The sequence below is a fragment of the Myiozetetes cayanensis genome, unplaced genomic scaffold, assembly GCF_022539395.1.
Source record: "Myiozetetes cayanensis isolate MyiCay16 unplaced genomic scaffold, myiCay2020 scf5-8, whole genome shotgun sequence".
In the NCBI taxonomy this organism is placed as follows: domain Eukaryota; kingdom Metazoa; phylum Chordata; class Aves; order Passeriformes; family Tyrannidae; genus Myiozetetes; species Myiozetetes cayanensis.
Window position 1 is genome coordinate 34,706,208 of NW_026087742.1, and position 223,147 is coordinate 34,929,354.

At 38.6% G+C, this 223,147-nt stretch overlaps 2 protein-coding genes across 2 annotated transcripts; one reads left to right on the forward strand and one right to left on the reverse strand.

The window, feature by feature from the left end:
• The first annotated feature begins 5,579 nt into the window (after positions 1-5,579).
• On the forward strand, positions 5,580-52,938 carry TYR (tyrosinase). The gene is made up of 5 exons (XM_050332322.1): positions 5,580-6,564; positions 16,422-16,638; positions 24,492-24,639; positions 43,619-43,800; positions 52,459-52,938. Exons 1-5 carry the CDS (start codon positions 5,722-5,724, stop codon positions 52,680-52,682), a joined length of 1,614 nt encoding a protein of 537 aa, XP_050188279.1. The 5' UTR covers positions 5,580-5,721; the 3' UTR covers positions 52,683-52,938.
• A 20,457-nt stretch (positions 52,939-73,395) lies between these two features.
• On the reverse strand, positions 73,396-173,456 carry NOX4 (NADPH oxidase 4). The gene is made up of 18 exons (XM_050332344.1): positions 173,344-173,456; positions 172,514-172,609; positions 161,371-161,481; positions 160,314-160,398; positions 159,577-159,674; positions 157,662-157,689; positions 154,419-154,491; positions 149,863-149,943; positions 145,044-145,272; positions 142,914-143,078; positions 142,722-142,784; positions 131,622-131,682; positions 109,103-109,184; positions 85,205-85,324; positions 81,660-81,768; positions 81,039-81,107; positions 78,864-78,964; positions 73,396-73,886 (listed from the first exon to the last, which is right to left on the reverse strand). The coding sequence occupies exons 1-18, from the start codon at positions 173,398-173,400 to the stop codon at positions 73,766-73,768; spliced, it is 1,749 nt and encodes a 582-aa protein (XP_050188301.1). The 5' UTR covers positions 173,401-173,456; the 3' UTR covers positions 73,396-73,765.
• Positions 173,457-223,147: the final 49,691 nt, after the last annotated feature.

Here is a 223,147-nt window from a genome sequence, read left to right on the forward strand (position 1 = left end):
TTTTTCGACCCTCAGCAGGGAAGTTCCCTCTGGAAGATAAGCAGAACATTAACTCAGAAAAAATGTATAGTTTTCTTGTAGGTTGCTGCAAAATTTTCTGTGCTTTCAACCACAGAGAGTTGTTAGATGAGACAGGGATTTCCCAAACCAGCACACTATTACCCGCCTAGTGAAACCTGGGCCCTGGTCTACTATCAAAGCCAAATTCATGTATCAGCCACACAGTACTAAGAAATTGTATGACACTTTTCCTCTGAAAGGTGATAGGAAAGCATTCAGAGCCACTTACCAAAATTTCCACTCTGCCCAGCATGCTCCCAAAAGCCAGAAGTCAGGCTGTCTTTCAGCAAGAGCTAAAAGCAGAGGTGAAGTGTAAGTGGAGTGTAACAAAACTGTAGAAAATACTACTTCAGCATCCCCCTTAGATGATGTCCTGTCATGACAGGTATCAGGTAAGTTTTGTGTCGTCTGCAGTGAAAACCCAAGCCATGCGGATTTTATATTAATAGATTGGTAACTCCTTTCATACTATCTTCAGTCCATAACGGAGGGGAAATTGCCTTTTGTGTTTTGCTGTTGTTTTTATACTTTCATTATTATGATTGCATCAGCACTGCTTCTTCCTTGCTTTGGATTGTAGATCAATGACTTTTTTTCTTGCTCCTAGAAGTCACCTGTAATATTTGTCCTATGTTTTCAGACCAGTTTGAATACCTATTCTCTGGTGTACTAAGTCTGTCTCTAGGTCTCCCAGTATCAGATCAAAAATAATGTGGCCACATAATAAAACCACCAATCCACTAAAATTCACTGATTTGATGTTGGTAAAATGGATAGTTCAACTTTGTGCCAGCAGTCTTTCTGAGTAATCAAATATAATCTGTTCACACCTTTATGTTTTCACTAGAACAAAAAATATAAACTATAATCTCCATAAAACAATAGCACTTGTGCCCCTCTGTTCTCTGAGTGGTTCAACAATGCTGAAAATGGGAATGTGAGCATGGACCAGGTCATATCAGGATCAGGAATTGGGTTAATTTGCTAATGCAAAGATTGCTCTTCACAACTGTGATAACACAACTTTAGCATGGGAAACCAACTACATCTGTGAATTTTTTCTGCACAAGTTCAGGTCTAAGGCTGAGTGAGGTGACAGGAGGGCTTTGAATTGCTGCACAACAGGGCCTTGCTTAATTTTAGAATAGAGATCCAACATTCCACTTATCACTGAATACGCCTATGGTTACATCTAGCAGACCATCAGCTGTGTGGACTGCACATTAGGTGTGCTAATAATAATAATAATAATAATAATGGCCAGTCTTCGCGAGCGAAGATCCGGGGAAGGTCTTTCCACCTTCCAGCCTGCGCATTGGATTTTTTAGGTGAGACACAGTGTGCGCAGAACTGAGCCCACCCTTTAATCCTAAGGTTCATCTGCCGGGGCCAAGCGAGCTTGGACGGTGGCAGCGAGGTCCTTAGGACGTAGGTGGGTTGCCTTTAAGGGCTAACGAGCCCCACCTGCCCGGGAGTGGCCCTGACCGGGAATCGAACCCGGGTCTCCGCGGTGATAGCACGGCGCCTTTACCACTAGACCACCAGGGGTGTGCTAGTCCTGAGTTAAAAGTGGTTACTTACACCATTCAGAATAATTTTTAAGCCTTGGATTTTCCTTCTTTCATACATCCAAAAGGGTCTTTAAGCCTTATGTTCAAATGTCATACCAAAAGATGTGGAGGTCTTTGCCTTGGGTCTAAAAAGCTCGTGGGACTTTCTAGTTTGCTTCTTAGTAAAGAGCTATGACTAGTAGATGTGAACTTCTCACTTTCTAATAAGAAACTTGATTTTTTTCTACCTAAGGATAAAAAGTTGATTATAAATATAAATTTAATATTTTTCTCTTCCTTGTGTAATGTTTAAATGTCTCTTGATGAAAAACAGGACTCTTCTTAATCTTATACTTCCCATTCATCAGTAACCAGAAGACACATTTTTTTATTCTGGTTTTGGCCACAATGTTGTATCTATGACATGTGTCCTTACCCCATATACACTACTGTTTTCTTTCTTCTGATGTCCAGGAGCCAGATTTGGTCCCCTGGAAAACCACTGAGAATTCTGATAGCTCCACCTGGAACATGGGGCAAAGGAAATAAACGATGTTTTGTTGTTCTGCTACATGAAAAGTGAGCTCAGCAGGAGCTCATAAAACATCTGAAGCCAGGTGTCTTACAAAGTGCATAATAACACTGATGCTGAACAGCAAGTTACAGGTAAGGATCAGAGAGCACAATCTGAGTCTACTGGTTTGTCAGACTGAATTTCCTGGTTGGTTATTAGATTACCTTTCCTTTCACTTGTCAGTGTTCTCTTATTGTCAATTTGTCCTTGTATTTATCCTTATCAATAACCATTTTTTTTCTCTTTTTCTCTTGACAGTTCTTATTTCCACTGGTAACTGAGAAGCACCAGCTTTTTCTATCCAGCCTTTGTTTCTTCAGAGTTTTATGCTTAACTTTTAAAATAATTATAATTAAAAATTATTCTCCATTTACCTATCCCAAATTTTCTTCCCCCCACACTACATAGACAACTAGACCTAAAATCCCCACAGAATTCCTAAAACATACCAAAAGGCAATATTAGGAGATACTTTCTTCATGGTGTCATTCAGCTATCAGAATTTTTTAAAACCCACTGATATTACTTGATTTGATTGCTTCAGTGTCAGCAGCCCCGAATGGAAATTCCCTGTGATATTTTACAAAACACATGATTTTTTGAATCTAAAGAGACCAAGAGCAAATTTTATGAACCCCCATTCAATACCATTATTTTTTACTTGGAATGTTCCTTCTCTTTGTCCATAACCACATCAGAAAGTCACGGACCATGTCTATGTGTAGTTTAATTTAGCATTGCAGTGTAGTGTTGAAGATCTGATCCTAATGCCACGAGCAGGCCACCAAGTCAGCTTTCAGAAGGCTTCTCATTACTCTGTCTGGGAGTTTTCCTTCTAATAACAATTGACATCTCCATAAAGCACTTATCAGCCTTTTAATGAAAACATAAGTTAGATTTTAAATACTGCCATTACTGTGCTAGTCTACTAGACTGAAACAGCTACCTTAACTGATCCAGTCACAATAAGACAGAGTTAAGATTTAGGGACATGAGACAGAACCTCATGTCAGTTTTTTGTTGAAAGTTACCTCTACAAGACCCTATGGTGAAGTGAGTCATGATCATTTATGTTTTGTAATCAAGTAAAGTTGTATATTGCACTAAACATCTGTATTTTATGTTCTTGAAAGCAGAAAGTGATGTGCCATGCTGATCTTACAGTCTACCTAGCATTTGTGTACCTGAAAGTAATAAGCCTTGGCCCACACCTAAATGAGGAGACCCAGGTATGAGAAATGGGTCTCTCAGAGCATATGAGAAGGTGGTGTCTACCCAATGGCAGAATATATGGGAAAGGTTTCTCAGCCAAAACCACTAAATTCAACTTAGGCACAAACTTTGTGCAGATCTGATGGCTGTGTTAAATGAACAGTGAAATAAAGGGTGCTGGGAAAAGAAAGATGTAAAGTCTCATGAGGCCTTTTTAATGAAGAGGATTTTGCCCAGGTGCAGCACGTGATTGTGATTGTCTTATGTTTCAGTGACTCTACAATCACACATGGGAATAAGACACATATTTTCTTACTTGTTTAACATTTATGGTTGTTCATATATGGAAAGCTTGGTTTCCCAACTACTATCTGAATCACTGACAATTACTCAAAACAGGACTCTGCTCAATAGTAGGCCAAGAGGGGCGTGTGCTGTTCCTCAGTCACATTCCTCATTCAGAGCTTCTCATTCATATAATTTCACAGGGGATTCCTCTGTTAACCAGATGCCTCAGAAATTCATCATATGACTATTCTCAAGGCTCGGATTCTTACTTTTTAACATTGAATATAAAATCTCATTTGAATATGAAAATAGGGTATTAAATGTATTTGTGTGTATGATTGTCTGCCTAAATATATATTCGAGGCCTTTTCTGGTTCACTCTGAGGCTCTGTCTCAAGCCTTTCCAATCTCTGTAGCTTTCTGGTGAAAATTAAAAAATATATATTCTTATTCTCAGAGATGGGTCTCTTCTCACAAGTGCATTTTTGCACTGGCATCCATGGAAGGAAATGAAATAGTGAGGTTTCCCAAACAGACAGGCACAAAGAAAATGAAATAAATCAAACAAGTAACATTTCTATGATAGAATCTGTTTTACAAGCCTGATATGAAAACCAGGGAAATCAGTCAAACAGTAGTAAACATCAGATTGTGGTTAGAAATATTTGTTGAAAAAGCAAATCCTTTCCCTTTGCCCCTTTTGCTCCAGGCTCCCCCATCACAGGCTCCCTGGCAGCAGGATTCAGAGATAATCCCCTGGAATACCTGAGGCATAGAAGCCAACAGGATTAAAGCACCTCGTGCTCCACACCATGGTCATGTGATGACCTGCTGATCCCAGCAAAAGGCATAGTTTCCCAGAAAAATTCTCACTTCATTTGCCTGTATGTTGTTCCTACCCTCCTGAGATTCTCCCTATGCACAAGGAAATAATTGACAAAGTTTTTAGGAAAAAATAAACCCAAGAAAACCACTTTTATCAATAACAGAAGTAGATGAAGAAAATAATGGATAATTCATATGTGATTTTCCAAGCAGTAAAATAACTGTTGTTCCCTCTCTTTAAGGAGCAACTTCAAAGAATGTCTAACTTCTAAATCCACCTATGTTGCTCTGTTAGCACTGCTCAGGCTAATGTACAGGAAGAAAGAGGTAGGTGATCTGGAGGCTGCCCAGCAACATATTGAGTAAAGAAGACAGGACGTTCACAAACTACTTGATGGGAGAAAATCAGGAGTCAAGGGTTTTTTCCCTGGTCTAGAGACAGCTGCTCAAAGTGCTTTCTGAAAAATTTATTGGCAGACTGTCTGTGTTCCCCACAAAACTGCAAAGACTTCTGCTATCAGTTCTAGAACAAAAATTAATTGTCTTATGAAAAGTTTATGATTTCCCTCACTTCCCTTTGCAATATGCACATGCTGGAAAGGCAGCTTACACTGAAATATAAAAATGCCAAGCCAGACTATATCTCTTGGTTTTGCTCTATGTTCACATTTAATCTGCCCACACTTTATGTTTTCTTCCTATTAAAAAAATAGTTTATTCCAAAATTCCTCAGTTTCTCATTTTTGAGTTCACTATTCTTCTCATATAGCTGATCAGAACTGATTGTATTCTTTTGGTTCTTTTTTTTTTAACTATCCATTTATTCTAAAGCATATAATCAAAGCAGGAATTTGAAGAACTTACAATTGCATCTGTGTCCAAACTTTAATTTTACTTCCTCTCCAGTAGCCCGAGGAAAGCAATCATGTGCTAGGCAGAAGATGAAGGTTTATAATAAATGTCTGTATTTTGAAACTTGTGGGGGGTGGGGAAAAAGTCACTTGGCTTTCACTTAGAACATGTGATAATCAGATTAACCCTGAAGTGTATTTTGTGTGTAAATGCATCTTGGGTAGGAATGGGGAAGGACATTGGAGGACTGTAGCAGAAGTCAGCAGTGAAGCATTCCTGGCAGAGGGAAAGGAATTTCTTTCACACCCAAGACTTTGGAGGGGTCAGAGAGAGCGTTCCATGCACTGAAGCATAACACTGATGCTCTCCTGCTGTTCTGCCACTATGCTGCTATTTGCCATGGGTTTTCTGCTAGTCATCCTTCAGCCGTCCATGGGGCAGTTCCCCAGAGTTTGTGCGAACACCCAGAGTTTGCTGAGCAAGGAGTGCTGTCCCCCCTGGGATGGAGATGGGTCCCCTTGTGGGGAGCTTTCCAGCAGAGGGTCCTGCCAGAACATCCTTCTCTCTCAGGCTCCACTAGGACCACAGTTCCCCTTTTCGGGTGTGGATGACAGAGAGGACTGGCCCTCTGTATTTTACAACCGGACATGTAGATGTGAAGGCAACTTCATGGGATTCAACTGTGGAGAGTGCAAGTTTGGTTTCTCAGGGATCAACTGCACGGAAAGGCAACTGAGAACAAGAAGAAACATCTTCCAGCTCACTACCAGCGAGAAGAACAAATTTCTTGCCTACCTTAACTTGGCAAAGAACATCCCTAGCCAGGACTACGTTATTGCTACTGGCACGTATACTCAGATGAACAATGGCTCCAACCCCATGTTCAGAGACATCAGTGTGTACGATCTCTTTGTGTGGATGCATTATTATGCCTCTCGAGACACACTCTTAGGTGGGTCCAATGTGTGGCGGGACATTGATTTTGCCCATGAAGCCCCTGGTTTTCTGCCTTGGCATCGGGCCTTTCTGCTGATGTGGGAACGTCAGATCCAGAAGATAACGGGTGATGAGAACTTCACCATCCCTTACTGGGACTGGCGAGATGCAGAGGACTGTGAGGTTTGCAATGATGAATACATGGGTGGCAGACATCCCACCAACCCTAATTTACTCAGCCTAGCATCAATTTTCTCCTCGTGGCAGGTAAGAACAGGCCAAGGGAAAGGGAAGAGAATTATCCCATCTGATGTTAGGCACTTAGGTGAGATGGGAGCTTAGCTACGCTGCGTTCTCTTAGATGCTCCTAGAGAGAAAGTAAGCAATACCAGAGGGTAAATCAGATTTTATGTGCACAAAATCTTCATTTAGAACTATTCATTTGTCTCTTTGTCTCTTTTGTTTCTGATTGTAGGATTTAGGTTGCTTAATTAAGAACCTCAAGGTAAAGTGGAAGGAGGAAAATTATGCTTTTGTGTCCAAACATGGCTTTTAGCAGGTTAAATAGGCTTGGGTCTGGTGCAGCAGTCAGGTCAGAAAAAGCAGGACTTATGTACATTAATTTCTAGCACAAACCATTGCAAAACAATGGAGGACAGAAATTGAAGTACAATTTTAAACAGACAAACAAACAAACGAATAAACTAAACTTTAGAGCACTGAAGAACCAGCTGTGTGATTCACATCAGTAGTTCAAAAAAATATAAGAATCTCTGCCGCTCAAAGGAACTAAGGGGTAAATACAATAGTGATTTCTGCAACTTAAAAGCACTGCAAATTAGCTGTATAACAAGGTGAAATAACATAAGTTATAAAGGTCTTATATAGCTGAACTATAGTGTGCTGTTCTAACACTGAGAGCTTCTAGATTTTTTTGTCTCTTGCTTATTACTGCTACATCCCCTAAAACACAGTGACAAAGGTCTATTAGCGTCGATAGACACACTCCATCATGACAATAGCAACAGTCGCTTCTGGCGCTGAAGTCTATGATTATGTTGTCTAAATCTATCCTTGTTCTATTTATTTCTGGAGCAACAGCCCAAATGAAGGTTGGGCAGTTTCAGTGATTTAACGGAAAGAGATACAAATTCAAGCAGCTCTGGGATATTCTGGCATTACAAAACAGCAACCAACTGGGCTAACTGGGCTGGTTGTGCTGTATTTAGCCTTGTTTTGTACCCACTGAAAAATACAGGCTGTGTATATATATCCCTCTAAATTCAAGCAGGACTATTCAACAGAGCTATTTTAGGCTATTGTGTGTCATGCCACTTTCTCCCCCAAACAGGTACTTTTCAGGATCCATTCCCAGGACAATGTTTACACACAGACACCATGTTTGGGAGACTAAAATGATTTTACCGACATAGACATGGATTATTTTATGTTGTTTGGCCTCAGTGCCTGGGAAATTTCCTGGGCAGATTTCATTTACCAGTGTAGGCATAGTCATAAAATACATACAGCTACAAACAGGTATTTTCACCCCATTTTCTAAGATTCTGCTCATTTCTAACAATTTGAATCTGGATGAACTCTACTAACTTAATTAGATTGCATTATCAGAAAGAAGTGGATCTGACGCTGTTCTGCACTGAGCTGAATAAATGGTTATATGGCAAAGGTACAAGTGTTAGAGTGAATTAAATGAAACCAGAATTGCATGGGTTACATGTGTCAAGTGAAGCTATAAATACAGTATATTGGATGAGACAACCAAGGTAGGAGGAGGCAGGTAGTACAAAGGAATCAGCAAGTTACTAGCACCTGGAGGTGTCAGATAGTTGTGTTCAGCTCGTTTCTTTTCAAAGGTTTTATTAATCCTATCCAAATTCTTAAGATTTTTCCATCCTAGCAATAAACACCCAGAAAATTTATGAGTAGCAATTAATAAATTTTTGAAACAGTCAGGTTTATAATTTCTCACTAATATATTCTGAGAATAAAGAATTTTTTATAAAATAAGTTGCTTTAAGAAGTATTTTCTATAACTTTAATAAGTGCAATAATTAAAAAATGTACTATGTTTAAAACACATTCAGTGTCAGTGTATGTATGTAAGAGCATCTAACCCCTTTGCTGAAGTTTTCCAAGTAATTTTTGAAAATGTTTACCACTTGGTTTTTTCAGCCACTTTTGGAAATGTTACGCTTTTATCAAAATTTCCAAAGTAAACCTATGATAACTTTACCTTCAAAAGCTATTAGCACACTTTAACATCTTCTATCTATGTATAGCTCTATTGTCTTATCTAGAGAAAGAATGAAAGAGATGGAACAGATCTGCATTTTCTGTCAGTGAATTTGGGGTAATGATAAAATAGAAACTGATATTTTTTATTAGCTTTGAATCTAAATTTAAACAATTGCTTAGTAGAGAACTGCAGTCGATACAGTTCCTTCAAGTAGCATAAAGTAAGAGATCAGAATATCACTGCAGAAAATCAAAAGGGAACAAAAATAGCGTTAGCTTGAACCGGAAAAGAGCCACAGATCTGCTGCAGAATACACTGATTATCCAAGCTCTGTGGTTAAACAGCATGAGTGGAAAAAAAGAAGAAAAAGAGGAGGATCCAGAAATGTGAAGGAATTTAGGCTTTAACAAGCATTCAAAATAAAAAGAGGGCAAGAGAAACCCTTGAATAACACATCAATAATACAGTGTCCTTTTTAGAATTTTAAGTGTCGTTCCAAAGCACAACAAAACAATGCCTGCTATGTTAGGAAATGTTTATAGATTTGTTTTAAAAAAAGGTAAAGTGTCTATTTGCAGAACAGCATCCCATTTCTTTTTTTTTAATCCCAAAGAAAGGAGAAAATACTTTATTCCACTGAGGAGTTGCCATGGCAACATGGATGCCCATGGATACATGCTGAAATTCTTGCTTTCACCTTAGTTTTATTTCAACATGCTGCTGTTACCATTTAGCTGCGTGAATTATCCATCCATATTTTTCTCATGTTTGTCATCTAAGTGACACTTCTGATTCCTGCGTCTTTTTTACGAGTAAGACTATCAGGAATCTTTCCTGGTTTTGTTTGGATGCCTCATGTGGTAGGATATGTGGGAAGGATTTTTTCATGTTTTCAGGTACTTGTTTGTGATGATTCAAGTGTTGCATTCAGCATTAGGACCGCATGAGACATACTAATGTTTTACCAATTTTTGCAATTCCATGTTGAATTAAGAGAAAACTATATGGGAATTGGAGATTTTGCATGACATTTTCAATTTTTTGTTTGTTTGTTTAGTGCCCTTTTCTACGATTATTCAAGATAATTGATTTGCTAAAAAAAAATCTATTTGCAAATGTGCCTGCCCATGACAGGGGCTTGGATTAGCTGACCTTTAAAGGTCCCTTCCAACCAAAACTGTTCTATGATTCTAAATAGTAGGAGGTGAAATTCTTCTCTCCTCTGCACCAGAACTAATTTCAAGAAATAACTGAAGTCACTGGAGTTGCAAATGTATAAAAATCCTTTGCAAATAAAAGCAGAATCTTTCTGCTGGTAGTTAACATTAGAGTTTGGGAATCCCCAGGGCGTGCTAGACCTAAGATGAATAAAACAAAGGTGGAGAATGTAAGTGCTGATTTAGTTTTCTACTGTGGTAAGGAAGAAACACCACCAACTTCAGGCCCTTGTATTTTGTCTCTTCTAAGACCTGAGAGAAGCAATTGCATAGTGTGGAGAGCTGGCTGCTCTTGGATGTGTTGGTGTAAGCCTTCAGCCAATTCTTTGTTTAAAGAAAGAACAGGAGAATTTACCTTAGCACTTCATTTTGCATCACCCTGCAGAACCACTTACACTAAAACAAAGCTACTACAAAAGAGAAACAAGTTACACAAATAGAAAATGGATATAATACTCCTGAACTAATAATGACAATACTTTAGATCCATTACCTGAAATTATGATTTCCTAAGACATATGAAATTCAGCTATTCAGACACAGTTATTTAATTCTAAGTACAATTTATCATGGAACTGTATTGCTGAATGCAATTGCTGTATTGAATAGTCGCACAGCAGCATTTGAAGTATTATTTTACATCCATCTTTAAAAACTGCAGGAATTTTTAAAAAATACTAACACCAGAAGCCAGCACTTCTTGATTCTTAAATTAACCAAAATCTTACATCCATCTGCTTGTGGACACTTGAGGATCACATGAAGTCAATGACTTTATTTTTTATTGCAACTTAATAGGTTTTGGTGCCAACTACAGGCTGGTACATTAAAAAGCAACAGCCCAAATGGAGCAAGTAACTATAAAGGAAGAGTTTATGAAGATTAGTCTCTCATGATATGCTTCCATGGATTATAAATTTGGAACATTTCCTGTTAGAAAGAGGTACATCTTCACATGCCACCTCAGTACCACAGTGCAGGCATCAGGATCTGTGCACAGCAGGAACAGCCACTCAGGTATCTTCTACCTCTCTATGTCCCTGTAATTCACTGTCCACAGGATCATGAGTGGGTGACAGTGGAGTTCTGTGGTTGCTTGGCCATTTGCTAGTGTACAGCCAGGCTTGCTCATGCAATGAGTCATGTAATATAAAAGATAAATAATATGCACTTTCAGAGCTGTATAAATCAGTAGCTAAGGAATTACATAAAAATTGAGTTTTGTTAATAATTTAGGGGAAAAAGAAGCCTACCATCTCTCTGTAGAGAGATGTGTCTGAGTGATTTCATGGTAGACATGGAGATATCAGCAGTTGGAGACAGCTGGAGAGCAGGGAATCACAGTCTGTCAAACCAGTAAGTGTTAATGAATACTTCAGCAGTAATTGTTTTCTACTCCAGCCCAGCACCATTCTGAGGTGCTGAATGGGGTATAGGTTACCCCCCAGTTCTGGGCTGCCTCCAAGTAAAAAGATGAAACTCAGCCAGTTTTTACTGAAGGCTGAGAAAAAACTTGAAGGGCACGGGTTTGTTTCAGTGCTGTCACTTCATGTTTGTCTCACCTCCTTTTAGATTGAGTTTCACAGCTCCTCCAGTTAATGCATGTACTGTAAGGGGAAGAAAGATAATTATCTTATCTCTGCACAAGATGTTACAATTTCTTCAAATCTTTGCTTTCCAGATTTTCTTCTTTTTGTTCAGTCCTCTGCCTGTTTTACGTTTCTATTCCTGCCAATATTCAGCCATACATGAAGAACCAGATATAAATATACAGATCTCTTAAAACATTTTTTGTTCTGCTATAGATCCAGCATCTTCAAAGCTCCACCTATAAAAGCAAGGTCCCAAAATACAGTTTCTTCTGCTGCAGGTTATCTGGGGATTTCCTTGTGTTTTCTCAGCTTGGTGTATAAAGTGTCATCCATGGCTTCTGGATGACACTTAATTAAGATTAAATTATGCTTGGCTTTAATGCAGCCAAAAAATGTAAAAATTAAACCTCTTTACAACTGCCAAATGTGTTAAATCCAGTGTGAGATCTGTGCTTTAATGTCATTCCCAAGGAACGATGTGAGAATAAATGGAGAAAGACGGGAGAAAGACAATGAATCAGTAGAAAATCTCTTTTGGCTGCTTAAGAGGACCCAAGGCTCCAGCTCAGGAGTCTAGACTTCATGTAGGACAAACAGAGACATAGGGATATGTCAAGGAAGGCCATGAAGTACTCTCATCACATCTCTGTGTCTGGCATACATCAGCAAATCAAGTGGTTGCTCTGGCTTTAGTCTGTATGGTTCTTTTCAGCTGTTTAATCTGAAACACAACACTATGAAAATATGCCAATATAGTTTCTGGAGGGGGGCAGACCTATGTGCAGTGGGCTCAGAAGAGAAGCAGATGAAAGGACCAGTTCTAAAGGAAGCAGATGTATGAATTAGCCCTTTAAGGAGCTGTGCTGCCCCAACAAACTAAGAAATTTCAGATCACTTTGTAATTTCAATAACATAGAAAACCCCCTTTTCCCAAGTATTCAGGCATATATTATTGAATTGTATAGTATTCAATAGTACTGAATGCCCCTGAGATCTAATAATCAAAAAATAACCCAAAGGAATTTGCCACAACCCCCTCCTCCCTTCCCCCCCAGTTTTGAATTTAAAAACAGCAGACAAAGGACTGAACATCACTGAAGACTTCTGTAATGCAGTTCACTTTATTTTACCACAGGGCCTGATCTGTGCAAGCAGTTGCAAAGTAAAAGACCAAAGGATTTGCCCTTTGCCAATGATGTGAGATAGTAGCCTTTACAGTCTGTTTTCTAAGAAACACTCCAAAGAGCTGTGCTCAAGATCTCCACTGCAATGCACAGAGGGATATTTTTTGCTGGGTGCTACAAGGTCCAGATGCAATACTGCATATTCTGGACTGCCATCTACTGGCATTTGGTCTGCTCACTACTTACATAAGCTTTTCCTCTGAATATCTTCCTAACAGCTTCCCTGGAGCTTGGTGCATTTATGAAGGCAGGTGCAGTTGGAATTTTAAGCTTTGTCCAAGGTGAACTGAGAAATTTGCTCAGCACGGTTCTGAAAGGGAACAGAAAATCATCTTTTAAACCAACATCTTTCTAGTAGAAAGTATTCCTGCTGAATAAAAAGAAGACAATGGTGTGACCCATTTTATGTATGCTTAATGCAGATTATATTCAGAAAGAACCATTTGACTGATCTATGTTCTCTTATCACTTACACTTATCATTTAAAAGAGCAAGCTACAGTTTCAGGATAGACCCATAATTAATATCACTTAAATTAAATCTTTCTGGAAAAGTATCCTTGTTAATTTTATGACCAGACCTTAATTTCTGGTTCAGAAAAAAAAATAGCAGAAGGTTACAGACAAGTGTTTTCATTCCTGCTGCTTATGTTGGCATTTCTCGACCATGACTTACCAACTGCCTTGTAGAACCTGGCTTCTGTTTAGGGTGAATTTGGTTAGTCAGACAGTTAAGGAGGGCTACACTGAGACATAAATGAAAAGAAAGTAGCACTCTAACAATTTATAAGCCGCATGACATTAACAGTTACATTAAATCCCACTGAATGGATAAATAGAACAAAAGGGGAAAGTTCCTTTGTTTAGAGATATATATAAGCTCATGCTTTAAGATTCCTTATCCGAATATCTGAGAACTCAGTCTTGAAGACAGCATGTGATTCCTTTTATAAGACACAATGGGGATATATCCCCAGGGCTGTGGGGAAAGGATGAAAGATAGGAGATGGCAGGGCCGACAACCCAGAAGATATGAACCTAGACAAAACCCATAGGAGAGAAAGCTAAATAGAAAATCCACATATCGGTAGTTTCTGAGCCAAGTGACAACTCGGAAACTGAGCTTTACTAGCCAAGACACATTTGCCTTCTTCACTAATGCACTTCTAGGGACACAGGATGGTGAATTTTTATAAACAAAGAAATTACTAGAGGATCTTCTGAATCATCCCCCTCTTTTCCTTCTCATGGGAATAAACTCTCTCAGTAATACAAATCAGCCATAAAACAACACTGTAGCTACCTTTTGTGTTTATAACTGTAGGTCTATTCCTGTCACTGTCCCTCACTTCTTGGTGGGGATTCTTGGAAGATACTCATTAGAAGCAGAGTTCTGACTTCAGTCCCTTTTAGATACAATCTTGACCCACTCAGCGAGCTTCTGAGGGGAGTGTGCACATGAAACTCTCTGTTGGACAACAACCTACAGCCCCCAAGGGAACCTCAGTAGCTTTAACAAACTAGGGCAGATTTCAGCTAATAGAGCAGTCTCTGGGGATAAATTTCTCTGATAAGCTTCCTTATCTACCGCAAAAAAAAGAGGAGAATAATTTTTTCATGATATTCATATTCATAGAAAATTTATCATTTAAGAACTCCAAATTCTTAAGAACACTATATTATATCACCAGCTTCATCAAACATTTTCTGTGAAATTTTTTGTCAAATAGCTTACAAAAGGATTCATTTCATCTCCTTCTACTCATTCAAAAGTTAGTTCAGCAGCAAAGCAACTTGCCTTTGTCTCTGTCTTTAGTTCTTTCAGAGGCACGTCCATGCCTCCAGGGTGCAATTCAGCCCATGCTAATGTAGAAGCAGAGCATCAAGTTGAACAACTTAATTTTGCTTCCCTTGCTAACTGCAGTCCAGAGACAGTTTCTGCATTGATTTTTTTTTTTTAATCCTTTTATTTCACTGACTAAGTCAATGGAGAGAGTCAGGCACCCCTAAAGGTAAGTACATCTCACCTACCAGACATCTGGTTTGGGAGGGCTAGATCACATTCAGGAGATGCCTCTCTCTGTCCTGACTGCAGAGGTCATCCTAAAATGTTACTTCAATCTGGCAATTTGTACATGGCTAGTACCAGTGAAATGAATCTCCCACTCTCTTCCTTCACTAACAGAGGATCTCATATTCTTCCATCTCATTCAAAGCAGAGATGGTTGTTTTCGCTCATCTTCTTATCCATTGTTCCAGTCCATGAAATAGAAATATACCCTTCTGGATAAAAGAAGTTGAGGTTTCAGTGTTAGGTGTTTTCTCCCCCATGATGTCTCACTCACTCATGAGACCTGTTCTTTCTCCACACAAACTTCTCATTAACCACATTGATTACTTTGCTAACAGCATAGTCCTGTGTTTTGAAGGGATCTCTGGTGGTTTGAAGTTTTACTTGTTTTGGTGGTTTTTTTTTCAGAAGAAAAGCAAAACAATAGACAGTGAGTTTGGTTTAGAGCCTTAGCCTCACCTGCTAGGGATACAGAAAAATTTCTTGCTGTTCTGTATTTTGAGCCACTGTTGCTCTGTCTCATTTATATATACCAAACAACTCTACCAATATACACACCCACTAAACCCTCTAGTCTCATCTTGTGTTTGTCATTGTGTTATTATATTTTTCACCATATTCCATCCTGACTCCATGTCAGGTAAGTTCTGAATATAAAGCAGAAATAGGAGTTAGTCCTTGTGACAATTCCCTGTAGGTTTATTGTACCAGAATATGGAAAAAAAAAAAATCCTCCCTCTCGTTTTGATCACTTCTCTGGCCAAGCAGGCGATGCTGTGAGAGCTACAAGAAAAAACTCACAGTGATTAGAAGACCCACATCATTAGGTTACAAATAAATTACTGTGCCTTAAAAAGATATTGAACACACCTTAGTGGTACTTACAGTCTCTGTGGGTACTTTTGACCTATGGCAAATGTGAAGGAGTTTGACTCAGACAAAATTAGTTGACTACCAGTTGAAGTTACGTTGAACTATCTTGCTCTACCAGGAGTCTAAAACCAGACTGGTAGTTTCTATAGATCATCTGGCAAATAATGATTTGTTATGCCATTGTAACTGGATTTTGCCTGTGAATTGAGAAAACTTATATAAATTATGCTGGATTCAGACAGCATTTTATATCTAGATCCATCTCTCTGTTTAAGATCCTTTCCCAATACCCATTACTATGGCATTTCCGTTGGTGATATATGTTCATCTCCAGGACATTCCTAGAAAATACAGCAGCAACCTTTTCCATTTTGTACATGTAGCATCATTGAGACATAGTGAAAGTAAGCTGACATTATACTGACAAAGCACAGACAGATATTTTCATAACTAAAGATTTTTTTTTTCGTATTTCAAGTCAACAATTCCCCCTCTTACTGTGTGGGGAGAAAAATCTGTGATCGTGGCTTTGTTCAGTAGCCTGATGAAGCCAAAAAGCCTCCATTTAGCAGCTGCAGCAGTGGATTTAATCCTGCATCCTGCTGCATTGGTGGGTAACATGGAATTTAGCCTCACTGAGTTTTCAAGAGCATAAATGAGGTTTAAGGACTTAGTCCACATGGGTAGTTTCAGATACAGACTAGTGTATTTCTTCAAAACATACACTGTAGTAAACGGGTATTTTCTAAGAAATAACCAGCTTATATTAAAATCACACAGAGAAAATGTAAAAAATAATATATATTCTTGAAAGAAATTTATTATACAGTATAGTTTTTTTGCTCTAAAAAAAATTAAAAATTAATCAAATATCTCATTTGTTTTTATTTTTCATAATTGCAACTCTTCTAATAGAAAGTGTTTTATACAGGTAATTTGTACTCGGTCTGAAGAGTACAACAGCCAACAGGCTTTATGCAATGCCACAAGCGAGGGGCCTATAAGGCGAAATCCTGGAAACAATGATAAATCAAGGACCCCAAGGCTCCCATCCTCAGCTGATGTTGAATTCTGCCTGTCACTGACTCAGTATGAATCTGGACCCATGGATAAAATGGCCAATTACAGTTTCCGAAACACTTTGGAAGGTAACATGTTTTATTCTATTACGCCATTTCCATCTGTAAATTGATTCTCTCTGGGGCTAGAGTCTTTAAACTCTGGGTAGTTTGAACTGACTCCATGAAGAACAACTCAAAAAGAATGAAAAAGTTATGCTTTCACCTGGAATAGCAACAGAAAGAACCACATTAAAGGCATTTGATGAAAACCTAGAAATTATAGAATAGATCAGACCCTAAATCCATCTGTTAGGAGATACTGTCTCCTGCTACAGTCATCATCAGGCATAGCAAAAAAATATACCACTGTAGAAAAGGAGGTCATTTAATAATCTGCTTGTGCATAACCATGCATAACCATGGCCATGTCAAAGATTTGCCCTGGAATTCACTGTCTTCCAGGGACCAGACTGGACAATAAGGGTGAAAGAGGATGCTGACAGTTGGTATGTTATATTCACATCCTTGCACTATGAACTCCATAGCAGAGCTCCCTAAACTCTAAGGAACAGGGATTGTTATAAGTTAGCCCTCAAAACTGACCCTTAGTATAATTTCCAAAAGAATTAATTATTTATCTTAATTGCATAACTATACCTTGGAACCAGTTTTGAATTTTCCCAATTTGCTAGTAAACAGTCCTTTACTGAAAGAAGCAGTCCTTTACTGAAAGAAATTCTCAATTATCTGTCTATTAAACTCTCTTGAATCCAGCAAAATTGCTAATAAGCAAGGAAAACACATTGTACATTTATAAATAAATATTTCTACAGTAATATGTATCAGCTGAATCAAACGTGATCTACTTTTAATGAGAGCTTTTGGCTTGCAAGAAACTCTGTAAGGGCATAACAATGCAATATAGGAGTAGGACTGAGGATAAAAAAAGTGCCATGAAGATGATCAGAGGGATGGAGCAACTATCCTAAGGAGACAGGTTGAGAGACTTGAAATTGTTCAGCCTGGACAAGAGAAGGCTTCAGGGTGATCTTACTGCAGCCTTCCAGTACCTTAATGGGGCTTATTAGGAGGGAGACGGATTTTTTATATAGACAAATAATGACAGGACAAGGGGCAATGGTTTTAAACTGGAAGACTGAAGGTTTAGATTGGATGTTAGGAAGAAATTCTTCACTCAGGATGATGAGGCACTGGAACAGATGCCCCATCCATGGAAGTGTTAAAGGTCAGGTTGGATGGGGCCTTGAGCAACTTGATCTAGTGGGTGGAATCCCTGCCTATGGCAGAGGGGTTGAAATAAGATGATCTTTAAGGTCCCTTCATATCCCAACCATTCTATGATTCTAAGAAAACAAAGCTTTTAATGTGTCCAGTCTTTGTCATAATGTTGTGTGGAATGCCATAAAGCTTTCATGAGGAAAGAAAAGTGAACCAATTTCTTTCTAAAAGGGTCAGAAATTCAGAACTTGTCTGCTTCAGTCAAGAAAGAATCCAGACAATATATGACTCCATCTCTGGACATAGCTATGCTTTTTGTCCTTGAAAACAGAAACAACATGACTTATGGGAAAGAAAAAGGTGACATAATTGAGTAGAGGTCAACCAACATTTTACTCCATAAAGTATGTGAACAAATGCAAAAGGTGGAGTAGAAGGAGTAGAGAAAAAGGAATTTCAGTAAAAAAGTCATAAAATTCTGAGAGTCTAGCATTACGTTACTGATATTGTAAGCAAAATTGGCACTGTTGGTGGGAGTTTTTTTATTTTATTTTTTAACCTGAATTATTTCAACACTCAGCTTTACACCACAGGAACACAAACATTTCTGTCAACTGAATTATTTAGCTGACAGGATACTGAACTGCAGTTTGAAGTTAAGAATTCATGGCTAATGTTGAAAAAGATGGTGAAAAGTTTTAAAACAAATTTTACTGACAAAAATACCTCATATTGTATTAGCTCCTTTCTTACAAATGATCTGCTTGATTTTTTGTTGTGTACAGATTCCAAGCTTAAATTGACTGCTTGCATTTATTGTGTCAGAGCCCACTTCTGCATGACAGCATTCTTACAAACCTGTTAACACTTTATAGTTCTTAACGCTTTGTTCCTTTTCTAAACAAAAAGCTTTTCAATCCTTCTTTATTTATTTGCACAGTTTTGTGCTGATACACCTAAGGCCAAATTTTAATCTCTTTTAGATCCAAAGAAAATCCAAAGTAAGTCCTCTGACTTTATTTGAATTATTCTAGGTTTGTGAAAGGTGATCAGAACTAAGCCAGTGGCTGTAATTTAACAGGTCCTGATTTACACCAAAGTGAGATTTACTCCTCAGTTTCAGTTCAGTAATGGAAAATACCTGTGATCACATAGGAGATCCCCTTCTGTGCAAAACTATGCTCTTCCACTCTTCAGTGCACTGGAACAAAGACTAAAACTTTTATCTTTCAAAGCAGCAAGCATCAGCATCATTTTGAGCAGATCACAACAATACAGGTTGAATCTCTGTTTGACTAACATAAAATGCTGCTGCAGAGACAGAAATTATGATACTGAAGAATTTATGTCACAACAGCCATAAACAGCAAAGGTCAATGTTGTTCAGTAAAACAACGCTCTCATTGAAGTTGAGCACATGAGCTACCCACACTCTGGGACAGGCCAGATTCTGCTTTGAATGAAAAACAGGTTAAAAGCAGTTTACACTTTGCCCCTGGAAGCAATTATTTAAATAGTATTTGTTGAATCATGGCCCTAACTGCTGAACAGTGTTGACTTCATTGGAATCGTCATGGATACAAGAGAACAGAAAATCAGCCTAGTTTAAAAGCATTAGGTAAGATCAGAAATGGAATAGCTAACTGCAAATTAAATAGTTTGGATTCTTTGTTCAGTTCAGTTTTGGTGTGACACCGTGAATGCTACTTCCTAAGACTAAAAGATGGCTGAAAACTTAGAATTTCTTTTTCTTTATGAACAGATTCTACAGTTGAAACTAGTTTATTCATGGCAACTTCAAATGAAAATCAGTGCCTTCTATGTTTTGCACAAAGTGACAAAAGAACATTACAAAATATTCTACAACTCTACATCACTTTCATTTTTCATGAATTAACTAATGACAAATGGTATCAAACCAAGCCATGTCATAGCATTCCTTTATCTGTCACAATTACGTATTGTTCCTGCTATTCTGTCATGAAATAATGGAATAAAACATCAAACATTTCAAAATGTAATTTCATTTTAATAGGACATTTTTCTTTTTTTTTTTTTTTTTTTTTTCTGAAATGAGAGATTTTCATCTGGAAATCTTTCCTCAGTATTTTCACAGTGATCCATACCGCTAATGTAGAAAGGTTTCTGAAAATGAAGTTTGCCAACAGAAAACTTCTAATTGAAAAAGTTTCAGCCTACAGTCAACATTCCTCACCCAGCTCGAACCTCAACCTCTAGGTAAATTTATGCAGCAAACTGAGAAAGTACTGTCAAGTTGCAAAGAGTCATTACTAGAGAACTAGAAAGACTATTCACCACAGACCATATTAAAACTCTAAAAAGTAATTTTAAGGAAAAAAAAGTAGATCGTGACATGGTCTAAATTAGATAATCACAAACTTTCATTTACTGTAATCCCCTAGGTCAAATTCCATGGATCTTGTAGCTACCTCACTCCAGAGGGATTACAGTAATAACAGTGCTTGAGAAAATATGTAAGACCTAACCTCGAAAAGTTTTCTGTGAATTTGCCAATGGTAGAAAAAAAGACATGAACATAAGCTAGAAGAAAATCACTAACTTTAAAGACCTGCAAGGATATGGCCTTAAAATTCTCATATTTTCCCTCATATTTTAAAGTAGGTGCATCTATCTGACCTGAACTTCTCTAAAATGTGAAAACCTTATTAAAGAATACAATCATACCCAGGGAAAATGAGATTAAGTATATCATTCAATTGGACTTAGATAGAGAAACATAGAATCATTTAGGTTGGAAGAGACCTTTAGGATCATTGAGTCCAAACATAAACCTAACTTTGCCAAGTCCATCACTAAACGAAAAAGTCATAGAATTGTTAAGACTGGAAAGGACTTCTAAAATCACCAATTATTAACCTGTCATTTTCACAATTAAACTATATTCCCAAGTGCCATATCCACATGTTTTTTAAACACTTCCAGGGATGGTGACCACTTCCCTGGACAGTCTGTTCCAATGCCAGACCACTCTTTTTGTGGAGAAATGTTTCCTAAAATCTCATCAAAACCTCCTCTGAGGCAACGTGAGATTGTTTCTTCTTATCCTATTGCTTGTAACCTGTGAGAAGAGATCCACTTTCACCTTGCTTTAGCCTTCTTTCAGATAGTTGTAGAGCGTGAGAAGGTCTCCCCTGAGCCTTCTTTTTTCCAGACAAACACCCCCAGATCCCTCAGCTTCTCCTCATCAGGCTTGTGCTCCAGACCCTTCCCAGCTCTGTTGCCCATCTCTAGACCTGCTCCAGCACCTCAATGTCTGTCTTGTAGTGAGGAGCAGGTGCAGGTTCACCAATGCTGAGTACAGGGGGACGATCACTGCCCTGGTTTTGCTGGCCACACTATTGCTGATACAGGTCAGGATGCCACTGGCCTTCTTGGCCACCTGGGCACACTGCTGCCTCATGTTCAGCTGCTGTTGACCAGCATCCCACATTCCTCTTTCACTGGGCAGCTTTCCAGCCACTCTTCCCTAAGCCTGTAGCACTCATGTTGTGAATCAGCACTTCACCTGGTTGCACCTCATACAATTGTCCTCAGTCCATCAATACAACCTGTCCAGATCTTTCCACTGAACCTTCCTTGAGTCCAGAGAAGGCCAGTGAAGCTGGTGAAGGTCTGGAGACAGGTGTTATGAAGAGCAGCTGAGAGAACTGGATGTGTTTAAAGGCTCAGGGGTGACCTTATCACTCTCTACATCTGAAAGAAGGTGGTAATTTGGTATGGGTCAGCCTCTTCTCCCAGAAAACTAGTGACAGGATGAGAAGACATAGTCTTAAGCTGCACCAGGGAGCGTTTAGGTTGGACATTAGGAGGAATTTCTTCACAGAAGGGTGATTAAACATTGGAATGGGCTGCCAAGGGAGGTGGTGGAGTCACCATCCCTGAAGGTGTTTAAGGAAAGACTGGACATGGCACTTAGTGCCATGGTCTAGTTGACATGGTGGTGTTAGGTCATAGGTTGGACTTGACAACCTCAGAGATATTTTCCAATCTAATTGAGATTCTATGTTTCTTTGATTTCTTCCCTCCAGCAGATCAACATTCCTGTCCAACTTGGTGTTTTCTGTAAACTGATTGAGGGTGCATCCAATTCCCTCAACATGCAACATACAAAGCAGAATTTGACCTTTAAAGTACCAGTTGTCCTTATCACTGGCCTAGAAATTCATACTAAACTAAATTTTATTATGTAAGAAAAGAGTTTTGCAGTTAAGAAAACCACCTGCAAAACTGTTATGAATATCTAATTGAAGTTAGGCATACCACAGACGTTAAGTAGTTCCCTAGGATAATCAAAGGAGATAGGATTTTTTGAATGGTTCCTCAATTTCTGTAGCACTAAATGGTGTCCATGCTCTCCAAGCTCTGTATACCTGCTGCTAAGCACAGTTACAGTGCTTCAGTCAGTGGCTAATGAGCAACTGAGGAAAACACTATCTGCTTTCAATACATAAAGCTCTGCACTTGACTGTACATGGAGTTCTGTGGTCCCTACTAGTAGATGGCAAAATCTACAGTTAATATAATTAAGTACTCTATTAAAAGACATACACTTGACCTAATTGCATGTTCTATGAGGACCGCCTATAAACCAACGTAAAAACTGTCAGGAGGCCTTAACTTTGAGTGGCATCATTAGCTTCTCCTATAGTAAAGTTTGGTCTAAATTCCCACTTAATTTAATTCAGTCTGACCCTGTGAAGCTGCTTCAAATCCACTGAATCACTGTTGCTGATTAACAGTGTTATGAACAGGAGCAGAATTAGGTTTATGAACCCCTAAAACTGATTTTTCTCTTGTTGAAATGACTGGGGAAACTTCATTTCAGTGATGTATGCCCTGATAGCTATTTCTAATGCACCATAATAAAACAAGGGTTTAGAGGATCTCTGAATGTTACAGCTTCCTATACTGGCCAGATGATTTAACAGCTCACTGCAGTGTCCTCCTTCCATTACTCAGTCACTCTCCTTCCTTTTTTTTTGATACTGTCACTGGCCCTCATCATATCCTTACATGAGATACTATATCTTAGTAGTCTGGAAAAAAAACCTGACATCTCACACTCCAGGGTAGTTGACTGCCAGAATAGTGAGTGAAATCAGTTCACAGAAGGACTGATAAGGTGCAGTTTATGCATGGTAGAGGAAGGCACAGCATGAGGCAAGACAGGTGGAGAAAGTAGAGTTCCTCTGTCTAGAGACAGGGAATTCTTGTTTCAGCTCACCTGCTTTTATATCTATAGTCTCACATCTGCTATAAAGGTGATTTTATTGCAGCTACCTCAGCAAAGTTTCCTATATTCTGAAAAAATTGTAAAGTTTTCACGTATGCATTTTAGATGACTCCACCCCTTTTCATAGTACGTCATCCTGCCTAGCTGACTGTACTGAAGTCTTTTAAAAAGTCAGAGAGCAAGGAATAAGACTCTAAGTTAATAAAATACAGTGACACCACACTGCAGCCTTATTTCTTCTATCTTTATAATTTATATAGAGTTTTTGTAACAAGAGATCAGATATTAGGACTTCTCATGTGCAGAGTTAAATGTGACATCACCATTGACATGACTGGATGCACTCAGCTATCTGGGAGCCATAGGGTGGGGTTGCTAAAGCTGTCCCAGTTACAGAGATTATGACTATTAAAATAAATGGCTTGTGTGCAGATGTTCCATGAAAAGCTATCCAGAGCCAAAATGAGTATTCTGTATTTTTTTATGAATGATTAGATCATTTGCAATGCATTAAGAAATTTAAGAAGAATCCCAAGTTTGATATCAAACATCTAGACTTCTGCCTAGACCCTGACTAAAGTTTACCTTCCCTTAAACATATTTCTAATGTATTGGAATATAAGTGGAAGAATTGTTTCAGAATGATACACAGAGATATCATATTCTGTTAATATTAACAGAAATTTCCTAGTATTGTTAAATTGACTGATCCCAATGACAATGTGCTACCAACATCAGAGCTGAGGTATGGACAGGCTACCAAGATAAAAACTAATGGAGAGACTCATCTTCTAGCATTTCTGTTCGGAAGTTTTGGTTTTCTCAAAAGCCATCTTTTAAGTTCCTCCAAAATAACAGTAATCCCAGACTTCTGTCCTGTAAGTCTGACTGTGAAAGATTATTGATTACTTACCAAATCCTCCTGTAAAGATTAGAGCTTGTAGTGTGTTGGATCCTATCAATAAAAGAACATAGTCATGGAGACAAACATTAATAAATGACTGAGTAAATGGTGGGATAAAATAGCCTGTTTTATCTTAGCAACCTGTAAGTATAGAGATCCAAAATTAAAATAAAGTGAATAAATTTTCTCAACATATGCACCTAAACATCTATACGGATTATGTTGCCTTTTAACATCCAGACAAAATGGACAAAGAAATTTAAAAATATAAAGCAATTTAGCACTACATTTGCTGACAAGCTGCATTAGCTACATGGCAGGAGTTATAATTTAGCTTATTCTAATTTCATCTTTGCTTATACCTTTGATATATATTAGCACTCCTTTACATGTTTTCCTAAGCTCTTGTCTAAAAAACTGAATGTAAATGAAGGGAAAGTATGTACTTTGATCTTCACTGTTACTGGAAAAAGAATTATACACATTGTCATATCAGCATATGATTTCCTCTTGAATCTACAGGCTTTGCTGATCCACAGACTGCGATATCAAACCCATCGCAAAGTGGTTTGCATAATGCACTTCACATCTACATGAATGGCTCCATGTCCCAAGTACAAGGCTCTGCAAACGATCCTATCTTTGTAATACACCACGCATTTGTTGACAGGTAGGTTTAATTCTTCTTAGTAAACTTAATTCATTTTGTGGGATTTTTTTACAGTGTGCTTTTCACCTGCATTTTAATACTGCAAACATGTTACATGCCTTTACATGCACAACGTTTTCAGAAATGTAGTATTGGACTCTACTATTGTTTGAAAGCACATGTCTTTTCTAACCTGACTGTATGTTCACTGGTTTAAATATAACTTGACAAGTTGACAAATGCATTCAGCTTTTATTAACAAGGTAAAAATAATTCTTCAATGATGTCATAACGATTAATATATATGGATGTGTGTGTCAGGAAGTTTGGATCAAAAGTTAGTGACTCATTTTAGCACAACTATAATCAGTTGGAGCAATTCCTTTACATTCTAAATGTCAGGGCTGTTTTAATTTCTATTCCATAAGGAAAATCCAAGCCTGCTGTTCATAAATAAAGAAGAAAAAATCTGTATTTCAGTGTGACAAACAAAATTGTAACTGTCTTTTGATGAAAGAGAAGAGTACAGCTGTGCAGAATGAAAGAAAGAAAACAGAATGATATCATGTTTATTAATAAGAAAGAGTAGGGGAGCACAGTTTTGCAAGAAAACAGTGAAATTGCTACATTAAGGGCAGCATTCCAAGATTTAATGGTGACCTTAAAAATTTCTGTGTCACTATAATACATGTAAATGGTTTCAAAAAATTTAATCTGGACTGCATTTAAACCAAAATCTGATGAATAAAGAGCAATTAAAAAAAAAAAAAAAAAAAAAAAGCTAAGCAAAGGACAGTAAAAGCCTCACAAACAACACTTGTTTCGGAGCAGTTTATATTTTCTTATCAATCTTCCACTTTCTCCCCCCTACACTGACTGTGATTTGACTACAGCAATGCTTACGACAGTAAAAACTATTCCCCATACAAACTACCTTTGGGAGTCTTCCACAAATCTTTATGGTCAGAAATCTACTGACTGAGACTCTGCCTGCATGCAGGTGCTTACTGAGATGAAAATCAAAATGATTTCTTCATTTGGGTCACTGAGGCATACAGCACAGAAGGGATGCAGATTACAACTTGCAGACATCATCTTGCAATGAAGTTCCTTAGTCAGATTTTTCTCTTATATATTTAATATATAAAATTGGGGGGCAAATAACATAATTTATATCTATATATAATAAAATATATAATATAATATATATTTATATAATAATACAAATGTATAACACATACATTAGATATTTAATGAGCTTAATGATTTCATTCTTCACACTTTAAACATCCAGAAATAGGGCATCAAGTCTTAGCAGGTCACCCAGGCATCAGTGGAATGGTCCCTTAAATGGGTGACCTACCTGTTCTCTGCTCCTAATACGGTAGGGCACAATTAGTCTTCTGAAGGTGTAAGTTTTGAAACTCTTTTAAGTGAAAAGCTTTTCCTCCAAACATTTTGAAAGTTTAACAACGTAGCTTAGCTGTGATTTAGCATATCCATGCACTGACTGCTCAGCAGGATGGATGCATGAGGGTTTCAAGGGTGGTTACAAATCTCACTTTGGTGATTGGAAATTAACTTTCCAACATCTAGGCTATTGAAAAGGGAATAAATTGAATATTTAATGAAAAGGTACACAGAAGAGAAAGAATTATGACATACTATATCAAAAGAATTGTTTTCCTTAGAAACTGACACTTGTATAAGACCTACACATCTCTTATCTCCCACTCTTTGCAGGGCTTAAGTTAATACCTTGGTCCTCATGTTGACCCTAAGCATGAAATTTGACAGAGGAATTTCAGTTGTAGTCATTATGAGTCCCTGGAAATATTTCTCAAATCTGTAGTTGTCACCAATTTTAAAAGGTAAAATTATTTGCAAATGACAACCTCATTAAATCATATTAGAGTTGAGGAAATAAATCACTGCAAAGTCACTGTGGGGGCAATACAGATATGCATGATGCAGCCTCATCCCATCTGTGGCAGAAAGAACATTACCAGTGCTATGCAGCTGCTGTCTATACAGGCTTTAGTACACACAGATGTAAAAACTGAGAATAATGTAGCCTTTTATGTAAGTGACAGAAATGCATTAGTATGATTCCGGTTACTTCAGTTACTTAGCAGACTTATCCATGACAGATTAATCATGCTTTTAGTTATAATTAATAAGTAGGTGACTGATAGGTACGTACAGTACATTTTAAAAAACACTGTTCCTCTCCTACATAGACTTTAAATCAGAAGTGCTGAAAAGAATCCAAAGAATAGTGGAAATGGGAGAAACAGTTTCCAGAGCAGCAGAATCACATTTTAACAACTTTTCTCATTTGGGCAGAATACTTTTGAGCTGATTTCTATCACTACATTGGGCCAATGGGCTTTTAACTGACTTTTAAATTATGTCTTCTGACAAGGACAGCATCTTTTTCCACGTTCCTTGGTGAGAACATGGAGAGTTGCAAGATGGGGTTTTACTGGCAAAGTGTGCAAAAAGACTGAACACCAACAACCACAGTTCTACTGGGTTTGCAAATGCAGGGAAGAACAGCTCTGTGTCAAAGAAGTAAAGAATGGTCTAGTGCTTTGAGCATCCATGTAGGATCCAAGAGAGAAATTTCCTCACTCCACTGCAAATTCTTTGGGTGAAAGTGAGCATACAACTTGCTGCCCCATACTTTCATCCCCTGGAGATGTGTTTCCTTCCCATTGATTTCAATGAGACTTTTGAGGAGCTGTGGATCTGAGCTTCAGTTAACTCATCTGTACAGTGGGTGATATTAGAAGCCTACGCAAAAGGGATGCTGTCAGTGTAAATGCATTAATGACTGTGAAATGCTCAGTTACAACCATAATAGGAGTGATAGAACTAAGGCAATAGATCATAGGAACTGATTTTGCATTGAAACATATGGTACAGAGGAGGATAAACAAGTGTATACGGAGTCTGCTGACAGGTGTGAGCCAAATGTTAGGAGCTGCTCTCTAAACTGAGCAACAGTCAGCCTACCATCTGCTGTCCTTCAGCCTTTCCTACCTGGGCCTGAGCACAAAAGGAGGGAATGATGGACAAAGCAGAGGTGAAATTGAGATCACTCAGGTGAAAAGAAAAGCATCAGCTTACAGATACTTCCTTTTTTTTTAGGTCATTCCCTCTCAGCAGTGCAGAAGTATGAAAGCACACAGACAACAGTTTTCTTAGCAATGATTAATCAGGTTCCTTGACTTATTATTTGATAGCTAGAAGACCTAGGGATCAAATTTCTGTGCTTGGTAAAAGTAGCTGACCACCCTGAAAATTATTAATTTTTAATTAAATGGCTTAAAAAAAAAAAAAAAAAAAAAAGAAAAAATTTACAACAAAACATACATTCAGCAAAAACAAGGGCTTTTTTAGCATTCTGAAGCATTTCTTTTAATTGCAAATCTCTTTACTATTCAGATATGCTTTACAGTCAGCACAAGGGAATAACAAGGGAGGAGTCAACCCACTCAAGCTGGAAGGAGCAGCTGCACAGGCAGTGAAAGCAAGGGCCCACAGTCCCACTTGAGCTCACTGGGTTGTTTTCTGTGCTCTGAAAAGGAACTCTTTCCTCTGTGCTGAACCTTTCAGACCCTCTGTCTCTACAGCCACATACAATCTCCATCTGTTCTCCCTGCACTTTTGTCCTCTGAAAGTTTCTTTCCTCTTTCTTCTCATTAGTTTCGTACTTCTACTCTTCTTGATTTCCACACACCATCCCAAAAATTCCCCTCAGAAAAGCTAAATAAACTTTATAGCTGTACGGTAGCTAATGCAATAGGACCTCAGTTCTCATCTCATTTCTAAGTTCTGCAGCATCAGGCAAGGTTTATTACAATAATGTGGACAACTTCCAAAGGCCCTGGTTTTAGAGCAAACCATTTAGTACTAATTTTCTGCAGAAACCCAATAGTGTGTAGGATTTCATTCTCTTTCTTCTCTAAAGTCTAGTATTTGTTAGACTATTTGTACTACAGCTAAACACAGATTGTCAGTACTAGTGACACCACCATTACAAGATCTGTTTTCTCCAGCTTTCATGAGTAATTGCACAGCTCAGAATACTGCTGCAACCATCATTGCTTTAACTCAATACTCTGCCTGGGTGTTCTTCTCTGTCCATACCCTTCTACTGCTTCTTTACTCTCTTCAGATCAGATCAACTGGTCTCTATTGTGAAGGTCCTTCACTGCTCATCCCCAAATAATTTCTTCTTCATTGTAAGGAACATTTTGGAGGAAACCCTCCAAAATGTTCATTATACCAATCTCTATTGTAAATCTGTTTGGTATTCAGACAAGTCACTCCATGCTCCTCCTGGCTGGGCATTGTTCACCCTGTGCATCCACAGATTCAGTCACTGTTCTTCCTTTCAACATGACACTTGAAAAAAATCTCAGACGCTAGTGAGCTGAAACATTCACTTTGTAGGTGGACTACTGCAGTCCCACTACATGGGTGCCTAGTCCTCCTCCTATCTGTTTGCATCTATCTCTTGTCCCTTGTCCTGTGTTTATGTCATATGCTCTGTCATTAAAGGACTGTCTCACTGTGCTGGTCTGTGTGGCACGTGGCATATTCTTTACCTCTGACTATGGCTCTTAGGCGTCAAAGCAACATGAGCAACAGGAGATGACAATTGCTTTATTCACAATTGTATGAAGTGGCAATGACAGGGTACAGCTGTACATCCGTACTCTGATCTTGTTGCTTCAGTTACTGGTTTGGTTGCTATCACACAGGACTGATTTATCGCATCAAAGAAACAAAACCTTCAGGGGTGGGAGGTGTGCATGTGTATTTGTGTGCATTTACATGCACTCTGCTAAAAGTAATCCAAACCAATGATAAGGTCACACAGGGAATAGAGACGCTCATTTACAGCTGCTGACATACATGCACACTTCCAAGTAGGTGCAGAAGAAACTCTCCTATGCAGCAGCTTCAGAGCCCAATGATGAAGATCAGAAATTCTGCCTAATCAAGCCAAATGTCTCTGTGCTGGGCAGTAACATCATCTGCCATAGACTCCTATGTAGAATGCTAAAATAACCCCTTCTGCTTCCCTGGCAGGCTGGAGCCGGGAGCTTAGGAGATGTCAGACTCTGGATTATCTGGGAATCTAACAATAAAATGCTCGCATTGCTTATAAGTAAACTCAGCTAAATTGAAAACCATGTATAGAGAAATCTGTTCAAAAATAAGGTAGAACCCAAAATCTACACATCCTGATTTGCATATCAGCAACACTCCATTCCCTAAGCCAACCTTATGGACACTTTTAGTCCCTGTGGACTCAATATACTCACCACTCAATATGCCCACCACTCAATATATTCAGGCCAGTCCCTTCTGCCACTATTTAAAAAAAAAAAAAAAAAAAAAAAGATTCTGGCAAAAATCACTTTAACAAGAGGAAATTTTATTTTTTCACATCCATGAAATGTCAAAATAAAAGCTCCTTATTTTTACTCTGTTTTTGAAACAGATCATTTTCATTTTCTCTTAAATGTCATCTCAGGGTTTTTAAACCAAAAAATGGCATGAGAAAAAAACAAGTTGTTCTATTGTTTTGAAATGTTGACAGGAAACAGGAATTTATTCTAGCAGTTAAAAACTATTTGCTTCAAGAATTTGGAACATTTGGAGATAAGGCATTCAAAAAGTATCATCAGAAATTCTTGTAAGAAAACACTATGTTTCCAGACTTGTTTAATATATAAAATAAGAATAATTTCTTATCCTGAACTGTCTCCTGTGGAAGACAACACTGATAAAGCACAAAGCCAAGGAAGGAATTCTTTTCGTCATTTGGTATACAGAAACGAGAGACACCAAAACACGTAACTGAGGTGCTGAGATGGAGATTGTAATATAATGATAGATCAGCAAATAATAAAGCAGTGTAAAAATGGGGAAATCACTGCATAAACACTTAGTGTATGATTAATTTTATTCCTTGATATGGACAAGGTTCACCATTTTTTGAGGTATGTTTGCAAAAAAAATGATGATATGGCCTAAAAGTCATCTTTTTTTCTGGACCTGAATGAACTATGACTTGGAGCCACTTGAAATCTGTTGGACAAAGGCAGGTCAAGAGGTTGCCATTAGCAATATACCTCCTCCCACAGTAACATTAAATCCACAGGGCTTCTGAATCGTGCCAGCTCAGGATCTTACAGACTATGCCCAGCCCTGTATGCTCCCAAGTGCCTGGGTAAAGGCGGTAGATAAGATGAAGTCACCTTCATAATTGACCCTGGTATAAAGGTGAAACTCAGTCAAAGTCATCCCAGTTGGTGAAACCATGAGCATTCACTGAGCTACTGCTATGCCAGGGGGTGAGAAAGTAGAGCTTTTAAGAGCAAAGCCCCTGGGATTTTCTCCTGAACTAGAGGTGGTTTTGCAACATTTTCAGGACAGATCTGAGATGGTGGTATGTAGCAGGACAGCCCCTAATGCTTCCAAATACTACTGTACCTCCTAAAAGCTTTTACACTTTTCTAATATATCATTTGATATTTTCCAGCTGAGTGAAATATTGTGGAGCTGGTGAGAGCTACAGTCATTTCTTACTCAGGATATATATCCATAAAATTTAGGTTGACTTTTGGAATTAAACATCTAGATTATAAAGTGCTACTGCACAGGAAAAAAAAAAAAGAGGCATATTCAAGGTATGACATGGCAGATATGGGAGCAGTTGGATGGTATCAGTCTCTACTGTATGCATATGTTAAATGCATGTAAGATGGATAAAGAGGGGAAAAAACCACTTCAGAAACAGGCAGGGAAGGCAGTAGGAAGTGAAGGACAGAAGTGCGATAATTATGGAGCAGTTGCAAAATACCCAAAGAAGTCCCCATAAACAATTTTGTCTGTAGGTCTATGAATAGGTGGGAACACTGTGTAGGAGTTTACCTAGGCCCTCCAGCCCCAGAGAGCTGCCTCGTCTTCTGGCACCTGCATGAAAGAGGGCAGCAGCATTGGAGCTGATGACCTGCTCACATCTTAAGTACCTGTTAACATGCAGGTCTGCATCAGAGTCACAGCTGGTGGAGCTGCTGATTTATCTCTCTAAAGAAACATTGTCTAAGCTATGCTCTTCTTGAGCTACAATGCAGACATCTCCTACTGAGCCTCACTTACAGTTAGTAAGACTACAGTTAAGTAGTTCAGAGAATCATAGAATCATAGAATGGTTTGAGTTGGAAGGGACCTTAAAGATCACCTTGTTCCAGCCCCTTCCAAGGGCAGGGATGCCTCCCACTGCTGACTAGCGGCCTGCTAAGATACAAACTTCTTGCTGAGGAACCTTTTGTCTTTTGATTCTATGGGTCCACTCAAAATACTTCTTTCTATCCCTGAACAATACCTAGCATAGAGGATTTGTTCTAAACTCAAGTTCAGAAATTGCTATAATACAAATGCCCATAACACATATAATGCTTAACCATATGGGGAGGGGGTTACCCATTACTTGTATATGCAATAAGACTGAGCCTGGGAAAGTTATCTGCCCACCTCCAAAGCTCTTGGGGGAATTAATGACATTTTTGCAATGTATCCTGGGTGGAAATTGCCTCTTCTCCCTGCCTCTTGCATATTACACGGGTCCTCCTGGGAAGAGAGGTCTGATCAGCATGCACATCTACATCCCACCAGCAGGATCTGTGGCACAGCAGCAAGGTAGCCCAGCTCTCACCCTTCCCTGATGATTAACAAAATCACCTCATTATAGCAGCTGCTGTGCTGGAAGCCACCAGGTCACAGAAAGCAGCTCTTCTATCAAGAGAAGCATCAGATGAATAAAACTGCTTTCCATCAGAGTGTTTCATACGAAGGTGGGCCAGGAATGACTTTGGTCACAAGCTTTATTGGCACACATAAACTCCTACAAGTATGAGATACAGAGCAGATAAGTACTGAAGGAGTGGGAAACTCGAGAATGTAAGTTTTTATAAAGGAAATTTCTATATTTTTACATTTTGTTTCCCCCTGGGGATATCTGCAAATGTGCAGGAGGATACAAGCTCCCTCTGTCACCCCAAGGTCTCTGTTGGCACTGAACTGGAGCTGCTAACCCTTCCCTCCTAATCTCTCAAGCTTTGCGGCATGTTAACCAGAGCTACTCAGCTTGTTTGATGGAGCTGACTCACTCAAAGTGGGCTCAGTATGTGGGCAGAGTGAGTTCACATCTACTGCAAAATACCACATAAATATATCCATGGAAAGCAGAGTGTAAGTGGGAAGGTTGGGGTGTTGCTGAGAAACACATCTCCTCAGTACCTCTCTCTCTCCTTTGATATCGCTGTGTCTGGGGCTGAAAGGAAGATCATACACCAAGATACTGAGCTGCACTCTAACATCTATTTCAGTAAGCCTGGACAGTTCCTGCTACTGCAGTTGCAAAGCACCAAAATGGATACAGGCCTTGAAGGGTCACAACAAGACCATCTAACTTATACCATGGCTAGAGTGGTGGCCAGAAACAAAAACAAAGGAGTATAGGTTTAGAGCATCTCTCCTCCAGTGAACAGAGAGGTGCTGAACCTATACAGTACATTTGAGGCTGTACTTGCATCTAAAGTAACCTAAATTCATTTAAATAAGTCCTCTGGATATTCATAGATAGACCATACAGGATCAGAGAGAGGGAGAAATAAGGACAAGGATCAGTCTCTGGAGATAAATATTCTTTTTATTGATTAAACATGCATATAGTGCTGCTGCTCCACCTTGCTTTAGGGGAAAGACCAGAGAAAAGTTAAACAGACATCTTCTTTATTGTATGTGAAATACAGCAGTTGGCAATCTCATCTCCCATGTCATTATTCAGGCTAGATGTTTGTAATGACCCATTCTGCTCTTAAAAATCAATAATATAGGAGGTTCAGTTCAAATAGTGCCATTTAAAGTGCAGGTTTCATCTCAGTCTTACTGCAAGATTTTAGTTCAGCTAACACAGTTACACAATGGATCACTTTGTACACTTCATATTTTGCAAGTGATTAGTGGTTTTTAAAAGGAAAGGCTACGCTGCCTTGAAACTTCACAAGAGCTGCATGGTTAGTCTTCACCTATTCTCTTAATGCTGGAGGAGGAGAAACCTCCCTGCGGCATAGCAATCAAGATGAGCTCTGATGTAGACAGCTAGCATTTCCTTCCTGCAACACTTCTGCAATAATAGCTGATGTAATTGTTCAAATTGTAAAAAATCACAAGAAAACGTGGTATTTTTCTCACCCACATGTAGCTACGTTCTGTTCATCAAAAGAAATTATCATTTCACTACCAGTGATGTGATTTGTATATTACATGCCCTTGTGAACCTCAATAATGACAATATTTAAGTCTCAAAAGAATTGAATTACAGAGCTCAGGAGTGGGCCCCATAGTGTCAGTTCAGCTACTTCAACAGCAGTCCATATTAATCTGCTCATTATCTTTCTCTTCAGGGGAAAATAGTTATTAAACTTGGGAACAGCTGGCATTTGTACTATCTCCTGCTCACTTGAGTGATGTTTTTCTGTTAGCTGCAAACCATGGCAAAACGAACCTCAGAAATTTGACACAGGATGTACATTCCAGCAAATGTTAATTTTTGCTTTTGATGCAGCACACAGTTGCATTTGTATTTCCTTATTTACAAAGCACACAGTACACACCATCATGTCTCATCTATAACTTGGGTCTTTCAGTGTTGGACAGTATTTGAGACCCACTTCTGAATGAGAAACAAATATTTCTAGCCAAATATTTCTCTGGTTTGATAGCAAGGGGTGAAAGAGCACATGTGATGTCAGTTATTTAAGGAACAAGAATTTCTCTCCTGAACCTCAGAAAAGTCATTGACAACTTTCATTGGTGTTAAACAAAGGCTGGCTTGATTAAGAAAAGGGGTAGAGTCTGGAGCAGATATCTGACAGAATCTCAGCACAGTTAATTCTCGTTTAAACTCATTTCTTTCCAGTAGAGGTGCAGAATAAGCTTCCACAGGAATTATCTTGCTTTGTAAATAACTGGGTTATACTAAGGTACTACCTAGTTCCAAGCTAGAGAATCCCTCTGCACAGATTCCTACATTTTTTCCAACAATCAGCTCTTGTCTTTAGTGTCATGCTTAACTTATCCATTTTCTCCTTCTCAGTAAAAATAAAGATCTTTACTTTGTAATCTAACAGCAACTGATCAAACTTAAGTTGGGCTCAATGCTTGTTGTTTCATCCTACACAGTTTTCTGAAAAGGCAAAACCCAATATTTCTGTAAGGCTCATTTACTGGGAAAGTAAGTTACAGGATTGCTGAGCTTATTAGGCTTTGTGGCATGGGAGCTGTGCCTCAGACTTATATGCAACAGAGTTGAAGCCCCAAGTAGCTATATGAGTTTCCTGAGAAAGGTTAAGCACTTTGCAGTGCTACTAAAGGAAATCAGGGCAACAAATAGGGAACAGAACTGCAGGACTTCAGCAACCCTCTCTAAGAGAGGAGCTGCCTTTGGTTCTACATCACCAGTAGTGGTCTCTGCTCAGGATTTTATCTGAATCCTTTACAGGACTCCATTGCTTGAACAGCTTCTTTTCTCAATAGAGGCTTGAGGAGCTGCTTTCTTCATTCTAGAAGAAAAACACTTGGATCAGTACATGATTATTGGAGCAATGACTGGAAGTTATATAGCCCTCTGCACTCAAATGAGCATGCAAAGCAGTAATCAGAGGTCCAACTGCATCTTCTCCAAATGGCTATGGATGCTCAAGCTGTTTAACATAAAAAGGAAAAGTTTCAGATGGAAAGCCTTAAGACCTTCTTTTCCCTTAATCCTATAGACATATTGAGAGTCTTTTATAGGTAAGAGGGAAAACTGCTCTAAATCCCTTTGGCAGTGGGAACATTAAAAATATCTCATAAACGGCGTGGAGCTATGTCAGGGGAAGTTTCAATTCCAAAGGATGTCCAAGGATGCTTGCTGCATGCTGCAGCTTGGAATTAATAATGGTAACCCCTGGATGTTCCACAGCATCTGGGACTAGACTAGACAGAGTAAGCACTGTAACCCAGGGCAGTCCTCATCAGTGATTCACCATCAGAGGACACAGCCTCTGAGGCCTTGGATGGGCTTCCACAATAATCGAGGGCAGCATCTTAATTTTTAATCAGACACTTGCATTATGACAGTGTAATTTGTTTACAACCTGCCTGAGAGTCCCTATAGTGTTTTTAGCCAACCTAAAACAAAAAGAAAAGAAAAGAATACTGCAATATAACTGCATACATTGGCAAACAGCACAGCATCTTGACTTTACAACCTCAGCATCAGCAGCTCTTCCAGCACTGAAGCGCTGATGTTTCTCTGAAATGCTTGGGATGGGAATTACCTGAGGTGACTTTGCAATACCAGCTGACTACTGCCAACTTTTTAAGTGATGACTACTGTGTAATCACAGTCCTTGGGCTGGCATTTCAGCTTTCCTCAATTTGTTTCCTTTTCCTTTTCTTTCCAAATGCAAATACATGTTGCTTGCCAGATTTCTACAGAATATCAGATCTCATAATACTGAAATAAATTTTATAAACGAGCTTTAAGCAACAATGTTCTGTCTTCCTTCTGCCATAGTCAGTCTGATCTAGCCTGTCTCACAGCTCTAGATGAGGAATGAAAGTTTTTTTGTCAAACCTGACACAACTAGTGACAGGGCTTCAGATTTGAATGAGATAAGTTATTAGCAGCTTACAAAGTGGCTGTCTAGCAGCTGAATGATTAGTCCTGAGTGCATGGGTTTATCAGGTAACTGAGAAGCAAAGAATACAGTTTCATTGTTGCTTTAAGTCAGCATCGCTTAAGCTTCCTACATAGTTTAGGAAGAAGAAAAAGTCCTGCTCAGCAATTAGTGCAACCCAGAGGTGTTCACCTCTGTTCCTCTCTTGTGTTGGTACTAGCCATCATGCAAAAGCATAATGAATCAGGTCCATGGCTTTATCTTACCTCAGATATAACAGAACAAATGAAAACAAATGAGATGTTTGGTTTGAAACCAAATTAGTTCCTTAATCCTGCTTATGGCACAGTTCTGCAAATGCTTACAAGGAAAGTCAGGACAAGTAAGCAGGAGGCAGGAGGAAAACTGTATTTTGTCCTCTCTGGTGCTGCGGCCCCAGTGATTATGAACCTTCACCTGAAGGGGACTGTAGTCCTCCCACTGGGCATATCTGCAGTGCGACACGTTCCTAGTTGTGCGGTACGGGAATTCTGAACCCTCATCTTCCCCCTTTCCCTCTGTCCAGCTGTCCTCAATTGTAAGGTAAAATACACTAGATTAAACTTCTCCTGTTAAATCTTAGTGAAGGGACAATTAGGTTTACTCTATGAGTCAGTGTCTCTGAGGTGGCTCAATACAAGGAAATCTTTAGTAACAGATATTTATGATAAGTTTTCTCCTCTTACACTCAATCAGACAAGTGTACCTCTGATCACAACTGTGGAAGCACACTGTTGGGAAAAGGCCCTTAGAAGGGACACTTTGTACATGATAAAGAAAATACCTACTCTTACTGTTTTACCCTACTTTTTCTAGATTTTAAGATTTCCTTCCTGAAGGCAGCACCTTTTTTCAGATCACACAACACTATCTGGAACAACATAAAGAAATCCAGCCTATATACAGCAGTGTTTTTATACTCTGCTTGATATTTCCCACAGGCAACATAAACCCATTTATTTCTTGACTCATCCTTTCATTAACTATAATCCCACTGCATATATTATTCATAAAATAATATGAATTCAGAAATATATATAGGAGGCTATTTTTTAATCATCCTCAATTCAATCCTATTTTCCCACCAGACCAAGGTGGGTTTGTTTGTTTGGGGTTTTTTAAATTAATTTTCTACTAAGGCTCATTTCATTTCATTTTGTATAACCTGGTATGCACAGAGCAGGACAAGGAAAATATTCAAGTCTATTTATAGGCAATTAAATGGAAGTGATATATCCATGTCTTTTATAGATGGCTTTAATTTTCTCTGTAAAAGCACTGTACCACACAAAAACTTTTTGCAAAAACAATGTATATTTCCCCTGAATGAAAATTCAAACTGCCAAAGCATCAACATACCTGGGGGGTATCTTTATAACTCTTTATCACATACCAGTTCTCTGGACCGATTAGAGCTGATACACATGAGTATTAAGTCATCAACAGTTACAATGACCTGTATACAGATGTATAGCAAAAAATTTTAAATAAAATTGAGACTCAGTGCTTTGTGATGGTGTAACCTACCTCCAACAGGTACCAGAGTTTGGTAGGCATAAACTGGCCCCATAGCTGAGGTCCCACTTCATTACAGTATGTATAGTATGAACTTAGGCAAGTCATTTGTTCTCTGTGCCTATTTTCTCTAGAGTAAAATAAGGCCTGTCAGACTCTCTAAAATTTCTCTGATATGCAGGAAGAATATTCTTTGCCTTTATGATTTGTTAGGAGTCCTTCTGACCAGGTGATCTCCCTTGGCTATTTCTGCATCAAGCATGTGGCTTTTGACTAAATCAGATGGTTTAAAGGATAGTGAATTTATCATGTCCCTGGATCAATTTTTCCCATGTTTAAATACAAACTCAAGCCATACTTTAGTCTAGATTTGCCTAAATCCAACCCATTCTACAATATTAAAATTCTACTTCTTACCACAAAAATAATCTTTGCATTGAATATTGATTATGGTAATCTAGTAATTACTTTAGTATTACACCTACTAGAAAATAATTTCTATTTTGGAAGTGCAGTTTAGAGAAACTGAGCTTCTTGGAGCACCAAATGTGAGACAGGGCATCCTTCAAAATTCAAATTAGTCTCCTATATCTTTCAGTTCCTTGGCCTCTTATTTAGGGACATTCCATTTGGGCACTTTGGTTTCTTCAGGAGAAGGAAGAAGTCTTCCAAATGAAAACAGTCTTTGCCCTAATGTAGACAGAATCGTTTTTTAATCTGCTCAAGGCCTTTAAATAAAAGCTACCTCTTCCAAGTCACTTTTGCTTGCTGCTGAAGAAATACAAAGGGTATTAGGGCCATCAGGAGACTAATCTCTACTTAATTTAGTTAATTTCCATTTCTTAAGCTTTGATTGCCTGTGACCCTTCTAGCTAGAGCTGTTACCCTGGAGGATTTATGGTTTATATATGGTTTATTTCTGCCAATCCCAGTTTGGGTTCTCTCCATTTCCACTGTCCAAATAAAATTCATGACAACTTTTGGTTAGCTCTTCTCTCCTTTATCTACCTCGTCTTCCCCACCATGCTCACATTCCATGTGCTCTCTTTAGCACTGCCAACATCTCCCAGATGATGCCAGTCTAGCTGGAATTGCAATGCTAAAAAAGTCTCAGTCTCTAGAAAATATCACTTCCACCTATACAAATTAGCTATACTTATCTGCTTGCTCTCCTTGTCTACATGCTGAGGAAGAAAGTAACCAGCCAGGCTTCTGTAGGAGCCAGACAGACTTATCTCTTTCTCACTGAACTTCTGTCCAGTATTTTTTTTGTGCAGAATTAGTATGGAGAATGGATATAGCAGAGCCCTGATCTAAGTCTTTGGATGTCTTATTTGTTATCCCTAGTGAAATTATGTCAAGACAGGGAGGCAACATGGAATAAAATGGTCCTTAAGATGTCCTTGTTAGTCTCTCTCAGGTCCTGGGAAGGAGGCAGAGGTTCATATGAAGAGAACATAAGAGCAATGGTTTGCCAAGATAACCAATAATTTTAGGGTATTCAAGTCTCCTGCTGTGCCACAGATCTGACCTTTTCTACCAGGAATTTTGTCGCTCCGTGAAGGGAACAACTAATTACATCAGCATTTTGTCTCTCTGCATGTGGCTTTAGTTCTGCATCCCTAAGCTCTTCCAAGGTTGTAGTTACTGAGAAAAGAATAGGAAACAAGTACACATTTTTCAAAATGCTAAAAGGAAATAACTTACATCATTGCTTTTAAGGAAGAAAAGAAAAAAATGTTGTCTACTGCAAGTGGATCAACATCTGATGATGGAAGCACTGATTTCTCTCTGTCATGGAAATGACATGCCTCTTATCGGATAAAACAACTGTCTCTGTAGACCAAGGCACATGAAAAAATTGCCAGTGATCCATCACAGCTGTTCAGATGTGTTCTCTTTACCTATAGGAAAGTATACCACTGCATAAAGGAGGAAATATTTAATGCTAACTGCCTTAAATGTAGACAGGCCTGGAGAAAACACCTTATTGAAAGAAAAAAGGTATCCTACAAGATGGATCCAGTGGTCAGAGTACTCAGAAACAAAAGAGAGAGTGATTATTTTCTCCAGATATACTTTTTTTTTGACCTGAATCGTTTCAGTTAAGACAAGTCCCCAAGGATAGGAGCATCGTGCCAATATCACTATCTGGCTGACAGCACAAGCCACAGGCCACTTCAGCATTTCAGTTTTTCTTTAAAAATGTCTGAAACAAGTTAACAGTCTTGGTTGGGGAGTCATAAAATGTAACTCTCTGATATGAAGTGGTTTATGGTGTGCAACAAGAAGTATTTGTACTTCACCAACAGAAATACAGCTTAAGTTGTTCCCTCTCCATGGGCTTTTCTCCCCAGCTGAATGCAATTGGGAGTTTTCTTTTTCCACTAACCCCAGAAACTGTTCTTGAAAAGCAAGAGCAAGGTTCCTCTTGCATAACTTTTCTTACAAAATACGAGTAAGGCAGGGAAATGGTAGTGCCCCCCTTAAAAGCAGATGAAGATGTAAAAAATACTACTGATGTACTAAATCTGTCAGTTTTCTCAAGCAAAATTAAAAAACCCATGAACATCCTCCTGAAAATACAGAGCATCGTGCATTATCTTGACAAGAAAAAAAATGTGTTTTGAGTCCATCTTACTTAACAAGCTGGGAACAAGCCTTTAAGTGGAAATAACAAATGTAACTTCACCCAATCACTTTATTATCAAGCAGAATAAGATCCTAATCTTTCAAAGTGTCAGAAAAAAAACCCAAGTACAATATAAATGCACAGGACAGAGTAATGGAAAATGTGACTCTTAAAGCCTTAAAGGATGTTTCTGAGATTTCTGTGGTGGCATACAGATATGTTTGATGAAACAGATTTCAGTCAAGATGATATGGTTTTATGCTGGCTAACAGAGAGAACTGCTCCCAAACCACTCAATGAATTGTGCAATGTATCTTGTGCATCAGCACAACTCATTATGTAAGTAATTAGAGGCATACTATCTCACCTAAATGTAAAGATCAGCTACCAGAGCAGACGATTCAACGCTCCTGTTACTGCTATAAAAGCTTGATACCTAATGTGGGAACCACACTGCAAATGAAGGAATCCAAAAGGAGGGATCCAAAAGTACATATGTTCATTTCCATGGAAATGCTTTGCATTTGCATTCTGCTTGAAAGATTACTGGCCTAAGGATTTTTATTGAAAGCGCTTATGCAACAGCAACACTTAACTCATCCAGAGATGATGCTGCATTTCAGGGCATGTCATGCAAAGCTATTTCAGGCAAATGACGACTTTTAGCTCTGAATCTTGTGCTCATCAGCCCTCCGGATTTTCAGAATGTGACTGCTCAGCATTTTCTAAAAATCAGGCCCCAAGAAGTACCTCAGATTGAGCATTCCAAAGTTAGGGTACGGATCATCACCAGACTTTAAAAACCTGATCCAACTCCTGTCTCTGCCGCCTTCTTGAATTATTACCGTGTTCCCACACCAAAAGTATCTCCATACCTCTAACAACCTTATGCTGCAGAGAAGAACTATCTCAGCTCCCATCTGCAACTGCTGGGAAATAATAAGGCACTAATAGTCAGAGTACCTTACCCAAGGCATGAGTAAAAGCCAGGCAGGGAAAAGATTGGAGTGCACTCCCCCACACACCACCCCTCCTCAAGCTAAATTACTCCTTTATAGTCTATGTGTTTATAATGATTAAATATTAATTTCTTCATTATGTTCTCCAAAGATTACAGAGTTTCTGTTCAAACCTTCTTGTGATAACTGCAGCTGAAGCCTTGATACTGTTTAAATTTATCCATCTGAAAGCTTCAGCTAAACATTACTCAGATGAGAGCTTTTCTATAAAGGGTTGATGAAATAACTGAAGAAGAGAGCCACAAATAAAGATTTTAATCAAAAGTAATTCCTGCATTGTTAAGAATTGACAAAGTGTATGATCATAGTGATGTTTTCCTAAACTTATTTTTTTTATTGTAAAAAAAGGACTAAGATTTTGGCCCTCTCTCTATTTTGATGAGTGTGAAAGGGCTTTAATGTGGTGGGGTTATCATAAAAACTTTTGGTTTTATGCCCCAAAACAAGAGTAAAATCTACTGGCAGAATCCCTGGATAACTTGCAGAGGTCCTGATATTCCTGAGCACTGTGCATTTAGAGTCTATGTTCTGAGATAACTTGATTCCCTGAACAGTCAGTTACTAATTAGAAGGGGAGGGAGGGAAGTCCATGTCCTCCAGTCAGTGTTGGGGCATAGCAACAGTTGAGCTAAGATCCCAATTAAAGTGCAATTTATTTATCTCTTTAGATCATTTCTATCCCTCATAACTGATGAATGAATCCAGTGACCCCTCCCTGAGCTTGACGTTTATACTCACCTCCTACCAGTATCTTCTGATTGAGTATTTGGTCCTCTTTCTTCATTTAAAAGACACCTGCATCTGCTTGCCCTGCACTATTTTTCCAACTCTCCTATTCCCACCTGGCACGTTCAGGTGAACAAACACAAAGGGATTAAGGAAAGGATCTGAGAATTGAAAGAAAGAGAAGAGTTGAGCAGAAAAAGCTCAGACACTGGGAGGAGACCTGAGAGTTTCTTGGAAGGTTCTTATTTTTGTTTTCCAAACACATCCAGTAGTTGACTTGAAAATGTCAACATGAACTCTTCCCATACTTCAGCCTTTAAACTTTCTGTCTCCAAGTTGAAGAGCAGACATACAGCCCTGCTCTGACACACAGATAACGGGAAAAACTGCAAGAGAAAATTGGAAAGGAGCAGCTGAGGATGGACAGGATGTCGGTAACAGCTTCTATTGGGTTTACATGGTGAGGTTTTGATAGCTAGGGGGCTATAGGCATGGCTTCTGTCAGAAGATGTCAGAAGCTGTCTTCATGTTGGACAGCACTTGTTCCAGCTGGCTGCAAGATAGACAGGCTGCTGGCCAAAGCTGAGCCCATCAGTGACCTCAGTAGACCTCTGGGATCATATATTTAAGAAGATGGCAAAAAAAAGCTGCCCAACGGTGCTGGGAGAGAGGAGTGAGAATATGCTAAACAAAAGTGCTAAGGTCAGTGAAGAAGCTAATTCTGGAGAAAGACACTTAACTGACAACTGACCTGTCAAGTTTTTGGACTCACATAACTTATACCTTCTACCTCAGTTGTTTCCACTCCCTAAGTGATGTCCAACCAGCCATGGTGTGACCACACTTAAAGGCAGGTCTGAAAATCCTTGGTAAGAAATTGAAGGAAGGGGAACAGGACAGAGCAGCTGAAAACAGGACCATTCACAATAAGCCACAAATGTTTCTAAGAGTGAGAAGGAATGACTGAGGTCTTTAATCAATTTCTTTCTATCTCTCACAACCATGTGAATGGCTGAGCAGAGATTGCAGTCAGGTCACAGCGAGAGAATGATTTACATTTATGGAATTTAAAAGCATATTCAGCCTCTCTGCAGCACTGCAGGCCTTTTCTTTTTGTAGGCTTGCATAGGAACTCAGCATGGAAGTAGATAACTCCAAATTTGGAAAGCATTACACACACATAAAAACAAGACATTACATGCAACTCTATCCCCAGGATTCAAAAAAAAACCCAAAAGAAAACCTATACATTTTTTAGTTTTCAAGAAGAAAATTTCTGCTGATCTCTACCACTGATTGACGTGCTTTTTCTTCCACAGCATTTTTGAACGATGGTTAAGAAGACACAGGCCCATGCTAGAAGTTTACCCAGCAGCCAATGCACCAATTGGGCACAATCGAGAAAATTACATGGTCCCCTTCATTCCTCTTTACAGAAATGGAGAATTTTTTAAATCCTCAAGAGAGTTGGGGTATGACTACGAGTATCTGCAAGAACCAGGTAATATTATAATTTGGGGTAAATATAAAATGTAAAATTTGTTACCTATGACATGGAATATGACTGTCAAATGAGAAGATAAAAAATCCCTTTGTTCCAGATTTTTTCCTGAATATAGTCCCAAATTCTACCTTCTTGTTTTCACATTTCTGGTCTGATACAGGATCCATATGACACTATTAGAAAAGATCCAACCAAAAATCAGTCATTGATATTAATATTATCCACCCTAGCCTCTTAATAGCAGAATCTGAATCAGATGGTCAGATGGTGATCAGAACTGGAGAGAAAAAGTGCTGGATTTCGATCCTTCCATTTGCCCAGCTCAGCTGTTACAGTGCAGCACAAACAGGAACCAGTGGGATTTTCAGGTTTCTGGACATAGTTTGAAGGAATGCAGATTCAAAAGTCTCTTTCTGGATTATAAACGTAATCTGATCCCTTAAATACCCACAGTAAAATTCACTGCAGCACCAAAGACCAACACAAGGTCTGTGCAGCACTGAAAACAGTGATCTATTAATCTTTTTCTTGTCCTGTGGTTATTTATATGAACACAACTTAATAATTCATTATGTTCATTTCAAACAAATTAATTTTGTGCTGTTTAGTGATAAGTTTGACATACATTACTGTTCAGAGGTAGTTTTCACTTGGGTTTCCTGGCTATCCTTGAGCTAAGGGAGGACAGAGGCCCTTGGGGCTGTAGCTGATGGGGAACCTCAGGTACACCATGCCATAGTAGATCCATAGTGGTGGCATTTACAGTTTCTTTTGAGTAGTACTCATTTCTTTGTTGTTCTAGGGAAGGGTTCAGTTCTCTTAAAGACAGAATGGTGCCTTGAACTGAGATTGCTCAGATACTTTGGCCCAATAATTCATAGAACTGAGCCATTAGAATGATCAGACGCATTTCTTGTGTTCAACACTGCCAAAAACTACCTGTGATGTGGGATACAGTTATCTTTGCAGAGAACTGGCCACTGAACTGGTAGGTTACTGGGCATGTTTGCTTTTCCTATTTGAGGCAGAAAACATTCTGTGAACTTGTCCCTTCAGTTAAAAGGCAATTACGAACTGAAAGTCCAATAATGATATAGCAATATCATCAGGGATATTTTAGCATCTCTAGCATTGTCATAGCTTGATTTTTGTCTTTATCAAAAGAATATCAGGTCTCAGGGCATCAGCTAATGGCAGTAGGTGTTTACTGCAAACTTGATAAACTGTCCAATCATGCATTTAGCTTGTTTGTCCACATTTTGTAAAAATCTAGCTTGTATTTTTTACAGTCATCCAGAAAACTCATTTTTTGACTATCTTATGTGTAATGAAAGAAATCTGCAGCTCTCTAGTATAATTGTTTCAGTAGTATAACCAAGATACTGGACAAATAGGGAAAAATGACAAAGGGAAAAAATCATTAGCAAACATCTGGATGTTCAAGAACAGGCAACATTTCTACAGATCTTCCAAATGAGGAAGAAGAGGAAAGGCAAAGGAAGAGGACAAGATAGAGTGAAGAATGAGCACACAAGATCTCACTCTATGCTGTTCTCAAGACCTGGTTTTTTTGGTTTTAAAGAAAATGGTTTAGGGGTGATTATGGTGGTGCTGGGCTGACAGTTGGACTAGATGGTCTTGAAGGTCTCTTCCAACCTGGATGATTCCGTGACTCTGCAGCCATTTTGAGTTACAGTACCAGCAACTCAGGAGATACGAAGCAGGACTACACAGAGCATGAGACTGGTTACATGAAAATAAAACTTGGAAAGAATTCAATGACAAAATGGCATTTTAATGCTAAATTATATTGTTGTTGTGTCTCTGAGGAAAAACTGATGCCTGGAGCTCTGCTTTCGACTCCAAAGTAAATCAATGTGTGACAGTATGTGATTTTAATTGCAGCTTCATTTATTTCTATATGTACCACAGCACTGAAACAGAAGTGATCACAGTGTTTATGGAAATCCATCCCTCAGGAGTCAAAGGCACATGTCAGAGTGTAGTTACTGGGGAGCTGCTCTGAACAGAAGCCAGAGCAGACACCCAGATTTCCCTGACATGAGAACTGTGAGCTGTAAAACTACTGCAATCCTCACAACTTACCGAAAACAAACACTAGTTAGCATCAATAAAAAAGATTTGGAAGACTAACGGCACCACCTAGCAACAGCTGTCAAAACAATTAACTCTGTCAAGAGCTGTTCCAAGAGCTTATATTTCAGAGACTGGACTAAGCCTTTTCTATATTTTTTCCTTCTTTCAGAAGTGAAAACAGATCAATTTACAGACACAGTCTTGACTTTTCCCCAGAAAATCTCCCTCTCCCAGTGAGAATAATTTTAAAGAATCATAGAATCATTTATATTGGAAAAGGCCTTTAAGATCATAGAGTCCAACATAAAATGAGCACTGACAAGCCCACCACAAAACCATGTCCCTTAGCACCACGTCTACACGACTTTGAATACTTCCAGGGATGGTGACTCGACCACTTTCCTGGGAAGCCTGTTCCAGTGCTTGACAACCCTTTCCATGAAGAAATTCTTCCTAATATCCAATCTAACCCTCCCCTGGCACAACTTCAGGCCATTTCCTCTAGTCCTGAAGTTACCTGGGAGAAGAGACTGATCCCCAGTTCACTTCAACCTCCTTTCAGGTAGTTGTAGAGAGGGATAAGGTCCCCCCTGTGCCTCCTTTTCTCCAGGCTAAACAACCCCAGCTCCCTCAGCCACTCCTTATAAGACTTGTGCTCCAAAACCTTTACCAGCTTTGTTACCTTCTCAGGACACACTCCAGCAGTGGTTTGATTACCACTACATGAGTAGCTGGGTAAACCACTTTTTATGTTTTTTAAAAAACAGACCACTATCCAATTATAAACCCAGGAATCTAACCATCGGTTTCAATTTCCAGACACTAAGTAAGTGTGTTTCTTAACTGAGGATCTTTGAGACTCAGGTCAAAGCAAGGAACTGTGACTACAATGCAGAAAGCCAGGTTGCTCCTGCATGTCTTGCAGGAGGATCTAGAGCTCAGATCCAGTGTCATATTGCAGCTCATTTCTATGTCTGGCTCTTTAGCAATTTGATTGCAAAATCACATCCAGGTCAGTAGAAAATGTGGAAGCTGGCAAATATGGTACCCTCAAGGAGAAACTCCCAACTCAGGAGCACAGAGTGTTGGCCCCAGTGTGAAAGGGCAGTGCTATGCATCTCAGAGCCTATTACAAAATAGTCATATGCACAAAAAAATGTGGATGTTAGAAGAATAAGAGGCAATTAAAGGTGGCAATACTATCAAAATGCTGGCTTGGGAAGTGGGTTAGATTTCTGAATTAAATAAAAGATGACAAGAGAGTATTTTGGCCTCTGGTTCTCTTCAGGCTCTTTTCCTAACAGCCTTTTAGAGGTAGAAAACTTCTGGTGAGCTTTTAACAGCCTGGTAGCATATAGAGTGTGGTGACATCAGGTATCCTACAGACAGATCTCACATCTTTTATGAGAAATTTGTATAAGTAAACTTTGAAAGAGCACTTATAAAGCGCAAGTGATAACTGAGGTTGTCAAATAAAAAATAAATAGCATACACCCAGGAATATTTGATTTGTCTCCTCTCAACACTTCAAAGTAATCCATTTTTTCAGGAATTCATTCTGTGGGTTTGGCTATCATTGCCACCGAGTGGGCAAGACAGCAACACGTTACTACACAGAAGTAACAGGCTGGAGAAAACTCTAATCAACCTCAGCACTGAAAAATTAATTATAAAGTCATTGTCAGAAATTACCAAATTCTCGCTGTTGCTAAAGACAGCCACATGATGAACGATGAGTCATAGTTTCCTGATATCCCCCTTGGGCAGAAGACAAAACTGAGAGACAAAAAAGAGAGCAGGTTGAGTTTACACCATGAGATACTGTAGCTCTACCATACGTAACCCACTAACACCCATTGCACAGCACCTCTTGCAGTCCAAAGATAGTGGAATATGGCTGACAGTCTTCTCCAGACTTTGTCTTCTTGTTGTAAGACATTAAAAAGTACTTTCCAAGCTGTAAAAACAAGGACATTCGAATGAAATCTGTGAGAGCTGTGAACTTTTCATCACTACAAAGACAAGTAACCCTGTCCTAAAACCAACTCCATAACCTGAATCTCATTTACTTCATCTTCCTAGTTTTGACTGTGGAAGTCTCACTGATAGTGCTTTTGAACTCCCAGAGTGACACAACCAGTAAAACACAAACACACGACAAATGGTAGAAATTAACTTGCTCACTAGAATAAGAAAAAAATTGCAAGCTAGAAGTGATAGAAATGTTTGTGCTGCCTCAAGGTTTGCTTTAAAACCTAATGTCCATTAACTACCCAGATTAGGAGTAGTAATGGGTGTCAAATGCAATTGTAAGACTGCAAACATATCAGTGGGACTATGGCAATAGATAAATTATAGAATTTTTCTATGTTTATTTCTGGTTGGCCAGAGTTTTTATTTCTTATTTGTGGAATTAAACATAGAAAGACTTTGCCATCCTGCAGTTTATAAAGAAGGAATATCTAAAATATATAAAAATTTTTCCTGAAGTTTAAATATTAGGATATTTTTAATCTTTGGGATCTATTATACCAGTAATATGTTTTGACATTACCACAAAATGATAGATTTGCCATAGTATGTTTCCTTAATCATTATTCAAAATCCACATTATTACCCTAATTACAGGAGACACACATTGCTTCACCTTAAAATTACACTGTTGTGGTGTACTACCCTCTCAATGACATTCATCAACTCACATGAAATAGACTGCCTGGCATTTTTAAATTACACTAAAAAAGAACAATCTGATTTATTAAGAATAGGAAGTTTGTTGTTGTTGTTGTTACCTAGAACTAACACACTTTGAGAAGCAAGAACATGCTAAGAGCTGAATGCTAAGACCGCAGCTGAGGTTAGTCACTGCTAATTTCCCATCAAAAAGAGAAAAAAGGGGAGATATTTGTTTCTGCCAGTAATGGGAGGGTAGCTATCAAGCAGCAACTCAACCTGGCTTCCTTTTGTTTTGTCCTGAACACACCGACATGATGTTCATGGCCATTTCCAGGGAGGACTATCCTAAACACTGATATGAAAGGAATGGGATTGGCATTGGACAATGTTTCCTAATAAAACAGCTACGTGTTGTCCCCTTGCTCCCAACTCCCTTGACACTTTTCCCAGGTAGTCATCAGCAAACACAGCTGTTGCACTTTTGGGCCTTGCACAGTTAAAGAATCATGATGATGGACTACTTGAAAAGGAAATTTCCAAGATTTTGGTTGAGCAGCCAGTACAGTCAAAGGTTTACTGTTGTGTTAGAGTCACAGATTAACAGATCATAGGGTGTTATTCTATCCCTTGACATCCAAGAGTTGCCATGGCAACTTTATGATAGTGATGCCAAACTCTTTTGTAAAGCAAAAAGAAACAGGCACTAGATGCCAGAAGGTGGCTTTTGGCTTTGAGCTAATTACAAAACTGGTATAGACGGAGGCTGAAAGCGAGAGGACATGTATGATTGATTATCGTGATATAATAAAACAGATTCACTTTTTCGGAAAGGGCCTGACATGAAATGTGACATTACGTTTTATTGGGAAGAAGATAGGTCAGACCTCTAACTAATATTGATGGAGGAGAGAGATGGTTCAAGGACAAAGTACAAATTTAAGATGTCACTTAGAAAACCCTCATATTCCAGACACATTCCGCAAGGAATAGAACTTTAATAATTCTCTTTTGCCATAACATTAAAACAGTGTCAAGTTTCTGTTATGTATCAATTTCCTTTTAGCATAATTGCAACACCCTGTAAATAGTTGTATTGTTTCCAATTTAGACATGTTTGCAATATAAACACAGATGAGTGGAGTTTAAAAAAAAAATTGAAGTTACAAACTTAAGCACACAAAGTTAAGGTATGCCAGCATTAAAGTCTACGTAAGAACAACCCACCCTCCACCTCTCCAGGTGTGCATTATCTTTAATTGCACACTGGTTTTTCCCCAGACCCTCACCTCATTCACTACACAGCATAGACAGCATTCATTAAGAAACAGATTTCCAACCCTTTTCACTTCTGATTTTTGTTTTCTCAGTTGAGCAGCGTGTTGCCTAAGGTATGATTTATTGCACACTTCTAAAATTCTATCCTGAAGATATTTCCTCTAACACTGTCCTTTGGTGATGATCACTACAGCAGCTGAGTCCAGCAGAAATATTAATTTATATTCACAATAAAAAGGATTATGTTAATGGTACTGTCCTCATTTGACAGATGAGAAATGAAGGATTAAAGAGAGAATGTCCAGCATAGCCAGAGGTTTGTGGAGTTCACTCTGAAACATCAATAATCTAATTTTTGTGCAATTCTTGGTGTTGTATAGCATTTATATGTCTAATGAGAATACAAGTAGAAGGCTGAACATGCAGACTCCTGAAAATGCAATCTCAGAATACAAAGTTGGACTAACTGGAAAGCAAGGGATAGAGAAATAGCCACCAAACATTCACCAAAGTAAAACTGAGTTGTAGAGACAAACTATATTCAGTCTAAACTGAATTACATCTCAAAAAATTATTCAGACTTCAACTGTTAAGGATAGCTTAACCTTAAAGGTGCTGCAAACCAAAATCATAGAATCATAGAATCATCAGGGTTAGAGGAGACCTTTAAGATCATCAAGTCCACCTGTCAACCCAGCACTACTACTGTAACCCCTAAACCACTAAATCACATTTCCCAGCACCAGATCCAAACACCTCTTAAACATCTCCAGGCATGATGATTCTACCACCTCCCTGGGCAATGCCTGACCTGACCCTAACGGTGAAAAATTTTTTTCTAATATCCTGTCACAGGCATGATGCACCTGAACTCATCTCTAGTGATCCTGGTTTTCCCCCTTTGAGCCTAGTTTAAAGACTTCTCAATCAGCCTTACTAATTCCTGGGCCATGATCCTTTTCCCCCTCTGAGGTAGGTGCACGCCCTCTGACACGAGCAGGTCTGGTGACGTGTAAGCTACCCTGTGGCCAGAGAAACTCAAATTCCACTTATGGCACCAGCCTCTTAGCCATGTATTGATCTGTTGAATTTTCCTATTCCTTTCAGCATTTTCCCTTAGTACTGAAGGAATCGAGGAGAATACTACCTGCACACCTGCTCCTTTAACCAAATGTCCCAGTGTCTGAAGTCCCGTTTTAAACCATGGGATTTCTTCCTTCAATTTCATCCCTACCCACCTGGAATACTAGTAGTAGTCAGAGGGCTGTGCCCGATCAGGTAGATTCCTGGCTCCATCCCTTACCCGGGCCCTAGGGAGGCAGCATCTTTTCACAGCACAGAGTATAAAACAGCATAGGCTCGGAAGTACCATGATCGAAGAGGATATATGGGATTGCTTTTCTGGGCACCAGTGAAAATGCAAGATGATAGGTAGACATTTACAGCCTTTGTGGGGGTAACTATACTAAATATGGTTGAGTACACCTAAATCAGTCCAGATGCATAAAGAGAATTCAAAAATAAACCACCATAGTGTTTCCCAGAGAAGGTGCCCATTAGAGGTGCTCTTTTTTTTATTTTTTTTTTTTTATTTTTTGTTTGTTTTGTGGTTTTTTTGTTCCCTACCAGCTAGTAATTACGTAATAATAGCAATTAGAGGTCATAATTGGGAGATGTGGAGTCAAAATCTTCCTTGGTCCAAGGGGATAAGCATTCCTATTTTTCAAAGTCGAGCCAGGTTGCTGGGTGTGTTTTGAACCCGTCCCTTTCCAATCTTTCTCTATTGTGAAAGGAAAGCCCTGTATGGCAGGATTGTCATGACTCATTAAGCCCTAGCAAGAACAACAGAGAGACAGACACACACATTCATAAGGCAAAGCAAAAGGGTAGATGATTATCTAACAGTGAGAATCTACCCTGGATTCACCAAAGAAGGAGGATTTCTAGTGCAGACAGTAACCAGAGAATAATTGTCTACTGCCACTCTCCACACAAGAACTATCAAATGAAACGAGCAGGGGACTGGTTCAAAACTAGTAAAGGAAGCTTTTTCCCCCATTCAATATGTAGTTACGGCAGGGATCTTACTGCTGCAAAAAGTTGTGATAAAAGTTCAAAGAGCAACTTTACAGGAACAAAAGTTCTCCAATGACTATTACACACAACGATACCAGGTTTGGTTCAGGAAATCCCTGAGCTGCAAATTGTTGGAGGCTGGGTAAGTATTCTGTAAAAGGATTTGTAATAGGCTTGGCCTTTTTCTTAAACTCTCCCTAGCATCTGCTTCAGTGATTGTTGCCAACAGGATACTGAGCCAACAGGACTTGTGGCCATACAGTATCAAACTTCTTGTGTCGTATGTTTTGATGAAACCATAAGGAGCACTGGGGACGGTGAATTCTGTTCCTGCCTTTAATATGAAGATTGAAAAACAGGCTAAAAGGGCTGAAGACACTTGTTTAAAACAATTTATGTACCCTCAGATAATTTCTACCACTGTTCTTCTTTATACTCAGCTTTCCAGTATTATCTATTATACAGCTTCCATAAAGTGACTGTACTTTGCATCATCTAAAAGGACCTTTTTTTCTGTTTGTTTTTTTCTAGCCCTTCAGTCTTTCCAAGACTTTTTGACACCCTATCTTCAGCAAGCCCGCCAGATCTGGGCTTGGTTGGTTGGAGCAGCTGTGGTTGGAGGCATCGTTACTGCTGTGCTCACAGGTCTCATTAAGGCCTGCCGAAAGAAAAAAAGAGGAACTTCTTCAGAGATACAACCCTTACTCATAGAAAGTGAAGACTACAACAATATAACTTATCAGTCCAATTTCTAGAGGCCTCCAGTAACTCAGTCATGTTACTAAGATGCTAATCAAGCATGGAGTGTTTGATGGATGTTTACAAATACCTTGCTGAGATGTGCTGCATGAGCAGGATGGGCTGTCTTGCTCCTCAAGCCTCTTGTAACCTCCAATGTTGTAATATCTTATCAGATCCACTCCTACAAAAATCTCCCAGATCCAACATAAGCTACCAAGTTACCCAAAGAACGCCATGTATTTCCTATGGTTGATTAAACAATGCTCCTATAAAACCATATCAGCTTGTGTTTTAATGTATAATTCCCTATTATTGGTTCTTTCACCATTGTAGGCTCCAATCCTGCAGCCCAATCCATGTGTTTGGCACATGGATCTAGTGAGAGGTGCCTGACTGCACAATCTGTGCTACATTCACTCTGAATGTAAGAGCAGAAAGAGCCCTTTAGTTCAGTGAGCAAAATACATGGTGACTAAGTAGAGTGAATGCACCATAGACACATTTTTCTTCTGGGATAGAAGTGTTTTCCCTCTAATTACCATGTCCTCTTTGCCCTGGATTTAATGTCATCAGCAGAAGAAAGGATCTCAGAAACCACTTCTCACTTTCCTCAAATGCTCCAACTAGTTGCTGTCTTCTATACTACCTTGCATTCATCTGGGTAGCTGGGAGATTTTTAGGAGATGAAACCTAGTCTCACCATGCCCACTTCTATTCCATTGGACCTAATGATTGCTCATATTATAGCTGACATTTGGGTGTTCAGTATGCATATATTCCATGAGGCAAAAAAAGGGTATGGTGGTTAGACTCAGGGTGGACAGAAGGTGCCCATCAAAGCTACTCTGTCACTCCCCTCCTCAACTGGGCAGGGGAGAGAAAACAGAACAAAAGGTTCATGGGTTGAGATAAGGAGGGGGAGAGATTACTCACAAAATACTGTCATGGGCAAAACAGACTTGACTTAGGGAAATTAGTTTAATTTCTTGCCAATCACAACTCAGAAGGGAATAATGAAAAATAAATAATAATTAAAAAAAAATACCCTCTCCAACCCCTCCCTTCTTCCCAGGCTCACATCCATATTTCTCTAAATCCTCCATGCCAGTAGCTCAGGGGGACAGAGAATGGGGGCTGTGTCAGCTCATCACATGTTGTCCCTGTGAGGACTCCTTACACTCTTCCCTTGCTCCAGCATGGGGTCCTTTCCACAGGAGATAATTCTCCATGAAGTTTTCCAGTGTGAGTCCTTCCCATGGGCTGCAGTTCTTCATGAACTGCCCCAGCGTGGGTCCCTTCCATGAAGATTGCTCCAATGTTGGCCTCCCCATGGGGTCACAAGTCCTGCCAGCAGACCTGTTCCAGTGTGGGCTCTTCTCTCCATGGGGCCACAAGGTCCTGCCACAAGAGCCTGCTCCAGCACAGGCTTCCCACAGGGTCACAGCCTCCTTTGGGCATCCCCCTGCTCTGACATGGGATTCCCCAAAGGGCTGAAGGTGGATCTCTGTATCCCCATGGACCTCCATGGACTGCAGGGACACATCCTGACTCACCATGGTCTGCACCATAGGCAGAGGAATCTCTGCTCCAACTCCTGCTCCTCCTCCTTCTGCAGACCTTGGTATCTGCAGGGCTGTTTCTCTTACATATTTTCACTCCTCTCTCCCAGCTGCAAATGCTTGAAAATTGCAAGGAGCCACAAGCAGGTTCAGGGCAGCTGTGAGAAAGCTGAGAGAGGGAAGGTAAGTAGCAAGGAAGGGACAAAACCTGCATCATTTTCAAATGGGGGAAACATGAACTTTGACAATTGATCTGAATCCTCTCCTCTAGACAAAAAATGCCATGGAAACTCTCAAATGAGCTATTTTCTCTCACACATGCCTTCAGTGAACATCTACATGGAGTATTATCTTGACAGTTTTCAACTGCCCAACTACATGGACTCATTTCCATTTCAGAGCAATTGCACTGGAATTGTCCTCTGAACTATAGAAATTACAGCTCTTGACAGAGCAGAAGAGACATAAAGCAGCAAGGGCCTTGTATATCTGTTTGGAAGGGTTCACCTACAGTGGATGCTTCTTTAGGATTTTTCACATCAAAGTGTTAATATTGCCCTCCTGCCCTGGAAATCCTGCTTTCAAGGAGCATACAAGGACTTTTGCAGTCTCTTAACTATCCTTGACTGAACAGTAATAGTCACAAAACCAGGGAAAAATGGAAGGTGGGAATAAAACTACCAGTGTATTATGCTAGCAATAGAAGGAAAGGTCTACACCCTGACCAATACCTGGTGATCTACTCCACTGCCCTGATTAAGGAAGGCACAGGCTAAAATCTCCTCTGACTCACCAAACTGTAGGCCTTTTGCTAAATGAAGCTGTTCTACTTGAAAAACTCTGGTCTTAATTCCAAGAACTGGGTTTTTTTGTATGGCTTCTGACCCTTGATCTGAGATACTACTAGATGAGCGCTCTCCAGTATCTCATTTAAGTATTAAAAACAAGCACAAACGTTTCTTGGAACTGAGGCATAAGCAGGAGAAAAGGAATTATACTATGAGAGTATCTCAAATGGTCAGTTAAAGCTTTTAATGTGTATTTTATACAAGCCAGGATATTTTTATTCAGCCTATTTGAGGACTTCACTCAAATTCCACAGCTATTATCTATTTGTTTAATTCCTCTGGACTACTTCAACTAACAAAATGGGAAATAAAACCCCTCTGATAGGTACACAGTGAAAAGAATATTTTGCTCCTCAGTGATTTTTCTAAAACCTTGCTTGTTGTGTTTGATAACAATGGGCTGGCTAAAATATTTTAAATGATTATGTCATTCTTATTCTGAAAAATTCTTCTGAACAAATATGAGAAAAGTTAACAGAGCAAATTTGAAAAGGAAATATTTGGGGACAGAGTAAAAAATAAGAAGTGCTTTTTATTCAATAACTGTTCACAGAAGCCTAAGTGGCATGATTGCCTGGGAATTCCAGACTCCCTGTTCTCACTCGGCTGCACTGGGCAGATGGAGATCTTTGGACATAAAAATGGTGGCAATTGCAGTGACTTTGAGATATTAAGACCCAGTCAGTCTATGGAGGGAGAGCGAAAATCCCATAAGCTCCCAGGGGCTTCCCAGGCAGTCTTCTGTGGGAGCTGGTACACTTCTGGGGTCCCCAGCCCTGAAGTTAGAACATGGCAGGAATATGTTGGAATTGTGCACCTTAAAAGTCCCAAATGTCCAGCCTTGAGGCAGTCTGAATGGCTGTGGCAGTCTAGGACAGACTGTAGCAGAGCAGTGATCCCTGACTGGGTAGTTGCCCTGGCAGAAAGGCAACTCCTGTGTTTTCTTAGGCATTTGTTGAAAAAAAATGCAATTGTGCAAAATATTTCAGTGTCAGGAAAGTAATGTCATACTTTGAAAAGTTGTTCTGATAGAAAAATCCTAACTGCATTAAGCAAGTTTATTTCAGTCTCTGCAGTATTCCGTGGTGACATTTCATTTTCACATTGACCAAGGTAATTTTTACTAGATTTCACCTCCTTGCAAAGGACATGGCCAATAAGTAATTTCTGACTCAACTCCTGAGCTGTTGGTGTTGTCTCCACAGATTACCAGTGTTCCCTGGGCCTCCCTCTTCTAGCTATGGCAACTCAGCATGTGTGGAAGGATGAAAGTGTAGCTTTGGCTCATCAGGTTTCCTAAATCCTACTTTTTGCCAGCTCTTGATCATCCCTTCTTCCCCAAAAGCATGGAATGCGTAATTCATATTTGTGACCTATTAGTGAAAAGTCTGTTTATGTCCTACTCAGATCATTTACCAATTCCCAGGCAGGCTTTTTCCTTTCCTTTTTCTTCAGCTGAGGATCTAACAGCCCATTTTCTTTCCCCAAAAGCTTAATCACAGAGAACTCATATTAGCTCTAACTGATGAAAGGGAATTTTTATCGCCTTCGTACTTGCAGGCATATCCCAAGCATTTTTCCCATTTACCATGTGACCTGGTGACCATGTCTGCTTTGGGAGGGAAGAACATAGCCCTGTTTCCAACAGTCAGCATGGTCTGTGGCCAGGAATAGATAGTACAGTGTATATTAATCTTAGTAACTAGGACAAAATTTATACAAGCAACACATGCTGGTTCTCTCCAGCATTGTGGTTTTTCTGCTTAGACTGGTGGCCTGACAAGAACATGGAGTTAAACCTCTTCAGAAGTGTATCTGACTGAGCACATGAAACCCCAGTTGCTTCTCTTTTCTGAACAGAGTAGTTTAGGTTCCTTCAGCACAGGAAGCGAACACCACTGCCAGGTACAGACTGACTCCACCAATCTTAGAGCAACTATTTTGTGACAGGAGAAACTGCCCTGCAAAGATGCCTCCCCACTGGCTTTTTGGGGACCCTGCATGTTAGCCTGGACCAGCTACCTAGGTTTTGGATGGGTCAGAAGGAGGGAAAGGACTCTTTCAGCACTATGTCACTGAATGTTTCCTTGGCCACCAGCACTGTCAGGAGATGTTGTGCTTTCTGTCTGCAGGCTACAAATGCAATGGCACATTCTTTTTCTTCTCAGGGTCATTTTCAAGGTTTTTACTTCTGTAAAAGTACTTTACTTCAAGGTGTTTACTTCTGTACTCAAACATACGTAAGTTAAGTGTTGAAGGACTTCTTTTTTCTTCATAGATGTTTCCCTGAAATGGAAGCTGTAGCTCCTGCATTTTTTTTTTTTTCGTTAGGAATAAGGTAATACCATGAGACTGTGCTTGCCATGAAATCTCATTGAATCAGAATGGTCAGAGCTTAAACTCAACCCTACCTTAATATTTTCCTCTGTCTGGCCAAGGCATCTTGAAACAAGAAACTTCCTATTGCCATTAGGCTGTTGGTTCAGCCTGGGGAGTTAATTCTGACGGAATCAGTGCCAAAAATGGTGGTTGAAAATCTAGATCCTTTGTATGTAGATCACATAAACCTTGACCCCACGGACATTGAAGTTAGTCTTGTCCAAAAGTACTTGTTAGATGAGGATCCCACCAGTTTAAATATCCAGGACAGCATCTGCAGTATCAGCACCATGATGTTTCACATAAGAAAAAAAATTCTCAAATCTAGAGAATAACTGACATCTTCCTAATAAAGTACTCAGCATTGTATGTCTCTGGCCTTTGCAAGAGGTTGTTACCTGTGTCAAATTTTTAATTTTCTAGCCTGGTCTCTTACTTCATTGGACAGTTAAGAGTTACCTTTATTCAAGGCAAAACAATGAGCAGCTGTCTGTCTTTTTCATTCTGTTCTCCCTCCCTCATTTTACCCAAACTCGTATTTTTAGCACCTGGCCTCTACATTGAGTTAAATCTGTAATTCACCATCTGTGTGCACACACATGTGTAGGGATGGAAGTCATTTTGAATCAGTCTCCATAGTGAGCTGAAAATTGGCAGCAATGAGACCTTGTCATTAAAAACAGCCTTTTACTGTAATTTTTGTAATAAACTCTGAATTAGATATGAAGTAGCTATTATAACTATAGAAAACCAATTTATTTCTGCCTATCCATCTTTCACCCATTAGGCTTTCTAATGTCCCATTTTACATATGGACATTTCCCAGGGAGTCTCTCCTCCTTTTCAGGGCATCAGTTATGCAGAATTCACAAGATGCCAAAAAAATTCTAGAAATCTGATTGATTAATAAAATATGTAGAAAAACTAGTACTTTCCCCATATAGAAAAAAAACCAAACCAAACCTCTTTGAAATAAGAATTTGGCAATAAACATAAATTCTGGACTCTCACTGTGGCTTGGCACTTCAGATTATCTCCATGCAACTTGATTCCCTCTGCTATCACCCCAGATTGCATTGTTTTATTCATCTAGAAAAGGGATCCCTGTGGGTTCAGTGGTGGGATGGTCCCACAGTTTTGAGGCTGGTATAGCAGTGGTAATGACAGGCATGGTACCTACATGATTGCTGTCTGAGTGTGTCACACTGATTTTAAAGGAACTTGGATGTATAAAAACACATCCCTGCTTTTCTTCATTATTTTCTACTAAAGAAAAAACATTCTCAGGCAATAATAAGAAAATAAGGCATTTTCAGGTGGATTACATACTGTTGACAACATTTCACATGTTTTCCTTTAATCATAACAATGTTAAAATGCTTCTGTTTTGATTCAGTTGCATTGAATACAATTGCATGTCAGGAAGATCTGCTACTAAGATCTTGAAGGTCTGGACTGTCTTCTCATAAATTTATGGGGGAATTGGCAGGTGGTCCATTAATGGTGCTCTGCTTAATTTACTACAGACTGATTTCATTGTCAGACAACCTGGCTGTACAAAATGAAATATATACACAGTTAGCTTGAAAAACACCACATTATCAAGATGACAGTATCTGTATACAGAAATATTTAATAGTGTAATTATGAGAAAATGTGATTTTTTTTTTTTAAATTGAAGCACCACATTGCAGAGTTACACAGCTACATCCATTAGCTGATAGAAAAATACATACATTCATGGCAAAAATATAAATACTCAAATAACTGTATACTTGCAATAGTAGTAAAAGTTGTATAACATGTGTGCATGTGTGTGGATAAACCCTATGTTCTTTTCCCAGCTACCATTTTATCTGGATGACATTACAGTCATTTATATCAAGAACAAGTGAACACAAGATTTCTCAAATCAGAATAGCAGGAATTTGTTTTAACTTTGATCCTGTCAATTAATGCCACAGTGACCATGGAAGATACAGACCACCAAAGAATCCAGACTCCATGTCCTCTTTTACACCATAATGGACTTCAGATGCTACTTTAACATAAATTTTAGTCTTTTAATTCTATAGTCTGTGGTCCCATTTATTTAATCCAGAGGGCTGACTTTCAAAGCATCAACTTCCTATTAAGGAAGAATCAGGCTCTTAACAATCCTCATTTAAGAGCCTAAATGAAAATGAGGCTTTTTTGTCTTTCTTATAGCTACAAGAAAAGGTGCTTGCTATTTTAGAAAATTAGATTACTTCTAGTCAGAAATTCTGTCCCCTTTCAGTGGAACAAATATGCTTAAATCCAGAAGTCTAGACACCAAGTCTTAAAAAATGATGGCCTTTTGTCTCATCCTGGGAGCCATGGTACTCTACAGCACCAAACAAGGATGTCTGTAGGGAGGCTGTTGTATTAGAAATTGGTGTTTAGTGGTCTGGGTACAGATGACAGATTGGGAAATCTCTGCAGTCATCCCAATTAAGCTGACATTCTTCTACAGGAAGACACTACTATAAAAAGTTATAGGAAAATTTGTTTGGAAAATTAATTTGTAGAGAGAGAAGAAACTTTGGCCTAACAAAATTAATTTTTGTGAAAACCAGAAGAACAGTTTTGGGGGGAAGATAGGACAAGCTGCTGGTAATTCAGACCATCAGTCATCAGTTCATAATGCACAATTTCAGATTAGAAAGTGCAGTTATTAAGCTCAGTTTAAAGCTTTTGTATAAGCTAAACAAGAAACCAGAAAGAGAAATGATAAATCATGGAGGCATTAAATTCATAAGTATTAAATTTGGGAGGAGTTTTAATAAGGGAAATGGATGAGAAATGCAGATTATTTTAAGTCATTTTGCTTACAAAAATGATTATTGGTTTTCAGGAGAAACTATCCAAGTTGCATTGATTACAAATTATTCCAATGTGCCACTCTTCAGCCCTCCTGTAACATCCACATGCCTGTAATGCTCTTTAGGGCATATTTAAGGCTAAGCATCAGATTGCCTGACTGGATTGCACAGCTGCTCCCCAACTTTCAGGAGGCTAAAGGGACCAGCAATGTGGTACCTGCAATGTGGTATGTATCCTTTTACTCCAGTATTCAGAATCAGGAACAGCTAAAGAATAACCTGTGTGTGCTTCTCAGATGGTCTCAATTTTGTAACTGTTTTTTTCAAATGGTTCTTCAGCTGAGATATTGTAGGAGACAAGGGAGGCCAGGTCATTTCAAATCAGCACCCGGATTTACAGCCTATAACATGCTGTGTTCTCCAATAACACCAGTGGGGTGATAAAGGAGCTTTTAAAACAGTTTTATATGCTGAAACGCAAAAATCCAAGTTGGGTTAATCAGATCCCACCGTAGGTCTTCAAATGTTTTCACATGTCCCCACTGACGATGTGAGAAAGGCGCTCATTTACTTTAGGAGATTTGGATCATTACATAACTGAAATTCATGCAAGGTCAGTGCATGGTTCAGGCAGACAGCTGCTACTCAGCACACAGCTGCTAGTTTTCTCTCTAGAAAAGCTCATGTATTAGCATGAGCAGCCTTTGCCTACCATCGCCCATCCTTCTGCTCACCTTGTTATCAAGAATTTATCATGATTAATTATGTCCATATAGTGCTGAGGTGGGGAGGAGGAAGCAGAGTTTTTCTCTTCTGTTAGGAAAACAGCAGACTGCAATACTTTGTTTGCTGCCCACTCTAAAGAGTTCCTTATTTGCTTCAGCGTTTTCAGTTAGGTTTTGTAAAAAAAATACACCCCACCACCCCATTTTTTATGCTCTCCTTTCCCTAATTTTCTTGCTAAAATGCATTTGTGAAATATATTGTTTCTCATAAAAACTCTCCAAAATATCAGACAGAAAATCAGAGCTCAAAAGCCAAAACACATTTTGCCAAATCCCATTATTTGGCCAGGTGAAGGCGAATGGGAAAGGATATTCCTCTTAATGAAAAACTCCATCAGAATTTTTGAAGTTATAATTTTTTCCTCTGATATCTCTGTCTAGCCTGCCACTGACCCTGCATTAAGTATAAATAAACACCTTTTGCAATTACACAGATCAAGAACTTCTCTGAAGTGGAGATGTTAGCTTTCTCTCCAAGTTTTTAACCTATAAGAAGGAATATACAGGGGTTTGGTTTTTTTTTATCTTGTTGCAGTTAAAACTGCTCATTCTGGAGAGATGGTACCTTTTGCCATCATTATATAAACACCACTCTGAAATGAGAAAGCAAAATATGCAATCAAATGAAGTTTAATTTTTTATCCTTACTTATTAAAACTTAATTAACCAGAAATTTTGACAACAGTTTTGAAAAATCTCAGACAAGACTGCATACTTGTAATAATCCATGCTTCACATGTAGTTTTCCTACAAAAACCCACAACCCTGCCAAATGCAGAAATTCTTAGGTGGATAGCCACCAGAACATATTCAACATCGATTTGGTGCTTTAGTCTCCAGTGTACCAGACAGACTCCTAACCACATTACTGCAGAGTAATCCACTACTGGGTCATGAGTTTTAAACCAGTTGTTGCAGATTTGCTGTAGAATCAGAAGTGCCTTGAAGATTGTAATAAAATACCAGCTCTCCATCAAGATCTGACAAAAGCAGTGTGGTCTGAGAACACTCTGAAATACTTCACCAAACCAAGCCAACTAAAGCAAAAGCCCAGATCATGTTTCACTGTCGGGTGCTCAAGTGTCAGGCTCATCAAAGGTGGGAAGGACTTCTACACACTTCTGGTATGAGAAGGAACTTTGTTCAGAGCACAGTGGAAGCAGAAAGCAGCACATGCCTGACTCTAACCCATCAAAATCAGTCATGAACAAAGATATTCAGAGTGCAGAGGAATGATATTCTTCTAAATTCCAGTGGTGTGATGATGAGAATGAGATAATATATTTTACCTCCGAAATGGTCTAAGTCACAGATATCTGTGGAATAAGAACACACACTAATGTTGTTCTAAGCCAGAAAACAACTCTGTGTGGTTAACAGGGGTACCTTGGTCAATTCTGGCACTTTGGGTATCCTACCCAACTTCCTGCTGTCATGTCAGAGGATCCTGGGTCTCCTGCAGCATATCTGTCAACCCTGTATGGATGTTTCAGGTAGTTTAGGGCATCACAAAGATCTGTTTTAAGGAGTAAAATCCCAGCCTCCCATACCAGCAGTTAATAAATACACACATATGCACATACACAGTGCTTCCACAATTAAAGCAGTATGTCATTAATTAAAACCAGGTCACAAACATCAACACAACCATGTTTTGCTCAGTCTTGGAATTGTTGTTTATTCCAAAGTCATGAAGCTTTCTGTAAAGTAAATACCTTGAGAGTACAGTGCCATAATTACATAATGCATAAATGTATGGTGCTTTGTCAAATACAATGAGACATAAAATCACATTGAAATGTTCTGCTAATATAACAGAATGTAAAAATCACATCTGAACAGCAACAGAACTCAGCAGCCAAACACTTTAGTTGTCAGTATTGCCATTAAGATAAAATGGCTAATTCAGTTGAGTGTTTTGGGAACTAGGATCCTTTCCACACTGCAACAAAGGTTTTGCATTTTAACTAAACAAACTTGAAGGACTATTTGCCAGGCAAATTCGTAAAACTCTTTTCAGGTGTGACTATCCCCATTTTCCAAGTAGGCAAAAAGATAACAGGATTTTAGAAAGAAACTTAATGCAGTTGGGTATCAAAACCGCAACGAACTTGAATTCTTCCTATTACTCTGCAAATCCTAAGCAGAGTCACTGGTTTGTAGGGAACTCTCTAAGAATATGGCATAAAGTTTGGAGTTTTACCCTGTCTGAGCCCTTCTTTAGTCAATGGATTGCACATACTCTCACAACACTGTATGATTAAGGAAGGGACGCTGAGGGAAAGAGTTCTGCACGTGACTCATGAGAAGGAGAGGAAGAACACAGGAAAATAGAAAAATGAAAACTCAGATATTTTTTATGATCAGTTTTCTAGCTCTGCCTTATTATACACATAACTGGTAAAATCTTTGCTTCATTTTATTGGAACTAACAGAGTCAAAAATCTTATTGCTTACTCTTTGAAGGTTTCTGAGGCATGCAGATAAAACATTGAACTATTTTAAGTCCTTCCAGTAAGTGAAACACAGTTCCCCTGTTGTGCTGGGGGGCAGCAAGCTGAAGCTACAAAATGGGCTGTTTCATAAGACAAGAGTAGGACTTGTTATAGATACGAAACCACTAAGAACTATTCTTTTGCTTAAAGTCAAGCCTGGGTGAAAAAATTAAAAGTGAAAGCTCAGTACCAAATCTTGCTTTCTGTTCCACTTGGAAACTAAGCAGATATTTCTCTTCAAAGAATTGTACCACATCCTGATCTATAAAAACATAAGAACAGATTGAAATTACATTAATACAAACAGGCATCTCCAAAAAGAACATTGAGTACTCAAAATTGTGGACATTTATGCTAATACTTTCCAAAATGGTTATCTTGCATATTGTACAGAGATATAAAAAGTAAATGCCACCTTCCTTTTAAATAATTTATTTTGATTTCAGCTCTAGTGGAAAAAAAATATATAATTACAGAGTTGGAAATTCAGAAAAAAATTTCTGATGTCTTTCTTTTGGGACAGGGAAGAGTGAGGGAAGAATGTGGTCAGAAGTGAAAAAGTCAAGACCCGCAGCTACAGCAAAGAGAGGACATTCATTTTTTCTATCACATTATGCATGCTGACTGGAAATAACTACTTCCAATGCTCATTTCTTTAAAAAACAAATTGGAAAGTTGACCTTAGTTTATTGCTTTTTTCAAATTTTAGGGATGCCAAGGGTTTAATCTGTGGTCCACAACTTCCTTTCCTGAGACTGGATTTTGATTACTTTGACTAGTAAGATAACAGGCTAAGGTCTTTTCACTTGTACCAGCGGCTCCAGTTCTCAGCCATTCACCACATCAAACTCTCACATGGCTGTTGAATGACAAATAACTACTGGAAGTGAGAGAAAAATGGATCATGTCTTCTTTCTGACAGCAACCCAAGACTAGACCTGCCACAGACATTGCCTTGAAGGTTCAGATGACAGTGTAGACATCATCTGAACCCAGGCGTAATCCTAGAGAAATGCCTTGCTTTAAAAGGAAGATATTGAATTGCTGAAGCTGTGGTACTATTGCTTAGTTTGAACGGTATTTTTTCTCTTACGAAGGTTGGAAAGAAAAAAACCACAAACCCAAAAAATGCCTTGTTGTTAGAAAGTTTTTTCCATATGGTTTCCACCCTTCTTTTAAGCATCTTAAAAGAATTCTTTTAAAACAGACAAGTTTTGCACATGCTAACACTTTCCAAGTAAAAAAATCTGGTTTTCTGTTTGTGTGGTTGGTTGGTTGGTTGGTTGGTTTGTTTTGTTTGGTTCTGGAATGAAATTAGATTTACATAAACAATGTAAAATCACAGAACGTGGAAAAAAAAAAACAAACCTTATGTACATCACGGAACTAATAAGCTGGGCTACTCAAAATACTTTTTCTGGACATCAGTTTGAGAGAAGATGTCACAATTATGACTTTTCTACTCAACTATCTAGAACTATTTCTTACCAACTGTGCTTCATCAAATTTGCTCTTGCAAATGATCAGAAGGAACACGAAGAGAAAAACTCAGTGGGATTAAGGATTTCACAACCTGACACATATGGGCTAAGGCTACTTGCTTCAGAAAAAGCTAGTTAATAAGCCCAGAGCTTCATCAATGTATGAATCCTGGAAGAGGGTCTTGGTCACACCTGAATCTCAGTGAAAGCTCTGTCCTTCTGCACTTGCAGCAGCCTCAGTGCCTCCTTCTCAAAGACGCAGAGCTGAACATATGTGTTGGAGGTTGTCTGCTTAATAGCACAATACTTCTTTCCCTTTATAAACAATGAGTTCTCAAGTTCCCTGAAGCAAAAAAACCAGGCAAGGAAATATTTAATCAGTGAAAGGAGGAATTTATATGCAGTTGATAAATTAGAGGCTGTATGGAAATATCAAATGCAATTGAAAAAAGAAACCCTTTCTATCACTGCCCAATGTCCTGAAATGCCTAAGTGTGAAAGCAGAAACATGACTCAATTTCAGTGGTAGACACATATTATCTGGCTTTCAAAAAACCAAATCCCTGATTCTCATTCAGAAGATGAAAACACTTTTACTGTCATGAGTTTTCCCCATTTTCTACATAGCTGCCCTCATAGCATTGTCTTTCATTCTAAAATGGTTCTTCAGCACTGGGATGCTGAACCCATCAAGGTGAATACAAGAGCCCCACTGGCTTGTTGATTGCATTTTTGAATGCTTCTACACTAGGAGCATTATAAGGGCTGGTGTATTTTGATTAGAATTGAGGACATCTGCATTTCCCAAAGTGGCATTTTCCTGAGTTAAGGGAAAAGCTGAGGATGGAAGAGGCCTCTTGATACATTATGTACCATGGAGGGAGGAAGAGCACAAAAGGAGGACTTGTGTGACACATGGATGATGATGTATCCAGTGATCCAAAGGTTAGAGCAAACCTCTAGGTGAAGGCTGAGGTTATATGCAGAGAGGAAGAGATGGATCTGAAAGCTCAGCTCCCTCTAATCCTCCTATGAAAACAGAAGAAGACCAAGATGCATCCAGCTCCAACAGACAATGATATTTCACCCTCAGGTGGAGACCCCTTGCCAAGTTGCATCTCAGTCACATTTTTAAGCTTTGGGACACTATGTTTTTGTCAAAAAGTGTGTATCAAACAGTTACTAGAGCTTAGGCAGTCAAAAAAGAATAATGTAATAGGTGGATCTTCACATTGACAGCAAATATTTATTAACAGTTAATTATGTTGTTCTGACACAATAAAAGAAAATCACAGAACTTGCCTGCAAAGGTTTTGCTATTTATTCCTCATGAACACTAGTGCAAACATGGGCAGCATATATTCAGTTGTGGGAAGCTGGCATTCACCATCCTGATCTGTTCTAGACAGTACATGCTATCAAGCATCTAAGACTCAATGAGGTACAATAATACACCCTGCTTACCCATCCCTGAACAACATGCTTCTACAGAGCTGGAGAAATACAAAGGGTATGCCCATGCCCTCAGCTAATCATAACTGTGACTGTACTCATAGGTCAAACCAGCTCATTGTCTAACAATTCACCCTCAGGTATGACAGCTCTGAGCTCCAAGCTGGAAAGTGTACACGGGAGGCTCACTTAGATGCATTTAAACTGCCTTTCGTCTCACAGTGCAGACCCGATCCAAGAGCCCCTGATTTTCCCTGATGCCAAAGGGAACCTAGGGTTGGCTCTGACTCAACATTCAAAGACGTGACAGACAACGTGACACGGCCTGCTTCTGACTGTAGATCATGTACAGAACACTGCTGTGTTCTCCTTAAAACAGTTGTTTACCCCTTTGCCTTAAACCTCACCTCTTCCCAGCAGCTTGCAGAGCTTCTGTGCAGCATTCGTAACCAGGCTGCACCAAGTGCAGCTCGGGACACAGTCCACTATATATGCTCTCTGGCATTTCGCATTTCCCTCAGACTATTAAAAGGGAGAAGAAAAAAGCTCAGAGGTGTTATTTATTCAATTCAAAAGCAACCCATTATCACTGTGTTACACTTCTAACATGCAAACACCACGACACAGCACCAGCAGGGATTCCGTTATCCCTGAAAAAGAAATGGCATGCTCTTTTGAAATCAAAATATATGCCCTGCTGTCAATGAACATATTCTTGGTTACAGCACCAGGGGGAAATTTTCGCTTTTCCTCCCCCACCTCTCATCCAAATTTCTTCCTCAGGGTTGCAGAGTATGAGATGAGCAACGTGACCTTGTAATGACAGAATTTTAATGTGTGACTGGTGCAGCAAAAGCAATGCAGCAGCGTCTCCCTGCTTAGCGTTGCTATGTACACTAGACATTTATGTAACACTCCTTCTCATCCTCAAGGCTGTCCTTTCCTAGGGTCAGCAGCAACAAACACAAAATTTATTTATTGAACTGTCAATGTTACTTACAGCTGACACAGAGAACTCTACACTCAAGTATTTTGGTGAAAAGGAGTTAACATGTAAAGCTATTCCCAATCCCAAAGCTGTAGAACAGAAGCAGATTTTTTTTTTAATAAGTTAGCTTGAAAAAGTAAAAGGTTTATTTCAAACAAATTGCTTATTTCCAAATTGTTTGCTAAAGTATACTAGTTTTCTTCTGGGTTTAGCACCGAGTTGTGCATGGAAATGCAATGTCTTTGCACATATTAGCTCTCAATCCCCAGGGAGAGACTGCGTGTACATCTAGAAAATGGGGTTTGCTTCTAATTTCTAAAATTGAGAGGCCAAGAAGAATGTCTCCTCCTTCCCCTTGGCTCCCAGGCTCAAAATATTTTACCCGGTTCATTGTTGGCATTCTCCTGCCCTCCTCGGTTTGCTCTTTAGCTGACAGTAGTTTACCTGAAGGCTTCCCTCTCATCCAAGTGCTCTGTTAAGAAGAAATTTACAACTGGGACAAGTGGATTTTTCCAGCTTTCTCTCTGTGCCCATGAAATAATGCAGCAGATCCACTGCCCTTAGTACAGATCCAGCACCTGTCTCTTACAAATAGGATCCTTCTAGAGAATATAACACTTCAGACAGCAAACCTTGAGATCTACTGCAAGTTTGGAGATATTCACAACATCAGAGGAAGTGCACAGCATTCCTTGGTATCAAAATGGATCCCATCCTTCTTACAACATGAGTGATATAACTAGCAGGATAGTAAACCTTCACAAATACTCATCCAGCCCTTTAAGGAGAAGCATTTGTTGCTCAAAACTGGTGTGTAAGAGCATTTGTTATACATGTCAGTCCAGCAGAGGATTCAGGATTTAACCTTAAAAGATGCTGTCTAATTAATCCATCGTACCTACAAAGGAAATTCCAGAGTTTCTAGGATTTACTAAGCTTAGTACAGGCACTAAAATATCAGACTCTTTATGGGACTGAAGAGTCTCATTTCAGCTCCATGCATCCCACCAGTACATCACCACAGAGGCCTTAATGAAATACACCAGCAGTAGAGATGATGTAAATCCCAAACCACCGTTCACAGTTGAGTCATCAGCTATATTATATATATCCCTGAAAAATGTACATTCATAGCACAAAAATCTCAGTTCTGCACAGGCACCAGCAGCATTTTTATTAAACCTTGTTGTTAAATCCTCTTTGCTAAAACAGTAAAAAGTGGTTTAAATTGTGAGGTGGAAAATCTGCAGAGAACTCAGATGCATAATCCAGAGAAGAACAGAACCAGCTTGTCTTATATCACACTGGCAAGTTTATGAAATGATTGCCAGGCTGAAGTGAAAATTAATCTCCCTAGAAGCCCTTTTATTTTTTTAAAAAGTAAACATTGCATTTTAATAACTTTGTCTCTGACTTACGGCCTTGAACTCCTATAGGCAATGACTAGTAAGCACGTGCTTGCTTCCCCTAAGTCATGTCTTGCAGTTTGAAACTAAAACCTGGTGTGTTAATGTTGAATAGAAATTTTTCTCCTAGGCTGCTGTTCTACAAGTCTTACCAAACCATTACTTCTCTGCTATGTTAGGCTGTTACAGGGGAATTACTGTTCCCAACGTGACTCGTCTGCTACTCGTATTATCTGCCCCTTCTCAGACAACTCCAAATCTCCTTCTCACCTATGTGCTAGCAGGATTAGGAGCAAACTGACAGCTTCTGCATTTGCTTGCACTGGTTGTAAAGAGTGCTCACAGATTGCTCCATGCTTAGATCAGACTGTGCATGGATGCAAATATACGCAGTGCTTCCCTTACCTGCAAGACACATCTGCTAACAGGGCGGGTGAAGATCTGCAACCAAATAAAACAATGGGGATTTAGAGCTGAGGGAGTAAGCCCATGATCAGGAGGCAGTGGAAACTGAAATCATAGAATCATAGAATTAAAGAATCATAGAGTCATAGAATGGTTCGGGATAGAAGAGACCTTCAAGACCATCTAGTCCCAACCCACCTACCATGGGCAGGTTGAGCCTCAGGTTACTCAAAGCCCCATCCAGCCTGGCCTCAAACACTTCTAGGGATGGGGCAATGACAACTTTTCTGGGCAACATGTGCCAGTGCCTCACCACCCTCATAGAAGAGAATTCCTTCTTAATATCAAATCTAAACCTGGTCTCTGTCAGTTTAAAGCCCCTTGTTCTATCATTACATACCCTTGTAATAACAATACACGCAGTGCTTTCATACACATCTTCACATCAGGCTTGTGTGGACAGGAGCCTTCAGGGAGAGGGTTTATCTGTCTTCTCTTTAAAGCAACTGTTCTTTAACCTGTTGTGGAAAACAATCAGCATTTTGCAGAAATATGGATTTGGCTTACATTTTCTACCCTAAGCAGTGAAATCATCAGCTAGGTGTCCGTGGAACGCAGTGGCGTCCTCTCCCAGCCCAGTTTCAAAGTTGTTTGTTGTGATGTCTCATACTGCTTTCAGTCCTGGCTTCTAGAAGAGCAGATAAAAGACCCCAGAAGAACTCACATGCTAGTAGTAGTACCACATACTGAAATAGGGAAGTGTTGCTTCAAATACAGGGCTGGAATTATCACTGTGGAGGGACAGGCTGTCCTGTAGACTTCAGAGGTGAAGGTCACTCCTAATCAGGCCTTCCCACACAACATCAGGGCTCCTCTCTGCACTCCTTTCTTGTGTCAGTGGACATTTACTCACACAAGTAATCTCAGTGCTATGGGAATAGGATGTCTTGGGTAAATCTGATTAATCCAACTGTTAGCTGTGTAAAGCCCTGAGCCCCCTACTGCTGCATGAGGGTTAGATTCCCATTGCAGGGAAAGGGCTTGGTTTCCATCATGGCATGGAAATATTCCTGGTCTAAAAGACAGTCCTGAAACATTTCTGATGAATAAAACACAATGATCCCGCCGAGCAAACACTGATGGGCCTGCAGTTTTGTGACAGAATGAGTGAGAAGTATCAGAATACATGGTGGGATCCTTTCCCTGCCAGCAGGACATTTATGATGTACTCACAGGACACAGTTTAAAGTGCAAAGAGATGCTCAGTTACGCAAATCCAGCTGATCTGCAAATGTGGAATTAAGTGCTGTCAGTCTTCACTTACTTGTCTGGCTCTGTGTTATATTTTCACATATACTTGGCTTAAAGATAAAAAAGTAAAAGAGTTTAAAAGAGGGCCTGACTTTGTTTTGCAAGATGGAGGCACACTCAGAAAAAGCAATGATGACACAGTCTGTAGAAAGATTGTTTATCGTAATATCTGTCACTCCTGAAGCCAAGTCACAGTAACTAACAACACGGAATCCTTTAACAGTAACTAACAACCAAGTCACAGTAACTAACAACCCGGAATTTTTTTGCCCCTCTAACAGAGGCATAGCTCAAGGAAAAGGAAAAAAAGCAACTGAGGTTTTTAGACTTTCCCCAAACTCAGCCTCATCTGGTCTAGAGATTACTCATATGACCAACAGAAAGGTTTACCCAAAATAAAACACAACATTTGCATAACAATTAGACAGATCTTTTTAGTGCTTGTGCACTGAAGTGATCCCAAAACATTAATTAAGCCTCACAATGGTCTAGAAAGGCAGACAGTCCAGAGCTTGTTTTACAAGTGGATCAAACAAACAGCTGAGGCTGATACAGCATGAAGATGGAAAGGGAAGAGCCTGGATCTGCTTAGATCTTAGCATAGCACAATGTAACAACAGGTGTTTAATATGCCTACATGCAGCCATTGATTCCTGTTACAATGCAGAACAAGTGCACAGTACTAGAACCACTATTTTAAAGTGTTACCTTTATAGAAGTTGAGCCAGAAAATATAATCTGCTTTAGCACAGAGCTAACTGCAAAACTAACTGCTCATTATATGGTAATGGAACCAATATCTATCAGAGAGAAGATGTGAAACCATAAACAACATTGCAATTAAATAACTCTAAACTGTAATTCAAAAGCATGAGATACTAGATCCTGAAGCAAGAGGAAAAGATCTCTGTTTGGTTGTGGTTAATAGATGTAGGCATGATTTCAATCATGCTTTAAGCCAGAAAACAAAAAGAGCATGCAGGACCAACAATATCCAATATCTATGTATTTTGCCATCAATGTTATGTTTACTATAAAATCTATGCAGGTAGTATTAGAAATAAATCTTACTGATTAAAAGAGTCTAATCCTTTGCTGCATACCTCTAGTTTTACAGTGATGGGTGAGTGAGATCCAATAGGAAAATAATGGTCCTCCCAGCCTCAAAAAGAAAAAAAATTAAAATTAGTAGCTGTAATGTAGGCTCCCATCTCACATTGCATTTCTATTTTGCCTTCTCCCATCTGGGCTACTTTGAGAATTCTCATCAGCAGGAATTCATCCATCTCTGTTCTTTCCTTCCTCCCTGAATTTCAAATTGGGCAGAGCCAGAGGTAAAAACTCCAGCTACAAGTCCAGACACTGAGAAAACCTTCCAATGTGGCTTCACTGATGCACCTTCACCCTGATGCTCACTGAGTGCAACTCCTTTGCAGAAGCTGCCAAGGCAAAGACCCAACTCGTTCTCACTAGTTGCACGTACAACATGCCTATACACCACCTACCAGAAAAATGCTTCCCTCTGAACATTATACTGATACTTGCAAACTCTTGAATAGTGTGTGTGTTGTGAGTGAAAATTTAATGTCTTTTCCACTAAAATAAAAAGGGTTGTCATTGGAAAGATGTAAATGAAATCAAAATGCACTGTGCTAAACACAGGTAAACCACAGGCACAAGACTTCTAGAGCCATCCTTCACCTGTATATGCTGGAAACACACATGGTACTGCTCCCAAACTTCTGCTGGAGATTAAGGGGAAGGTTTTCAGCATGGTGGTGATGCTTCTCTATTAAGAGGCACTAAAGTGGTGACTATTTATGCCAGCTAAGTGTCTGACTCTTGCTTAAATGCCCTCTTCTCAGCAAAATAAGGAAAAGGAGAAAAGAAGAAATAAAGAAAGTTGGATGGGCTATTGGATGGAGGAAAAAAAAGGTGCTCCTCAGAACCAAAAAGCTATAAAGTGCCTGTTTCATCCTTTAGCCCTTCCATGGCAATTATAAGCAGAAAAAAAGCTGTGGAAAGGAGAAGGGAAGGAGAGCTTAAATTTGGATGTTTCAGATTTTCCCCTTTGGAGTGCACTGAAAGCATACTGCAGCTCCTGTAAGGTTTCTATCTGCACACACCATTCAAGGAGCCACAGTGCTGAGGACTGATAGACCTCATCTCATTCTGCTTTTAGTGACATTAGGACAAACAAAGATGGCTCCAAGGAAAGTACTCAAAGGATCATAGTCAACCAAACATACTGGGACGTCTAAAACTGTATTTCAACCTGCTGTGTTGTAAAATAATCAGTAAGAGCATCTGAATTTGGGTATTTGCTTTGGGTATTTGCCATTCAGGGCATGTGAATGCAGAGTGAGTGAAACTTCCACATTGAGTGGTATAATAAAACTTGAGATCCTGTCTGCTTGTGTTCATCACTTTCTTGCTCCATAAATCATACTTACTCTGCAAACCCACTGAATGCTGAATTGTTGAAAGTAGAGACTTCTCTGTGTATAGCTGCTTGCTTGCCAAAAGGCTATGACTGACATCATGGTGAAGGCTGCCCACTGGTGCTACACAGTTATGCTCATGTTTCCTTAGGTTAACTTCATTACAGAAGTAGACTAGTGAGAGTAACACTCTATATTTTAAATATAGAATCCCAGTTCTGCAATGTATAATAAGATCTTTAATATGGAGTGTTTTCACCCCAAAGCCATGAGATTTTAATACCAACAAAAGCAAGAGTCTTTGTAATACACTATATTTTGTCATTTGAATAAACCTGGGGTTTGGTTTACTGATCCAGCTTCAGAGGACTGAAGTGGAGGAAGTTTAAACGTTCCACAGATTCTTCTTCCATCAGCTTTCAAAGCAACTGTGTCTCTTCCCAGCTTCTGTACTTTTTAATTAACAGAAACAATTCCAAAGATCACTCCTGCCACAAATATTGTGTAAGAACATTTGAGTATAAGCACTGATTATTTGTTGGTATACTGCTGCATCCACAGTCTTAAATAATCATAAATAAAAACATCTGTGCTATGCTTTGGTACATTTCTGTCTGTTTAAACCACAGATGAACTTCTAAGTTGTACAAAACAAAAAAATTGCACTTTAATCTTCCAGAGAGTCTTGATAGTCCAACAGACTTTCAGCTGAAGGATTCTTTATTGTACTCAAACCTTGTCCCATAAGAGTTGCTGCTGTTGCTCAGTTTATGAAGTATCTTAGAGATTTTGTTTGGTCCACAACAGAAAACTCCAATGGTTTTCCTGTTATCATAAAAAAAAAAATAAAAAAAAATAGTTATGACATTGTGAATAAACAGTAACATCTAATGATAGACAGAATTGATTCTGGCCTCACTCATACATAAGTCAACTACATATAGGTTTTAAGGTGAGAACAGCTCATTAGGTCATGCAGTTAGAATTACTGAAGCCACCATATTTCTATCAAGTATCCCCACAATAAACCCTATTACTTATCTGACTATGATGACTCTTAGGAAGAAGTGCCTCATCTTAATTTCAAGATACCAACTGAAAAATTATTATTTTCCACTCTATTTTTATTTTCATAATTAATCACTTTTTTGTTAAAAATGTGTCTCACTGTAATGACTTCATTAGTGTAACTTGTGATTTACTCCATCAGGAGATCAAGTCACTAATGGTAATTCGTTACACTAATGAAAACAAAGCACTGCTAACCCGTGATTATTTCTGGCAGCAGCAGAATAATTTTGCTGCTTTACTTTCACATTAGCATGCACTTTTCCCTTCAACATCTACATTGGGAAATCTTATGAGAAGTCAAACACAGAGTACAATCCTTGTTCTTCACCCTTAGGTCTCAGCCTGGGTTCATCAGTTAACCTGACTTTTTCACACCACCCTACTGACAGCAGCTCTTTGCTCTCTGGTCACCTTAAAGATGGCCTGTAAGTCTGGCAGTCATACAACATCTAAGGGCTCAGATCTGTAGCCAGTGACAGAACAGGGCACATCCACCACACAAGGACTGAGCCATTCACAATACTCATCACCTTCCTTTTTTTTGAAAGATGAGAAGGGAAAGGAAGGAGCAGGGAAAGACAATGCAGAGCTGCCTCTTCTACGTCACAAAAAAAAAAAATCATCATCTTCCTGCTTAAATTGTGCCACTACAGAAAAAGATCTTAAAAATTTAGTGGGATGAAGAAAAGGCATACAAGAACGAACATGGTTCTAACTATAGTGATCTACAGCACTCACCAAGAGGTTGGAGACTTAAATTCTGGACCCTGCCTCCAGGACTGACTCAGTATTTTATCCAATAGCTATTTAATATAAAATATTTTAGCACATGCAGGATAATCAAATGCAGTTTAAAGCTCTCTGTGTATGTATTTGGTGAGACAAGGGAATTAACACATACAAGAAGAAATCTTTGATGCATACTGTCAAGTGTACATGCCTGATGTCAGGCAGCTGCTCGAACAGCATGGCAGTGCACCCCGTACCACTGCACAGCAACACTGGCATTGTACAACTCCAGACTCAAACATTAAAAAGCATCACAAAGTTAGGTAGCTAACTGTAGTGGAGTCCTTGTGCAGGCACATTACAATGCTGATTTTAATTGACTTCAATTACATCATCTCTCAATCAATCCATTGCAAATATTTATAACCCATTCTTTTCTCATCCTAATATATATATATATCTTTTAAGCTTTCCTGTCCTAGCAGTACTCCTTTTAATGGTAAGGGATGTTGTGCTGGTGGCTGGATTTGCAGCAATAATGAGAGCACTATTGCTCATCGCTCTCAAATAAGATTTCTCAGCACCTGTAGACTCTGAACTCCCTCTAATCTGTGCACACTGGAAAAAAAGGATTCATGAGCTGCCAGCAAGAATCTGTCTTCTACTGTGTATTTAATTGAGAGAATTAATGTTGTTGTTTGTTTTTTGGGTTTTTTTCTCATTAGTCTAATTAGTACAACCAACTGATAAATCCCAAAGAGTTTGGCTGCCCCTCTCCCTTTCATTACATATAAATTGCCATGAAAATAAAGACATGTCTTAGTAGCACATACTGCTAATGTATTCCTCTCCCAGCAACATCCTTCCAAGGTGCACAGAACTTTGGCTAGTAATCAGAACCATAGAAAGATTAAATGATTTGCCTAAAGCCACAAAAGAGATCTGTGGCTAATAAGGTCTCTGAAGCCCTGGTGAACCACTGCTCGTGTAGCCAGAGGCTCTCAGACTTCCTTCCCAGGATACCCAACACCAGCATGTATTCTGGACATCCTCCCACAGTTCATGGCCCACTTTCTCCCCCACCTCCACCACCCACTTCCCAGTTTGCAGATACCTTCCTCCCTGCCTCGCTTGGCTCCTGCCTGGTTGCTGTGACAGAAGCAGGCAGGTGGCTGAGAGATGCTACTACATGGAGCAGCACTTTACTACCCTGCGCTGATAGGCTTTAATTGTGTTATCACCTGTTTGGGACAAAGGCTTACTTTGTTGCTAGAAGAAAACAGGCAGCTGTGTAATGCTAACTCTGAAAATCTTTATAAATACCACTAACATGTTTACAATTAAGGAATCTATGCTGTAGGCCATTCTTTGCAATAATTATAAATATCAATATAGGATTTTACTCATTCAGAGCACTAAGAAAGTAAAGCTTCAGTGTTCCTGTGGGATGAGTAGGTCAGCACATATTCTTACATCCATTTTATGAACAGCTGGAGGTGAGGGAGAGATGAAATGCTTTGCTACATTGAGAAGATACAGTCAGAACTTAAAAAGATCCTGTTTTAAATCCCATATTCATTTCTAGAGAGAGGTTTATCCTTTATAGCACGAGAAATGTATCATGGTACTCCATGCCTTTCTCTCCTACAGATATTCATGTCTTTTTCTAGGTCAGTCTCCACCTGGAGGACACACTCATTTAACCTAAGCAAAACTGAACATGGTGCCAACTTTTCATCCAGAACACAACTGATCAGGAACAAGGTTGCTGCTCCACCCCCCCGAAAAAGCAGGGAAGTAAAAAAGACCATTATTTTGTTATATTAACAGTCCCAATGCACACTGCTGGGACTGCAGGTGTCATATGAAATATCAACAGTAGATGGCATGCGTCTGCTCCTCTTTTCCAGAAAAAAGGATCAGGAACCTGGTGCTGGGTTGCCCCATGTCACGCTCTGAAGGTCTGGCAAAGCTCAGAGACTTACAAATGCACTTTGCTTATTTGGGACTCAAACAGCAACAACAGCAACAACTCACAAAGCACACAGCAATCAAACGGCTACACTGTGAGAGCTTTGCCAGCTGCCTGTTATTTATATGCAGCTTTTCCTAAAATCACAAGATAAAAACTGGAAAATATCTCAGCTGCCCATAAACAAGCCCAAGGGGATGATTGCAAATGTGAAAGCCTGAACATTGGCACCAGATGTTGGAAACAACTTGATTGACCTGTTTTGTTTTGTTTGGGTTTTTTTTCCACTTAGGTGGAAAGTTACTGAGCAATAGGAACTAAGATAAAGCCAGTAGCAGACCTGGAAATTGGACTATAGAGAAAAACTGAAGTTTCTGTCTCACCCAAGGAAATATGGAGAATAATCACCTACAATAGATAAATTTCTGTGGGACAGCTGAGGTTGTTACAGGTTTCACTACTCTGCATCACGTTTCATGTAACCGTGTCTACAGATACAGACCTGTATAAACCCTGATAAAAGGGTGACCAAGGGTGACAAAGAGTACATCTTAACAAGCTGCAGGTAATCAAAAGAGTCAGAACATTATTTAGGTACTAAAAGACACCTAGTTTGAAAATGGTGGCACAATTTAAAGGCCTCGTGAAAATGCAGAGGAAATGGTTCTTGAAATCTAATTAGGAGTAATGCAATGGAAAGCAAAAAAGAAAAAGCAAGTATGACTACCACTAATAGTTTCATCTATATTATGTGCACTTACGGCCTTGCAAAGAAATGGCAGAAATCATCATTTTCATCTTTTAAAACTGCACTCACACAGTTAAACAAAAAAGAAAAGACATTAGAACAGAGTATAAAAGATTGGCAGTCTTCTATGCAAAGGTCTCTCAGCCCAGAGTCAGCTTGCTTCCATGACCTATTTCCCTTTCTTTCCCATATTTCTTTACTCTAAAACCCTTCTCCAAATGTGAGAATTCTACCAGGGATGTCCCTCTGTAGCAGCCTTTGGGACATCCTGACAAGGGACCCTGTCCAAAACATCCTCTATGACCTGAATCCAAGAAAAATATTGTCAGCAGCTCACATTGCCAATGTGATACATTTGGTACTCAGTATTTCTCAGGAACCAGGGCTCAGTGTCCCCAGTTATATCTGCCCTGAGAAAAGAAGAGTCAATAAGCCATGAACAGATTTCACTTTACAAGTGCAAGAGAAGAAAAAAGTTCTTGAGGGAAAGTTTTGCAGGTGAATATGCAAGCACTTCTCAACCTGATGCACCCTGATTACTATCAATAGCTACTGAGGGTGGATTGCTCCCACACCACAGACTTTGCCAGAGGTGGATTAGGGTCTTCCCTAATCCTTTCTACCAGATCAGCTTTTGAGGCAAAAAACTACCAGTGGGGGATAAAATACTCAACAAACAAAGCTGGATCTGGACAAAGACATTCCATAGTCTAATTGCATGCCTTCTATGTTTTACAACTGTCTTGTTTCAGACCATAACATGCTTTTCTAGCACTAGTAAAAAGGCATTGCCAGGTCTTAACAAAGAATAGAAAACTGCCAGAAATCTTCAAAGACAACGTATTCTCTGAATAAAAACAACACAGGTCAGTCAAGTTCTTCCTTGTGAATTTTGTTTGTAAACTAGCACTATAAATCATGAAAGTTATAGAAGTCAACAACTTAAAAAAATGCAACCTTATATATAAAACCAGCATATGTTGAAAGCAAGACATTGCCACGGACAAAACATAGGGAATCTCCGTGCAGTGAGATCAAAATCTGCTACTTTTGTTTCCTGGGCCACTGAACATAGCTGCATAAAAAACTGAACTGCTCTGCGTGTGTAAAAAAAAAAAAAAAAAGTTTCAGTTTGTACAGGTTACCTCTCACAGCAAAATATTAGTGAATTTCCATATTACATTATATGATAAAACCCAGAAATATCTTCATAACAACATAGCTAGACACAGATATCCCCAGCCATCAAACTGTGGCATCCTTCAAGCAGACTAGTACTTACCGCCTGTTACATTTTGCTATGTCATCAAACAGGAGTTTCCACTGGGGTCGTCCAATCAAAAGCCTGGAGTTTAAAGCTTGATATTTTTCACCAATTATTTTCTGCAAGAAACAAAAAAATTCCACTCTGCCTGATTTGCAAATTGCCTCATATCACCCAGGGCTCCCATTTCTGACATTGGCTGACTTGCCATATTGCTGAGATGTAAAACCTGAGCACAAGTACCAAACAGTTGTGATTAAAACTGCAGCTATTTTATGCTCCAATACTTCTGCTCAGTACCTTTTCAATGGCTCTCCTTGGTGTTCATTATACATTGTTCCTCATGCAGCTGCTCGTTAATTTCCACATTACTTTTAAACCAATTTATTTAAGCCATAAAACAATAACCATGCTTCTATTACTCATTCCCTCACAGGCTTTTAATCCTAAACTGGAAGAAACACTGCTGATACAAAAATCATATTTCTGTCTGAAGTCTTTTTTTTAACTTTGTATGAGTAACTATTAAGATGACTAGGTCTGAAAAACTAACAAGGGAAATCTTACTTTTCTCCCTGAGAGTAGTTTGCCAGCTGTTTTGAACTGCTGTAAGAGCAGAAAGCAGCTAAAACTGCTCCCCAAATGGAACCAAATCCATTCCAGCAATGCTAACTCACCAGCATTTTGATAAAGTGGAATACCCTCCCACTGCAGGGCATGGCCCTTCCTTGGTTTGCTGCCCTAATGCAACAGAAAGGCAGAGAGAAGTTAAATCTTATCTAGGCTCCCACATTCGCTCCTCTGCTGAACAACCTGACACATTGCTCATACCAATGCAAAGAGAGAGCCTTGGCCAACTCATCCACTGTTGGGCTTTTATAGACAGGAGGTACCATTGGGCTTTTATAGACAGGAGGCATTTGCTAGAGGGTGGGCTTGGCTCCCTCTTACCACACAGGTACAGGGCTTCTCTGCAAAGGGATCATGAAGTGAAACTGCCCTATTTTTGGTAGCAGTCAGCACTTTGGACTAACAGTAGTGAACACATCAGCTGTATAGCAATGGAGAGTTAATTCCCCCTTGAGAAATTACGAGCAGCATTATGATTCATGCCAGTATTGTTCAATAGCCATAAAAATAAAAGTGTCTTTAAAGAAAGACTTCAACTAAAAAGTTGATTTAAATAAATTCAGCAGCTGCTTGATCAATAATATTGGAAAACTTCCTTTGAATTGACTATTATTTCAATTTTGCTGTCTCACTGCATTGTAGTCCAGCTTCCACTTTAAATTTTAAGCTAATAATTACATACCAGGTTCATCAATTAGGTATTTTCAAGCACCCCATTTCAATTGACATATGTTGTCCAGACAGTATATTTGTCATAGTCATAACTACAGCAGCTATCATCACATCACTTAGACTAGTCTTCCTACTAAAGCTGTGAATGTTATCTCCACCTCATACTAAGCAGATCAAAATCCTTTGGGCATGGTTTCTCACTGCATTTCATGTTTAAAAAGTAATTGTTAGGCTTGGTTCTGGGCCCCCTGCAGTCACTGAAAAGCTTCCTAACACAGCAGGGTAAAGACTTGTATCTAGGCTTATGTGCTAAATAATGTAAAATGAAGATTGCAAGCATAAATAGTTACACAAGATGCCAAGATTTGGGGAATTATCCCAGCTTGGGGTTTGATAATACATGACAATTGACATTTCAGTATAATTTCCAGGCTCATACATCAAGAAACTTCTACCTTCTGTCTATATTTGAGAGAATGAGATAAAAAGCCTTTTAAAATAGCTAGTTTCTCTCAAAATATATATGAGAAGGTTGAGCTTGCAAGTTCCTAGAACTACTCTGTTTTGATTCTTAGCCCAGAAATGATGTTGATTTCCCAACAAATATTTCCAACTGCCCGGTCTGTGGCCTGGCAGGACCTCTTCCCTAGAAAATGAAGATATGGATTTCTGCCCACACGTAATCAAGTTAAGGGTACCAAACTAGATTCTCTTAATGCTGTAGGGATGGACTGGTTCTCTTTCTCTAGTAATGAATGAGTCATCTGAGTTTATGGCCTCATCTCCTGTTTTTAACATCTGCAGTAATCCCCTTCTACCTTTGACTGACAGTTTGCATTGCCTATTACTCCAAGGTCTAGTTCAGTTTACAAACAACACTTGGCCACATACCTGTATTCCATCTGTTTGACTGAGGTACAGCTGGATATTTATATAGTCTGGCCGATTCTCCTGCCAAAGCTGGAAGGATGATAAAAACAGCTAGTGAAATAATATTCTTTGTCTTAACCTAAGTATGAAGTCACTTGTGCCTACTATGCTGAGGGATATAGGTTTCACCATCAGTGAAGTAAGCTTTTTAATGGAGAAGATATGATTACATAACATCCATTTGTGAATGTTGCACATCATGCTGTGTATATTGGTTTTTGGAAGCCACACAGCTCTTACAATCCACCTGAAATTGTAAATCCCTTTCCCTTCTTGATCTGTCTACAGTCTAAATGCGTAAAGACCACTCAGACTTCCCAGCCTGTGTGTGCTTCTTCAGTCTTAAAAAGTATTATGGACACAGATAAGTGCAACACTGTGCAATGAAATATTGGTGATAGATACTCAAACTGTTTCATGCAGCTCCAGGAATAACTGGAGCCTGACTCAGGCAGCCAGAGCAGAACTACCACTGGAGCTCACTTGTTTTGAGCAAGGCTGCCATTCTCTATAGCGCGTCAGTTGTGTGGTGTGGACATACCTTGCATTTAAGTTGTCAGTATCCCTCCAAACACCCATTACCTTGTTATGCAACATACAGAGCAGATCTGCAAACCAGCGAAAAGACTCAATGTCCCTGCACACCCAAATGAAGTAGAGTCTTCTGAGCTTGTAGCATTTCCAGCCATCCCTTGAAAATAAAATATGTGGGTAATTAAAAATTATCATTTAAAAAGAAACATTAATTAATATGCTTCATATTCCTTAACAGAAACATGAATTTCCATTAAAGGCTAACTGCTAAGTTGTTCTTTGAGCTATGATACATTAGACACTAAATTGATCAATTCAGCCTATTCGGATGATTCTGAGAATATTAAATCTCTAACACAGAGCTAACAGCCATCATAGATACTGTTTCCACACTAGAAGTTGTCAGCAATACAGATGATTTGGGCAGCAAATATGGATTTATGTATCATCACCAAACTTTTATTTCAAGGAAAAGGAGACATTCTGAGTTCAAGTGTATTATGTCAATTCATTACTAGGTTTATAATGCGACCCATAAGCAGAAAGTATTGACAAACGCAATAATGTCAGACTTAATTCTGCCTTTATATGTGAAAGGCTCTGGTTGAATATAATTAATAATAGTAGCAAAATCACAAAGACCAAATCAAATCAGGGCTTCATTGTGTTAGGGGACTGTGTGATATATTACAGAACTTAGGAAATGCTGGTGGGTACAGTGCAGCCATAGGCAGATTCTAGCATTGCATTTACAAAAACAGGACTCTTATGTCAGATTTCTAATTCAATAAAAACACAAATAAGCATAAAGAAAGGATTTGAATGAACTGGGAAATAAAATAGAAATGAAAAATGACCTGATGATTAAGGAGTTCAAATAAAGCACAAATATTCAGGAAGTATTTTCTTAGTTGGCCAACACTGTTTTCTGTTGTTATAATCACTGAAATAGTCAGTGCATAGATTGTTTCCTCCTTTTCCTCTGAAATAATTTTCAGATAGAGAAGGCCACAGCCTGTTCACTTCAAATGCTAGTCATAGGAGCCAAGCCCGGTCAAAAAACTTCCATGATACACTTCACCATACGCATTATGCATTATTCCAAACACCTAGAGTTGGAATATATATAATTAGAACAGTATAGTATAAATAGATCTATTTAAGTGATTGTTCTAACCACTGTTTTGCCTCCCCATACCTCTCCCTGCCCTGAGGAGCAAGGATAGAGACATCAGCAGCACTTCAGCAGCATGGAGAGGCTGAGAACTCACCTTTTGTGTAAATTCCCCACAGTGAGTAAAAAAAAATAAAAAATGCTGTGGAGTACAGTGTCTCTCAAGTCCTGATTTCAACTTTCTTATTTATAAACTGTTGACCTGCCAAACAAGATTTCTTCCATCTCTTTCTGACTGCCTAGACTAAGACAAGCCCTTAGGAAGGGTCACAGTCTGGTCAGATGTGACAGAACTATAAGCAGTAGCAAGCAAAATAAGTGCCTTTCACCATAATAAAAGGACAAAAGAAGATAAAAATGCAAGGCATTTTGTATTGAAATGCAGCAGTTCAATAACAAAACACCACTCATGGTGATGAAACATTGCAGCTGGACTGCAAGACTTCATAAAACAAGTCAAGCATAGATTTAAAATAGCATCTCAGACACATATGCCTGGTCTACCTCCAGCAGGATATATTATGCAGTAAAGGTGCAATCCCCCATTACAACCAAATCCACAGGAATATAATACTTCTTGCATGTATCTGTGTTACTTCTGCCTATAATAAAAGCTGTTATTTACAGACCCTACTGCATGAAAGCCACTAGCTTTCCTTAAAGTATGTCATATTTTCTTAAAATAGAGCATAGGGTTCAACAGCTAAGTGGAGGGAAGGGCAGGAGCAGGAATCAAATTATGTACGTACAAAAGGAACACAATGGAGCAGAAAACAAAAGACCACCTCAAGACTTTCTCAGACCTGCATGTCCTTGACACAACAGCACTGGCCTCACTGTTCTGCAGCGCTGGCATTGTAAGACAGTTTGTTTGTTCATACCTGCCAATTTCTGCCTCCAAGCCAGGGCAAAGACATAGGCAGGTCATCCACTAAAACAGTGTTTTGTTGATGATTAAATACAGAGGAGGGAAGTAGACTAAGACTGTTCCTTCCTCCCCAAATGATTCCCCTATATATTGTATGGTGTACAAGGGGAAGAGTGGTTACAAGGGCAGGTTATGGAATTGGCTCTTTGGAAGCCAATTTATGGCTTTATGTAGATAAATGGACATTGCAAAATCCTTTGGACACTACCATTCTCTGGCAATGTCTGTGCAAGTTCCTACATCCTCTGATAACTGGTAGAGGCAAACATCTCATTACCTGCTGATGGCCCATCATTGTGATCTGTGACATTTTTGCTTAACACTGTCAAGGATAATCCATCACGAGGAAAACAGTAATTTTATCCACCTGAGCCCTAGGCTTTCAGCAAAAATGTACCCTTGTTTTTGGGAGGATGATCCACACATTCTAAAGAAAAGAAAATGAGGAAGCACAAAATGCTCTTTGAGGTTTGCTGCACTATGAGACAGGTGAGGCTAATAACTTTCAGTAACACTTAGCACTGTCAGGTCCAGCCCAGATTAAGGACATAAGAAGGTTCACAGCATCTAAATTTACTTCAGCTTCACTTTGGAGTTACAGCTGATCACTGGCATGTTCATCTTGGAACAAACACTTTAGTTGTGCATTTTAAAACCCTCTCAAAGCCAGTTAGCCTCTCAGCACCTCAGGGAAGGTTTGCTGCTTTGGTTGGTTGTTTATACTGGGTCTTTGAAACAGGGTTGCTTAACCTGTGACTGGAGCTCTTAGCCAATACTCTAACAAATAAAAAGAAATCAATAGCAAACACAAAAGCAAGCTTATTTCACAAAGATTTGGTGGGAACGATGTTGTCAATGCAACAGAAAAACAAGAGGCAAAAGGTTTGATCTGCATAGAATGTCAAAGGCTATAAATTAAAATTTTAAAAAGGAGAGAGAGAAACAAGAAAAAATAAGAAAATGGCATACGTAAAATTTAAACTTTTCAAATGGAGTTAAACATCTGAATGCTATCTGAATTCAGGTTGATCCCTTTCTTTTAAAACTTTAAACTTACGTATTCACAAAAGTCAAACCAGGAGAGCTGGCCCTGCATTTCGAGCAGAAGGACTGTCACAACTGCCTGACTCTCAAAAACTCACAATCATTGTCTGCAGCCTTATCTAAGATCGGACTAGGGGAACAAGCCTAGCTGAAAGACTGTGACTACCTTAAGCACAGGCTAGGCTGGTGGAAGGATAAAAAGGCTAGTGACACTGTCCCAGTCCAGGTGCATTACTGGCAAAACTCTGCCACAACTCTTTGGGTTACACAGGCATTATCAGTATGAGGTAATTTATGCCCTTCAGTGGCATCCCAGTCTTCTACATCTCTCCAAGGAATTATTTGCTTATGCCAGTGGAAGATTTTTAAGACTCTCAAAGTTTTTCTGACACGCACTGCTACTGTAAATTGGGGGGAAATGGCCTTAAAAGGTTTAAGCTCACTTACAGCAGTGTGTTGAGTATTGATGCAAATGGTGTAACTCCAATACCTCCAGCCACGCAGAGACTGACCTCGTAGTTCAGGGCTTCCTCAAAGGGACTTCCAAAAGGTCCATCCACATAAAGTCTGCATAAAGAGCAAAAAGGATACTTTTAGAGAAAGCTGCTAAAATCAGAGAGAGCAAAAGAAAAGTGAGTTGGAATTAAAACCATGGAAAGCTTTATGTGGACAGAAATGAATGTACAGGTGGTATGAAAAACTCTTGTCTTGTTCCATCATTAAACAAGCTATTTTTTAATCAAACAAGTGGAGGTGACCAAATTATGTCTGCCCTAGAAAAAACAACTTGGTGGGTCTATGCAGGATTGAAAAGAATTTGGTTAGGCCTGCCTGCGAGGTTCATCTTATGCAGGTTTTCTGAAGAGGGAGAAAAATTGTCGAATTGTTCCCCCTTGACTCATGCCTCTCATTATTATAACCATTTTGTTCACTTGTTTTCAAAGATTATTTATGAGACTGTGCATACTCTACATAATGAAAGGACACAAGCTTCTCCTTTACAATATAAGCCAGAGAATTAAAGGCAGAGGAGACTTCTCTTTTCCCAGACAGTCTTCCAACCCTCATCTGATTATTTCCTTCTGAGGGCTGGATTGTAGCCATAATTTAACTTCTCAGTCTGATCTCATTTCTTTTAGTTTTGTGGTTTGATCCTCGGCATCATCTTACCAGTCAAGACAACATCTTGTTTGGGGTGTCTTTGGCCAATATGATCCTTTTTAGGAAAATTTTTCCAGACCTCTGCTATTGGTGACATCTCGATGCCTTATATATTAGGCTCCTTCTCCTACAATGCCTTAACTGAACACAGCTAATACCTGCTTTCTGATGGGTGATTCTTAACTATGCCCTGTCTTATAAACTCCTTTCTTGGTGTCCTGCCTGAAGAGAAAGGGAGAAGACACTTGCACAGCCACAGACATTATCAGAAGGCATTGGAAATGCTGGCAGTAAATGTTTTTAAGTAATAAAACTTTATAACTAAGCAATCTGAAACCTAAATATGCTTATTCTTATTTCTGTCTTTTCAATGTCAGGTATGTTAGTTCCAGCATGATGGGAATATTAGAAAAACAAATCCACTCCTTACTTAGGGCAGATAAATTCTTTTGCAAACTTGGGCCAAGAAAAACTTAATTGGCCATGTGTATACAATATAAACAGAACTTTAAGTATTTGTTCATTAAATGTTTCCTGTTACACAATGTTTTATACCACATTCCACATTTGCTTAACAAGGGTTTATTTTCCACTAATGAAATGATACCACTGCTGGTGCAGAGTGCAGCAGCAGCTGCTTTAAGAGAGCTAAATGTTGCACTGTCATTTGACTGAGGAAGTGAAGGAGCATCTATTAGTTAAATAAGCAACAGAGGAAATGTTCAGAAGCAGGTCATTACAGTGAAATAAATCTGGTGCACAGAACACTCTGAAAGAAGTCCATGAATTTTATGGGTCTCAGATGTATATGTAACAGATATAACTGAGATCTAATTTTGGGATATCAGAGTATGTCAAAAAAGAAAAAAACAAACAACAAACAAAAAAACAACAAAACAACTGGATATCAAAGACAGGCAACTGAGGTCCCATATCATTCCTGGCATACCTCTTATACATTTTATCCTAAGTAGAGCGTGCCTAGCTGGTGAAATCTAGAGAATTGGTTCTAAAAGTATGAAGGGCAAAAGCACAAGCCTGAGGGAAATTCCTTGCATTTTGGACAACTAGCACTAACATTTTTTTGTATACACAAAGCCAGCATTTTGAAAAACACAAGCAAACAAGTGAAAAACAAGCAAACAAGTGAAAACACAAGTAAACAAAATAAAAACAAACTAGCAAAACACATTTTTCTAGAAATGATCACAGTGGATGTGACAAGAGTTATATACTGTAGGGGTGCCACTTAGCATAACTGCTTGAAGGCTACCGGAAATATGTATGTCTGATCTCAGAAGGGATTAAGCAATTCCTGGGAAGTCTGAGTGCCACTGAATATTACTGACATGATTAGGAACTGAAGCATGCAAAAACTAGATCTGGTCACCAGAAACTAGTCAAGTACAGTGCATGCCAGAAATCCAAGAAATAATCTTCAATTAAATATGTATTTTGGTCGGATTGCTCCAGTTTGTGGTCCATTAGCCCCATCTGGCCTGCAAAACATGTCTATTTGCCCACTGTGTCTTCCTCTGAGGGAGTGAGGAGCAGTTGCTTGGATAGCAAATGCAGTCAGAGAAGCCAAGAACCTCCTGCTGTGTCTGCATGTGGTTCAGCATAGAACAGCCAGAAGTCACCGCTTCCAAGTGTGAGAAAGAGATATGGGGAAAAAGGTGGAGAAATATTGCTACTGTGTTAACCCACTCCACAAGACTGCTTGAAAAGACTGATTCCAAGGATAACATTATCTCCCTGAAAGATTTTGATGGATGTCATAAACATGCACTATTTAAACCCATTTTAATATGGGAATACTTTAAATCTAAGATAAATGTGGCCCTTATGCCTTAATGGCAGTGGCCATTTAGGAATCGAACCTTCTTTTATTCAAGTCACTGAAAGGAATAAACCTCCTGATGCCATATCAAAAGGTACAGGGTTGAACAGAGCACTGATTTAGTCATAGACTTCTGCAGAGATTATGCAATTTTTGTTTCCTGTCAACATGTTCTTCTTTTCATTTGGTAGGACTGAAAAGTTTTGCATAAATGCAGTTCATTATTGCAAATGAAATCTCACAGCACTCAATAAAAAGACAAGCTAAGCCAAGGGGGGTAAGAAGACTTTTTGTTTCCTGAGTTGTGCCCCAGATATATCACATTACCATGCTATGCTCTCCTATCCTCCCAGCTTTAATTTAATTAACATGAAGGCAGGGAACGGAATTTTACTAAAAGTTTAGAAATTGACCCTTCAGGCAAACTTATTCAAATAATGAGTTGTTCTTTCCACATGTATTCATTTCCAGACTTAGGAGTGCTCTCACTTATTCTGGCACAACTTCTTAGCTCAGAAACAGAAAGAAAAGCTCTTCAAAACAGAATACATCACAAAAAATATCAGAGCACATTATTAAAAAGCATCTTACAGATAGATGGTAAAAATATTTTCTATTTAAAGTACATTTCTGCAGTACAGTGGTACCGAAACGGCCCAGCAAGCACTAAACCAGCTTGTTCCAGTGCTGGGCAATGCAACTGCACTGACATGGGGCTGTCCCTAAACCAGGGGACACTGTCTCAGGGACAAAGGCAGCTGTACTGCTTTTGAGACCCAAGTTATTATCTTCCATAAGGAATTGCACAGTGATATGTGGAGATACCTGCTCACCCCTCTTGGACTTGGATCTCTGTGCTGTGCTTTACTTCAGGGTGTAGGTACCCTTAGAAAAGTTTAATGCTTACATTGTACTTCACTACCCACCAGTAAGTGATGATAACACCTTTTTTTTTCCAGCCTCTCTGGGACTTACTGTAAGATATTATCTGGGGTATTAGTGGAATAATAGATGGATAGGGGAGTTATTTCAAGAAATTGTAGGAAATTTTAATTAAAGAAGTAGCATCATTTGCAAGTTGAACAAAATGCTTGGATATAAAGTACTGTATAGAGCACAATAAGTGAAATCCTAGTCCGGTTGAAGCTTGTGGCAAAGCTCTTACCATTGTCAAAAGAGTAGGGATTTCACCCAGTAGCAGGAGATTTTATATCCTTGGTATTCAGTTCTTACTAAGACCTACATGTAGGTATCATACTAAGCTCTGGATACAGTGAATGAGACACAGTCTATACAGCTAATAGAGCTGAATCCCTCCCAGTTCCTTATAAAACTCCTACATCATTGACTTCAATAGGTAAACAACCCTCCTACCAGGTCTGTTCTTCTCTTTTACTTGTCCTACCAAAACAACAGCAAAGTACTGATAATACAGCCTGAGAACTCCAAGGAACAGAGTGATAGCTGAAGCAATTTCCTTATGTTCTTCTGCTGCTGTAACTCTGATGCACTAGAGAGATGCAATCCCCTCTCTGATAACCCACAATACCAGCCTCCACCCCCACATGACAAATATTCAATAAAGTGCCTCCGTGTTCCACCCACATTTCCCTTCATGCCTGGGAGGGACTCTCTGTAACATCTGAAGAGCTATTTCATTATCTCCCTTCAAATTCCTTCTTAAGACTCCTCTTTCCTCTGATAGCTGAAAAAACAGGCTACTGATGTGCTCACTGTAGCTTAGTGATATTCTGGCTCAGTACTGTCTCACTGTTTCCCTGAATTTTGCTGTCTGACTGTATCCATCTGTTGTCTCCTGTTTCTCCAGTTTAAGTTGGTTTGCCTCTCTGCTGTGTGACTTTGTCTATCATGATGGCTTCCTGATGGTAGGGCTGCAGAAAGCAAAACTGACTACTGCAGTGCTCTAGAACAATTTGGAGTCCAAGGCTCAATTCACAGGTTTCAGTAAAAACCTAGCTACAACAAATTACAGGAGCTTATTTTGCAAAGAAACCACACTTACTGCAATCAGAGATTTTTAAATATTTTCTGAAGCAAGAATCAAGACAGCTACTTCATTTTTAAGTCAACATATAATACTTCATGTCATTATTTAAGCATCAATATATGAGTGTAGACTCTGACACTCTTTTTCCAGAGGGGTTGTGATTACTGACAGCATTTCAGTATCAAAAGCCTTTTACAGAAGAAGAACCACCACTGAACAAAGCACACCATCCTTGGTTCATAGGGATTTCCAAAACTACAATGGCTTTCAAGGTTTAAAGGTGTCACAAAATGTGACATCTGGCACGTGAGATCAGAGATTCCCATGTGTTCTCCTGACATTGTGAAGGATGATGTTTCCATTAAAGAAATCAGCAGCCCCTTAGACAAGTAAGACTGCAAAACCCAGTGGGTCCAATTAACTTTACATACTATTTTATGCAAGATTGAAAAGGGTTGTGATTCTAATTCAGGTTTCATTAGGCATCCTCTTCTGATTTTTTTAACTGCTCAAGTTTAATTTCTGATTGATCATTTACATTTTTCTCTTGAACTTCAAATATATTCCTACAATATATACAGAGATTGTAAAAGTTTCCTTTTCCTTTCTACAGAAGATGATTTCTTGATCAGTTAGTGAAGCATCCGATTATAACAACATAGATGGCTCCAAACTCTACAGAATCAACTAGCATCAGATTTTCTTCCCATAGAAACATGCCAAACCATTATTTTTAAAATCCTGTAAGAACCATTGGTTTTAGTACTTCTTAGTTCTATTTATTCCTCCCTGACTGGGCAAAACAAAACAAAATCACCTGTTCTTTAGCTTATTATACTCTCAAGGGCCCAGAGATGACTGAATAGGAAATTCCAGTTTTACAACATCTTTAGCAGGAGGAAATAGAGTTGAAGGCATGATGACAAGGGCAAGAAAGTGGAACAGCAGAGCAGGCACCTGTATTTTTATGGATAAAGCTCCTCCTGTAAACCCCTAATTGAGATACATGGTTTTCTGTGAGACATAGTACAGGTTAAAAAACAAGATTCCACAGGAGCAGCCTGGAACACTAGAGCAGCAAAAGTTGTACAACTACCTATTGGGAACTGGATTTGTAACAGAGGAGTAAAGAGGATAGTAGAGAACAAGAAAAGAACCTCCTAACTATGAACAAGACATTCAAAAAAAGCATGGAGACTGAACTACCACTGAAAACAGACTTGCACAGCTAACAGACAACCTTGTAAATGTCATTCTTCCTTGTTCATTACTCCTAGGGAAATCTGAAGGCAACTTCTCAGATCAATTTAATTTTCCTCAGAATTTAATAAAATTATCTAAACATTGCCTAGAGTATTTATGGAGAACAATATTTCTGATTACTCATTGCTGACTATCACAGGATGAAAGCAACAGTTTAGACTATTCACTTACTCCATTAAAAAGGTCTATAAAACCACTATGAGAACTACAATCAAGTATAATTACGTACTGAGGCAACTTTGTTCTCTTAAAAGTACATGTACTGTCTGTTCCATATTCTGGGGTCAATATTCTTAATTAATGTTATATTAATTCTTCTCCATGGCAGCCTTTTTTCGGTCATTTTTTATAAAATGTTTCCCAAATGTATTCATTTGATTAAAGATCACATAATTTAATTTTATTATAACAAGAAATCAAATTTTAGACTTTTTTCCTTACCAATTACAGTTTTTATTTTGTGAAGTGGCTTGCCTCTCTGTAAACTTTTGTCCTACCAATTCTGTCTCAGCTAATAAAGAAAAATAAAGAACATTTGTAATGACTGCACCACCTATTGCAACTAGCCTTTTGAAAATTTAGTTTGTTACATGATTAAGTGATAAAATGCTGTAGACCAGCAACCACAATTAGGTTGAATGTGTTGGCTTTATTTCTCCACAACTCATTCACTGATACAGTAGTTATCTGCCTGTCTCACTGCAAACTGAATTTCTGCTTTAGAGTAATCCACTTCTGTGTTTGATCTTTGCTCTCTTTCAATTTTTAGTTGTCTATACCATTCCCTTTGGTGTTCATCTCAGAGCTGCCATCTAACACACAGCATGGAAGTAGTGCCAATATTAGCCCTCTTCCTCACTTGGTAAATTATATCATTGGGACAGGATAACCAATGTCTCCACATCAATGGAAGTACCTGCAGCATCAGTATCTGTAGAAGCCTAGAAGACAAGAGGGGTAATGTGTATGTTTCAAACACCACTAGCTGGATAAATAGCTGTGGAGCCAAACAAGGACTGCTGGCAATAACAACCAAGTATTGTTGATAATAACGCACTGTGAGAAAGAACAGAATGTGACTGGAGAAGGGACCAGACAGAGGTAGGGCAGTACTTTTCTGGGACAAACGTCCTTGTTCTGTCTCCTGGCTCTGGAGAAAAACACAACACAATCAAGCTCCACTACACCTTTGGGCTGGGAAAAGTTGGCTTCTGCTGACAACTCCCAAGGATGATAAGTGCAGGATTTAAAATCCTAGCTAGGTATCTGCAGAAAAAATAAGAGAGGAGAGAAGCAGCTGACTGGAATGCTGGAAGACAGAGCTGGTAGCAGATCAATCTGAAGACAAGGCCAGGCATATCATGGTTCCCTCCAAAGTCAGCCTGCTCAGGCTCTTTGGACCAGATTAAGTAGAGATGAAGAATTCAAAATGAAGAGAATATGAAGAAAAAACAAAGAAGGACAAATCTCACAACAACTTCTGCTGTTGGAATGAAGTAGTTAATCCTGCAATAGAATGAGATTGTTAATATATAGTAAACCAAAGCACAAATATGGTACTTAAAATGTAATAAACTCCCAAGAAGAATTTGTCATGTCTCACTGCTGACTCAGTTTCTGTCTTAAGGCTTACACTGGGTAAGCAAAGCATCTTTGTCCTGTCACAAGCCCATCTTTTATCTGGAAAACACTCTTTTTAGGAAAATTTCTTTCACAGCTACACTTCCTTTAAGGAAAGATGTTCTCCACAAGCCTCACATCCTATACAGGCCAGTGAATGTGCCTATAGGAGTAAGTTTCCTTCAGGGCAGTTTCATGAAGCAAGTAATTACTGCTTTGGGTCTGTAGAGAATCTATGCTTGAATTTGGCTGCCAGAAAGCATAGAAAAGACATTCTCTCAATATTCCTCTGACAGTTAAAGAGAGAGGTCTGCAAGATAATGATAATGCAACTTCAGATGGCTTCCAGATGTTCACTGATGGTCAGACAAGCTCATTTTCTTAGGCAGATGGTCTCTTATCTGGAAAGGGATATAGAAAACTGGCAAGGCCAAAATGGGAAGAAAGAACACCTGCTGAACAGTAGAGTGAACCATACACAGTTGCAGTAAAATGGCAGACTAATGGTGAGATCACCAAACTTGGAGAAGGAATTTCTGAAGTCTACAGAAGCCTAAAGATGAGTCTGCATATAGATTCACTGACAGAAGCTTATCAAGCAACCAGAGAATATACTGCATTACATCGCAGATGAGCTCAATGCAGTCCTGACTATCCTGACCCTCTTCTTTGTTTTTCTCTGAACATTCTCCAACTTCCTATTTCAAGTTCTGTTTTTCAGAGTGAATGGCCCATTACTGTCTGCAGTGTTTCAGTTTCAGTCCCACCAAGGACCTGTATAATGATATTATTATTCATAGGTGGCAGTGTCCTTGTTACTACCACACAAAGATGCCTCTGTGCAGCCCTCTTGAGTTATTCAAAACAAAGAAATTTTTATCTCTTGAATTTTTAAAATCCTTCAAGCTCTTAACTTGCTGTGTGCTGTAAGACTACTCATATTAACAGATTTTTAGCATTTCTGTGAGTTATATATAAGAAGCTTAGAGAGGACAGGTGACCCCAAACAAATCAGATGAGTGACTTGCTCAGAGACAGAGAGTGGACTAGTGTTTAAGTACTTTAAATACACAATTCTTCTCCTAATCTTTCCCACCTCCGCTTTTCATGAACATCCTGAGGGCTACAACCCACCGGCTGAGAAACACTGCTGCAGGGCAAGGTGACTGTAAGGAACTGAAGAGAACAGAGGCTGTGCATCACAGCATCTGGCACAGAGTCAGGGTCTATGCCAAAGAAGCTTTTCCTGTAGGTTCAATACCAGTTCCTATTGACCAGGGCCTCTGAAGTTGCTCTGCATATTTACAGAGAAGCCCCACTGTGTGTGACTGGTCTTGCCATTCTACAAAACACAACAACTCATGATACATAAGATTTCTTGCACAAAATCAAGTGTCCTGCAGCTCCACACCAGTAAAACTGATCCTCATCATGTTTGTTGTCATTGTGAAATGCAGATCCCAGGACTCTACCTCAGGTCTAACCTAAAACGTCAGTTTTGATCAGTTAGAGAGGAGGACAAATCCAGACTTGTAATCCCATCTCCCTTATGCTGATCCACTGCCATTTCCAGAATGTCATTTACATCCTCAGCTATACTCTTTGTTTAGCACTAATCAGGTAACAACACATTCTCAGAACTCCCCTCCACAAGATAAGGGATACTTAGTTTAACTAGCTTAATGCTTAAGTTTACTCAAAGCTGCACCTCAAATACTGTGTCCAGTTCTGGACCCCTCACTTCAAAAAAGACATTGAGGTGCTGGAGTGTGTCCAGAGAAGGGCAACAGAGCTGGGGAAGGGTCTAGAGAGTAAGTCATATGAGGATTGGCTTAGGGAGCTGGAGTTTAGCCTGGAGAAAAGCAGGCACGGGGGGACCTTATCGCTCTCTACAGCTACCTGAAAGGAGGCTGTAGCTGGTGGGGCTCAGTCTCTTCTCACAGGCAACTAGTGACAGGATGGGAGGACATGGTTTCAAGCTGTGCCAGGGGAGGTTCAGGTTGGCCATCAAGAAGAATTGCTTCACTGAAAGGGTGGTTAAGTGTTGGAACTGACTACCCAGGGAGGCGGTAAAGTCACCATCTCTGGAAGTTTTCAAAAAATGACTGCATGTGGCACTTAGTGCTAAGGTTTAGTTTACATAGTGATGTTGGATCAAAGGTTGGACTCGATGATCTTTGGGGTCTTTTCCAGCATTAATGATTCTATGATTCTAATAGTTTCATAGTCTGATACGCACAGATAAAAGGTTGTTATAAAGTATTCTGCCACCCTATGTCACTGTTTCTTCTTCAGTGGTGATAATTTCTCTTTTGGTGAACAGTCTAACATTTCTGGCTATTCCAACTCATCATCCTTTTCTTCCATCCACCTCCTAAAATTTGCCAGATCATTCAGAAATTTCATTCCATCTGCTCTAACTATACTATCCTCCCTAGTAATTAAATCCAATACTTTAATTAATTTGGTGTTTACATCTCCCTCCTTATAATTCATTATTTGATATATTGAAAGAACACATCTCAAGACAAATTGCTGCCTATTTGATATCTCACTCCTTTAAAAACTCTCTGCTTAAGAACTATTTGCTGCTTGCCACCTGTCAGCACTGACTTTTCTTTTTTCTCTTTTTTTTTCTTTTTTATTTTAATAAACTGTGCTGTATTCTTATTTGGACAATACTTTGCTGAATTCCCTATGGAAACAAAATCTGATTCCAGAACAAAACAAGTGACAAAAGTGCCACTGAAGTACATGATATCAGGATTCCTGCAGAGTTCTGCAGGACTAAAAGGTGTATTATCAAGCAGATATCCACTATAATAATAATGGCCAGTCTTCGCGAGCGAAGATCCGGGGAAGGTCTTTCCACCTTCCAGCCTGCGCATTGGATTTTTTAGGTGAGACACAGTGTGCGCGGAACTGAGCCCACCCTTTAATCCTAAGGTTCATCTGCCGGGGCCAAGCGAGCTTGGACGGTGGCAGTGAGGTCCTCAGGACGTAGGTGGGTTGCCTTTAAGGGCTAACGAGCCCCACCTGCCCGGGAGTGGCCCTGACCGGGAATCGAACCCGGGACTCGGTGGTGATAGTGATATCCACTATACAAATGTATACATAGAGCAAGCCTGCTTTTTACTATTTATCCTGCTGTGGTACCTGTATTTGCAAGCAAATACACCACAAAAGGGTCACTACACAGCAGATAAAATCCCAGTGCTCTAGGTTCTGTGTATCTACTAAACCTCATTTTTTGAAGACTTCACTCTTTATCCATCAGCTGTGATCAGTGATTTAGAAGTTCTACACACCACTTACTTTCCTTCTGTTTAAGGGATCCCTTAACAGTTGTAATTTAAACAAATTGTACAGTAAAAATTGGACAGAGAAGTACCTTCTGGTTGTTCCTTTCTGAGATTCTGAAAACTGTGTTAATGTTTTTCCTAATGGTTGCATTCATCAACCATTTGCTAAACCACCACCAAATGTTTCTAGCATTGTTACTGCTATATCTATTGTGAAAGCACCCAATGATCCCTAATCAAAAGGAACTTTCCCCCTTGGAGTAGGAACTTTACAAAGAGCACAAAGAGAGAGGAGGAATGCAGCTGCTTGGGTGCTGTGCTGGGATCCAACCCATTCTCTGCCATACCTTTCTTAGGAGAACTTGGGTAAGTCTTTTTGATACTGTGTGACACTATCTACTGGTTAGGCAAAAATAGTTGTATTTCTCAAACAGAGAGGAGCATTGCAACAATGATTCCATTAAAAGTTTGAGAGGCCCATAAATATTCCTATAATGGTGGTCACAAACCCTATCAATATATGGATCACAATCCTTAATGAGCAAGTAAAAGGAAAGGAATACAACATTCCACAAAGGAGTATTCCTAGAGATTTGTTGTTTTATGGTTTCCATCTGTCCAACTGATGGCTTTTATCTGACAGTTTAAAAAAGGGTAAGCAATAGCTTCATATCTCATTGGAGAAGCCTTGCCAAGACAAACAAATTAAAGAAAGGGTAAAGTTGACTGTGGACAAAGCCACCATCCTTATTATTTCCTTGTTACTTTTATTTCATCAGCTTTGTTAACCTTAGATGACAGTGTTCAAATACATGAGTGCACAGGGGCTTTTTTTAACACTAGTGACCCAATAATAATAAAACCATAAATGCAAAAAGAAGTACTTTTGATATATATTTTTCTGAGAAAAAGTTTTAACGGTGCAATGTCTCTTGAACTTTCATCCTCCAAGGGACCTTCAGTACAGAGATAAACAGACCCCAGACTCAGCAGAATCAAGACACCCTTCTTATTTTTCTAATAGATGCTAAATATTTCAGTCATGAGTCTTCTCCTTGGACATCACAAGAATAGAACAAGGGAATGAGCCAAATTTAACTGGCTCATAATTGCCAAAACATTTGTACATGGTGCAGATGCTATTCACTGGTGCCAGAATCTGAGTGCAGGGTGAAATAAATAACAAAAAAGTTAATTCAGTGAGGGGGGTGCATCTGACTACAAACAGCTTGCATAGCCAATATAGAGATAAATAGATTTCTTAAGCTCCAGTGGTGCTCTTTAGGGCTGCTTGCAGCCAACCTGCTCTATTTTGCTATCAAATGACTTGAGAGGGACAGATCAAATTTTGCTAACCACTGTTTGCACTGACTTTTTAAAGTGGATTCCTTAATTGTAGTGCAAATATGCACCAGAAAAAAAAAAAAGTTAACCATCAGCCACTACACAAGCAGTTTACTGTCATCTAACGACATGCAGGCAAAAATGTGTATACACATGTGATATACATGCATACAATGTAGTGATGTATATATGTCACTACATATACGTGTATACATGCATACAATGTGCTACACATCCAGAAATGCTTTCAGACAGCAAAGCACTGCTACAGATGGAGCACTGAAAGCTAGAAAAGTTCCCCATCTCAGCTTGGGCTGACTCTGGAAAGAGGGAAGCAGGGGCTGAGCTCCAGGGGACAGCCCTTCTGCTGAACTTAGAGCTTTGAATTAGATGTTCAGGTGCTAATGGAACCATCGGTGGAAGAAGATTTGGAGATGCTGAACTCAGCCTGTTTTCTCCTGAGGACACAGCAATTCACAAATAAATTCACAAGACATTCCTTAAACTCTTCTCCCCAACACAAGACAGAAGGAGCTCAGGTTGTCCATCAATACTAACATCACTTGCATGTCACAGAAGAGCAGTGCCCAGAGCCTCTCATTACACCCAGAGCTCTATGTCACTGAACAAGCTCATTAGATTTTGCTCTGCTGGTACCATAAAGTAAACCTGTTCTTTTGAGTTAAGGTATTTTTCTCCACGTAATGTGCGGACTGTGCACAAACCAGAAAGTTACATCTGCCCTCCCTCCCTCTCTTCCTTTCCTTCCTTCCTTCCTTCCTCCCTCCCTCCCTCCATCCATTCAGACCACATATCACTGTTCCCTTCCAAGCCATTCAGAAAATAAATATTTTAGATTTTTTTTTTAATTTTTACTTCAGTTCAGCAGCAAATTTTACAGATGTGAGCTGAAGCAAAATTTCATGCTGTTTCCTTGAAACAAAACAGGGCTAATGGAGAGGCTGGCATGTAACAATTGTCCTTCACAGAATGTCTGTTTTTTCTGGAGATAAAGTGGCACAGTATTTCACTTGGGCACAACTGAAATATGTAACCAATGACTTTGACAATCTTCAGATCAGCTATGATCCTTCAGACCAGCAGTCCCTGCCCTTCCCACTCAGAAAAACTGGCACGGACACTGAATTGCCCACTGCAGCACCCTAATAAATAGACTTTGGTACTTTTTAGTCTTTCTTTCAACTTATTCTAAAAAATTGCAGAAAGCCTGAGTTTGGTTCACAACTCCAGATTTTACCTTACACCAGCTGGAATGAAGTGCCACTTTCCTAGATTTGAGCAAAGTGAGTGGTATCTCTCCACCTTTAAATTCTCAGATTCACAGATAGAGTGATGAGCTGAAATCCTAAAGATGCTTCCCTTGAAAACTGCACTGCAGGAGATGCTCTCAGTGTATTACCAAGCAGCAGAAAGTCTCATTTTCACAGTGCCCAAAATAGCCAGGACATCAGATTTACTTTCCCTTCACAAGACATTACATCTACATGATTTGCCTTATCCAAGTTGAAGCACAAGAAAATGCATGACAAAGTTCTACCACCATTTCTTTGGCCTTGGTCTGGTAAAACAATACCATGTGATGGAGAAATTGTGAACAACTACTTCCATTGATGTATTTTGCCCAACAAGGTAAGAAGTATGGCACAAAAAATAAAGTACAAATAGTATTCCAAGTCTTTCGAGAAGGGATGCAATACCATCGTTTTAGACAAAAGACTGGAAATAAATGCTCACATTTCAAATATAGCTTAGGAAACTTCAGCTATCCATGAAAAAAAAAAATCTACTGTAAGACCTTCAGAATTGGTTCAATATAATAAAGATGTTTAATCTGTTATGGTGATTTGTCTAACAGGAAGAAATTAAACCTTAAGAACATTAGAAATCACCAACAGTAATGTACCTAAAAATTCTACTTTAATCTTAAAGGCATAGTATAAAGTGAAGAGAAATACAAAGCCTTAATATCCTTAGGTAACATTGTGATGCACCATGCAGAGGGAAACAAGACCCCAGTCCTTGGAAACTCTCAGGCATTCGGCTTTCACTAAACATTTATGAGTACTTCATGAAACCAGAGAGGATACAGAGAATATTTGCACTGAAGATGGTAACTGCATAGGTTGTAGTATAGGTTATAATTTCCATACTAGTCAAGTGGATTTGGGGCAGGAGGACTGATCCTGCTCCCATGTGGGTTTTTGGAGTATGCAGCAATTTTGCCTTATACAAGCTCCCAGAGGAATGCGGAAGCTTTAAATGCTTGGGTTTAAATGAGAGTTTGATTCTAAATAACTTTCAACTGTACACAAATTTAATTTAAACCTTGTATTATAAAGATACCTTGGCAGCAATGGATAATTAAGTCATAAAGCAAAGTGTTACATGAAAGTTATTAGGCAAATGATTTTCATATATTTTCTTTCTGGTTGGTACCTACAAGACATCTTCTTTCACTGCTTTAACGGAAGAAAAAATGTCACTACATTCATGATACCAAAGAAACCCATGACTAATAGGCTCACTTGACACATGTAATGCCTCACTTTAGGTGCAGATGCCTAGACTGCTAATTTTCTGACAAATCTGTAGCTCACAAAATACTTCTCTTAAAAAACAACAACCAGGAACTCTAAATATCATCCAATTTATCTTCACCATCAAACAAACCAGTACATATCTTCTATTCAAACAGCTTTTGTGTTCAGACTTATCTACTTTAGTCTCCAATTCCGCTCATGAGCAGCCTCAGCCAGCTGATTAGGCAACACTCAGAAAGGATTTGACAGCTAATATCACGGGCTGTTGCATTTCTGCAGCTGCTAACAATGTTTTCCAGCTGCTAGCTGTCTGGCCATTCAAAAGCACTTGTGATTCTTGCAAACCACTTGACAAGGTCACAGAAGAAGTTTCCTTGGGGCTATGCTTGGCCCACTGGGCACTATCTCCCAGCAGCCAACTCCCATCCTCATGATTGAGGATAATTAACATCTACAGTAACATAGTATAGGATGAGATGGTTTTTCTACCACTGCCAATTTTTAAGACTTGCTAGTTCTGAGCTAAGCTCTAGCCGAGCTGCTAGGACAACTTCCTCCATGAAATGGGGTGGATATAAGTGTTTATTTGGGGATGCCCAATTCAGGGTGGTCCAGCTGGCATCCCACAGCCCAGCTCTCCTATCCAGTTCTCTGAAGAGACAGGGAAAGCTGCTAGATCAACATGGGCCTGTTGCTGCCCCTGATTATCACCAAGAGTTTAAAGGCCAACATGTTTCATGAAAAAGAAATGTGAAGTGTCTCCCTTACATATATATTAAAAAGCCTGGTACTCAGAATTGAACCACTCCACTGGTGCCACACAGCAAAAGGTTGCTAAAACTGAAATGTAGGCTCATGTCCTGAAGAGAACAAATGATCTTTGCCCATTTTATGTAAAACTCGAATATCCTAACAGTCTCTTTGGCTTGAAGGTTTGTGCTCCCCTCTGCTCTGTGGTATTAAACAGCATGAAGACAGACTTGAGGTACAGATGAGATGCTTATCTAACAGTTTACCTGCTTCTTCAAACTTTGGGGAAGGGCCAGAACAGCAATGAATGTTGACAAATTTCTACCAGTGTTAAAGATCAGGAAATACATTTATGGCTTATATGTCACATGAAACATAAGGGATGACATGGTAGGCAGCTTTTTTCTCCTTCCAGTTTCTTTCATATGTTTAGGTCCATTTTGCCCTTTATTATAGCTGGAATCTTTCTTTTCTCCATTTTCCACCAAGACTCACTAACAAAGCACCAGCCAAAGATGCTGCCTCCTTTAACAGTTTCTATGAAAGCAAACAGCCTCCAGAGTCCCTCACTGAAAGCATGGGGCCAAAAATAAAATTGCTAATGTGCACATAGGCATATAGGAGTGAATGAATGATGCTGCTCCGTTTTATCCATAGAGTTCATATGGAACCACAGAATCAGAGAATGATCGGAGTTGGAAGGGACCTGTGGAGGTCACCTAGTGCAACCCCCTCCCCCTGCTCAAGCAGGTCCACCTAAAGTAGGTTGCACAGGATTGTGCCCAGGAGGAAATCACTCCTGCCAACAACCAAAACTCTTTAGCACTTGTTTTTCTTTTTTTCCAGAGCCTGGTGATTGGATTTCTGTAATATGGTAATTATGAAACTACTTTTTATTGTTAAAGTTAATATAAGCCATTATTTTTAAAACTAGATAAAACTGGATGCAAAGCCAGAAGGGATCATTGCAACTCTCTCCTACACAATGAAACAAAGAACTTCACTAATAATTTCTGCCTCAAACTACTATAACTTCTGTTTGAGATGTTTAAAAAAAACAACCCTCGAGACATCTAGTGGTCAATAACTCCCCACAGTCTCACACTGCTGCTCAGTAATAGGCAGGTATATATCAATTAAATCAACAGGCTTTATCAAGAGCCATGCACATACTCCCAAATAGCCCAAGGAAAACCAGCTCTAATATTTTGTCTTATCCCATTCACTTTGAACAAAGTAATGATTTCATCTCCAAAATATTTTGAAAGGTTTAGGCATCTTTTATTCTCATTCAGCCCTTTCCCATTCTCAGTTGGGATTATTGCAATGTTTTTCATAAAAAAGCTCATGACTGCTAATGAACCACAACTATGCTATGATAAACAGATAAATTAAAGCAGCATTTTAGAATGCTTGGTACTTAAAAGACAATATCTATGCACATGGAACTTCAATTTTCCATGTATGTTGCTGCACAAATCTCTTACAGGTTTTTTTTTTATTCATCTTTCTACTTAGAAAGATTTGTACTTGTGCCTTGGATTTCAGGTCTGAGCCCTGTTGAAGATAGCAGTGAAATTCCCTTAGACTTTAAGGGGGTTGGTTCACTCTCTGCTGTTGTTATGAGAACCTGAGGCTTTTGGAAACAGAACAAAAGTGTCTTTATTTTGCAAGTTACTGGAGCATTGTACTCATATTCTAAACAAATATAGCCTCTGTCTTGAGGAATTTATGACCCACATTTTAGTTTAACATTTAGTCCTAAAAATTTTAAAGGTCCTGTTTGAGATTATCTGGATCTGTCCACATGACTCTTTGTAGGATCTGAGCTTGAAGATGTAAAGCACAGTATATATATTGTCCTCTTTCTTCCCATTTTCATTATGGTTTCAACAAAATTTAAATCCAATAGTTGAATTTTTACTCCTATAACATGATTGCTGTTTTTAATGAACAGCTACCAGTCTTTACCCCATTGCTAGTATTGTTCTTCCCATTTGGTAAAAACCCCAAGGGACAGGAAAATGATCTTTACTTAGACTGAGTGTTTCATTGTCATAGAGGTCAACCTTGCACTCGTCTGCAAACACTACAGGATAACCTGATATCACTGCAAGTCACATAAAAAAAAAAAAAAAAAGGAAAAAGAAAAAAGAACAAAGAATAAGAAACAAAATCCCAAACCATTAAAATGTCCTATAAATATTCTTCTCCCTAAACAGCTTGAGTTTCTTTTAATGGTCATTATAGATTCCTTAAACATGTATGTCTTTTTCAATCAAGTCATCAAAATTCTCTGAGACTCAGGTTTCTGAGGAGTCAGGCTGATGATAGTTTGCCTCTAGCCTGCAATTTGAAATAAAACTTGGAGCATTTAAAACCCAGTAATTTTCATGCTTACCATACAATGCTTCACAAAGCATTTAAAGTGTTTGTGTGGGTATTTCTGAAAAGCTCCTTCACTTCGAATTTTCCCACCTGATTTCAGCAATATGGGCAGGCCATGTGTTTTTGCAGTCGAAAACAGGATAAATGTTATTTTATACAGGAGAACCAAGTGCACACAACTGAAAGGACTGTGGAAGACCTGATTTCTATTTCTGGTCTCATCCCCAGGAGAATTGCTCCTGGGTGATGCTGGTAACTCACATCAGAGTCCCATACCTCAGTTTCTCCTCTGTAAGAAGAGAACACCTTTTGTAAAGAACTTCACAGAAAGCCTTTTATAGAAAATCACTCTGTGATTTTTCCACCCATTTTTCAAATTAAAAATCTCTTTGCCTTTACAATGAAAACTGAGCTATGAACACATAGGTCATGATTTTCCCCCTTGTTGAACAGCAAGGAAGATGTTGCCTTTGTTTCTAACACAAACTGAACTGGGTTTCTAGGCCATGATCCTGTTAGCTGCTCTCATGCGTGCTTCAAGAGAATCTCAATGGATGCACTGACTGAGCATTATCAGTTCTGGAAGCCACAACTCACAATTTTCTTTAGTTAGATACAAATTATTTTCCTCTAAAAAGAAAAATGTTCTCAAGACAGTTACAAATAAGATACAAGTTTCATTCCTGGGGTATTATTTATGAAATATTATCAGTTTCTTGGCTCAAATTTCAAGCTGTAGGAAATTGGCACAGATCCATTACAGATCCATTATCATTAAAATGAGCAGCAATTGGGAACCAGAAGGCACAATGGTTTAGGGCACTAACTTTCTGCCGCCTATTTGTCTAGCCTGCTCCATGATGAGAATTGAATAACACCATTTGGCTTTGTTTGAGACGAAATTTTCAGCAGCTTTTCAAAGATCACCTTCAAAAATATGTATTTGAGGAGACATATATCTATATAAAAATAAAGTTCCTCCATTTTCTGGGATTTCTGTGACATAAAAATGACCAGCATTTTTGTGCATACACAAAGCTACCTTAAATTACCATGAATATATGCCGAAGAATGGTTTGAAATTTTATGACTGATGGAAAGCAAATGTATTTGGAATATCCTTTCATTATACCTGCTCGGTTCTAAGTTCATTTTTTTCTCCTAAGTTCAAGACTTTTCCATGCTATTTAAATAATATTTACTTTTTATAATAAAGTTAAATTTATTAATTTAGATTGTCTCCCTATTTGACTACAAACAAGTGATATTATTTCTCTATGTGCACATTTTGGAAACAATTACCAAAATACTTCCTTATTTTCTGCTCAGTTTTTTCTTGTTTGGTTGGTTGGGTTTGGGTGGGGGTTTTTTGGTGAATTTTTTTGTTTGGTTTTGTTTTGGTTTTGAGGGGTTTGTTTGTTTTTGAATTGTTTTAGTTTGTTTGTTTGTTTTTTTTAACAAAGGGGAAAACTTTGGGGAAGGTTTTAAAATTTTTAGAGACCTTTTTAGTAAGTCTTACCCTGGAAAAATTTTTTTTTCTTTTTTTTCAAGACAAGGGCAGGTTCTTTAAGTGATCTCCAACCTCTTGTATGGAGGTGTCACTTCAGATGGTACAGGACTTTCTTGTTCATCAGAAAATGATACAGTGAGATAGCAAGGACTGGAAACTGAAGTTAAACAAATGTATGTTATACATAGGTGAAATAACTGACAACTGAAACATGCTGATCTAAAGGCTTGTGAATTTCCCATTTTTTAACACGTCAATAAAAAAAACTGGATGACTTTCTAAATTCCTTGAGAATTTAGGGTTGAACGAGAAACTTGATGCAGGGATTACTGGGTGATGCTCTATGGCTTACGTTAAGAAGGGACTCAAATTAAATGGAACATAACAGCTCCTTCTGATCTTAAGATTTGTGAATCATCCAAAAACTTTTCTACCAAATGAACAGAAGAGAAGAATGAAGACTGCAAATATTTCTGAAGAGGGGAGAAAAAAAGAAGCAAATAATCCCTCTAAAAAACCCATATATGTATGAGAGGATTTCAGCAATGACTTGAAAATATAAAGTACTGCTGAACTGTCAAATCACTTGTAGACAGAGAAAACTGCTTACTACCTATAACGCCAGTAGCATTTTTGGCACATTCCCTCCAGTGCTGTTCTGTGCAGTGTAAGCCTCTCTTCTGCCTTTTTCACCCACCAACCTAATTTCTCACTCTCACACTTCTTTTATCACTTCCTGTATCATTCTGTTCTCTTGGGTTTGTTTTTTTTTCTTTTGACATTATCAGGCCAGCTATAAGAAAAAGGTCTCACTGATGCTTCAAGGCAATTGTGCATCCTTCCCTTGTGCACACAGCACAGGCAGTCAGGAGCAGACTGGAGTCAGCAGGAAAAGACCAAAGATCCTGATGGGACAGAGCAACCTAAGCCCCTGCTACTAGCACCAACCACCCTTCACATGCTGGACCCCACAGCCAAATTAATGAGCATAGTGTCTTCTTCAAGAAGAATCCTGTGTAGCCTTTGCTGCACCTCTGCAGTTCTTGCATTTTACGAGTGAAAACCATGCAAAAAAATTTTGGAATGTCATCATTAAACTGGGCAATCAAGAAAAGTATGAGCTTGATACCAGCATGAGAAAAGCTCCTGAAGAATTGTGCTAAATGTGAAATTCTGAAAAGTTTTTTATGAGATACAGAAGCCTGAATGCTCATTGTCAAACTATGGAGTTGGGATAAGATTAATTAAAAAAAGTTTAGTTTGCTGACAGAACCTGACTGCTGGTGTAATTCATCTCAATGACTTCAGCACACTTGTGGAGTGAGGGAGAGAAGGAACAGGATGCAAGTATGTCTGTAATTTAGTTTGCATGCAGAAGGTCTTCCCAGGCAGTTATGCTTAGAAGCAGCTATGCACCCCAACCCACTTGGTTGCCCACAGCTGCAGGTTTATTCTTAGTTTCAGGAATGTGAATCCTCACAGACATGGTAATGGCTTCATGTCAGCTAGGAGACAGGTTTTCTCCTCAAAATATTTCTCTCTCTGGGTGGATGAGGGGGGAGTTTAGTGACATCTAATTTCTGAACCACATCAGTCACTTGAGGTATCAAAAAGACTTGCCTGGATTACACTGGTCTTGCTAGTTCTGTAACCTGTACCTACATGCAGCGCAGCCTGTTTCATTAAGAAATCCTATGGTAGGCATGACTGAAACATAAGACACAGCCAAGCTCCATCTGCTCTGCAGCCTTGAGAAGAAAAGGGAGAGGATGCACAGTGCAGGTTGGCCTGTCTGGATGGGTGCTGTACCCATGTGTGGGCAAAAAACTGTATCTCAGCCCACAGGCCACAGTGAGAACTGATGCTCATGATGCCATGTTACTTGTGGACACACAGAAATTAAGAAAGTCAAGGCGATGTGCCATGAGGCCTTACAAACTTAATCTTTGTAAGTGCAGGCCTCTCTATGTCTCCTCTACTTGCCATAGTAGATATTTGCTCCTTGGCTAAGCCAAGACCAGCAGAATAAACTCAGGTAAACGCAAGGACTGCAAAAGGATCCTGCATTTCTCCATCAACCAGGAGGGAAAAGCAGGTTTCTTTGACACATTTATCCAAGAATATCCAGAATGATGTCCATGCATATTCTACAAAACTTCTTCCAGAAATTCCAATGCACAGACATCTTCTCTGAGAACAAACATTCACTCAGAATTATCCTGCTGTTCCCTGGGAAAGAGTTCAGGCCTTAATATAATAAATGTACAAGAACATAATTCAGATAAGAACATCAAGGTTTCTATTTCTTTCAAAAGTTGATGGATTAGAGTTTGCTCATTTAGTCTTTAATATTTATTGCGGTGATTCTGAATATCCTGACTGGTACTGAACATTCTCCTATCCAATCTCTTTCTTTTGGGCATATGTCCTTAATACATGAAAACTTTTGTCCTTTCTACCTACTAAGCCCTGCTTTGTCAAGCCATTCAGGTAAGTCATTACTAAAAATTGTCTTCTATTCTTAACCTTCTATGTTCACAACATTTCCCTAATCATTACAAACTACAGCCCGTGCCCCTTGACAATATCTCATTAAAACAACCTTACTGCTCAGGATTTTATGTAGCCACTGATCAGCTGAAGTCAATGAAGGGACACTGATTTATGAGATGGTTCTTCCCTACCTTCATTTCTGTTAAGTAACCTTTCAATGAGAAAGAGCATAGGGAAGGGTAAAAACTTACATGGGAATAAGACAAAATATATTATGAAGATGAGCAGGTTTTCTACCTTGCTGAACACAAGTACTTCACTTGAAAAATTTGGGCACATCAATAGTCTTCAACCTGTTTCTAAAAGAACTATAATATATAATGAATTTCTATAACAAGCAAGCAAATTTTCACCAGTTAATGATACTATAAACAAAAATCTATTGCTTTTAAGAACAAACATAAACTTTTCTTTCAGTTAGGTACCAAAATTGGGCTAACTCTGTACAATTGCAGAATCAGTCAATTATGCCATGTGGATGAAAACATGTATCCTTTTGTGATGCAAAGCTACTGTAACTTCAAACAGCTATAGAGCTCTGTACAAGCTGTATTTGCTGTACAGTCTTCAAAGAGCTGAAGCACCCTTTAAGCAAAAGACAGCAGATACTCATTCACACATGAATCTGACAATGTGTAATGCTGTTAGTAGACTGTACTTGCCAAAAATGCTAGCAATAAATTTAATGTAATGAAATGGAAAGTCAGAATGTCAGAAATTATTTATGTAGAAATAAGTCTGTTCTTTGAGGAAGGACAATGAACTGGGTTCTCAGACTTGTCTGACAGTGTCCATATAAAAAATGAAATCATCTAAGCCAAGCAAAGCATTCTACTGCTAGGGTTCCAGAGGATGAGAAGAAAAGTAATAATTCATGGAAGTCCTAGTGCAACAAGTAGACCAGTCCATTCACACAAGGTGCCTCCCACTGTTTCATATATTGTACTGCCACAGTATTCCAGTAAAATAGTGACAACAGATAACACTAACATAAATTTAGGGGGATAAAATCCTGTCTCCACTGAAATCAAAGCAAAATTTCACCATTTTCAGAATCGGGATTTCATCCTTGAGTGCTTTTATTTTCAAGTATTCACAGCGAAGAAGTGACTGGAGAGGTGTCTGGCTTTCAGTACTCAGCCCCTCTAATTGTTGCCTGCTCTTAAAAAAAATTGTATTATCAGATTTTGAGAGACATATTTAGCACTTAGCTCCACTGGCTTCTTATCTATTTCAGGAACATCCAAACAATGATAACTAAAATAAATAACTTTGCTTGTTTCCATCATCGTTGGGGGATGGACACCATACATTTTTTCCTTCCTTCTCCTCCCTCTGTCCATCCTGCACTAGCCTTCTTTCATTGCTGACTCTGATCATGGTTAATGTGAGGACTATTTCTTTTTCTTTCCCCTTCACTGCCTCTTTTCAAGATTTAGCTGAAAGTGACTGCTTCTTCTAGCCAACATAACAAGGAGCTTTTATTTCTTTGTTCAGGTATGTCACTTGGAAAAAGAAGAGGTATTTTCCAGGATACTCAATACATTCAAGATCTCCTAAACACAACACTAGTCTTGATTTGCCTATATCCATAAAAGGATATAGGCAAACATATATCCCTAAAAAACAGTTGAAAAAAATGTTTTCTAGTGTTTGCAGCCTTTCAGAGGAAAGCCTGTTAAAATAAAAGGGAATCTGTTACCACAAATGATGGAATCCCACAAGACAAGAGAGGGGATTAGCCTAACAGAACACCTGCCTATGTCAACAGTGAAACAAAGCTCCATCATACACTGATCCAGGCAACTCAACATCTGTGCTCTGCCATCACCACCTCCCCACTGACAGCCGGTCATGCTTACAAAGCATGTCTGCCTCTCCCCAACACCACTCAAAAGACTGTAAAGATAGTGCAAGTGTGGCTCCCTGACAGCTCAGTCTAAGGACCTCACATCAAAAGCATGTGCAGCACTATAAATGTTTTGCTCTCCTTCACAGCAAAGAGATAAAGGTTTTATTTCTCCCAAGAAGACAGTCTTACTTACTTGGGATAGCGTCTCTGCTGAAAGATGGGCAGAATCTCTGTATCTTGATTTGAATGCAGAAGCAGTAAATCCCGAAATCTTTCTGTCAGGACAAAGAAAAAAAAAGGAAAAGAAAAGAAAAAAACAAACCCAGACTGTGACTCTGCACTGTAAGTTCAGGCCACAAGTAAGCAAGCAGTAATATAAGTGAATTCTCTTCTCCAGTAATATTTAGCAGAGGACAAAACTTAGTGTACAGGGACTAAAGATCACCTGTAAAACATTTTAATATTTTAAAATGTAATTTTTTTCATCAAATATTGAATTTTAGTAGTGCTTATAAGTTTCTGAGGTCTGCATAGAGGTCTTTGGGGCATCATACTCAGACAGCCATGAACAGTCCCTCTGCCTTGAAGAGCTTAGTCTAACCAGAAAGGAGGAGGCACTAAGAATTCACCAGCCACTGAAGGATCACAGTAGTTTAAACCAGCAAAGATTAATTAATTAATCTAAATTAAACTGCAGTGCAAATCCTTCAGTAACCAATTCACAGGTATTTTCAAGGATTGTTGGAAGACTGGAAAACTGCACGATAGGATAGCTTTTGTAACTTAGCTTCACTGAGCACCAAATGAAGGGGTGGTTGTGGTTTGTGTAGCTGTCTTTGATGCCTTTCTTTCTCTAGAGGTGGTTAGACACAATATGTCAAATGGGATCTATAGAAGCTTCTATTGGTACTGACTTCTCAGTTCCTGGAAGATGGAAGCCTCCTCAAAATTCACTTGATACCCAGATTCAGGGATAGAATTTCCCACACAGATCAGATCCCTATGGCACACTGGTAGCTCTCCATAGCATGAGATGTGCTCTGTTTGCTTCTTTCCTTCCGTCACCTGCAACTTTTAATCAGTCCTACAGTGGCACAGAATTGAGGACATAAGTGATATCCCTCTTATCTCCTACTCTTCCTGCAATACCTAAAAACTGTGGATTTAAGTCTTCAGCAACAGGTGTTACCCTTCATTTCCTAAACTGTAGTTTGCAACCTGTGTTGTGTGTAGCAGCGGTACCATGGATTTCTCTAAACTAACTCTCTTCCATGGCAGTTCTTCATTTTGGGAACTGAACCTGAGATTAAATGTACTCCTCCTCCTCTTAGATCCCCATGTATCTCAAAATATCCTCTAACATCTAATATATGGATTAGGAAATCAAGGGGCAGAAAAGCATTTAGTTTTATACAGTGCTATATCATCATAACTAAACTCCATTAATTTGGAATAATTCTGCTGTGTAGTCTCTAAAATGGAAAAATCCCCACCTAAACCCACACTTCATAAGGTTCCAATACCTTGAAGAAAGCAAAATAAATTCAGAAGGAATTTATTGTTAAGGACTCAGTTCTAAAGGTCAATTGTCTCACATCTCTAGTCTTTCACTAGATGGCTAAGGCATATTGCACACATCTTGGACAGGATACCAGGATCTACCAGCAAAGAAACAAGGGCTTATCTTTGTTCCTTTATTTCTATACCTCTTCAGATTTCAACTTCCTACCTCCAAAATTCTTACCCTTTCCTCAAAATGTAACTTAGCTTTCCTACACCTAACTAGGACAGGGAGTGGATGTGGCCAACAAAAAAAAATTCAATGCTGTAAAGATGAAAGTGAAATCCAATGAGTACCTGTCACGGAACAGCCTGCTCACTGTCTTGAAAAAAAGTTTGCCATTAAAGCTACCTGCCTAAACATGGTACACTATCATCTTGAAAGACACTGGACAGGAACTGAAAGACTTAAGAAAACTTTCACTGATGCAAAATATCCCACTGCATGTCTTCAGAGCTAGCACATTAACTTCCACATCTACCTCAGGAATCTCCCAATGTAACTCAAGGTACTGGTGCATTTCCATGAATCCTTTATAAAAGCCTTCATATAAACAACAGCCCTTATGTGTACATGGTGAATGTGTGTGCCTGAATGAGGAAGTTTATAATGGCAAACACCAAATGACAGCACTTCTTTCCATAACTTGAAGATTCTGACCTCCAGAATCAGATCAGTGATTCAGTGAGACAATGATTAGGGATATACCTTTGTGGTGGCACAACTGGTTTATTTTTGAGGGTCTGTGCTGAGGTGTGACAGCAATGAAAAACATGGGAAGACATGCTCTTATTCAGTTCAGTGCTGCACAACACCACGTTACAGGTAGGTGTGCAAAGCTGATTTGTCAGACCTTGTAAAAGGCCTGTAACTCTGGGAGAGACAAAACATCTCAGTGGCTGTGCAGGTATGTCCTGCTCCATTGTTCTGTCTGAGATGGATATCACCTAGGCAAAGAGCCACATTCCATCTCTATCCGCTACTCTGTGTCTTTTTCTTGTGCTGCTGCCCTTTCCCATTGATCAAGGCCACCTGGCTGCACTCCAGGATTCAACTCAACAAGCTGCGATCTTGAAAATATTTTGAATAGTAATGTGACAGGGCAGGCCAGTACTGGAGCAAAAGCAGCCAAGTTATGGCATCTGAAATTGGCCTAAACAGTTTTCCTACTGGATCTTGTTTTAGTTAAAGTCAACTTTTTTTTTTCCCCATGTTATGGCAAATTTCCCAGGCCGATTTATTTTCTTTTCACCATATGACTTTACTCATTTTTCCATGTGGCGTGGCTTAAGCTCAGCCAGCGACTAAGCCCCACACAGCTGCTCACTCACTCCCCTCACAGTGGGATGAGGGAGAGAATCAGATGAGTAAAAGAAAGAAAACTCGTGGGTTGAGATAAAGACTGTTTATTAGGACAGACAAGTAAAGAAATAATAATCATGGTGGTAAGGATAATAATAATAATAGGAGTAAAATAATTAGAAGATACAAAACAAGTGATGCACAATACAATTGCTCACACTTGCCAACCAATGCCCAGCCAGTTCCTGAGCAGTGGCCCCTGGCCAGCCTTCCTCACAGTTTATAGACAGAACGTGATGCCATATGGTATAGAATATCCCTATGGCCAGTTGGGGTCAGTTGTCCTGGCTGTGTTCCCTTCCAGCATCTTGTGTCTCCCCAGCCCTCTCACTGGCAGGGCATGTAAAGCTGAAAATTCCTTGTCTTAGTATAGAGATTACTTGGCAACTGCTAAAGCCATCAGTGTTTTATCAATGTTATTCTCATCCTACATTCAAAACACAGCACTACTGTACCAGCCATTAGTAAGAAAATTGACTTGATTCCAGCTCAACCCAGTACACCACAGAAACACACTGTATGGTAGTGTTGCACCTCAAGTCCATCCTACAACTTCCTCCAGCACATGAAACCTCTATGTCCTGCAAATCCTCTTAAGAGAAATGGCACACAGAACAGAAGCCTTTAGGACTAATTTGTCCCACGGGACCATTATCTATACGTGTCACTCTTCCGGTCTATGATATCCTTCTATTACACATATGTTTGTAGAGTATAAAAATCACTCTACTACTGCCTTTAAGGACTGTCCAGTGAGGTGATGAGATCTTTGGTAGCTATGGACAAAGCACAGTTACTTTTGGTGCTCTTACAAAAGTAAATATGAGAAGACTAATGCTTGACAAGAGAAGGCCTTTCAATTTGCAAGAAAAATATATCACAATGACACCTTCTCAAAGGGGAATATTTTCAAAAATCTAGGATTTTCTTCTAATTCTTGCTACTACAACAAATGAAAGATTTGGGAACTAATTAAACTAATAATTAGAGCATTTTTATATTATTTTGATTTGCAATCACTAGTTGATCTAATAAAACTAAAGGCACAGACAATTTTTTTATTACTTGGATAATTTTAGAGAGACCTCTTCCAAAATTGAGTTCTTTTTCATCACTTCCTATAGTTTAGTATCTCAAATGTGATGCTTTTGTCTAGGTGTTTATCTGATTAAAAAAAAAAAAAAACCAAACCCAAAAAAACCACAACAAAACAAAAACAAACCAAACAAAACAAAAAACCAACCAACCAAACCAAACAAACAAAAAAACCCCACACCCTAAACCAAAAAGCATTTACTTAACCAAGGTTGCTTACTTACTAAAGCTGACAATTATCTTCTCTGTTCCTCATTCTATCCATGCAATTTGCATTAGTTTAAGTCTGTACTAGCTAGTCTCCTAATGATTTTTCACATTGTTCTGAGATCAGTGATACTGCAGCCTGTCTCCCTGATGCTCCCAGAAGTCTACCCACAGATATCAAGGACAGTTGCACAGTCATGACTTACACTCAAACTTATCTTTCCAATATGCTGAGTGTCACAACTTCCTCCTGGCTTTCATTCTGAATGTACAGTTCCTTCTGAATCCTTCATCATGAGACAGGGAGAAGTCCTCAGTTAAATTTAGACAGTCTCACTGAGACCATTTACGTTTAGCCAAACATGTAACATAGTTACCTGTGATGACTAGAGGCTGGATGTAGTAACACAATATTATGCCCTGCCCTCCCAAATCAGGCAGGTTGTAGACTATAAAGAAGAGAAAGTTTGCCATTGAAAGCTTTACAGATTTAACCTGTCCTAAATATATTAGTTTCTTCCTTGTCTCTCATCTAATTCTTCTTCTCTCTATTCTACCTTTTGTTCCTCCAACCCTCCAAGCATAACAAATTCACAAGTCAGCTACTGGAATCTCAGTTAACAGTTCACAGCAGTTAACAATTTACAAGGCAAGAAGGATGCATTTCAAGGGAAATTTTCCCTTTAAAATATTAGATGGATTTCATATTTGTTCTCAATGCCAGAAAAACATGAGCAAGAATGAGCATATAATCTGAAGCTCATTCAAACTGGTTATACAGTCAAGCTTCCTTCTTCCAGGATACACTATTAGAAATGTAGAAAGAGAGAGAGACAAAGGGATTTTTTGCAATATTTTAATATCTAGGGCTCTCAAAGCAAAGAAAAATAACTTCTACAGAAGGTCCCTGTGAGTTAAAACACATTATTTTTATTCACATTCTGTAGACAGAGATCCATGGCAGTGCACAAAGAGCACTGGCCTTGTTTCTCAAAGCTGTCACATCCCTGAACCTCTTACTGCTTTAGCACTTCAAAAATGATGCCAAAGGTCACACACTGCAGTTGTAGAAGGTTTGACTTTAAAAGTCAGATCTTGTGGTTGTCTTTTCTTGCTCCTACTCATTACAAAATACCTTAGAGAAAATAACGGCAAAGTTATTACAAAAAAATAACAGCTTTCACTCTGCTGTGATTTCGCTCCTCTCAGTTCTGAGAGTCTTGAAAAATCAAATCCCTGCTCTTTCAGAGTTTGATGGGTAAGAAACCTATGAGGTCACAGCAGTATATAACTAAAGTCTGCAACATTACTTATTTGTTTATCCCAACCACTTTTTACCCAGCAGCCTCCCATTCTGAACTTTTATTAAGAAAAGGTTGAATTGCATGCAGTCAGCTCAATTACGAACACTGTAAAAGTGATGGCAATTTCTTTTTAAAGGATAAGGATTTTTTATATCAGTTATATCGATTAGTTTTTAAATCAAAGTTCTTAAGAATAAATAGAAGTGTGATTAGAAAGCAACCAGAGAATGGGAGAACAGAATGGCCTTATCAATTTTAAAGCACAGAAATTGTGATCCAGCAGCCAGCATAGCTGTCTACCAAAAGGTCTATCCACAGTGACACTCTTGAACATTTGGATATTTTGAAGTCATGTTTCTGTAATTAAGCTGTTCTGCATTCACTGAGAAATAAATATCAGTTCCACCTTTCACCCATGGACACTTGCAAGTCCTGTATTTCAAACTAAAAAATCTTCCTAGTTTTATGCAAAATGCAGAGTGGTCTGGAACACCTTTCACGTCATGAATAGCTACTCAGAAATTTGCAATAATTAAAACGAAATTAATTTAAAAATAAGTCAGGTTTCTTAAAGTGTCTGACAGCATTTAAAAGGATTTGACTAATCTGACTTGTTTTTAAGCTCTGTAAATTTGGAAATGCTGTCATAAGTAGTTCCTCAGTGCCCTGTAAAAATAAAAGGCATTTAGGAAGAAGTCTTTGACAGTTAAGGGCTATAAAACTATGATGAGCAACAAGATCACATAAAACTGAAATGTCCAATATTTTAGTTTGACCTGTGGCTTATTAATGGCCAAAGTTTCTGAAGTTAAGGAACTGTCACTTCTTTCCTCTTGAAGAATCAGTGTTACAAATTTCCTCCATCATATTAAAATGGGAGGAAAGAAAAAGATGATGAGTTAATGTTGATGAGAAAAAAGGTTTCAAAATGATTACATCATCAGCCTTGGAATTCCCCTGAAACATATATATTTTGCTGAGAGAGACAGGCTTTTTGACCAGCTTGAATTTTCATGATTCTCAGTCCATTAAGCATTACAGAGTTTAATTCTCCTGTTTTTTCACCACAATTTCCTTCCCTCTTGATCTGAAAGACTAATTAGAGCCCATCATTTACAGAGCTACTTAAAACACCTGAAAGCTAGTGAAAACCCAGAAAATTGAAAACTTTACAAAAACCCCTTGCTGTTTACATTTCTTAAGGGAATTAGAGAAGCCTTTACAGAAATGCAACTGGGCTCTTCATTTTCTAAGCTAGATGAATAAACAGTGATCATCCTTCTGTTCAACATTTTCTTTTGCAGAACTTTATTTAAGCAGAGCAGTTAAAAAAGAATTCAACTTATCATTACAGAGGTCAGCATTGTGACCTCCAGTCACTCTAGACCTGCAGAATAGTCCTGCTTTCTTTGAAGAAAGCTTTTGTATGCCCTGCTTTTCCTCCTAAGCTCTCTTTGCTTCCTTCTCTTTCTCTAGCTGTATGCTCACCAGTTGGAACTCATTCCCTCTCCCTGATTCTGGTAAATCCTTTCCCTGCTGGAATTCTAGGTGCCTTCTTGTGTCTTTAAATTGTCCCAACTAATATGTCAAAATTAGCTTGGATGGATTTATTTCTAACTAGATCTCCCTTATTTACACTATAATCACACATATTGCGTGATTCAGGTATGTATGCCCGTATATCAGCAAATGAAGAAACAGAGTAAAAGGCAGTTCTTGTCCCAGGAAACTTCAAAGGTTGGAAGACAAATTATGAGAAGGAAAAAGCATCACTTGCTTTGTTTCAAAGCCATGAGGAGAGATGTTGAGGACCATATTTAGACTGCATTTTGTATGACTAACTTCAGAAGACACCACCACGCAACCTAGACAGCCCTTTAGCTATGCTGCCAGTACTGTGCTCCCCAGACAGCCAGTGAAGAGAAGCGGACACAACACCAAAGTCAAGCAGTCTTGATGCTCAGTATTGAGTTAAGAAATCCCTAGAGGAGCTGGGAATTAGCTGACTCTTGGAGTTCAAAACCAATGTCATAGCCAAGAAACCTTTTTTCCTTAAAGATACTCACTATACTTGAAGACTATTTCTGTCACGACAGTAGAGCTCATTCCACAACTCAGCCCTTACGAAGTGCAACAGTAAAACAATGTTTCTAAATAATACAAGACTTGAACTTTCAAAAATATCTTTATAAATACATGCCCTGAAGGAAATGTTATTTATGCAGATTTTTTTTAGCACTGCATTCAGCAATTGCTGCCTTTGGCCATTTGTTGTTTGAATTCCCCATGAGCGAATGCAGAGAGGCTCAACTACCATTTCCCTCACTAGTGGTGTACTTTCCTCTTTCGGAACATGCCAGAATAAATGATGAGGGATCAGTATATCCCTTTTGGCTTTAAGGTAATGTTGTGACACTTGATCTAAAAGTCCTTGTATTCACAGGAAAAAAAAAAATTCAAACTACATAAGGCGGGGGGAATTCAACTGATTCTCTCTTTGTAATTTGGAATCTGATACAGAAACTGGAGAAAGCCCAACCTTCCAAAAGCTACACTGAAAGGGAGCTACTATCCAGCTGTGCAATTACTGCAATACTATCCAGCACTGCACAGCTCCAGAGGGTTTGCCTCTAAAAGGCTGAGCAAAGGCACAGTTTGTCAGGCTGTACTGGTTTACACCAAAGCCTCTCCATTTGCAGACACACCTATGGAAAAATGATCAGAGGGTAAGACCCTCCTGCTGTCACCTCCCCAGCCTCCAACCATTTCTGTGTCAGTGGATCTCATGAGTCTAAGACAGTTTGTCTATTAAGAAGTCAGTTTACTCCTCTAAAGTACCTGTCCAGTCCCCAGGTAAATCTCCTAATCCATCCCACACCCTTTGACAAAGAGTTCCATGTGTTTCTCACCTACTACATGAAGATCCATCACCTCATGTTTGCTGTGAAATAGCGTCTTACTGACTGTATTTGATGGCCAAAAATTCTGATACTAGCAGAAATTGTGAGTAGTCAGGTCCTACCCAACTAGTCTCCCAGTGTTACGCATGATTTTTTAGACCATGGCTATATTCCCCTAAATTACATCTTTTCCAGGCTAAAGAGTCCCTGAATAGTCAGTAACCCACGTTTGGAAGCCTTTCTATGCTTCTGATCATCTTTCTCATTCCTTCCTGAACCCTGTCCAGTATCACGTCTGAGTGATGAGGACCAGACCTGAACACAGGATTCAAGTACTGGTAGCACCACAGAAACACCAACCAGCTGCACAGTCATCTCCTTGGTTTTATTCTCTGCTCTGCTCCTAATCATTTTTCTCTTTATTGCTGCTGAGCACTAAGCTGATGTCCTCATGGAAATAGTTATCGTGACTCCAAAATGTTATTCTTGGGCTGTCATGGTCTCATCATTGCCAGCCATGTGTATTAGCTTGTCACCAAATATGATAAATGCCAGTAAATACCCACACGTATAAAAGCCCTGGTATTTTTAGTCAGGTCTATAAATAGGCTTGCAAGTGTAATATATTTTATATGACTGAACAAGCTACAAGAACTTTTCATTAAACACATCTATGTGACAGTCACAAAATAATGGAATTAATCCTATCCAAGGTTAAAATTTTGTACTGTAACAAAACCACCACCAGCCACTGTGAACTTGTGCTTTTGTCTATTCATATTTGGTCTCAGTATAAGATGTAAGCATGGGATCATTCAACCCTCTTGCTAATAAAGACAAAGATTCATTATTACTCTCAAATATGCAAAAAAAATACTGTATAACAACTTCACAGAATCATAGAAGAGTTGAGGGCAGAAGAAATCTCAGGAGATTATCTAGTCCAATTCCTCTGCTCTAAATAGGGTCAGAAAGAGCAGGTTGCTCATTGCCATCATGTTCAGTTGGGTTTTATGTATCTCCGAGGATGTAAACTCCACAAGCTCTCTAAGCAACCTGCTCCTATGCCTGATCACCCTCACAGTGGAAATGTTTTTTTTATTGCATTTAAAAAGAATGTTCCGTATTTGAATTTGTGCCTATTACCTCTTGTTCTGCCACTGGGCAGCACTGAGAAGGGACTATTTTACTCCCTTACAGGTAAAAGCAGGTAGGACAAAAGGTCTTAGAGGAAACAATTACATGACATAAACTTGAATTCAAGACCTAATGAACCTTTCCTTGAGCAACATAAGGAGCGTTTAAGGCTGAAAAGATTATATTTTGCCTTTGGCCACTGTTGCTGAGGTGGATTTGCACAAAGTGTTTTGCATACCCAAAACACACAACAGAGCAGTCTCCCACAAAGCATTTCTACTCCATTACAACAGATCAGGAGGGACACGCTAGTAGATTTTGGCCTAGCAAAGGTTGCCACTACAGACACATTACTGCTAAGTACATCTCAGTTCTTTGTGCCAACTACTTTCTGAAACATCACCCTAAATTTCAGTAATTCAAATATGCAAGGCCAGGTTGGATGGGGCTTTGAGCAACCTGGTCTAGTGGAAGGTTACCTGCCCATGGTAGGGGGTTGGAACTAGATGATTATAAGACCCCTTCCAACCCAAGCCATTCCATGATTCTATGATATAATTAGTAGGTCTGCTTATGGAAAAAAAATATGAATAGCAATATTTTGTGCTGTTTCAATTGATTGACACCTTCGAATAACAGTGAAAACCCACGTCTGTTTGAGGAGAGGGGCACAGCTGGTTAGGAGACAACTGTCTCCACAGTTGATAAACATGTAGTCAAGACACTGATGTAGAATAAGCTTCAGACATGCTGAGCAGGTTAGATTCTGGCTTCCTTTAGTTGGGGTAGGGATGGAAAGAGAAACGGAAATGCTAAGGAAATAGGAGTTTGCAAAAAAAAAAAAAAACAACCAACAAAATGGGAGCTTCCTTTTTAATGGACCCTCACCCAAAGCCTTGGACTATATAGTAAGAGATTGCCCAGCCCTCACCATTCCGACTGCAACCATGAATGATGCTGCTTATCACTGAGGCTTAACCGAGGTGAGTAAGCATAATTTGGACTTGCTCCCAGCCGAGTTGTTTGAATACCTACATGGAAGGAGCTAAGTTGGTCTCAGAGTCTGTATTAATGGTCAGAGGGAAAGCTGAAATGTGCTGAATACTGTGCTTGGACCGAACAGTGCTGATAGATACCCTGTAAGGGAAATGCCTGTCCAGTCAATGACTTAGCTGAAATAAAATGCTAGAATAACAGTAAGACTCCAAATAAGAAACAAAAGAAGAAACAGGGTACTGAAGGACTCCATTGTTATCTAAAATTAATTTCCCCTGTGTTTTCAGTTTCCTGTCTCTTTCAGAGAACACACACAAATTCTTCTTTAAACGCACTCCTATTGAAGCATAATGTGATCAGAGCTCAGCTGGATCCTACTTTCAATATAAATTTTGCTAGTCAGCTGGGGATGTTCCACTGGGAAGAAATATACATTTTTTTCCAAGGACCTAATCACATCTGTGGTTCCATTTCTTATAACATCTCTCAAAGGGCAATATCAAAACCTTAGCAGGAAATAATTTGAATAACTGACAAACTAAATGAGCCATCAGATACTGATTGTTTGGTTGTTTTGTCGGGTTTTTTTGTTTGCTTGGTTTTTTTGTTTGTTTGGTCTTTGTTTCGTTTGTTTTGGGAGGGTTTTTTGGTAGGTGATACAAGTTATCAGGAAATGTATTAAAAGTTTGGTTTAATTTCACCTGATGTGAGCAATTCTGTTATTTCTTCTTACATCTGAATTAGACAAGTCATTCTTGAGAACTAAAGCCAGATAACGTTGTGAATAAAAACTGCTACATATAACCTAGTCTGGGTGGTTTTCATTTATTCTTAATTAATAATTTCTTAAAAATACCTGTATTTGTTGAGTTAGTTTTTGTGTAGACTTCTGTTAAAATATGATGTGGGATTTTCTATCAGATTGTAATCTTGATTTTTCAACTATAATACTACAAACATAAAGAAATACTAAATAGACATTTTTACATGACAGAAAATCTGTTACTACTCAAGTCCACAGAAAAGGTATTCCCAGCCTTGAAGTGGGGAGAAAAGCTGAAAACTATTACCATGCAATACTACATTGATAATTATTTTCTAGAACAAAGATCCAGTGATTTAACATGATTAAGATCAAACAGTTCTTCACATCACTGTAAGGAAATGGTTTGGTATATACTTTCCTAAAAAAGTGATTTTGCCAGCTTGGTCATTAATGATTAATTAATTAATGACACTGTCATTAGATATCTATCTTTTGATTCCTCAGTTACCAGTCATGACCCCATATAACAATACATCAATGCACCATGACAAATTCATCAATACAGAATGACACAAATTATAAAATCGCCTGCATAGAGAAATGGTACATTCTGGTACATATGTGCTGAGAAGCATGAGAGATTTTTAAAGAAAAATTAATTCTCAACAAATTTTTGGATTAATGAATTGCTGCTTAATTTGGAAACTAAAAATTATATTTTCCATGCTTGTTAATAATCAGGCACGATTAGCATAATCACCTCAACTAACTAAAAAAATGAAAACATCAAATAATAAAAATTATAAAAATGTCTTCCTTTAATTATGAATTTCAAACCAGTCACAGCTAAGCTTGAGAGACACTTAACTAACACAGTGTAAGTGCAATCCCCAAGGGAAAGCCCTGTGCTGACAGGTTGGCACCAGTCACTTGGCAAAGCACCATAGCTTCGACTTAGAAAATGTGCGTGGGTGTCTGTGGCATTCTCCTTGAGGAAACGGCACTTACAGTGTGTTTAATGAATAGGGGAATATGTTAAATTTATGACAAAAGATAGTCCTTAAAACTGCTTGTCACAGTGAAGAGCACAAACTGCCCACTGATTTATTTTAATTTCATATAACATGAGGAGGCTTCTCAGAGGCTGTAGGTGTGCTAATTACCATTGACAGTACAGTGAAATCATCACAGTAGCCACTTCAGCAATACTCAAAATAGCCAATAATCTCTGAAACTCTTCCTCTCCCCAAAATCCCCCTTCCACACTGAAAAATGTGTCAACATCACTTGCAGTAAATACCAACTCCACTGAGTCCATCTTTGTTCAATACATATAAAAAAGACACTAATGTGCCTGTTTGGATTCACAGACTTTCCAGGGTCTTTCCCCAGCAGAAGAGCATTTTCTCATTCATGATCATGGTATTTACTACTGCATTTTAAGTTTTACTAGCATTTTAAGTGATGTTAAAATTTTCTGATTCCAGATAAGTCTCAAATCTAAGCAGTCAGCCACTGGTCATTAGTTTCCATATGCAGAACAGAGTCCCTTCAAATTACTAAAAACACAGTGATGCTTTCTGTAAAGCATTGTCCAAATTTTACTCTCTGTAGATGGTCAAACATTTTCAATCAAACCATTGTTTATCTAGGACACTGAGATTTTAAGAAAAAGAAAGTCATTAAAATGTAAAAAACACATCCAAATGCTGAAAGTATAGGGAGATGTGTGGGCATGTATATATAAGTAAAATACAGCACTTCATGAAAGTCATAGTTAAGTTTTCTCACATGCCCATCTCTTTTCCCAGCCAGAAACTGCACTGTCTGCCAAAGATGCAAGCGTTTCTCTCTCCAGGAGAGAGTGAGACCGTGGCATATTACAGTAAATATACCCTAAACTGGGAACCCAGCCAAGAGAAGATAAAGAAAGCTGGAGACATACAAATCCTAAGAGGCAGGAGGGAGAGCATTTACAAGTGATATTTTTGGCTTTCAGACAGCATTTTTGACCATATGAATTTTTTGAGAAAAAAGTAATATTGCTCTATGAAAAAGTTAAATTAACTTCTTTTAAAAAGTAGAGGTATCTTCCATTCATTTACTAGGCATTTTTATTGCTCATACTTCTCATGGAAAAACTTGCTTTCAAAAAGTAGCTGGGGATGTTATTTCATTCCCTGCTAATTGCTTTGACTTTACTGCCTCTTCGTCAAACCTGCTGAAGGCACTGCATGCCTGAAAGACAACCTGTTTTTTCCAGCTGCTTTGGCTGATCTAATAAAAGATATTACTTTTCCCTACAAAACTTGCCTCTCATGGAATATTATGTCATTATAAGGTACTTTGGTTTAATCTGTTACAAATGTCACAAACTATATAAATAAGAAGTGTCATGTTATCCTTTTTGAAACAACCTCTGGCACTTCATCCCCATTTTGAGCAAGAAGAGCATAAATAAAAGAAAAAGAGGAAGAACAGAAGCAAGCCTGAGATGCAGAAATGTGGGTTATGTTGTCAGTGAAACAAAATACACACTTGCCCATCAGCTGCTGCACTTCATACCAAACGGCCATTTATTGCTGTCACAGCACAGTCTACTCCCTGTACCACAATGGGCACATTCGCATTTTGGAAAGTAATTTCCAGACTATGAATTCCCTCTAACAGTTTCTCCTCACAGCTCTTCAGTTAATACTGAAATAACTGAATCTTTTGTCTCACTAAGAAATGCTACATGCAGCAGGTACAACAAGTTTCCCTCAAAACTGGGATGCACTACCAATTAATGTACCTTTCAGCATTTTAAACCTTATACAGTATTTAAAGAATTTCTGTATTGCTGCCTTTGGAAATTTCAAGACCTGAAAAAAAAAAATTGGGGGTGTAATTACAAATTAATTTAGCGGACTGACACTCAGAAAAGGATGCCTTTATTTTAAAATACGGATTGCACTGGCAGTCTGGCTGCATTCCCATCAGGGACTTGCCTCCACGCCTGTGTTCTGCCTATGAGTATCCACATTTTGACAACATAGCACCTCAAGGTTCATAGTCTGACACAGAGTTGTGATTAGTGTGTAGTTTCGTATGTGCTTTAAGTTAGTTTAAAATGCAGAGGCACAAATATTTTAAGCTAAACTCTTCTGTTCTGAGTAGATATAAGGATATCTATTTGGAAAAGGTGTGGAAACTTGCTGTTGCCCCTTTGTCTTCACAGGGTACTTTCAGTGCAAGTTCTAAGGTTTGGTTTGATTTGTTCTTTAAAGGAAGAAGTTAACCCTTTTATAGCTACCACATACACTAGAATCCTATTTTTGCAGTTGATAACTATACAGGTTATTAATTATTAATAATATTTATGACTTAATGGGATCAATCTCCAGGGAAGGACTGGGATAAAAAATAGCTATGGCTGCAATTCTCCCCTTAAAAAATTCTTGGATCACAGACTGGCTCTATTTCCTTATAGTGAAACCCAAATTCTCCAGCTAGTACTTGATGCACCTGAGAAACAATTCATTTAAAAAAGTCAAAAGACAGGATGGAGCAACAGGAAGGGGCGAGTGTGGCAGGTGAATGCAAAGCTGTGTTGCAAGGGACTGTAGGGAATTGATTCTAAAATTTGGGGTGTTGGATTTGTTTCCCATGAACAAGGCCAGCACTGATTTTAATGTGCCTTGGAATAGAAAACCACTTTGTAACTGACAATTGCTGTTTCAAGGATGACTGAAGTTTGGGGTGAGGACATGCAGCTGGTAAAAAGTAGAGTAAATATACTTATAGAAAGATGGAGAAAAAATAATGGAACAAAGGAGATGGGATATCCTAACTAGAATTTCAATGCTAATATCATGCCGACAAGGAGCTATATACAGTTTATTGTGAAAATAGGGTGAAAATGTCATCTGACCATGTTATTTGATCATGATGACATGTGCAATGTTGTGAGTTTTAATTAACTCCCACAGAATTAACTGCTGTGCACAGAACAAACTCTGATCAAGTGATGGCCCCTCTCCCTTATCCAAGCTTAGCCAGAGAACCCGTAGAAATAAGCAGACAGATAGGAGAGACCAAGGAATAAGGAGCAGTACAAGGTAACATGGCAGGTCAACAACCATGATTACTGGTGACCTTCATGGCAAAAGAGAGTTACACTTTAATATCGCACCACAGCCCAAATCAACAGTGAGACCATATTGAAAGACAAGCCCACTTCTGCATTTCAAAGGAATGTTAGAAGTGGAGAGCATGAACAAAGCAAAGAGCCAACCAAATGCAAGATCTCAAAAGCCGAATTTAGGACAACAGATAACCAAATGGAAAGTTCAAAAGTGCCATGCTTGTTTTCTGTATTTGCACACAAAGAAGCAACAACTAAAACGTACACACATTTCCCAGAGGTGGTTCTTGCCCTGAAAAAAGGAAAGAAGTATAAAAAAAAAAAAGGGGGAAGGCAAACAAACAAACAAACAAAAAAACCCAAACCAACAGAAAAAAACTGGGAAGTTATGTGATCTTCATTTTCACAAACAGCACAAAAACAGCCCATGAACATCCCAAGGTTGAAGCTGAAAAATCAGCAGACTATTTCAACCCCAAATTCTGGCTTTCATTTATGGTAACTTCAATACAGAAATTATTCTAAGAAGTTATCTAGCATCATGAAAGAGTTGGGAGCATATAACGATAACTGTCCTTTCTGATCATAAAGATCATAAATATCAACAGTTCCTACAGAAGTTTTTCCCATTTTATTTTATGTTCTAAATCTGAAATAGATTTTTCCTCATTAACTACAGCAGGTTTTACAATCTGTTAGAAAAGAATCCCAAATATTTAAAATCTACTTTTAAGATATTTTAACCATCAATTTTTAATTAAACTGTGATAAGTCATAATTCCAATTCTGAAGTGTCTCTGCTTTTTTCTTCTGTCCTGAAGGGAAAATTTTCAATAAACTTGGAACAAAACTACACATTTGGTAAGGATTCTTTAGCAAAATCTATTGCCTCCTAGGAAATGCAGGTATCAAATGCCAGCTCTTCATGCATGTGAGCTCTCCTATTTCTCTAGAAACCATTACACACTGGAGCTCATTAAAGGTGCTTACACAAATGAACCTGAAAATCCAGCCAGACTTGTATATTTGGTGCTTGAAGCAGCTGTGTTCCTCTGCACAGAAACTACATAGGAATGGGACTTCCCTAAGCAAAGATTAACAGAAAAAGGGTGAAACATTGGCAACTTTAGAACAGCAACTTTGCCTTCTTAAATAGGCACAAACAGCACATAGTGATTATAAAACCAGAAATCTTCCTGGCAGTCCACTGAAATACACGTCCTAAAGATCTCCTATCTTGTAACTCTATTAGCAAAGTGGAAAGCAGTTTTTAGCATTTTTTTCACTACATTCGCTCTGATCCTACATGTTAATGTACTCTACAGCTTTCACTCCTGTAGTACATAAAATTAATGAAAACATCTGAAGCAAGACAAGAAATTCTGCAACCGTGTGTTCTTAGATCAGTCTTCAATTACAGCAACATCCACATATCCTGTGCATATTATATCAAAGGATAAAAATAAATTTACATCATTGAGCCATGTCATTTTCTATAATCATTACATGATTAAAAAAACCTGAGATATGCAAAAAGGTGGATGTTTACAAATAACAGGATACATGAAGAAAGAATTTCTGCGCAGGAGAAAATTTCCTTCAAGGTAACTTTCTCACTCTTTTTCCCCTCTAGGGATAAAACTCATTAACTGTTCAAATTGGATTTGACTCAAGTTACACTGTTTTTGGTACTAAGTCAGCTGGAGTTCAACTATTGTAAAACAATTCAGGTCAGTAGCCAAAAATTCAGATGTGTTCACCTTTAGCATTAGTTCTTTAATCAGAGGAAAGGGCTTTCAGCATTGAGTCAGTAAACTAAATCTGTTCTCCTTTTGTTCAGTCTCTTAATCTTGTCTTTTATGAACCTTTTTTCAGGAATCAATAAAATAATTAATGAACATTAATGGCAATGAAGAATAAAATTAGTATTCTTTAAAGCACACTATGGCTAATTATATTTTTAAGGCATATCAACTTCCCAGAAATGTAACTATTATTTTATTACTAATGTCAAATTATATTAAAAAGAGACACAATTAAACCTTTTTAGCACTCAATTCTGGTATCTTCTTCAGAAGCGTAAGTAGGATTCCCTGGCAATATAAGAATTGTTAGTCATAAAATCTAACAGCGGAAAATAACATCTATCTCACCTCTGCCCTCTTCCAAAATCACACACTGATTTTGCTGGAACACCGGACAGCACCACATCATTAACACCTTTACACGCTGCCAGGAACCTCATGGAATAACTAAACACAACTAAATATATGTTACTATGGAATGGAAAAGGCCCAAATCAAACAGAGCCTTGAGGTAATAGCAAGAGTCGACCAACTGTTCATCACCAGTGAGTGGATATTTTTAAAGCAACTCAGTAGCAGATACAGTGAACCTGGGACAACCTTGTCACATCCTGCAGGCTGACTCTGCAGTCTTATCATTCATTATTGTCATCTTCTGCTCCACACATTCCACCAGTCTGAATCAAGACCTACTAACCTTACAGTAGATACTGACTGAGTGATCCACTACCTCACTACATCTTAACCTGTCTTCAGGGTTACTGGAAATAAAATATTGCCTCTTTGCTAGGTCCTACACTTGCTGATAAATTCCAGGTAAGTGCAGCAATGCACAATAAGCCTTGGGATACTTCAGGCATCCTCTAAATCAGGAGCTGTAAGGGTTTAACAAGGTCATGCAGATACTCCCGACAAAGCCTCCCAGACCAGAAAGTTTAAATCATTCTTCCTTCAGAACCACTTAAAAAGTATGTTTATTTTCTTCTGGTGAGCATGACAAAAATCCTTAGTCAGCCTCCAAAATTGCAAGCAACTGCCTTTTTTTTAATTTTTTTTTTTCTGTTTAAAAATAAGAAATTCGGGGTGTGTACTGTTTGCTGTCTCAGGTCTTAATCCATAGGGACTTAAACAAGGTCCATGCTTTCATACATTTGCCATGTTCTGGAAAATTGTTGTTTTTAACTGAAAAATGGCTTGTTTGTTTTTTACCCCTGAAACTTCCAGCTCCAAATCTGGACCTTCCAGAAAAAAAGGACTGAGACAGTATCTGACAAAAATTTCCTTCATACCATGTCAGGATTCAAAACAAGGTAGTCTGTGCCTAAATGACCCAGTGACCATGCATATCCTCATTTGTAGCACAAAGAACTAAGCAAAGACACATCTTTTCTGATGAGTTTATTAGGGTGATGCAGATCGGTGCCCCATAATCTGTCTGTTCTCGCTCTAGCTGGGCAGTTCCAGCACACATCCCCACCTCCCACTGCCATGACATTTAGTAAACTACAGGGCACAAATATCAGATTCAGTGGGTGGTATTAAAGTGCTCATAGGGCATTCCCACAATAAACATCATGCTGCTCAGGACAGGCCTTGCGAGCGTCTCCAGGATCACACACAGCCACACAGCAGGATGGCGTCACTACTACAAGATAAAACTACTGTGGAGCACAGAACAGCATCAGTGCTCTAAACACGGTCCCACATCAATTTGTACCAGCAACACACTGCAAAATAACAGCAATGTTTTACTGCCTTGAGGCACGCAGCTCACCTTGACACCTCTCAGTGCTCTGTATTTGTTTTCCATAAAAACACAGGCTGCATGGCTTCTGAAGCCTGTTACTTCTGCATCATCAATATCACTTTATGTCTCACACCCTGAAGCTTGTCTAGTGAATGAGACACATTGTCTTGATACACTGCTATGTTTTTTTTTCACTGCTGTCAAGTTGTTGGATGCAAGGCATGGCCTGTGGCCTCTCTTTTTCCCCTCCAGAGATGCCAGATGAAATGTCAGCTTTAAAACTAAGCAAGCAGTAGTACTTGAGGCAGCAGCAAGGACAGAGGAGGCATAATGCCAATTAGATGACAGCTCTGAGGACAAACTAGACAGTGAGACAAAAGAAAGTTAAAAAAAAATCCTTTTGTAAATACTAAACCAACAATTGCCTCAAAGCTGAAGGAAAAAGAGGTGACCACAGAGATACAAGAGAAGCAGAACAAAACAACTATTTAGGGGAGGTCAGTAACAAGATCAGCTTATTGGCTCAGCCATGGATCTCACAGCTCTGACCCGTGTATGAGTCATTGCAGGGCCCGCAGTGTTACTGTATGGTTTGAAGCTGCAATCCACCAGCTCAGCTGGGACAACTGCCAAGCAGTCACAGAGGAAAACAGGCTGACTTAGCTCTGAGCCACGGGACTAACCCAACCTGCACGTGTGCAATCACCACAGGTCAGCCACTGTAAACACACTGTAACTCAGGTGTCTGACAGGTGAACTAAGCTGTGTTCTACAGCTGTGGGTCTCACAATGCCACGGAATATTTTGCTAATACCATAGGTTTGGCTTAAGTAGTCACATGGCAGCACGAGGACAGTAACTAAATGATCCAAACCCCATTTTTTAGGGAGATCTATAATAGCTGTTCCAATATTCACAATACCCATGGCATAAGACAAAAGAAAGAAGGAAAAACCAAGTTAGGAACCTTTACATGGGAAAAATCACAACCAGTTGTCAGTTAATTAAACTAACTACTTTTGAGGCAGTGATAAATATACCTATGATGAATAAAGAGGTAAAGGGATGCTTTGAGCCTGGCCTGTCTCATCCTAAACTAGACACACAAACAGGTCAGAGGCCTACAAAGGGAGCTATGGGAAATATTTTAGGTGAAATTGTCTGAAATAGGCATCAGACCTACAGGCATCTGAGGGCACATTACAGCAATACTAGTGCTTGTGTGACTGTTTTCTATGATGAACATGAAAGTTAAGCACTACACAGTTACCAATACCACCACAAAACAGGTGAGAAATAGAAGATCTCAGATTTAAATCAGAAAAGGATGTGGGTGCCTACATAATGGGAGGAAAATTTCTGCCTTTATCCAAATCTGCTTCTGAAAAGGGCACATTCTGAGCTCTCCCAAGTTCAGATAGCACCATTTCATTTGAATGGAGCACGAGAAAGGGGGTCTGAATTACCATTTTGTTTGCAAAGGTCTCAGAGCTACCGCTTCTGAGGTTTCTTCCTCTCTTCCCTACTTTTTCTGTCCTACATCTTTCATTATTCAAATCATTGATTTTTAAAAGCAAATAACACTATTGCCTGAAAATTTACTAAATATCTGCTCCTATGCAATGCATTATTTCTAGAGTGACTAACTCTTCCAGAAGTCACTTCTTTCAGGTTATTCTACTGGAAATCTAAAATGATATGTACTGGGATATGGGCAATAAATGACTTCCCATCAACAGCACCTTCTCATCAGTAGCTGAAAATACTATTACCCCTTATCTTTTCTCTTGACATGCAGTTGCTTTCCCAACCAACAAAACAAAGTCGTTAAGGCTACAAGATATTCTAATTAATTTTCAAAACATAAGATTTAGTGTTAAGAGACTTGACCTCAAACAACTAGCAGAATCGGTTTGCCAGCAATCTGTATCCCCTCTCCTGTCCTTACAGCTTATGGCAGGAAATTGCTACTTCACCACATCTCCCAGGAACAGACAGCACAAGCTAAAGCCATCCAGAGGAGAAATTAAGTAGTTCTTCTCTGCATTTTACGGCATATCTGCACTCCTCTTGCATCCTTTTAATTTAGGCTTGTAACTGAGTTCTCTGAAAAAAATTGCTAAGTCTCTTTGGTGTCAGGTATAAACTGTCAGGAATGTAAAAATGTAATACAAAAGAGAATTTTAATAAATAGGATAAAGGCAGAGAGAATAGGTCAAAAGAAGAGCTCAAATGACAGTATGTCTCATAAAAACTCCTCCAATCTAATATCCTGTCTGCAGAAGAAGCCTTTAGAGCCTGCTTAAGAAAGATAATAAGGAATGTGGCAAATATAATAATCCTTCCTCCAACAGTCAGCAGATTAGAGACCACTAATTGTCACAGGGCTTAAGGGAGCGAGTGACAACAGGGCTCCATGGCACAGATGCAGCATAAAGGGTTGGGTAAGCCATCTGCTTCTTGACAGCACTACAATGTGACAGTGTCCTGAATCTCATACAGTCCAACATAGGCAGACCTTTCTCTCAGTGGAGACTACAAATACTGAGTTGGGGGAATAATATTTAAATGCTAACAGAGAGCAGTTCATACCACAGAGGTAATCAGAAAACTTGAAAGATGCCACTTATTTTGGAGAGTTCATTTAGCCAGTACTTCTCCATTCCACTCTCCCAAATAGCCTACTGTCCTCTCCCACCTAGAAATGCTGCTTAACAATAAAAGAGCCACCATTCTGAGGCAAAACAGAGGTTAATTACGCCCATAATCTGCCCCTGTCTAGCCAACATCCTATACTTCAAGCAAGAACAGAAAATCAGGGTGATTATGGAACATATGTGCATATGGCATTGCCCTCACAACCTTTGCATATTAAAGTCTTCCACAGGCAAGTATGCAGCCAGACCAGAAAGTTCAACAAATATTCATGGACTTATTATCCCTGTATTGGTCTAATCATTTTTAGGGCTACAAGCTCATTTGACTCAATTCCACAAACACACAAGCTGATACAAATTAACACGGAAAATATTTCTTCATAAGAAATGAAGCAGACGGTGCTGTGTATTTGCCTTCCTTACAAGGAAATGCTATGCTAAGCAGGAGGAAAGTCAGCCGCCAAGAAATAATGACAACTATCACTTGAGCATACAACTGTCACAGGGAGCACCAAATTACCATTCTCCTCTGCAGGGAATCCTGGCTTACACCCCTGATCTGGAGGACATTCAAAGAGCAGTGGAAGAGCATGGAAGAACATGAAAGCAAACCTGTAATCTCAGTGTACCATAGGCATTAATTAACCTGGCTGCCATCCAAACTGCTGGCATCAAAATCCGCTTATCTGAAAGCTGCACATTTCAGCATTTCTGCAGACACTACTACACACAGAGGCACTGCAATGCACAGGGGCAGTGGGCTACCCAAAAATAAGAAGTAGAGGTAGAAATGGAGGAACACTGAAAATTAGTACAGTGCGATCAGAAGATCTGTTAGTAGCTGGAAAAACATTATCTGAAGAAATGGCACATCTGAATAAAGCAGGGGTTACATCAAGAATGTAATAAAAACAACTTTAGAAAAATAAGCATGAACGACTTCTAGAGAGAATACACCACAGTCAAGGAACAATTGTGCTGAAGCCAGAAAGGGAGAACAATTCAAGTAAAGGTATTTGTCTCTGAAAAGGAATTGTTTTTCTACATACCTGTCCAGTCTCCTACTATTTTTATGTGGACCCCAAACGTTGCTTTGGTATCTGTAGGACACTAAAAATATTAAATATATTAAGGACCACTTCTGGTTAATAAAAAAAAATAACAAAATGCATTCAAAGTACAGTTGTTAAGACAGAACCTGGTGTAAATAGGTCATTCCTGAGCAGCCATACCAACAGCTATACCATTTAAAAAGCAAGTCTATCATCAATATAGTTTGGAAAGCCAAGCATGTCTAGTCTCCAGTGAGACTTAATCCTTTCTTCTGGTCACAGAGGAGTTTCAGTGTTTGCTTGGGGGTGTAATTTGGAACAGTCACTTCACTAAGCATTACTCAGAAATTATACCAACTGAGGACACAAAAGCATGGAAATACTCGCTCTACTATCAACACTTATCATTCATAATCAGGAACCACCTCATCACTCCTAAATCAAGGCATCTAAGAGATTTCTAGTTCTTGAATGTTAGAGTCCATGTTTTCAAGCTGATCATTCTCACACAACTGATTCTTTCCTTTAAATGGAAACTGAGATTTTGCTGCACTTCACAAGAGCTTACAGTTTGCAAAGGAAAAGCACCAGATTGTGTGGCACATCACAAAAATCACTATGCAGCCACCATATTTACAGTCTTATCCACACCACGGTATCTAAGAAGCCCCAGACAAGCCAAGTCAAGGGTCTAAAGTGCCCCCCCAAGTTTTGTTACTTGTTAGCTGCAAGGACATTTTAAATGCACTTCCTGGACAGCTTCTGCAGGTACACCAAATAATTGCACACATAAACAGGACAAGCAACTATTACTCAAGAAAAGATTCTTTGCTTTTCTTCTCTAAACCAACACGATTGATTTCTTTTTGATAACAGATATTACTACTGAATTTTGATGCCTTTCTTAGAACCTGTTAATGATTGATCCAAGCTCCATCATGAAACGAATACCTAATAGATGATGCTCCTGTCTCTTTTTTTTCCCCTACTGCTAAAGACAAATATGAGTTCTGAGCAGAGGGCTTAAATTCAAGAAACACATCTATATTATAAATAAAAGGTCCAGGTAGCAAACCCAAGCACCAAATACTCAATCATGCACTGTGCTTGTGAAGACACTTCTTGGCTCTGTTATGGACCTTTGCCATTAGTGTTCCCAAGATAATCTGTTGTGGAGTGCAAAACCACTGGCCTCAGGGCTGAGGGTCAGTTCCTTATTTAACAGCAGACACAGATAAAAGGTTAGTATTATCTACACCTTGGCAAACCTAAACAGGGAATACAAAGTCCCAGCTAGTCATTCCATTTTCCTGAAGGGAAAGAGCACTCTTGTTAAGATTGCTGATTACTAGACAGACTCGTATTTAACTTCTTGTCATCTTCCAACTTTTCCTATAAAAATGGGGTAGAGAAGTCTAGAGTCCCAATTATTTCAGCAAGTTTCAGACTTCAAAAACAAAATGGCATTAAGGGAAATGGCAAACTTCACACAATGAGTCCAGGGTTTGCTATATCTAGTGGCAATGTCTTCCTACAAAAATATCAAAGACCAATTCTCCACATAAAAGCAGGTAATCAGCCTCTCAGGTAGAAAGTTGTATACTGGTAGTAAAAACATCTGTTCTCCTGGAGGCTTCTGTAAGAGCCTTTAGCAGGGTTTATTTTTCACCCTGGTCTATTGCAGGGCTCTCTGTTTCACAGGAGGTTGACTGATTTTCTTCATTTAACTATCCACAGTACCAGTTCAGTACATCTTCTATAAAATTGTCTGTCATTCCCTCCTTCCATGAAGTTAATGGTAGAATACCCCTTGTCTCCAGCAAGAATAGGTTCAAACCTTTTATACTTTACATTACCCTTGTGACCAGTTCCTTTCTGTACTACTCTGAAAAATTATCCAATAAAAGTGAGATTTATTTCTCTTTAAACTTTAGGAAACCTATTTTGATACTTACAACTGAATTTGATAGATCTTCAGAGAGTTCTGAAAAAATCTTATCATGCTGTTGAGTCTTATAAGAAGAAACATGCCCATATGGGCTACATGGAGTGAAATGCCCTCAGTTCAAGAGAGAGAAAGGATGCAGATGGTCCAGCAAAGGGCCACCAAAACAATGAGAGGATTGGACAACCTGACATACAAGGTGAGGTCAAAAAGGGACCATGTTTGTGCAACCTACACAGGAGAAAGCTTGAGGAGATCACTGTCTTCAAAGAAATAAAAAACAGCTATAGAGAAGATGGAAGTGCTCTCCTGTCTTCAGCACCATGCATGGAGACAGAATAACAGACCAGGAGCACAAGTTGTTTCAGAATCATTCCATGATTCTATATGGGTACAAAAATCTGCTTTAGGAGATGAGCAGTGGAGAAATCTGCATATGAGAGCATAACATAAAGCAAAGGAAAACTATGTTATGAGCATCTGTGCCTCTAGCTTAGAGTACCCTGAATATTTGACATCACTGGTATCTACTCCCAGTCAAAAATCAAGTCTAGAACAAGAAACAGGACAAACCTTACTGAACTTATTTTAATGGTATTAAATACAATTCAGTATTTTTAAAACACTCTTTTTAGGCCTTGGGGTGCATAGAGTGGGGTGAGTCAACAGAAAACTAGCAAGCAAGTGGAAAGTTAATTCCTGAATGCATCCAGTTCTTCTGTACTACTCTTCCATAAGAATTGTGAAGCCTCTTTGGAGAGATGTAAGGTTTCGATTACAGGCTGTCATGGAAATGCTAATGCATGCACTAAGATAACACTGCAGAATATCTGTTATCAGAAGGAGATGAAAGAGATGCCCAAGTTACATATTCCCCAGTGGCTCTGCAAATAAATCTCCATACATGTTCCTGTGGAGATGCTGCTCTCAAGTATACTGCACCACAGTAAACACTATCTTCTGAGTTTGGTGCTGTAGTAGGTGGACTGAATAGTGCCCAAAGTTACAAAGAAGATCTGTGCCACAGCTGGAAGAACAAAGTGTCTGATTTGGGGAATTAAAAGGCTCATTGTGGGGTTTATTTAAATAAAAGAAAACTCCTTCAAAGAAGGCTTTCTCTTTGAGGAAAAAGCCATGATATGATCCTAATATGGATTTGCAGATATCCTGGCCAGGACTGGAAACACTGCAGAGACCCTGTTTTCATGCTACTGCCTGCCAGTGTGGACCAGCTGCATTACAAACCCCAGATCATCAGCCCATCCTTACTCCAGACTCAGATGAACCCTTACCTAGATCAAGAAAACACATTAAAGACTTGGTATGTTTGGAAAAGAGGAAGAAATGAGGGGAAAAAAAAGAAGAAAGAAACACAACCAATGTATTTTCCCTCCTCTAAAGGGAAAAAATTAAAAGAAATAAAAGGTTTTCAACTTCGTCAACTGACAACAAAATGTGAACCTCAGAAGCTCAGTAAGCTGTAGCTTGTCTGGTTTCATACAGAACTGATATAAACATTCCTAAAATGATTCACTCTGACATCAGAAAATTAACAGGAGTGATGACAAACACAGGCATGCTATATAAAGGTAGCCAAAAAATAGTAGCTAGACTTCAGTCTGACTCATAAGAGGTGAACTCTGTTACACTGGACTATCCCTGTTTTAACTAATTATTCCCATAAGAAGCAAAATTCAGAGGAAAAAAAGTTACTATGCGGAGTTATTATTTTATTTCCCCCTCAAAGGCTTGGAGATTTTCTAAAAAAATTTCTGTTTATTTTTCTGTTTCATGTTATTTTACAGATTGGATTTTGTTTAAAAGTTTTCCCTGTTACAGACTTGGCCCTACAGCTATCCTAATTTAACTGGCAGACATCAGCAGACATTATAACATCTCTGAACGTGGGGAAATCTTAACCAGGGAACATGATTTAAGTATCAAGGGTGTCTGGATGATCAAGGCAAGACCACCATGCCTTGAATACTCATTGCTTAAGCCAGAGCCCTCCCAGCTTTACAACCGACTCCTTGCAAGCAGCCCAGCTGCAGAAACATATACATTTTTCCTTTTTACTTTCCATTCCCATCTACTCCTTGTTTTACAACCTCAAACACCTCCAGTCTAGCTAGTGGAAAAAACACACTACAACACTGCAGCATGCATCACTGGGCAGCTGCAGTTCCAAGAAGGATCATTCTGGTCATCTGGGGTCTAACTTGCTCTGTAACACAAACCACAAACCCACACCCACTAATTCTCAGGAGTCTGTAGTTCAGCATTTGCTACTTCAGTCCCTGCAGTCTCAGTTGCTAAATTTCTCTCAGTGTTCAAAATTATCTTTGTTTTCCTTAGGTCTGAATCTATGACCATTTGTTCCTTGATTTCACTTTTGCACCACAGGAAAATAAAAATCTTTAATGTAACAGCTACCTTAGAATTGTAAATAGAACAATACTTGTAAAATACATATAATGTTGCATAAAATACATAGCTCTTTGAATGTATAACATGAAATTTCTTTTTCTAATTTCTAGTGCATCTGTAGTAGTCCAACTGCTATTCTATTGCTGTTATGGATGCACTACAAAGATACAATTTGACAGACTAATCAGTATTTCTTTGCCTCTGCAGTTCAACCAAAGCAAAAAACTTGCTGCTGCCCTTTCACCCCAGCAGACACATTACACTTCACAGAATCACAGAGCACACAATTTCGAAGAAACCCACAGGGATCATCGAGTCCAGCTCCCTGTAACATAGTAAAACGTTTCAATCTGAGTTGTTAGCTTGGGAAAATACCAAATCACAACCTTTCAGATGCTAAGGATGCAAGTCTTCATCCCTGAACAATGCTCCTGCCCAAGCTGCCTCTCCCAGTTCTCCAAAGGTACGTGGACATATTGCCAAGCAACACTGCACTGAGCAGACAACAGATGAACAAGGAAACTGAATGGCACAAAAGATTCAATCTCCATCATCCCTGAGCAAAACTATGGGCCAGCTCCAGACTCCTGCTAACTGGCTCCTAATGGTGTGAGGCACTAATGGAAAAACCATCAAAGGATCAATAAGTTTTCCAGTCAGATCACCAACATCCTGAGGAATCCTCTGTCCCTCCAAACTCCCCTGGCCAGCACACACAGTATTTTGCCAGGCTAAAGCAGAGATCCCCACCACTCAGACGGTCTTAATTTTAGGACAGCAAGAGGCCAGGGACTTAATTTCCTCTGCTTTTTTGTCCACATGTTAATAGCATTCACGCTTAAAGGTTCTGCTTGTTTGGATTTTGGATTTATTTTTTTTTCATTTTGACATTCTCCTGCAGTTCCTTTCTCTAACCTGACCTAGCAGCTAAACTAAAAGCACCACCTCTTGATGGGAGAAAACACATTTCTCCGCTAAAGTCAAGAGATGATTATTATATATTGTAAATTTACTTTCATAGAACAAAACAAAACAAAACAAAAAACCCTCCCGCTTCTAAGAGGAATCTGCCACCTTCCGTTTAAAGTGTCTGCTGAAGGAGAAATTGGGATTTAGTGAACTCGAATGTAACAATTTCTACGTTCCCTTCATCCAGGATTTTAAAGTTTAAATAAAAGGCAGGGTTTACATAAGGTTTTTATACAGACCCCAAAAGTATTAATCCCCAAACCAAACAAAAAAGTCTAAGGAAGTACTAAAGACATCTGCAATATTAATCTATTCTATTATTGTTTTACTTAAATTCTTCATCAAACAGCTGCTAGATAGTCTACTTCTACGAACAGCAGACAAGCTCTAGGGATTTCTTTAGTTTGCCAGCAAGATACTTCATAATTTCCCTAAATGCTCTGCAAATCATCTCGCAAAGACAAGTTTCATAACTATTTGCACAAGATATTTAACAAATCTTATTAGAATGTCATCATCTTAGATTTTGTTTTTATTGTATTTATCTGACAGTATGAACTTAGCTCTTGATGTCCTTACATACTTTTTACTCAGGCAAACTTCCAACAACTTTTCCATTTTTTTATGAAGCATTTCAGAATTTGGCCCCTAGGCTTTTCCTGTTTTGGATAGTTTATTTCTTAAGTTTACAGTGCAGGACACATGTTTCTCTGTCATCTCCTTGTGCAATACAAAATGTCTTGCTTAAAAGAGGCTTAGAGCTAAAACTTCACTGCTAGACTGTTAATATCTTCACTGATTTGAAATGAACCCTGGATTATACAGGAATAAAAACAACTCTGACCTACAAAACACTGTTTTATCTTACAAAAGCAAATGTATTACTTGTAACATTGTTTATACTCCTGTATTATTTGCTGAGACTTTTCTGACAAGGAATCAAACCCAAAAACATAAATGTACAGATCAGGGCCACCTCCTTGTAATCCCATCATGCCTAAATCCAGATACCAAATGGACTTAAACAGAGGTGTTGAGGTAATAAGGAAAACTCAATCTACAGTAAAAATAAATAAAAATAATAATTAAAAAAAATCAAACCAAACCAAGAACTTTCAAGGTAGAAAATCTTTGAATAAGTAATAGCTCTGAGTCATTTACATACAGTATATCACTCGTAATGTACATTCAGAAATCTCTTCCAGGTAATTCTTCTACCTATTCTGAGATGATTAATGGATTTAAGACTTTCTCTGCCTGGGATTCAGTAATAATTACTTTATGAAATTTTAATTTGGGTACTAATCAGGTAAAGTATTCTTCCTCAATAATACATACTTGGATTTGAGTGGATCTGAATATTTAAATATGCAAAACTTATCTTGTCCTAAAAACTCAGCTTTGACATGTTAAAAAATGCACATATACCATCCCCCTAACTTGGTGCATGCCATAAGTGACATAGCAAGGATTTGATCATACATTTCTATGACAAGAGAATTCAAGACCCTCTGGAGTTTTTCTTTTCTTCCTCATATAGAACTGTATGGGGAAGGAAAGGAGGAAAGATGTGGCACTACAAATCCTCTTGATGTGATCTGCTTTATATTAACCATCTGCACAAAGAGATGGAAAACTAGAAAATGAGATAACTTCTTGGATTTTTTTTTTTTTTACCAGACCCTTCCAGGTTCTACTTCAAGGGATTTAAAAGCAGATTTGTTATGTAGGACTGAAGTAGGGGAGGTTGGAGTACATTGTAACATAGGATAAAATTTCTCCTTTCAAAGAATGTTTCAAACCTCTTATTGCAGGTAGTTGATCACTGCTTACCCGTTGCCAGAACAGGGATATAGACTCTGAATGAAGATCCAAAAATCTTTGGAAGATCTGAAGACACAATCACTGGAATCTCAAGACTGAGATCTTTGCTGTGGCTTCTTTACTTTTATTTTTTGCTTTATATGTGCAACTTCCAAGCCATCTGCCTCTTCTAACTCTATCCATGAAGCAACTAATCGGCTAACATGCACAGTACATCTTACACAGATACAAAGCTCAACAAGTGTTTATGCAAGTCACTTGTGTCTAAGCATCAACAGAAGTAACTTGAGATACGTGTCAATTAAAAAAAAAATCTTTAAAGGAAATTCAGGATATTCAGATTTCGTGTCCAAGTGGAAACAAGGGCATGACAGCAGCTAGCGACACCTAAAACCATCAAAACTTTGAAATAACAAATTATTTAATCCAGCATTTATAGACTGCTGTTGCAGAGCAAAAGTTTTACCAAACCTCAGATTTGAGCCATCTCCAAATTTAGAAGAATTCACCTTTTAGTTTTGTCCTTATTTCAAGGTCTGTTACAGTTCTACATGAAGTGATGTATTTTTTTCCTACCTTCCTTTGCCACAAGAAAATCAACACTACTGAAATAACAAGGTCACCAAGCTTTGTGAGCTGCTGGGAGTAGACACCAGTCTACTCTAAACTGCAGCTTGTGAAAGTGTGTGCATTGACACCGTAGTAGATTCAGTAAAGGTTGCACAAGAGAACCCATCTTCTAAGCACTCAACATCTGCAAAACACAAGGCTATTTCCATGAGGCTTACTACCAATCACTGCATGCTAATATGTAAGAAATTCCAAGAACACAGCAGAAAAAGTGACTCCTGTTGTAAGACACTAATATATGTATTCTAAATAGGAATCTACTCTTGAAGCCACTCATTAGAAAATTAAAAAAAAAAAAAAAGGGAGCATGGAGTCATAAATAGTCAGTACTATGGATTCATGCTGCAGCAAATAACCACTAACACAGTTAAGTGTCTGGAAAGAGAGGGAACTCAGTACCAGCAGGAAAACATAAGATGGAGAAAAACTCAATGCTACTGTAAACTGCAAGCCTTAGTCTCTTCTTGTTCATACAGGTTAAAATGAAGAGTAAACAGAATGAAATCAAAGAAACAAACACTTTCTATTGATAGAAATTGTATGTATAGAAATTGGTAAAAAAAGCATCATAGAACATGTTAAAAAGAAAACTTTGTGTTAAAGTCAAATCAAAGCCAGTGGAGCAATGAAGACACTATGAAGTGAGTAACCCATTATGTGCTACCTAGAACTGTCCAGCAGGTCACCTACAGGTGTTAGGTCATCTCTTCATTACCTTTCCCACACTTTCCAATAGGTGACAGAGACTAGGAGTCATATTAGTATAAGTATAAAGTCACTAGTGGGTAAAAACCAGCAGAAGAACACTTCAAAAATGAAGTTAAAAAAAAAAGTCAGCTTTCACAATGATTATGAGAGAAAACTGAGATCTCCAAGTGTCTGAACTTCAGAATGTACAAGTGACACCATCAGAGGGTTGAGGGAAGTTATTCTTCTTGATTCAGCACTGGTGAAACCATGTTTTGGTTTTCTCTGCTTTCCATGGTTTGGTTTCCAAACCATGCATTGGACCTGTGTCCAGTGTTGGGTTCCTCACTATAAGAGACATGGACATAGTGGATAGAGTCCAATCAAGAAGATGATGAATGGACTGGAATATGTCTCCTATGAAGATAGGCTGAGAGACCTGGGACTGTTCAGACTGGAGAACGGAATGCTCAAGGGTGTCTTATCAGTGATATAAATACCTGAAGGGAGCTTGCAAAGAGAATAAAGTCTCCTAATGTGCTCTTGGTCACAGTTAAGAGCTCCCTCTGGCTCAAAGTGAAACATGTGGGAGCTTTGTCAGAGTGCAATCGGAGTGGGTTCAGGGCCTTTACACAGTCTCCCTGTGTGTTCCTCCACCCTAATGCTATGTAAGAAACTGAGCTAAACTGTAAATATTACACAACCTTGAAAAGGGAAGGGACTAGTAAAATATCTGCACAAATCTTTCACTCTGACTCACCCCTTCATTTCTACTTTTGCTTCTCGTCCTCACTTAAAAGTATAAAGATATGTCTGAACTGGTCACTTTTTTTCTTTCAAACATTCTCCAGACACAGTGAAATATTCCATCATCATGAACAGGACATCTCATAGGGCCTAGGGACAGACTTTTAGCACAGACTGTTGCATTAGGACATGGGGTAATGGTTTTAAACTAAAAGAGGGGAGATTTAGACCACAGATAAGGAAGAAATGTTGCCCAGAGAAGTGGTAGTGGTAGATGCCCCTAGTGGTAGATGGAAACATTCAAGGCTGAGTTGAATGGGGCTCTGAGCAACCTGATCTAGTTGAAGAATTTCCTGCTTACTGCAGAGGGGCTTTGACTAGGTGGTCTTTAAAGGTCCTTTCCAACCCAAAGGATTCTATGATTCTAAGCAGGACAACAGTGCCAGGAAGAACACTGTAGTCTTCCCCCAGCTGTGCTACAGTCATTGCTGCACTGCACTTCCAGTGCCCAAAGCCTCACACACACCCCTCGTGCTGTTCTTGCTGTGGATCAAAGTCTCTTACTCCTAAATCAAGGTAGAAAAATTACCCAGGGATTATCATTATCCAACAAAAGAAGCAGCAGTAGTGTTTCAGCTTGCTTAGTAACTACAGGTGGGTCAGATGGCAGTAGAAAATCAACTGAGTTAAGCTTTTGCCTACACATTCCATAAGTATTAAAGCTTTGAAAAAAACTCAGGCAATGCTAGTGTCGTTAATGCTTCACCAAGCTATACAGAGGGACCTTCCCTTAAATGAGATTAATTCCCAGCTTTACAGCCCAAAATTTAACCTGGGTGAAATTTTGTAGGGGTTCTCCTGTGATTCCTGGGTCAGTATATAGATAAATAAGTTAACAAAACAAAATAAAACACCCCACAAACGAAAAGAACTGGACCTGGTTGGGCCCCTTGAATTTTGGGTAGCAGTAAAACATCCCACTTGTTCCACAACACTAGGTATAACTCACTGGGGATGAAGTATCAGTTATCAGTCCATAGAAAAGAATCAAATGTGAATGTTTATCTTAATGGTCTTCTTGAAGAAGAACATCAAATTCAGAAAATCTGAAAGCCTCTATTCCCTTTGGAAGGAAGAGGCTGTCACTAATATTCTGTTCTAAAAACTCTCCTTTTGTAACAACATAGTCAGTCAGTGCAGTGATTTTCTAGCAGCACCTGCCAGGTCTCTGCAGTGTGTACTCCTGAAGAACTTCAAGTACATTTATATACAATTTCATTTTATTCCTGTCTATCTCCAGAGGCCCCAGTTCTCATTCTAGACCAACCGAGCAGAGTAAGTAATAATCCAAATATTGTATGACTTTACTGTTATATCACTAAGTCATCAATATATCTCAATACAAAAATAAAACAGAAAATAAGTTTAGAGACTTGTTTTTTAAACTTGATGTTTTTCTAATTTTGGAAAAGGCATTCACAGAAATAGCTTCTCATTGAAGAGGAAAGATGACAAAGTTCATTACAATTTGTGCTCATTCTTCATTAAGGTCTACAAATAAGGTTAAAACTTCTTTTATGAAACAATCATCAACATCACATAGATTTTATTCATCTGTTTATTATTGGTTTCCACTTATAGAAGACTTTGAAAAAAGTTCCCATTATCACTTTCTCAACAGTGGAGAAAATTAAATATGTATCAAGTACTGTCATACATAATAATCATGCCATTTCACATTCATTGGTACCCTCATAAATGAAACATAAGCTCTTCTGGAGAGAATCTTCACCTTGAAAGAAATAAAGACCATTTGCTTACCAAATACAGTTAAAAGGGAAACTATAGGAAAGAGCAGTATTTCTTACCATTGTAAGGGTGAATGGATGGCTTTCCAGGGCAGACACTCTTGGACAGTGTAGAATGACATACTGAAATAAAATGGCAGAAAAGATCCTTTCAGAACATTTAGTAATGGGCTAGTGTTTATAAATTGATAGTCATCCCTATAGACAATGCTCCAAGAAAGCAGTGGTTTTTTTAGGGGCACATTAACTCACCTGACCAGGCCTTGCTTCAAAGTCATCTTTCATCATCCTTACTTCAAGGACGTTGGAGGGATGGCTTATTACCGAAGTTATCGTGACTGGTTTATTGCTGCGGATGTAGCGGTATAGCCTTTCCACACAGTACAAGCACAGAGGTCCAGAAATCCAAAACCAGGTCTATGGGAGAACAAAAATAGGTCACCTCAAGGACTTTTAACTACATGAGTGCTAGCAGGACCTCATTTCACATCTAACCTCCAAATCTCTCTACATGCAAAAATTCCAGTGTGTTCTGAAGCCTTAATCAGTCTAACCAGAAGCATCATCTACAAGCACATGGAATTTCAATCCTAAAACTCATCAGGAATAAAATGCTAATGACCTCAATTGCTACCATGTTATTCTGGTTTTATGTAGTTAGATTGCAACTGGTTTCAGCAGCAAAGACACAGTACATACATGGTTTCAAAATGTAACAGACCAGAGTTCTGTATAATTGTTTACGTTAAGGAAAAACACAGTCTGTCTTGCAATATTACTTGACTATTACCTTCTCATAATCATCTCAAGTTCAAGTAAAAACCAAAGAAAGATTCATTTTTGTTCCATAGAATTTATGTTTGTATTAAACTAGTGTAAAATCATAGACAGAGAGAAATGGGCACTTTTGAATCACAATTCATTTGCCCTCATGGAAGATATGTATGCTTGACAGAAAATGTCCTGGAAATGCCCATTTCTCTGCAGTGATTATACAGAGAGCCCTGGGTGACTACTCCAGATGGAGACATGTGCAGCTGCTCAGCTAAATCTCATCCTAAGAGTCAATTACCAATAGCTTATGGCAGACTTAACTATTAATTCTACATCTGCTCAGTCACTCAAGCTATGGCATTGAAGTGCCCTTGATCCTCATCCATCTTTACTTCCCAATTTTTGAAGTTACGTATCAGACTCTCTTGCAACTAGCAGATTGCAATTAGTAAAAAAGCCTTAAAAGTTTTAGTAGAGCTCAGAGAACCTTTTTTTTTTTTTAATCTTGATATCACAACACTTCTGAACCCAAAAAAGTCCTAAATAGTTTTACAAAGCTGCCAGGAGAACACTGAGTGGCCATCTCCTTCCATGACTCTTTACCCATAAATGGCTCTAAAGCAGGCATCTTAAGTCCCTAAGAAGACTCTTTACTGTCCTGTGGGTCATATGGAGCCAGATATACACTGATGCTTGTAATTCAGGAGTATCACCACAACAAAATACCAATCCAAAGAACTTTGTTGGAGGAATTCAATGTAAAATTAACTATTTCTTATTATGATTACATGCTCCAGTACAGCTCCTAAGGGACATAACTGTTCAAGAGAAAACAAGGATAATAATAAAGAGAAACTCCTGTGAGGTCTGTTAAGGGACCATTATGAATGGTAGGCCTTGGACTTGTGAACTCCATATTCACAAGCTTCCTCAGGCTACTTACAATACAGCCCAACTGATCTTTTCTCAGAAGAAAAGAGAAAATTTGGATGAAGAAAAAGCTGCTTCCACAAAACATAAAGAAACAAAAGGAAAATGGAAAAACAGAAAAAGGCTTTTCTGTGCCTGCTGTCATCATACTCATTTACCCATGCCACACATAAAACAAGCCTGTCTGCAAACAACAGGCCATAAAAGCCAAACCGCAACCAACTGCAAACCAGAAATGAGTATTAGGGCTTGCATCTGCATGGTAAAAAAGAGAACAAATGGAGCTTGATTATTTCAACTAACTACTGTCACACAATGCTTACAAAAGGGACCTTATGAAATGTTATCATAAATGTTTGCTCTGAAGTGCTACGCTGTAATTTGAAGTCCCTTTTATAGCAGGACCAATACATCTCTTATCATGTTGTAGAAAAAATAACATTACAAATGATCTCTTGACATTTTTCCACCCTCCCTATTCTATGCATCACATTGTAATGCAGTTCAGGGTTTAATACAGATTGTTTTTTCCCCACTGAATCTTTGAATGCCTCAAAAGGTTTTAATAATATTTTCCATTATTAAAACATCTGGTCTGGAAAAGCAATAATTAGTGGTTATGCCTGACTGAAAGACTTGGCAAGGCTTGTAATACCTGAAATGTCGGATCATACAGACCTCTGGGAAGTGTGACTGGAACTTGGGTTCCTCGGAACAAATTCTCATAAAGTGATTTTGTACAAAGGGTTCTGATACTGGTAAGTCCTCTGGGAAAGGCTCAGTAGTATAGTCAGGAAACAGCTCTTCAAAAGCCTTTGGCTCAGTCAGATTCTGTCGGGACGTTTTGTTAGGATTAAAGCAACCAGGAGGGTGTTCCTGTAAGTTGGTCTGGTACTTGAGCACTCCCCTATGGGAAAAAAAGAATAGTAAAGACACTGAAGTAAGAAACAAACAGCTTATCTTAATTCAGAGAGGCCTCATCTTCTGTTAGAATTTTTATTCCATTTGTTTGCAGGACTTTCAATGAGATTGAAGATTTGCAACAATAGAGCCTCCTGTCACTAAAGGCAAAGTTTAACTTTTCCAGTGCACTTGGCACTCCCACACTGAACAGCCTCAAGCTTAACACTGCTTAAAAGGGGGAAAACATTGTGGGAACTTTGCAAAAAAATAAGTAATCACATTTCCAGTTCAATCTCACGCTGGCTGGCTTTTTCACTCATCCTCCCTACAGCCAGCAAGCCTTGTTTTTAAGGCAGTCTTATAGCAGAAGTGGTCTACATTGCCAAATCATAAACTGCAGGAATGTTCCTACTACTTGGTGTTTATGAGGTTTGCACACAATCCTATAGTTTTCTCCTTTGGACATAATCGTCAGATAAAAGGGAAAAAGGAAGTCCTGCGTGATAGCCATGGAACCTTCCTTGAAACTATTTTGTGGGTTTGATGTTTTGGGGTTTTTTTTTAAGCTAAGCTAAATTTATAGTAAAATGAAGTAAGAATTTTGCAGCTGCAGCTAGAACTCTGAAGAAATAATTGGAAGCCTGAGACACTCTGGGATATCTCAGCACATGAATGAATCACTGGAAACAGGGAAGAAAAGATAACAGTAGTAGTAAAATTCCTCAGAAGTACTACTTGCCTCCAAATCTGGATTTGATGATAGTAAATCCATAAGCAGGAATATTAATAAAAAAAAAAAAAAAGACACCAACCAAATGACACCTCTACAGGATGGTGCTGGGTGGGAAATGAGGCATACTGAGGCAATGTCTGGCGAGACATGCCCACTGAGTACTAAGCCATCTTGTGAAGGCTCATCTTAAGTATGCAATCAAACATAAGGACATAGACTCCCTCCTCCTCTCCTCAACACACAGCAGCAGTAGCAATAGAATTTAATTCACAAGAAGAGAGAGAACTAAGACATCTGCAATATTCCCAACTTAAATGGGCTCTGACAAGCTACTGGCAATCTTCCCTACCAAAACGCAATCCTGACAGCCAGTAACAAGCTTCCCACATGGTCCAGTGAACAATGCCGGCTTGGACGTTAAACCTCCTCACTCTAAATTCCACATCTGACCCCAGGAGAATCATTTTGGAAGTGTCCTTGCACCTACATCGATGCTTCTGCCTGCATTTACTGCTTGATCATGCCTATCGCTTGCATCTGCCATCACTGCTGGTCATCACATATTTGCAAAGTGACAGATAGCACTGGCATTACGCTAGTTCTCTGCTTCATAAATATTATGGTGCCTCATGGATTTAGTTGGAAGTCAAAGCCTGTGCAATATTTTTGCAGTCAACCTGGTGTGCAAGCCTGTCAGCAGCTCCCACAGCTTCTCTGTTCTCAGAACATCCAAAAGAGGATTTCCTTGAGACATGAATAGCAGCAAACATGAGCATCCCTTCCAGTGATCTCTAGTTTGGTCAAACTATTACAAACATGCTGAGTGGCAAACAGGGATGACAAAGCTGCCTGTTAACAGCAGCTGCAACTACTCCCATTTCTGAATTTGTCAAGGAAAGGCAAGTCTTACACACCCAAGATCACTTCCCAGAAAGTTTGAGTTCTGCACAATTCTTAAGAAACCCAAGATTATCCTCATGTATTTATTAGACACAACACTTGAATATATAAAAACTCAGTATGGATGTCAAGAAGTAGGAGATACCCATTTTTGTTTGCTAAAGAAATCTGAGACAAAATGAGAAAGTAATGTAAAAGTGTGCTACAGGCTGAGCAGGACAGTATGGAGAATCTGCAAGGCCATACCTCAACCTCTGCTCCAATTTTCCATGCCCAAAATAGAGACAAAATTCACTTCTGGCTAGAGCTGGAAAATACATATCACTTTTTCTTAAGATTTTAAAGCTTATAAACTAGATATCAATGATTCTAAGTGTTTTGATAGGGAACTGCACTGCTCCTATCTCCTCATCCATCTGCTGCTCAGCTCAAGGTAAGTTACTTGAAGGGTCTGTTAAAGGTCAATGTGCGGGGGGACTCGTAAGAATTTTCACCCTTTGGAAGAAAAATCTTTGAATAACTCTAGTGAGAGCATAAAGGCCTTATTCTCAGCTTCTGTGGACCACAGTAATACCACAGTAACACCAAATTTGGATCAGATGGGAATCTGGCTCCAAAGGTTTTGTATGTTTTATAGTTCCTTACACTGGTACTAGAAACATCAAGCTTCTGCTTTACATAAATTAATTTTTGTTGCTGCTACTACTGACCTAAAAGATAGATAAATGAATGTAGATATGCACCAAGTCTTAAGTCACTAAAACCTTTCAAAGTCATGTCGCAAGAAGTATCCACAACAATTTGAAACAAAACAAGAATCCAGAACTATTGTGAAAATACTTCACTCCTAAGACAGGCAAAACCTCACTCAAACTGTCTACACAGTTCAGCCACAGAAGATGCCTTGTTCTGTAAAATAACTGGCCATGAGTCCTCAGCTCATGCCACACAGGAGTAATTTGGGTGCAGATATCTAAGCTTCCTTCATTCTTAGAAGAGATCATCAAATTATTCAGGTTGGAAAAGACCTTTAAGATCATTGAGTCCAACCATTAACCCACCACTGCTGTGTTCATCATTAAACCATGTTCCTAAGCACCACATCCAAAAGTCTTTCATATACCTCCAGGGCTGGTGACTCCACTACTTCCCTGGGCAGCCTGTTCTAAAGCATTTTCTTTTGGTGAAGAAAGTATTCCTAATATGCAATCCAAATCACTCCTCATACAACTTGTGGCCACTTTCTCTTGATCTTACCACTATCACTAATGGAGTCTAGAAATCAATCTAGGTCACCTGAATACACATATTTGTAACAGCAAGTTTGTTGAAGTATCCTTCGGGTTCCATTGACTGTATTATCAGAACTCATTAAACCATAATGGGAGAAAGACACTTAGAAAACATGGAGAGACCTACATTTAGGCATCTTAAACTTGAACGGACTCCCACTCTCCATGACTCATTCACCTCCAATTTTTAACTGACACTCAGTTCTTTTAGATTTGCACTGACTGCCTCTGTAATTCAATACTAAGGAGGCTGTGTACCAGAAGATGTCTGTTCAATGCTTGGTGTATTACTGCAGCCTTGGTTTGCAAACCTGGTAAATGGAACATGGTTAGGAATACAATGGGCAAAGGATAATGCAGTGAAAGAGATTAATTAAACTGGACATGAAAAATACCCCAAAGGCAATAACTGGAACAGATTGCCTAGGGAGATTAGAGTATCTCAGTCACCAGAAGTTCTAAAGAAGTTAGAAAAACACCTGTCAAGAATAATTTAGAAAAAGTCCATTCTGCCCCAGGATGAGGAGAACACATTATATCCATCTTCCCCCTGCAATGAAGAGAGTTATGCCCCAGAATAAAGAAACAGAAACCCCTGCAAACAAACAGAAACACACACATACAAAAAAGAAAAACAAACAAAACCCATGTAAAAACAAAACCAAAACCAACAACAACAAAAACCAACAAAAAACAAACACAAGCAGAAAAAGAAAAAAAAACACCCAAACTCACAGAGTACTGGAATTGCATCCAGGAGTTTCAATTATTTTGAACTCATTATTTCAATTCACCAGATCTCAGGCTGCATGTTTCGGTTCAACAACATATTCCTCCTGTGATCTTGCTAGATCTTTCCATGTTTACTTTAAGCAGTGGTGCTCAGTGTCACACATTAAAGCACCCTGTGTTTCAGTAGATATTTGATGACATGGAGAAATGCACCTCATTCAAATACACCTTCCCTTCTTTATACCAATCTCTGCATCTACATCCACAGAGGAAATTTCACAGATATTAATGGTCCAGATTTTCATAGAATCATAAAATAGTTAGGGTTGGAAAGGACCTCTAAGGGTCATCTAGTTCAATCCCCAACCCATGCAGACATATATCGTAACTTGTGGAAGCTGCTTTACCTCATAATAGAGATGGGTTTGTTTGTGCCTGATACAGTCTTGACCATCAGCACGTAAACACTGGTCTGATGTTTGTGAAAACAAGAAAAAAATAGCAAATGTTGTATCACAGCAATGAGAAAGAGGTAATTTGGGAGAAGCCATTCCTTAGGAATCAAAATGGAAGGTAGAGAGGAAAATGAAAGGGATGAGCCACTTCAGTTTCTTGTCTCAGTTAAAAGGTAAGAAGAGGCAGAGAAAGAAACTATGTTCTCTTGATTTCTCGCTAGACACTGGTAAAATGGACTGGTAAAAAGGAATAATATTGAAAGTGAAGAAGTTTGTGCTAGTTGGTTGTAGCACATACAATTCTTCAAGCTACAGTGTGATCCTTATTTAAACGAATGCCTGTTGAAAAACCATAGAGGACAGCAAAGTTGGCCCAAAGTTGGCCCACTGTGCACAAACAAGCTTGGGAAAGGCAGCAATCAATAAAACTGCTCTTTCTGGTTGTGCTTCAGGAAAAGGGACAGTGTTTTCCATTTACTTACCCAGAAACATGCAGCATCAGCAGCATATAGAAGACAAAGAAAAGGTTGTGTGTATACCAGAAGATGTCATAGTTTGAAACCCTGAAAAGAATAAACCATGGTTCAATGCTGTTTCAACTTAGATGGAATCACTGCTAATTAAAAACAGACCTGTGTACACAGGACATCATTATACACTACATAGTCATGTAGAAGAGTCAAAGCCCAGCATGTTTTCCTACAGGCACATTGTACTTGCACGCAATTAAGTGTTAAGTGACTGGCCCAGAAGTAACAAGCTGACAAGGAGATAGGGATGTAGAAGCGCAGAGACAGCTGAAGAACTCTTCTGAAATTAGGAGACTTCACTACTTTCACAGGTCCTAGTTTGTATCTATGAGACCCTCAGAGCTAGAATAGTTCCTCTATCTGCAGTCTCAAAACTCAACCCCTTCCCAGTGAGCATCACCTTGCATTCTGCCTACCCCAATACAATTTAATGTTTCACTAAGGCCTACAGCACAGGTAGCACAGACAGCAGCAGAAGGGCTAGTGAGAAGGGTAAAAAACTTGTGAGGGCATAGAGTGTAAGGAGATACAGGAGGAACAGGAACTAGAACAAGAAGGCAACAAAAACACAGGTAGGAGAACTTTCAGGACAGGAGGCCACATACAGTACAGCTTAGGACTGGTGGTCTTGGGAGAAACAAGAAGAACGTTGCCACTGTGAGAGCAAGAGAGGTGAAGAGAAAAGAGCACTTCCTTTTATCAGTAATATGTTAGGCAAAGTGAAAAGAACAAAGACCAAAGAAAATACTCATCTGGAACTGTTTTCTGTTAAGCTTGTTTGATTTTTGCTTGAGAAAAATAGTTACCAAAAAACAACAACAACCAAATGGTTAACAAAATACACTACTTCACAGCACACAAACACACCTTTCACACTACACAGCATGGTAGAGGAAATCCTTCCAAAACCAAAACCTGCTCCCATTCATAAGCCAAACCAATTATTAAATAAAAAACAACCTGAACTCTGAGAACATGGTTTGAAAAGCTATTCCTTTGGAACAGCTAAATTATTTTTTTTTCAGAATTTTTTCCCCTCTTATGGTCTTCTATATAACCAGTTTCACTTCAATACAATTGACACATATACTGCATTTGTGTCTGTGCATACAGGACTTATTTGTTTTCTTTTTCAAGAAAAAAAAATAATTGGCAATCTGAGGGTTATCAAAATAAAATCCAAGCAAGTGAAGGAACAAGGAAGGAACAAAGGAAGCAAAGTAAGGCACCCAGTAACAGCAAGGGGCTCTGAAATCTCCCTTCTACCCTGCCATCCTTCCCCCAGTCAGCACCATGTAAACACTTTTTCCTCCTTGAAGCTGCTCAAACCATTTCTAACTCTTCACACCCTGGTAGGCATATCCATGCAGTCACTCATAATATCTGTAAGAAGTTAAGGGAGTAAACATCAGTAAGAGGAAAATAAATGATGGTATAGGGAGCGGAAACACAACTGGAAGGCACAAATAGTAAAATTTACCCTCAGTCCTGAAACAGGTCATAGAAACCTAGAATGACTTGGGTTAGAAGGGACCTTAAAGATCACCTAGTTCCTTGCCCCATGCTATGGGCAGGGGCAAGGATGGGTCTTGAAGCTCTGGTTTAAATTCACATTTTGCTATAATACCAAAAGCTAGACACTGAATTAATTTTTATTACATCTTGAGCACCTTTTTCAGAACACACCAATTTTTCAAAAAGTCAGTTCCTGGACTGCTTCTGATGTACTGCTTTCAACAGCTAATGATTGCTACTGATTAAAGTTACCATACACTTCTTGTGCATGTCTTGAATACATCTAAATGTCAGCTTCTACCCAGTTAAGCATTTTATTCTTCTTTCAGCACTGCTACAGATAACTGTACTATAAAATCCTGCTCCTCACATGTATAAAATTCCCCTAAATGTAAATAAGTCCTCTGAACTTCACTCCTTAAATTAAGGGGATGTAAATCCTTGAACCTCTTACCATGAAACATATTTTCCAACATTATGATAATTATGCATTTCTTGTATCTTTAAACTGTGTATCCTACAGATACATGCAGTATTCTAATATATTCAATAATCTTTCTATTAATACACATATATTTTTATAGTTCTTCAAAACATTTATTACTTTCTTTCACCTTCTAGGGTTTAAAATAGACACTATTGACAGAATTAACACATTTCTTAGGACTGTAAAGTACTGAAAATTTGAGGTAAGTTAAATATTTAGTTTTACTTTCAGTTAACCTACTTTAGAATTTTGCAGGTGAAGACCTGCAAGAGTTAACTCACTGAGAAATGTACAGGGAGTTCTGGCATGCTTTAAGGGGACACAGTAAGTAGCACAGTTTTGGAAAAATATTTTTAACCCTGTTACAGATAGTTTTGAAAAGGAAGATTTATGTGGTACTTTGGAAGATTAAACTGAAGATTAGAATATTTGGTTACAAAAATAGATGGCACTGGAGCACCTTATTTTTTAATTTCCTTTAAATACAGGACTTCCAAATCATGAACAACATTAATTTGAAAGTTATCAAAACTGTCAAAATTTATTGACAGGATTTATTGTGTTTTCTGATAACTTCATAACCCTTCTGAGAAACAACTACTGAACCAAAAATATTGCTCTAATTCTTACGTATGACAAGGTCAAAATGTAGAAAATTTTTCAATCAATGCTCACTTCCCCCTTTTAAAACATTAGCAGCTATTTCAATCCCAATACTTATTCACGCAGTTTACTAAACAGGTAAAGGCAGGAAAAAAGAGGGATAATCATGCATATAAAAATTTCAGGAGGAATATACAAAGGAAGAAATTATTAAGCAGGTCAGTGTGCAAGAGCAGATTAGGGCTGGAATCCAAGAGCATAATAGTCTCTGAAATACTTTTTAAAAAGCACAGTTTCTGATAGGCAGTGAATATCTACAAATAATTTTCCTAAGACTATACAGTATGCTCAGCCACCATAGGGTAAATGAGAATACACAGGGAAAGAGATTAAAAAGACACAGTGAGATGCACTCAGAAGCTTGTTTCCTTAGGAAAACACACTGTCAAGACAAGCCTGAGCTCTATGCTTGAGAGAGAAGCAGGAATAAATAAGAATTATTGCTAAAGGAACAGGAGATGCAGATGATCTCTTCACGGTTTTGATTCTGCTGGCTAGACAGAAGAGAGCTGGGAATGCATTTGCACTTACAGTAACTGTGGAAGGAAATAAAAAGCATGTAACTTCAAAAGCTGTTGCAAAATTATTTCCAAGAATATGTTTACAACCACCTATATTTTTCTAAGTTTCCCAATTATTAATACATCATATTCTCTCTTTTTTTTCTAATTTGTTATGGCCTTAAAGAAAACAGGACTTTGTTCTGGCTCATTGCTGCAGAGTGAAGTAATTGCGCTATTTTTCCATCTTCCCAAAACTGCCTTTCTTTTGCAAGCAGAGCCATCTGTATGGACTATGTAGTGTGCAGCCATCCTGACATCTTGTGCAGAAGCCTAATCTTGCACTTCTGTAGCCTGCAATGCCTCACAAACATCTCAACCCTGGAAGTAGCCTTATCTACTGAAAATGCACAAGTATTTGCTGAACTACTATCCCAAACCACAGGATAACATTGCCGATAACATTTCTACTCAGGAAAGACAGATTAATTCAACAATGTTCAAAGCCACATATCTAACTCACATCAATGCAGCACCATTAATGTTTGAAGATACATAATTAATATATCCTACCATGTTGGTTGAATTAAGATGATGCATTTACATGAGCAGTCTTTGAATTCAACCACTATAAAAATGAAGGGGTTATTTTTATATGTTCACTGGCAGAATTCAAGCCTTAAACAGACTACAACATTGTTCTAAATCCTCCAAGGTACCAATCACTCACAGTTCCTATCATGTGTTCAATAATGTTGGTACACAATGTGAACCCATTGGAGGACTAAACCTTTAGAAATCCCATCAGCTGCTCTGAGCCAACACTGCATTGCTGTTTGGAATGTAATTCACACTAAATAGAATATATCTAACAACCAGAAGCAGAAATTTAAAAAGCAACATTCTACTTAAGAAGCATAATTTTGTGTCAGTTTGTTTCACTGTGGGGGGAGGGGGGATTTCTTGTTACTGTTTTTCTTATAGTTTGTTGTTACAATTAACTAAGATATCATCTTATTTTACTTCCAGAGAACTTAATTTATGTATTGGACAGAACTTTCTATATGCTTAGTTTACAAACAGAAAAAAAAATTGAAATGGTACTATCTGAATTTTTAAAAGGTCCACGTTTTCAACTGAGCACATTCATCAAATAGTATTTTTCTCAGAAGGCAATTCAATCAAGTTTTCTAATTGTTTTAATGTGAAATTCACTGTGCTAATTTTACTGCAAGCTAGGGGAAAATAGGGCAAGAAAATTGGTATTTTTAACACTCTAATCAGTAGGAGAGTATGATTACTGAAATGGCATTTTTCAGCATAATGATCAGATTACATCTTACCTGATGGCAAACGTGGAAGCCGTACACATTAGGAATAATACTAATACCATAATGACTCCAGTCAGACCTGGAACTAAAAGGGACATAAGAACTTACATTTGAATGGTGAAAAGGTATACTTGTCTACTATGATTTATTAAAAAAGTGGAATTAGACATAAAATCATAATTTAATCAAACTCTTTCACGTACTTATCTCTTGAGGACAATTCATGTATCAAATCAGATAAGAAAGAAAAGTTGTTGTGTAATTTCCCACCTTCTCAGAAAAAACTACCCTTTCCTTTGTATTTCACCATGCATCACTCGTTTTGTATTAGTCTTTGCTGCTGCAATCTTTTGCTCATGACATCTGTCTCTAAGCAGGTAACTAAGAACAAATACTGTTTATTTGTAAGACTAACTGTACAAATTTCTTTATCTCTTTCTTACTCCAAATCCCAAACTCTGTTGATCATGACAATTAAAAATCTGGTCAGGGAGAGATTTTCAAGCTAATCAGTTTTTATGCAAGCTGCCACTACAATTGTTTGCCAACCTATTTCATTCTGGCATGAGGAAGAGCCCAAAATTAATCTCCATGGACCTGTATAATGCTTGAAATTGTTGACCATAGAGCAAGGTCTGTGAGAGTGATCTGCAGCCAGTATTTGACAAGGAAAGGTTAAAAATATTAACAACTGGACTCATTTGTTCAAATGCAGACTCTTATCAGGATTAGTTTATCCACAGCTCTTTTAAGTCAAAGGAGAGAAACAACTATTTCTACTGCATGGTATGTTGGACAAAGCTCTCAGGCACATGGTGTGATTCTTGAGGTGTCCTACACAGGCTCAAGAGTTGGACTCAATGATCCTCATGGGTGCCTTCCAATTCAGCATATTCTATGATCCCATCCTAAAGCAGAATCCTGCCCATAACATACAGTAAATCACCTGCCTAAAGACAGATTAGGAAAATAACAGTTACCATTTTTCTGAGCATCTTATCTTCAAAATTGCCATCCCAGGAATTAAGAATATGAATTAAGAATTAGGATCCTAAAGTCTATGAAATGGTACATCAGTACCTTTTAATCCTCAAAGAATGGTAGTATTTCTGCATAGTTTCTGGTCACCTTAAAAGCCACATGTCTGGGTTTAAACAAAGTCAGTCAGGTCAATCACCAAGCACAAATCTATGTAAATGCTGACTTAGTGTCAAAATACAAATGTCTCAACCAGCTCTCATGGATGTAAATGGCAATACCACATACTGTAATGCTCCATGATCTTCTACGGAATCACATCCTAATGACAAGAGTAAGCTTATTTTTTTAATAATTGATTGCGATTTTAGACTCTTTAGCAATAAAGAGACAACCTCAAATCTTATCTTTTTATCAACTTCTCAATATCCACACATTGAAATGCCTGATACATCCCAAATCACTCCTCAATTTTACAAACTTTAGGTAAAATCCCATCCCTACAACCAATGGAAGTTTCATCATGGACTGCATAAAAAACTTAATTTCACTCCTTCACAGAAAAATTACAACTAAAAGCAGTTGCAATAAAAAAATATATATATTCTTGTCCACTGCCTCCTTCTTCATTTCTTCTTTCTTAACCTAATTTGATGTGTAGCATGCAATGAATCTCCCTCTTACACTAATACTTCCAATGCAATTGCAGTACAGCACTTGATCCAGCTTTCTCCACTGTCACTTAAACTACAGGTCACCTTTTACACTGAGTTTTTAATTCTCTTCTCCATCAAACTGAAATCACTCACAATCCTGCCCAAGTTTATCAGGGCATTTTCAGTGTTTCCTCTCTGCCCATATTTCTTTTCCTTCACTAACTATATTCTTGAATACTTGTTCCTCCCAGCTTGCCTCACACCCTTATACGAGGAGGTTATTTCCTAAACTGATCTGAAAAGTCACCACAGTATAAATGCTTCTGATTCCTTATTCCTTCTATTTGCTGTTCTGAACTTTCTGGGAAGAAACCAGGGTTTTCTTCCATATTTGCAGATGTACCATTTAACAAAATCTTGCTGGTCCCTGTCTGGGGTAATCCTTCAGCGCAAATAATAGGTGATAATTACTAGTTGTTAGGATGTGGAGTGATCTGAGTAATTTTAAACTTAAAGATGATTTAGAATCACTGCTTTTTGCAATGTGTTCAAATTTTTGAAAATCCACTACTTTCTTGCTGAGAGAGAGTAAAAGGAGTTCCACCTCTCAACTGGAGAGGTCTCAAAGTATCACCACAAGCCAGGACAAAAATATGATCAGGCCTCTCACTGCTTCTTTATAGCGAGTCCTTCTCCCTTATACGTGATATTAAATATAATCCTCAATTGCTTGGTTTGTTTCTCACCCCTCCCATCTTTAACACCCTCCTGCCAGTTACCCTCATTCAACCCTCCACAACTGATTCACTGATTACACACTTTACCCAACCTGCTTCCACTTATACCTCAAGTTCTATTATTTCACTCTATCGCTTCCTCAGCTCTCAACTGATGTAAACTGATCTAGGGTTTTTGGAAAGCACTGTTGTGCAAGCTGCTAATTCTAGTACATCTGCTGACAAATCTGTTGACAAATCTAGAACCCCATCCATTGCTGTCCATTCAGATTCCTTTGGACTGTGCCCTAAATGCTACAAAGTTGGGATTTTTGTGTTTGATCTAAATAAGGGTGAAAGTGTGATGGCATCAGGAAGGATCTTTATCTGCTTGTGGAACTACTAGAGTTCAGGCTGGTGTTTGCCCCTCCATACCCAAACATTGCTACCTTCTAAATTCCTGCACCAAAAATGTCTTGTCTATTTATTCTTTATGAGTGCTGAAGCCTGATTCCCATGTAACAGTTTAGATTGCTCTGAAGCCAAACCAACCAGCTGAAGCAAGAAGACCACTCTACTGTTATGTGTTTTTTTCCTAGAAATTGGATCATTTAGGAATTTGGTTTTAATATTATGCAGAATCTCTGTTTGAAACTAATTATTTTCTGCTGACTCATCTGTACAACAGCTTTGAAGATGATGCTCAAGCTACTACGGGGCTTATGTAACTCCTCCCTCCTGACTATAGGATAAGCAAACCCAGGTTATATTAACACAAATAAATCAAGCTAGATGAGATACAGCTAGATGAGATGGAGTATGTGAACAGAGAATCAAAAAGTTTTGTCTGAAGATTAATGATGAGAAGCAGCAAACTTTCTCATTCAGTTTTGCAACAGACTTACCAGTTGCAAAAAGTAGTTTCCTTGGGTCCTGAAACACAGACAAGCAGAAAAAAAAATAAAATCAACATATGGGATTTTATATCTATATTAATACCATGTTAATAATAAGCAGTTCATAAAGCTCATGTTCATTAAGACATAAGCAATCCCTAAACCTGAATGCAGGAACGAATTTGGTAACAGTTTACATTGACTGTAATTCAACATAAACTAAACCTTTAGCCTTTGCATTTTGCCAGTGAAGACAATTCTGACCTGTTATGAAAAACTGGGATTCAGATAATCTTGCAGACAATTATTTTTAAAGCTTTACTCAATTACCTCATCCCTTTGGGAGGACAAATGGAAGTAGAAGAGGGAGAGAATTTGAATTTAAATGTAAGACAAGAGGCAAGCATTTTACTGCCAGCTACATCACCAAGAGATTTGCAAGGGACTCTAGTGAAGCAAGACCAAACACAAAGGATCTGACAGATGTTCCTGTGTCCCTCATAACATGTGAAAGGAAGAGGGGATATGTCAGCCTCACAGGAAACTGCCTCACTCCCCCTGAGCCCCATATTTTAGAGGTTTTGTCTTCACTGTGGGGAAAACTTTATTATTGTTATTGTTATTATTATTAAACTTGCAGTAAAATGCAGTGAGGGCAGGTTATCAGTTTTCATACACGTCAGGAAAAATGAAGTATCCCTCTCTCTGACCTTGTATGTATCCAGATGTGCATACACATGTAGAGAACATGACAGTAGCATCCAGACTGCCCACCATAGTTAAAAAATGGGTTTAAGTGGAATTCAAGTACAAAGGTTCAAAAGCTACTAAAGTACCTAAAATCCAAAAAGTTTGCTCCTAAAGTTCCTAAAAACTTATTATCTCCATTTTCTATTGCAAAATTCCTAAGACTGCTTAGTAGAGGCTGCCATGCACACTCTGGCATGTTCTTGCCTGAGGCAGGCTCCTGTAAATGTTCCTAAGCCTATCAGACCACTCCTAACACAAGCAGACACTCAATTCAACCCAGAAGCTCAGCACAATAGTTGGTGTTGGCATGTCTGTCTGCCATAGAATAGCTCCATGATTAGATCATTCACCCTGGGAGTGCAAGACCTTGGTTGTTGGTCCTTATGAGCCTGGGCTGAGTCAAGCTCTCTTTTTCTGGGAAAGGATGCAGCTGGGATAGGGTCATTGCAAATATTTCCTAATGAAGCTGGTAGAAAAGAAATGCAGACTTGAGACTAGAATGAATATAAACAAGAGGGAACTTGATTGTAGCCCAAAGAAGAAAGAGTTTTGGACTCTGGTCTCCCTTCTTAAATCTGCAAGTATCTTTCCAGTGCCAAATACAGAAGCAAGCACCTGGACAAGGGATTAGGAATCTGATATGGCTGCAAGAGATATGCAGCAAAGTCGAAGAACATAAACAAATCAAGTATTTTGCAACTAGAAATCAGCTTCCAGCCCAGTTCCTGCAGATAACTAATTCCACTCTTAGCATATGTACTCACTGCAGCTCAAAAATGCAAAATCTGTTTCAAACCTCACTGCATTCTAAATAGTGGAAATGAGGAATGCATTTTGCCAAAAAGCAGTAGAAATGTCTCAACCTGGCCCACTCAAGGAACAGACAGAAGCAGAAAAGAAGCAGGAGAACAAGGTGTAAGGTGAAAGAACTTGATGACTGCATTCTTCATCTCATAATCAAATAGGAATGAACCATGCTGCCTTAAACAAAAAGTGCTTTGTTCAGAGAAAGAAGTAAAATCCAGAGCAATCCACATGATGCAAGTTTTCAGTGCACCAAACCGCAGCACTATATAGATCATAGGATGGATCATACAATGGAACTGAATATGAAAATAATCACATATTTAAATTATATGCTTAAAAGCAAAATATGAAAGGACAGCTGGCTCACCTCACCACGATAGTTTGCTGCATTTATGGCCAGAAATTCTTCATTGTAGTTCTCAGAGAAGTTAAGAGCATTCACCAGATGAGCAGCAACATGTAAGACTAAGGAAAAAAAACTGAGTAAAGGTGAGGTCTGTAAACAAGGTATGGATGTTCCCCTGAAGTGGCCACCCAGATGCCAAGCTGTAATCACATTACCTGCATGAGGTACATCAGGGACTAAGGGATTATTTTTCTAAATCAGTTTATAAATATTCATGATAGAAAGCTGTATGTATTTTAAGGGTTCTTTTAAACTCTATAGTAATGATTTCCATGCTACAATGCTTCAGCTGAGAGACAATATTCAAAGGTGTCCAGTCAAGAATATTTCTTCTTCACCAAATTGGGTAGTTGTCTCCACTGTTCCCTTCCCTGCAGTTAAGCCTGTAGTACTCTACTTCTTCAGCCTAATCCTTTGGGCACAAAGAGTCACTTGTAATGGTAGATTTTGATCTGATCTCATATACCTATCCTTCTAGAAATTGGAATTTTAAGGAAAGGCTCAGCATTAGAATGTATGCCCATGTGTTTAAAGCAAAAATGAACCAAAACCCTCACACATCCGAGAAAGCATGTATAATTTAAGACAGGCAAGCACAGAGCAAGACTATCCCCAAAAGTACTGTAGAAGAAAAGCCACAAAATACTGCTTCAACGTGCTTCCCAATCACGCTGCTGCTCAGCACAGAAAGATCTCACCTGAAAAGATGCATATTGTAACACCACATGTCACATGGAAAGTTTTACTTTTGTCTAGCAGCCTTCTGGTTTTCTTGCTGGCAACCTAGTAAGAGAAGAATTCAAGCAATCTCTTCTAAAACAAAGCAAAGAAAAAGAATACTAACAGCAACTGCTGCCATATAATAGCAACTTCAGCTTTTGCACCCTTACAAGCATAGTACCTAAATTTAAAAACTACTGGATTATGACAAAGAGATAATTTTGAGGATTTAATGAAGAAATTACACTCAGATCTATTACATAGATGTCAAGAGCACATAATGTACCTTCTGGCCTTAAAATTTAGGAATTCCACTAATTGTGTAGCATCACTGACTCTTTATTAAAGAAGTTCAAAAGGATTGGTATATTTGCATACACATATGCATCTGTAGGCATAAAATTTTATAGGTATTGTCACATGATGAACAGAGGTCACAGGTTCAATTTGCAACTATCCAGAAAATGTTCCTCAAAAGCATTACTTACATTTACGTAAAAGCAACCTGTGAATCACAAAGAAGCTAAACTATTGTTTACTGAATAGTGGTTCAGAAAACAAACCCTCTTAGATTTCACAGAAGTTTTTTCTTTAATTTCCCATGATAATGAAGGTATCAGGTGGGGTATTTTTATTTAAAGTTCTATCATCTCCAGTAGGACACTTATGGTCATGCAGAGACAAAGTTTTACTCTGTTGAATTCCACCAGGAAGCAGTAGAGAGGACACAGATGCCTCTAATATAACAGTTCAGAAAAGCAGAGTGGCTACAGTTCATCTGGATAGAGTTCAACAGCAGCTCTCCATCCTTCAAAAATGCACTGAAGAAACCATCCTCACAACAGGCCAAATCAAACCAGACAGTGTCAGCCATGGCATTGCCTTCAAAGGAGTCATGGATTTCTGATACTTGCACTATGCAAGCACATACTGTATAATAACCAGGGATATAACAGATTCTTTTTCTACTACCTTTCAACTAAACGGAGATCAGGGCCCTCTTCTCAACTGCAGCATTCTGAGGACAGTACTTACCTTCTGAGATCCCCGCAGGAAGGCCAAGATAACGCGGCACATTGGTAGAAGGACCAGGCAGCAGTTGAGATTGAGGACAGATGCTGAAGCTCTGCTAACACACAATCCTAGCTGAACAAATATTGCAAGAGTTAGATTACAGTGAGAAAGGAATAGCACATGTATCAGTATTCAATCTCTTTTTCTTTGCTGTGAAACCAAACAGTTCCCATACTCTCTGAGTCATCAGAATAGTGGAGTTTCATTATGTTTTATTGTACTGGAAAAACCACTATACATACAACATGCTATCCTGTTCTCAGAGGGGAGAAAACAGCTCTTACCTTTGCATCAAAAAGCTACTAAAAAATAATTTTGTCAACAATAAAGTCATCAAATGACAACTTCCTAATGAAAGAGCCAATATCCCCATCAGTGCTCAAAGTCGCAGGTAACAAAAACATCCAAGACGACAACAAGCATCCACTGAGAAATTGCCTGAAAGCTTCAAACAACATAATTAAATAAAAAAGATCAATAAATACTATGAAGACACTAGCCAACCAATTCAGTTTAATGATTTTTCTGGTAAACAAACCACAAAAAGATGTAAAAAAATATCAATTCAGTCAAATCAAAATGATCATATTGTTTCAAGGACTGCTACAGAATTGTCACAGAACTCCTCATCCATTCACATTATGCAATGCCATATTTGGACCTAAAGAAAGTGAGTTTTCTTCAGTTTAACTACTCAATAGCTGGGAACTGTAATGAAATCTAATTTCACTAATGCTTTCACTGATATATTTGGAAGTTACATAATTAGAACAAAACCACTTGTCAAATAAATGAACAAAGCACACATTCATGTCATAACCCTGTATTTTTAATCCTATTATATTATCTCATTCATTTATAATTTTTAAAAAGTTAGCAAAATGCCATTGTTCTCCTAGTTATTAGATTCAATTACCATTTTACTATCTTATATAAAAGATGCTTTTAGAGTGTCAACAGATTTCTGGAAGGATATTTCTTACAATGTTCTCAAACCCCAGGTTTTTAACTGTTGAAGAAATTAATAAAGTATTTTAATATTAAAGATAACTCAAATACTGCAGTAGTATGTGAATGAATTGAACAGGTATCAATTAGCTAATAAAAATTATTAAAGATTTATTACTTTTTCAAAATGTAACTTTATGTCAATAAACGAGCATTTGTTATTTTCTCAGTCAAAAAAATTAATCCATGAAACAGCTATTATATTCAGATCTCTGTTATTGAGAAGAAACAAAATTGGAAAGAAACAAAGAGGTTTTATTTATTTGGAAATACATTTAAAAAAAATATTAGAAAAGTCTTGTAATTTCAAAATTTGTAATTACTGTTTTGGTTTTTTACAGACTTACATACATGTCACAGAAATGGGTCAATATATAACCTAGTAAAAGTAAACAAAATAACTGCACTTCAGAATACCTTGCAAGATTTGAAGCACAATTGCTATGAGTTTATCGTACCATAAAACATCGAACCTGCCTGCTCTCACAGCTAGTAACATCCATGTACCCCACCTTCTCTGCAGCACATTAAGGCACAGCACCAGTAGGCAAGCAGAAGGTAATGATGGTCACGAAGCACCAAGCTCTCCACTTAAACCTACTCTCTACAACCACCTGAAAGGAGGTTGTAGCCGGTTGGGGGTTGGTCTCTTCTCCCAGGCAGCTATCAGTAAGACAAGAGGGCATGGGCTTAAGCTCTGCCAGGGGAGGTTTATTTTGGATATTAGGACAAAATTCTTTACAGAGAGGGTAATCAGGCATTGGAATGGGCTACCCAGAGAGGTGGTGGATTCTCCACCCCTGGAGGTTTTTAGTGCCATAGTCTAGTAACTGTGGTGCTAGTGGATCAAAGGTTGGACTTGAGGATCTCAGAGATCCTTTCCAACCCGGTTGATTCTATGTTTCTATGTTTCCATTTCTCTTTTGGCTACTTTACCATTATTTAGTTAGACCTGAGTGCTAGGGACCTCCTCACCAGACACTACCAGCTTCCACAGAACAAATTAGTCATAAGGGCACCTTCTCTCAAAGCTGCCTGTGAGAAGAAGGAGCAATTACCCCACAAAATGTGTTCTACCTTGTTCTCTCCCATGTAAATATGGAAAAAAAATCCAGGAACAGATTCTCTCTAACCTACAGAATGACAGAAAATAAGACTAAAATGAATCTCCCCCATTGTCACTTAAAGTTTTTCCCACTCTCCAGATGTCCTCCACTATTTCTTCTAATGTATTGATAGTCCTTTCTTTCCTTATATAAAATTTCCCTTGCTTCTATTTCATCTTTTACTTCACTCTCTGTTCACATGCACAATGAGAAATTATTATTGCTACTCTTTCCCCACAAGCCGTGTTCTTCAGACTTTAGATCATCCTCTCCTCCCCACTCTGGACACTCCCAACTGGTCCATACCCCAAGTGTACTGACTAAAACTGATCTCCAGCTACAATAGCCACAACCTCAGCAACTGAGCTGAGATTTTACCAAATGCTGTTGTCATTTCCCACTTCAAAGTATGATGGGTAAAAAAACCCAACAGTGAATAACCACAAAAAATATATTTGTCTATCCTTGCCCACTAAAGTAAATATTTTTATTTATATATATATATTATATATATTTATATTTATATTTATATTTATATTTATATTTATATTTATATGAGATAAAATGGCAGTACCCTTGAAATGACTGGAGTTAATAGCAAGTAAAATGTCTCTATAATGTGTTGTTTGAATATACAAGACTGTCTCTATCTTCATTAAATCCTCTAAAGGGAAGCTAAAAATGAGCTACACACTTCACGAAAGCAATAACTTCTAAAGATAGTCATTAAAAACATAAGCATTTTTATTAGAGCTTGCTTATGTGCTACAGTTTTTCAGTGATTACATGAGCACGATTTGAAAAACCCGAGAATTACGTAGAACTAATATTGTGCAAATGCAAGTAATAAACTGAATAATTTGTGTAGCTCTTAACTAACACTCAAAAGGTGAAAAAAGGTAAAACAGTTTAAAAATTTTAATAATTTCTCTTGTATGACCTATGTGATCCATCCTTAGTTTCTCAAAAATTTAGGTTGTCTGAGTTTAAACAAACTAGGCATGACAACAGTTATCCAAGATTTCCCTTATCAGGCACCACAATTCTTTTCACAAAATCCCAACAAAACAGTCCAGTTTGGAATAGTCTAGAATCAAGACTGTATAGCGTTAAATAAACCAAATAGTTCCTGTGTGAGTTCAAGAAGCTCTCGAACAACACTCTCAGGTACGTGGTCTGATTCCTGGGGTATCTTGTGCAGGGCCAAGAGTTGGACTCAAACTTGATGGGTCCCTTCCAACTCAGCATATTCTAGGATTCTGTGATTCTAAATAAAATACCAAACAATTTAACTGGTACAAAAAATATGAATCAGTAATGAAGTGTACAAAAAGCTACCCTATTAACCTTTCCTTGTTTTGGTTTTTTTTCCACTATTTAACAAATAGCAAATATTCATTCACAATGCAATTACTATGGAAAAATGCCCTTACATTAATCCTAATTCAATGCTATCAGCACCTGCACAAAGGATTAAAAAAAAAAAAAAAAAAAAAAAAAAAGAGCAAGAACAGCAAACGACTTCAAATACACAGTGCACTTCTAGGAAAGTGTGATTCAACTATTGTTACCAGTGATTAATGAAAGGTTTTATTCTGAACAAATAGAGTTGGGCAATGTTTGCTGCAACAAGCCCATGACCAATTTGAAAACAATAGCAAAAATATTTAGCAATGCTTAGAATCAAAATTCACGCAAGACCAAGAAGAAAAACAGAGTACTGTTTGCTCTTAACATATATGCAAAAGCTAAAAATATCCCCATGAAACTAATTCTTTCCAAATGGTTTCCAAGTGATCCCTTCCTTAACTTCCTTTGCATTGCCTGGGTGGCATAGTAACAAATTAACATAGTACACTGTTGGGTTTTTAAACAATAGTAGAATAAAGGATGATTTTTGCTTTGAGGCAACTCACTAGCCTAGAAGGGAATATATATTCTTATTAAGTAGCTAAGGAATGAGAGAAATACAATCCTCTTTTCTTCCTAAAGTTATTATTGTCTTAAGAAAAAGAAGAAAATAAAACTTATTTCATTTTACTAGTACATGAAATTTCTGTAGGATCAAAAAGACAAAAAAATATCTCCAAAATCTCTGCTGGACACTCTTTTATCCAGCTTTACTGATACTGAATTTAAGCATTTGATCACCTCCTTCTCTACTCTGACTACCCAGTGCCATGTATACTGTTATCCCATTTCACAGAGGGGCAAGGAGGCATAGAAAAACTGAAGGATTACTCAAATTCACAGAGTAAATCTGTGGCAAGAATAGTAGGGAACTGGACCATCCACAAACTCAAACCCTAAAAGCTAGGCTAGACTTTTCCTCCAGACAACTATAAAGCAATCACCGCCTTCTCCAAAGCAGCAGCACAGGCCTCCAGCATGTAAGTTCTCCAGCTATCCCTGTCTGACATACAGTCCCATAGAAACCCAGATACGCTTTTGGCTACACTCACACAATATCCAAAATAGGACAGAGAAGCAAGGAGTCAGATCTCTTTGGATTTTCTGTATGCTGCTGGCATCAAAGTAGGGGAAACGAGCTTTCCCTCTTAGTTAGACAAATTATTTCAGTATTAGGTTGATGGGCATAGTAACTTACTGTGTGCCACAGAAATACCACAAAGTTTGTCAGTTATAAACACAGAGATGAAGGTTACCTGCAACTGCTGTGCACAGAAATCTAATGTTCGATACATAGTTGCAAAACATACAGAGCAGTAGAATACAGGAAGACTTCAACGAATCTGTCCTATTTCACTTTTTAAGCCCATCTTGTATGAAAAAAATGGTAGAATACTGCAAATCCTTCCACACCTAAAAGTGATGTGATTCTGTTTTTCCAGACTTCACTACCTACAAGCAACAACCCTAACCTAAACAGGTCATGGTACAGTAGAGACACCACACTTGATACTCTCTCTGGAAGACTTTCTTTGAAATTTTTCAATCTTTTATGGTTCAGGGCAACTTGAAAGGTTCTGGGAAGACTCATAAGCCACATGCTGCTCTGTAGACACAGGTCACAGACCATCTTCCCAGATCAGTACTGGAGCAGCTAAAAACAGTTATTGTCTTAGGTGGGACAAACTGTGCTATGCGCCTTCTTTTGACCCAACTTCCTTTTCTTCAGAAAGTACTCCTTGTCTTGAGTAACAGAGCACTGATAATCTAAAACAAAGGACAGAACTGAATTGCATGCATAGTAATTATTCCCCTTAGGCCTGTCAAATTTGGCTGGAGATCTAGCAACAAAAACATGAAGCAGCTGAAAGGTAGTGGAAGCCTACTAGAACATCTGAAACTCTGTAAATCACAATCTCATGTACTGTAACCCTCTAAAAATTATTTTAAGACTACGTGGTGCAATATTTTCTAATCACATTTGAAAAAAGAAATAAAAAAAAACCCATCTCTCTACACAAATAATTTAACAGCAGCCCAATTCTCTATGCTAATTCAACTTTTCAACTTCAGTCTTCTGCGTGAATATAGGAATCAGAAGGTGGATATATTATAGGAAGCAAGAAGTACCAGGAATGGACAATGGCAATATTTTTAGCTCTTTCTTAAGGCATGGAATATCTTTCCTGCACTACTGAGAATCAATATTCTCACTGCTCACTTGTAACTCACCACACACATTCTTTGAAGGTTTTCCTTCTCTTTCTGTCTACATGTTTAGGTCATGTTCCCATTTTATATGCAGTGCCTTTGTGTAGGATGCACTCCTTCTGCTTAAATCAATCATTCAAATTGAAGAAAGCAACTAACTTAATCTTGAATTCAGTAATAGATTTCAACTTCTCTGATAATCTCCAAGCAAAATGTATTCACTTACAGGACTTCAGACCAAATGTTCATCTTCATTAATCTATTAATCAGTTACTTTAATGCTAGAATCCTCACCTCAGGACTGACAATTTAAAAAAATACTTGTCAGTGTTGCTGAGTTACAGGCTTCTTTTTGTGCCAGGCAGAACGATGCACAAAGACTGGAAGGGATCTCAAGCTATCTTCGCAATTTCAGTGTTCCAGATCATCCTTCTCCTATAGCAACACCATGAAGCGTGACAGTGTTTTATATATAATTAGTAACAAGAGCTTAAACATTGATCCTGCTAGATGTAGCAGGATCTAAGCTCCTCAAATTTGGTCATGAAACAAGGGATTAAGGAGACTCAAGTACCTCCAAGAGATTCACACACTGCAAGTCATGGCCGAAGCAGGAAGCTCCTTCCTGTCCTATCTGAGTCATAGTCACACCAAAGTGATGCAATGTCTGCTACTAAGGGCTCCCTTTATGTTGAACTGTTTTCCCTTATCATAACACAGTGGGTAATACCATGTGTGAAACATGGTATTACAGTGTATTGCAGCTATTTTATATCAAGACCTGCCATTGTTGGACTAGCATGGAAAATGTGCAGTAATACATAATATCATGAACAATCAAGCAAAGAAACACTTTGACCATAATTCAGCTCTGTTTTACATGGAGTATGATGCCATGATCATCTTAGAATGAGGAGCAATGATGAAAACAAGACTATTTTTATCATACCTCTAGATGACTAAGTAGTAAAAATTTCAGTTACTCGTTTGAGATGTACCTCTACTAATTCAACCTGCACTATCGACAGTTTTCACAAGAAGACCTGCAAACACAGAAGAACTTAATAATATATAATATATGTGTCCTTCACTGGATTATTGCCACTTGAACTTAAAAAATAAAAAGCAAGCAAATAGAAGAGGTATATGGTGCAAAATCCAAGTTCATCTCTGGTTACAGCTGAGAACAAATTCCAGTAATGATGCTGAAATGTGGGCTGTGGAGGACAAAGGGTTGAAGGAAAAACGGGGGTTTTTGGCAAATAAAATCTAGAATGAGGTAAAGAGAATGCAGGAAGAGATTTACTTGCAAATTCAAGGGGACTATCAAGATAAAGTCTTGTAACACCCTCCGCCTTCAATAGGGAATTCTGTATATATTTCTATATATATAGCTTCCATAGCAACGTAAATCTATTATTAGACATTTTTGCTACATGTAACACTCTAAATAGCCTGATTAAAAGACAACTAAATCACAAAAACACACTGCCTTGGAGAAAATAAGGAATCAAGATATAAAACTCCCTTCAATGTGGAGGGTAAGCAGGCTGCAGTGTGGTTGCATAACCATCTAGGAAAGTAGAATTTGGCCTCAATTAAGAAAATCTCTATTGTTATAATAAACTAGCAAGGAGAGACATGAAAGTTACTGGAACATCTGGAACATATTCCAAGCAGTGAATAAAGACGACAAATGCTATGTACAATACTGCACAGTAAGAAGGCAGCAACTGCATAGAAAAAAAGTGAGGCATCACTTTTCGTTTTCAATCCCATTTTCAGTTATTCAATCTTTCCTCAAAGAGATCCTTCTGACAACGTATTTTATTCACTTTGGTCTGAAACTCAGAAAGTTATCTCTTGCATTAACATTTGACTACATTACAGTTATTTGTGCAGGGACACAAGAGGGAATAGGGAGACACCTGTGCCATTACAAAATGAGCCCTAAGCTCTTCCTGTTCAAGGGGAACACAAGCAACAAGGAAAAGGTATTTCATTTAATGCTGTTAAAAGCAAGACTTGAGTTCTATAAAGCTAGTACCAAATTTAGCAATGAAGTTTTTGGTCAGGTGCAAGCCAAGCTAGTCTGAAAGGAGAAATCCCAAAGTCTGTAAATAAATTAATCTAGACAATCCCTCTGACTGAGCAGACGCAAAACCTCCAACAACAAAGATTTTGGAGTCACGTCATTTATACTCTTCCTTTCTTGTAACTCATACCAAATACAGGTTGTAGTATCTATCATAAACATGAAGGTGCGAATATTCCTTTCCTCTTTGCCACACTCTTTGATAAAAAATCCATGTCTGTTGGGTATTTCTTCAAAGGCTTCTCTTCTTTAAGCAACAGAAGATCACAAGTTAATATTAATCAAATTATAAAAAATAGAGATTCATTATGTCAATCATATTCCTGAACCAGTGGCAATGAATGCATTAATATAGTAAGACTACGACCTGAAGCATTGCAAGCAATTCAGTATCCAATAGTTCATCAAAGCAAAAGTACCAGAAAGGGCTTTAAATCCACTCAGTTCTGGTGAACTTTCACTGCAAGCATTATATAATCACAGAATTATTCTGGCTGGAAGGGACCTTGTGATGTCTCTATTCAAACCTCCTGCTCTAAGTATGTTTAACACCAAACTCAGATTAAGTTTGCTAAGGGTTTTTTGCCCAACTGGGTTTTAAAAACATCCAGGTATGGAGATTTCACAGTGAAGAGTTCATGGTCTCATCAACAGGACTGAAACTGAGCAAAGTAGAGATATTTGACACAACAAATTTACCCACTAAGTTTTGTAGTATATAATAGTCCAATTAACTTCCTTCTAGCACATTAGTGCCTTTGATTTGTTCTCTTTGCACTTCCAGGACACCACCATGCTCTTAGCACCTTTTTACAGGTATAGAATTAAGGATCAGAAAAACTGTCATTGAAGTGAAAGTTACGTACCTAAAAAATTTTAAAATCCTGTGCTAAGTATTTTGTTCAACATTGCAGAGAATGCAATTGGAAAAGAATAAAACTGAGCCTTGTTCTTCTGTAGATAGCTGAAGTAGATCACTCCAGTGACCACTGAATGAAAGACTAACCTCATTCTTTCTCCTTCACATCAGAAAGACATAGTATGAAAACACATCTGAGTTGAATATATTCAGGATATTCAATCCAAGGTCTCATTTCATATCACAATCTGATCTCCTACAGCAACTCTTTCTGTTCTCCATTCAGTTACTTGGTAAACAAAGTTACCTGTGGTAAATCTTTCAGTGCTGCAAGTGCAAAAGATCCTAAGGAAATTTTAGGCTATTGTAGCATACAAAGTAGGAGGAAAAAAAATTCCTTAGCAGACCTCACTGAAAAACAAGAGCAACTTTTTTTTTTATTCAAAAATTGTCATTTCTTTTTGGCATTTTTTTGTTTACTGGCTGGAAAAAGGACTCACTTGTCATGAAAGTATCTAAAAAAGAGTGGCTACACAAACCAACAGAGAGGAAGAAAAGGGGCAAAAATCCCTCTGGAAGGTAATAGCAGCTGTAGTATAGATATACATATGCCCTCTCCTGAAGAAACTAAATTGAGTTCAGTTTTCCAACCCCTGTAAAATAATGTGTGATTAATACACAGATACAAATACATTGAAGAGAAGGGAGAAAGCTAACTTCAGGGTCTACTGATTATATTTAGACAAACTGTCAAAAGTTAATTGCAAGAACATTTTACAGTCTTTATTATTTTCAAAATTTTAAAGTTAGTTTCAGAACTTTGACCAAAGCTTTTCCCTTTCCACCTCATTTTAGAATGTCTCCAAATTTCTGTGGTTCTTTTTCACACAGTTACAGACACAGTTAGACAAACTCAAAAGCATAACCTTCTGGTCTTCATCTCCTGACCAAAACAAGGAATCTGTTGCCTGAATCATCTCAAAGGTTCTGCACACACATTAAATTACTTTGTATGTGTCCTTCATTTTGAAGTATAAGAAAACAAACAAACAAACAAAAGACCAGATGATGAGTTGGTACAAGGCAGACAAGTCATCTGAATTGAGAAAAACTTGCTGATTGATACCAGCTGACAATCTGTCCCAACATGTTACCCAGGAAGATTTGCTTTACAAACAACCCACTTGCTCTGCCAGGAATAAACACAGTTTCAAATGGATACACTGGGCTGCAAAGCCCTTAGATATTAAGGTAAAAGTAAACATATTTTCATGCTTTTTCTGACAAGAAAACCATCACTGTGAAGGATTTAAGTATTTAATTCTCTTCTCTTTTGCACTATTTTTTCTAAGATTCATTTTTAACACATATGAATCAACCATAAGGAGAAAGAAGAAAAAGAGAATTTTATCAAGTCAACTTACTTTTAAGCAAGATCACAAAACCTTATGGAACTGGCTAGCTATGACAACTACATCAACCATGTGAAAATATATACCCTGGATCTATAAAAAATAAAACCCAGAAACTCTGCAGCAGGTTAGGATTAATATCATATGTGCTTTAATCCCATGTCAACTTTCCATTGAAATCCATTCCTGAGTATGACAAAGCATCATCTTATTCAGCCACTTTTTCCTGGATTCTCAAATTCTGAGAAACCTTTGAGTATTTTCCAGAAAGCTGTTAACCCTCAGTCTATCCCTATGGATAGAAGTGGGTTTCAGACAATGGAAATGGTGTCGCTGTGGATAATTTCCAAAAGAGAGACCAGTATCCACCTTCTCCAAGTTATCTTCTTGGGTTCATCTGTTGGTGGTGGTTATTGCCCTTGCTAAATCAAATTATTCAAATCCTCATTAAACCATTCAAAATCCAAGAATTTATTATTAGAAAACAAAACTAAAATTATATATAATTTTAGTTTTGTTTTCTAATAATAAATTCTTGGATTACAGTGATTTATACAGAACGGAGGATCTATGAGAATGACAAAGACTTAAAAGAATTAACATTCCTTCAGCAAATACGTATAATACAATGGATTAGAAAGAATTTGCCACCATGAGCCCACAGATTGGCTAATGTTTTGATGATGAGAAGTGGAGCTCCAGTCATCTGTTGGACATGTTTGTGTTCCTATGAGCCTGTCTGCAGCTGGGAACACTGGGAAGGAGAAGAGGGGTAAGAATAGCTGTCCCACACTTGACTGGTTCTTTTTATTCTCAGCAGTGTTCACTTTCTACTCCTAAGAAACTGTCAGAAGTATCCCAGTAACTTCTTACTTGATCTTTTCCCACTTTGAAGAGTCAACAGACAGTTTGTGTCATTCTTGATTAGCAAATGCATTCTGCCCCTTTCTCATCTCCCAGCATCCCAATTTCCAGGGTAAAAAGTAATGTCCGGGTCACTCACCCCTAACATCTGATGCAAATAATAATACTGCAGCCCTTGATAATAGAGCAGGAAGGTTTTCCAAAAGAGCCATACATTGAGGGAGAGCCAGAAAAACTGAAAAGAAACAGAAACAAAAGATTGTAAGCGAAAGTTACATGTGCAAACTTCCGTGTCAATTTCATTCATAAAACTCACAGGTCTGTAGTATATGTAAATGGAATGGGAAAACAAGCTTCAAGCACTTAGTATGAAGATACTTTAAAATATTAAAAGGAATAGCCTCTCCTTGTGAAATTCTCACTTTCCCCGAACTTCACAAAACTTTGTGTCTTAAGACAACCGAGAGCTGGCGGAGCCGCCGCACACAAGACGCTACCCCAAATCTTCAGTTGCATATTGCAGCTAAAATACTCAAGGAATAAAACCCAGCAACAAAGAGACGAAGGAAGAACTTGACCTCCAAGAAGCTGCATCTTCTCCCTCAAACTTTCCTAAAGAGAGCCTAACAAAGAGCACGCAACGTGTGCCGAGCGCAGCCGGGCACGGACGCCCGGGCTGTCCCGGGCCGTGGTACCCGCAGGCACCCCTGCCAGCCGCGCACCGGGACAAGCACGGAGCGCATCCCACCCACTGCCCGCCCGGGCACCGGCATCCCGCGGGCGCGCTGCCCCAGCCGAGCCCCGCGGCGGGCGCGGCAGCACCTCCCGCAGCGCCGGACCCGCCGTGCCCGCCGAGCTGGTTGCAGCCCGGGCCGGCCCCGCCGCCTGCAGCTCCCCCGCGGCCCCTCCAGAGCCTCCTCCGCGGGGCAGCCCCGCTGAGAGGAGCCCCCCCACCGGGGCCGCCCTCACCAGAAAGAGGTGCTTGCTCCCCTCGTTGGCCAGCCAGCTCCTCCAGGACAGCGCCATGGTGCGGGACGCCCGTGGGGCAGCACCGACGGCTAGGGGGGCGCTGGGCGAGCGGGCAAACCCTCCTTTTCAGCCGGGCCGGGCCGCCCTCCCCTCTCCCCACCCCTCACCCCCCGCCCTGTCTTCCGGCCGCCGGGGCGTTGCGCTCCGGCCCCGCCGCGCCGCCCTCCAGCCCCCTGGCCCCGGCCCGGGCCGGCCGTGCTGCCCCTTTGTCCGCCCCGGGCGCTCCCCGGTCGCGGCGCTGCCCCGGACTGCAGCGCAGCCGGACGGGAAGAGGGGCCTTGGCGAGGGCCACCCCCGAAGAGGCAGCCTACCCTGCTAAGGAACGGTGTGGCCGCTTCCTCGCATCCCCCCACCTTGGAAAGCGGGTTTTCCCCACGGAGAATCCCGTCCGTGGGGGTCCCCCTTGTCCCGACTCTCCCGACATCCCCAGCCCGGCTGAAATGTGATACAGAAAGCAGGAGGGAGCTGGGAAGCAGCCGTGCATGCAACTGCTCTGCAGTTCTGGTAAAACAAAGAGCTTGTCCAAGAAACTACTGTTCGGTCACTACATGAGGCCCTCGAAAGCTGGGAAGGGGACGGGAGTCTGATCCTGCTCCATCAGGTGTCCCTGGAGCACACTGGAAGAGGCTGGCTCCTGTGCGCAGTGGATGTGCGTGCAATCGAGCCGAAGCCAGGGAAAAAAAGCTACGGGCGCCTATACATTGGAAGTGTCCCGAGTTCAGATTGATACCTGTTGCAATCAGTCTGCACTTAGTGGTGGTCTTCATGTTTGGTTTGGGTTTGGTTTTTTGTTTGTTTGTTTTTCGGGTTTTTTTAAGGGAAAGTTGCTACAGATACTGATTTTTATATTAAGAAAAAGCTTTTTAAAAATTGCTTGTTGCTAGCAGCTTTCAAACACAACACCCTGGTGAGTCATAGAGGAGCTCCACTTTAAACCAGGCATTGTGGTGCACACGCTGCTCCTTGATAGCAGCAATGACAGCTGGCAGCAGAGCAAGGCTGGTTTTCTGGGAGATGCCAAGTCCAAGGAGCAGTGATGAGAAGTCTCATCCATTCCAGTTTGAGCTCGCTGTCTTTCTCTTATGACTCGGAAAATTGACATTTTTTGTGCTCCTTGTGAGCCACATACTAAGGGTCCAGAGAAAAAATGGAAGGAAGCAAAGTATGATCTTTCTCCAGTTCCGTATAAAGAGGAGGGAGTGTCTGACCCATACGTGGCCCTGGCAGTAAAGAGTACAGGTAGGGCATGGCTCCTGTGAAACTCAGTTGAGAGTAGTTTGGCTGCAGCAGGACAGCTGTCTCAAACAAAGTGACAGGATTTCTGTGGCTGTATGAAGTGCTAGGTGAAGTTTTGAAACAGCAGGGTAGAAGATTACAGCTATTTTATGTCATTAAATGACACTAAAAGGAGAGCTAGTGAAGAGTTAAATACATATTTTGCGTTTAAGACTCAACAGAACCATAGTTTGGTGCCAAAGCAGCACTAACAACAACAGCAATAGTATAGTTTATTTATCTTGTTTACTATCTCCATTCATATTCTTGTTCCAGTTGTAGTGCAAAGAACATGAAAACTCCTTACAGAGAAACAGATGATGAAACTTCTGTAGATAAGCATGTCAAAGCTGGAATGACAGAAAATAAAACTTATAGGATATGTCAGGCCTAATAACATGGGGAGGGCCTCAGCCAAAGCTGAAGCTGCAACAAGCACAATAAACAAAAATAATTTGCCCATCCTATGTTTGCCCACTAGAAATGTCTCTGAAAAATCAGCTTATGCAGGATTTGACTACCCACTCATATGCAGCTGATGACTCATGAGCCAGCACTTAACTGCTCTGCTCACTTATGAAGTGCTATAAGGCATGTGGAGTACATGACTCATGTTCCAGTCAACATTGGATCCTACATCATATCTAGGTACAGAGCAAAGAATGTGTTTTTGTAGAAAACATCCCTATTTTCTTTCTCCTTGGAAACAGTCAAGGACTTTGAATCATTATCCCAAGAAGAGTCTGGCAGAGACCAGTGCCATGCTAATACATATACATTCTTCTTCCATAGAAAAGGTTGAGTTTGCAAGTGCCTAAATCATGCATTCCCAGGGATCTCTGGAAGTTCTCTGTCTTCGTTCTCTGTTTTAAACCATCCCAGATGTTTATGAGCATGTGTTTCAAACTTATTGGTAAGAGAACTCCGAAATGGCCATACATGCTAGTTATAATCCAAATAATTAAAAAAGTTATGATTTGACTCTCAAACATCATTTGAGCACCAGCTCATGTCTTCTCTGCTTTGTTAACATCTCTCCTCTCGTTATGACGGTCCTTGTACTTTGTCCTTCCAACTGGACGGAGCACTGTCAAGGTAGGCAGCTCTTAGAGACTGAGCATATAGTTTCTCTGATAATGTTACTTCTACTGTGTCAGCAAAGTCACCCTGACTGCACAGTCACCTTCCAGGTCTACTTGCCATCAACATCCACTACACTGAAATCTACTCTCACAGAGCTTATTTGGGTACTTTGCTGCAGTGATGTAGTTGAGTGATGTAGTTAAAATTACAGACTTAAAAAACCTTAAAAAACTTAAAAGTTTTCTAGTGCTAGAATTCTGCTTATCTACCTCAGAGTGATCCAGAGTCAAATCACATCTCCATCTGTCAGCATATCATGACCATCTTGCAAGTTCTTGCAGTGACTGCCTGTGTTGTGAGCACAACACTGTGTCCTCCCAGTCTGGGGAGTGGTCCAGGCACCTCATCTTCTGCTCTGTTGCAATCTAGATTTAGGCAGACAGGCCATTAAATTCTACATGCATCCCTAAGGGGATTGGTCCAGTATGCCTTCTCAGAATATTTACCCTCAGCACTGAGATCATGGGAGGAGAAGAAGGAAATGTTGACTCTGACTTCATTACAGAGAACAGGAAAAGTGCAGCTTCTGCATAATAGCTCAGCGATTAGAGCACTTGCCCAGTAGTGGGAGAGCTGGACTTTTCTCAAAGAGCTGAAGCAGTTGCATTCATATCTCAGGAAAGTTTCCTAACCACTGCCTTTCACTGGGCTCAATGAAGGAAACAATCTCCAAGTGAACCACTATGCAGCCAGGAGTGCAAGAGAGAGAGGTCAAAGAAAATCAGAAAGCGATGCTGGCCAAGTGGTAACAGCACACATCTAAGGGAGAGGATCATCTAGGAAAAGGATATTTGGGATGCTAGCTTTTGTTTCCATTGGAAGAAAAAGATGGAACAAATATAAAAATTCATCATTTTTTGGAGAAAACTGCAATCACAGGAGAAATCAGAAACAGAAAAGTTTCACCACAAATGAACTTGTATTTCTTGGAAACTTTCTCATTAAACTTAAGCTACATTTACCTTCATCATTTTTCCTATAACTGTAGCATGTAGTCACAATATAAGGGTAAAATAACAAAGAAAGTGTATATGTCACTCTGAAGATCTGTGCCGTATGAGTAATATCCTGTGCGATGGCATGTGGCTTTTATGGCATTACATGCTGTATCATTTCTTTCCCTTTTTGAAACTGGATCTTTACATTTGCTGCATACCACATGATCAACTTACTTTCTTATATGCTCCCTGATGGAGTCAGAGGCCTCCCTAGGGTGAAATGCTTCTCCAGACTTGGATGGCAGCCAAGTTTATTAATTTTGATGGAGCTGCAGTGATTCATGGTAATGCTTTATGTATTGCTGTCGCGGTATCTAGGAGTACTAGGAATGGCCCAGGCCCACAATTTACCTTAACAGAAAGGTAAAATTTATATCCAAAGGCTACAAATGAAGAATCAGACAGTGACAGATGAAGTTCTGATCCTCAGTACTTGTAGATGCAGCAAAATGGACAGCAAGGTATGAGACCACTGGTAACATTAGCAGGCTGTGTTCTGCGTCCGTTGAACTCTCTTAAGCTAAGCCATGTAGCCACTGCTCAACTCCATGTTACAAGTTCAAAAACTATGACAAGAGATCCTACAGTATTTTGTCCTCAAATAACCTCCTACACATTCCTGATTCAAAGAAAGATAGCATGAAAACTCCAACACACGGCAACATCGTTCATCACAAAAGAATGCAAGCACATAGCACATGGGGAAAATGTGTATAATAAATACAGCTGGAGTACATTCCATGACAATTTGAGAGAAATGTCAGTTATATTTATTTTTTCAACTGTTTGTGAGATTTTCTTGAACACTTTTTACAGAATTGAACCACAGATCTACAGATAATTAACATACAGCATCCTGTATCCTTTAAAAATGTTTAGGTCCAGTCCACCTTTAACTGAATTTATGGGCCTTTCCTTGATTTTGCTGTGAGTGAGGACCAGGTCTGAGAATAGTACCAGGTTTAAAATGTATACTGAATTTATTTTAGAGGTTAAAGGAACAGTTATATTCCCCCAAATTGGAGTTCCAGAGATTCTTAACAAATTTTTCCTGTATTCGGCCAATCAACTCTGTTTGAGCAGTTCTTTGAAAAAAAATTAAAATTAATAGTCTTATTTTAAAACACTTGAAGACAGAAATAACACAACCTACCAAGCTAAATGATCCCTTAATTCATTGTTCATTGCTAAAACCATTTTGGAAGCACTGGCATTATAATGTAACTACCCTCAGAAATACCTTTTCTCTTCAGTTTCTTATCATCTGTTGTCAAGTCACCTTTTTGCCCTTTTCCTGGTTAACAGAAAAGTGCATTTAGTTCTTAATTCTCTGGAATCCAACAAGTCAATGTCCTTTTTATGTTTGGGACCCCAGACCTTGACACAGTACTTCAGACAGGGTGTCACAAGAGCAGAGGGGCAAAATCACCTCCCTTGACCTACTGGCCATGCTGCTTTCAATGCAGCCCAGGATACAGCTGGATTTCTGGGCTGTGAGCGTGTGTTGCCGAGTCACCTTGAGCTTCTCATCAACCAACACTCCCAAGTCCTTCTCCTCAGGGTTGGTCTCAATCCATTCTCCTCCCAGGCTCTATTTGGCTTAGGATTGCCCCAGCCTATGTGCAAGACCTTGCACTTGGCCTAGTTGAACTTCATAGGGTTCACATAGGCCCACCCCTCAAGTCTGCCCATATCCCTCTGGATGGTGTCCCTTCCCATGAGCGTGTCAAATGCATGACACAGCTTGGTGCCCTCAATCCCACTGTCCATGTTACTGACAAAGATAATAATGCCAATCCCAATACCAACCTCTGAACAAAGCCACTCATCACTAGCCTCCACTTAAACATCGAGCTGTTAACCACAGCATATTGAATGGGAACATCCAGCTAATTCCTTATCCACAGGGTGATTCTTACATCAGATCCATGTCTCTCCAGTTTAGAGGGACGGATATTATGCAGGACAGTGGCAAATGCTTTGCACAAGTCCAGTTAGATGGCATCAGTTGCTCTTCCCTTATCCACCACCACTGTAACCCCATCGTAGAAGGCCACCAGATTTTTCAGGAACAATTTGCCCTTAGTGAAGCCGTGTTTGCTGTCAGCAATCACCTCCTTGTTTTCCATGTACCTTAGCATGGTTTCCAGGAGGAACTGCTCCATGATCTTGCTTGATACAGAGATGACACTGACTGACCTGTAGTTCCCTGGGTGTTCCTTGTTTCTCTTTTTAAAAGTGGGGTTTATGTATCTCCTTTTCCAGTCAGTAGGAACTTCACAAGACTGACACAGCTTCTCAAATCTGTTGGGTGGTGGCTTAGCCACTTAATCCACCAGTTCCCTCTGGACCTATGGATGCATCTCATCAGATCCTGTGGACTTGTGCACCGTTAGGTTCCTTAGATGGTCTTGAACTTGATCTCCTCCTATAGTGAGTGGTTCTTCATTCTTCCAGTCCCTGCTTTTGCCTTCCATGATTTGGACTGGTGTGGCTAGAGCACTTGCTGATGAAGACTGAGGCAAAGTTACCGTGTTTTCCAGTTTGACTACACTGAAGATTATTAATGCTTCCAGATCATGAATAAAGCTATTGAAAGAGCTGGTGTGGAAAAAAGTTACTGAACAATCACACTAATTCACTACCACCAAATGTCAATCTCTTTTAAGAATTTAATAAAAAGGTGATATCCTCTAAAGGGACACCAGAGCATTAGTGTAATCATTAATACTCTTTGAGTCTTTGAACATGAGTCTTTGAACAATCCATGAAGTAAGAAAAAAGCTTGTCAAGAAAGGTTTCATATCAGCACAGTAACTGCTCAGGTAAAAAGGGAGAGCTGGTTAAGAGTGCACAGCAATAATTTAAGACAAGAAATAAAACATTCTTTTACATGTCTTGTAGCTTGCATCCCAAGATGACATAGTGCATACTAACACTGTGCCAGGGTGGATCATTCAGTGCCAAGACACAAAGGTCAGTGGCAAATAATCTGCAGTATCCAAGTTTCCCAAGGGGCTCATCAAGAAAACATCAGTCTCAATTAACTGAAAAAATTTAAACAATTATAGTACAAACTACGGCTCTTAAAGTTTACAGAGTATAGTTTACAAAAACTCTTAAAGTCTAAAATACAACATCCAAAACCATGCTTATGCAAACGTCGTAAATATCAACATTAAATAAACACTCATAATTCCCTAACTCTTGAAAAAACATTTTTCCTCAGAAGAGTAGAAAGTTAAAAGCATCAAGACTGCAGATCTGAGAGGCTGGCATGTTGTTCTCCATTAACTCTGCCAAACTAGTGTTTGCACTTTTACTATGAAGTTAGCAAGGCAGGAAAAAGAAAAAAGGAAAATCAGGGGCAAATGTGGGCATGAAGCTAACAAAGCACCTCTGAGAAGTAGAGTTGACTTCTATCTGTGATAGAAACAAAAGTAAAATTAGGAAAGCAGTTTTCATAAAACTTTGATAAAAGTAATTTAGTCAGATATTACAGATATTACAAATTCACACCTGAGGAAGAGTTCATTCTTAGTCTATTCACATCGTCACACATCACAATCCTCTACAAAAGTTCCGCAGCCCTTTATTACTCTAATTTACTTTGGGCTTACATCTGTCTTTGTAAAACTTGGTTGGATGACTCATATAACCTATTTCTATGGAAGTCCACTGCTGTCTTCAAATTTGAGAAAGAAATTTGCATGAGGATGCAGAGAGGAGATATTCAGATATATCTCCCCTAATTACTCTATCTTTAAAAGTTTACATTCTGAAAGATGCCTTGAGGTTGCCTTCAAAATGTGTTTTGCTACCTGTACAGTTTGGCAATCTGAAATGAAATATATGCTATTTCTGGAGACTGCCAATGTCACCAAAAGTCCACATGTAGGTAAAAGGTTGTAACAGCACCAGAAAAACAACACAAAACAAAAACAAAAACAAAACAAAAAATCAAACAAACAAACCCAGAAAAAACACTAACAACCCCCCCCAAAAAAAAAAACAACACAAAAGCACATAAACAATGACTGGAACGTGGCATGACAGTAGTACAACCTTAAGGCAAAAAAGTTGACTGTGCCATACAGCTGTACTTGCTGGGGAGACAAGAAGTAATGCAAATCCAGTGAAAGAGCAAGATCTGCTTGGCTTGGAGAGACATGGTGTTATGAGATTCAAACAAAGCAACTACAGTTGGAGGTTAAAGTGTAAATGCTAGTGAGGCAAAGTACTTTACCAGCCTTTAAATAAAGAGGAACACCAATACGTGAATAAATATTTATAACCTGGTCGTGAGTAAATTGAGCCCGGAACTTAGACTAGAAAGCCCAGAGCAGCTTTCCCGTGAGAATAGTGTGGAAAAAAAGAACTTGTTAAGTGTTAGAGCTCTATTGTTTTATGAAAAGGACTGTATAATATCTCTCAGAGTAAGCGGAGGACTGTTAAATGATCCGATTTCAGAAAAGGCCTTCCACTCGAAACACACCTTCCAGTAATCATCACTGCAACTGGGAACTGCCACCCCCAGGACTCCCATCAGCCAGGAATGGTCCTGACTTCACCTCTCCTTCCAGATTTTGTAGTAGGTTTTTGGGTCAGAATTGCTAAGTTAGTTCTGATGTTTCGTGTTCAATTTAATATAGAAATAACATTTCTCTCTCTTTCTTTAAGTTAAAATCCTCTTGAAGTTTCTCAAGAATGTGAGATTGAGACTGTAGTGATTGGATTATGGGGTCTTACTCTGAAAGTCAACTATTTTTGTAGAACAACACTTAATGTTCTCACTTGGCAATTAATTGCACTGCAAATTTCACTCATATTTCTTGCTTAGTATGGCCTACAGAGGCAGTCTCACAATGTCAGAGGATCCCCACCCAATGTTCAGTTTTATGAAGCCCAGTGACATGTGGAACTTTCAGGGGATAATGTTGCATTTAGTGCTAAGACAAGGTAAACAGTATCAGGAAAGATAGTTTAGAGAAGAAAGATTGTGAACATTATGGAAAAGATTATAGGGGATAGACTCGAATCCCCTGTTTTATTCAATTAGGCTCTCATCCAGTAAAGGTCTTAGGCACACATTTAACTTTAAAAAAACAAGCATTGAGGTCCAGCCTAACTTTGCTTACAGTTAAGTAAAGGGATTTCGTTGCTCAGTGAGGGCTTTCAGCACATATGTAATCACTTTGTTGAATCAAAGTATTGTGCAGGAGTAAATGGGAAGCACCATTGCTGAGGTGCAGTAATTATTTCAGTTAGACTGGGAACAAAATGTGGCTTGTATTTTTCCTTGTTCTCCTCTCAGTATTCTGAGTAGCAGCCTTATTATAAGGACTTCCATGAGAGTTAACGTCCTTTATTCCTCTGAAGTCACAGGCATTACACAAACCCTTACAAATAAATGAACCACAGTTTCTGGTAAGGCTACTTAAACTGAAACAAGTGACAGCATCATGACAAGTGTGTATGGAGTTTGTGTGAGACCAGTTCTAGAACTGAGAAATAAAAATTCTTGCATGGTAGTTGCACCCCTCAGCTATGCAGTAAGTGAACTATTTCCACAACCATTTAGTATCCAACCATGACAGCATATATTCTCTTTTTCCCTATTTATGTGGTGCCTCTGAAAACTTTGTTGTAGTCACCTTTCTGTATTGCAGGTCCAAAATATGTTGGCCAAAGGCTTCCCCCTGGGAACAGTGTCATTTTGGATTATGTTAAGCCTCACTGAAACTAAGGGCTGCAACCAAACTCACTTCCATTCTCTTGATTGAGAGAAGCATAAGAAGTCACTGAGGTTCATCAAGAAAAAGCTGTTGAAAAGAAATATTCCCAGATATGAGGCACATTATTGCTCCAAAAGGCAAGTGTGTCAAAGTTGAATTTATTATGGGGTGGAGTTTACCACAAATCAATTAAGAAGAGAAAAATTTACATTTACATGTGAATGTGTTGCAGGCTAAAACCAAAGGAAACAAATGGAAGAAATAGAAAAGGTAGGACACCTCGAATAAGAGTTTCAAGATTTGTAGCTGATGAAAAAAGCATGAAGTACATATGAAGATAATATTTTTTGTTACTGGATGCCTTGCAAGGAAAATATATATGCCTGTTGTTTATGAAGAAACACTATATGCAAATACTGCATCAGAAAGTACTTGGTTTCTTCATGCATATTTTCTTCAAACTTTTTTTTCTGCAAGTCTAGCTCGACTGATTAAAAAAAAAACCAACAAGGAATAGTGTAGGTAGAAATGACATGTTTTCTTCAATTCCTGCATATTCAAAATAATTTGTTCAGCAATTCCAATTCTCATCTTAAGGAAAATATATGATATAACTTTGTAAAAAATGATCTTGTTCCTCCCAAAAAATTATTCATCCTTTTTTGTATTATGAATACTTTATAAACAAGAATAGATGAATAATATCTATTTTCAGTTGTGCTGGGCTTTTGGAATTATAGGAGCAATTACTCCTTACTTGGTCATTTGTTGCACGAAAGCAATTTCACTCTTTAAATGTTACTAAAAAGCAAATGTTACTAAAAAGCAAAAGTTTTTGTTTTTTTCTCTCACATTATCTGAAATCTGAAGTAAATCAAATAATTTAAATAATTAATTACATTCTTGATTATTCTTGAGCAGATTTTTTGGATGTTCTTTTATTGCCCTGTACCCCCAGTGGAATTTTATCTATCATCGCCTGCTTAGGAAGCCAAAAATGTGAATTGCAGTATCAACTAAACAATTAATATTAATTATTTTTCAAGAATTTAGAGTGGAAAGGTCAATAAACAGAATAATTTTTCAATAATTTACTACAAAGATAATTTTGCTATTTGCTTAAGAGACACTAGCTGAAATACACTGCCCAGGAATAAAATGAATTTACATTTTTCTGTCAGTAAAGGTAATGAACTGACATCAGAGACAAAAAGAAATAAGCAAACAAGATATAGTCAATTCTCTGTGAAAATAAAAAACATTTTTCTGTAATTAAATTGCTTCCCAAAGGAAATAAATTTTCTCTTCATCTGATAACATTCCCCAGTATCTACAAGGGGAGTGCTGGAACACTAAGGTCCTGGCATTTTAAAGTGTGTGAATCTATAAGATTTTATTTGACAAGAATTAGTGCTCTTAATAGGAAAAGTATAGTTCAGCAGAGAAGTGTTTTTATGAGCTGGTTGCTGTTCAATTTGTTTCTCAATGTTTCTCTCCTTTCCTTGTCTTGCTAAACATTGATGAAGGCAATCACAGACATTCTCATCAGGTTTCTCTACAAGTAGGGTTACATGTCATCTAGATTGTCCTTCTTCTGACAAGACATCTTTTTTGAGGGAACTTGAGGACTTTAGTTACCCATCTAAAATTTCCAGACGTACAGCAACTCAACTTGATCTGTTTATATATGACTGATTTTGTTAAGTTTTAATCTTGGTAGTGGAGCAAGTAGGAAAACAATTGAATGAATCACAAATAAATGAGGATGACCATGAGATCTAGAACCTATAATTGAGTGGCACCTAATATTGAAACTGTGTGTTCCGTCCTCAGCCAAGGAGATTTAGTCCTCTATTTAACTACCACCAATTTCCAGAGCGGGCTGGAGTGTAGATATGCCACTGAAACTCTTATTCAGAGCACTAAATAATGCAAAAACCAGGCACCAAAAAGGAAGAAGAGCACAACTCATATTTTGACTCTGCCACAGGGGAAAAGCACAAACAAAAAGTATGAATTTGCACATTTACCAGGAACTTTTGTCTACCATGCCATCACCAGTGCCAGTTTCTGTTAGGAAACATTGTTCTTCCTCAATGTTTAACTTTGCTTTGATGAGTCAGGCTGGTCTCGGTATTCTCCAGCACCAAAAACAGCATGACTCTCATTCTCCATCCTCCTGTTATAACTTTTGCAAGTAGAGTATTGTTCAAGCTGTTTTGCTTACACGTAGGCAGAGCATCCTGCTACAGTGGATGTGCTACCGAGATAGCTATGTTTCAAGTGTACTGCAAAATCCATGACTTCCAACCTATGTTCTACTTCTGTAACAACTGCTCTTGCTACATCTGTGTCTCCTCACCATCTTCTCTGATATCTACTCACACTTCCTTATCCTGCAGCTGGAAAGAGATGACACTGGGAGCAAACGACACAACACTTCTCTGCTTCGTGAGAGATAGCATTCCTTAGAATGCTGCTGCTAAGTATCTAGGATTAGCAGTCTCAGGTGAGTGAGGAAGGTAGAGGCTTGGAGAGTGAGGACAGTCTTGCATATTAAGAGACTGGATGAGAAACAGGGAGTCCAGCAACATCCCTTACCTTGAGCTAATGTTCTCAAGGAACTCTGGTATTTCAGCGACATTGGGCAGCAAAGGAAGAAAGAAGGGGAATGGCACCCACAGCTGGAGTCACTTTAAAACCTATTAAACTGTTTCTAGGAGGTTTACTAGGATTTGAAAATACAAAAAATATATGGGTATTTTATAGGAGTTTGAACAGTGTCCTCTATTGCACTAATAGAAACATCTAGCCTTTTAGCCGAGAGCAATTCCAAGAGAATGTTGCAATTGCCATCTTCTATGCACCTATCAGACAGGCATTAGGTAAGATATACTTCAAGGGCAACATGCCTGGATGGGATTGCTTAGCACCTGGGTGGTCACTGCATTCCCCAGGACACAAAAATAGACATCACTTGCTGAGCAGGGTTAGTACAGCAGTGCTAGTACAGCAGTGCTACAACAGTTAAAATCACCTTCTAGGCAAACCTGTGCATCATATGAGTGTTGTTTGTCTAAAGCCACAAACCTAAACTTCAATCTCTTCTAGCAAAAATCCACAGTACATGTGTTTATGTATGTATAAAGACAAATATATATTTACTGAAAGTAATGTCTCTCTGTTGTAGCCACAACCAAAGCAAACATTGTGATGCTAAATAAATAAAGCTCAATGGAAAACTTAAAGTCAAGTGTTGTCTTGGCTTGGAAAATCGACCTTAATGACCCTGATAGCATTTTATATTTTTATTCATTTGTTTTATGTCCCACAGTATTTCTAAGTGTAATAATTTTCAATTGTTAATGCCTAGTAGGAAGACTTTTTACATCTATTTCTTTTTTTATGATTGCTGTAACTATAAAAATTTATACAGTTTATCCTTTTAAATAAAGAATTCCCAGAATCTTGGCATGAAATTGCTCTCATCGAACAAAGAATCTGAGCCTTCCACAGAGAGACCAATGTTTTTGCTGGGGAATGTTTTGATTGTTTACCTGTTATTTCATATAATTTTTTAAGTGTAGGATTCACATTTGTCTACTGAATGCCAAGACAACACTTGACTTTAAGTTTTCCACTGAGCTTTATTCTTTATCTTTGCTATAAAAGTTAAGGTATTTATAAACCCTGTTGTTCAAAGAAAGTAAATAGCCATGTATTTTAAGGAACAGTGGTTGCTCACATAAACTTCCTGCAGCAAGAACAAAGGCAGCAAGAACGATTTACACAGGTAGATTAAATGAAACCAAACCAACGCAAGTCAAAACACTTGGAGATTTTCAGCATTGCTCCACATTAGTTTACACAACTCACAGAGCACATCTACTTTCTGAAAGCAAGAATAATTGACAAAGTATTGGTGTTATTTTTCTAATCACAGCTGTTACCCTTCTGTCACTTGCATTATTTGGAGCTGGCATAGACAGTGATGGTTCAAAGGAGTGTCAGATATGTACTGAGTGTGATCAGTGCAATTCTAATTGAGCTGGACTTTTCTCATGCTTTGATTATCAAAATATATAAATTAAAGAAACAAAAGAGAATCACAAACTGATGTGTAACAAGAACCTTTATCATGCCATATGAAAAAAAAAAGGAAACCAAGACCATTTTGTTATATAACTTTTAGAGTTATTACATCAAACATTGTCTACTTGTTATTTCAATGAACTAAAATGAAGCAAAACTGAAAAGTACATCATCATCATCATGGCTAGGCTTCGCGAACGAAGATTTGAGAAGGGCTCTACCCACGCTTGCTACAAGCGCGCTGATGGCTAAAAAGGCCAATGTGAGATAGACAAGTCCGGTTGCAGAAGGCGCAGCAGAAAGACTCCTCAGGTGATATCGACAAGACGTGATTCTTTCTGCGTTGTCTTTTCTCCTCGAGAGTGATCCTGCGTGTGTTCTCAAAAGCAGCAGCAGCGTTATAGATGGTGTGTCTGTCTCCAGGCCTCCCGATTGGAGGCCAGGGTAGACCAATGGTGATGATCAATATGGCCAAGGCTGAGGGATTGTTTCAGGCAGTCCTTGTATCTCCTCTTCGGGGCTCCTCTCTTGCATCAGCCAGTGGCAAGTTCCCCATAGAGCACGATCTTAGGGAGGCGGTAGTCCTGCATCCTGGAGACGTGCCCTGCCCAGCGCAGCTGTGTTCTCAGCAGCATGGCCTCAATGCTCGTGACTGCTGCCTGTTCAAGGATAGATGTGTTGGTCGCATAGTCAGTCCAGAAGACAGAAGTTTTATATCAACCTGCACCTCAGGAAGTCTCCCATCATCCCCATATCACCATTGGTGAAACAGAACTCAAATCAGTCCAACAGTTTAGTTACCTGGGTAGCATCATCTCCTCAGACGGTAAGATTGATGCAGAAATAGACAGCAGGTTAACTAAGGCATACAGAGCTTTCGGTAAACTCCATACAAGAGTGTATGATACTGAAGGACTTGAAGTAGCCCATTGAAGTGGTTTTCAGCAGTTTTACAGGAAGTTCCTTTTAGCAAGAGAGACAAAATGAGAAAAAGTCCAGTTTGTGTTTGCTGAAGAATTTAGTGAGCGGACCAGGAAAGTCACCAGTACTGGCTGAATAAGGCTGGTGATTGACATTGTGATAGTAAATGAGAGGTAATAACCACCAAAGTACGTCATAACCAAAGTATTTTATGTTTGATATATTAGTGAAATGGAGCAAATCACCATGGAGATTGATAAACATAATAAGGAATTTTCCACATGAAAAAGGACAATTCAAAAATCAGTGTCAGAAACTTCAGTACTGGTGGCAGGGACAAGCCACACTATCTTCATATCCTGTCTGTAAAAGATGAGCAGTAGAGTCCTAATCATTCAGTAGTCATATAATGCAGAAAAATACTACTGTTTTTACTAATTCTGATGTGATCAGATCCACAGAAGCCTAGATAAACAAGTACTGGTGTTTTCAGGTTTGTTTTTTTGTTTTTTTTTGTTTTGTTTTGTTTTTTTTTTCTGAAAGGTTAATACCCTGATTCTTTGTCTCACTAATGTAGCAGTGGAAGAAAGTTCAAAACTATTTTGACTGTAAAACATGATTTTTTTTCCCCCAAACTTTTAACTTTGTTTTTAGAGTCAGATGTTTTAGACATGAAAGACTTTGGAGTGGAGTCTGGAAATGAGGTTGCTTGGATTTTCCTCCTCTGCTCAGAGAGCTGCCTTCTACTCTTCAAGATCCTACAATCAGTGTGCAAAAGAACAGTGTCATACCATCACCAGAGGGAAGACATTGCCTCCAGCCCAGCTTGCTTGACAGTTTGGTGGTTAGGGTACCCTCCCACACAGCGTATAGGGTGAGTTTAATTTCCTGAGGTTGAGGAATAGTTCATCATAAATCTTCCAGCATCTTGCCTTTATGCTCTCATTATTGGGATACTGAATTAAATCAGGTATCATTCTGTATTTGAAAGAAAAATGATCCAATAGTATTTAATGAAGTTCCCAATTTGATAAGAGTTTTGAAAAGACCTATCAGATGTAACCCAGATGTCATTAAAATTTTCAGATTAGAACTTGGGTGAGAGCATGTAATGGGCAACTTGTTACTTGCTGTGAACAAGAGATACCCAGGCCTGAGTAAAAACACAACCTTTAAGGTGCTAGAGAATTGCCAGAGTTAATATGAAGTAGAGTCTAAGTTTGGATAAAATGGAGATATCATCTTATTGTACAGGGAAGAAGAGTCAGAACCACAGTAATTAGGAGCAGGAGCTTACCTTCGGCATCCAGAAGCAAAACCACAAAGACTGAGCAAACTGACATCGTGCAAACAAAATGAGTGGTCTGAGGACAGCTCCAGGGAACAGACATTTGTGTGACAAGGATCAGAAAGACTTTAGAAATCTCATAAGGTTGTGGAGGATAGATACTCAGAAAAATACGGTAGCAGACTGACCACTTAGGAGAGTTAAAAAGGGGGGAAGAAGGAGAAAAATCCTCACATCTCAGAGAAAAAAAATAAAATAAAACAGTGACATGCCATCCTTTCACATTAACCCAGGCCTGATGAAGGACAAGGTGTGTTACTCAGACTTTTTCTTTTGTCTTTAGAAGACTATCTCTGTACTCTTAATAATTAAATCTTGTTGCTTGGGTTTTTTCTTTATTTAATTAGATCCTTTGATGGAGAGTGCTCAGCAAATGAACTGTCTTGCTGGTCAGAATTGTATTTGTTTCTATTTTTTATTTTTCTATTATTTCTTTGTTTCCTTTTTTCTTAACCTTTTCCTTCAGTGTGTGGCCACACACTTTTCCTCATTGCATTGCACGCAGAATATTCTGTTCCTCAGGAGCTTTTTATATTGTGTGCATTACTGCAGAAATTAAGCATCTCTAACTATCACAAATTTGCATGCAACCTTATGAGATGTCCTTATTTTACAGATAGGAAACTAGAGTGATTTGTCTCTAAAATGTTTACTGATTCTGAGTGGATGAGGTTCTTTAGTTCCTACATCCTTCAATTTTTCTGTTTTCTGCTCTCGAGTTGTGTTGCCTTTCCATTTGTATATTTCAAACTTTAAAAGACCAAAAGCCCTCTCATCTTTTTGCCTTGTCAGTGCTGAATAAACAAAACAGGATGATAGAAGAAAATTTTTTCCCACACAGATTGAAAAAGAATTTGCGGTTCTGGCCATCTTGCCAGGCACATGTCAAGTATTGGTTAGTTAAACAACAGTTTGGGAAAGATAAAAAGTTTGGACTCCCAGTACCTTTTCTTTGCCTCCACTTTTTCAAAATAGTTCTCTAGCCTATGCAACATACAGGCAGATTCAGTTAGCAAGGGAATTGCTTTAGGGAATATGTTCTATCTTCAGCCCAGAAGTACATGTCTTTCTGTAGACTAAACAACAGATATGTCTCCCTAGTAAAGCTGTTTCAGTTTTTAAAGTTGACTGTCCTGAAGGCTCCAGTCTCTGTGCAATGTTAAGTGACCCAAAATGCAGAGAGACAACGTGTAATTTATATTATTATTTATTGAATTCCAAGCACGCAAGTTCAGATTATAAAAGTCTGAAAAAATACTCCAGTGTGCAATATCCATTCCAATGTCAGATAAATGGCCTCATACATTGCTCCTTGTCTGAGGATCGTAAGGAAAAAAACCCACAAGAAAACAGAGAGAATCTTAGGATGCCTCTGCAGCATAGTCTTCCAGCATCTCTTTATTTGTGGTCCAGGGAGTTCCTCAGAGTCTCGGGAGGTGGGAGGGGGGGGTAGAGGGGGGGTATGTTTAACCCTCGAGGGGTTTTTCCTTCCGTTGATTGTCCATGACTTTAAGAACCTTGTAGGCTTTTAGTGTCTACTATATCTCCTTCTAAGAGATTCTACAGCTGAACTATAGATGAAAAAGTATTTTCTTTACTTGCTTAAGAATACTTCATTACCAGTTTCATCTGACTTCTCCTGTTTCATGTTTTAGAAATACAATTGTTATGTAGTAATTTTTACCAAAGAATCTACGATTTTTAAGACTTTGTCTTTATCCTTTTCCCCAGAGTTATACTTCTTCCTGGATGATACCCCCAATTCTTCTATTAGCTATTTCTCAAACTGGAATCACTTTGGTTGCCTTCACTTTTCCACTCCCTGTTGAACTATAACGTTTTGGAATGGGATAGACACTGTGTAGCACTGGTTCAGAAGAGCCCTGACATTGCTTCTGAACTCTGTAATTCAAATATATGTAAGGAGCAAAGATTTACATAAAAGAAACTAAGACTTTTAGAAGTAAGTGGAACAGATTTGTATAAATCATCTAAGACAATTGTCAGTTTTAGTTAGAGTTTACCACAGCAATTAATAACTTGATGAATAAAACCAAGAAAAAATATTGTAATGTATAAAGGCTGTGCTGAACAGGCAGAGAAATATTTTATTAGAAAATGTGGAAGAATAATGCCATACTGTAGATCAAAGTTATGAAACAAAATGAACAAGAGGAATTAAAAAAAAGAGTAGCTGGGGGTTTTGTGCTTTGTTGTTTTGGGGATTTTTTGCTGGGTTTTTTTAATGCTGGTTAGACTAAGAAGATATGCGTCAACATTTAAGCAATATCAAAAAGCTGCAGGTGACTGAACAAAGCTGATTTGGAATTGTTTAAAGATGCAGTGACCTAAGAAATTTTGGCTGGTAATAAGCCACTTAGCTAACAATATGGCCTATCAGGTGGAGAAAATTAAGAAAAGATAAAGAAAAGGAATCCTCAGAAATAATGAACAGTGTCCAAAAGTATTTGAAAGTAGAAAAAATCTGTGAAAAGAGACATTATTGAGTGAGGGTGGTATTTTGGAGAGCTCCTGCAAGAGGCTGAGGAATGAATTTGTGAGCAGACAGTGAGGAAAGAAGTGTTATTGTCAGCTTGGAAGAAGCTGCAATATGACAGCCTCCAATCACATAGTTGCACAGAAGAAAGATAACTAAACACAGACTGGCAGAGAGAGGAAAATGGATATTATTTAATTATCTCAACAGAGCTGGTTTTAGCCACATCTGAACACAAATACAGCAGCAGCAAATCAGAAAGAGAAGAAAGGTCATTTGAAAGAATGTGAAGCTGCTAAGAAACAAAGGAAAATGGAAAACAACTTTTCAAAAAATGAGAAATGGGAATAAGGAGAGAAAGAACTCCCAGTCCTTGTCCTTATTAAACAGAATTTTGTTGAGTTTAATTCTGTAAAGTATTCAAACATAACAAAAAATTCACCGAAAGCATAAAAACAAGGATCAGGCTGCTGCAGAAGTTCATAGAGTCAGTCATAAGGCCTGGTCCTTAAAACTGACCAGAAGTTGCAGGCACGAGGAAAAAGCTTTAAGATGCTTCAGTGAAGTCACCTCAAACACAGACTTGTATTTCTAAATGTGTCACTTGGAATGAGGGTTCTTCTTGCAAAGCCAGAGACTTGTCAAGCCTTGTAAGACTATCAAAGGCTACAGATAATACTTATGTTACCATCAGTTGTTATGAGGCCATCCAAGGTTTCACAGGGTAAATCACGCTGGGAAAAAATCAGGTTAGACTCTAATGCAATTGATATCATGACAGAAAGGTCATTCTGAGGGAGAAAGCAACACAACAAAGTCTCACTGAATTTGAAAAAGCAGTTCAGACCAGACCCAGAAGAAAGAGTGGGTTTGTCCTCACAAAGAATAAAGTTAATAGAAGTCATTGTATAATAAACCTCCATTGTTATGGAGGAAGAACTGAGAGTTCCTTGGAACTGCTCTGAATTCTCATTTGCATTCAATATTCTTATAACCCTTATGCGCAGGTGGAAAGAAGTGAGAGCAGCCTCCAGAGGCTCCTGGAGATGGAAACCTGCAAGTCTGAGTCTGCACCAAGTGTCAGCTGGGACAAGACATTGACAAAGTGTTTCTGTGACTTACACATTCTTATTTCTGAGTTTTTCTTTCAAAAGGGTGTTTCTAATTTCGTAGCCTGGAAATGCCTTTCTTTCTTTCCTACAAAACAAACTTACCACTTGCATTTTGATCTCTATTAAAAGTGATTTTAGGTGAATCTCACCTGTAAAAGACATTTTACTTTTTTGGGGGCAACCAATTGCAATAAGATATTGCTATAGGTGTACTCTCCCTCTGTTTCATATAATCACCACTGTGTGCCACATCTTTATTGCAGTGACAGAGAAAATGATCGTTGCACAAGTGGCAAGAATAAAGCCAGGACATGGCAGAAAGCAAGTGACAACTTTTTTAAACAACGAATGTGTTAAGGGAGACCCAGAAGGAAAAAGAGAGCAAGTTGCTCCCTTCTTCACTCCCCATAAAAGAATCATCATTTACTGTGCCTTTAATGCTCACCTTAAGGTGTTGTAAAGCACTTTAGGCTCAGAAAACTTGGTGGATAATGATGCTGGCTACATATCAGTACCCTCAGTGTCAACAGGGATTCTTACAAATCATTATGCATCCTTTTTTTTTTTTCCCCAACAACATGCTTCTCAGGAAACACCTCTTCTATCATTATTAATTTCTTCACATTCTTCAGAGAGATGGATTTCAATGGTCTTTTCCCACTCTGTTTCCACAGCTAGCTCCATTCTTCTATGACTTCTGTGAAGTATTGAAATTATTTGCTTTTGATTGTAAGGAGAGAGGGTTTAAATCACAGCCTGCAAAGAAAGGTGCATTGGTTGCCTAGTCATGATTTACAGAGATCCAATTGAGAGATTCTGTCAAACCTGATGTACGAAAGAGTGGGGATTTCAACGGCAACTGCTTCTCAAAAAAACAGTCAGTCTTTTAGAATCAATGTACAGTTAGGGTCATTCTGCCTTTCTTTTGGAGTATCACAGAAAAAAAGGACTTTATTCAGCAATTCCTACAGTGAGAATATAGAAAAAATACTTTATGCTTTATTATATTATATTATTCTTAAAGATACCCACTGTCATTTAAACACTCAAATGATAAGTAAAAAGCCTTCCACAACCATGGGTAATCATTTTTAGTAGTTTATTAACTGTTCAAATGTTTCACTCCATTCTCAATGTGAATTGATACGCCATAATGTTCTAGAGATTGGCAGATATACCTTGTTCTCTTAGATCAAAGTGCACGTACTGTCAGATTTATTGTCTTCTGTCTGTATATTCAGAAAGTACAGCATTGTAATATTTCTATTTGCAAATAAATTAGGCTTAGTTGTCACATCTGAAAACAAACTTCAGATCTCTCATTTCTTTTCAGAATGCTTAGGAATTGCTTGATACTTCTTTTTAAAGAGAGTAACCAGATCTAGAAAACATATTCCACTAGTGGTTCTGCACATTACTATAACACAACTTCTCCATTCTAACTGAAGTTCCTGTGATGGTAGATCCAAGTACTGTGTTTATCTTCTGCTACAACACCACATCTGAAGTTTGCACTTGATTTACTATGTGTCATGTCCCAGCTCCTATCTCAGAAACAATTTTCTGGGAGATGATTCCTTACCGTATGTATAGACCCTTTTTCCTTGGCATTCCCTATAACTTTATTAAGAAAAGAAATAATTATAGGTACACTCCAAATCCAGTGGTAGAAAACTATTGGTATAATTGATCTGTCTTCCAACTTCTGTGTTATTTGAAAACTACATGTGTTTTCATTTATGTTTTCTTTTGAGCCATAAATAGCCATCTCAGAAGCACAAGGCCAAGACTATAATGAGGAAAAATCAGATGTTTGTAGTTTTGTTTAAGGAAAATAAGAATCATATTTTTATCATTCAAAATATACTACATTTATACACATGTGAGTGTGGTTTCTTTAAGAGTCCTCAAGAAATTAAAATTTATCCATATATATATTAAACACAACTGGTATCCTTGCTTTCCTGGAGACAGTCTTAGCAAGTTAATAAGCTTGCCCACTGAGCACTTTTGAAGACTAAGCTAAGTATCTTGAGTATTTGTGCTTCACGATTTAGAATGTTTAGATATTATGATTACTTGAAGTTTAAATATTGTTATGAAGTTTTTAAACTCAAGCTGGAGAAGAGGAAACAGCCAAAGAGCAGAAGAAAAACAACCATCAGTCATTCCAGCAGAGATAAACAGAGACTGGAAAACTGCACTTTAATATCTTTTTTTTTTTTTTTCCTGGCAAGATTTTCTGTTTTTAATTTGTTAGACCAACTTGTTGATTCTTTTGGTTTGGTTTGTTTTTTTTTAATATTTGCCTTTCTGGAGAGAACTGCTCATGAACCTAAGGGAAAAGGAGATGTACTCAAAACAGTAGCACAACATAAAATGTTCAGACACTGGAAAGGGATGACCTCATCCTATTTTGCCTGAGTTGACTGGCTGTAAGAAGTGAGCTGGCCATTAATCTGTTCCAACAATTCTTTGGAGAACAGAAGTTCACCTTTAAGAGACACAATACCATTCCTCTTGGTCCACATTAATACAGTGGATATTTTTGAAATTTAAAGTGAAAAAAAAAAAAAAAAAAAGGTAACTGAAAAGTTAGTTCTCCCAAAGAAATATTAAGAGGAAATTTGATTGATGTCATAAAGGGATACATCACAATCTGCATTGTAAGCAGTAAGAGGAATTATCCAAGGTATTGTTTGCAGTAGGGATAATCATGAACGAATTAGAGCAAATAAATTCACTCCTGAATGTCTATACTCCTCTTATGACACCGTTTAATAAGAACATTGCTTTTAATCTATCTTCTAAATAAAAGAAAGAAAAAATCTGCTTTCACATAAAAAAGAATCTGAAATGGAAAGAATCTAATCTAAAATTAATTACTAGTGAGAATGTGTCTGCAAGTTTGTATTCTTGTTTCCTGTCCTCTGAATGCTTACATGGGTATCCCATGAAGCTCCACACGTCATTCAACTTTATTATCTCTCTCCACAAGGTCAATATTGTCACTTTGGTCGAAGGCTTAACTTATACCTCAGTCTGTTTTTTCTCTTAGTTCTTTCATAGGTTCTGGGAAACAAGCTATATACCTCACCTGCTTCCTAATAAAAATCTTCTCAAACTAACAGGGACTAGCTTTCTGGAAAACTGAAAGATTATATGTGGCACTAGTTAAAAAAAACTTCTTAGTTGTGGTTAGGCACGTCCAGAACTATGTTGTTCACTCATATATGTTGATTCCAGAATGAATGTGTTTCTCCACCAAGTTTGGACTTAGATTTCTCCTTTTTTGAAGGAAATGAGGAACACTGGGGTTCCAGACTGCAATGGGTCTATATGTCTTCCTCCTCATTGCAGAGAGGTGTAGGTGCACACAGACACAGAGATAACCTCTTTCCAATGTTTTGACAGAACATAGTAATGAAACTTATTTCCCAAAAATGTTTTATGTTTGCAATTCATATCTTCAGTTAAATGAAAAGTTACTTTGATTGATGGAGGCATTTATTTGGGGATTTTGGGTTGTAGGATATTTTTTTAATCAAGACAACATTGTGTGGCCCATAATTTTTTTTTTTCCTGACAGCCCTTAATGCATGGAAAAAATAAAAAAAAAGGAAGTTAAAAATATAGGGAAAATATTTGTAAGCTCACAACTAAATTCTGTTGCCAAGTTTTAAACCTAATGGAAAACAATTTCTTTAAACTCACATTTGAAGTCACACTTCTCTAGATTACCACAGTGAAAATGAATTACAGTTTGTTTTCAAATGTCTACATATTTGCTGTGTACACAGACACTTAAAATCAGAATATATCCTGAGTTGAAAGGGATCCACAAGGATCATAGAGTCCAACTGCTGGCCTTGCACAGGACCAAGAATCACACATGTGCTTGAGAGCATTGTCCAAATGCTTCTTGAACTCTGTCAGGCTTGGTGCTGTGACCACTTCCCTGGGGAGCCTGTTCCAGTGCCCGACCACCCTGTGGCTGAAGACATTTTTCCATTATTCGAGATAAACCTTCCCTGACACAACTTCATGCTATTCCCTTGGGCCCTGTCATTGGTGACAGGAGGAAGAGATCAGAGCCTACTCCTCTGCTTACCCTCATGAAGAGGCTGTAGACTGTGGAGAAGTCTCCCCTTAGTCTCCTCTTCCCTAGGCTCAACAAACCACTTGTGCAACCAAATCTCTTTCCTCTTACAATAAGGGTATATGCTCACAGGAAGATAGTAGCTGAGATAAAAGGGCTGCATATCCTGACTGAAAATTTCTCAGCAAATTCTAGTTTGCATAACTTGCTGATGAATTTTGAGAGGTTTTTTGGTTTGTTTTTTTTTCTGTTTTTCCTGAGAGTTTTAAGTACCTATTTCAGCCCATCCTGATCTCTAATAGAGAAAACTGGTCTTCAGCCATGAGATGCTGTGTGTAAAGGAAGAAGCTTTCATTACACATAAAGTTTCTAGGTCACATGATCTTGGTAATGACAGTGAATCACCTTCTAGATTGTAAAGCAGAAAGTATGATGGTTTCCTTTGGAGAAAACAGAGAACAGATTAGGCACAATGTGCAGCCTTGTTAAAATGTTTTTTTCCCAGTGCGACAATAAAGTAGTTCTGAGAAGTCACAGAAGGCAGGAAAATGTTGCATTCCCTTTTTACCATTGCTTCAGAAACAGCAGCTGTGCTAAAGAAATGAAGGGATGGATGGCAAGTGTCCAGAAGTCAAAAAATGAGTAGATTTAAGCTGCTATAATTCAAACTGTAATAGGGGAAAATCATAGCTACCATACAGAGACACAAAAGTTATGAATATGAATGAGATAATTTTATATATATTTAATTTTACTGAGAAGCATCATTAGTTAATTATATAAAGGGATGGAGATTGTTGCCTCTTATACACTCCTGAGCAGCAGGGTACCAGGCACCTTGATAGATCCTTGCTGCAGCTGAGTTGCTTCACAGAGATGCTATCCTCTTGCCCTAATCTTGCAAAGATGTTAAGAGTGGGTAGGGCAATATTTCTGCTTCTCTTCGTCTCACAAGAGGTGTCATATTTCAGTGAAGAGGTTGCAGAGCCATATTGAGGCATTTCAGTGCTTAGGGCAGGATGTTAATCTGCCTTCCTTCCACTGCTTCAGCTACCAAACCCACTGCACCTCCTCAATCAGACAGATCCTGTGGCCAGTAATGCTGTTGTTCTACATCCCTCACACATACCAAGGTAGCCTTTTACACTGACCTGAATATAATTCTTCTTTCTGAAAGATATCATTAACTCTAAGTCATTCTTAGAAGGGGAAATCAAGACACATTTTCTCAGTGCTGGGAGAAAATTGTAACTTTTTAGGAGGCTGGTAAACAGATTTTTTTAAGATAAGTATCTGTGAAAATAAGTACAAACATCTATTGGGAACTAATAGCATAATTTTGCATTTTGTTGACTTTCTAGATATTACAGTGGACACAGTCTTACCACTGCTTAGTAGTGGAAAATTATCTCCATCTCCATAAGTTATCCTTTAACCAATAACACAGGAGCAGCTAATTCAGTAGAACATAAATATTTCTCATTATTCATGTGAAGATTAAACAGTCTGAAATGTGTGAGAAACTGAAGGACACAATAATAAAGAATAGATCATATACAAGTACAAAGTGGAAACAATTGTCAGACTTGCAAAATGGTCTTGTGCTCTGTCAAAATCAATCTGTTCTCAGTCTACTGAAAAAAAACAACATGACTGGAAGAAACCTCTTCAGTCAGTGTACTCAGACCTTTGAGGAACCTCTTAGGGAGGTTTATTTCATAAAGCAATTAAGTTATTTCTTAAAATTCATTCTAATTTCTGTTCTGCTCCTCCTGTTACTACTGAATGATCATCACACAACTTCATTTTCCAGAACCTAGATACTTTCTCCTGCTATCCAGCATAAATGTATTTTCATTCTCTGAAATCCATCCTGAATTTGTTCCAATATTCTTTCAGTTTAATTTCTCTTTTTCTCAGTTCTTCCTTCGCAACACCATGACATGTCCACTTAAACTCTGCTTTGATATGCCAAACATGGAAAAAGGATATTTTCTGGGGTGGTCTAAATTCTTGCGTCCCAGATGTGTACCAAGGCTGAGTTATGACTCCTTCCTGAGAGTAGACCACAATCACAGATAGCTTTCCAGAACCTTGGTCAATGGCATTGATACTCCCTTCTTTCTGGTAGAAATATGTTGTTCAGTACATCACAGCATTTTGTTTGTTGTTTTAAAATTCTTTACTGAAGCCAAGATAAGGGAAATTTATTGCATCTCCTTTTTTAAGCAAAATCCAGGAATCTTATCAGAGAAAATGGTTGTATTACTGAATATGGTTTGCTGATAGGAAATGCATGTTGCCTTTTCTCCATTTCGCAAGCACATCTAATTGGTAAAGGATTTTTTTTGTTCAATTTACATTGTAAAATCTTTCATATAACCAACTAAGTCTTTTGTCCTCTCTAAAAGTTGCATTTAACTTCTGTCCTCTCTCCCCTTCTTCCCCAACATTTGTCAATACTCATTAATAGACTCATGTTTAATGCAATCAGAATATCAGGATTCTGGAATGAAATATATCTCATTTTCCCCATATACGTACTCTCTCCCTTGGATGATAAGCATCTTGAAATTAGCTTCCACTTCATTTCTGGCAGTTTTTAATCAAGATATTGATTGAATGGAGTTTGAGATCTGGTTGTTCATAAAATAATACCTAAGTTCCTACTTAGAATTTCTGCAAAAAGGAAACCAAATGTTTCCCCTCTTAGGGAGCAGCAGGCCCCAGCTATCTGATCAGACCAGGATGCTTTTAAGAGCTGGTTCATCAGCAGTCCCAGACAAAGGAAGGTGATGAACTCAGTCCAACATGTATCTAAGATGCCCAGAGGAGCAAGAGGTCTTGCTGGAGGCAAAACTGGAGACAAGCCAACAAGATAGGTCCAAAATCCAGATAGGGCTAGAATGTATGCCTACAGCATATCTCAGTTAATGCATAAAGACACAGCCTGAGTTTGAACACAGCTCCTAGAGAAATGGACAGAGGGTGCATGGAGTGAAGATCCCAGTGTGAGGTTGGTCAGGATATTAAGGCCTTCTGTGCACTCAAACATCAGGGTGGTCCTGAAAAGCAGCATCTACACTGCTCGTAATCACTGCATAGATTTGACAAAAAACAGCCCTAGAAAGGGAAAGGATTAACAATATAAACTGAGAAAGAGCCTGGAAATGATGTATCCAAATGAGTAATTCATTGATGATGACCCCTTCATAGCCCCCACTTCTGCAGGCATCCAACAGACAAAAGAACTCCTTTACTATTTTTATTAGTCTTGCAGTATTTTAGGACTCTGACCATGAAAATATTATAATCATAATTTGGAAAATTATGACGTCAAACCTATAGTCATTGACAGGAATTTATTATTTTCATTAGGCTATGACTACCATGTCCCCAAATAAACAAAGCTGTGATTTACCAGAGATTTCCTTTGTTTTTGCACCATTTTTACCAATTTGAATTTCCATTATGCCTAGATGTAACCTGTAAAGAAACCTACTAGTCTTACTATATTAACAGTGACCTCCTACTACAGACCTTCTTTGTAATAATTTGTCAAGTTAAAATGAAAGTTTGAAAACATCATAATCAATAACAATTTCTAAAATTCACCTCAGTCTTCTACCACTTTCTCTTTTTAAAGTTACAGGCACATTTGATACCATTTCTAGATTCCCAGTAACTGTGGGGGTTGGCTTAAGTTTTTACTGTCAAGACAATCTCACCAAAGGTAGTACAAGGTGAAAATATCATGACAATATTTTCTGATTCATTGATAATGCAGCAGAAGATAGAGGCTGTAATAACAGGGTTATTTGGGTTTTGAAGGATTCTAGGATTTACAGGTGGAAGAGCCTGTCTTGAAACAGCAAGTAGATGTTCAACACCTAGCCAGGGAACACGGACAGCAAGTGCTTGAGTGTGTTTGGCAGAGAAATAGGAAACAAAATCCCTTCAGGAAATTTGTCGTGGGTTAGGAATGGTACTCCTCAACATAGTGCTCCCACTGAGACTCTCCAAACCAAGCTGCTCCTTGCTCCCCTGTGATGGGCTGGAGGAGGAGAACTGGAGGCACAAAAAGTAAACATCACAGGTTGAGGTAAGAACAATGTACTGGAAACAGCAATGAGATAAGAAAACAAAGAGTAACAGCAATGATGTTAGTAACAAAAGTGTACAAAAAAGAGAGTGATGCAAAAATGCTCACTGTGTAGCTTGACCCAACCCTGCTGCAACCATGCCCCCTCTGGCTTGGGACTGGTGCCACCCCACTGCTCCCTCTGACATGCTTACTTGAGCAGAAGGAACTCCTCCTCCTCCTCCTCCTCAGAAGACACTCCTTCACCCTGCCCCCAAGCAATGATGTGAGGTGATATAGAATAACCTAGCTGGAAAAAGGACATAATTACATCTCCAAAGATAATCCTTTTTTCCTCTTATTAGCTTATATGGTAATATTGGTTTTTGGGATGATGCTTCCAAATCTATATATGGGGTTTTTTCTATTTCGTATTCCCTCTTTCCCATTTTCTGATGACTGTGTTGACGCAAGTCAATAACAGGTGTTACTGTTAACTTTCATCACTGAAGTATTTTACATGAGGAAGTACAAAATCTGGTGACACAAACCTAAAGAATGACTGCAGTCACAGTGCTTTACAATTAAGACAAGATTGATTATGGAGCAATTTTCTCTCAGCTCACAGACTTCAGTCTACATTTTGTAGCTGGCTACAGCTTCTGTCAAGAGAAGGCAGATGGAGATGTCATGATATTTTTATAGTGAGAGTCCTAAAACATTCTAAGGCTAATAAAAACACCCCCCCCCCCCAAGATATATAGACTGCTAATCCTTTTCCTGCTGTAAGATGCAGCTTTAATTAAATATATTAACAGTTAACTAACTGCAGATTGGAGGGAGTACTGGGACTGAAAGGTTGCCAGTGAAAGATAAACAGTGACAGCCAACAGTCACATCAAAAAAGAAAACAAAACAACAAACCTGCTTTTTGGGTAGTGCCTGGGAAAAGAGACAATTTCTCATAGGTGATCTGCAAAGTGATCCCCATTTCTGAAACTTAAAGAATAAAGTACCATTCAGAAATAAATAAACACCACCAGCAGCACCCAAGGATACCAGATTTCAGATGATGGAGGCTTCAGCTGCAGGGTAGAAGAGAGTTTTGCGCTGCTTTGAAATGTCACCTCTCACTCACTCTGTCTATCTTGATTTAGCTTTCTTCTGAGACCTGCCAAGCCCAGTAGCATTTCCTCCAGAAGAATTTTTTATATGTCAAGGAGTTATTCCCAAAGGGAATCACCGAATCACCCCTTACTAGGGAACAAAAAGGGCATCTGGTTCAAATCAAATACTGGAGAAGAGAACATGAATATTTTGCCTTAACTGATATTAGATTTCTGCAGCTTCCAGGGAACAGAATGGGGCACAGAATGCCAATTCAATTAAGCAGCACTGTTGTTTCCTCTAACTCCAGCAGGGAAGTTTGCTGTTGCAAGGCAGAAACTCCTGGGAGCCTCTAGTTCCTTCCTATGTGACCTTGGGCAAGATTCTTCATATTCTCATGCCACAGTTGGCTGGTAAGAATGTTGAAGTCTTAATTAACATGGGAAAAACATGAAGGAGGCTGTAGAAAAAGTACAATGTTGTCACTATTACTTTCACATTTGGACTGGCTGATGCATCTCTTGCTCATATTGATCAAAACAGTGGCTGTTTGAATATGCTAATTTATAAAGTAAGAGTTAAGCTACAGCTAATTGAGTCAAATCTAGGAGATTGCTGAAAGAAGACTCCCATCTCCCCTCTGTTCAAGTGCTGCCTCGTGCTCATGCTTTCCTGAGTGTTGCATGAGCTGGTAGTGCTCACTAGAGGCAGGAAAAAAGGTATCTATCCATACGACAATGTGCATTCAGATAACAGACCTGTGTCAGTCAGATCAGCTCTTGAACAGCAGATAGGGAACAGGAGGAGCACAGTTCCAGGAAATCTGTGTAGGGTGGAACAGAGAATGGCATCTCCAGTCTGGTATCAGTGAGCTCCCCTTATCCACCTCAGCTTTATCCATGAAACTTCCCCTCTATCCAAGCAGACATCTCCACAAATGATTAATTTTTTGGATAAGGAGCCCAAGACCAGTAAATGCAACTCTTCTGAAGAAGTGAGATGGAACTGCCAGAAGTTAAGAGGCCTTAAAAATCAAGAACAGTTATATAAAAAAAAAAAAAGCCCACATACTCCTGCTTGGCACCCCATGGTCCTTGAAGACATTTCCTATGCTTTCCTGTGTTTACTTCTTTCAAAGCTCTTTCCAGAGAGATAAGCAGCCAATAAGTGAGACTGGATAAGTTGCACAGGAAAGTATAATAATAAATTTAAAGTTTCTAATAAATATTTAGACCATTCCTTCAAAATCAGACCACAACATCAAGAAAGCTTGCGTGTTAACTACAGCAGATGAAGGGCAAAAGAGAAGGGAGGAATTCAGTAGAATGTTTCAGAGGGAAAAAAGTTCATATTTTGCTCAATTTTCAACTCTCTACATTTCTTCCCAGTGACAATTGTTAAGGAAAAAATAAAGTGGAGGAAAAAAAATGGCTTTCTCTTTCAAAACAGAATTTCAGACATGTAGCTTTCTCTGCTGATCATTCTCCCATGTTCTCAATACTGTCCAATCCTTTTGCAACAAATGAGAGGGGACAAAGCAAAGGGAGGAGAAAACATTCTAATTCACTACAAAAATAAAAAAATATCTTCCATCTCCTGATAATTAACCCTTTGTTTGGCCTAGTGGAAAGAGAAAAACATGACTTCAAAAGTTGGACTTATTTTTTTTTTATTTCACTAAAGTTATTTCACTGAGAACTGGATGTTGTTGATATTTCAAAGTCACCTAGTAGAAGAGACTAGAATGAAAAATGGCTTCAGCAGTTGTTTTCGTCCAAGGCATATTTATGCTCTGTTATAATATTTGTAAAGTAAAAATTTCCCAGGGGAAAAGAGAAAAAATTCTTCCTCATGCTTACTTGTTCCATGAAATTCAAACTAGCTCCTACAACCTCTGATGAATCAGATTAATAAACATACAGTGCACAGGCGTTCTAACACGTGAATTCCTTTCTTTGGCTCTAAATTAAGCATTATGATTGGTTATCCTGTGGTATTTAAAAATTAGAAATTGTTCTTTCTCATGATCTCCCTTGCTTTTAGAAGAAACCTTCTGATGAGAACCAAGCTATATTTCCTTGATTTTTTAAAATTTTTTTTTCTGCTTGTTCCCACCCTCTTTTGGAATCCTCTGAAGTTGGAACTTGTCATATTAGTTATATAATAATTGCATAATCTTCTATTTTTGCCACCCTTAGTCGTTATTTTTAAGATTCAGCTACTAAGGACCATAAAGAAAAAAGAAAATCAAAGCTCTCACTCTGTAATAGACACACGGAGTTGATCAGCTGAAAAGGCCTGACAGGAAATATTGCAAAGACAATTCTATGCTTCACCTTAAAATAGTAGATCTAGGAGGTATTACCAAAACATCTATTAACATGCATTCACATTAATTAATGAAAAATAAGGCAGAGATCTTTGTCCTTCAGAGATCTGGCGTGTTATCTTCAAACCTGTGTTTGAAATAAATTTTAATTAACCCCAGAGGATAAATCAAAACGTTTAGCATTCCACTAAATCCATCATGAATGCCTTGGAAAGGAGAAATTAACAAACATGTCAGGCAGAATTAAGTACTTAAAAATTTTAACAGGGAGAGACAGACTCTATGACCCATATTAATAATAGTGTTACTTCAGCAACAAATATAGTGTGTTGTCCAATTATGTGTGCAATGGCTCAGGTCCATTGGAAGCTCACCATTTGGGCTCCAGTGAGCATGAGGTGCATCTATTGTGTTTCTGGTGCAGCAGGTATGTTTTCTTTCCATCTGTGTATCCACCCCAAACCAGAAGATTCGCTATCACTTGTCACCTGTCCTTATGCTTTTTCTTACTCTTATTATGCTCTTTTCTGCTAATCGCAAATGTTTCCAGAATATGAGACTTTTTTGAGATAGAATTCATTCAGGACAGAATGGAAGAGGGAGCTGTTACCCTTAATGAATAAACCAAGCAACAATAATGACTGGGACCTTGAACTCAATTTAACTTCTGTCTTAACTACAGAATTTTTAGGAATATGTTTTTTTTCTTCCCCCTTCCACCTCCCTCCCATCCCCCGCCACCTTTTTCCCTTTTTTAACTTATACAGTCTCTAAGCTTCCAGTGGTAAAAAGAAGTAAAAAAAAAAAAAAAAACCAAAACAAACCAGCAAACAAACAAAGACAAAATCAACAATGAGCCTATTAGTATGCAGTTTGTAATACAGAATGAGTAAAATTTCTAAAAGTTATGGGATCTTGTTTCTACATTTTAATAACAGTATCAGACTTGCTGAACTACAATGTTTGTGAGATTAACAAGGTTGCAGTTTCAAGGATGAAACGGGACCAAGGGTGAGGCGGTGTGCTTGTACAATGATGAACCCCATGCTGCTCTGGTAAATTACTCAGTACTGCAGCTGATTAAGTGAAAGCAGCAACAACAGAACAGCACTAACCAGTTCAGTGCTTCCAGCTTCATTGTCCCTTCTATCAGTGAGGTGGCCCATTGACTCATTAGCCTCATGCATTAAGCCCATTTACCTTCAACGTGCTTAGAGTGTCAAATAATTAACAAACAGCTCCATCCAACAGTGCAACAGGGACAGGACAACTGGAGGCAGTAACTTATTTAGCTGTCACAAGTTTTACCATACTGAATTCAACTCTGGGATCTCCAATACAAAAAGGACATGGACCTGTTGGAGTAACTTTGCAGGAGGCCGCAAAGATGATGAGAGGGCTGGAGCACCTCTCCTATGAAGGAAGGATGAGAAAGTTAGGGCTCTTCAGCCTGAGAAGAGAAGGCTCCAGAGAGACATTCCATGAGCCTTCCAGCTCTTAAAGGGTCCTACAAGAAGTGAGATGAACATTTTACAACAGAGTGTGGTGACTGGACAAGATGTAAAGGTTTTAATCTGAAAGAGAGTATTAGGAAGAAATTCTTTACTGTGAGGAGGGTGAGGCACTGGCACAGGTTGTCCAGAGAAGCGGTGGACCCCTGGAAGTGTTCAAGGCCAGGTTGAATGGGGCTTTGAGCAACCTGATCTGGTGGAAGGTATCCATGCCCACGGCAGTATGTTGGAATAAGATGATCCTTGAGGTTCCCTCCAGCCTAAACTATTGTATAATATCCCTACCTCCCTTTGGGACTTTTCAGTAGGTCCATGGACAGTCAAGAGAACACACACAGAGAAATGTTTCAGGCACCTGACTCTCATTATATGTTTTCTGTGCATAAAACAATTCTCAGGATTGCAGATCTAAATGCATTTAGTTTACAAATGGCTTTATATAAACTGTGGGAAGCTTTACAGTGTTATAGATTGTAATTTTATTTATAAGGTGACTGGGACTTCGTGAGTGTCATCAGAACTTCTTCCTTTATAAACAGGCACATTTTGGAAAAGAAATGGTTAACATTCATTTTTTCATAGTATAAGTAACTATGACCCATAATGACTCATGTTTACAAGTAGTTATGTGATTCTGCAGAGTACTGATTAATTTTTATGCAGCTTTGAAAGCTGTCATAATTTGCAAATTTTACACTAATGGGAAATAAAGTAACCAAATCACTCCTAACTACAGACACTAATACTGAGCTGAGTTTATGCAATTAACCTTACAATAGTACTTTTTTGGATTCACAGTATGACAAAGCATAGGTCAGGGATTTACAACCTTTGCCCAACCAGGACAGGTGAAGATTTCCTTTTATTTTAAAAAATCTAATAATAATTCATATTAATGTACTGAGCATTAATTTGTTGTATCAAACTTTAAAATCAGGGTAAATTTAGCAGATGCTCTCACAAACATCTGTAGCTCTTGTTAAAACAATAAAACAAAATTGGTTTTCTTGGAAGGTCAGCCTAAATGTCACCTTCTCTCTGCCTTATCCTTAAGGATAGAATTTATTTGGAGAAACAATTCATATGAAACTGTTTAGTGTCATAAATTCCCAGTCCCAAAGCTACCAAGAGTGTCTCCTGGCTAAATATTGTACCTGGCTCTCTTACAGCTTTTCTGGTTTGTCTTATGCTTTAGAATGAGCTCGGCAATTGTTACTTTTAATATCTAAAAAAAAAAAAATCAATACTTCTTTTTTTTAAAAAAGTGAAGGGCGTGCTGCTTTGAAAAAGAAGCACTTATGTTGTGCTCTGCTTAAACATATTGTGTCTAATGAAAAAGCACTATGCAAAAAGAACAGCTTGGGTAAGACTATATATACAAAAATTATTTTCTTCTGGCAGCATAACGGTTTATTGCTTGTGAGTCATAAAACTAAAGTAATTTACTTCTCATTTGAAGACATACAACACTGGTTATCACCACCCTTCAGCAGGTAGGTAGAAACCATAACAGAATCAATAATTTTTAACCATACAACCAGACTTTCAAGAATCTTGGCCCAAATTTTGAGGCAAGGATTCCTGTGATCTCAGCACCACACCTGCATTGCTCTCCTAAACTGAGTGTAGAGAAGACAAGTCAGCTTGCTTGCAAGAAGCAGTCTTGTCACAGTAAGTCAGAGCTTGACACAGGGTGATTCCTCCTGTGGAGAATCTGAATATAGCTTAGATAAGACATCTGAACTTACACTGCTTCTTTTGTTTCTAAATATGTTCTTGAGGATCCAGACACATAGGATAGGTCTAGACAAGTGAATCTGTACAAAGGGTAGTCACAACACCTCCGATGCCAGAAAGTATTTTTTTACATTTATTCTTTATTTCATTGTTTTAATTCTTCCACCCAGATGTTAGTTTCTGTTTGATTTATAGGGTTTTCTTAATGTCTTTGCATATAAAGTATTTTAAAATACTTCAGATTATGCCAATGGACAGTACAAGAGAGAAAAAAACCGAATTCTATTTTGGTTCTTACTGATGTTGTCAGCTTAACAGGGAAGAAGGGAGCATAGTACCAAACCCATAGGGATCCTGGACTAATGAGAGGTTAGTAAGCATTATTGGTGTATAACTAATGTCTGAATGTCTTTGAAATTTTGTAATTGCTGACTATTTGTTATTTAGTATAATAAAAATCTTAGAAGACCAAACTGACCAAACCCAGTTTTTTTAGTGTCATTAGTAAATGGAAGAATGCAACCATTATCAGTCCTGTTGTAGATCACTGCTGCAGCATTCCTATTGAAGTTCACAATTGTTCAAAGACTTCAGATATATATCTCATTTCTGTCTTAGTTTATCAACCAAAATATTTCTAGTATTTTCATATAACCTTTTGAAGGGAGCTTACAAAAAGGAAATGCAGTTTCAAAACCATCTTTTGTCCTCAGTACAGAGCACATGCTTGGGAAACGCCTTCAGAATTCATTTTGAGCAGTCTTTTTAAAAGCATAGCTCCCAGCTAATACCATGATGGTAGCAAAACTGTGAGTGTGAAGCATTCTGAGATAATAACTCAATTAAATACTTCAGTTTCTACAAAAAAAAAGAAAAGAAAAAAAGACTTTAATAACTATTCATATCAAATAGTGATGTATAAATCAGGACATGTAGGACAAAGGTCTTATAAGCATTAGAAATACACAAATAAAATACCCTATCTCTGTTTCTCAGTTGGGATAACACACAGTGAAATAAATAGAGAAAACAGAAATAAGGATGTTTACTAATATAAAGTAAGTGAGCCAAAGAACAGTTCTTTATCAACTTCATTAACTTATTTCATTGCAACCTACTAATTAACTTCTCAAGAGCTATATATATCTAGAATACAAATTAAAGCCCAGAGCTGGAGTAAGAATTAGAGTTGTATTTTAAGGCTTGATGGTGGTATACTCCCCTGTTTTGGGCCTTCTGTGTTTAAGGGTTTGTATGTTCTTTGGCTGTAACATCAAATAACCAAAAATTAGTCCCCTGGCTTGGAATGCAAGCATCAGCATCAGTGCTAGCATTTACTTTGCCAAAAAAGGAATAGAGGTAAAAGTGATAAGAAGTACATATCTGACTTTAGGGTGATGTGGCACATTTACTTCATACCCTTCACTGTTCTTACTATGGAGAAGAGCCAACACAAAGCATCCTCAGAGTGTAATTCAGCAGAGGTTTTTATACAACTGCCCATTTCTGGCATGGTAGGTTGAGTAGTATGTCCAACTAGCTAGCTGCAGTTCACTTCCATGGGCTCTAGGTGATAAATTATCATCCACTGGTATTATTCCAACTCAGTGTGAACAACTTTGGCCAGAACTTCTGCTCCCCTCTGCCCACAAATGCATCCTAAATCATTTTCAGATTATCTATCCTTAATGGGCAATCTGTTGACCTAAGCAGGCAGTATGCAATTTGTCTGCATAATATTCTTAGCCCATCTGTGTGACTAATAATGTGAGCTCTTCAGATTTTTCCAGTCTTTTCTTGAGCTGTTCCATTAAAAAGATACAATAGACTATCTTGGTACCTTTGTTAGGTGAGGCAAATTTAGATATTAAAGCTTAGAAGGTTTATCTGTTGAGGATATAAATGACATTTTACTTGGGATATAAAATATAATGCAAGTTTTTAAATGGACTGAAAATATTTGTAATTAATAAACAAGGGATGATGATATTCAGTGACCAGGCAGTCATTTATCCTTTTTAAGTTCTTATTCTGAAGGCATTTTTTAATGATAGTTTCCTAAGCATATCAGAAAGAATAAATCCAGCATAAAATCATATGGGTAATTTGTGCTTCCTTGGAGATGTGAGATTGGCACTGAGCCTTGAATTAATGAAAAAGACCATATGAAACAAATAATGAGTAATGGTCTATTTGTCTTTCCTTTTTCTTTTTTTTTTTTTTTTTTTTTCTCCTTTGATCAAAGTAATTCCTTTTTGCAACTCAGAACACCATGGATTTTGACAGGTTCACAACAGAAGGTTGTGAGGTTTTCACAAACTCTGGTCTATATGACCTAATGAAACAATCCTTTTCAACTCTGGTACCACTAGTCAAATGTGTAAAAAAAAGGATAGTTGTAGATACAGTTCCAGTTTCAATAAGATGGATCCAAACAAAATATCTGAGATCTAAAATAGAATAGGAGCTAAGTAGTACAGCTTAATTCATGGAAGAATTTAGCCTGCAAAGATCAAAGCGCTCCCTCAAATATCTGGAGAGTTCCAATTTTACCTCTTGAGCATACTGCAGATCAGTCCTTGTGGGGCCAGAATCACCAAACACAGATATTATTTCTAGCAAAAACTTGGAAACTCTGATTCCTTAGTTTTAACTGTAATTATTTAATGTTTTTGCAGAAGGTGTTTTTGGTTCAGTCTCTGGGATGTCAGTGCATATCATGATAGTCATGCATTCAGTGTCACGGAAAATGAAGTTAGGGCCAAATAGAGTAGCTCTGTAGTACCTGTTTAATTAATTCAGAGAGGACAAATGAAAAAAGGGCCCGAGTGTTAAACAGCTAACTGCCCAAAGCACATCAGCTTATCCATTTTTGTTTTGACTGTGATTTATGGCTGTGATTCTTGCATAGCAAGTAACAGCAATACTGCCCTAAGTGCTCTGTTCTGAGACAAAAGAAATCAAGCCTATCCAATAGTTGTATTCCACTGTGTTACACCACAGATGTGAATTCTATAGCAAGATAAAAGACATAGTAAACATACAGACTTAGCTACCTTGTCTCCCCTCCTGCTTTCAGCCTGGTACTCTAGTTTCTACTCTGACACTCTTTTTTCTACCTTAAAATATAGAAAATGCTCAGCATCCAGAATAGACAAGGATCAAACCCAGCATAAGTGATGTCTCTTTCATCCTTGGTGTCTTTTTCCTGAAATACAGTTCCTTGCACAACTGCAAATGAGAAACTAGTGAGCCATACCATCGGAAAAATGGTGATTCCCAGCTTGCATCAAACACAGGGAATGAGTCCCTCAGTCAAGAAGATCCTGGAGGGGACTTGAGAATTTAAGTGGGTTGTGTAGGTGCTAAGAGCCCTCAAACAGAGCATGCTTCCCATTGTGGTAGGTGCCATTTGCATGGCAAGCATCTATCTCTGCTGGAAAGAATCTACAGTATTAAAGCGACGTGTGGCAGACATACTGTTCACATCTGCTTTCCCTCCTCTGTAACCCCAAGAGGGCAGAGTGGGGAAAGAGCAGGAATTTTCAAGGCAACCATAAGTATTTTGGTCAGCAGTTATAAATCTTTTTTCTTTATTATGTGCTTTAAATGGTTGGAGTTTAAACTGACTACTGTGCGGGATGTGCAGAGTGAATCCCTCTTCACAGAGTACAAATGCAGATTCCAAACAAACATACTTGAAATTATGCATTTTAAAACTCAGTAGGAATGTGTTTGAGTGATCTTATACAGCCCTCTTCCTAGAATGGGACACAGAGCCTTAGCTCAGCACTTACAGTGTGGAGGCGTAAGTGACACTGGAAATATTTACAAGGTTTGTGAAATGACATTTACTTCTCTTGCATCTCTGCTGAGGATGAGATTGTGATTAACTTTATTCGTTTTTCTTGGTTAGTTAAGCTGCCAAGAAAAAGCAGTGACATCAAAGTCCTTCAGCACCTTGTTTAAAGATGATTTAATGACTGAGGAAAGATACCAAATTGTTCAGCAGACTAATAGCAACAGAGGGTATGTTCCTATTTAAATGGATTTCTATTGCACTATTTAAATTTTCTTGAGAGCCTTATTCTGCTCTTCCGATATGCAAACACATTTATACAGACATAAATTTTCTACAAGGTTTGTCCATACACAGGCAGATTAGAAATCACTAGAATTACTGGGAGACTTGGTGAGTCTCATTTTCACTTTCTTACAACATTCTCTAGTTATGACATATAATAATGACTGGAATATTACATGCTTCCCTGTCCTTTGCAGAAGGATCACTGGGTGACACTGCTATAAATCAAGGGCACAGTTGAAGTGGTAAGTGGGAGGAAAACACAGCAGGTGCAGAAGGCAGCAGAGCAAGAGGTCTAGGACTAAAGAAAGCTGTCCTTGTCCAGAGAAAGGAAGTAATTATTTTCAGCACTCTGCAGACAGACAAAGCAGTGTTACAGTGTTGGTGAGGCTTGTGTCCAGTTCTCTGGAGATAAAGATTCATTGCTCAGTAGAGACAAGGCTATTGAAACTGGTTTATTTGTAAAAGTAACACTTTCAAACTGGAAACAGTAGAAAGAACTAGGTAGCTAAAATACGCTCAACATAATAGAAAACAGATATTTTCTATTACAAGACCCAGCTGTAAGATCAGGGGACATCACCTACAGTCAGCATTGTCAAGTGCTTGTAGTTTTATATATTATCTTTAAACTGAATAGTCAACCAGCTGTTTCTCTTGTGCTTAGGTTTCTAAAAATTATAATTTGGTAGATAATATTAATTATTAAAATAATAATTCAAGTTGGAACTACTTCTGTGTCCGTAACATGGAGCTGAAATAACAACAATGAAAGCAAATACCAAGAGACACTGTTCTGTCTTTTATTCTTATTGCTGGACTTCCTTGCTTCAAGGGAGATTCAGTAAATGCCTTCCAGATGTCCAAGCTCCACAGTCTCACCTACTTTCAATACACAGTAGTTAGTTTGTTCTTCCTCTAGTCTGTTACCCTAAAACATGATTCTGTATGCACTATAAAGTTCCTCCTTTTTTTTTTTTGGCTAAATGGTCAAATTCTGCCCTCAGTTACCATAGCACAAATCAATCAAATACCTATAGACTGATAAAACCTAAATGAAGATGGCTGTTTCTGGTGTCGCAGGGACTTAGAAAGTGCAAAGTCTTCATTATTTCTTTCATCTGAGAAATAGATTTCTAAACATTTCCAAACAGTATGAACCATGACTCAGAGACTTAATTTCATTAAATTATTCTAAAGAAACAAAAATAGTGTAGGAAGCTTGCTTATGTTTTTTCTAAAATACTTACAGGAATCATTTAATGTATACAATAGCCAAATTTTGAGACAGCAGCTGAACACCAATAGAGCACTAAGCTATCTCAGTTCTGATGCACACTGTTGATTTGCAGTAGATGCACAGATCACCTTTGCACTTTATGGGTTTCAGAAAGCTAGTAATGATCCCAGCTCTGTGAATCCATGAACACAAGTTTATATGAATTCAAGCAGTAGCTTTCTTCTTTCAGACTGGTGGGAATAACCCATCAGTTACAAGATATATCAGTTATATCAAAATACATTCTGTCATCAAAGGAAAAGACTTTCAGCTTTGGGAAGGGAGAACAGCACAGCTGCAGAGAAACCCAGATTCTCTTAGCAGAAATTTATAAAACAATTTCCCAGGCAGCCTTTTTCAAGTAACCAAGTATGACTTGGAAACTGGACAGTTCTTCTGGTAAAGAGTCTTTTCATCTTATTTCATCATCTCATCTCACCTCACTATTTTGAACCATCACCTCCTCCATTTTTTTCTGGGGTTGGGAGGTATCCTTTGGAGTGACATGCCATGCACAGCCCAGGGTAGTTTTTTTGTCCCAAGCACGTGAGCCAACTGGTGAGTTACATTTAACAGATTCCAGCCCTTTGCCATTTCATTTGAAGGCACATGGGAGTTAATAATGCAAGATCAGATTTGTCTGAATTGCTTTGGACAACAGCAGCACTAAGGAGCTGCAACTTGGAATCACATTCTGTTTATGTACATGTACAAAAGTATCACTGCTCACATTCCAGTATTTTATGAGGTGTGTAATCCATAGGTGTCTTCACAAACCAGAAAGTTGGAGAAAAACTATAGGCTCTATTTCTTTTAATTAGCATTCTTTGCAAACCAGTAATCCCTCAGAGACTCCAGTTTAGCTTAGAGGGAAAAGAAAGTTCACCGTTCCCATTAGTTCCCTTTTATACTATCGTTGCTTTCACTTAGGTTCTGTCCTAAGCACAGTCACCCCTGGGATCTGCTACTCCTCTGAAGAAAAGTGATAGCTCTGAGAGTGATGAGGTACTTCATACAAAACCTCAAAATCAGAAGCACCTGGAAGTGTGGCTGCTAGAGGAGGAATCTGGGAACTCTGTCATGTCTTGTCTGTTGTCACACCCAGATAGTTTCACAGATCCCCAGAATATTCTGAGTTGGAATGGACCCACATGGATCATTGAATCCAACCCTTAATCCTGCACAGGACCATTCCCAAGAGTCACACCATGTGCCTTAGAGGCTTAGTGCTGTGACTACTTCCATGGGGAGCCTGTTCCAGTGCCCAACCACCCTCTGGAGGAAGAACCTTTTTCTAATATTCAAATTAAACTTGCCCTGACACAACTTCAGGCCATTCTCTCAGGTCTTATCACTGGGCACCAGAAAAGAGATCACTGCCTGCCCCTCCCTTTCCCCTCATGAGGAATTTGTAGACTGCATCATTTCTCCAAGATTATCACCCAGACAAGGAGAAGAAGAGCTTATATATCCTAAATGCTAAAATAAACCCCCAAAGGAGGAACTCTGTTTTAACATGAACTTCAAAGCTAAAACTAGTATCCAGAAATTTAGTAGTTGTTCAGTTTTTCTTGTTAAGCCAAACATATTAATAAGTAAATATTTAAATCAAAAAGCCATCCTTGGGATACATTTCAGACGAGGGAACTCTTGAGACAAATGAGGTAAAGAAAACTAATTCTCACTCTTTTACTGCATATTGAAATAGTCTAGGTTTGCATCAGAGACTAATTCCACAGTAGTTAACTTATGACCATGCCAAAAAGTGGTTTCAAACTCTGCCAAGAAATTTCAGAAATTACTGACATCCAACCCTTTCTATCCTATTTAGCAATAAACCAGTTTTAACCTTGTTTTGTTGTATAAAATGTTCTTTTCCTGGTTTAAGGGTTATAATAATATTTTTATTTTACCTTTGGATGACAATTCAGCTAGTAGAAGATTGCCAAACGTAAACATTAAAATACCTCTATGACTTAGCTCCAAAGAATGTAATAGGAGAAAAAAAGTAATTAAAAAAGGCATATTTTTATATTTAAACATGTAAGCTACTTTGAACATATTTTTGATATTTAATCTAGAAACATGGTGTACAGTCACTTTTTTCTTTTTAAGGGAAAGCTACATTAGAATTGAGAATTTTACACTGAACAAAATGATATTTGTTTAATTAAATTCAACAGCTGACAAAAGGTTAGTATCAAATTCCATGTAGACTTTCCATGGCCAACCATTTCTACCATCAGAGGTCATTTAAGTCTTAATATATTTATCCTCACAGTTATCCCTTTGAGGCAGGGCAGTGATGATGTCTGAGTTTCCCAACGTCTCACAACAAGTCTAGGAACAGAAATCTGGCATTGTTTGCTCTGTCTTAGTAATTTCTTAATGAGAACATTTTCTCACATTATACAGTTATTTTCAGCCCCACAGCACTGATAGAGCCAGACCTTGTTTACAGTTTATTCATCAGAACTGTTGAAACCAAGACACAGGAATAACCACTCAGACAAAACTGAAGCAGTGCAACAGTCAGAACTAGATCCCAGGGACCTTGCCTTCCATACATGCATTTTATCTTCAAATCTATCATCCTTCTTGCCATGAGAGGTAATAGAAATCTCCCAAAGCAAGGCATGCCTTACTAAAATACCTGTTCATAAATAATATCACTGAATAAGTGAGATAATTTCTAGCCTGACGAGCCTGTTGATATTACTGTGTATAGAAATAACTGAGAAAATAGAGGGTATTAGGGAGATGAGCAGATATCTAAGAAACATTGGCTATAGTCCTATGTTCTGCAAAGCATACTGATTGTTTGGTATTTCAATTGTCTCTCCCAAAACAACAGGAATTGCGAAAGTTGTCTGGTATTATGAAGTTCTTTGGAAGCTGAAATTAAAAAGTGTTATACAAAGAAGACCAGTGTTTTCAGTTAGGAAGCAATTCCAAGAGAGAAATGTACTCAATTTGGAGATGGGAAATACATATTTTAAATCAGACAGTGCACTTGTATTTTAAATCAGACAGTGCACTTGTATTGTCCTGGATTTCCCCACATCTCAGGTAACTTGTCTAATCTCCAGATGAACAGCTTTATCCATAGCGTTATTATTTGAATTGAATTCTGGAAATGAAAAAAGACACTTTTATTGAAGTTATTATTTCAGGAAAGGTGTTGGTTTCAGACAATAAATACTTCTGGCTCCCTGTCTTTTTACTGTTTCATTGCCTTTACCATCAAAATGAGCAAAGAGATCCCAACAAACCTTACCCTATTCTAAAGCAACAGCAAGTGACTAACTTCTAATGAGGACAAGGGAAATACCTATTCTGAGAAGGCCACTCAGGCAGACATCAAAGTTTAAGTTAGTAATACTAACAATAACACTAGCTTCAAACTCACACAGGAACCAAAGCAGAGATAGCCCCAAACTGCTGCCTGAATTTCAAAGCAGACCTGTGTCCAGAACGGCTGTGCAGGGGATACGTCCCCAACTTCTGCTGAACCAGAGTATTCCATGATTGTCTGTGTGCTTTCCCCTCAGAAACACCTACACAATGCAGAAAGATAAGGAACTATTGATTCACATCAGCCCCTGCTGTTACTCAATCTAGTTCATGTCTGCACTATTAACAAGTGTTTGCTTCAGCTCACAGAGACCATAGTATCTCAAATCAGCTCTTAGCATTGCTCCCTCAAGAAAAGAGTTAAGGCAGAAGAAACAGTGTGCTAAAAATAGCTTTAAGACTTTTAGATTTGTGTAATGATTTTTTTTCAAACTTGAGTATCCATTCTCTTACTCTAAATCACCAAGAACTTCACCAAATCAAGAAGAAAAGCAAAGTAAAAATGAACTAATGACTGCAGAAATATTTTGTGCACCAGAAATCTGAATCTCAGCAGAACATCAGAGAACTCTTAAGTATTGTTTTCTGTTCTGCAACCTTCCTTGCCACTGAAATAACAAACCTACATAGGAAAAATATTTCAGGACAATATAGGAGGGAACAAGGATTAATTAGAATAAATCCCTTGCTTTATAAAACAGATAGGCCAGTAGTGATGAAATGTATCTAGATTATCCTTCACTGTGCAAACAATAAAGAAATTAAAGAAGAACACAACTGCAGAGTTTTTAAAGAGAAAGAAATATAGCATTTGGTCAGAAGACCCAGTGAAAACGCATGAGTTCTTAAAATCATTAAAACCTCTGGAAAACAAAGAAGAAAAATCAATAATAGTAATCTAATCCAATGAAGCATAAAGTCTAATATCAGAAAAAAGTAGGGCAATGTTATAAGAAAATTGAAAAAAATCAGGAAAATTATATCTATAGGAAATCTAGTTACAGTCACTAGCAGCTTCTTGGAGACAAATAATATCTTGTTGGAATAAAAAAAGTATTAGGAGGAATATTTTCATGCAAATGACAGATGAGTGGCCTATCCTTATGAAAGAACATGATAATATCAAAAGAAAAGACAGAAATCAAGTACAAATTCAACAAGCACACTCTTGAGAATGAACTAAGAATTAAAAGTGAACCCAGAGGAAAGGGTCCATGTCACTACGGATGCCTTTACATATGCACATCCACATCTCTCAGCAAAATTCATAGGACAACTCTCCTCCTAATATTCTGCTGTGACCAGATAAACACAAGTATCACAGCTTAGATATCTAACTCAGTAGAGGAACTTTCTTGAAGGCAATCAAAGTGCATAGGAACCGAGTGCTAAAACCACCTTCAAAACATGGTTATCCACAGCTGATCTCAAGACAGAAAAAGCGCTCCCTACAGCATTGCAATTCACCTGTTCCAGAAATCAGTAGTGCTCACATTCATATTCCCACATACAAGCTGCCCAGCCCTTCTCTGCTACAAAGTGAAGTGCATGGGGTGGAATGCAGAAAAAAGGAAACCCTGTCAAATTTCTCCCAAGGTGCATCTCTACATGGAGATTTAACAGTGCTCAACATTAACATATCTCTATGCTTCCTGTGAAGCTGCTTTCTGGGGAGAGCAGGATATAGCAGAGATTCTCTACATAACATCCTAGCTTAAGAACTTGGTGGCTTATCTGGAATAAGTGTCATCTCTGGTCCTGTCCGAGGGACAGTCTGATCAACAGACTACTTTATCACAGAATGTGAAACTCAAGTCTGGAAACAGAGTACAGGACTCAGTCACAATGGCAGTAACAAAGAACATCACATCTACGACCCTAACCACGCCAAGACGACTGGAGATGTTAGAAATAAGTATCTGAGTAGGGACACACATTCTATCCAGTGGAGAACATTGTTACAGAGTAGGGCTCAACTTTAACCAAGTTCTTTGTCTGAAAACACCAAGTAGGAGCTTGGTGACTCTTGGTGACTTGGTGACTTTTCTATCACATTGTTTCAGCGTGCCTTTTGCCTATTTTTTTAAGAATTAAAGCCTGCTCTTTTGCTCACATCAATGCTGGCAAATAAGATATGCGTCTAGATACCTTGGCTTTTTCTAACACTATCAACAACAGGCATTCAACACTGCAGACATCCAAATTCCTCTCTTTCACATCTTGTGAAAAGAGCTTGTGATCTAATTGGTACCAATTCTAGGAAGCAGAGAAGAAAACCATATGTTTTCATTGTGGTGAATTGGTGAATTCATTTCCAGTAAGCACTTTAAGTTACTGTGAAGATGTCTGTAAGAGCTTTGAGAGCAAAAAAACTGCAACACTGCCCCCAGAGTACCTTAAATGAGGCAAAAGTGACACATCTCATATAAGGTTCCATATGTGAACTATCAAAGTAAAGTGCTGCTCTACAGTCAATATTCACTGCACAGTTGAAAGACTTAATCACGTAGAAGCCTATTGTATTTTGTGTTTGAACTGAAGAACAACCATCAATCAGAGTTGGTTTAACCACACCATTATACACTGGGCTAATAGAAAGACAACATCAACATGAAGTTCTTGAACAGATGAACAATGAGGAAAAGGAATGGGCTGAGGATGTCTTTTGCTGTTAACCCAGATGACCAACAAGGAGATGTCTGTGCCACCAGTGACCAGTTTGCTGGCCAAGTGAAGCTTATATTTACAACAGATTTTTGCCAACAAAAGAGGATAATATGGCTCGTATTTCCAAGCAATAGTCACAATGCCCAAGTTGGAACGGGTTTAGATCCACCCTCATGGATCCAATTCTCACTGTAGTTAATGGAAACTTTATCTCTGCAATTGTACCAATTGCACGAATAACAAATCATAGAATTTGACTTCCAGCTCGTGATTTCAGCGGATTATTTTGGCTATGCTTAGTTCACAGACTATGGTACCCCTAGTAGTTTTGTGTATTTGAACAGACTTATTAAATGAAATAAAAGAATATCACAGTAAAGTGTGCAATAGACAAATAAAATTCTATTTCAGTAACAGGAAGCAGCACATCCCTTCATAGAGGTACTTTGTGTTCTAGTAATCTAGAAAATTAGTGGGCAAATCAAATTAAACCAGAGTCAGTCCTCAGATGAACAAGTAAGAATTGAATTTCATTTTGTTCCCATCAGATCTCTGGATCTGTATCTCTGGGTCTCTGCATAAACTCTTTACATCATGATAAACACAAGAGAAGGCATGAAAGAGAAAAAATTTGGTTCTGAATGAGCCACAATATTTGATTTTAAAAAATCAATCTAGCCTCTTGTATGCAGAAGCAAAATTAATGTTACATTTTTTTCAGATGTCATCAAAGAAAGGACAGGGTCTTTTGGGTTGGGTTTTTCTTTTTTAGATTGCCTGCAATAGGGATGTTTTAATTGTGGCCAATCTCAGCAGAAATAGCTTATTGAAGCTACAACGTCTTCTGAGACCTCACAGCAGCTTTTTTTCCCACACCTGTAGTAATGTGCATCCCATTAGGAGCCAGATGTCTCCACAGTGACAATTCTACAGCCCTGCAGCTCCCTCTGCTCTCCCCACTGATGTGCAGACCAAGAAAATATTGCACTGCCTGGATCTGATGTACCAGCCACACCAGTGATAGAAACATAGCTCCCTTCTTTAATGGTACAAGAGACAATATCAGCTATGGGATCTAGGGAGCTAAGAAGCAATTAACTGATTGACAAAGTTCATTTTTGAGTAAACACCATGCTAAGAAGAGGACTGATCTGGGGATCTTCACTCCATCCCCCATTCTGCACCACTGTTTGGAATTCTAAGGTGCCTCAGATTGCCAGAAATGAAAATCACCTGTGCATATCCTGGTCAAGAATGGATTTAACAGCAATGCTGTTTTTCCTTTCATAATATTGTGTAGGACAAGGCAGTATCATATCACTCTATCAAAATACTGCACTGCAGATAAATTTTGTCCTAGCTTGTCATTCTGCTATGTGATCTTCCAAAAACATAACTTTCTGAATTCCTGCAGTATGAAATTTCACAATCAAGAGATTAACAACTTGTGACTGTATTTCCAGAAGTAATAAAATTAATGAAAGCAAATCCATGTGTCTCATTTCTGGTTTTGTTTGGTTGTTTGTTTGCTTTTGTTTGGTTGGTTGTTTGTGAGGAGTGGGTTTGGGGTTTTGTTTGTTTGGATTTGTTTGTGTTTTTTAAGAACAATTGTGCAGGGGAAATACTGTGGTTAGACAGAAAACAGGCATTGAAATCTGTGGGTTATCTGAAAGTTTGGAATCTAAATAGTAGCAAACAAACTAATTTATTTCTAGTTATTTTCTTTCATCAGCTGGTTGTAGACTGATTTACTGACAAAAGCAGCTATTTTTTTCTGACAGCCTGATACAAAATAAATAAGGCCCCTTTACAATACAATGCACAGAATTGAATGTAATGCTACTGAGACAGAGGGCACCTGCAAATGCACCAGATGTTGTTAGATCATGAAGATGACTGAGCAATATACTTTAGCACAGTTCTCATTTGACTGTTAGTAGTTGAACAGAACATCTGGTGCTGGGAATTCATCAGCTATTCTTCATCAATATGCTTTCTAACAGACTGGTTTAGGGGTGACTGTGAATGCTGATCTATTTTCCCTGGATTCCAGGCATATCACAAGATGTAAGCAGAATTTAAAGAAGGAAGAGAAATAAGGCAGGGACGTGAACAACATAAAAAGAACATAAACAAACAGGTGAACAGAAAAAAAGTTGCTGGAGGAAGGGAAGAGGTGGGTAAAACATAAATAAATTAAATGTATTTTAATATCAGAAACTCTAAACTGTTGTGAAAATATGCAAAATCATTTTATGAGCTTCTTTCTGCAAACAAAGTTCCACAAACAGTGGTATAGAAGCAATTACATTATAGTAGACTTGGGATATGCATGTATTTTTACCTGTGCAAAATTTTTATTACTGGCAGACTTGCAATCAACGTCTTAGCAAAAAGGCCAGCATTGCCTCCACCTCGACAAAGTATGGATAAAAACCAAGAGACAGTGATCATACTCAGTATGCTAATGTGCTTGAGCAATGAATTCCTTTCTTTTCTACTTAGGCTTTAAAGAAGGCCTGAGAGTTACCACATGCATGCCTATACTTGCTTTTCACCAAAAGAGGAGCATTACAGTTTCTTCATCCATTTGGAAAATCACCCTGCAAAATTCTAAGGCTTTGCTACAGGACCTCACTCACAGGGCTGTTCCCACACAGTTGGTGACTGAAGAGTTTATTTCTAATTGTTAATCCTCTCTAGGAGTTCATCAGTCTAGTTCAATTTTCCCTCTCACGGGAATTTAAACTTTCAGTGTTGGAAGTAATTTGTTTAATAACTTATATTCCTGCATCAAGACTTACCCCCCACATTATTAGCACTTGCACTGCCTAACATGAAAATGTTTTTAAAACACAGGTAGACCAGAACAAAACATTGGGCACAGACCCCAAATCTGAAAACGCTACATAGCATCATGTCAGCTGCTGCAGTGATTTGCCTGCACCAGTGTAGGTATAACAACAAAACTGCCAGAAAGTAGAAAAGCCTCAAAATGTTTAAAATTCCTTTTGCTAAGAGAACTGTGAAATTCTGATATTGTAAGCTTATGGAAAGCTGTGCACCATGCAGCCTTAAATCTCTATGTTAGCAAAAATATCTTCCTTCTTCCTCCTGACTCATAGGAGAGATGCTCCAGTCCCTTCATCCTCTTCATGGCCCTTTACTGGGCTCTACCCAGTCTGTCTCTGTCTCTCTGGTACTGAGGAGCCCAGCACTGGACATAATATTGCAGGTGTGGCCTCACTAGTGCTGAATAAAGGGGAAGAACCACCTACCTCAGACTGCTGGCAATGCTTTATCTAATACCATTAGTGTTCTTTGCACATCTACATTGCTGGCTCACATTCTTGGCATTCTTTAGATTTCAAGGCCACCTGAACATTCATAAATTCTTTTACTGTCAGTTTAGCTTTACAGCCCTTGGTATACTTGTAGCCCAGATCTCAACAGGTCCTCCATCAGCTTAGAGACAGCTGATTCTTTCCTGAATATTTATGCTTTGGCACACTTTAGTTAGTTGATCTTCTACTGCATGCCCATGACCTGCATCATTTCTAGACCATTTCTAGACCAATCTGAGAGCAATTTCATCAGTCTTATTAGGTTCAGGTGACTTAGTTGGGCCATTTAGATATGCCTTCACACCTTGTCATTTATTTGTGCTACAATGCTGAGTTAAGAAAATAATGTCTTCATGCATTTTTACATAAGCTGGGACATTCTGACCTCTGGCCAAATGACCATCTCTGTAAGCTTTCTTACCACTACAGAAAAGAATTTTGTAACAGTGCATTTCAGCCTACCCAGCAATTTTGCATTTATTGCTCTAAACAAAAGTATTCAACTATATGCCATTTCCCCCTCTTTTTATGATAATAAGAATACAAGGATATTTGGATTGTATTTGTTCCACATTATTATAGGTGGGTACTAGCTCACAACACATGTTCTTGATTCTTTGGGCTACTATCCTGAACAGAAAGAAAAAAAAAAAAAAAAGAAGATATATTGGCTTCTTTAAAATCAGGTAGAATCAGACATTTTGGAAAAGATATCATGAAAGCATATGTTTTGATGCTGCTGCTGGTTTATAAGCATCCAAACCCTCTTGAACACAAGAGATGAAGACAAACACAGTTTCCTGACCTACAGCAAGCATCTTCCCAGCAGCCTTCTAACTCATTCTCTATATTTCTCCATTTAGACTGATTCTGTCTTCCAACTTCAGTTCCAACCTCTCTTTTTTCTACCTCAGTGTGAATCATGCTCATCAAATATCTTTCACAGAGGTTATGCTAACTACTGAATGCCATTACACCATCTTCTCTTTTGGGCAAAATATGTGTCAAACTGTCTTCTATAGTAATTTTAC

Excerpts from the sequence above, each read along its gene's own strand:
- NOX4 (XM_050332344.1), bottom strand. The coding sequence starts at position 173,400 with ATGGCGCTGTCCTGGAGGAGCTGGCTGGCCAACGAGGGGAGCAAGCAC. Across the intron at positions 161,482-172,513 it reads ATTTGCATCAGATGTTAGGG|CTAGGATTGTGTGTTAGCAG; the intron begins GTGAGTGACCCG and ends ATATTTGTTCAG. Across the intron at positions 142,785-142,913 it reads TTGAAGCAAGGCCTGGTCAG|TATGTCATTCTACACTGTCC; the intron begins GTGAGTTAATGT and ends ATTTTATTTCAG.
- TYR (XM_050332322.1), top strand. The coding sequence starts at position 5,722 with ATGCTCTCCTGCTGTTCTGCCACTATGCTGCTATTTGCCATGGGTTTT. Across the intron at positions 6,565-16,421 it reads CAATTTTCTCCTCGTGGCAG|GTAATTTGTACTCGGTCTGA; the intron begins GTAAGAACAGGC and ends TGTTTTATACAG. Across the intron at positions 43,801-52,458 it reads CGAGTATCTGCAAGAACCAG|CCCTTCAGTCTTTCCAAGAC; the intron begins GTAATATTATAA and ends GTTTTTTTCTAG.